At 39.1% G+C, this 288,358-nt stretch overlaps 4 protein-coding genes and 1 long non-coding RNA gene across 17 annotated transcripts; 2 read left to right on the top strand and 3 right to left on the bottom strand.

Annotated features, from left to right (window-relative positions):
* The first annotated feature begins 53,426 nt into the window (after window positions 1–53,426).
* Window positions 53,427–87,846, top strand: SLC39A10 (solute carrier family 39 member 10). Of its 8 annotated transcripts, none has more exons than XM_077785143.1 (11): window positions 53,428–53,633; window positions 55,202–55,356; window positions 67,263–68,336; window positions 69,196–69,397; window positions 73,304–73,473; window positions 74,411–74,629; window positions 75,922–76,042; window positions 77,327–77,695; window positions 79,492–79,572; window positions 81,263–81,453; window positions 84,657–87,846. In XM_077785143.1, exons 2-11 carry the CDS (start codon window positions 55,345–55,347, stop codon window positions 84,813–84,815), a joined length of 2,598 nt encoding a protein of 865 aa, XP_077641269.1. In that variant the 5' UTR covers window positions 53,428–53,633; window positions 55,202–55,344; the 3' UTR covers window positions 84,816–87,846. The 8 variants fall into 8 exon arrangements, with proteins under 8 accessions (XP_031361231.1, XP_077641269.1, XP_021411136.1 ...); XM_021555461.3 differs by lacking the exon at window positions 53,428–53,633 and adding an exon at window positions 53,813–54,021 and having other exon boundaries at window positions 55,206–55,356; XM_077785144.1 differs by lacking the exon at window positions 53,428–53,633 and adding an exon at window positions 54,301–54,396 and having other exon boundaries at window positions 55,202–55,286.
* Window positions 87,847–93,313: 5,467 nt separating this feature from the next.
* Window positions 93,314–96,130, top strand: LOC110484624 (baculoviral IAP repeat-containing protein 5.1). The gene is made up of 4 exons (XM_021555466.3): window positions 93,314–93,451; window positions 94,109–94,218; window positions 94,496–94,610; window positions 95,694–96,130. Exons 1-4 carry the CDS (start codon window positions 93,314–93,316, stop codon window positions 95,880–95,882), a joined length of 552 nt encoding a protein of 183 aa, XP_021411141.2. The 3' UTR covers window positions 95,883–96,130.
* A 9,118-nt stretch (window positions 96,131–105,248) lies between these two features.
* On the bottom strand, window positions 105,249–113,969 carry LOC144246653 (uncharacterized). The gene is made up of 3 exons (XR_013340321.1): window positions 113,940–113,969; window positions 105,738–105,800; window positions 105,249–105,277 (listed from the first exon to the last, which is right to left on the bottom strand). It is a non-coding gene; the product is annotated as an uncharacterized LOC144246653 (long non-coding RNA).
* A 7,087-nt stretch (window positions 113,970–121,056) lies between these two features.
* Window positions 121,057–137,249, bottom strand: STK17B (serine/threonine kinase 17b). 5 transcript variants are annotated; one of them, XM_021555399.3, is made up of 8 exons: window positions 137,201–137,249; window positions 132,986–133,144; window positions 129,178–129,390; window positions 127,376–127,520; window positions 126,992–127,118; window positions 126,064–126,112; window positions 124,524–124,703; window positions 121,057–122,727 (listed from the first exon to the last, which is right to left on the bottom strand). In XM_021555399.3, the coding sequence occupies exons 2-8, from the start codon at window positions 133,105–133,107 to the stop codon at window positions 122,445–122,447; spliced, it is 1,119 nt and encodes a 372-aa protein (XP_021411074.2). In that variant the 5' UTR covers window positions 133,108–133,144; window positions 137,201–137,249; the 3' UTR covers window positions 121,057–122,444. The 5 variants fall into 5 exon arrangements, with proteins under 5 accessions (XP_021411074.2, XP_021411073.2, XP_021411072.2 ...); XM_021555398.3 differs by lacking the exon at window positions 137,201–137,249 and adding an exon at window positions 135,221–135,325; XM_021555397.3 differs by lacking the exon at window positions 137,201–137,249 and adding an exon at window positions 135,221–135,288 and having other exon boundaries at window positions 132,986–133,141.
* Window positions 137,250–138,600: 1,351 nt separating this feature from the next.
* Window positions 138,601–288,103, bottom strand: HECW2 (HECT, C2 and WW domain containing E3 ubiquitin protein ligase 2). 2 transcript variants are annotated; one of them, XM_021555393.3, is made up of 29 exons: window positions 287,980–288,103; window positions 241,696–242,035; window positions 215,101–215,208; window positions 203,384–203,478; window positions 199,432–199,507; window positions 197,505–197,674; window positions 194,893–195,035; window positions 192,329–192,429; window positions 190,418–191,743; window positions 189,055–189,150; window positions 187,799–187,949; window positions 187,322–187,425; window positions 184,087–184,211; window positions 183,292–183,477; window positions 178,791–178,925; window positions 175,923–176,025; window positions 174,810–174,906; window positions 171,214–171,297; window positions 169,302–169,411; window positions 165,751–165,871; window positions 163,622–163,735; window positions 159,888–160,040; window positions 157,758–157,856; window positions 156,465–156,594; window positions 155,726–155,872; window positions 155,207–155,321; window positions 154,357–154,442; window positions 152,863–152,975; window positions 138,601–147,298 (listed from the first exon to the last, which is right to left on the bottom strand). In XM_021555393.3, exons 2-29 carry the CDS (start codon window positions 241,985–241,987, stop codon window positions 147,187–147,189), a joined length of 4,692 nt encoding a protein of 1,563 aa, XP_021411068.2. In that variant the 5' UTR covers window positions 241,988–242,035; window positions 287,980–288,103; the 3' UTR covers window positions 138,601–147,186. The 2 variants fall into 2 exon arrangements, with proteins under 2 accessions (XP_021411068.2, XP_021411067.2); XM_021555392.3 differs by lacking the exon at window positions 287,980–288,103 and adding an exon at window positions 287,463–287,612.
* Between the last annotated feature and the right edge of the window lie 255 nt (window positions 288,104–288,358).

Below are 288,358 nucleotides of genomic sequence, written 5' to 3'. Positions count from 1 at the left end.
TTTTGCATCCATTTCTTTAATTATTTTTGTTGCCTATTTCTTTATTTAAAATAGACATTCAAATGAACAGTCCTGAAAGATCACTTTGTTCAGAAGGACACTACCAACACTGCAGAAATATCTGCAGTATAATTACATTGTCAATGTATTTTAAATTTTGCAGTTAATTGCAGTTTATCTTCACAGAAAAATAGTCTAGATAAAAATAATTGTCAGATATAATCAGAGAATCTACTTAAGTATCTTGCTCAAATGTGGTAAATCTTTGTTTAGGGCTTGGTTTAGACTAAGGAAGTGAAGCAAGTAAGATCCTTGCACTGGATAAGCATTCCAGCTTTTATCCTCCAGCTCACCAGCACTGGTTGTTTCTATTTCTCAGACTTTCCTGCATAAACTGCTACTTATATTGGATGTGTAGCACTTTAGTGACATGCGCAAATTACATATCCTTCTCCTTTTCCCATTGTACAGAATCCCAGCTTTGTGATGCAGGACAAGGCTTTTGTCTGGTTTGGGATCAATCACTGAGACTCTTTTGCTATAAAGTGACTGGAATTATTCATTAATCTTCCAGACCAGCAGTTTTGTCTTTCATGAAGCAAAATTGATTTCCTTATCTGAGCTTGTGAAGAAGTGGGATGTGCACCTTTCTTGATTTATAGCTCAGGATGGACAGTAAGCTGCTGCCTTGAAAGCAGCAGTTTTTGAGACTCCAGAACTGACAGGTCTCAGTGCAGCATTCTGATATTTACTCATGGGTGGGCTGCATATTGCACTAGATAGCACTATGAAAAGAGGATATTTAAATGTGGAGAGAATAAATCCTTGGGGAGCACTAGCTTTTCTACAGATTTGCTTTATTCATTCTCTTCTGGAGAGCTTCACAACACTTTATAGTGCACAACAAATCTCTTTGGTTGCAAGAGGGGCAGATTTATTCCACCATGTCTGAATCACCTGGGAGAAATAGAAGCAACTTTGAGTTGAATTACTGAGTAATTGACAGCTTCTTTTTCAAGGACGAGCAGACCCAGGAATAGATAGCATTTCCATCAGAATCTTGCCTAGTTTCTGCCCAGATGGTAGCAAGAAGCATTAGAAATCTGATTAATATCCTGTGGTGGATTTTACCAGCACCCTGGTTACTGGCCTTTCAAACACTCCAGACCTTTTGACAACCTTCTGTTCATAATATTAATACAGTTATACCTCATATCCCTTTGAGGCACTACAAAAAGGGATCAAATCATGGTTCTCCTCTTTGATTGAACTGAAGATCTGTGGCATTTTCCTATTTGGAAGCTAACATTTCAGGAGCTATATTGTTTCCCATTCCTTTCCAATGTAGTCTGGGAATGACTGTGCAGTCTTTACGCAGTCACAAACACAGATTCTTGAATCAAAGCCTGAAAAAGAGGTTCTGTATTACTTTGGATTTAGACTTTAACTTTTTATCCACAATCTACTTTGCAGTAAAAATGCAAATCATTTAAGCCTAGAGTATAATTAGAGTTCCAGACCTAGATACCAGTTCCCTATGGCTGCTGACTGATTTCTTATTTCATCCATTTTTCTTTCCACTGAGAAGATACCAAAAGTACTCCATTAATGTGGTATGGACAGAAACAGATAAATCAGCTTTGTATACCACAGCTATTCCCTGGTCTCCAAAATAATTGCTTTGAAAGCCATTTTTCTTACTGTTTGCCCCTACATTCAGAACTGTCTGCATTAAAAACAAGGCTTTGCATCTTGATATTACTATTGCAGGGTATAATCTCTGCTACAGTAAAGTTTACCAGTCACTGTCTGTGCAAAGATCCTTTTTGCAGGTTTTCTCTACATGGTTAGTTAGAAGAAGTCATAGGGAGTGTAATTGCATGAGTCTTGGTACCAATAAGCAGAGCAAGGAATATGTGCCACTAATGACAAAGTATCAAACCCCGAAAAGAGCAAAAACTTAACACAGACCTTTGATGGTTCTAAATTCTATTCCTCATTTAAATTACATTGTCCTTTATCCCTTATGAACACTAGTGATTACAGCGAGATAAACGTTTCACAGAGATATTACCCAGCAGGTGGTGTCACAGGCTATGACTGTTTCCAGCAGCTGGAATAAATATCTGAAATGTAAGTCAGACACTGGAAAACTAAAAGCTTCAAAAGTGGGTTCTAACACAGCTTGGAATCGCAGCACTGGGATCTCTGACCCACAGCCATTGCAATTTGGGATCCCCTGACAAGTGGTTCTATAATTTCTGGTAGCATCAGCAGGACTTAGCTAAGCATGCAGGGAAGGAGTCTGAAATAAATACTCTTCGTGCTCAACACAGCCAGGATATGAAGGTCACCTCGGGGAAGAAGAAATCAATGTATGCCAAGGACAAAGGGCCAACACACAATATAACATACTATTATCCCAACCCACAGTGCTGTACACAGCTTATGTCAACAAATGCTCAGAGAAACAAGAGAGATGGAGTGAAATCCCTTATCACAGTTGCTTGGAAAAAAAAAAAAAAACTGGAAACAACTGCATTCCACCAGGGAAAAATCTCAATCTCCTATGAAATGGCTGACAACTGATCTGTCTTAGACCAGGGCGCAGGAGGAGAACCACAAACAGATTTAACTTTTTACAGTCCATATTTACCTATCTCTTTGATAATTGTTATTTATCTCAATCTTATTATCACAAAATCTACTATGTGTAGTTTTTAAAGTTATAAGCTGGTGGTGTGCTAAGTGGAGTTTGAAGGATTTACTAAAACCCCGTAAATGAAGAAGACCTGAACATCATGGGGTTATAATCTGGATTACATTTTATCTTCACTTACCACATTCTTAACTGACTTTTAAATTATGGTAGGACTGGCTGCAGACTTGGCCCCTGCAGGATACACAAGGTACACAGCACATGAGGCATGAACTCATTCAGCTCTGCAGATAGAGAAAGGCTGAAGGAATTGTGCCATTTCAAAGGCATTGCCCAAATTCCTCTGGGGGAGAACCACATGGCTAATGAACCACACCAAGATTTCAGAGTGTTAACTGCTTAATCTCAAAAAATCATGACTTGGTCATCAGTTCTTCAGGGTGAATGAGAAAGGTGCTTTTGGCAGTACTTCTGAACAAAAGAACAGATCCGTTGAGAAAATATGACTTTGGTACTTCCCATTTGCTTTGTCAGTCTAACGAAATCAAGATAAAATGAGGTTTTAAATATCATTTCTATGGGGCTAAAGTGGAAGGTCTTTATTGTCCAAATGCCAGCCTTGAAAGTGAAGGGAAATCCAACTAAGAGTGCAAGGTAAATTTCTGCACAGAAAAAAATCAATGAGCTATGGCAGTTGTCTGAAAACTTTATTAGTTCAATGAATCACATTTATATAGACACTAATAATTATAATGTAAATAAGGCAGTCAGAGTAATGTAAAATAGTCCATCATATAATCCTCAGTATGTCAATGTTATTACCACAGTGTTACAATTACTGAAGTTTAATAGAGGAATGTAAGACACACATAGAAAGTAATTGAGATAAAAGAGCACAGTAAAATGGTAGAGTACTGCAGAGAGTGATGAGCCACACTTATTAATTTCAGCAATTACAAACCTACAGAGCAAGTTCTACTTCTCTTATCCCAATGAATGATTGTGTTAAAGCCAATAGTCCACACTCCAAATGGAATTCCCCTACTTCATAAAACTGGAAGGTTTGTTAAACATCTCACCTGGATTTTCTGCAATGCTGTGATGCTTTTACTTGAGTGTTTCTTCTGCAGCATTATTTGCAGAGCAGGAAATTCCTTGAAGTGCTGTAAGTTGTCTCTGCACTTTGAAGTGTCTGTCATGAGTGTGGCAGACATGCCATCAGCCTGCCTCAAAGCTAAGGACCTCCAAAGTTTTTTACAGTAAATAAAACAGTTCTTTTTTGTGTTCCCTTTACTCTAAAAATACCTCTCCTTTACCAACCCTGAAGTTAGGTCATGTGTTCCTGCCCTTTTGAGTAGTTTCTTCAAAGGAAGGTAAAAAATTGACTGGCTGTCAAAACAGCATTAAAATAGAAGAAAAGAGAAAAAAAAAATAAAATAATCCAGTAAGATACAGTAGTGTTCAAACTTCTACATGGCAAGGAGAAAAGGTAGAGCAGAGGTTTTGCATAACTGTCATTATAAGGAACAAGTCAAATCCTGAGAAATACTAAAATTCTAGCCAGAAATTCAGCCTGGTGGCACCTTGGCATGATTTACATCAGACATTTCCTGAAGAATTTCTATTGGAGAGGGACAGGGAGAGGCTCTGTGTCTAAGGACTACCTGACCCAGTTGGCTTTGGAAGTCAGCTGGATGAGATTTTATGATTAATCAGAAAATGCACAAAATGAAGTGTTGATATGGTAGGATATTGAGCAAAAACCTTGCTGAGCTCCTCCTTACTGAGCTCACACATTCTGAGAGCTCTCCCTCTTGTACAGGTGCCTATGACTTGTCTAACAGCCCCACAAAAACTTTCTGACCTTATTACACTACTGGTTTGTGATTAGTTACCTGGTCTTAAAATAGTATGAAAAATTAGGGTGATCTAATTTTCCACACAGCCACAACATACAGCAATTAGTTCTTGTGTTCCCAAAACAATATTTCCTCCTGCTAGTTGCACAGGTGTTCTTTCTGTGGCTTCTTTTTCACACCATCTTCCTTAACCCCAGAGCACTGCAGAGGATTCACAGCCTGACTGACTGCTCCATGGAGCAGCAAAAATCTGAAAAGAAAGCATAAGATTTAGTGTCTCAGCTAGGGCTCAAGGGAAAAAATAAATATGCAGGTATCCTGAGATGCTTCAATGCTTTTAATGAATGAAATTGTGCTGTCAATGAAATGCTTTCAAAGAGACAAGGAAACCATTTTTTAAATGTTCGCAAGTTCAATTTAGTAATTAATACTTTGCATAAATATTACTAAAGGAACAGTTTAAGCTGGGTGAGGCCAAAAATACCCCTTCTGAATTGGAATTTTCACAAGCAATTGGAAGAACAATTAAAAAGGATTATGTGCAAGTGATAACAGTTTGAGAATTCATTGAAGTAGAACCTCAACATCTTTTGATTTGAAGAACTTCAGTATTTCATTTAATGACTTTTGCAGCATTCTTAGGATTTAGAGTTTGAAACCTTTAGACTCTGGGAAAGATCAAAGTCTTGTGCCTGCTAAACAGTATCACCTATGAGTCTGAATAGAAGGAAAAAATATGTAAAGCTGGGAGAGGCAATTATTGCTGGGACATATGTATGTGTTTTCCTGCCACTGTAGGAATGCACAGATTATCAGTCTGGGTCACTTTGTCTCTGGAAGAAATTCAAGAATTCACCTAGACACCTTGTTTTTCCAGCTGCTCTTCTTCAAAGGTATCCAAGTGAGTTCTGCCAGCATAAATCTTTCCATGAAAGAGCAGCATCTGCATCCTGGCCCATAATCCTCACAGGCTTTTACAGGCTGCTTTGTGGGAGATGAGGAGTCCTGTCTGATGAGGTGAAGCAGCAGCGTCAGCTGTTGTACAGCTCCTCTAAAACTTGTAGCCAGGATGAGATATTTCAGGAGCACCAGAAGAACTTCTTGCTCTTATGAGAGGTATCTTTATGTTTCTCTGTGTCAGCTTAACCAGAATGTGATAGCAAAGCTGCTACTGAGAAAGCCAGATCTGTCCTATGAAAAACTATTAAGCACTTCTTCAAATGCGTGCTTATATCTCTTTCGATACAGACCAATTCCTAGGATTTAATAGAGTAAAATAAAAATCTGAAATATATTTCATATTAAAGCAGAGTCAAAATAAAAAAAGCCATTAAAGTTTCTTAAATTAGCTATTTCAAGCTTGAGAGCATTTTCCAAATTGCATTTCATATACTGAAAATCTAAAATTTTTTCACACTGGTTCATATCTAAAAGGGATGTAGAAACCTTGAAATGTTTCATATGATGGAAATCATTTTCCCCCACTAGGAATACTTTTATCTTTTATTCCTCCGCCTGCCCCACCCCACCCCAAGAAACACCAAAAAAAATAAAAGGAATCCATGATGGTCATTGAGGTATTCATATAAAAATTAAAAGGAACCTCACCTTTTTATAATGTAATTATGTATTAATTCCCTTTAAAGTCTAACCCAGTATCTGCTGACTTCAAAGAACAGACCTTTTTTGGATGAGACTAGTCACTGCAGAGTTTGGATTATATTAGTCACTGAAATGCAGATTCTGTGTTACCAGAGTCTCTGCCTGTATTATTAATCTTAGGTGAAGACACAATTATTATCTTGAGCCCACAACAAGCTTTACAAATTACCACAGTATTTTGAATTTACAGTGGTATATTATCACTTAAGTGTTCAAATCTCTTCAAAATTCTCTCTCTGTTATTATGAATTATATATAAAAATGCTTTTAGTTCATAAGCTGAAAAATTTATACATAAAAGAGCATTTACGTTTTGAGGATCCTTACAAATTGGGAAAAAAAAAAAAAAAAAGCAAAAAAAATCTGTTTACCAATAAAATCAATGCATCAAACCTTCAGATTCAAAAGGAAATGTTATAAATGCAGAAACTTACAACATTTGCATAGCTCATACTAGAAATTTCCTGTAATCTACTGTCAATTTTATCAGTTTTATGTTAAATGATCCTTTCCTGCATTTGCTTCATTGAGTTCTAATAACATTTGTCTTTAATTCTGAATTGAAATTATGTTAGCATGACAAGCACTAGAAGAGAAATCTACTGGGAATTATTTATGTGGAACTTGGCAGAGCAGCTTTTAACAATATCTAATCCTGGAACCTTACCCATGACCTTCATTAACCAGGGAAACATCCCCTGTTACTAAAAAAGATGAACTTGAAGTGCTGGATTTAACATGAAAGCGTGAAAAAGAAAACACCAAAGCTAAAGAAAAGCAGGGGAGAAAAGGAGAGAGGAAATCTATAGGGGTGAAAACACAAACCCAAATAATCTTTGAAGGCCAAATTCAGGACAAAACCCCCAGATGTGACATGACAATGTGTTCCCCAGAGCCACATCAGGGACAGTGCCAGTGCTCCTGCCCAGCTGGGTGCCAGCTCAGGAAGCACTCGGGGCACCAGGGACTCTGTCCTGCCAGGTGGCTCTGGCAGAGCACAGCCACAGCTCCCTGATGATGCAGTCCTGCTGGCCTGGGCTTCCCTGAGGATGTTGGACAGGATGTGCACAGCTGCAATTCCCAAGCAGGCCCACCCCCTCTCCTTTTGGACGAGGCTCAGAACAGATGAGGCTGGGGCTGTGTTTTCCTTGCCTGTGACAGATTTGCACAGTATCATAAACTTGCTGTGCTTGGTTGTTTTCCTTCTATCAAAAGAAAGATGTTGCAGAACTGTTTAGAGTACAAATGAATCCATAGCCCATATGTTGCTATTTATATTTATATCCACTTAGGACACCCAGCAGACCTGGTTATGGAGCAGGTCCTTGTTGTTTCCAGCTCCTCGTCTGCTCATAAACATTTAAGTGCCAACAACTGGATATCGCCACGTCTACATTTAAATTGCTCATTGTAATTTCACATCAGCTTCTATTCCATATCAATTTTCTAGGCAGCGTTATAGTATCTGCTCATGTACTTTGTGCAGACTGTGTAGGAAGAAGCTTAATCTAAAACATCTGCGGCAAGATGAGATGATCACATAAACATAATTTCTTGCAGAGGTTCTGTCTATAAACTGCAATGAAGTATGTTTCCACAGCATCAGCACAATCCTACCTTTGCATTTACCTTTTATCATCAAAATGGAGAACAAAGGAAAATAAAATACAAGAGGAAAAGTCAAATTCCCAGGCACATAAACACTATGTTCAGACAGAAACTGACAAAGCTCTGAAAATTATGTCCCTAATCTGAAACCTGTTCAATAAACTACATTAATTATCACTGCTGAGTATCTGTTTATGTGCCTAAATTCCCAGTAAGCCATATGGAAAATTACTTTCTAATGTGGAATCGCCAAAGCTTTTTTGATAGTGAAAGCTTCATGCACACACTAAACTGTTGCAAAGTCAATAATCAGTGAGCTGCAATTTTCAGAGCCTAATGGATTCAATAGCCACCTAAGGGATATCTCAGCTTCAGCAGCAGCATTGTGCTCCATCACATTACCCTGCTATAGAAACGACTCACAACACAGTTTCCTAAAAGAGGGTATAAATTATCCTTGTACTTGAGATTTACCCTTGAAGGTCGGTATCCATATCCAAGCAATTTCTCTTCAATCCTGCCCTTCAGGCACTTTACCAAAAGATAGGAAAGGTGCTGCATATCAGGCATGTTTCAGCTCTGAAGGTACCTACATGCAGTTTCATCTGCACATAAAATACAGTACGGAAGCAGCTTGCCATCAACACACAAATAGCTTTTGTCAGCAAACTTGTTAATTACCAAAATTTGTTTTCCAAGACTTTCCATGTTAGTTCCTTTAAAAAACTAAGAACATTAGCTGTTTTCTCATTACATCATTTTGACTATGAGAATGAATGCAAGTTCCAACAGTTTCAGGCACTAGAGAAGGACATATAATAACAATTCACCTAATAGCTGAAAATTTTCACAAACAAAATAATCCCTTTTACACAAGAAAGTGCTCTGAATGGAATATCTGATAAACACTTAATGCATCTCCCTGGAAGTCAGTGGAGCATTTAGAGCCCCTCTTAGCTTGTAAGATTTTACAAATAAAAATCTAGTAAATTCTTGGGATTCGTAGCCTCCTATTTGTTCCTTTCAGTCCTTTGTGATTTTCACTGTCCTCACTGGAACATAAGCAGAAGAGTCATATACATATTTCTAAATGCAGATCAGTATTTTCCCCTTTATTATGATCCACCAAATTGGAGTAGGATTCAATAAATAAACTACTCTTAACTCCAAAGGAACTATAATATTGTAAGTCAATATTGGAGACTGGTGTAATGCAAACATGTCAAAAGTTGAATGTCTGGTGACAAACAATGCATTGGCTTCTATAATTTTAACCAATATAAATTAGTTTTCAGGGGGCAATATCATAATTCCAAGAAGACTATAGGAATAAAACTACTCTGGCTTCTGCAGCTGAAGTAGCAAAAGGAGTAAGATCAACAGGACGCAAACTTGAGGGAAGAAGGTTCCTTCTCAAACCTCAAAACTTGGTTCTATGTCCAAAATTAAACTGAGGACACAATACTGTCACCCGCTTGTGAATTCCCTTCTTCCAACTTTAAGAAGCCTGGGGGTTAAATAATGATAAAAATCCATGGATGATGGGAACGTGATGTGTTCCAGGAGGAGGAACACCACCCTGCGCTGCTGGGTTCAGTCTGAGCTCACTGTGTGATCACCACTCCTGTGCTCGGTGCCCAGGCAGAGCCTCCCTGGCAAGGAGAGGTTCCTGCACACACAGGCACCAGCACGTCGGATCGCCACGGGCACAGTCACTGCCTCTGCACTGGGGGGAGGAAAAACTGTGAGAATAAAAACTGAGGCCAAAAACTGCCTAGAGCCCAAACACCAGCAATGATTTCGCTTTTCTAGTTAGGATAGAAAGGAAGGTAGGAAGTCCTATTATGTGCAGGGAAGGAACAAAGTCCTTGAGGCTCATTGGTGAAGTCTATTAATTGAAAAGCACTAATTTAACACACGGGTAGTAAGTAGAATGATGGCATCTCTTCAAATGAATTCATAAATTAAAAGGTATTTTACATTTTTCAGGGAACATTTTTGTTTGTTTATAAATAAATAAAGAAAACCAAAAACTTCTGAGTAAGACGTTGTAATTGGATTCACAGGTTATCACTGAATGCTTGTGTTAAATGAAGAAAATAACAGCTACAAAGGTTTTGAGCCTAAACTGAAAACTGTAGCAAGTCAGTCTCAAAGACAGTTTAGTTCTTGGCAACTCTTCTAAGCACACATAGACTGATCTCTGCCCACATGAAAGCAGAAACTATACTTAGTGCCTTCAATAAATTAAAGATTTGGATATTCCAAGAAGGTGTAGAGAATATGGGAGAAATGTAGATTCTTAAAAAATGCCAGGTATTTCCTTTTGCACAGTTACTGTGCTCCACACAGTGAATGCTGGATGAGAGGCTCACTGTATATGGAAGCCAGACTAGGAGAGCCCTTCTGGCCTTTAAATGGAGATATACCTTAACTACATTTTAGGGGACTCAGGACCATAGGCATCTGTACAAAACAAGTTTTGTAAGAGTATTTTTTTGCATTGTAGTTGTGTATTTTATAAGACTTCATACTTACCTTTACTGTAAATTATTATCTGTATCAAAGTACCAGGCTGTTTCCTAGCTGCTTCTATTTGCTTTTTACTTCATATTTCTCTTCCTTCATATTCTTTTCTCCAATTGCTTGTCCTTTTCCACTGTAGTGTCCCCAGACATGCTTTCAGTCCCTACTTGCGTATCACAGTTCATTTTGTTTCCCGTTTCTTTTCACCATCACAATAAAATAGATACATGTCATGTGGCATTTTTCTGCTCTGCCTGCACTACTAAACTTATTTTGTAGTTGAAAAATTGCTGGGTTATTTGTGCACCTTTAATGTGTCTCTGCTAAAACCAGAAAAGAGATCACCTGCCTTGCTGGACAAATCCCTAATTTGAATGTTTTTCTTCTCTTTTACAAAACTGAAAGAACTGTATTACTATTTTAAATATAGCATACACCTGAAGAAATAAACATACCACTTCTTCAGTGAGAGATCTGAAGAACAGTTTTGGGAGGCCTTCCTGTCATTTCCCATGGCCAGGCAGAGCTGTCAGATTCTCTGCCAGGGTTCACATTAGTGAGCACACTGGCACCATTGCCCTGAAATGGAAGTTCTTTTACAAAGCTACACTCCTAAATCCACTCCCACCTTTTTCAGACAACAGTTTGGTTTCATTTCTGTGGTTTTCTTGTCTGCATTAACTTCTCATGCCATGCCCCAAATTGGACATCGACCTGGCTTCCACTGCATTCTCTACAGAGGATGCAGAAACACAGAAGTGTCTCAGAGAACCCACTGATCACACTGTGATTTATTAAGAAATAATAAGGAAACTGATTGGCATTCATTTCAAAGCTTTGAATCGAACCCTTTGAGAATGGATGTAATTGGATTGCATGATATTATAAGCTAGCAGATTTAAAGAAGAATTCTTTGTGTTATATTACAAAATAGGCTTAAGATATTTTTTAAAAAATCAAGCATCCATTTCTCTGTTTGTAAAGGCATGACAAGCAAGTTAACCACTTTAAAAAGCTGAACAATGACACACCTAGCCAGCTTCATCATCTATTTTGTGAATGGAACAATTGTTTGTATATGTGACATTCTCACTATAAGTTTAAAATCATATTTATTCATTGTACAGCAATTCAAAGTGGAACCACTGACTGAAAATATGGAGGCCCTAATCAAAACTATTTGTAGACAATTGGTACTAAAGTAACTTTATCAAAAATTTATCAGTGGAAAAAGGAAATTATCTGATTATCTGGTATTATTTATACCACCACATTTTACCAGTTAATCAAATAATAATTAATTTTTTCATCTGCAAATTTTATTGCTGAGAATAGACATGTGTGGGTTTTAAATAGGGTCTTGTTTCATAGCAGTGGCAGATTTTGTAGTGCACGAGGAACTGTCGTGACTTCAAATTAAGCTTTCATGGAATCTAACTTTTCAACTTGAGCCTGCATAGGGTCATGATTATTTTTATGCCTGTATGAAATCACAAAAAGAAAATTATTTTATTTTGTAATTGAGCATTTATTCCTCTTAAAGCAAATGGTTGACCTTGTGCATTACCAGAATTACTGACCTAGTCAGAATTAAATGAACTCTGCATTTAAACTAATATTCTGTAAACAGCAATGAATAAGGGCACATAACAGCAATTTAAATGCATCCATTTTGGTGGAGTGACTATTATAAAAGAGAGACTTACTTCATATTAGAAATAATTTCCTGCCCAACTCAGCATCTTTGGATTATCTCCTGTGCTTATTTACTTTTCATATCATTAACACTGTGGTGTTGCCAGATCTTTTTTTAAATGATAACATCAGCTTCCCTCAGCCAAGAGTCTTATTTGACATAATTGTCTCTCATATTAGAACTTTTTGGAAATTAATGTCGATTTGGCACATCACATCTGAGGTGATGCTGAGGACTTTCTAGACATCCAGAACAAAAAATACACTTCCAGAAAAGCACTGGTAAGCAGTTCCACCACCAAATGAAGGTTCCTAATTCAGCTAGTGACACTGACCAACACTAAGCTAGCAAGTCCATCCAGGGGACTTCTGAATTCAGTGGAGATAGGTTGTGTTAAATTAGAGGCTGGGAATGCTGAGGGTTTCTAGAATAAAAGAGGGAGAAGAAGGTTCATCAAGCATTTAGAAGCCCTCAAAACTACAGCTGCTGAATTAAAAAATTATTATGTTACAGTATTGATATTATGGGACACCGACGGGGATGTGCATTGATTCTTTCTCACCTTTCCTGAACCCATGCTGTGGCTGTATAATCATGGCCAAGTGCATCCTGTAGGCAAGCCTGAGTATCTGCTGCTGAAACCTGCCTATTTCAGCAGTTTGAGGGGCATGCTGCTCACTGCATATCCCATATCTTCTGTTTTACAACATCCACTGGCCAGAATCAGGAAATCAAAACATCCCTTCCTGCATTTGCCGCAGGGCAGCTGCAGTTCAGGCTGCAGTTGTAGCAATGCGTAGTCAACTGAAAACCAGCTGCTCTGCATTAGTACCAAGGCAGACTCTTGTTTGGGCACTGTAATCAATGCAAATGCATCCTGGGTAGTTCTGAAAATAGCCATGGATGTGTGGGAGTACAAAGACATTAAAACCACCCTTCTTAAATTCATCTGTAAATTAGCTAAGATAAATACAATCAAAATCTAACCCAGAGATTCTCTCTGGGAAGACTTTGCCTATGAATGTATTTCATGTTTATGTCTGCTAAATCCACTACAGAAATTGCATCACTTTATTTTGGGACCTTATCAGGTGGTCCAAATTTCCTCACAGCTCAGCTGTTGATTCTATAAAGTTATTCACATGCTTTAGACATCTTGATGAGAAGCCCAAAGGCAAAAGCTAATGTTCCTAGGCTTTCCATAAACATTAACAGAGAGAGGGGACAGTTATAGGACATGGTTCAGAATAACAGCTAAATTAGGTTCAAAAGGAGCATGAACATTCCCTCTTCCTTCGTGACTCTCAAAATTTTATTTAGATGGCATAGTCCAATATTTAGGAAAGACAGAGGCCTTGTGTTATCCCTGAACCTTCAGAGATGCCCCAGGTATTATAACAGCACTCAAAATATGGTAGCACAGTCCTAGAGCCTTTTATAACCGGCTGATGTTGCTTTTGCACAGGTGGAATCCTCACCTGGCTCCTTCAATCCTGACATCTTCCTGAATTTTTTCTGGAGTTGGTGATCTGAAGAGTCCTGAAACGTTGCAACATCTTCAGAGTGATTTGCAGCAGGAGCCCCAGGAACACAGACCCACTGCAGAGAACCTGGTAGGGTATTTCCATGGGCCATAAATGATCCTCACTCCCCTAACAAACAAAAATTAAGGTCCAACCAACTCAGCCACAGAACAGGTTTGCTGTTCAAATTTAGGGAGCAGGAAAATGTTCCACTGACAATTCTTTACGACCTTTGAAAAGACAAATGTCTATGGCCCCAGACCTTCCAGCTGCTTTATATGATAGATTCCTTGACAGATTGCTCTGGAAATTTGGTGCTTGGAAAACCAGGGGTCTTGTTTTGGAAATCATTTGGGTATGACAGTGACAATGCTTTTTGTAAGCCTGTCTCATTTTATCCAGCATTAAGGAAGGGTCTACTATATTTCATGGCACTGTGTAGCATAAGTGCTAGTGGCTTTTTTTTCCTCTGACTCTTTCAAAATGAAGAATGTTATTCCCATACATCCTCACATCCTGCATCATTAATGACCATCCAGGCCACAGCTGTATATTTATTTCCATGCATGGTTTCATGCTGTGTCTCTGAAATCTTTGCTTTGTAAAGTCTTTTCTTGAAAATGCAAATAAGAGACCAGGTGATTTTCCCCCAAAAATAATCACATTCTGCAAGAATGTTGTTTTCTCCGTGCTGTTTTTTTATACAAAACTCTTACCTCTAAGGACAGAAGTACTTTTTAAATCCAAGTGTTAAAGCAAGTCAAAGACAGGAAGGTGATTCAACCATGCACTCACATTAGGATGAGATAACTCAATGCTTTCATACTGCAGGATAGCTATTTCATTATCTTTTGCTTGCAAAGGGAAGCAGCAGTTCTGATTAAACACTGTTTTATCTGTGCTCTTTGTAAGCATAACTCAGTGAAGATGATGGTATGATATGGCTGAGTTTTGAGGGCTTGTGCTTAAAAGCCATATATCTTTAAGGCTTGTACCTTACGTGGATTTTCTCCTAATTAAGAACACCTGTAGAGGCCTGACCAGACCCTGTGGTTTGCAGCAAAACTGCCGAAGGGCTCTGAAAAGGCAGAAACTTTGTGTTGTCTTTTAACCTAAATTATAACAGGGTTCAAGCCTGTGCCAAGCAGAGTAAAACTATATAATTTATGAGCCATGAGGGCAGCTCTGGGCCCCTGAGAGGTGATTTTTATCAGTGCAGTAGCATAAACAGCTCTCCTTTACTTGAACATTGGGAAGAGGGAGCAGTGGAAGGCCTGCAGTATAAAGGGGATCCAGCCCGTGCCAGGACCTCTGTAGCCCACGGACAGCCAGGTAAGTGTGTTTGCACTGCTCTGCTTTTTGAGCAACAGCTGAGGAAAACTGTGCAGTGTGCTGAGGCTGAGCATGGGCTGTGTGCTGTGAGACTGCAGGAGCTGCACTTCAAGGCCAATGATTTGCTTTTTGCTCTTAAAATGTTAAGCTTGTTACAGAGGATCTACTTTGATTCATTGTCTGCCTTTGTCTTGGAAGGCTCAGTTGTGCCAAACCTCACCAGTGGTGTAATAGAGCTACCCACAGTATTACAAACTGCACTTGGCTCTAATGATGGGTTTGGGCCCTTGCTTTCTCTGGGTTTTGAAGTCATATTCCTGTCAGCAAGCAGGTGTTACTTAAGGACTGGTCCTTTAGTCAAGAGAAAAACTATTAGATATAAGGAGGACATGTAAAGAATTTATTTTTGCTATGTATAAATAATGTAATTATGTATAATAAATAAATGTTAGTTTGCCAAAATGACAGTATAGAACAAAACTCAATCTATTAATTTTTTCTGTCAGGGTTTGAGGGGCTTTAGGACACATAATAATAAGATATTACTGCAGCTTTGTGCTCTTTTCAGCAAATAGTATTCACAAAGTGGGAATAGTCTAAAAATATCAGCTAACTGGAAACAGAAGTAAGGCAATGTCCAGCTGACCCACCTCCAGAAACAACAGACAGGCTCCAGGGACTTCTGGCTTTTGTTTCTGTCTCGGAAGGTTTGGGGTTTGTAGTATGGAAGTTGGGAGGGAGGAAGGGGAGGGCAGGTTTTTGTTTGGTTTAAACTGACATTTTACTCTAATCTTTATAGGAAAAGGGACACCTTGAAAATCTTAGTGCTATGTTTCCTTATTGCATATCTCCAGCAAGAATAAAGCTTTTCTTGGTATTGGTTCCTGATTATTAAAACAGCTACAGTAGTTAGTATCTTAATCTAAAAAAAAAAAAACCAAAAAAAAGCTCCCTTTGAAGTTGCTCTAATTTTAATTTTCTCTGTAATGTTACATGCAGAATGCTGCAGAGGGAGAGCTAGGGAGGTAAGTTTCAGGCTCAGCTGCAGCAGAAGGGGACTTGTTATTTAAAAGCTTTTTCTTGATGCAAAGCTTGAGCTCTGCCCTTGTTAAGCACTGTCAGTTGGCACAGCTTTCCTGTGCTGCTCAGTTATGCCCCATAAGTCTGGGATGAGAAGCACTTCTTGCTAAAAGATTAAGAGGGAAACTCTTAGAAATGTTTTACGTTGTATAAGAACTGAGTCTAGCTGTAGGTTGTCCTTGGACTTGAGACAACCAGAGTCACAATTCCAGCCTGAACATGAGCTCAGTGCTCTCATCTTGAAGTTGGTCTAAATTTCAAGCCATTATGGTCTATGATTACCTCTGTAGTTTAGATTGGCACAGTCTCAAAGGAAGAGACTATGCATTTTTTTCCCCTGCATCTGGAAAAAAAGTGGATGCAGCCAATGGCCTTTTAAAGCACACTGCAAGAAAACTCTAAAACAGCTTGAGGCATCATGTGTAGGTGGCTTAATTTCTTCAGCATAATTACCCTTCTAATAGGTGTGTGCTAGTACCATAATCCTCTTTTCAGGATTCCACTAGAAGACTAAATGCTTGGCTAGTTCAGGCCAATGACTTCCATGGGATCTCTACTATTCTTTTTTGCAAATTTAATGTAATGGGTTTGTTCTGTAAACAGAAGATCAAGGTCCGATTTCTCTTGTAGGACTGAGCATCAAAAAAAGTTAGTAGTTTTTAATTATAAACTCGCAATATATGAAGTAGTTTATGTGATGCTGATAGCATCGCTCATAGTGAGATTGAATAATACCATAACTTTATACAAACAACATCTTCAAAATATACATTATAGACAGAGCCCAGCAGGTTGTGTATAGGGGTTTTGTATCGGGCTTTGTATAGGTCTTCATTAAACAGGCAAATCTGCTGGTCAGTTCCCAGGGTAGGTGTGGCTCATCCAGCTGTCTAATGTCTGCTTAGACACTGCTTATTTCAGCATTACTGTTTTTTTTACTCACATCATTTTTGCCTGACAGCTGTGGTCGTCCTAGTGTTGAGAAACAAACAGATCTCTCTAAATAACCTCTTCTCAGCTTATTTTCTGTACTATTTGCATTTAAGACTCAGTGGTGTTCATAGAATTGATTTGAAGCCCATCATAACTAAGATCACTGTCTACTGATCTCTACCAAGATGTTCTGAGGATTTTACACTTCAATAAAACCTCTTTAAAAGGCTCTTTGTGCCTCAAGTCAGATCAGTGTGTGGAGCAGTTCTTGACATGGACCTGGACAGTGGAAGTCAGCCAAAATATTCACTTCCTTCAAAAGCTTCTGTTGGGTGTCCTCTGTCTTGACTTGGTGCTAGGGCATCGTGTGTATCTTGTTGCTGTGCCTGTTCTCCGCATCAAACAGAATTAGCAGCTCAGCAAACTGAGCAAACAAGCCCAGAGAGCCCATAGGAGACCTCCCACCAGGACACGTGCTGTACAGAACATGCACTCTGTGATGTGAATGGGCTGCACTCAAAGGAGAAGATAATGTCTGTCTCAGGTGAGTGCAGTGTGCTGCTGAGTGCAGAGAGAAGCCTGCTCTGGAACAAAGCAGTGTACGGTGAGGCGGCTGCTGAAAGACTGCTGGGAGCAGACATCAGGCAGGTATCTTCACACAAGCAAAAGTAGTGCCATGACTTAAAAGGCCAAGAAACCATGCTGAAAATAGATGGAACTGTGAATCATCAGCCTGGACCAGCCTACACTCTGAGGCAGGAAGGGCAGCAGGAAACCTGAGCGTTGGGTGCTTTGCACTCCTTGTCTGTAAGGCCTTCAGGGGAGGGCATCACTTTCTGTGATGGTGGAAGATCACTCAGTAATAATCACACAGGAAGCTTAACAGTCAGTTTGAACACTTCCAACTGCTGTCTAACCACACTCCAGTCAGTTCTAGTGGCATAGCAGGTGGGAACAGCACAGCAGGGAGTCTGGGGAGGTCCATGATGAAATGTCCGTTTCACTAGAAGAGAAGCACAGCAAAAATTGTAATCCTTATCTTCACTATCATCACCACCAGCTGCACTCGAGAGCACCTGGAAAAGGATATTTGCTCATCCCTTTTGGTGAAGTTGGCAGCATTAGGTTTGTGGTTGAATTCAATCTTAAATGCCTTTCCAACCTAAATGATTCTAGAAGATGATCTGGATACTTCTATAAAGATGTTATTCTTATCTAGCTATGCAACTAGCCACAACCAGAGGTAAGCGTCTGGAAGATCAGGAAATGACAGCATGGTTACCAGAGAAGGCTCAATGCATCTTCTGTTGGATTTTTGTAACCTGTTTAATCCTTAAAGAAAGGAGATTAAATACAGCAGTGGCTTTTAGCTAAGAGAATTTCCTGGATGGCAGAAGGAAAAGCACCGTTAGGAAAGTGCGTGAAATCAGGACAGGCTGCTAGAACAGAGCAATGTCTGCCATTGATGCTGCTGCTCACTGAGCCTCTGTAAGGCAAAGGAAAATCTTTACAATATCAGTGGATGACTGGAATTACGTATGTTCCTAGCCTCAAAAGCTGAGGAAAGAAGGCAGGAAATATTTGGGGTTATGGAGGAAGGTAAACCTATTTTGTGCAGAAATGGCATGTTTGGAGAATAAGCCAAAAATGGGTGCTATCAGGTGTTCAATACACAGCACCAGGAGGCTTAGCTTTGTATGGCTTTGCACAGCTTTGGGTTTTCTTCAAAAGAAAACAATGGATAGCTGTCTCCTGGGTAACAGGAGAGGGGGAAACTGTGTCACAAGGACTAAAAATAATCAAATCTAAAGTATGAATTCTGACCATTTAATTCTTAATATGCCAGAAATAATCACAGCTTAGGTGACAGCCTTGTTTAGGGGACAGGGTTTGCTTATGCTCTTAGAACTGACTTAAAATGCAGCTGAGTGATTACACTGAAAGGCCTAGGAAAACTGAGGAAAACTAATTGTATTCTCTGTAAGACTTCTGTCATACTCAAGACAAATATATAAATTTTTTAAAAATTCTACAGATTCCCTCCATTACTTGGGTACTTCTTGTATAAAGCTGCTACAACCCTTTATCAAGATAGAAGTTTAACCCTGCAAACTTTCTTTACTCCCTTTCAGCTAACCATAAAATTGCATGTCTGTGATATAGCTAGTGTGTTGTATGGGATCAGAGCCACACTATGCTAGTAACTTTAATCTCTCAAACTCTTTGGAACTGCCTTTAGAGCACTGTGGTCTGTGTTCCTTGGATGTTTCCATTGATGAACATTGCTTATTCACACTCAGCTTCAGCACAGTTCAGCTGGAGCTGCTGTGGTTTTATCCATTACGCAACAGAAATGTCAGTGTGCTTAACTAAATGTTAGTATGGTTTATGATTCCTTTTTAATCTGTGCTAATTTGGGGGCTACTTGGCATTAATACATAGCTTGAAAAAGAGAATTAGTAACTCAAATATTGTTGCCAGGTTTCTGTGGTTTACTTTTACCCATATGAAGCATTAAGCAATTAATCTCAAGGTCTTATGTATGGCAAAACAAAACAACTTCTCAGATGTGGCTTACATTTGTTTGAGAAAAACTTTCATTGGAAATGAGGAATTTGAAATAAAGAAGAACAGAATATTTATAAACAATAACTATATGACAAAATGTTTCTGTAAGAAGAGGCTAAAGTTAGCATTTGCAAGACTTTTACCTGTGTTCTGGGTATTCTTGAGCACAGGTAAACCATTTGATAAGTGAAATGAAAGGTCTTGTGCAAGTTGTCTACAGTCCTTACATGTGTCTTCTTATAGCATCTTTCTGAGAACTACATTTTTTTTTCATTAAGATGTTTTTGTCCACTTGAGAACATTTTTCAAGTGAAAACTGGTCATTGAAACTGGTGCCAGGTACTGTACAGATAAATTATATTGCCTCCAGTGAATGCTGAGCAAACAGGGGCTGTTCAGCCTATGGCCATCCATACTGAAAGTGACTGTCCCTTCTGTACCTGAAAGTGGGTACAGAAAGCCACAGAGCACCTGCAGTGCTGGAAACATTTGATAAGGCATAGCAGTGTGCAGAACTAAAGCACTGGAATGCTGAGGGTTTTCTCATGCTGAAAAATGGAACAAACTCACTGGAAAACAACAGAGAAAGAAAACAGGATCTAATTTTATTTTTCTTAGCTCTGCACCATTTATGTTGTGTATTTATAATTGTGCAAGCCAGAATAAACCAGCCACAGAAAAATGTCAAAAAATTTTGGTTTACATACGACAGTAACTATTTGCATACCTGGGTCAGTACCATACCTTACCATACCTTAACCTTCCTCCCCTTCTTTGGTGAAATCCCCAAACTTTACTTGAAACCATGCTGACAGATAAAGGGTGAATTCTGTAAATCTTCCTGAACTAAATCACATCAGCCTCAAGGAGATTTTTCTAATAGGTCAAAATGACCAAGTGCCCTGTTGAAATGCAGATAGATTGGCCAATGACCAAAAGTGCATAAAGCCAAGGGTGGGTGGCCACAAAGCAAGTTTTCTGGAAAAGTTTTCCTCTCTGCTTGATGTCATTCCTTGCTGAAAATCAGGATGAACTCTATGTGACAACATATAAAACAACAGATCACCAAATTACTTGAAGTAAACCAAGGTTTTGATGATACAGATTGCTTTAAAAATATATCTGTGCCTCCAATGCAGGTAACAGCTCTCACATATTCTCTTTCCATCTGTCTAGGTGCATAGTCCAACTTCATAAGAGACTGAAGTGTTACTTTTTTGGGGGATTGGGTTTTTTCTTCTGAGAAATTTGTGGGAATTAAGACAGAAAATGTTTGAACAACACCCTTGTCATTACTGGAACATTTCTTAATTGTGATAGTTCAGAGAAATCTTAGCAGAGTGTTATCAGAAGTGTAAAATGAATCCAGGTCAAATAGCTTTTACCAAGAAGGTAGCAAATGTTTTTGGATTTCTTGTCATGAGGCATGCTTTCAAATCTTTGTACGGGAAATCAAAGAGACTGGGAGGAAAGAACCAGCAGCCAAGTACTTTTGGTGTTTATAACAGATGTGCAGAAGGTACATAATTTGCTACAGGCTTTGCAAGCTTCATTAGAATGCAAAGACAAGGACCTAAAATAACCGATGTTTTTAGAATTATATTGCCTCATTTGTCACAGTTTTTAAGATATTGGACACTTTTGGTGGGAGAGCTTTTAAATTTAGTGAAGTTCCCTGAAGTTTTTTGGGAGCCATTGTATGAGCAGGGAAAAGAGTTCCTACAGTGAGTGGTAGAGAAGCTGCCCATGGATATGTTTGGTGTTGCCCAGGCTGATCCTGATGAGGTCTCAGAAAATCTGCAGGGGCTTCTCCCAAGAAGCACAGTGTGCCACAAGAAACATGGGAAAGTAGAGCAGGAGTAGCTAAGGATGTGAGTCTGAGGGCAAGAATATGGCTTCTCTCCTTCCAACAGGATTGTTCTATCCTGCTAATGAAGTAATTTTTAAACCAGCTTTTTGCAACGGCTTGCTAAAGAGCTGTTTTCCTCTCCTAACTGTTCCACTACTATTTAACAAAGTGGAAATCTCACTTTTTTTCTTGTTCTGCATGAAGCAATAGGCCTGGCTTTCTTATAGTCTGTTTGCACCACACTTTCTTCTTTAATACACATCACCCAAAGCTCATCTCTGAGGTTCCCCAAAACCCCTTGCCTACCTTCATGTCACCTTTTATCATAATCTCATTTGAAATGGTTGGTCTCTGTAGTTAAACTTTATTTTTATTCCCTTAAGCATCTTATCTGTCCTACACTTGTGGCCCACTTCCTCTTCTGGTGAGCCCCTGGAGTGCTTTATGCCTTTCCATGGAACTGTTTACAAGCTGCTTTTGAGGGCACAGCTGTCACTATAAGACTAAAACAAATCCAAAATCAACTAAATATAGCTGTCCCGCAGGGAACCATCTTTACTGATAAGGCAAATAAATTACAGGAAAAAATAGAGATCTAGAACATAATTCCTGTACAGCCAAGACCTGAACAATGGCTAAAGCAAAACAAGGTTCAATAGAGCCAGGGAAAAACCCAACAACGTGCAAACAAAGCAGCGCAGTTCAGGCAGCCTTGCCTTTCCTCCTACCTAGGTGAGAGCAGCCTGGGCTTTTCCCTGCTGCCCAAAAGGCAGAATTACTGCTGTGTGCACACTGGGGGTCACAAGGAAGTCAGGGATAGCGTGAGTAACGTGCCACACCAAATCCACCACTAGCTGTGCCAATAATGGGCATACAACAAAGGAATCCCACAACTCCTTAATTCTTGATTTAATACTCAGATCCTGTGATGAAATAAACTCTATAGTTTCCCGCTGTTTAATGGGATTGGATGGGGGCAGGAGAACAGTAAATGAAGAGCCAGATTTATTTCTATAGCTGCCCTTCTCAAACAGTATGGAAATGAAAGCCCTGTAATTATTTTGGTGAGTTGTGGAAGGCCAAAAATCAGAAAAGGGACTGTAATAGAGGTGCTAGGTAAGAACAACAAGCTTCAAGATGCCATGAGGCCCACAGTTTCAATATTGACTCGGGATAGAATAAATTTAATTACTGTTTAACTATAAAAGTAGGCACTCTTTTGCATATTGTTGATATTAGGATAAGATTTAGAAGATAAGAATCTGTACAACCCATTGTGCTGTTTTCTCTTTGTTAGCCTGCAGAGTGAGAAGGATGCTGAGGCTGGTCATAATTTTGCATTCCTCTTAATGAGTGTAGAGGTGACACATAGATTTTTAAGTCATTAACATCATGGAAATAAGATTTTTCACCAAGGAAAAAAAATAGCAGCAAGAGAACTTGCAGACTCATTTTCTATACCATTTTGCATGGGACCTAGCTAGTACAAGGGTTGTTCCCAAAATTATAAGTCAAGTACCTGGACTTCCATTTCATTTGATTCCTCTGCCAAATACTTTCTGACCTTCTGCTTTCAAAACCAAAAATCTTTTTCCTCCTCTTTCTGAATGTCACCATAATGTTATTGAATTGTTAAGGTTGGAAAGGATCTTTAAGATCATCAAGGCCAACTATCATAGAAAAATTATATTCAGGAATTTAGGAAAAATGGACAGGCTGCTCCCATATTCAGTTCCTGACCTGATCCAAAATTAGCTCCACCAGGAATGTCCATTTCTTCCACTTTCTAGTTTGAAGAGCTGTCAATAGAGCCAAGAAGTGCTAGGAACTCTAAGAAAGCTGGGCACAATCACTAAGTGTAAAGCTATATCACAGCCAGATACTTAGGTGCTAGGGCAGGAGGGTCCAAATGGCATTTATGAACTTCTATCAAAAACTTTTAACTTGGCCAAACTTGGATGGATTTTTTTTTTTCTCTTGAGACAGCACAGGATTCCTCCTTGACATGTGTTCCTCTCATTCTCTAATTTTGTTTTGTACATACAGTCTGCCCTGTGAGACATAGAAAATTGTTACCATAATTCTTGGTAAATAGCTAGAATTGGCAGAGCTTTACACATATACTCACCCACACTCTTAAAAACAAAAGTCCAAACTTAGCCATGTATGGGGCATGGAATGTTTAAGCCCAAGTGATAAACAGTTATGTGCCTTGTGAGAGAGGAGTGATGAGCAAGCACATTGATACATTTTAATATAGAAGCTTTGGCATTAACCATTTCAGATTATGCTTTATCTGTTCACTTACCTGTTACAAGACTGGTTAAGTGAGAAGGACAAGTGGGATTTTATTCTTGGAGGGTTTACATCTTAACATCTGAAATGCAGAATGCTTTTGAAGAGTGTTTAGTACATATTGGAAAATAGTGTATCTGTTTCTCTGTAACTTCATATCAAATATTATTGACCTTGGGAAATAGTAATAAGATTTTCTTTCCTTCATTTTGGTTCATCGTCATTAATAAAATATATGTAGGTTAAACTAGATTTTCGTTGACAATTGCCTAACCTTATAGAGTTGCTACTGGCTAAAAATAAGTAATTATCCTCCTAGCCTTTTTTTTTTCTTTTTTTTTTCTTTTTTTTTTCTTTTTTTTTTCTTTTTTTTTTTTTTTTTTTTTAATTAATGAAGACCTAGGGAAAAGCAAGTTTTCAGCATATGCTTGGCTGGACTTTTAGAGATGACAAGATAAAAGTAGCAAAAACTCTTAACATTAGTAAAGGAAGCTATTAATCTACCAGGCCACAGAATTCGTCAAATGATTGAGCTGAATATAAAGATGAAAGAAAGATGTAGTACCAGATACTCTGAAATGTGATATGGCTATTGATTGGTGGTGCTGGAAATGGCTTCCCCAAATGGTGCAAAGGTAGTGGAGATGGTGAATAATTAGACATTAGTAAGGTATCATTTCTTTGTGTTTTAGAAGTGATAGCAGAGAGGCAAAGGGCAGGAATCAGCGGGAAGTACTGTACTGGGTATATATTCCTGTGCAGGTTAATCAATAATTGTTTTTCCTAATGAAGTCTCCAGAGGGAATCCTGCTGGTGTGCACAGCACTCTGTGCATAGTAACAGTGAGTCTCAAGAGAGCCAGTGCACCTTGTGCCAATTTGAAGCCTCCAGGTTTTTGTGTTGCTCAGAGAACATAGCTTCTTATACAGCCTGGCCCATCAAGAGATTACAAAAACTCCCCCCATTACTGTTTAGGAAGTGGATTTTCTGCAGAAATGAAAACAGGATGTAAACTAGCACATGTTCTGCAGCACAAAATGTGCTTCCACTAAAATCCCCTGTGGGAGCGTACACAGATTTGGGCCAGAGGGAAGCTTGATAGATGGAGCAGTTAGTTCCCCTTTCTCTTTCCAGTTTCTCTATAGGAGAGCAAAGCTTTGAGGGGTTATCTATCATGGCAGATGCAGTGGGGAGGAAAGGAGATGTGGAAGAGATGTTTATTGTAAGAACTGAGTGAACATACATATTATCTCTAGCACTACAGCATCCCATTTCCTGCATTTAAATATTTATTAACAGTACAACTGAGTCACAGATGTTCAGTTTAAATGTTGGTGTACGGAAATTAGAAAGCTGGAGTCTTCTTGTAATCTTCCAGTTTACAAGTTTAAGGGAAATAAATCAAGGATAGTGGAGAATGAAGAAAAAATTGGGCCAGTACAAAAGAGAGTATGGAAGTCACACCCAGACAACATTCCAGGAATCTCATGCAGAGCAGGAAATTCCCTGAAGGTCTTGGGGCTCTTTCTGTTCCAGTGAAGTAATGGAAATGGACAAGCATGTGACCTCCTTGACCTACAGGTGACTTGAACCTTGCTATTACTTCAGCTAGTGGTGATGTACTGACATGAAGCTCACAAAAGATGTAGTAACATGGTCATGGCTCAGAGAGAAACAAGATTTCTGCACCAGGATGGGAACCAAGATCTTCTGGGGTGGCATTGATGGTCAAGGGATGGACAGAGAGCAAAACACAACAGAAAAATGAGAGAGCACACGTGTAAGTGACCTGATGAAGGTAAAAGCAGCACTCTAGGTGCATATTAGAGTCTACATGACTAAGCACAGCAGTGAAAGAAATCTTACCAGTGCTCCACTGAGGAGCAAAAGTCTTAATCAGAACTGAAACAACTACAAAAAACAAAGCAGTTGAAAGTGATGTGTTGGCATGTGTGAAAGCTTGAATTTTTCCTCCATTTTCCACCCTTGTCAGTCAGATTCCTTTTCTTCTGGTTTTGCTTACCCTCTATCCCCTTCCCAGTAGAATTCCTCTGTGGTCACAAATGATTAGTCAAGTTTCCTTAGTATCAATTCTCTCATGATCTGATCTTCTTTTAATCTTGCAGCTGAGAAATGATAACATGGTAGCCCTACACATTGTATGTTTGGGGATTTGGGGGTTTTTATGGGTTTAGTTTTTTAGGGTTTTTTTAATGCAAGTCACATGAAAATTATCCTATCTCACATTAGTTCTGCTTGGTTCTACTTATTGGTAAAATATTCAGTGGCCTGATCTGAACAGTGATGGATACAACTGGCTTTTGATTCAATGTCAGTGTAACTGAGGAGAACCAGCTCCTCTCCAGAGATGTATATTTACATCATAAGCATCTAGACAAGCCAGCTGAGATCAGCTCATTCTTTAACTGCTATGCTCTATACAAAGCAAGACTATAAAACCTTTGCCATATGAAGATTAAAGACAATCAGCCCTTAATTAATAGTGTGTTGGGGAGCAGGCTGCAAACTGAAAATCTGCAATATGAGAAAGCAAGTCTTTGTTCACAGACTGGCTGAACTGTGGTTTCAGCACACAGTAAAATTACAATCTTTTACAAATAGCTGTGTGCCAAATGAGTCACAGTAATATCTACATTGACACTTTTTATCTGGATGTGTAGTCAGGTAATGCAGCTTAGACAGAATCTGTGTGGAAAAAGAACATACTGTGACTTGGAAGAAATCTGCTTCCATGTAAAAACACTGATAGCATCAAGGAAACTGAATTACAAATCACTTTATTGGCTCTTCAGTGTAAAAATCAATGAGAACAGAAAGTCTTAGAGCATTAGAGAAATAAATTCTTGTGGGTTTTTTACTGAAACATGGGACATAGTGTGGCAGAACCTCAAGGACAGGCTCTGAAGCTGCCTGAGATACAGTATGAATTTTATGGTCAGAAGATGTGTACAGGGAGAACTGAAAGTCATCTCTTAAGCTGAAAACTCCTATCTAGATGAAATTAATTTCTGCAGTAAACAAGGCACATACCATTTTACACTCTGTGTAGAGGCCCCACAAATCTGGGGCCTTTGGGGAAAGGTGCATGCAAGGGACTGGGTAGTGAAAATCCAACACATTTAGCTGGGGAACAGGTGGGCAGAAACTTGAGTCTGTAGGCTTTGAAGAGTTCCATGCATGCTTATTTTATGTAGATAAATAATCTTGTTTACTTCACTGAGTACCTTCTATGTAAAGCTCTGTAAATCTGTGTGCAGGTAAAATGCCTTCTGCTGATCCTGTAGGGACTGTCTGCCCCTGTTGTAGGGCAAAGCTGCCTGCAAGCCTGTATCACTGCATTTAATCTTCTGTGTGTATGTGCATTGTTATGTGGCACCACTGCATCCCTGTGAGCATTCCAAAGCATTTATCCACTTCTGAGAGCACTCTATTGCTGACCTAATGATAAGCACACAGAAATGTGGAGAAATAAGCTGCTGATCTACAGGTTAAAAGATTTAATAAATGGGAATTTTCACAGTGAAGTTGCAATAAATATTGTGGGTCTTCAGTAAAGGCAGATTGAACCTTACTGTGGTGTGAAACCTAACTACAGTCTATTTTAAAATATCATGAGGTACCATCAGCAGTAATTCTTGCTAAAGTTGCACTGGAAGAGGTGAATAAAGTTTAGTAATTGGGCCTTTACTCAAAATGTAAACATATGATTTAACAGATTGCTGGAATAGATTATAGGTATAAATAAACCTGGATCATGTTACTTCTTTAAATTATTAACTGAGGTTAACAAATGCTGAATGAAGGAAAAGAAATTGCCTGGGATTCCACTGTCAGCAGTTTAAAATGCATTCACTGCTAATCTCGTGACAAGCATACAACCAACCCCAGCTGGACCTGGGCTTCTCAACTGTGTTGGCATTGTGATTCTTTGAAACTGAATTCCAGACTCATCTCCCTGCTGCTGCCATGCCACAAAGGGGCAACTTTTATATCAAACTTATAAAGCATTTGTCATCCTCTAGATGCTAAAGAATTTTAGCAAGTGACGTGTGAGTTTAGAACGTCAGGATGAATAAGGTATGAGCTTGGAAAGCAATAAACTTTAAAATGCCTTCAAGCTTTTTGACTCCAAAGGACTTGAAGCAAGGAAACAACAACAAACATCCTGTTTTGTCACTTAGTCATGTCAAGTGCCAGTAGTCATTACCATTCCTTCAGCCTTTCTGTCCATATTCCCAGCTGTTCCCATCATTAATTAAGCCAAACATGCTAGCTCTATTTAGAACTCTATATATAACTCTGTTATAATTCAACTCTTAATACCAATAATTAATCATACCTTCTTGAAATTCATCTCTCCAGTGGAAATGGCACTGGTAACCAGACTTTGCTTTTGATTTTTGCTCTTGTCTCTTTCTGTATCTATTTGATTTGTTTTATGAGTAGCAACACTTTATGGATGTGGGCTGAAAAGTAAAAGTAATTTTAATTGTCAGGCAGAACAATTCAATTCAAGGAACTGAATTTTCAAACTTAACTAGTGATGGTTCATAAGGGCTTTGTGGGTTTTTTGTTGTTCTAAGTATTAAAATGCTCCATAATATTTGGTTCATTTCTCTGTTTTGCAGATAATGTTTTATCAAGAAAAGTTAAGAGATCAAATATTTTACAAAAGTATAATGACCAACTGTGTTTAGAATTGCTCATTATCTGTAAAGTAAAGTGGGAAAATCTGAGGGGCTAGTTTTTAAATTAAGTACCTGAGCCATGTCATCTAGCAAAGCCTCCAAAATATGAAAAGTACGTTTGATCTGGTAATCACTTTCTGGATCTCTTACTACCAAAGCAACATAATTAGTGTTGGTTTCTGGAAAGTTTCTCTCTGAAATCCACATACCTTTACTCTCAAAAACATGCACAAATTCTCCCTTAAACCCCTATAGCAAATGTTAAGGCTGAGTGAGACTTTAGAGACTAGTAAAGCCCAGGTGCCCAATGCCTACTGAAATCTAGTTGCAACAAATGGACTTTCAATTAGAGACACATTTTGACTTGACTGTGGCTGTAACTGCAATGACAGGAAGCTGGGATGTTTAAAATAGAACTCAATAATTTCTTGCCAGTATTACATCTTTTTGACACCTTGATCTTCCTCTTGTCCCCCACCCCTCATTGCTGCAGTTCTTGAAAAGAGCCAGAAGGATCCATGCAGAGAGTGGCACCTCTACCCTTGGGCCCATCTCCCTGCAACTGAGGTTACTGAGCTCTTCTCGAGCTACAGTGAACTTGGTAGGGGGCAGCTTTCCATATTCAACATCAGAATATCTCCTGTTGTACCATACCTATACCTAGGCCTGCTGAGGGTTGGGGTTTTGGGTTGGGATGGGGTTTTTGCACTCAGCTTGGCAGTCAGGGTGTGTTATTGGTACTGCAGAGAGGGATAACCACGGTTAGTCAGTGTTTGAGCACTGCAGTCATGTCATTTACTCACTTTCCTAGCTGGTGTGGGGCAAAGGTTTCCCTTGTACTCTTTATCCAGCCTCTGTTTTGGAGTTACTGTGTGGTGCTGGTGCTGCAATATTGATGCCTTTTACATCATAACTTATTCTGCCATTCCTAGTTTTTCTATGGTGGAGTTTTTTGGGGTTGGTTTTCTTTTTTTTTCCCTTAGTGATGCTGGCTTGCTTTCAGCTTTGGTTATGGCCTGTAATTAGCTGTAGGTTTTCAGTAGCTTTATATGGACCTACAGTTAGCTTGGACTCCTAGCATCATAATTCAAAGTATTTTATTCTTAGCTCTCCTAATACCTTCTCGTAAATGAGTTCATATATATGTCACTTAATAATTATACAAAATATATATTGAGTAAACCTGGCAGTGTAGCCACTCACAGCTTCTTCTAGACTCTCCAATAAAAATAGCTTTATTCTTTGTCATTTTTTGGGTGTGGTTTGGAGGTTTTGAGTTGGGTTTTTTGGTTTCGGTTATGTTTCAGTTTTGTTCGTTTGGGTTTTTTAATGATCCTGCTAATCTGTTTTTGTTAAATCCAGATGATCCTGGTACACGTGACAACCACTGAATGTTAGTGAAGCTATCTCTGTGTTCTTATTTTACTTTGTTTCAGTCCAACATCACTATAAGCTGATAGTTTTCCCACTTATGATCACTGATGCAGAGAGTTAATGCAATACCTCCATATTTTCCATACTGCACTTGGGTCCAACTTACAGGTACTTTCCACACAGTTAATGGTGCCCTGTTCTAAGCTGAATGCTTTTCTTCAACCCATCATTCAGGACAGCTGTTTTGAATGGTAAAGCTTCCAGCATCAAAAGAAATCATGTGCATGTTTGTGTGTGGCCATCACTTGTTTGCTGTCTGGTAAGCAAGCACATCCATATGACATATTACATCAGCTTTTGTGTTTAAACATTCCACATAAAACTCTCACCTAACAGTGGTCATGAGCCGCAGAGCTTCAATCCATAGCAAAGATCAGCATATCTCATAGCTGAAGAGTTACTCAGATTTTGTTTGGGCCCATCTCAAAAAAGTCCATGCTAAAAGAACTTTTCCACCTTTTTTCTGCTGCCACTCCCCCAGAGCATTTACAGTGTTTGCTCACTTTGGGGCTCAGGAGGGAAGCAGTCTTTCCAGCCAAGCTGCTGTGCTAGCCTTCAATCAGTTGTTGGGAGGAGCCATAGTTAAAACGTTTACTTTTTTCCTAGATTGATGACTTCCTGGCTTTCCTTCATTCTTTGTCTCTTGTTTACAATGCCGAACATGCTTTTGGATCCACTGAAAGGTACAGAGGGCTTTGGAGGGCCGTGCAGCAAAGATTAAGGACACTTCAGCAGACTTCAACTTAGGAGCTAAACAGAGCAGCAGAGGTTAATCAGGAGACTGCTTTTATCAAAATTTTTCTAGTCTGTAGTGATGAAAATCTAGAACATATAAACTGATCAATAGCTTTAAAAGCTGGATGGATTCTCTTTCTTTGAAGCTTTTTCCGAAACAGTCCTCTCCAAAAGCACAGGATACCTTTGGAAACTGCAGACAAGCTTCCTACAGCTCCATCCTGTCTGCAGCAGGGCTAGGACTTATTCTATCTTCTTTCTGTTTTGGACATGCTAGGAGATTGAGAACCTAAAGAAGCTGCATTTCTGCAGAACTGTCAGCATAATTTTTTGCCAACAAGTGCCAACAAGGCACATCTACTATCTCTAAAACTGCCTCTCTGGGACTATGACACTGATTTACCTCCACTTGGTTTAGCATGACAAGCAAGACCTTCTTATTGACAGATATTGAGGCTTAATATAAGAAAAAACATACTCCATAAAATAAAGATTATAATTATCAACTTGGGGAAACAGCTGGGGGGAATAATAAAAGGTGAGTGGAAGAAAATGTCTTCCACTGGAAGATATTTTCACTTTTTACCAGAAATTACCTAACTCTTCCCAATCTGTAACCAGAGTAGCCACAACTCAAATCCATTGCCTGTACCATCATCTCTGTCCCCTACATCCAGTCACAGCCAAAGGCATTGAGGACCAGCTACTATGAGCAGTCCTACAGAGCCACATTTGCTCAGCTGCTCTCCCTTCAACTCCAGTGCTGCCCTCAAGACTTCTGCACTATGTTCCAGTATATAACATAGATAAGGCAGCAAATTATCACATTCCCTCATCTTAAAGGGAAGGCTTTTCCAGTTTAGGATCATTGATGGCTTTGTCCCAAATGTTTGTTTCCCTTGTCCCTTGTTTCCTAACTCAAAAGTTGGAAACATTGTCAGGAATACCTTCCTTCAGAAAAGGACAAGATAATATACAGTGCCACTAAATCTAGTGAACACATGCAAGTTGCAGGAATGCTTTTTAATTCAGCTGATTAAAGAGCATGTAAACAGATAATGCTTAAACTGTATGTATACATGGCTATAGATTTTAAGGATGGAAGAGAGCATAACAAATTCTTAAACGATACAAGTATTTTAACTAGGCTTTACAAACTACTTTCACTCTGGACTTGGGCCCAGAGTGTAACCATATAATGATTTCTCGGCATGAAACTACAGCTTTGATGGTTTCATTCTTCTGTGAATGACTAACGCTTTACCAAAAACTTTGTTTAAGCACAGAAGAATGGGTGACCTTGAAACAAATCATTTTTCAGTACCTGAAAACCTGGCTAGGAACAGTGCAGGAAGCACGTGGAGCTGGGCATTATACCATGAACACCATCCCTTCCTTTTACCCTGCCCCTCATGCCATCCTCAGGCTCTCTGATTGGTGTCACTGCAGGGAAGTATCTCCACCTTATTCTTCGTGAGAACAAAGGGCTTCACTACGTGTTTGCAAACCAGTTTTCTTCTTGCAGCCTTTCAAAGTGGTTCACCAGGTGGTGCTTTTCTTGCCAAAAGGGAGGCTAAGCTCAGCTCTTGGGTTCCTGTTGACTTCTAGACTCACTGGGAACTGGATGCCTTCACCCAGAGTTCTGAGTAAAGCAAAAAGATGCATCCTTGGTTACTAAATATTTGTTATCTACCACCACCCTTTATCTACTCATTGGTAAAATAGGTAAGTGGTTGTAATAGGTACATGCTTGGGGGAATTCCAAACAGGAAAACAAACATTTCCACATTTAGGTGAGTTGTTTCCCTGTTCACAAAAGCCTAGATTTCAAATACAGTTAGCATGGAGTTTTGATATTCATGTTGCTGCTTTCTGAATAGGAGTGAAATAGGTTTTGCACTACAGTGGGGAAGAGTATCTGGTCTGGAGAGGGAGGCAAATATATTGGAATTAACAACTACACAATCCAGAAAACGCATTTCCTCCAAACCATCTGCCTTGCACGTTGGCAGCTTCTCTGTCAAAAAAAAATTGGCTGTTACAGGAACAGGTACTGACAACCAGCTCAAACCAGAGCTGCTGGATAACAGGAGGTGGCACCCTCCTCTCCCTGAGAATCTGCTGAAACCCCAGATTCCAGATGACTGGGCATCAGCACTCAGCTTTGACTCCTCTATATGCAATGAGTTCCTCAGTCACCTTCCTTCAGTGCTAATTAGCCAAATACATATGCAATGCTGTTGAGTGAAGCAACTCCAGATATAGGCTCTGTGGAGATGACTTTGCCCTCAGAAAATAGTCCAGAGTTTAATCAGACTGTATGAGTGAGTTAAAGCCACTCTGTGGCTTTAAGTAGCCATTGATAGTGACCTTGGTGGGAGACTGTCCTAATAGCTTGGGCTCTTGCTCAATCTCACTTCTTCACCTGGTGGGCATCCACATGAAAAACAGAGAACACTTACAATTTTGTGATCCTTCAACACAGACTACCTGGTTGTGAAATGCAGAGGATGGCAAAAGCTGCACTTGATAATAAGTATATTAACTATTAAATGCATACCCCGCAGCATGATGTTCTTCCCAGTAAAACAGGCAGCAACAAAACCAGATTGCTCTGGATAGGGAGTGTTCAACAGCCCAAACTGGATTTTGGCAGGATGAACATCACAAACAGTAACAGGCCCCCTCTTGTTAAAAATAAAAATAAAAGACATTAAATTGTTAATGCCACTATATAATCAGAGCTTTGATCTTGATTCCAAGAAAAGAAACCTCAAGTCAGCAGTTGAAATCTCTACAGCCAGCACAGACATTGGTTTAATAATGGCATAGAATAAGCTTCATGGTGCTGTCTGCTGCTAGCTCTCCCACTCTCTTTGGCCTAAGCCTACCTACTTAATCTAAAAAATCTAAGAGGTTTGGATTTTATGGATCACCAAAGACCCCTAGAGTTTTTAAATGTATTCTAAAAACAGATGAGAACCCTCCATTCTCCAAGAAAGTCTATTCCATGGCATCACTCCCCTTGCTTCTCAAGCAAATCTGAAATGATTATAAGACAGTTTGCTTTGGCATTAATTTCCTCAGTAGACAGCTCTGTTTGGAGCTCTCATTCTTTCAGTGACACGTTATGTGTCAAATCCTAAATGTTCCAAATCTTACCTTTATGAAAACAAATTCATTCCATTGCTACTTCTTGTGTGAGAGCATATAGAATCTGGAGGTTCTCTGACCATCCTCCAGAGAGTTAAAAAATGGCTTCCAGGACTGCACTTTTAGGGTATGTGGGGTTTTGTTCAACAGCCTTTACAGAGCTCAGCTGGTAAATGCAAGGCGAGTTACAAGGGCCACTGAGTCACAGCAAGGGAAATATTCATGTGAAGAGAAATATTCAACAAGTTGAGGCATTGAGATGACTGGGATTACAGCAAAAGTTAAAAGTACTGTGTGTCTTCAGTACTTCAGGCCTTAAGTAACAGCTTTGCTTTTGCTGTAAAGGATTCCTTGCACAGCTCCTGTTTTTCTTCCTGAGCATTCTGAAATATATATTTGTATCTCAAGTCTGGTGTGTGGTGTATTTCAGAAAAAGGGCTGTATCAAGGGAGATCTAAAAAAGTATAAAATCAGGCCACTGCTTATGTTTATTATGTGAGAGGCAATTTGGGCATTTCCTTGCTGGAATCCACTCTCATTAGTGATGTTTTCCCAAATTGCTTTGGCTGCTTTAGGTGTCTGTTTAACAGAAGATGTGTCTATTTTTATTTGCCCTGCACTCACATGTTTCTTTCTTATCAGCAAATATCTATTCATTGGTCCCATCTAACTCTTTTACATCTATCTGCATTAAAATGTGTGTCACTCATTAACTCAGGGTTGTGCATAAATTAAAGTCTCCTGTATCTCCTGTAGCAGTGTTATTCTTTCTGCTTATTGCATGACCTAAAATTAAAATTACATTTCATTCATAGCAGATATCTGAATCCATATCCCTTAACTATTTCGAAGTTCAATCAGTCAATTTTTGCAATTAGATTGTGTTTGAAGTCCTGTAAGTTTGACAGAGTATTTGTATTCAGAACATTCTGCTTCCAAATTTGACCAGTGTGGGTGGTATTTTTTGGGTTTTTTCTTTGTTTGTTTGGTTTTTGTGCAAAAAATAAAAGGTTTCTGACTATTTTGTAAGAACTCTGAGAATTATTTAGATAGAAAACTCACAGGTCTACAAACCTGGACTGTATTAGCCTTAACCCTGTAATGAAAGTCCAGCATCTAGAAGAGAGTTCATATTTAAATATGAATTTTTAGTAAGCTACTTCATGTTGTTTTCTGTCCTAGAAATCTACTTAAGAGATAATCTTTGAGTAGTTAGCAGAACTGCTCTGTAATCATGATGATTTTTACTACTCAGAGTACTAAAATATTCTCTATGTAGGTATGTTCACACTGGTTTTTCACACAATTTTAAAACCTTTCCACATATAATTTCTTGTAACAAAATAAGATGTTCAAAGCATTATATTATACAGAGAATGCACTATTGCAAATATGAAAGGTAACCTCTGTTATCTAAATTACGTCTTAAAAGTTAATGCTGACTGTAATCTTTGGCCAGGAGAAATGTAATAAGTCTTCACAAACAGTTGCATCAGATTTCTAGCATTTTATCTATGTAAGTATGTAACTCTACCCCAGCTGAATGATTAAATACTTAGCTCTCAAATATGGGTTTGTGATGGGGAGCATTTAATTTGTTTGTTACCTCTGCAAATAATTCTAACCTACAGATCAGTTGCCCTGGTTTGAGTAATGTTTATATTTAACACAGCAAAATTCATGTTCTAAACTTGGTTTGCAGTGTTGAAACAGCTTATTTGGACAGACAGATATTTGATGGATATTTAGTATATCTCAGATATGTTTATCACGCTAATTCTGTTTATAATACTAATTCTGTTTAGTTAAATGCACAGTTTTTCCAGCAGATACACAAAGAATATTAGTATTGTGTCTGAGCAAACTACCTGCAATTAGTTCCTGTCAAAACTGACGTAAAAGCAACAGGAAAGAAATTAACTCTCGTAATTCTTTGATAGTTGGTGTTCTATTGTCTGACACGAGAAAAAAAAAAGGAAATAATTTATTACTCCTATAATCTCATTTCTGTAATGTAGAAATTTTCTCAGAATTACATAACCATGTCCTTTGCACACTTAGGTGCCTTTATTTGTAAATCATCTCGGGGGAATCCACTAAGCCACTACTGGCAGTCAGAGGTGGGAATATTACGCAGTTTTCATTATAAGCTTTTTCCCAAAAGTGCCCTGTCTCACAGTTAGTTCCTGGCAGCAGTATCATGTAAACATCCTCCACGTGTTTTAGACCTCCTTCTCCATAAAATATTGTCCCAGCAGTCTTCTGTGGCACTGCTGTGGATGGAGAGGCTTAGGGAATGCTTTACATTTATTAGAGTAAAATCTCTAGTCTCTTTTCCCTCCCTATGAAGACAGAGTCCATCTCCAGGACAGGCAGTAAGTATAGTAGGATATCTTATTTCTTTCTGTTATCCTTGCTGAGCAGTCAGTATGTTAGCAGAAAATGAAATGGTGAAACATAATAAACTTCTACAGAATTCTTAAGAAAGTTGAAGATGCAGAACAAGTACTTGAGTTTGCTCCAAAATCCTTAGCTCGAAAGTCGTAGGTGGAAATCCAAGGATTAAAAATTGGCTTGCTTTATAAATTAGGAGTTAGAAGAAATCAATTAGCTTGTCCTGTCCCACAGATTGTGAAATATCAGGGAGAGCAAAGAGAGAGAAATAATCCTTCTGTTTCTAAAGAGAAGCAATAAACATGGAAATTCAGGCTCATACTTTTAGATTAAAATTTGTTGTGGGCATAAAATACTCTTCCAGGAAATTGGTTCTCAAGTGGGAAACATGCTATCAGATGTAATAATTATATAGGGGACCATCTCTTGTATGAATTCAAAAGTGCTGTAACTTTTGCAATGTCTTCACTTGGGAGGGCTGGGTGCTAAAGCTCTAAGCAGAGCTTTGTGACATGAAAGCTCTGATGCTGAAGATGTTGCACACTAAATGCACTTAGCAGCTGGATAAACAGCACAAGGCTGGCTCCCAGTATGTGCCATTTACTTTGCAAACAGGGGGCTTGATAAGACCTGCTGGATGATTGCAAAAAAAAATTGAGTAGGCATGTATGGAATAAGAGAAGAATATAGCTGGATCAGCTGAATTGTGTTTGAGCAGTAATGAACAAGGGAAATATGCTATCAGTGTGTCCATCACCAGCCTTTAATGACACACCATTACTATTTTCACATCATTCATGTATAGAGTGTTAATAGCATGTGCTCAGAATCAGCTCCAAAGTAAACAAGCAAACTACATCACTTCCTCTTGAGCTGCTCTCTAGGGTGGGTTTAGACATTAAATAAATTAGTAGTAATGTGAAAGTGGTGGAGCAGAAGGTTACATAGTTGTCCAAATGGACTCATCAAACACCTGCATTATTACAAATTGGTTATATTCTGATGAGGCAAGGAATGTTTTTAAGTGTGCATAAAAGTGACGTTTTTTTCTTCCTTTTTTTTTTTTGTTAGATTAAGAAATGTGTCATATAATTTAAAAATTAATTTGCCAGTGATGCATCATCTGTAGCTAAAATCAAGCAAAGGTATGGGCTGCCACTTCAAGTCAGACACCAAATCTAGGGGTAGCAATATCACAGTGTCCCCTAAAAACAACTTTTGGAGAGAAAGGGTTCAGAGAGGAGAAGATAAATTCTTCACAAATGTACTTCTGCAAAATGCAGTGTTTGATTTCATGTAAGGTCTGATCTTGGATAAGCTGCAGGTAAACTGAGTTATGCAATTAAATCAGACTGGCAGGTTGCATATGCACATGAAGTATCAGGTTGCATGACAAGCTGTGTGAAAACAGCATCAGACTGGGTCTTGAGTTGCTCAAAAAGAAAGGGTGTTTTAAATCAAAGCAGGTTAAAACTTTAGCTGGGCTTCTGGAGCACCATTCGTATAATCTGATTACTATCCAGGCAGGTGATGGCTGCCTCCTGGATAGGCCTAAAGGAAATGAACATTGAAAGCATAAAGGAGCGCTCAGTGGAAGGGAGGAGGAATTCTGAAGTAATTTGGGACTGAATGACTACTACAAAATAATCAATGCTGATAAATTTTAAGAAGTGTCTAGCTTATTCAGATATCTTAAAGTTTTAAGTACTGCTTAACCTTTCACTCTATCAAACTTGTTCTTACAGCCATTGCCCTTATGATTTCTTACTTGGTCCAAGAGATTATTTGAGGGATGTGCTGGGGTGGGGGAAGCGCTGTATTAAGTTGGTTGGTTTGGAGTTTTTTAGTATTTCTGATTATTATGTTCTCTCACATCACATCTCACATTTGATATATTCTCATTATTCCCTCAAACTAATTCTATTAAGCTCCCATTTTGACAGTAATATCTCATTCCAGGTTTTAAAGTACTGGCTATTAAATTCTTTCAAAGTGTAGCCATGAGTTGTACTCCTCCCTTCTAAAGGAAATTATGATTTACTGGCAGAGAGCCAGGGTGAAACTGACTGTCAAAAACCCTATATTGTGTTTCCAGTTGTAAATCTCTCCTGGTGTGTAACTTACTGGATTTCCTCGTGCTTCTAATTTCAAGATCCAGGCTTAGGCATTGCAATGCTTAATTCTTGCAAGCATAGCCAAGTTATTTGCATTCATTTATGAGTCTTGTTCCTCAAACCAGTAGAAATTACATTGCTAATTATGTCTAACTGAAACACTAAGTGGTCTTTTAGGTCCATACAGGAAAACTAATAAAATCCAAACACATTAAATTTTTTGAATACCAGATATATTAAATGGCTTCTAGGTTTTGCATTTCTCATCACTGGTTTTAAGTCACTTTTAGTCCCTCTGCATAGGGTTTGAGTAGCACCAGGAATGGCAGTGTGCCATACTTTTTTATGTCATAATTTCTAATACAGTTAATGTTCAATTGAAAAAATTAATGTTCAGAACATGATCCTTTAGACATCATTGAAAGAGAGCTCTAGAAGAATATTTTTCCTTTATGTCCCTGTCAGCTAAGGCTCAGTTTTCCATTCTGATTAAGGGGCAAAGACAACATCTCTGAGGTTTTATGCAGGTTGAAGGGCCTGTCTGCAGACAGCTATGACTTTGCAAGGGCAGCCCTTTCTGTGTATATAATAAATGTGACACATATAGGGAACATCAACTTCTTGCATGTAAGCTGCAGGAAAATATCACAGATTTCCAGATAAAAGCTAATCCAGCACAAAAACCTTCATACACTGCATGAATCTGCATGTGAGGAATCTGGAGGTTTTCACTGAGAATGGGACCAATATGCCAAAGTATTCATTCTCTCAAAAAAGATTCTATCCAGGACCTGAAGATTCCTGGGATGCAAAGAAGATCATCTCAAGCCAGTAAATATTCATGGGAATCATCATGTATGTCACACTTGAATTTTAAGACTGTTAGAGAGTTTGTCACTGCTGAGGTAATTCTCTATTGCTAAAGGAACTTCTTAGACTTTTCCTCAGAGATCTACCAGTGAGAGAAATCTGGATCTGGAATCTCAATCTACTCAAAGCCTGAATGTGGGAAGAATGGCTTGTGAATGATAAATAGTTAGGGCTGCTTTCCAAGAGCTTCAGGGTCAGTACTATACAACCTGGAAATTGCTGAAACTGAGGATAGAAAAAATCTCTCATAACCTGTGTCATTTGGAAAATTGGTTAAGTGTGTCAGAAGAGATACTTTAATGTTCTCAAATGCTTTCTTTCAGGCATTCTTCCAGGCCAGCAATGAGTTTTGAATTTTCCCTAAAATACTACTTCAGTTCATTGGCCTTCCACCTGTGCAAAGGGGAAGGTGGGAGCAGAAAGCCTTATGGCACTGCCAATTCCTTTAGGCATCTGACTCAAGTGACACGTGTATATTGAAGATTAGTTTCCATTTTCCATTTCAGGTCATTTTTTTATTTTCTTCTATTACAGCAATGAACATATAATTATGAGCATTTTCTACTGCTTTAATTTTGTCTAAAACTGATCCTGACCCTTTGATTTTAATTACCCTAAGATAATTCTGAATGGCATTTTAAAACCCTCTGTGAAGCAGACCCATACTGTACATCTTAACTGTATTTTTCAATGTGAGGACTCCTGCTGTCCAGTCTTCAGCTATATTTGAACTGCATCCCAAAACTGAGGTTTGTAGGTAACACACACCCACACTTACACCTCCCACCCCCACCAAGCCTTTCTCTAGAGCAGTACCTCCAATCAATCAGAACCCAGTGGTAGTTCAGGAGTGGAGTAGCTGGTAGAGTTATCCCTTTGATCCTCTCAGGAGAGAATTAAGGGCAAGGCAGTGCATCTGGTTAGGAACATTAGTTGTTCACTTTGTCCCTTTCTTTTATTCTGACTTTTAAAAGTGTACTCATCAGTATAAACAGATGGAGCTCAAAAGAGCAATTAGATTAGCAGAATTGCAAAACCCATGGCTTTTTATGACTGTATCTGTCTTGTCTTGGCCAAGGAAAATCATTATAATTCCATCTGCATAAAAGATGCTTACCACCTCCTCAACAATTTGTTCACTGTTATCTCTATGGGTATGCACTCCCCTACCCTTCTCTGATTTCTTGTCACTGGTTGCTAACTCTGAGGAAAACAGCAAGAGGCAGAACTAACAGGAGAGTGAAATTAGCCCACTTTCACACTTCACCTCCAGTAAATCTGCATATGAATAAAAGTCTTCAGTAACCAGAAGAGATAATGGAAGAAAAACTATAGCTCAAGAGAAGCAAATCTCTGGCTGACTTCTCTGATGAAGGACTTTGCAGGTGCTCCCTGCAATGCTGTTCTAAGTTCATATCCTCTTATTATAGACCATATACTACCCATATAGCTTTGGTATAATGATAGGCTTAACCTTAAACCGTCCTCTGTCACAGAAAATACCTTGCCTCTGCACAGGTGAGGTGTCAACTCTCCACAGCAAAGCACTCCTGTTACTGCAAGGAGAAACCTCATGCAGATAGTGGAATTAAGCTGGTCTAAAAATACATCCAGCATCTTCTCTTTAACAGAGAATGACAGATCACTGCTGGGATTAAAAATGCAGCTTTACTGCCTGAAAGGGTTTTTTTTTTTACTCCTGTCTTTCATTCTGTGTCCAAAAAACTCTAAGCTTAGAGCTGATTGTACAAATAAATGTTCTGAATAAGGAAATAGAAGAAAATATCATCATTAATTTTATCTAACATGAGGAATCCTAAAACAAACCAGTTACTCCCACAACACATACCAAACTCTGGAAAGAACATGGTAATCTATGCTTGACAACACAAAGCACAATGCATGTATTTTCTAGATTTATACCAAGTAAATAATAAGCCTGTCATTTCTTTTCAACTTATTGATCATTGCAATCATCTGGTAACCCCACAACCTTCTAATAAAAAACAGTCTGATCACAAGAGAAGTGTCAATCATTGGAGACAGAGTCTATGAGCAGGCTGAGTGCTGTGTACCTAATTAGGTTTGGCTGAGCTAACTGCACTCTGAGCATATCTTCCCCTACTTCAGCTACAGAACCATCCTCAGGGCACAGCTAGTTTTCTCTTCCCACTGTGCTGCCTTAATCTAGTAAACTTCCACCTCTGACCTCAATAAATATTTTATTTTCTTAATAGCAAGATGCTTGCTTCATTCCTCTGCAAGACCACTTACCCTGATTCCATCTCTGCATTAAATGTTTTTAGATTTGGGCATATCTATGAAGATAGAGACACAGATATATAGATATAGATATATATGTGAACATATGATATATGTAGGATTATATCATACGAACATAAACAAAAGAAGGTAAAGCAAAGAGGCGATGCAGCAAGACAGGACATAATTTCTGGAATAGCAATTCTACTGCAGACTTTTCTGCAAAAGCTTCTGGCAGTTGGAAGCAATCAAACACAAACACCTTGCTGCTTACAACAAAATCAGAAATTTTCTGTGATGGCTTCAAGGAACTAAAAGCTAAAACAATTTTCATGAAGGAGTGAGAGGGAAGAGAAGCTTTCTTCCCATGCTTTCTATGTGAAAGAAAGCAAGCCGTGACTCTTAATGATAGCTGAGCATTACTGCTTCATTGTAGATGTTAGGCTTATCTTTAATATTTTTCTCTGCCATTTTCATTTAAAAAAAGTCTATTGAAACTGAACCTTGAGAACCAAAACTAACATTGAAGTTTATTTCAGAGCTGACTGAAGTGAGCATATTGATTTTCAGAGATTTTGTATCAGCTTCTTGATATGATACATTTCTCATTCAGCCATGTAATATTTGGGGTAATATTTCTCTGCACACCAGAGGGTCCTAAATGTTGCTATCAAATAGAGAAGCAAACACTGTCATCTTGGTCTATACTGAATTGAGTGTGTATAAAGCCTTTCCTTAAAACAGCAGATTTGTTATGTTGTTTTGGTGGTTGTTATGGTGTCACATACCTGACAGAAATCAAAATGCTGGTTTGGTCTGTTTGTTTTGGGGTTTTTTTAATGTGTATGCAGTGTACCTAAAGAAATAACATGGCTTTCAAAATGCCTGGATTCTAGCATCTAGGATTTGTCTGGAAATGGCAGAGTTTGCTAAATATCTAAATGTTTAGTAGTCTCGCAGCTGAAAACATTCATGATCCCTCTTCTCCCACGCCACCGGCACACACCAGCCTGAAGTCATGGCATGCTCTACCTTCCATAACAAATTTAGTGGATGGTCACAGCCACATTTTTCAGTAATGACTGTGACATGCAAAGGACATGATTCAGCAAGACTAAAGCACTCACTAATAGCACATTTACATTCCTATTGATTTGAAAGGAGCAACAGAGTGAGGTAAATACTCATTTGCCTGTGTACAGCCAGCAAAATGCTTTAAACTCTTGAATCAGGGCCTGATAAAGGGCCGTGTTCCTTTGTAAACTTGTTTGATCACCGTTTCCAGGGAAAAAAATTAAACCAAGTGGACTTCCTTTGCGTTCATTAGGTGTCTACTGAAAATGGTTGTTTCAGGGAAATAGAAACCTTTAGAAATCTTTTTTCCACGTTCTCTTGGAACTTCACCAGCCACAAGCACAATGGGGGGCGGAGGGAGGAAAGTCTTACATCCCATTGTCTCCACAGGACTCCCTGTTCCCTACTGAACACCAGTGTCCATTTTTCCAAACAGCTTTGTTTTGCTGCCAAAGATAATGGACATGTCTGGAGTGTGTGGGTAAAGATTAAAACCTTGTCACTCACATATGGCTCACTTGCTTTTTAGGTATTTCAGTAATCGTTCCTTCCCTGTAGTTTGTGGATGCTTTGTAGTACTTAAGACTAAATTGTACTAAATCCTACCTTCAAACATCTCAACGAAGTAGTAGAGCTATAGGTATCAAAATGGTGTACATCACATTTTATAATTTTTTTTATACCATGTGGAATTAAGTTCTCTAAAAAAGCTCTCTCTGACGGCTTTTTTTTTTTTTTTTTTTTTTTTTTTTTTTTTTTTTTTGGTGGGAGGCTTCTGGTGTGTGGTTTTGCTCCTCCTAGAACGTGATGACAAAGTGAAACTAAAGGAAGGAAAAGAATTTCTGCCTCCTTTCTGAACTTAATAACATGATTTTTTTTCCAAGAACAGAAGAGAGTTCAAGACTATAAAAATATTATTGCTAAATTTTAATCCCCTGAAATAAGCTCAGGCTAAAGCAAATAAAGTCCATTGAGGAGAAGTTGTTTTTATTAAGGCATTAACTTCAGTGGTGCTGTGAAAGTCTGCGCCGGTGCAGGTTCACTATGTAAATGTCAAATAGGAATGTGTTCTCAAGGTCTCTCCCTGCATGGTAATTGAAGGATAAAACTTAATTCTGGGAAGATTATTCCTCACCAGTATCTCAGGATATCCAAATGGATACATATAGCATGTCCTCTGTGTCACCAGGGCTTGGCTGGCTGTGAGACACTGTGACAGCAGTCAGTGGTGAGAGACTTCAAGGTCTGCAGTGAGAAGAGTGACTGGGCAGTGAGGAAAAATAGTTACCTGAAGTCTCATACTTGAGCCCTTATCAGCAACAGATTTTTCTTATTCATCCCTCTGTAGCTGTTACTATTCAGTTACAATTCCACCTTGGCAAGCGTTGTCACAGAAGAACTATCAGCACTGGTTTAGGTACTGTATTTCCTGTCCTTCAAACAAGTTTCAAACAACCTTGCACTTGGACTTGCTGAGGCTCATAAAGTTCACAAGGACCAAGCTCTCCAGCCTGTCCAGGTCCCTCTGGATGGCATCCCTTCCCTCCAATGTGCAAAGTGAACCACACAGCTCGGTGTTGTTGGCAAAGTTGCTAAGGGTGCAATCAAGCCCACTGTCTGTGTCACTGATGTTAAAAAGTGTAAAAAGTGCCAATCCCAACATCAGCCCCTGAGGAGCATCCCTCATCTCTGGTCTTCACCTGGACATTGAGCTGTTTGCTCTGAGTGTGACCATCTAACCAATCTACTACCCACCAAGTATCCATCCACCAAATCCATGTCTTCCCACTTCAGGGACAAGATGTCACTGTGAGGGACAGTGTCAAGTGCTTTGCACAGCTCCAGGCAGGTGATGTCATTTGCTCTTCTCTTATCCATCACCAACTGCAACCCCATCCCAGCAGGCCACTGCGTTCATCAGGCATGACTTGCCCTTAATGAAGCCGTGCCCTCAGGCTGCCATCACTCCCCTCCTTATTTTCCATATGCCTTAGCATAGTTCCCAGGAGAATCTGCTCCATGATCTTGCCAGGCACTCAGGCGACACTGTTTGACAGGTAGATTGTGTTCTTTTGAAAAATACACTGTCAGAAAAGGACATGGAAATACTGCCCCCAGAAGAAATAGAACTGCTAGCCTGGTTTCCTACAACTGGAAGCCAGAATGTCCCTTTGGGGCATCAACCCAGGTGAGACCATGCCTTTAAGTCATGTTCAGAAAAAGGCAGTTGGTTGCTTTTGCAAATTCTTGAAAATACAAACTGCCTTATAAAGACAACCATCTTATGGTTAGTGGTACTCAAAGGTTGATGGTTGGACTGGATGATCTCAAAGGCCTCTTCTAACCTTGATGATTCTATGATTCTACCATCTCTGAAAAGCTTTCTGTGGCAATTCTCACTGTATCTGTCATACTTCAAGAAAGCAGATTTTTGAGGACAGGAGAGCAGAGTTATGTTGTCTTTAGACAGCATTATAACCTATAATCCAAGGTGGCTGGGTGACTTCACTGGTGGCTCCAGCCAAAGGGCTAAACATGAGCCACACCAAGACAGAAAGCTCTGGGATATGTCAGGATGACACAACATTTATGGTGCAATGAATAGACAAAGATGTTTGGGGGGCAATTCCATTTGCCTGTGCCAACTTTTGAAGTCCTGTTCTTTCCTCCTCACTCAGATTTCTCAATAATTGCTGATCCGGTTATATTAAAGCTAAGAGTGGACTTACACAGTCCTTAACAAAGGACTGTACTTTGGCCTCAGGAGATCACTGATTTTTGAAAAGAACTAATTTCTGTGCTGTTTTGCTGTGGCACAAAAAGTGGCATTAATAAATGGAAAGTGTTGCTGTAATATTGATCCACCAAACCCTCCCCTAAAAAAATCACTTTTTTCTGTGTTTTAGATTACAGTTAAACTACCAGCAATAACCTCTGAAAAACTGTCTATTGCTGCTTGGCTGTTCACAATAACTGGGGCTTGTACACTGCAAACCTCACAGTGTTCAGCTGTCAAAGGTTTTGTGCAGCAATTTGAAGTATTCTCTTGTGAAAACAGCAGCTCTGGTTTTATAACTAGAGCACTACCATAATATTGTTTTTACTAGCTCAAGGTTCAATTTCAATACAATAATAAATAATAAAACCTTCTTCAAACAGCTCCTTAAAAATACAGTAATTTAAAAAAGAAACTGCATAGACAGCAACTCTTCCTGTTTAGGGAAATGACTAAAGGCCATGCAGTCTCTCCCTCCTGTAAAGGAGGAAGGGGAGAAAGAGAGAAATGACAAGAATAAGACACTGCTGTCCTGAGTGATGGAGCTGGCACTCAACATCGTGTAAGTGGCCTGATCTGATCTGTAGTGTGTGCATGCTGCTCTCAAGAAGGGGATGCTTGCAGGACTTACAGGCGCTGGCAGTTCATTTTCTGATTCACTGTTTTTAGAAGCTGCATACCCAGTCTATTTTTCATCTAATTAGTGATAGCTGTGGTATTGTTAATGTCTTCTGAGACAATGGGGCCAAAATTTGTATACTTCTCTGAGAGTAAGAAAAGCACATTACCTTAAAATCAAAGCCCATTGGAAAAACATGAACAAATTCTGGTCATTCTTATGCTATGAATTTGATACATGCCATAATTATAAATAATGTTATCCCAGAACCACACTTTCCAAAATCAGTGCTTTTCTATCATCTGACATAAACTTAAGTAAAATTCTGTGAGCTGGTTTTGGGTTGAGAATTTCCTGGAATCTGGCAATGAGCCAGTACAATTTAGGTTCATGTGAGATCAAGAGCCCCAAGCAGTCTCTCTTCAAGTACCTGGCTTAAAAAAATATTTTCATTTCAAGATTCTTTGCAAATCATTAGTAAGTATTGACTTTAGTTTTAGTTTCTGTTTATCTTTAAGAAGCAATGTCTTGAAGCTCCAGAGTACCAATTCTTTCTTTCCATTATGTGTATTGATTTGCCAAAGGATATTATGTTGTGCTTTGGAGCCTTATTCTCAGAATTTTAGTAAACTGGAAATCTGATAGATTATAGGCTTTCAAACTTCAGATTGCACTTGCAATTAATCCAGTGGATTTCTCTCATACATCTATCAATTAATAGAAAATTATTTTGAAAAGGTAAATGACATTATAATGCTTACCCAGCTACAAAGATTTATACTAAACTGCCTGAAAAAAAATAGAGAATGGTGACTCTCTGAAGGAAATACTGTTTCGAGTGAGGTTATGATTCTATGAATTGTTTTAAGGTACCGGGTGTAGGTAACTATGTAAGTGGCCTGACAGCCAAAAGCTGCTTTGAGTTTGCTTTCAGTGAGAGCCACCACCCAGTTACTTTAATGGATTAACAGGGTCAAGCACCTTCATGGGTAATTTTTTTTTCTTCTGAGAAATAACTAACAAACATGAGCATGAGAGAAAAACTCTTCAGAAATCATACAGATACACTCTTTGTACATTTAAAGAAAGCCACCTGTTGGAAGCAGTTCCATGAGCAGACAGTTGTTGAAAGATGGCACCATAGTTAAATGAAAAAACAAATATCAGTTCACTCACAAGTCCTTTAATTTTGCTCCTATCTGTTCAAAAGGCAATAGTATTTGGGGTTTTTTTTTTCAATTAATGTTTAGCCCTGAATTAGATCACTGCATTATTAGGGTATACATTATTAGGGTATGCATATTAGGGTATGCATGTATTTGGTATACATTCAGTAATGTAAATCTGTTATAAAGAACTGCATTTGCTGTTCAACATTTTATTTTGAACATTTTTGGGATGCTCTCCTTAACCAAGAAAAGGTTTATGTTTTTCTTGGAGAAGTGCACAATAATTTCATTAGAGCTACTATAGAAGATGATTAAGAGTTTACCCTTTGTGTGTATGGGAATGATTTTTCATTTGTATTTATGAAGAGAGGGGTAAGAAATACAAGGCAAGGTTATCTGAGAGGAGTAGAAAGACACCAACAGTGCGAGTGCAATCAAACCTTTTCAAATGTAACTTTTTCTTTCTTTCTTTCTTTCTTTCTTTTCAATATCACTGTTGACAAAACTGGCATTGAGTTTTGTCTCAGAGTGATTTTATTTCCCTGAGCTTGTGAATTCATTTTCTTGCATTACATATCCATGGATGGACAGACTGGATGTCAGTCCAACACCTCAGCAAAATTAGTCCAGCCCAATCATTGCAGCAATGCTTTATTTTCTCTCTGCTTACTGGCATTGCCACCCTTGAGTCTCCTCAGGGCTCTCAATGCTCTAAAACATGGCAAATGCATCACCTGATGGGTCAGCAAAAACACATGACCACATCCCCTCTGTCACAAGCAGTCTCCTTAGTCCTGTGCTTGAGAAAATCCTTCAAAACTTCTCTTTCTTTCTAAGCAATAACAGGAAGTGTTCATCACTGTGAGAGTCTATCCTCCTGCTGCTGCTGTGCTTGCTGTCAGAAGAGTTTATTGGTTTCCAGAAGGAGGTATCAAGTGAGGTTGCTAAGTCATGCAGATCAGAAATAGTTATTTAACAGGATTATCCATTTCACTGTTCTCTTCCCAGTTCTACTGTCCCACATCCCCATGATCTGTGTCTCCCTGTAATTCCACTGATACTTATCTCTGTTTTTTACATTTCTTGTCGTTTAGACCATATTTAGGTGTCTCCATGATTCATCTTGTATCAGCTAAACTTCTTCATAGCTAAACTTCTTCATAGAAGGGAGCTAACTCCTTTCCTTGTGCTTAAATTCACACTCCTTGTGTCATTAAAACCAAAAGTAATCTTCCAACTGTGCAAAGGATCAGGGCAGCAACATGGAAAATAAAGCTGCAACCCCCAAAAGTATTGTCAAATGGATGTACTTAAAGGTTTGGAAATTGGGGTGTTCTCTAACATCATTCACACTCTTCCTGCTGTCTCCTTATTTATTTAGAAGAGGTATGCTTCCATTACTCAGCTAAGTCTAGATCATATATAAAGAATGCCAATTCACCAAACTAGTGGTTAAAATTTGACAAGGACTGACAATAAGAAGATGCTGACCTTTGATTTCTTATTTTAAGCTCCTCATTGATTTCTTCAAATAATATCAGGGCTAGTCTCATTAATTTTTTCCATTCTATTTGAAAAGAGGGTGTAAAACAAATTCCTCAGCTTGTAAAGAGATTACATTAAAGCAAATATTTTCTCTTTGGTCAGGTGTGAGTCGGTTTTGGAATCAGTAGTTTGCTTTTATAAGTGAAAGCCTTTAGAGGAATTCTTACCCCACCCAGGCAGCTAGCACAGCTTTGTTTAATGTTTTGAACCCTGCCTGGCTCCAACAGATAATATCCATATTTATTGATACAGAGGTCGTGTGTGAACATGACCAGAAATTCTTTGTGCTCTGCAATCTCACCCCACTCGTGCTGCAGGAAGCAGCTGACTGGCCTTTCCCACCCACCACATCCTTTGGAATGAAGATGGTATCTCCCCATAACCACTGCCTACAGACAAGATGCCACAAGCAAACAGGTGTTTGCAGCAGGCAGGCAGGAAGGGAGAAAAATAAATAAACCTGAGTCTGCAAGAGAGGAAGAAGGCTGTGACACACTTTCTAATATCCTCCACATCAAATTTTATCCCACACCTGCAAGCAGCAAATCCTGCCTGTCTCAGATCCAATGAAAGGGCTTTCGACTGCTTTAGAGAGCAGGACTAGACAGTTATGTTTAAAACAAATATCAAAACAAAGGGAGAGTCATTTAACAAAGTCAAGTTTGCCAGCAAGCTTTCCTGTGGATAAGTATACCAGTGTTTGCTAGCCTTGCAAAATTAGCCAAAGGTCATATTGGCTGTTTCCCAAATTGCAGACAAACTTTGAGTACGCCAAAGACTTCAGTTGCTGCTGCAGCATCACACCCTTCTGCTTATGTCCTTTCATGCTTATGTAACCTTAAGCCTAGAGCCAATGAAAAAGGGCTTATATTTTTTCTAAAAATGTCAGCCCATATTTAAAAACAAAACAAAAATGTCAGCCCTTCCCCACAAAGAGACCAATTCAAAAGCTTCTAAAACAAAGACCTTTAAAACCTATGTCTTGTTTTGGCATGTTAAAAAATAACAAAAAATTCCTAGATTTCTCTTTGAACTGACTTTCCCTTGGTACTTACACTGATACCGTTATTTAAAATTGTGCAGATGGTATCATTTATTTTGATACTTTTGCTTCAAAACCTATACAAATGCTCATGTATGTTTAGATACTGTCTGAACAGAGGGGTATCTACATATTGTAAGAGAAGGAGGATCAGAATGGTTTCTAGAAACAAAACAAAAAAGCTCACATGGATTTCCCTCTTATTTCCTATCTTACAACTAAAGTAACGTTCAACTTATACTTACTAGTTCATGCAAAACTAGCCAGATCTACTTTGATTTACCATTGGAATTCACACAGTTAAAACCAATTAGAGCTAATTAAAGAAACTTGCCAAGGAAAGGCTTAAGAGAGAGCACCCAGTCTGGCAGGAGGGTGAATAAAAAGCATATATAGTTTCTACTAAAAGTACCATTTTTATATATATGGCCGTGGAGTAAAATAAACTTGGGTTTTAAATTCACTGCAAACAAACTAAGCAGTCCTGAGGCAGTGAAATCCCCCAGAGGACATCACTTCCTATTTGCAAGCTTTAATCACAGAATCCCTACCCCCAGATGCTTAAACACTTCCCTTCTGTCCTTGCAATAGGCAAAGTCTCTGCTGCTTCAGCACCAACCTCAGTGCCTCGAGATGAGCACAGCTCAAACTTCCAAGCAGTGAAAGTATAAGTAAATCTGTAAGCACAACTAACCAGAGATGGTTAGAGAGAAAATACACCAGTAAATTCAGAGCAGAAGAGACAACTGTCAGTAGGTCATATTTAAAACACAGAGTAGGAAATTATGATTTCTGTATGATTCCCTGATATTTCACTTCAGAGTTCTTGTCAGTGTGCTTGTGAGCAAGCTTCCTGCAGCAAAGCTCTTCCACTCCTTCTGCCTGGCAAGTCTGAATTGGCAATCTCTGTGCCCCGTTAGCCATATTCTCCTCACAGTTAATTCTGCCACTGAATTTCTCCAGCAAACTGAACAATGCTTGTTGGTCATTGTCACAGAAAAAATGGCATTTCTTACTTTGTTTCAGGCTCCCAGAATGAATGAAAGGCAGGGACAGAAACTAGAAAAAATGTTTTAAAGAGCAGGAAACAAAATATGCACGTAATATGTGTCACAAACCCAGCTACGTTAACATTCAAATGCCTTAATTTCTCATTAAATCCTGGACAAGATGATTTAAAATAAAAGGAGGAAGTTAATGTTTCAAGCCATTACCTTGGCTTTTTCATGAGACATCAGTACTTCAAAAGTAAGAAAATTAAGTAGGGCTCTTTAACCCAAAAAAAAAAAAGCTGAATTTGCCAACAAGTTCATTTTGGCAACAAGTAGCGACATTTTTCTCCCACTTATATAACAAGACTTGTGTACACCTTCAACTACCAGCTTTCTACATTAATTTCTCCCAGTTAAAATACTTTTCAGTGTTACTGTTCCAGTTCTCCAAGGAATACTCATAAGACTCTTACTTCTGTTTACAGTCAGAGGCACTATCAGGATATAAGAACTAATGTGCAGAATTGCTGAGTAGCTTTGGGTTTTGGTTGGGTTTTTTGGGCTTGTTTATTTTTTTTTTTAATATTTTGTCTAAACAAACTACTTCTTTTGTATACATATACATGTCAACCTTCTACCTTCACCTGCAATTGGGTAATTGGGTTATTGCAAGGGGGGACAGAAAATCAGTGTGTGAGATCTGTGTGTGTGTGTATATATATATATATATATATATAATTCCCTTCCTCAGCCCAAAATATGAGTGTGTGCTCTGCAGTCCTACGCAGCAAGGAAGTGCCCTGTGAGAGAGGGGGAAAAAAACCCCAAACCAGTTCTGTTCTTAAAGTATGGAGACATATTCCTTTTGAAGCTTGAAAAGTCAGTCTGGATTTGTTGCATACATTTGTGTTTTCTCAAGCTCTCAGCACTTTCGCAGTGCTGGCTGCCCTGTTCTGCTGTTCCAGCTTCCCTGCAGCACAGAAAGTTGTTCCACGGGCTTCACAGGAAAACACACTCCTCAGCTTTTTTTCATGGGAAATACCTGATCTAACAATTTTTGGTTTGGGTTCTGAACCTATGTTATAGAAAGTCCTACTTTCTTTTCCTCAAATGCTGATGTGCCGTTCTGGCACTAAAATGTATGGTTAAAACTACGGAGAAGATGCCTAAATGCTAGTTACAATGTACAACTACAGGGAAAATATTCTAGATACAAGTAGGCTTTTCAATGTATCAGGAGAAAGCCAGGAGCAGACTGACTGGGAAGGCTCTAACCTAACTCAAAACTACAAATGAAACTCATTTGTTAGCAGGAAATGTTAGCAGAGTGCTGGCAGGCCTGCTAATGGTCCCTTCTGGATTTAAAATGAACAGATACATTGTAGAGTGGGTAACAGCTGGAGGGGAGGAGAACCCTCCAACAGAGATCTATTTATTGGTACACCTTGGCTGGGTGAGTTTCTGGAAAGTTGCTGTGTAGCATCAGTATTTCATTTTATTGGGAGTTCTTGATTTGTTTTTAAGGAGATTTTGCATTACTTGAAGTTTACTCAGAAAAGCTAACAAACCCCATATGTTCTATTTATTAGTGAGTACAATTCTCTGAATAAACTCTGATGGAAAAAGAAAACTTATTTTTTAAATTTCTTTTTCCACTCCGTGAATTTATTTTTAGAGCAAACAGCAATACAAATCAGTCACTTCTAGTGATCAACAGTGGCATTGTGATAAATGTCTAATAACCATTGTCATAATCAGATCTGTGTTTTATTTGCTGTGCTAAAATTCTCAGAGATAAGGGACCTGCTTCAAGGTAAAAATCATTCAAATCAACATACAAAATGATCTGGTGCAACAGATTGGTGTACTACCTCATAATCACTTTATAACAGTCCCCAAAACTTGACTGAGTTACTGACTTTGGACTAGTATGGTTTATATTCTAGTGGTGGATTTGGTAAGACATATAGCCAAAAAATGAGGGAGGGATTATGTTAAATTTTTTTCCTCAAAAATAAATACCAAATAGAGAAAAACAAGTTGGAGGAGATACAAAATTATAAATTCTGTCACTGAGACATGAACCTCATGGGTAAATAACAATCAGAAAAGTTCAGAAAATATTCAGCATCACATAGAAAAAAATTAGTGTAGTGTAATGCACACAGCTGATGTGCTCTTAGGTCCTTTGAGAGGTCTACATGTCTTTATTTGCTACAGTAGCTGCATTAGAATGGACATTTCTCACAGCTAGAAAAGTTTACTCTGGTTTTCTCTTGCATAAGCAGTTTAATGCTTATGTGGTTTTTGGTCTCTTGCAGGTAACAACTTTCACTTTGGTTGCTAAGCAAACAGAAGTAATCCTTTACACATCGCCAAGGAAAAATCATGTAACTTTGGGAGGCTTTTGGGGTGGATAACCATGGGTATGCCCTGGACTTCAGGATAAGACAGGACAGGACACTGGCTCTGCCAGGCCAGACTTAAGATAGCGCTAGAGTGAATCATCTGGTTTAACAAAGGATCATTTTTAGAGATAATTAGGTTAGTTCGATTCAGTAATACAAGAATCTAAAAGCAAAATGTGTGCATCTTTAACAAATAGAGGGAACGTAGGTTTGCTTCTAGATACATTCCAGATACAGTGCAGGCTTCTTCCACATTGAAGCCTGCAATGGGAACACTAGTTATTTTTTGGAGGAAAGTGTTGTGAAAATTGTATGCAAATTTCTCCAAGAGAAAAATGAAACAGCCTAAAACTTATCTGAAATGTTCCTGTAACTGTGCTTCAGTCTTTGAACGTGCTTTCTATAAATAACCATTACAAAGCACACTAGTCTATTTTAAAATATGATTTGTTGTGAAAGACTCCACTATCTTGTAGGTCTTATGCTATAAACCAAAATGTCCCCTGATCCTCGGCGTTGAGCTAGTGAGGGTTTTGATTTACCTGAGGTTTGGTTTGGGGGCTTTATTTAGCTCTGTAGTTGTTGTCTAGGAATGAAGCGTGTCGTGACGAGGGGCTCCACCTCGGCATGGGAGACGTTTATTGCCTGGGGAGGCTCCGGTGGCATGAGCGAGCCAGACAGGAGTTCGTGAGTTAAATAAACGGGGGTTGTGCCCACCTCGGCCTCCAAAGGCACCCCGACAGGAAGGTACGAACGCCCCGCTGTCGCTGACCGGTCCTCTCCTCAGGCGGCTGCGGAAGCGGCAGCTCGGCCCCGGCCCCGCGGCCCGGCTGCCCCCGAGCCGCCCGGCCGGGCTCCCTCGGCCGGGGCGCTGCCCGCGGCGCTGCCATGGCCGGGCCGTGCGCGGAGCCGCCGCAGCGAGGGGCGGGCGGGCAGGGCCGCTACGCCACTTTCGTAGCGCTGGAGGAAATGGCTGCGCATTGGGCAGCGCGGGCTGCGGGGCCGCGTGTGCAGGGCGAGCGCGGCGTAGCCGGGTCTGTGAATAGCGCCGGCGGAGCGGCGGGAGGAGGAGGAGGAGGCGCCGCGGCGGTTTGGTACCGAGCGGAGAGGGAGATGCACACGGCACTCGAGTGAGGTAGCTATAAAACCCCATTTGTTTACATGCCCTCCCCCACAGCCGCCCGGCGCCGCGGAGCGGGTGGCGGCCGGCCCGGGCCGCGCCGGGGCGGGGGGGCGGCGGTGCGGGCGAGGAGCCGCGGCGGGGACGGAGCGGCGGCAGCGGACAGCGGCTCGCCCGCGATGCGGAGCGGCGACAGGGGCGCGCGGCGGCGCGGCCGCCTCATCACGTGGCGGCGGGGCGCGAGGCCGCGGGGTGCGCGCGGGGGGCCGGGGGGCGGCGGGCGGGGGGCCGCGCCCGGGCTCCCCCTGAGGCGCGCGGCGCCAGGCGCCGCCGCGGCCCCGCGCAGCCCCCACCCCTTTCTTCCCCTGCTCGGAGGCGACCATGCGGCAGGTAAATCGCCCCCGCGCCCGAACCGGGGCTCGGGACGCGGCGGCGGCGCCGCGGCCGCCGTGGCTGCTCGGGCGGAGAGAGAAAGGGGCGCGGCGGGGGTCGGGGGCGCGGCGGGTTCCAGCCGCGCGGAGCTGCCCGGTGCCCGCGCCCCGCTTCCCTCTGGCAGCGTTCCTGCCGGGAGCGCGGCTTCGGGCGCGCCCGGCCCCGCCGAGCCCGCTCCCGGTGCGGCCACGTGGAGGCCGCGGGTGCGGGCGGCGGGAGCCGGCCCTGCCCGCCCGGCGTGGGCGCTGCGGGCAGGGAGCGGCCGCGCGGGTCCCTGCGGAGCCCCCAGCACTTGGCGGCATCTGCGGGCGGTACCCGGACCGTGGAGGGTGAACAGGCCAGGCGATTCAGTTTTGCAGGGTTTATGGTTGGGATTTAGCGCTAGCAGCTGCGGGAAAATCACTCGGGCTGTAACCTGCACGTAACCCTACATAAGGGTAGGGTCGGGAGGCATTGTCGCTGAACTGTACAGACACAGAAGTGACGAGTGAAACCCACTGATGTCCTTTTCTCAGCCGTCTCTGCTGCTTATGCTGCACCCTTTGGGAGTACACACTTAACTTTGAAACTGCGGAATAAAATTGCTCTTTAAAATCTCTAGCTATCTTTGTCGTTTTTGGGCCTCTTTGTAGAAGTGTTCATGCCTTCTAGTTGTTAAAACTCGCTGAACAAGAGTTGTCCGAGTAAAAATACTTCTGGTTTCTAGCACTCCTAACGCTGTATGTGTGTAAGTAGCAATCATAATGTGTTTTTTTCTATTAAGGTAGGATCTTGTACCATAGCACCAAGGGAGCCTGTGATAACCTCGAGCCTGATACAGAACTGAGAAATGCACACTGGAAGACCTGGTTAGTTTTCAGACGAGCGGAAGCAGTTGTCATCTAATTAACAAAAGTAATTCCTGGCATGTTCCAGTGGGTATGTTCTTGTATCCCTTTGGATAGTAGTAACTGACACAGTGACATAAAAATAGTAGACTTTCTATATTTAAAAAGGTATCATATGAGGTTTTTTTAATTGGACTTTAACAGAGAATGCACTCTTGATTTCCTTGGCTGAATAATGTGCTTTGCTTCAGATGTGCAGGGAAATAGGAATTTGGACTGAGGCACACTATGCAGCTCCAAAGTGAGGAACCAATGGTTACTCTGTAGGCTAATAGTCTGGCATGGTAATATAAGACAATAACTGAAAAAAACTCTGGTCCTCAAGAACATTGACCAGTGTCATTATACTTTACCAGCTAAATTCTTGTGCTAAATTAATGGTTAAAGTAAAATTAGTGGTGGTGTCTTGCAGCATTTTTATTTTAGACTTCTTTTAACTTGCACTTTAGAGTAAAAAAGTATGCAGCCTTGCAATCTATTTCTAAAGGAGAATAGAGTCCAGATAGATAGACAGACTGTGAATTAGTTGTGTGTGTTTGATGAGATTAATTGTGGCAGTTCCATATTGGCATTGCGTTAGTGTCCATGGGTGGCTCTAGAGGGATTATGCACTAACCTATCTGGAATATGTAATATGACTGGAGATTCTGGCTACATTAAAAAAATCTCAAAAAATATGAGCTTTGTTTCAGTTAATATCTGTGTAGGTCTTTGTGCTTTCCAGGTTGGCTTACGTAAAACCTGGGTATTAAGTTTGCAGCTTATATCCAGTCAGTCATAAAATGTGCAATTACAGCAGAGCTGTAAAGTTATTGAGATATGCTCACAGGCTCTGTCTTAATGGATGTTTTTCCCATTGCAAGAAAATAATTAAATTGTATCATCAGGGTATTTCAGACATGTTCTAGAAAGGTTACTTGATTTGAAAAAGCACATACTGACCATTATTTCTTTGACTTGCACAACTGAGGAAAAAAAAAAAAATATACATGGCAAAATTAATATATCCAACCTGGCGTAGGTTTCCTTCCTGGTCTTCACTAAGTAAGTCAAGCAATTGTAATTTACTGTTTCTATTCTTAATACATTTTCTGCAAAGCAATGGCTGATTCAAGTCTGAAGAGACTTTTTAAGTAGTGCCCAGAACGAATGGACTTCAAGCTTGTATAAAGTCCTAAAGGAAGTGTGTTTGGACTTGTTTGCCTTTGCTGTCTAGCTTCAATGTCATTTGATCATGGCTGTGCCTATTGTAAAGACGCATTCCTGTCTCTGTTACAGTTTTTACAGAAGTGGAAGTTTGTTTTGAATGTGTGATAGGCACTTGATAAATCAGTGATAAAGTAAATCAATTTGAGAACGTTTATGTGTTTTCATCAGATGGAATTGCTGATTAAAATTACAAAAGCTACTTAAAAGCCAAACTCCATTAAAGTTTTTCTGTAAGCTAAAATTTGGTCCTTTACTGTAGTGAAACTTGGTGGAAGGATGGTGGCATCTGTACAAACTGATGGACAGACATAACTGCGTGTGTCAGCAATGAAAATGATACCAGAATGAGAAAACCTCATTCCATTTTCTTCTCGGTTTGATGATCAACGATGTCAGAACACTTGGTATTTCATAGCATATTATTTTTTAGGATGCTTTCAGAATTGTCAACTGTATCTTAAGTTTTTGTAACATATTTTAAAATGTCACTAGAAGTTTCAGAGAAGGAAAGTTTAATGGCAGTTTGGTTCCTTGGGCAGGTATGCTTTTCACAGGGTTGAGCTTTAGGTGCAGGGTGAATTCCTTGAATACTGAGAATTTATGCCTTTCGGGAAGCAATTTCTATTCCAATCTGAAGAAAACCTGTATAACTTCCTGATTTACTGTGGGAGTCCAACTTAATTTAGATAGCAATTATTTAAAACAATTTTATCATCTAAAAAGTATTATCTTTGGGGGTGGGCCATTGGTTACCTTAAATGAAACTAGTAACTTTATCTTACTGATAAAGGCCTGAAGTAACACTTAATGCAGAAAGAATTAAGACTGCTCTTACGTCATTCTTTAATTACAGCTATTACTTGAAATACACCTAATAAGGTCTGGTAAAGAAATATGTACCAATTAGGCAAAGCTAATAACACCTTTTTTTTTCTAAATTTCAAAAACTGATTGAAATGCTGGAAACCACGTCCTGCCATGGTGTAACTTCCTAAAGGAGAGAAAGGTATGTGCTGTGTCAGTCCCCCTGTTCACAGTCTTTTAGTGCTCTTGAGTCAGTGCCATTGCTTCAGGCTTTTTGGATGCAATAAAAATCCAAGGATTAAAGAAGTTAAAGAATAATTGTTTGAAGTCACTTTTGTTACCTCTTGTGATAGTGCAAAGTCTGTACAGGTTTTAATACCCAGAAAGCTGGAAAGCAGCATAAAAGACTTGGAAGATTATGGTTTGCTGATGTCAGTCTCAAAAGCTTCTGAGAAGAAGGGGTTGTTGGAATTACATGGAGGGTGTTGTACCCATGCTGGGGGACATGATTCATTAGAGTGGAAATGTTCTCCTATCACATTGTGCTGCCTCATCTCTCTTTCCACTTCCTGGCTGCTTTTTCCATTGCTGCAGAGGAGGAATGACTCAGCTGTTGTCCTTTCTCTCTCAGTGACCCAGGAGCTTAATTCTCATCTGACTGTCACCTCTGTAGCCTCATGAAGTTTGTGAGAGAAACCTGACCCTCTTTTTTTCTGTGTTGACAGTCACAAGCCAGTATTGGACAAAGTAGTATGTCTATATAAAATGTGGAATATTAACAGAGGACTTAAAACTCCAGAGGGAGTTTCTGGACTGTTAAGAGGCACAGAAAATTGTATGAGCATTCAATTTGGTGCATAAGTGATAAGCACAGTTCTGAATAAGTGAATAATATCTGAAGTCATAAATACACAGTTCTGAAGTCACTGAGGTAGCTAAACCAATCTAGCTTTGGGAGAAAGTCTTCATAATACTGGAAGTTGCTGTATAACTGATCATGCCTGAAAGTCAGACACATCTACATTGTGGTTGATTAGATAATATAAAATGCATATGTGAGATAAAATGCTCTTCAGGTTAAGAATATATGAAAGAAGTTTTATGCAGAACTTGCATAAAATTGTTAGTACAATAAACAGAGTGTTTCTGCATGTAGATTATAAATGCTTTTGAAATAGTTACCAATCTCAGCTTCTAGTAAAGACCACTATAATCCAGCATGAATTCCAGGCAGGGGTTGTCATGCAAATCATACATAAAGATGCAGATCTCTAGATTACCTGACTTGCACTACATTCATACATAGGTCCTTAGGGTAATGATTATTACTGGACAAAAATATTACCTTTAATTCTCAAAGATAACCATAAACGATAAATTATTTACACCTGGTGATTTGATAGCTATAAATACTTACTCTTTTACCAAGTTAATTGCTGATAATAGCATGCAGCCATACTGAGATTGGAACATCAAAGAAAAATAAAGGAAAAATGTATGTAATCTGAAGGTAGTCTCAGTAGACATTGTTCAACATGATTATTTTTATGAGTTTCTTCTTGAGTAATATCTTTGTTAATATTGATTTGCATCTTAAATAGCACACAAGTAGCACTGAATTCCATTTAATATTGTTTTGGATGGCCACATGTCATTTGTACAGCTGGCAGTTGAGTTCAATTCCTCCTGCAGAATAACTAGTAATGCCCCAAGTGAGTGTTCCTGCAAGGGGGAGCAGTGAGCCAGGGCTCCTTTTCAGTCCTGCTTCATTCATATCTTGGACAGAGCAGTCCAGAAAAGCTGCTTCACTGTCAATTGGGAGATTGCACTCTCTGTTTCACATGATGGTTGCATTACTGCTCGGGCTCTGCAATTTGTGTAACCATTCCTGTCAAGGAAGGCCTCTTTCCACCAGGGCTCCACTACCCTGATAACCACTTCCATTCCATAATATGCAAATAGTATCATATAGGCCATATATATTGTCTGGTGCTGTCTGCAGAATATAGCAGCATTTTTTTGTGCTGACCTGAACATCCATCTCTAGAAGACAGTATCTCAGCCAAAAAGTACAGTTTCAGATTGTATTAACAAACATTAAAACTTAAGAAATGCTACTTGGCTGCAGTCCAAATAATGTGGTCACCTTGCAATACTAAGTTTTTATGCTAAATATAAAATATTCCTATTTATTTGATGTCTGCTACAATACATAAACAGGATAGATTTCCATCCTTGCTGTTCTGAACTCTGCTTTGAGGCAATTGTCCAGCAGAGGCATTGCATTATATTAACAGGGTCCACTTGCTCCCAGACCAAACATTCAGTAAATAAATACTCAGTAGCTGCAGCAGGATGTATATACAAAATTTTGCTTTTCATTGTAATATGCCCATAACTAGTTATTTTTTCACTGAGTTGCTGTCTTTGTACTCCAGATAAAGAGACTGAGTTTTGTAAAGGGTGTAGCATTGTAGGCAAAAATTCTTACACTGGGTTTTGCTAACTATGTATGTTCAGCAGTAGGGACAGGAATGTGAGGGGTTAATGCTGACTCCTAAAAGAACAGATGAAGATGAGATGCTGTAATAACAATGCAGCAAGTATTACAAACTATTACTGTTTCCCTTGTGTTAAGCTTTGTCATTCAAACTGATGGCAGTAAACAGTTATGCTGAGTGACGTATAATACTTTCCCAGTCTTTGAAGACAATACTTTGCCGTGTATTGTACTATTGTCGAGTTCTTAAAACAGAAATAAAGTTGAAAAAGGCAAATTGCCACTTAGTTCTGGAAAATCCCGAGAATTTCCATAAATAAACTAATTTACTGGAATTTTCTCCATTACTGTAGCTTAATTTTTAACAGTAAATTGGCAAATACAAAGGATTAATTATATTTTCTAAAGAAAATATTCTCAAAGTGAAACACCTAGAGGAGTACATTGTTCTACACATAAAAGGAATGTATATCAACAATGGGAAACCCCCACATATTTTGCTAAGTTTTGCCTATAGCCTATGAAAAGTGTCATACAGGATTTCCTTGTATTCAATCAAGCAGTGATTGAATAAGTGTAAAATGCCAAAATGATGCCTCACACACTCTGCAGTTTTGTTTTTGGTTTTTTTTTTCTGGACATGCAGTTACACTTTGCTTCAATTTTACTTCCCTTGACAATAAGCAATGCCAGACCCTTAACATTTCTGCCTCATGTATTGCCAGTAATATTGTGCTTCTTTGCCCCTCTTCTGTCTCAAATCTTGCACTAAGAGTAATATTGGGTATTAAAGACTACATTTTCATTATTTCACCTTAAACTTGTGTCCCTTCCGAGTTAATGCCTTGCTAAGAAAGGTTTCTTGTTCATGGTGGGTGATTTTTAAAGCCTGTCAGTATTTGTATCAGTTTGAATGGTTGCCTCCATCACCACACAAACCTGCAATGAGTAGCCAGGTAGATAATTTAGAATAATCCTGGCTAAAATAAATGATGGCAGGGAAATGGCATGAATTCTTTTGAGGGCTCACCTGGAATATGGTGAAAATGGCACTAATTGGTTCAGCTGGATATTTCGTTGGTGGATTTACCTGTTCAAATATGTACAATTGTTCTGTGTCCTATGTCAGACAGGTTAAGTGTTACTTCTGAATCTGCTAAAGTGTCTTAACAAACTCCTTTGTCTCCCACAATTACTGAACAAAGACACATTTGGGAGCTCACTTAATTCAAGGTGTCACTGGTTTCAGTAGCTAACTGCTAAGAGTAGCAGTTCTTCTGGTTTGTTCTCTTAGCAAAGCTACTGAATAGCTTTGCTAAAAAGAATTTGAGTGACATGTTGGCAGAGCAACTTATAAAAGTCTCTGATGTTGGTTCATTAACTAAATCCCTTATTTAAAAATACAGATTTGATTCAATGGTATGTAATTTGAAACCTCTTCATTTTAGAAATGTCCTTCACAAGCGGGCACTAATTTGGCACAGCACATGTATGCTTTAGTCTCATGTTTGAGTGGTCTTCCATAATTTACAGCTTTTCTGAATTTATTTTTCTGTTTTTTTCAAGTAAGATAAGTCATTGGCTTAGCAGTAGGCATGCATAATTCCTTTTTCGATTGTAGCAGTGATGAAGAGAAATTTATTATAATGAGTATTAAACACTCATCAAAGACATGCCTTTTATGCCCTCTAACATACCACAAGTACTACAATGTAGTGTGAGGATGAAGTAATTATAGTGGTTTAAATGATAAGAAAATAAAAGTATTGCAGCTGATTTTAACACTTTATTAGAAATATTGTTATATTCTGTTCTACAGGGAAAGTTGGAGAAATTATTTTCAAATTACTTCCAATCGGAAATAAGTTTCAGTGTTATTTGGATGCATTTTGAAGTGGCCAGTTGTTTTATTTGTGCTCTATCATAATGTTCTGTTAGACTGCAGATCAACCAGATCAGTAACTGGTGTTCCCACCTAAAGCTGGGTGGCTCTTTTTTTGTGTGGACTGTGGTGTTTGTGCAGCTGTACAGTGAGCCAGATAGGAAAAGTAATCTGTTATGAAAATAATCTTTTTTTCCTTTTCCTAGGCTTTTTTTCAGCAGAATCTAGTTGTACAGCTGCACAGTGAACAGATCAGCAAACAAATGTGCTGGTGTCCAAAAATGGTTTTGTGGGAATGGGAACAAGAGAGTGAAGCAGTGGGGGAGGGCAGCACTGCTGCTTTAAGTGCAAGACCATCTTAAAATATTTGTTGAACTTCAGCTTTGGTCATAACCAAAACAATTTGCTTACTTTCAGAGGAAAAATTAAATATTAAAATGCAGCTGTAACTAGTTTATCTTTCCAAATATTTCAATCTTAAAAGGGCTGGTGGGTATCTTAATAGGATCTAATGGAACAGTGTATTCAATACAGAATATTGGCACAAAAGCAAGTTGGCTTGTTGTAAATTCTGTGCAGTAATAGGTGTTTCATGGACTACATCCAATTTATATATGAAAGACTGCAAATTAATTCTTGGTGAGCAGAACTAGTACTTACAGAGCTTCCAAGTGTTCTGAAGTTTTTATATTATCTTGAGCTCTGAGAAGAATCCCATACTCAGCAATTTCTTACAAATAACTGACCCTTTGAAGAAGGCTCTCCAATTTTTTTATGTTTAGAATAAATGTTCCTTTCTGGATAACTGAGCTGGTAGATTGCTACTGTATTAGTTCAAGATCATTTTATTATGCTTGGGACTTGGCTTTTCAAATACTTCACAGTTCAATTTTTAGGAAGTATTCATGGTGTACTCAGTTATGCATAAATGCTTTCTGTACTCTGTAAGTCTTATCTGGTATTAACTTGGCAAACAGGGCTTGGATCAATTAGTTAATGGCCTGTTCTTACAAAGTGCCCCTCCTCCTGGGCTATAGGTTTTCAAATGAATGAGGTTCACTGAAATCCACAGACCTGTTTCACTGAAATCCACAAACCTGTTTCACTGAAATTGAATAAGGAAGAAAATACAGGAGATGGGTGAGAGCTAAAGTTAGAAATGGTTAATTTTAGCTTTATTGATCTGTAGCATGTTTTCCTGTTTCCATTAGCAGAAGCTAATGTCGGCTTAAGACTGATAAAACAAAAACAAGTTCTTATTTAGTTAAAATGTGTTTATGGCTTTCTTAAAATGTCTTTCAGTAACAACAATATATTAATTTTACATTAACTTTTTTTAAAAATCTTAAAAATGTGTGCTAGTTAATAGGATTTTGTATTCTAGTATTTGCTAAAAATGTGAAATTTTAAAAATGTAGAGTAGGTTAATTTGGGTTTTCAGATTACAACCTTTTTTTTTAACTGAATATTTGTATGAAGTATTGCACAGTTTAGGATTGGGGGAAGCTGCATACATCTCCCCTGCACGTACATTGGAGTGAATACCCGCAGTATAGAAAAGCAGTTACATTTTTAGTACTTGTCTTTATGTAGTCAATAATTATTTCAAGAAATATTTCTTTTTAAGAAATTGGAATTTCTCATGGAACTGTTACTCTGAGACGTTCCTAATAGAAATGAATTACACAAGTGCTGGACTTGCACTGCCTCACAGCGAGACTGCCTTAGTTTGGTAAGAATATTGCTTTGTCCTTACTTTTAGCACCTCTTGTCTCTCTGGGTTCTCTCTTGCCTTAGCTGGAACATGTGTTTGGTGTGGAACTCGTAGCTACCCATGAAATCTTGCTAAGACACTTTACTCTCTCTGGCATTCAAGCTGCGTAACTTAGAGGAGTCAAAGATGTTTTTCACAGATGAGCAGAACATTCTTCAGAGAAAACAAGGATAAGAAAGTTAAACAAGGGAGCGAAACTGAAATTACTTGGGAAGGAGCGTGGGAAGAAATCAGTGCATTTGTATTACAAATATTTCAGGTTATTAAAATTGTTGGGAGGAGACAACAGAAAGGGTTGGGGGAAGAAAGTTGGGCACTTAAAATGTTCTTGTCAGCATTGTACACAGAAAAAATGCTGTGCTACGTGGGCTGCAAACGCTGGAATAACAGATGTGGCTTTCATTTGAGTTTGAGTTTTGTATAACTACATTATTTGAATCCAAGTTTGTTTGAAAGTAAAGCCTAACTCTTGAACTAGTTTTCTAGTCTCAGTGAAACAGTTGGTGATAAAGAAAGAGGTCCCCACAAATGATATTCCAGGCTTTAAGGCATAAAGTGAGCAGTTGAAATAGATTGTTAAGCACTGTGGATAGATTTCAGAATCCAAGGGAAATTGAATAAAAAAAGATTTTTAAAAGAAACAAAACCAAACCCAACTCTAATCACAGGTGCCTTTGCTTAAGTAGCTGAAACACCCTAGGCAGACAGTGGTTTGCATGGAGATGTGCTGAGATTTCCATGCAGAGAAGGCAGCTGTGCTCGGGGACTGCCCAGGTGCTTTCACTTGAAGCCTCTGTGTGTGTGTGTAAGTTCAATCAGTTCTCCGTTTGCTGGGAATGATCTCTTGCACTGCTGTGTGGGGAGGGGATGGGGTGCCCTGGGTAGCATCGTGTGCCTTTCTGAAATGGCCTCTGGTGGGACACCCTTGATCTTTGCCCCCCTGCAAATGTACACGTTCCAGTTGTGGAGCTTGGCTTGGGGTGGGCTTGTCCCGCTGCCTGAGGTGTCAGGAGGGACCCTGCTTGTTCCTGTTGCAGCTCAGGGAGGTGCAGCAGGTGCTGTTAGTTCAGTGCTGCCCTTTCCAGGTGCTGCAGTTTTTCAGTGACCACAGCTGGAAGCTGTTTTCTCCTGTCTGCCTGGGATCGCGTTCCTGCCCCTCAGGAGCTGGGGAGGGCAGGCAGCAGGGAATCAGAGTGAACAGAGTTAGGCAAAGGCTGACAGCAGTAACAGGCAGCATCTTTTCCAACTTTGGTATAGCCTTGTCCTCCGGCTGCCCTTGCATATTCTCTTGAGGGGATTTGAGAGCCCTTTAATGACATTAACTATATACAATTTAGTGCCACTGAAGTGTATAGAACTTGGACTTCAGCTTTCCAGTATTATACACATGAGTACTGCCTGACAGGTTAAACATGACGTGTATTGACAGTTGCCTGGAGAATAATCAAGCTCATTAAAAAGAAAGCAATAATTAATTATTTCTGGTTGTTCTTTTGGAAACTTTTTATTATGGGTACATTTGTTTTTAAGTATCTGTTCTGTAACAAGATTTGCAGTGGAAGATACGGAATACTATACAACAGAAGATCAAAATACTGTGCTAAGGTTATTACTGTTTTAACTGAAAACAGACAAGTAATTGATTTTGAAATTGGTCTAAGACTGCTCAGCTCTTGTTTTTCAGCAATGAATCACAGTCATAGGTTACAAACTATATTAACCACTAGGGCATGGAGAAAAGGTACCATTCAAAGCTAAACACCACAATTAGGGATGCATGACTAAAGTTTCCAAGTAATGTATTAGTAGTATTGTATGAGACAGTCACATGGAAAAGATCATGAGGTTGTGAAAAGGATTATGAGCATGCTTTAGTCATGAATTTCCTGGTAGAGATATTTTAGTCTGGATCATGCTTGTTTAAATGAGAATAATTTAACTTTGCTTGTTCTGATTGTATTACTATTATGTGGCAAAGGGGGAGAAAAGGTGACTTACCTACAAAAATAGTATTACTTTATATATATATAAATATATGAAAAGAATATTTCAGTAAATTCTGGGGATGAACTTCACCATACTGATCTACTTGAAAAAGTTTATCACAGCGCTGAAATCAGTAACTGGAATGTAGGGGACTGAACTGGAGATAAACTATGGTTATTCCAGACTGATGATGGAACAGCTGTTTATAAAAACAAACCACTAATGTACAGTGAGTAGCCATTGACCTATCTGATGTCCATGGAATCAATTTTGATGCAGATGCCTCCATTTGACAAATACTCCTCTGGGCTTATATTTTTAAGTGGGACAGCATTGCAAAAGAGAGTTTTGATTTTTTTTAAAAAATGGTAAGTTTTTGACGCTCCAATGGAAAGTGAATTTTCATATTTTGGATTTGTAGATGTTAACAGGAGAAAGGTTTTTCCCCAGTCTTCTGCGTTGACACATTTATTTGCCTTATAAAGTCCTTAGAAGGCCGCTCCTTCTTTTTCTCTGCCAACCTGTTACAAGTATAGGAGCTTCTAATAAATATTTTGGGAAAATAAGATGGACTTCAAATGTTCATGGTTTGCTGCAGAGCAGTTTCCTGGCTCGTTTCACAAAGCACATTTTAGTGAGCAGCTGTGGGGGACTTGGGAAGGACAGCCAAATTTCTCCTGTCTCATGTGAGAGTCAGTGCCACTTTAGGATCTGCTGAGCAGGTCACTCGTACCTGGGAATGTAGGGCCAGTGGCAGCTCAAGTCAAGGAATAAATATCAGGAAATAAACATCAGGACATGGGGAAATAAAACCACTGGCAGTGGTAAGAGCTTAAAGCACAGCTGGCCTGTGTCCTGTCCCTTTACATCCCCTTACACCATTTGCTGCAGTGTGAAATGGTGACTTGTTTTCAATTCTGAACAAAAGATAAGCTTTTGCAGTGTCTCCTTCATAACCTGTTGAATTGTAAGTTTTTTACATGTAACACTAAATTGAAAAACCACATTGTCTCAATGATATAATTTCTAAAAATCAGCACCTAACTGCTTTCAGCTCAACAGTTGTCAGCATTAACAGTATTTTTTGAGTTGCATAAGCAGATGTTTTCCATTATAACCCTACTTTTAATGGATGTCCACATAGATCTTTGAGTTAGTAAACCAATGTAAGTGAAAAGTACTAAAAATATGGACATCTAAGCAAGATATTGAAGTTAGTTAATGACAACTTATTTGTACATTGATAATGGGCAATTTCAAAATAGGGAATTGTGCAGTGTGTGTTTAGTGGAGGCACGTTAACAGCACAAAAGAGAACAAATGGTGCGTGGGTTTTCAGCTGTTATTACCTGCCTGTCACTCCTGTGAACAGGAAAATACAGCATTGCTATTTTAAAATAATCTTCATTTTCTTTGTAGCTTGTGTTTTATCAAGATTTTCAATATTATAGGTTATCATAAGTATAGATGCCTCTGAAAATACGAGCAAAAATATTCTGATATGACTGATTGTAAATGTTGTTAATCTTTTTCTTATCACCTACTGTAAGTGTGGTTTATAAAACCACGTCTCTACAATACACAGTCTATTTTACTGTCGGATAAGAAAATTACATTAATACAATTTCTGCAGTAAAAGTATTACAATTGCTATTCTTTTATTGCCAGTATCTAAAAAGCTTTGTGAGTGATTTGGTTGGCATAAGTACCAAACTGATACTCAGTATAAATTGACATTGAGATTGCTGTACAGCTAAGTGCTTCCCTTTGTGTTTCTTGTAGGAAACAGAGATGAAGGTACACATGCACACAAAATTTTGCATCATTTGTTTGCTGACATTTATTTTTCATCAGTGCAATCATTGCCATGGAGATGGACACAACAATGGTCCCAAAAAGGATCGTGTACACGACCATAATGACTATCAGATCTCAAATGAATCATACTTCCAGAATGGAGGAACAGAATCTATGCCCAGTAAATTTTCAACGTTGGAAGCAGAAAATGAACAAAAATACTACATTGAAAAGATTTTTGATCGCTATGGTGAAAATGGAAGATTATCTTTTTTTGGCCTGGAAAAACTGTTAATAAGCCTTGGTTTGGGAGAGGTAAAAATAGTGATGATAAATCACGATGATATTGGCCATGATCATGTTTCTCACTTGTATGCTTTGGAAGTACAGGAAGGAAAGCATTTTCATCCTCATAACCATGCTCACAGCCACTCAGATTCAGAAAACCAGACCACGGTTGGTGCATCTGCAAAGAGAAATCATAAATGTGACACTGAGAGAGACACGGCAGTGCCCTCGGTGAAGGAGGACAGCAGACACGTTCATAACCAAAGCCGCCGCCACCACCACCACCACCACTCGCGCCCGCACCGGCACGAGCACAACGGCACGCGCCACTCGCGCAACGAGTCCGTCAGCCACGGCGAGCACGCGGAGCAGAGCCACGAGCCTTCCACGGAGACCAACACCACTCAGGACCAGCCGGAACGGAAACAGCGCAAACAGAAGAAGAAGCAGAAGAAGATCAGTGAGACGTCGGGAGATGCCACGTGGGATTATGCCCCGGAGCACGATCCCGGCGATCAGTACGAGCACAACCGTGTTCACAAACACGACCATGTCCATGATGCCTCTCACTTGCACGTGCACCACCACGATCACAGCGGCGACCGCTCTGCCGGCCACGGGCACCAGGACGGCAGTTTGGGCAGTGCCACCGGGCACCGCCACACCAGCAAGCGAGAGGCCTCGCACAAGCAGATCAGTGTGAGGAAACACGCTCTTCCTGCAGCGCGTGGCCACAAGGATCATAGTGACGATGAACACAAGCATGAAGAGGTGAGTATGAAATGGAGAGCGGGTTAGTTGACTTTCTGTGCTGTCACTTAATAACTGAAGGTGCATACCCACAAATAACAGGCATGTTTGGGACTGTAGTGTAATAGTGTATGAATTTGATCCGTAAAGCTTTCTGAGATACCCTGCTTACTGCCACCACACACACTCTTTGTGAATCTGAGATTGTTAACATTTTTGAAAATGCAAAGACACTTTCCTGAAATACCTGCATCACTTCAGCGCCCTTCTGATATCTTTCTCCTAAGAGATTAAGAAGCAATTGCAGGTGTAGCTTCAGTAGTACTGGGCTTCAGTGGAAGCTCTTCTGTTTTGTCCTTCTGCAGCCATTATTGCTGCCAGCACCATAAATCCCTTCCCCTTACAGTTAACTACAAATGCAGGACCTTGTAAAGTAATAACTTTAAACTAGAAGGATGGAGGGAGTACTGAGTTCAAGGTCTCAAACCATATTAAAAAGTGAAACTCAAAACACAGAAGGTTGGTAGGTTAAAAGTGTTGAAAAGTGAAGTGTTGAAAAATCTATTTTGGATTTACATTTTTCCACTCTTCCCTGTTGCTTTTTCTTCATTGTACTGTGTAAAGAATATGGAAACTGCTTTTCATTAACATTTATCAAATGTTACATAGGTGTTGGGAGACTCAAGTGTGTGGTGCAGATAGTTTTCCTATTTCTTTCTCTCATAAACCACTTAGATCAGTTTAAGACATGTTTTAGCACTGATGGAACATTTGAACCAACGTTTCTGCTTTGTTTGTGTTCTCAAATAATATCCTGCATTTTCCATACGTGGAAAAACATACTTTTCTATTTAATTTGTTTGTACAATTTGTTTTGCAGTGCTTAAATGCTACACAGCTGCTACGGTACTATGGTCTGGAAGCCAGCTCCCTAATATCTCCTGAGCTCTTTGTGTACATATGTCCTGCTTTGCTCTACCAGATTGAGAGGAGGCTTTGTATTGTACATTATGATGAGCTGGAAGATTTTACAAGAAATAAAAATGCATCAATTGAGAATAAAGATAAAACAGGTGCATCAGGTGGGTGTCTTTTTTTCTTAGTTGGACTGAGGTGGTCCATGTATTTATCTCAAAGTTGGAAAGTTGCAGGTACTTTGGCACTAAATTTCTTAATAAATTTGATCTGTACATATTAATTCTGGAGTAGAGAACAACAATATCATCACAGCTCATTCACTGGAAAATAAGATTTTAGGTCTTACTATTTTTATATTTTAGCAGTGACACAAGTCTGTAGAATTGACATGCATAATTTTTGGTGAACTTAAAAAATAGGTATAAGCAAGTACAAGAGCATTTAAATTGTCATTTCTGATACTTCCCTTTCTGACTGTTTCTCTCTAAGCACATGAGGAGTGTTCCATGAAAATCTGTTGCCAGTTTTAATTTTTTTTGTGTATACCTTGAGTAAAACTTGAGTAGACTTCTTATCACCATAGTTCTAAGTTAAAATATTTTTACTGCTTTTAAAGCAGTTACTTTAAGGGTAGAATCCATTGTTGTTATTTCATAACTGAGTGTACTTTTCAAATACACATTTGCCACTGCTATCTTTCATAAATTATAATGGAACTGTTAATGTTTAGTTGCATTAAAATATTAAAAATCTAAAAAATCTTGGATATAATGTCTGTATTTTGAAAATCAACGTATTGGTAATGCGAGTATTGATTAGTGCATAGGTGCATATTAGCATCATTAGAAATAAAGCCTGAAAATAACTGCATTCACATAGATGTTAATAACTGTTGGGAACAATGCATTGCTGGTAATCTTTCTTAACAGTTGCAGAGTGATTAAAATAATTAACTTCTTATAGATAAATCTCCTCTAGTGACACATCTGCTGTCTTGTTAGCTGCTCAGAGATTGCTGTAGAGCAGATACAGTGGGTGTTTTGTATGACAGCAAATCGCTTTGTGGTGTGCTCAGTGTAGTAAGAGCTGACCCCTTCCTTATTACCAAGAGCATTGCTAGAGCAACTCTAAGCATTTTCTGCCAATTAAAATGTTGAAATCCTATACAAAACTGTCATGTTGCACATGCTTTGAACCAGTTTAATTAGGATGCTTCTACAGATGAGAGCTTCTTTTTAAAAGATTGCATTTTATCTCTCTGTAATGAGAAAAGGGAGTTCATTAATAACTCAGCTTGAAGGCCTTTAACGTTTTAAGAGACTTAATCTGCAAAATTAGTGAAGCTTACTGTGAACATTTAACATGTTTTATGACATCTGATACTTTGAGTATGAATAACACCTTTGCCAGTTAGTTTTAAAAATTTGGGTTCTAACTCACTGATTTGGCTCTCAGACAGTAACCTGCAGAACAGCTTGATTAGATAATGATAAATGATTATTCATAACAATTTCCTATATTCTCTTGTATTAATTACAGCAAGATTTCAGTTGATATGTCAGTCATAGAGTAACTTAACCTGTAGGTTGTAGGACTGTACTGAAATGAAAGTGTGTGCCCACCTGAGCTAATATAAACATACTTAGATAGAAGTATTCACCAAGGTTAGGAGGATGCAGTCACTTAAACATGAGCTTTCTGTGGTTTAATTTAGTTTTAGTTAAAGCTTTCAAATAATCTTAACAGGCCAGTGTTGCTTCTGTTCATTGATACCAACCTGTGAGCTGTCCATTACCTCTGCTAACTGTGATTTTCTAAAGCAAAATAATTTAATTAACTGATGGCCAAACCTTACGAAGCTGTGTTAGGTTTTCCACCTGTAATTTACAGGTAGTTCTGTGACATCTGTGATTCTAGTGGAGGATTTTCAAGGGCTTATCCATAGAACTGAGCTTTCACAGTGTACCTGTTGGAAGAGGGGGGCTTTGTCACCACTGAGCCCCCTAAACTACTGAAAAGGAAAGGCACACCCTGCTAATGAATGAAGCCAGTAGAAGTCCCACAAATAAACAGGGAGCATTTTGTTTGAAGCTGGAGATGGCCTAGAACTGTTGATGAGCAGTGTCTCAGATCAGATACAAGTTGTAATTCTGCCTGTGCAGATGCCAGTGCTCCCTGGGGCTTGATCCAAGAGGCGCACAGATTCCACATTCTAATCCCATGTGCCTTTTCTTAATCATGATGCCATGTTTAGGTCCTGTATCATCCACAGGAGTATTCCAGCCCCTCAGAGGTGTATCTGCCAAACCTGCTGTGATAGATGAAACTTCAGCCTTTCCATTTTTCTCCATGTAAGGCTGTTGATCATCTACCCTGGCACTGAGCACCAGAGTGTGTCCACCTTGGGGCAGTGTCCTGCTCAAAGGCTGTCATTTTTATCTGGGCTACTGGTGCATATGTGCTTGATTGAGCATTGAGGGACAGCTCCAGGTATGCTGGGTTTTCAGCACAGCCTGTTGGTCCAGGGTATGGAGCTGAAGTGCTCTGAGCATCAGTCTGGGGACCTGTAGCAGTGTTTTGGTTATCGAGGGCCTGCTTCAATTTTAGACCTACTTTTTTATTCCTGTTTTCCAACCTCAGTTTTTCAGTTCCACATCTGACAGCAGACTTTGCCATATCACCAACTCTCTTTTTTTATGCTCTCAGTACTCATGTCTGTCAGTGCATACTGTCTAAAGTTTTTTCCAGTCATTTTCTCACAGTGCATGTGGTCTTGTACATTTCAGATGGCTTGTTTCCTTCTATGCAGTGTTGTGGAATGACAGCCACAGACATAGTAAGAATTAATATCCCAAAATAAAACTTAAAGCATCAGATGTTGTGAGCTTTGGTGTTGAACCAGACTGAGCCTGCAGCAGCCTCACTTCTGTTGGCAAAATCGTATAAATCTGCTCCAGAGTGGGTTTGGTACAGACAGAATTCTTGGAGTGCTTCACCCTGATGTTGACACTGAGCAGCTACAACACTTTTGTTCCTCTTCTCTCACCCATACCCTGCTCCATTTTCCAGGATGTTTTCCCCTACTTGTGGACTCTCACAGATGCAAGGAAAGTCAGATTGTGCTCTGAAATATGGAAATGTTAGGGATTCTGAATCAGGAGTTGTAACTTATCTTAAAGTTGGCAAATTATGGTAGACATACATTTTTGATAAAAAGTGGAGCTAGGAAAAACCCTGTGGAAGAAAATCAAAGCCTTTGTACTAAAACTTAAAGAAAATACTTTATTAGAGTGAGATGCTGACTGACAGAGCCATGTCTCTTTGTTTCTAGGATCTGTTTCTTCTGTAATTCCTTTTCAACGTCATGTAGAAATTTCCACATCTTCACATTAAGAGGAGTATGTTGGGTGTACCACATCCCATTACCACTTCTTCTTCTAATGGCAACAGTAAAGATTCTCAGAAAAAATAAATGCTACTATTTGGTGGTAGCAAGTTGCTTTCAGCTTTTCAAAAACCATTCTATTTTAGAGTTCCTCTGCCAAAGGTTGAATCTTCTCATGAATAAAGGTGTATGTTTTAAAGCACCAGGTGCAATAAATAGTGCCAAACTAAACATGGGGAGAAATACAGAATCCAGAAAAATTTTGCATCAGAAGCATATTCAAAACAACTGTTACATACATATTAGTGCTTGTAGAGCCCTTGTAAGTTAAGTAGCAGAGATGGTTGTGTCCCAGGGTGAAACCTTTTGCTTTTTGTTTCATGGAGGGCTACAAGGCTAAGCCTGGAACTAACAATCAGGAAGAATTTGCTGGGCTCTTTCTAGCTAATTGTTTTCTGATGTCTCACTATATTATACTGTGCTGTGAATAAGCCTGTGTGGTTTTGGTTTTGCTGTAGACTTCAGTACTGCCTTCATATTTTTCAGCCCCTTTTCAGTGAGCAATCACACAACTTAGGTTAAAGGAAAGTCACCTTCTTAAGAGATAGTTGAAAGTCATTAATCAGGCTTAAAAGTTTTCCAGGTGTTGTTCTGATAACCTTTCTGTGTTCATTTCTTCCCACAGCCTGGTTTTGTGGTATCATCTCTATCACCGTCATTAGCCTGCTTTCCTTGCTAGGTGTGATCTTGGTTCCCATCATTAACCAATGGTGCTTCAAATTTCTTCTAACTTTCTTGGTAGCTCTGGCTGTAGGAACAATGAGTGGAGATGCACTGCTCCATCTCTTGCCACATGTAAGTATGGTCTCCTTACCTTTTATTCTTAATTGTAAATGAGTCTGGAATTTTTGACAAATTGTTTGATAGTGTCAATAAAAAAAGGTTCACTGATGCACCTGTAGATTGACTTGACTGTGAAGGACACCAACACTTTTGGAGACTTTCTGCTGACAGAAAGGAAGGAAATGTGTTTCTCTAAACAAAAGGTGGGGAAAAGTAGTTGCATATTCATTGTTGAAGTGATGTCACATTACTGTAAAACACTCAGGAGCCCAATAAGAGTTATTTTAAAATTAGCAGTATTGCTGTCTCTTGCTTACTGATTGTTGTGTATCAGTACCTAAAGTATTTCCTGGGGATTAACTTGCCTGGTTACTGTATTTGAGGGAGAAAGTATTGTGTACTGAATCAAGCAATTGCCCAAGGAAGGTGAGCAACTTTTAATTCATGATGGTGTACTGTAATTCTTAAAAAGGGGAAGTATTTTTTTAAATTTTGTTACCTCAGTTGTTTAGCACAAAGACTAATATTTTCATGTTTTCTTTGTATAATCTAATGCACATTTTTTGTTGTGGTTTTAGGGGTTTTTTTTAGTTCATAGATCAGAATTTAGGCTGTAAATGACTGTAATAGTTTAAAAAGTCATAAGGCTTTGCTGCTAATGGGAGAGTAAGAATGATAATTCCTTGTGATATTTCTGAGTGTTAGTCTCATTTTCAGGATTGTGAGAGAAAAGCTGAATCTACATTATCTACCCCCTCAAAAATAAAATTCCCAGAGGAATTTTTTTACTGATTAGGATAATGAATAATCTGTTGAAACACTTATGTGGCAAAATGTGTTAGTGTGAAGAAAAAGCAAAAAAGGGTGCGGGTTTCTGTTGCTTCGTCTGGCCCAGTGCCACTCCAGTGTCGTGGTTGCCCCAGTGGTGTCATGTTGTCTCTCCCACCAGTCCCATGGAGGCCACAACCACAGCCACCACCATGGCCAAGGCCACGTGCACGAGCACAGGCACTCGCACCGGCACGGCCACGCGCACGCGGTGCACCCTGAGGGCTTTCTGGAGGAAAATGATCCCGTGCTCAAAGGGCTCTTGGCACTCGGAGGCATCTATGTTCTCTTCATCATTGAGCATTGTATAAGAATGTACAAACATTACAATAAACAAAAGGTAGGTGCTGAAATTGTTTGCTGTTTAAAATGTGTTCCCTAAAGGTACCTTGTGAGTGCTGAGGAATTGTGTTAACTCTGAGCAAGTGCTGCTGCTGCTCTGTATTCTCTCTGATGTTATATGAGGGATCCCTTTCCTAAAGAAGTTGCTCTTCTCAACAAGGTAATTTGGGAACACAGTGTAGAAATCTGATGGAGGAAGCTGCAGCTCTTCTTCTAAAGCTTCCTGGGTTTTTTTGCAAAAACAGGAGAAAGGATTATGTAAGAAAGATCTGCTTATAGAACCAGCAATTGTCAGACAATTGACAAGAAATTTAGCAGTATGCTCTTACCTGACAATGCCAGTGTAACAGAGGTGTCCAGGTTTTCAACATCAAAAAAATGCTAACATTTTCAGACCTCCTGTTTTCTGTAAACTGCCAGTCAGATTTTAACTTGTTTCTCTAAAAATAATTGGTTTTTTAGTGCTGGGAGCACTCTGTATTTATGATAGGGGTATAAAAGGAGAGCAACTACCCTGGAGAATGTGAGTGTGGATGGAAATTCAGTTTTAGCCTTTGCCTTTGTCATTCAGTTTTAAGGAGAAAATTATTTTGGTGTAAATGCCATCTTGCTTGTCCCAAAATGACTGTGAAACCTTTTCAGCTTCTCTGTTTTCATGTCATACTTGCTGTCTGAGCTGGACAGGCAGCAAAAGATTTTCTGTGTTGGAGGAGGCATTTCTTAAATCTTCTGATAAAAGGATAAAAACTGTTACATTGTGTATTTCTTCTTTGAGATTAATAAAATAATTAAATCCCCTAGGCTGCTTTGGCAAATCCTTGGGATCTGCTCTATAGGCTGCAAATAGAAAAGAGCTTCCTGCTTTCTTAAAGGGAAGTAAGTACAAGGAAGTTACAGGAATATAAAACAAAAAAATAAAGTTGAACAACTTAGAGGAGCTATTCTTGCTGCAAGTTTGCTTTCTTGAACAAATCTAATAGCTGCATGGAAGTATTTCTGGGCTATAAGAGCAATCCTTGTCAGAATATCCCATCTTACTAAAGTGAAATATCTCTGTGTAAGTGTTTGGGAGTGAGATTCCATGGGGAAAGTAGCTAAGAACTCCTGCTGGAATAGGGATTGTTGCTGAGCCTTATAGAGATCAATATTGTGAAGTAACATATTTCTGTCATACGTGGTAAGAGAGAGCAGCTTGGTCTGTTTAGAAGTGAGTTTTGGACAGCATTTCAGTTCCTGTTATTTCCATCAATGTCCTGTCACAAACCAGACGTTACCTGTTTTCTGTTGCAGAGTAAGCAGAAATGGTGCAAAAACCCCCAAACTGAAGAATCACCAATTGGAAGGAAACTTTCTGATCACAAATTAAATAACAGACCAGATGCTGACTGGCTTCAGCTGAAACCCCTTGCAGGTAGGCAGTTACAGTCAGAATCCTCTGACTGGGAGATCCAAAGTAGGAGCAGGTTACTGGGGCATGGTATGTTTCATGTAACCGCTTGTACAGTTTGCTGCTATTATGCAAATCATTGTTAATAAGACTTAATAGGCTTTTCCCTATTAAATCTTTTTTATTTTGGTTTTTTTTTTTAGATCTGAGAGCACTCTGAACATTTCTTAATATGCCAAAGAGATGGTTCTCAGACTTCTGAAGCAGTCATGTTTTGGGTGGCTGTGGGTCCTTGTTTGTTTGTTTGTTTGCTTGTTTCAGGGTGGTTTTGGTGTTTTGGTTAAGCTATTCCTGCCTAGCTCAGCCCTGACAAAAATTAGATCAAAAATGAACACCCACACAATGAATGGGGATATCTTCCACTTTGAAGATTCCAGCATGTGACCAGTTACAGATAAACAAAATCTGTTTCTTTCCATAAATACAGCCGAGTATCCTGAACTCAAGTATCCAAAACAACTTTTGTACACTGTTCCTTCATGACAGCCTGTGAATGCTCATTTTGTGTGTACCCAGAAGAAATGCTGTATCCCCCTTCTTGCAGGGGGAGGGAAGGGCAAAGGCTTTGCTTCATAACCTTCCAATTCTGTTGCCTGCATGGCTGCAGAATTAATTTGTTGATGAAGAACCTATACAAATTTGTATTTGCAAAGTAGTTTATTTAATTTGATTGGTTTGTGGAAGAGAGGGTTAGGACTACAGCCTTCTCCACTCAAACAATCTCAAATGAGATTTGAAGCACTGACACAGAACATGGAAAGTTTTCAGCAGTGCAGGGTTTTAACATATCTTTGAAATATCTGCACGACAGTGGAGACTGAGCTCTGTGGGCATGTGCAGGCAGAGCCAGGTAGGGTTTCCTAAACCATTCAGATCCCATCTACAGCTCTAAGACATTATCATCATTCTGGCAACTCTCCTTTGCCAGTGTTGAACCATAAACTTTGTCATTAGCAAAATTTACAGGCATGAGTGTAGGCTGGGCTAAAACTGGCTTTGAGTGCTATGGATGCAGTGCTGCTGCCTTGCAGTGGGGAATTTTATATATTGTACATGCACATTTGTGGAAAAATGTCTCAATGACAGACTTAGTTTTTGGATTGAATGCTAACAACAGACTTGCTAGACTGGGATGTGTTAAAATACTTGTTTCTCTTTCCCAGAGCAGTTAACTCTTAGGTCAAGGGTGCAGTGGCCGCTGGTTAAACAGGAATTAACTCAGTGTCTCTCCCAACTGATTGGATACAGGAGCAGATGACTCCGTTTTGTCTGAAGATCGACTGAATGAAACTGAACTCACTGACTTGGATGGGCAGCTGGAGCCCCCTGCCAAAAACTACCTGTCAGTGGAAGAGGACAACAACCTGCGCCACTCTCACAACGACGTCTCCCACGCCGCCCAAGAGCACGAGCTGCACGATTCCGAGTATGACAGCCATGGCGAAGATAAAATGATAGCTAGAAAACACAGTCACCACTGGCATCACAAACATTCCCATCATTCCCATGGCCACTGTCATTCTGGAAAAGACCTGAAAGATACTGGGATAGCTAATATTGCTTGGATGGTAATTATGGGAGATGGCATTCACAACTTTAGTGATGGCTTAGCAATCGGTAAGCAAAAGCACTGAGTGTTTCTCAACAGTTTCTCCTTACCTTTAGTAACTCTGCTAATATTTGACTTATCAGTGATCACAGGTAAGGCTTCCAGTTAGCACCTGTGGTTACTGCCGTTGTTCAGTCTCCTGCAGAGCAGAAATGGAAAGGCTGTCAATTGTAATAATTTCCCTTTTGTTAATATTCTGTGCTATTTGCACTAAAATTAGTGTCTCGGTAGCAGTGACAGACATAGTCTCTGCCAAGGTGCAGACAAACCTTGGGATTTATGGAGCACAGTAACCCACATTTCTTGTTTCGGTCTCAGTTGCCTTAGAATTATAAATAAATGCCTTTCAGTCTTACTTAGAATGATATTTACTAACAATAGTAGTAATACTATTTCTATTATTGTTAATACATAGAATTACACAGTACATGCAAATAAAAATACACTGTAAGTCAGGTTACAGAAATAATATTTTGAAAGTACTACTTGGGATAATTTAATTTTTATTTAATCAAAATATTATTACAGATTTATTTCTAGCCAAGTGCAGAAGAAATTGAAATACCAGACAGATTTTGTTAGATTTATTAAATCAACTTGGAGTCACACAATGCTCTAAATGTGATTTGAATTGCAAAGTGTATTAATTTGGATATACAGGTCAGGATGATGGTGAAAGGACTGAAGTGCACACTTTTGATTCTTACGAAGGTGGCTGCTTAAGAGTAAGAGTATGCAGGGTTCTGAGCTAATGGCAGAAGGGGGACACCCATTTTGAAGGCATTTGTCAGGGTCTCTTGTTAACAATGGAATCTACTACAGTTTTTCCACTTCCTTCTGACAACTGCTAAAGAAACTAAACTCCTTAAAAATTAACTTGTTGCTTCATTTTCACATTAAACAGGTAAGACATTGAGACAGTGGGTTCTAAGGCCAGAAACAATTGCCACGCCTTCGGTTGAGAACTTCACAGTATTGAAACTCCATTTCTAAATATTTCTGGGTTAAGCCCAAACAGCTGAATCTGTGGAAAAGTGTAGATTTTAGAAAAGCATGCTCATTTTTTCAATATATCAAGCTATGAGGAATCCAGAGGAAAGTTAAATTCCTCCTCTGCCTTCAGATTGTGTCTTTTCTTTCACAATTTATGCTGCCTGTTTAGACTGCTCACTTCAGGCTCTTTTTGTGCTTTTTTCTGCTACAGTACAGAAATTTAATGCCAGTTTTCTCATCTCAGAATTATTTAAGGTATGAACTTAAAATTGATTGAATTCAATTAGCTTATGCAAAAGTACTGAAAGATATTTATGGCAATGTTTTTACCCTTATTATTTTCCAGGTCTGGCTTACTAATATTGCTGATATGTTCTCTAAAAATAAGTAGAATGGAGCTGGAGACGTTATGGGTTAAATACTAGTTTGGATTTCCAAGCTGGAAAGGAGAGAGACACACTCTTGCTCATGTACATTTCTAACTGTCCTCATGTACTTGAGAGTTCCTAATAGTGTGAAAGTGGTGTTACTTATTAGCTTGTTGCCTTTATGGCTCATTTTTAGCCAGTTGTGTTCTCCTCTCCAGGATTTGTCTGTCAGATAAATGAGTAATAAAGCCTGCAGTGGTAATGCACACCCAGAGTGCTTCCAGTATTTCCCATTTATATAGACAGGACACAGACATACTGAAAAATATTAGTGTGCATTCTAACAGAAGAGTGTCAGCTCTGCAAAGTCGATTGATTTTCTGACCTGAAAATAGTGAAATATCATTTTAATTTTTTTTCTTTCTTTTTTTTTTTTTTTCTAGGAGCAGCTTTTAGTGCTGGACTGACAGGGGGAATTAGTACATCTATAGCAGTATTTTGTCACGAGCTTCCTCATGAATTAGGTAACTAAGTGTAGAAACTGTGCTCCATCTGTACAAAATCCTTATCTAAAAGCTGTTGTAGTACTGTGCTAAGCACAATGCTGTGCAGAAGCTGCAGCAGTGACCAGAACTTCAGAGGGTGAGGGAGAAATATTGCTTCAGAGTAGGTACTGCTACAGGATTGTGTTGGTAGTGTCAGTTACAGCACTTGTGTAAAGCTTTTTGAGCATGTTTAAAAACTGTTCTTAGGAGCATACATTTTACCTATCTCTGCATTTTATAGAGTTTCACACTACTCTATGTGACATTGTCTTACACAAAGTGAAGTCACATAAGTAAACACAGGTTTACATAAGTAAAATTCCATGTGGGGATCTTCAGAAGAGGCTTTGTTCCAACTGTGGCCAAGTTCAGCAGGTGTGGCCATTTAGGGTAAAGCCTGTAGGGCACTGTTGCCAGTGCCATTGATTCTTCCCCCCACTAATTGAAGCATTTCTTCTGGAGGTAGCGAACCATGATGAAACCTGTTGTTTTCACATTGCATGAAAATTTACTGCACCCTGAGAGTTTAAGAAGAGCAACCAGAGAGAGGAGGAGTTTTCTGTTTTTCCACTGAAGTGAAGTTGTGCTAGATTGACCTATGTCTGTTCTCACAGCTTGCTCACTTGAAGAGCTGACGGGTCTGAATGATCAAAAGTGAGGTAAAACCAACACTTCTAAAACCTTAGAGGTGATGAGGGGAAAGCATTTTATATAGGCAGCTCCTGAGCTATAGGTAAATCATGGGCATAGGGGGGAAATAATAGAGCAGATGTTGGTGGTTTGACACCTATGCAATACAATCATTAAAGTGAAGCTGTTACAGTATATAAAGGATTGCAATGTATATTAGAGTGCTTAGAACTTGACAGCATAACATGATGAAATGAACCTTCTTTAAGGGGTGAGTAGTTTATACCTATTTTTTAAAATTTTGATATGTTTTGATTCTAATTTTTTCTAGATTAGGCAAATAATTACAGGCATGGGTATAAGAACATTATGTAAGAATTGCCCTCATGTCTATACATCATCTTACACTTCTCATGATCACAAGAATTCAGTTTGAATGGAATAAAACTATTAGAGCTGATTACAAGACTGAAATCTAGATTTTTGTAGAATATCTACTTTTAGCATCTAATTTAGCAAAGCTGCCCTGAATTCTGAATAAAACACATTACCCTGGCATGTCTTCACCCAGAAAACTGACTCAGCCTGGATATGAAGTCATTCTTTGTGAATGTAACTCTTCCTTGTGCTCAAATTCAAATTCATTGTCATCTTCTGTGGGGACAAATGCCTCATTATTCTCTCCCTGGATTTGCATAATGAGGTGTGCATAGCTAAGAATAATTTTCACAGGTATTGATCCTAACTAAGCCTCTGGTTTTGTGTGCAGTGAAGAACTTCTGAGAAAGATGAGTGTGTGCACAGAGGTGTGTTGTCTGTGGGAAGAGCAGGCCTAGACCCCTCCATTCAGCCTTCCTTTCTGACAATCAGCATGACGAACGGGCACCTTGAAACGATATTTGAACCGAGGGCTGGCTGTGCCTAGGCGCAGCTCTCCGAGGTGGTCGGTGCTGTGGCTCAGGCTGCTGCGGGCCCCGCAGTCGCTCTTTGCTGAGGGTTCCCCGGTGGCGCGGCGCTGACGGCCGCGTTGTCCCCCCAGGTGACTTTGCGGTGCTGCTGAAGGCGGGGATGACAGTGAAGCAGGCCATCGTGTACAACCTGCTGTCGGCCATGATGGCCTACATCGGGATGCTGATCGGCACGGCCGTGGGGCAGTACGCCAACAACATCACCCTCTGGATCTTCGCCGTCACCGCCGGCATGTTCCTCTACGTGGCCCTGGTTGACATGGTACGGCTGCCTGGGGCTCCGGGGCGGGAACCTGGCGCTTCTCTGAGTGCTGCACTTCAGTCTGGTGGTCAGCTTTATTCTTCACTGAGATTTTATCGTCGCATATTCAGTGCTGGAAAGTTTAGTCTGAGCTTTTACTATAGTAGCTGGTAATCCAGAGCTCTTGTGATGAGTAGTTTTTACAAAAATTACCTGGTGGAAAAATGCTGCTACTTCAAGAACACACAGGTGCTTTATCCTTAGTGCGTGTACAGCATAGATCAGACCCTTCAGGCAGCAATACTGCTGTGCACATGTTACCAGCTCATATTCAGTCCTGATTTCTCTTCTCTAAGCTGCTTCAGAGCTTCATTTAAATAAGGCAATTTTCTCACTTTCCCAGTCCAAACATGATAATTTTTTCACTTTTGGGGTACTTTGTAATGCTCTCCACTTCATTATGGAGACATTAATTTGTAAATATACTGTTGTTATAAAATCACTCTAATCTATTAATAGCTGAATAAATCCTTTCCCGGGCCTGCTAAATTGTTAAATAGAATGTCTGGGTAGAGTGATCCTTCTTGCAACTTTAGGTGAAGTAGTAGTCTATAATGCCTGTAATACCACTTCCTTGTAAGCTCTGTGTCTGATACTTAATTCCTGTCCTTTGACTGAAGATGTCATGGATAAAGGAAGGCGGTACTTTCATTCCTTCATTCCCTTTTCTTTCTCTCAACCATCTTAAGAGTAACCAAAATCCCATGGCCTGACTCAACAACAGCAGGAAATCTTCTGCAAGAAACACTTGAAACTGAACCAGTTTTGTCTTGGTGTTTGCATAATCAGCCTCATTCTCAAAGATCTCTTTACCTGGCACACAATAAGAGTAGATTTTGATTCCTTCCTGGATGTAAGCAGAGGTTCACAGAGGTGCAGTTTTCTATCCATTCCTTACACCAGCCCATTGAGAATGAGCCTTTTGGTATTTTTGCAATTGACTCTCCTGAAGTTTATCTAATTACGTGGGTTTCAGTAATAAGGATATTCCTCTCCAGGCATTTCACCTAACTCAGGCATTTCAAAATACTGCAGGTTTCCCAAGTTCTTTCATGAAATTTCATTGGGTGATAACTTATAAGAGTAATCATAATATCCTCCTTCCTGACACTGGTGTTTTGGTTTGAATGGGTACATTGAATAGTCCAACTTGAATAATTTAATCTTACTGGGAAACAAATTTATCTGTTGCAGTTTTTGTTTCTTTAATCTCTAGTACTGACAGCATAAGCTTTCAACTTCAAAAGGGTGGTTTTTATTAATTGGCAGGACCATTCTTTATATGGTCCCTGCAATTGGTCACATCAGCATTTATTATCAATAAAGCAAAATGTTTAGTCATCATTAGATATGCTGTCAAAGTAAATATCCAGATTGTTAAAGCCCATTACAGTAATGCTAAGGTGAAGCCCTAATGACCTTACAGCACTTTGTAATTTAAAGTAGTGCTTGCTGTGGAGCTGCCTGGTCTAGTGTATATGTGATAACCATTTAAACATTTTTTATACCAGCTGGGGGGGCTTTTTGGTTTTTGTTTTTTGAGGATTGGGTTTTTTTGGGGGGTTTTTTATATTTAAATACTCAGTGGGTCAAATTAATTATCAAGTTTATGTATCTTTTAGAAATACAGGAATACAAGACAGGATGGGTAATATATTTGGGTTTTTAGCAGCTTTGAGGTCACTGTCTATTGGGCAGTATTCAAGTTCTTGGAATAACCCAAACAGTCCTAGCTGATCTAATGAAGAGCAGTAGTTTCCCTTTTCTTCTATATCATCATTTTCTGTACTGAGTCTTGAAGGAATTCCTGTAGTAATTCCTTCTTTGGAAGGAATTACTGTAAGAGACTTAAAGATCACAAGTGCCGCCAACACTGCTAAATCACCAAAGGATTTGCCCACTGTAGCAAACTGTGCAAAGAAGCAACTGCTCCTCTGCCACCATGGAATCCCACCTCGCTGAGTATAGTCCTGACTTAAGGTTAAGGTGGGACTTTTGTCCAGTTATCTCAGGCCTAAGGAGAAGTAAACAGCGCTGGGGAGAAGAATGCAAAGGCAAACTAGCTCTGCTGAAAAAGAGCTCTGGCTGGGCCCAGCAGGGGGAGGCCATAGCCCAGCACTCCAGAGGGAGGCACCGATTCAAAAGAAGAGAGACTGGGATGGAACTAATTAGTATTGGAACTGAGGGATTCATTTAACCAGTAGAATAAGAGAACTGCATAGCCAATGAGCATTGAGCTTTCGTTTGCTAAAATGTGTGACAAGTTTTGAGTGGCTGGCTTTGGGGAAGCCAGGGTGATGAGGACCAGGGAGACACTGGCTGGATCCACAAGTGGTGATATGTTCTGCTTCATCTTTCTCTCTTACTCTTTCTTTCTTCTCTCCCTCCTCTCTCTTTCCTAGTTCCTTCTCTCTCTGCCTTATATTTGCTGTTAAATAAAATCCTGACTCTTGACTTTGGCATATGGTCTCATTTGCACCTTAATTCAGGCAGAAGCATCTCTCAGTAACCAAATCTTAACATTTACCTCCTGCTTTCTTTAATTAATTTTCTTGTAAATATTTTACTTCTGTTCTATATGGATGGCTTTGTAAAACACAAAACTTTATTTTTACATTTCCAAGAGCACTACTATTAGTTGATTTTGTCAGTACTGACTTTTCCTCATAGGTGAGCAATGTCCAGAACTTCCATAACTTCTTTGGTGCATAAAATTTCTCTTGAATTGTTTGTAGCTATCATTCCCATATTTAAAAGGGATGTGTATATGAGTATGTGTAAGTGTCTCAAATGACAAATGACTGGCTACATTAATCAAAGTCATATGTTTACTTGAGCATGACTTGAATTCTTTTAAAATTAAAAGAGCAGAACTTGAAGAATATTGGGCCGCACCCTATTTTGAGGAACTTAATGTTCATTTACATGGATGATCTGGATTTGAAAGTTCAAGGAAAGGCATTTTTAGTTTATTTTGTAAATATATAATGTGACCATGTTTTTTTGAATGTAGTTGTTCAGTAGAGTTTAAGCTGTGTCTTAGTATATTGGTTTTATATCTGAACCCTAAAGTGTTTATTTTTGACAATATCATCTTGTAAACGTGTCCATGTATAAATGGAATAGAGGTGAAATAACTTCTTAAATTGCATTGTATCTTTTAGCTTCCAGAAATGCTTCATGGAGATGGAGACAATGAGGAGCATGGTTACTGTCCTGTGGGGCAGTTTATTCTTCAGAATCTAGGCCTGCTTCTTGGATTTGCCATCATGCTGGTGATTGCCCTCTATGAAGACAAAATAGTGCTTGACATCCAGTTTTGACCTGATGCTGGTAATCACTGTGGTTCCAGTCTGTTGCTGTCTGGCTTTGAGTCTGCACTGTATGGCTGTGTGCACACTGCTCAGAAGACACGTGGTGCTTGCACTGCTTACACAAGGACAGGAGATTTCCTTTCTGCCTAGAGTAGCTTCTGCTTTTCTCTAATCCCATCAGTTGAGCTTACCCAGCACAACTCCTAAACTCGAGTTAGTGATGTTTAGGAAACCCGAAATCTTGAGAAATAAAGGCCAAGGTCAGGGTGCTGTATAGGGAGCACTGCTTGCTTAAGAAAGAAAAAGTACAGGGAAAGATCTCATTTGGGAAATACCATTCCAATAGTTAGAGCTGAAACTCACACCTGTGCAAGGAACCCAAGGGAACTTTTAGTGCCACGTGAGTCTTGAGTAGCTCCTAACTGTCTCAATGTATGTATAGAGCTAAATAGCTATAGACAGATGTGCAGATATACACTTGTGTGTGTGCACATCTGTATAGACACGTATTAATCCTGTGCTGATTTTTCTGCATAGTGGTGACTTAAGTACTCAGTCTTACACCAGGACATGACTGGAAACCCCTGTGCTGGCTTAAATTTTAAAAAGAAACCCCAAGCCTAAACACTGTTTAAATTCTTACAAGCTGTGTTAAGCTGCACTCCATCATTGCAAAGCTCCTGTGTAAGAAGGCAGGCTGTTGCCATGTACTCTGCAAAGTGTAACTTCTGTCAAGGGTCAGTTTGATGATGTTTTTCCCCAACTGAGATTTATTTGATGTTTGTTCATTGATATTAGTAGGAAAATGCAAAATGCAGTAGAATTAGTGTTAGCTTGGGGAAATCCCTGACCTTGGAGTTATTGAGCTGTTTCTGGTTCTTTCTTACGGATGCTAAACATGTATTGTGTGCCACTTGCAGCATAAACTACTGAAGAATTGTGGCTGTGAATTTGTGCAAACTCTTTTAACAAGAGAATCCATGTGGGAATTTCTCCATTTTTTAAAATTATTAATTTGGACTGTTTTCTCCTCTTCATGTTAAACCAAGGTGCAAGGTGCTAGTTCCTGAAGCTAGACACAAGGGTTAAATTATGCTCTGTATATGTTGTACTGGTAGGGTATTAATGATACTGTAACAGCGCATCAGATCTGTTCCTACAATGCCTTGATATCAGACATTGTAACACCAGCCATTTCTGGCAGTAAAGAATATGTAAGAAGATTTCTACTTCCAGTATAAAGGAGTTCATTTCTATGATATTTTTTTACAATTTTGGTATTTAAATTAGATTATTAAAAAGCAGATGTGGTAGAACCATGGTATGTGTCATTTAGAAGAATAGACTGAAAATTTGGGCCTTAACTTGCTGGGACCAGCTGTCCTAGATCAGATTGTGCTGACAGGCATGTATTGCCAGACATGAGTTAGTTCTTCTTGTACCCATCTCCTTAAAAAAAAAAATAAATTGTGAGTTTGTGGGGAGTGCAGGTTGATTCTGTAGTACCAGTCCTAAGCATGGTAGTAGCTTTTTTTTAAAACATCCAGTTTGTCTCTCTACTGTGTATGCCAGGTAAAAGCTGTACTTTGACTGTGCTGTAAGTTTTAAAGTTCCAGTCTGCTTGGTGCCAGTGTAGCTGCTAAAAACACTAATCCTAACGCCTTTAATGAGAGCCAGTGGGTATCTGCATTCCATTTCAAGTTCCCGTGTTTCCTGTGGCCCTTTACTTTGGAAGCTTCATTGGTCAGTTTAGCTTTTACTGAGAGCAGCTCATGTGTTTTAAAGGTATCAGTTGGTTGCCAGTATTTTTTCCTAAAGCAGTATCAGGAAACAGTATTAAAGGTCCATTTCAAAGAAGGGTGCAGTTTCTTCAGTGAAGAAGCCAAAAGCCCAAGAGTTCAGGCATGCAGCCATTTGATGTTCTGAACTCAGGTTTTCTTTTTTCCTCTTTAAACATGTTTAGTGTAGAACCCTAATTAGCAAACACGCTGTTGTTAGCTTCAGATTGCTGAATTTCTGCAGTGTAAAATTCCTGGATGACATTTTTGCATAGTGCCCATGTTAGGTCAATGAGACAAAACTTCTGGATATCTTCTGAAGATCTGAGTTTAAACAATCTCTGTTTCTTTTGTATTAAACTGACTGACTTAAGTTGTTTTTTTTTTTTCTGTTAATTCTGAAATATAAGGGGGTCATTATGCAGCTGATGTTTTGTCAAATTATTTTTTTAAAGCTTTATTTCTCCTAATTCTTTTCAAATGAAGATTTCTGTATTTCCAGTAGTATACTTGCTGTTGCATTAGTTGGAATGTGGTTATAGCTCAATACACTGCCTCTGTAGGAAAATAGTTAACTTCCTTCCAAGACCATCTTCAGACAAGGGAAAAACGTGGTCGTTGAAGGTAGGTACTGTATTTTTCATGGAACATAGATTTACTTTTATTTTCTAATATTTATTGCAAGTGTAACAGAGCAGTGTAAAAGCTGTGACCTCTCTACGTTTCCACCAGTATTGAATTCCAGATGATTCTAATGTACACTTTTGAGTCATGTTACAGACAATCTGAATTCCAGTACATTTCTACTTGGCTTCAACATTCCATTTGGCTTGAATCCAGAGTCTCATTTAACTTGTATTTGTTGGAGGGCATAAATGTTACTTGTATATTTTACAATGCTGTCACTGTGTGACATCCCATGTGAATTCTGATGTAAATCACATTGCACTCAATCCGCTGTGATTATGCTTAGAAAATGTTGTAGTTGCTAGATGCAGTGTGATTATTTTTTTATTATTTTTTTCTTTCCTCTCCCCATTAACTGAGTCTATGGTTTAAAATGTGATAATGGTCCAATAAGATAACTTGCTGAGCTATTGGGGGTTTTTTTTGTTATAACTAAATCATTTTTTAAAAATTTTATAAAGCTGGAAATTATCAAATGCTGTTTTGTTCATTGTCAACAGTGTTGTGTTCATTTTATGTATGTTCCTTATACATAAGGAGCCTTCAGAAAATAAAAAAAAAATATTCAAGGAGCAGATATTTCTCTTGAGCTTCTTATGGTGTGATTACTTTTGTGTTTTAGTGTTCCTTTCAGTTCAGCAGACATCACTACAAGCCCCTATAAAAAATTCTGAAAAGGAAGGTGTCAAAGTATTTTGCTTAACAGGGTTGCTTAAACAATTAAAAACCAACATAAATGCTCTGTCCAACATTTATATCTAGGTCAGTCAGGTAGGAGCAATACTAAAAACAAGAACAGTGGATTGGGGGTTTCCATGGAAAATTACTGTGATCATCTGGCTGATCCTGTAGCCATTTGACTGCTCAATACAACACCCCCCCCACAAAAAAAAAGTCTTAAAACATTCTTAAGTGGAAAAGTAATTTCACCAGAATGGAGATACAACACAATAAAGTACAGTGAAAACTCAGGAGGGAATGTGAACATACCAGCATGGATACACAGTAGAAAATTAAGGTAAGGATGTGTGGGTTTGCATCATACCTGTGTAAGAATGTCATCAAATAGCAGTTGTGTTGCTGACTGATCCTTGGTAACAGCAGCATTTGCAGTCAAAGATCTCTGGGAAAGGATTCTGTGCAAGTGTCTTTGTATATTCAGTACAGCTGCCGTACTGAGACAAGGTGGGGAAAAAATACCTCTAGACCAAAAAAAAAAAAAAAAAAAAAAAAAAAAAAAAAAAAAAGCAGAAGCCACAAGTTGTACTTCAGAATCATCACAGGCTTTCCTAGAGTGATGAATGAAGCGTGTTAACCGAGATATAAAAGATACAAAGATAAAATGCCTGAAAAATTCTGGGAGCTGATGAAAATTCTATTAAAATGAGATCCCAAGTGTAAGGGGCTGCAGCCCCTCTCTGAGCCCACTGCCTGCCAAGTGCCTGAAGGTGTTTTGCTAATGACTGACACAACTCCTGTGTTAATTAAGCTGATTATTGTGGCCTTTCTGCCTCCAGTAGCTATAATGAGCTATTTCTCTTATGCCTATTTTAAAATGCTTTTAACTTCACTGAGCTGTGTTTCTCACTTACTGTCCCCTGAATGCTGACTCACACTGAGTCAATTTAGATGACAGTAATTGGGTGGTGTTTACATAATGTCCCTTTCTTAGAAGTCACTGAAACAAGGCCTGATAGAAGGTGAGATTAAGCCACCAAGCAAACAGTGACTGAGTAAACACTGAAATGCATCAGTTTCAGTAAAGATTACCTCTATTAAAAAAAAAAAAAAAAGGTGTCGGTAATTCTATTGTTCTGATATACATCTCCTTCAGGAGAGGCAAAATAAACACCACTTGGCTCAAGTATATAATTGACATTTGTAATGATTTTAGAGGAAAATAACATCCTCAGAACACTTACAGAGCCAATCCCGGTGTCAGTGCCCCTGGCACTGTAACTGCATTCCCCAGCGACAGTGAGAAGCATCAGCTGGCAGCTCCTGCAGGAAAACAGGACAGCGATCTGAGCAGCAGCCCAGCACTTCCCTGGGCTGCCCTATCAGTATCAATGTAATTCACTTGGAAGGCAGCCAGAATTCTCGCTGCAAAGTTTAAAAGCTGTTAATTACTTCTGCTAGTTCATGCTTGAACCACTTCCGCTCCAGTCCTTCAAATATTTTTTAATAATAATCCCTCAAGTCACCCAGCCATTCCTGCTTTTGAATAATAATAGCACCAAAAAATTCCACAGTAATGCAGCTGAAACTCCCTAGATACAAGTTTATGGAAAACTTTTCCAAAATTATTGCTACTTGTTTGACATCTTTCTAAAATAAATGTATGCTATCACAAGGCCATAGCAGTGCTCATAGTTTTTAAAATTTATTTATTTCGAAAATCAAATATGCTTAAATTCTTGAGGTTGGGAGAAGCTGGACTCCTCTTAGGTGCATATAAAGGAAAAATTATGAGTGATAAAAGAAAATTATTTGCAGGAAGGCAAGAGAACTGAGAACTGGGATGAAGAAAACCAGTCAAAAAAAGTACCACTACATGTTTACTACATACAAATCATTATCCTTCAGGGCAAAAAAAGGTTCCCTCCCTGCTAGGAACTATATTCGTAATTTGTTCAGAATTACAAATATATATTTGTTATATATATAGTTTGTATATATATATGTATACAAACGATGTTTGTAATTTGTTCAGAACCTTTGGTCATGTCATAGGAGGATATCCCCCTTCACAACCTTGCCCTTTACTCCCCACTGTCCTTCAGGAAAGAAACACCTGGGTGAAGTTGCTTGAGTCACTTGCCTGTTAATCATGTTATTGCTTGAATTTGCCTGTTTACCACATTAATAACCGAAATCACTGTGGAACACCCCTGTTCCTGCCCATCCATAACTTGGCCATGCTGGGCTGCTTAGGAAGTTGGGACATGAAGTGCCATGTATTGCTGGCAAATTCCCCAGAGGCTGCCATGGCAAGCACCCACCTCTGCAGGCAGGGAAGGAAACAGCCTCTGTCAGCTCCTCAGCTGGATCCCTGCTGGTTTCACTCTGCAGCACTCCGGGGGCCCTTGTCTTGTCCCTGGCACTGATAAATCACAGCCAGCCATCAGGGGTGGCAGTAGGATGTTTTACACCTTGCAGGAATAGTTAATTTTTTATCTCCTGTCCTGCACAGCAGAGCTGAGCCACTCTGAGCCCAGTGTCTTCCTGCTCACACACTTTGTGAGGCAGGGGAAGCCCCTTGACAACCAAAGGCCTTCAGCAGGAGGTCTTTGAATGGTCATGAGCATCATTCCAGAGTCTCTTAAAACCTCAAAGCAATTTTATTTTTTAAAGCTATTTAATTATGTACATTTAATTATATACATTACGTACAACTGTATGTATGAGACCATGCACCTGTAAATTTTTTACCAGTGTATTATATTGTTCATACAATATTTTAGCTTTTTTTTTTCCTTACCAAGTTAGATTTCTGGCCTTTACATAAAGACATGTAGAAATGTTTGATTTGGTTTTCAAGTGAGACCATTTAGGTAAATATTCAATCTCATTTAGATAAGCTACATTAATTAGAGAAAAATAATGCAAAATAATGTAAAATGTGATTGCAAAGACACATCAAATTATTAAAACAGTGGATAGGTTTTCCCAATCTTACCTTTAAAAAAAAAAACCACCTAGAGAGCTGTATTATTAATGCCATAGCAGTAAGTTTCAAGTGATGAAGTATGAGACAAGCAATAAAATAAAAAATAAATTTATTCCACTATTGGCAGTAACTGAAACTTTTCCTTGCAATGGAACACAATTATTTCATTTCTGAGGCCTTCTCCCCTCAGATCACAGATACCTGTTCATTAGGGTTGGCTTTAACTGATTTACAAAGTTGCAACATTACTCACAGGTTTTCTGCACTTATTGTAAAAGTCAGGATCACATAGTGGGTATCAGGTATTTAATGTACTCTATAGTTTAAAATACATTTAAATATTTTCTTTCATGTCATGCCACATCTTGTGTATCTCCCAGTGAAAAGCTCCAACTACCCATCCATTTAATCTGGACCTATGCAATTCTGGCAGTTTCAGAACATTTCTGCAAACAGTGTTCTCTTGAACAATGTAGACACAGCCTACTATAAAATGCAGAATACCTTTACAGCTTGGTGGCTGAAGACTTGAAATGTACCTGTCATTCTCAACAGCACAGAATTCTGACAGAATTATAGGCAGAAAATGCAAAAAATGCATCCTAAAATGTGTTATTACATGTATAATCTTACTTTCTAGTATTCTAGCAATACTTTTCTACATAAGAACTGATTTGGGCTGTTGGGAATTTTTTGTTTGTTTGTTTTAAATGCCACAACAACAGTCAAAGCAAAAAAAACCCAACAAAATCCGTATTTCAATTCTGATGTATAAATTCCACCCAGGACTCCAAGGTCCCATATTACTATGGTGGTTTTGATTAGATAATACCTTACACATATTTGAAGAAAAATAGCATTTTCAGATAAGACTGCTTACAAGAAACATTTAAACTATTATGGTTTTGTTCCATTTTTGCATTTTCCATTTGAAATGACACAAAATAGGTCATGACATCACAAGATGATAAACTATTTATCCTACAGTTTCTTTTAAACAACAGACAAATTCATTCCTGAAAACAATTCATATGCATGAGTTAGTGCTTTGTGTTAAAGAAAAGCACGAGATCAATTTTACCATGTTTTTGGGCAGTTAAAAACAGGTTTTGGGTTTGGTTTGGCATTGCAGCTTTTAGTTAAACGAAATTCCTTGCTTCATACAAATACACTCACATGTGCACACACAAACATCAACTACACTAAAAAAGAGATTAAAATACCTGATCATCAGCAAACTGAAGAAGGGCTGCCATGGAGTCAGCACCAGGAGAAACTATTAGTGTCAGTGCTTCAAGGGCCCAGGTTATGAATGATAAATTCTTCCACCATTGGTATTATCTGGAGAAAGGAAAGAAAATAAAGTGTCCTATTTTCATGTAACACATGTTACTCTAAATATCTGAATATAAATTTCAAGGACAGTATTCCTGCATATAAAAGAGATATCAGTACAGTCCCAGAGGAATCAATGATGTAGCATTTGTAAATCTAGGAAAAACAATGCCCTAAGAGCTGACAATGGAAGTCCTATACAAATGTTCTTTTATCTCATTTTTGTCACCACATCTGGACAGAATAATGGGCTGATTATTTTCTGCACTTACTCCTCTTGTATTTTGGAGAAGATTTAAATTTTCAAGTCTCACAATGCAACATCCTTCAGAGGTGTTAAGATCTTGGCTTAGAAAGCTGCTGCCTGCAGCAGTTTTAAAGACACCGATGTTTAAACTTCTCCTGAATTTAACTGGACTCTGTACCAAAATAAGAGACAGTTGATAAAATGACAGCTTAATGCTTTGATACTGTAAACCCTTACAGATATACACCTTTAAAATATTATCATTCAGCATCTAGCCATGCTCCGTATTTTAAAATAGAACTGAATACTTATAACATTATAAAATAACCACCTCCTCTTTAAAGAAATGCAACAGTATTTGCAAAGACAATCCTAAGAATTAATCTCTGAATATGAAATTCAAGAAACACTGAAAGATTCACATAGCAACGTCAATTCAACCCTTTTGGTTGTAACCAGGATAATATTTTTAAAACTTTATCTGTAAAGTTTCTGTATTTGTAACTAGTTTTTAACTTGCAGTTTTTGACATTTCAGTTGTAAAATCTGCAATTACCATAGGTGCTTTCAGTTAAAATATATATAGTGTGACCAAGGACACAGACTGTGACAGGAGAAGAAATGCCAGCAGCTCCCTAGATTATCCTGCCCATAAACTCACCTGTGTTAGGAAGGGACTAAGGCTCCTTTAGGCCCTGCTCTCCAGGTGCAAAGTGTCACCAATCAGCAAAGGCCTTAAATGTGAGAGCAGGAGGGAGGCCCTGCCTCACACTGACTGCAGCCTTCTTAGATGGAGACCCTGCTGCAAGAGCTTAGCTCAGCTTCCAAGCTCTTAACTGACTTGAAGGAGATGTATGAATATGAGACCCGTTTAAAAACCTTCACCAAGTGGCCCTTCCAGGAAAACTGCAAGTGCACTCCAGAGAATGTAAGTCTGAAAATGGTTGTTTTGCCTCTGCTTTTATGTGCTATGTCTGAAAGTGAAGTCATGGTAAAATATATTCAGGTTCAAGAGGAGTCCACTAAGCCTGAAGATGAAATGTTAGATATTCAGCTTTCCTCTGTTCCCTGCTCAGAAATAGTGTCGTGGGATTGACTGGTTTTTCTGTGTTCAGTCCACAGTCTGCCTACAGATTTTAATAGTTACTGTTCTTGTTCCTTTTTTTTTTTTTTTTTTTTTTTTTTTTTTTTTTTTTTTTTGTTTCTGTCATTTAAAAAATAATTTCTGGCATTACATAGTCTTTCTAATTGCAGATTTCTATTAATGACAAAGCAGCCTACATTAAATAAGTATGGATCCATCAGGAAGGCTAAAGTAGTGGAAGGATCACTACTTCAAATTCAGAATGGATATTATTTAAATAAAAAATCCATCTAACTTCTACTTTGGCTTATATATGACACTGCCAGCCTGAATCTCAGATGAGTCATACTGCTAGTGTTACCTGAGAAGGTGTTTGGTTACTGAAACAAATCTAATTGTTGGTGTTCTGACTATGTATGATTCTAAAGTGTCAGGAAATATGTGTACATATGAGCAGTGTGTGTGGGACAATGCTCTAAACTTCTAAACTGTCCCCTGCAGATGGCAAAGGCTGGCTTCATCCATTGTTCAAGTGCAAATGAACCCGATGTGGCAAAATGTTTCTTTTGCTTGTTAGAACTGGTGGGCTGGGAACCAAATGATGACCCATGGTAAGCACAGATGTAACAATGCTTTTGAGAAATATCTCTCTCTCTCTCTAGAAATTTTAAAATTAGTTAATATCCTTGTAATTTTCCACTATGACGGTTCACAAAACTGGAAGCTTATCTTGCCCAGTAACTGTGAAATTGTTCAACTAAAATCTATTTTATCTTTTCTGTGTGTCTGCACAAGTACTGAAGAGACCTACCTTTACAGATCTCTTCCTCTTCTGCAATGAAACTTCTATGGGTTTAACATTTCTCTTATTCTGGGTTTACATTGCAGGGAGGAACACGCCAAACGTCACACCTGTGGCTTTTTATCCCTTCCCAAGCACTTTGATGAGCTGACAATGGAGGAGTACTACATGCTGGAGATGACACGGCTGAGGACCTTCATTGTAAGTGATAACCAGGTCATCTGAAATTCAAAGCTAGAATATAAGCAACACTTCTCTCACTAAGATTTCCAAGCATCAGCCAGGAATGATTGTAGAAGGCTAGAACATGACTTATTCTGAAGTAACAATTTATGTGCGTTATTGGCTAAGAAATCTGTACCTAATAATTTCTCAGTGTAATTTGTTTTCTGGCTTTTGAATGTAAACCTGTTTCATTTAGAAGTGTTTTTCCCACAACTTATTACAGCAGAAAAAAAAATATATATATAGGGTGGGGTGCAATAACCAATGCACAAAACTCAACAATGACCAGCTCTACCATTCTCAGGAGGGACCAACAATACACATAAAAAGACAAAATTTGACCAGATTATTGCTTCGCATGTCCAGTTTAACACAGAAATCTGCCTAATTAAATTTTAGAGCTCATTTCAAATATTGTACTCCTCCCCACTTCTGGGGTTTCATGCCATAGTGTTGACATGTAAAAGAAGCACACAGCTGAGCTGCTCAGTTGATCAAAATCATCCTATGGATAGTAAGAATCAAGTGAACCAAGTTCCCTAATGAGGAACAGTAAAAGGTTCTGCATATTACTTGTTGGTGGGTTTGCACAAATAAGATCTCTGCCCTGCTAATGTTCTGTATTAAATATATACCTGGTGGATGTTAAGGTTAAGAATTTAAGGTCACTGTGCGACAGATTAAAGTACAAAAAATAGGATCATGTGGCACAGTGACATCTTAGAGGGTGGACTAAGAGTGAGAAATTGGTGTTACCTAACTTGAACTGTGAATGATTTAGAGCAATGTTTCAAGGTACAAAAGAGGTCTTGGCCGTAATATGACTGACTGTATTTCTAAGGAGTGTATAAAAAATTTGAAGCAGCAGCTTCAGGTGGGGACACTTAGCCCCAAGGCTAGTCACCAATAGCTGGGAGGGCTGTGCACTAGGCTGACCAGGGTACAATTGCTATCATGAAGCACTGATACCTGAATGCAGCCTGAGGATGGGGGCTTGGTATTTGGCTGAACTGCAGCTTCAGCTCAGCTGAAAGGCTCAATCTCTTGCTTTGATTCAAGTGCAAAGTTGGCAGCCGCACAATAAATTCTTTTCAAGAAGAAGTCGCGGCAACGAGGCAGAGGCTGGTGAACTACTTTGGCTCCAGACCCTCGCTGCCGGCAGCGCTGCATCCCGGGGATGAGCCTTCAGCCCAGCAGCCAGGAGGCTCAGCTGCCGGGCAGGAGGAGCCCGGGCCAAGTGAGCTGTGACGTCTGACTCTGCGAGTCTCATCCTTTGGTGCACACAGTCCTCTCTGTCGGAGAGAATCCAAAGCTGAACAGGTGTGTGATGAAGTGTATGTGGAGAACTACTGGATCAGAGCTCTCACAGTGTGCTTTCTTGGTATTGCTGTAGAGTAGTTCCACTACCCTGCTAGTGTATGAAAAATGTCTAAGCAAATACTTCTATTCTGATTTTTAGCAAGCTGACTTTTTTTTGAATAAAGATTCACAATTGTGAGTATGTCTGTCATCTGTGTTAAAACTTGATACCTAGACTCAAATCAGAACAGTTCTGCTTCAAAACACTTTCCAGGGAACTAAATGGATCTGTGTGTCTGCAACAATTGCTTAGGCACCTGCATTATCTACACTCCTGCTTACCACTAAGCTGTCTTTCCAGATCAGGCAAAATTGACCCAGACAATGACATCAGCAAAAATAGCACGTGTACCAAACAAGGGTAGACACAAGGTGTGTAAGGCAGTCTCAAGGAAGAGCTCTGGGGATTTGGTGTGCAACTGAAACAACAAAAGCTAAAGTCCGACTACTCTGTTTTTAAAAGTTTTTCATTACAACTTCAAACTTGCTAGAGTTCTTTTAAAATCTTGTTAATTCCTATTTTTCTTTATGAGAGACTGTTATAGAATAAAAATGCATGCAACTATGTTTGATTTCTAAGATGCAGACAGACCTTTCTCAGTAAGGTGAAAGTTTTGTACACTACTTTGTCATCTCTCAGGCAGTGAATGAACAGCAGATTTTGAAACTCCCCTGACTTGTCTTCCCACTCTGCAAGAAGATCCTTATGCTGGGGAGCCTAAAAACATGTATTTCAACATTCTCAAAGCATTTATGAATTCCCTAGCTTGAGACTGAATTATCCCTTAACTTGATAGATCAATCCATGAAGTATTTTTTCTAAAGTTATAGAAATGAGGCTGATGTTTAAAGAAGCTTTAAAAAAAAAAAAAAAAAAAAAAAAAACATTTAAATACATGTTACTCTAAGAAGCTTCTTGTACAGCACAGGATTACTATCTTTGAAAGATTTGGAGTAATTTTTAAGTTTTTCTCTAGAAAGTGAAGAAACTACGCAAGGAGGAAAGCGAGCATCCATTTTAGCTCCCTCTTTGTGAGGGCTCTACTCTTGTGCCAGTCTTTAAGGCTACAATACAACACATCATCAGTGACAGTCACACTACACTATTACTAAGTTAGGCTGCAGCTGAATGCAGAAAGTGATGGCAGAAAAACAAGAATGAGAAAATGAAAGCAAAGCACCAGAGAGCTTGGTTTGTAAATGGCCTATGCCCAACCCAGCTGTCATGTTATTGCAGCTCCCAGAGTGGGGACAGCTATAACCCCAGTATGCATAATGAAGTAGCTCCCCAACAGTCTCTTTTCCCAATGTCATCATTTCTCTGTTTATTTTCCAGGTGACTATTTCTCAAAGCACTAAAGTCCTCTACTTGCTGTATCTTTTTTTTGTAAATGCCAAAAAAAAGCCTAATTTTCATTAGTTGCCCATTTCCTGAAATCTGGTCAAGTGAAGAAGCTAGAACTGTTTAGTACCTTTAATGTCTTTCACTGTATTCTTTTATGAGCATTTCCAACCAAAAGTCCATTTTTTCTCTCTCTGCATACTACAGGCTATTTCTTTAATTAAAAAGTCTTTCTAAACCCTTGACATTTACAATGAAAAAAATACACAATTGATCTTTTTCTTTAAAGGGTCTAAGAGGTCCTGGGTCATTTGACTGAATATTGGTGATAGATTTTCATAATTTAAATTAACAGTACAAAAAGATAACTGGCAAAAGTGTTACCTGGACATGAAAGTAGTTATGGTCAGATATGGAGAGTAAGAAGGATAATTTTCTGTTTGTCTGAATACCTTGAACACCTCAGCCAAAATTAGGTGAAGTCCATTCAAGTGGTTTGAAATGCAGTGTAAGAATTTGCAGAAACTAATTCAAATTCTTTTTTCAAGTAGAAACAAAGATGTGGAAAAATCTCTATAGCTTTTTCCCAATTACCTAGGTTACCAAGCCCTTGGCAGAGAGCTACTCAGAGGATCATTCCTGTATTTCAGGCATGGTGATCATTCTGAGACCTAACTGTGATTTATTATCATTAAAAAGTGGAAATATTTTGACAGAAGATCAAGAATGAGAGCAAGGTATGTTGTTTGATCTGTGCTTCCTTTTCAGTCTTGTGTTTCAATCTGTTTCTCTTTTCTTTCATTCAGTTAACAAGAAAAGGATACTTTTTAATATTATCACTGTTATAATTACTGAGTTATTATTAGCATTAAGTCCTTTCAAAGTTATGGTTCCTCATCAGTTAAATAGATGTACATACAATTTATGCACAAAATACTGACATAAAGATGACTGTGGGACAAGATGTACACTTCTTTCAAGTCACAAAAGTAACATGGTTTGCATGAGAAAATAGTGTGACTAGTGAAGGTAGCCCAAGTCAAACAGGGCTATGTGAATTATTAATTCACAGAGAATTTTCTGTGGGGCTGCCTACCTCTGCCTTTGCTGGTCTTGTGGCTTTCTTCAGCTGCTGCTGGACTCTGCTGAGTGCTTCTTGCCTTCACTGGATAAAATCATCACAAGGGGCTTACACCAAACATTCCCTGGGGATGACTGGTGTAATGCACAATGGCAGCTGGGATTCAGGTTCTGTATCTTCATGTTTCTGCTGACGGAAAGGTTTGGAATCAAAGTGAGGTAATTTTATTTGTTCCATGCTCCAATTTAGGCACACAGGGATACGGGGGATTGTTTGACATATAAAATAGTAAGATTTAAAGTCAAAGAGTTAGATTTATAGAACACAGACTGACTTGGTGGTAAAGGTTACCTCAAAGGTACATTCAAATATGATCCCAAAATATTAAGCTCTGCCTAAAATGATTACTAGCAATATCTTTAACAGTTCTGCTAAACTTAGACTGACCAGGCCTTTCCATGCCCCTAACAGGTAAAAAAGCCCAATGTAGCTTTTGCATGTGAGGTGACTACTGTATTAAGTCTTGTAAATATTTTTTTTAAAAAAGGTAAGCAACTAACATCAGGAGATCCAGACTGGGAAAGGTGATGAAAGTAATTAATTAAATAAAACCCTAACTGGATGAAAGAATGTCAGAATAGCAAGATGAAGTATTAGACATGATAATGCCAACACTTGTGGTACCAGTCACCCAGCAGAGTAAAAAAAATGTTGGCAGGGGACTAGGAATAAACAAATCCCAGGAATCCTTCCCAGGTTTTAGCCAAGAAATCACTTTAAAATTAAAACAGAGTTGCACATTTGTTTTCAAAATTCTCACCTTAACTGATTTTCCAGCATGATAATGTGTAGAAATATTATTATTCTAATATTAAAAAAATTAATTGCAAGTTTCATAAAACAATTAAATATAAAAATTTAACAGATTATTATATTGTGCTAAGAAGCATCTTAGTATAGTTTTAAGTATAACTTGGAGTGAGGGCTTCAATAGTACTCACTTGATTCAAAACAAGGGGGTAAAAAACATATCTAGTTCCCTTGAGAACGCTGCATAGTCACGACTCTCATTTTTTAGCGAATTGTGCCCCCTCCAGGTCTTTCTGTAATTTACACTTTCATTAGTCATCCTTCCAGAATTGCCAGACTGCATGCACTTTTCCAGTGTTGTAATAAACTGCGGGTCTCTGAGTCTGATTATATGCAAACCATTGGCTTTTTCCATGTTCCTTATTCATCTGTATGCTTGATATCTCCCTAAGGAGCCATCATCAGAGGCCATCTTCTTGCATTACTAAAGGGAGAAATACAAACTTTCAAAACTTCAAATGTTTACCTCAAAGTGCTTCTTAAGGCAATGTATTCCCTTCTGTCATCACAGCAAAAGCACATCAGTATGAAATCATAGCAAGCACATATGCAGTGCAATTCTTGATGAATTTAAGAGGAGATAGATGAATCCTAAGGTTCTTTCTTTACAAAAAAAAAAAATTTCCTCCTTGAGAGAATGCATTTAGAATAAGAGTTCTTACTTGCTAGAAAGTTTAATCACATTTAGTTTTATATTTAACTCAATAATATCCCTCTGAAATTTTGAACAGCTTTAATACAGTTGCATGCATAAGTGAGTATTTTCAAGTAAAAACAAAGGGAATTTTCCACTAATAATTTTCCACTTTCTTCTTGTGGAAGAAAGCCTAAATTTAGGAGAGGAAGTTTTGGTGGAGAAATGTACCATGAATGGCAGTAACATTCTCTGTCATGGATCAGACACTGTCCTTGGGAATGACACATCATCAGCTGAAGGATGATGTTCTCTAATATCAGTCCAACACACACAGCTTTCATCATCTATAAAATCCTTCCTCAGTGATGGGAATCTATAAGCAGTCACTGGATATGTTTGCAAATTATCCTTGATTGCTCACTAATTCTGCTTTTGAAAAAAAATTGTTGTTACAAAAAGTTGAGTTGCATTTTACACTGTTCCTGTAGTCCTAATATCCAGCCATAAACTCAAAACTACAGGCATAATATGCACCATCAATTTGAGGTAGATTCTATCTCATCTTTCAAAATTAAAAGCTATCATTATTTAGTTTTAAAATGCTAATCATCTTTCCATTAGTTCAAAAAGAATTCTGATCAAAGTTGTGTAAAAGTGAAATGGAGGATGAATTGTACAAGTGTTGAATTCATTAACATTTGTCGACTGTTTAGCCTGAGTGACTGAATTATTAATACAGTAATTACTTGAAAAAAATTACATATACAATCAGAATGCCAGCATACATCCTTCTCATTTCAACAAGTAGTTTTGCTTCCAGAAGTACAATCAATGCCCTATATCTAGTAGTATTTCTAGTGCCAAAGTAAGTGCATTGCAGGAAAAGGGGAAATAGGGATAATATCCAAATTCTATCTTCAAATGACAGACTGATTTGCTTGTCTCTTAATTTTTAGCAATTTTCATTAACCTGGACCTGATTTTCAAAATAAGTAGACATTAAGTTCTTCAGCTGAATTCAGTGGCAGGTTTTGGTGTTCAAAAACATTCAAAGTCAGGGCAGTCTTGACACCCAAAAATTCTTACAGATAAAAATTATCTGCCATGTTAACATTTTTCTGTATTCTGAATTTCTGTTTATTTCACTGAGAGTTATAGGCAGAAATCACAGAATCATAGAATGGCCTGACTGGAAAGGACCTTAAAGATCACACAGTTCCAACCCCCTGCCATGGCCCCACATTGCTCAGGGCCCCATCCAACCTGGCCCTGGACACTTCCAGGGATGGAGCAATAACACAATATCTGCAGTGATTGACCATCAAAAGCCTACAAAAACACAGTTTTAGTTTCACTTATTAATTTTACTAAAATATAATTTAAAATATATTTATATTGGAAGAAAAATTAATGAAACTTAGGTTATTAAAAGAACAGAAGAACAAAATCACTGTACATATCACTTGCCTGTAACTGGATGTAAAGGCTGCTAGCTAAGCTACAATTCCTGATGGAACAGGAGTATTCCAGTCAAGTTGATGTCCTGCATTCCCAGCTCCAAAGCAGTTTCATGCCAGCAAGTTTTCTCACCCTCAAGGCAACCATTAAATTGTTCTGCTCACTGCAGTTCTTTGCTGCATAAATCAACGTCACAATAGAAAAAAAATGCTGATTATATTACAAGATCATTTTAGAGATATTTTACAAACATTTAAAACATTTACAGATTATTTTCCTATAAGATTTTTTTCTTAAGGAACTTCAACAAATAGAAGGAAAGCACCTTATTCTAATGGAAATTTTTAAAGAACAAAAACTACTATTAGGACCAGCACACCAAAGTCTATTCAGTTACATTTTTATCCAAATAAAGGAAGACCAGTATAAAACATGAAAATTGAAAATGCTCTGTGTGAGATACAGGAAATTATCTACCAGAGAAACAAAACACCCTTAAGAGATCACTGCTTCCTAAAAGCAGGTATGTTCTTTTCTGCAAAGAAATCTTACAAACCCATAATCAACATTTATGTTGTCAGTCTCTAAGCCATCTTTCCAAGCATGTTTATATTCTATCAAAAAATAGGCTTTAACAGGAATTCAGTCCATCTCTTTGAGAATTGTTCACTATCTAGTACAGACACATTTCAGACATGGGATAGGAGGAAGGTGATGCAACTCTTGCTGCAGTTACCATCCTCTCTCTCCTGGTAACCATAGCAGCTGGGTTACACCACAAGAAAAGACTGTTTGTGTAGTTTAGCCCTCCCCTCCTCTTCCACACCATACCAGAGTGCACAAGAAACACACAAAGAGCTGACTCTAACTACAGACAAGAACTTAAGAGTCTGTTTCAAATTCCTTTTCTACTTTTCTAAAAGAAGCTCAAGATGATATACCATAACTCTTAAAAAATCATCTTCCAAATGTTACCTATTTTTTGCCCATATAATCAGCAACAGGATTTACCCAAAACAGTCTCAAAACTCCATTAGCACAGAAGGAAGAAACAAACTTTAATACTTTAAATGTACTAACTTGCAAGTTAAGAGATGAATCTGAACTCTTGGTTAAATCATTGAAAGTTTATTTCCTCACAAGAAAGCAGATATGAGTGAGGACGTAGGAAAGGTGTATCACCTTGTAAATTAATAACATCTACATTTTCTATTACTTTAAAGCATTTATTTCCAATTCTTTATACACTTCTAACTTTAAGCCCATTCCACAACATTAGAAAGACTGTTATCTGGAAGTACAGCTTGCTCCACATAATGACAGTTAAAAGGGAACCACCATGTGATAAAGAAACAAATTTTAAATAACTTCTCTGGGTATCAGCAGAACAATAGTTCATCTTCTGCATCACACACCTGATTTTCCAAGTCAGCTTTCACTTGTTTCTTGGATTCCAGTGTCTGCTGAAGCACTGTAAATTTATCTCGAACCTCCCTCAGGTTTGCTTGTTTCTTTCTTAGACCATCCATAGAAATGTTTTACTTTCCTTGAGCTCAATTCAGCTTTAGCTTTTTGGGTGCAATGTTTGTCTGACTGTAAATACAGACAAAAAGTAAATTAAACATCTGAAATATACACCCTTCACTCAAGAGTCTTTTTTTTTTTAAATAAAAAGATTAAGAGAAACCTCAGCAACTATGTAGTTCATACAATATTCCATTTTATAACTGCTTATCTGAAAACAATTGGATTTTACCTAATCACTTGTTTCTGTGCTGATACTAATTTATACAGTTTCTACACTTTTTTACTGGAATAACACAGTGATTGAAAGCAAAGAAGGTTTATACCTCCAATCTGTGTCCCATTTTATCACAATTTCAAATCCATTATGGATTTGTGCCAGAAACAATTATATGTATTAAGTAACACTCAACACACACATCCAGCCAACTATGTACACAAAACAAAATAAAATATTAACAGCTTTTCACAACCAAGGATCTGTTTTCCAGTTTTGAGGCTTTCACTCTTCTATACAGATATTTTAATGAGGAGAATATTGGATGTAACATGTACTGAAAACATGTTCTTCATAATTTCAAAAATAAGTAAGGTAAAAAAAAAAAAGTTGAAGCAGAAATTGACAAATATTAGCCTCAATTATTGAATCCCCTCTCATATTGCTGTAAGTTGCAGCTCTTTAAAGTCCACCTTTTAAAATAATTTTCTAACAGTAGGCTGTTAGAAATACTATATATTAGTCGCTGTTCCCAATTTGAGAAGCCCCCCAAGCATGCAGTTACCAGTCTTTCAGCTGAATAACAAAATAGCTTCTCAGATAGAGGCACCCCAAGTGAGAAGCCTGCCATGACTCAGCTTTCCAGGGCCACAATGACCTCAGTGCCCAGAACAAATTTACTGCTCAATTGTCAGCCCCACATGCTTCAAGTTAGAAACAGCATGCAAAAAAAAGCACACTTCTTCAATGCATCAAAGGTCATGCACACCAAAAAATATCCTGTGGGCTGGATGGGACTACCAGAAACCTCCAAGGACATTTTAAGAATGCCCCAATTTTGTGCAACATTCTAAGAGGATGTTAACTTTGCTGCTATCTGAAGAGAATGTTGCTTCCATGCTTTCTTAGAAAGATTCACAGCTGAAAATCAGGCTCTACACCTTATCAGGTACCTTACACTAATTGATCTGTATTATTGGCTTTTTGCAGAAGTATCCCACAAGTAATTTCATTTCTCTTTTGGTGTTAAATTACACTGGTAGACCAATCACTTTAATGAAATTTAACTCTTTTTTAAAATACAAACTTACATATCATAAAACTCCATGGTAATGACTCATTTAAAGGGAAAAAACAAACTTTTTTTTTGGCTCAGTTCTGTCTCAGTGCATGGCTGCTGAGACACTCCTTTCAATGCAACCCAGATAAAGAAAAAATTATAAATCAATAGATAATAAAGTATCAAACCAAACCACTGGTTTTTAAACTAAACATTACCTAAAATAAGATCCTACTAACAGTATTGCAGAGTAAAAATGTCTTGTCTAGCTATTGAGGAAGTTAACAGACTTTTTAAAAGGTAAACAGAAGCAATCATGACCATAATTGTAGTTACAGTTAATGCATGACCCCTACTTTTTTATTGTATTATTTTATGTTCACATAAAATATCTTTTGTATTACAAGTGATCTTGTCCTGATTTTTGTAAAATATTGTATCCTCCCACTATCCAGTAAAAGCATTCATATTTTTCCAGTAAGTACTGCCAAATACTATTTCATTTGCGCATTATAAGTAAATTAAAATCTTTAACTGAAATTGTCATGCCTATAGCATTATTTATCCTGCAGAATCACAAAACCAAAATACAGATTTTGAGTGAACAAATTTAGTCTGTAACATTCCCTGCAAATTCAGCAAATGCACTGAGACTCAGCAGAGATGAAGCAAGTCATTTTAATTAAAAACTGTTTACGTCTGGCTACTGGCCATTCTAGTTAGCAATCCATAAAATGATTGTTCCAGGTATTCTCTTATCAGCAGAAATTCTCACTGTAGTGTAACCATTCCCTGTGTGAGCAAGCAAGCAGAAATTGAAAAACTGTGAACAGAAATTACCTTTTAATAGGATTGAGAGGTATCACTTACCTCCCAGCAGCACCTAAGCTGACTTAACCATTCAAAGTCTCTCTCATCTTTGCCTTTTTTGCTTACTAGAGATGCAAGAACATCCTCCGCATGAACATCAAGCTCAACAAGTGCTCCCAGAGTCACTCAGTTCTGCTTAGACAGCTTTCCTCACGCCAAGGTGGCAGTGTCCTCAGTCTGCCTATTATCCTGTCCCAGAAAATCCTCTGGTGCCTGCAAAAAATTCTAAAAGTTTAGAAGTTGAATGTCTGGTCTTAGGTGTGATTATGTTTTCCTGTATGTCTTATTTTTCACTATATTAATTTTATTTCTTTGTATTAAATAGTTCCTGTTCACTATTATACCAGTACAATGTCCTTCATTCACCAGTAGCTCAAGATGCATTTTTTTCTTTTACAAACCCAAATGTAAAACATTAATCTGCAACCAAAACAGCACACACAGCACACAATTCCTGCAATACAGAAAATACCCATGTCCTTTTACTGTTTCCACTTTATTCTTTCCCATACTACCTAAGAATATATAGTTAATTAAAACATCTGAACAATTTACCTAAAAGACCATTTAATGTTAGGTTAAAAAAGGGTTTATCCTTAGCAGTAATTCTTGTGTACTACCCCCTGCAAGATGTTTCCCACTGTCTTTACTGAAGATCAGTTTAAAGATGTAAAACTTTACTTACAGTCTCTGTAACATATAAACTAATGAGGATAAACACGAATTCTCTCTTCAACAGCTAATCCACCTGCAGTATATAAAAAGTTATTATTTATACCTTCCCAGCAATAGCAAACATTAAGGAAATTGAGTAGAGCAACCAGGCACAACCTTAACACAATTTTCCATTATTAAAAAAAAAAAAAAAAAAAAAAACACACCACAACACCTTTAAGATTTTTTTCCTCACAGATTCCTTGTCCTGTTCTTTGTACTGTAGGGATGTTTTTCTGGGACTGAACTAACATTTTGGTTTTCATTTTTGTTTTTGTATGCCTGCACAGCAGTCACTGCACACTATCAAGTCTGTGTATGGGGACCCAAACCCAGCTCCTCTCCTTATAGCAAAGGTTACCTTAATTAACAAGATCTCTATTAAATACTTTCATACAAACTAAGGTCTTTGGCCTTTGAGAAAAAACTCAAGAAGTTCCTAATTCAATAAAAAAATAATTGGGGGAAAACCAGATGCTTTTTTTCTATTTATTAAGTCCCTTGAGAATTACTTCCAGAAATTCATTGCACTTCCTCAGTTTTTCCAGTATCTTGTCTGCTGTTACTACTGTCAGCAGATGTCTGTTCTGGAAAAGAAATTATTCCAGATAAAAATATTATTGCCTTTCCAAGTGAATCACCACACAGCATTGCAGGAAGTCTTAATCAAAATTAATCTCTATATCACATTCTGCTTTACTCAACCATTGTCAGGTTCACAATTTACTGTCCTTGCTCATTGCCAGAGTTCACCAGAGAAGTGGTTAGGCAGCTTGTCTGAAGCATTCCTGAAAAGAATTTCTAAACAGGGTCAATTGATCAAGGAGCACAACTCCCATCATTCTGTTGGAGAAACATCAATTTACACTGGCTATTCAACTGCATTGTGCAATTAAGCAACATGAACAATTAATACATTTTGATGGATTTTTAGTGTACTTTTACTACAACAAAGTGACACTTTTTAACCAGTAATCAAATATGAGAATTCAATGCAAAGAATAATCCTTCTTTCCATATAAAATATATAAATATATTCGCAAGATATAAGTATTAATACAACAGTTGTACACAGGCAACACTGACTTCAGTACTAACACTGTGATCTAAGAAAGGTATTCCCTGATCCTGAGACATTTTCTAACTAAATACATGTTTAAAGAATTTTGTTATCAAAACAAAGTTCTACTTGTTTAAAGAAGACAATAAATTGTATTTTTTTCTTTTTACAACAGCACCTGAATTAGGCCTGTCAAGACACATTGCTGAACAAACACTGGGTTTCCTGTATTTGTACACTGTACAGATGATAATATGTACATTAAGATATGGAGCACTTGCCGAATTATTTATAGTGCTTTCCAAATTAATTTCTCAAATTAAATTCACATAAATTATTAGAAAAGCTACCGCATAAGATGAAAGTTATCTCAGTTAATACAAATGCAAAAAGTTTTGAAAGACCTTTAAAGAAATACAGTTGTCTGAACATTGGGTTCTGACATTTAATTTGCCTTATGACCCATTTATAGTCTAATCATCACTACAGTTTTTAATCTTGCTCACCAAGTATGGGGTTAGGGAGCAAAGACACACTGAAATGTAAGAAATTATGCAAATTTACAATGAAGAAATCAAACAATTGTTTCTATGCGGTTCCAGTATGGGCTTGAATTTAAACCATGACTGAATTTATTCTAGTTCAGTTCCATGCCAGGACACTGTGAACTGATCCAGCCCCATCATGTTGCAATACAAAATGTTCTATCAGGGCCAAGTCCTGGCAATGGGGGCTGATTAATACCAGTGCCCTGCTCTACTTCCAAAGGCTGGGAGCAGAGGTTCTGCCGAGGCATCTCCTCTCACACCCAAACCAGTGTGCATTCCCCAGAAGCAGAGTGGTGCTGGCATGGCAGAGGGGAGATGGAAACGGAGGTAACCAGAACTGCCAGCCGAGCCCGAGGTCCCTCTGCTGTGCCTGGTGCCTGCCCCTGAAGGGACACAGCCAGGATGAAAAGAAAACACACAACTGTATCCATCATGAGCAACTCCACAAAGAGCTACAGGGAAAATTGCAGCCTCATCAATCTACTGAGGGCTCGCAAGAACTGCTGACAGTGACAACTACGGAGGACATCAGAACAAAGATGTGCCCAAACTACTGCCAGCAGGAGCAGTTTCCAGAGGCCATCCCAAAAGGAGAGCCACCCTGTCAGGGAAGGCCCAGAGAGGCAGAACAACCTCAGCTGGGGTCACTCATGGGACAAGGACCCCTAAGGACTGCACTGCTATGCAGAGCCAGGGGTGCCAAAGGTCTCCCAGAAACAAACTCCTCACAGGGAGCCAAGGCAGACTGGACCCACAACTCCTTCTCAGCTTCAGTTCATAGTAAATTCTAAGTTCAGTTTCAGCCCAAAAGCTCTGAATGTTTGCAATATGCATTCAGCTTTGGTTTAATCCCCTGCTCGTGTCACACAAACCCTTCCCATCTGGAGACAACAGCAGGCCTGTGTGCTGGTCTAAGGGATGGTGATGGGGTGCAGCTCCCTACTGCAATAATCACAGCTTTCCTTTGTGCAGGAAACACATTCACCTTGCACCTCCTGCCTCTCGAATCACACCAAACTGCAGAAACTTCATCTATACACAGACTATCCAAATGTCAGCATGCCAGCACAGCTCGTAATTTGGTTTATAAAACAGTTTTTATTCCACAATTGTGTAACTACACATTGTCAAGAGAAAAGTGGGTTTTGTTCCCTTTCTTAGTATATTTATCAGCAAATGGAATAATTGCAACTGGTAAAGCAAATCAAAGCTGTATTGCCAGTTTTATAAATGGGATTCTTCCTGCTTGGTTTTTTCTTTCATATGAGAAAAAGCTAAGGAAAAAATAATTTATGCTTCAACATAGTTTCCTATTTACAACTAAGGCATGAAATAAAAAAGGGAATGGCATCATTCCCAGTGATTCAAAACATCAACTTATTTTGTCAGCAACACTGCCAGTATCAATTGTGAGGGAAAAAAGTATCAAGAAATGCACATAAATCAAGTGTATAAAAATAGCCCAAGTACCCTGTTAAAAGACCATCAATAATCTAGTTTCTAAATATAACTTTTAATATATCACAGATTACAGCCTGGGATTATTTTTTACATTTGCTTTTTTTTTTCCCCTTCTGCTTTCTGCCCTGGGAAGATAGAAAAACTTCTGTACTCAAGATTTTCTTAAAATTTATGGGAAGTAGAAATTAAGCCATTAAGTAATTTAAACCTCATCAATGCACTTTGCTTGAATTAGATATTTATAATGAAGGAATAATGTGTGATTATTCAAATTTGCAATGAAAAACGAAGCCAATAAAGCAATTTTATTACCCAATGTCATATAAATGCAAAAAAAATCAGCCTGAACAGACTCGAATTAGCTTTATGCTTTAAGAAGCAGACAGACCATTTATACAGCCTGGAGAAGAGCATCCTTAACCTCAGACACTGCATTTGTGGAAGGACAGTGCCACCTTCTGGAAACTGGTGCCTGCTCGTTTAGCCAAAATCGACCTGACACCGTTGAACTTCTATTCTGACATTTACACTCTCCTGCACAAAAGATTACTTTTTTTTTCCCCCTGCCAGTGATAGCACGTTCCAAAAAAATAATTCATAATTGAGTAGCACTGAATATCTGAACTAGATGATTTTATCAAAATGGATCATTCAGCACACAATATTCAGAAATACCCAGCAAAACTATCAATTTCTTGTATTTTTTTAATAGTTTAGTAAGCCCACTTACAGATACATTAAAAATGCAACAACCTAATAGAAATCTCTTGATGTTAGCAAACATCTTCACAATGAAGACAGTTTTTTTGAGTCATTATTAGAGTTATATAACAGGATTACCAGAATCACAAGGTATCTGGTAAGTCCCTGAAGATCAGAATCTGCAGAGCATGCATGAGAGGAGTTTGGGAGAGCTGGACTTGCTCACTTTGGTGAAGTGGAAATTAAGGTAGAATTTTACTGTAGCCAGTAACAGGGACAAATCTTTGCTTGGGAGATTCAGCTTGGACAGCAGGAAAAAAAAAATTATTCCCTAGGAGCTCTGAAGCCTCTGGAGGTAATCTGCAAGAAATCTGTGTTCATGGAGATTTCTGAAATTTGGATACACAAAGCTGTACCTGACCTGATGGAGTGGTGCCAAAAGTTTGTGCTTTTTGAAAGGAGTCAGATTAGCTGAACTCCAGAGGCCCCTCTCAACCAGTGTTTCTCTGATTCTGTCTGAACCAGCGATTTTTTAAAGAACCCAAGTAAGGAAGCTAAAATGAAACAGAAAATGGATTACTGTTTCATAAGAAGCAGATTTTTGGTACATACTACAAGCTTTCTGTATACTCTTAAGACAGCAGTATCTACCCAAGAAACTGATTTAATCAACCCTTTTAGTCAAGTATTGAATTATGCACTTTACTTCAGGCATCTGAACCATGAACTGAAAATTGATTCCAAATAAAGCCAAGTAGCCTGAACCTTCAGCCTTTCATCCAGAACCTCCTGTATGAACAACAGCTTTCCTTTGCATTCCCTATAGAGGGACATTAGCTCAGATGCATTCACTGGTGCTTCCAGCAAAGCATTTTCAGTAGACTGCTGAGACCTTTTGGGCAATTTGCATATTCAGCAGCAGGTGCAACAGGTGGAAGCTTTAAGATTTCAGCAGATTTCACCTCATATGATTTCCTGCAATAACAAACGCCACGTTATTTTCTGCAACTGGATTTGTAAGGCTGGTGACAGGAGTTCCTGAATGAGAATAATCCAATAAACAGATAAACAGCACCAATGAATAAATGCAGGACATGTTTTAGCATGCAACAGTATTTGTGAACTAATTCCCTTTAACAGAATATGGAAGCTGGCTTCTGACAAACACCCAAGCCCCAACCACTACTTGTGCTTGCTAGGATAGGCTGGGATTGCAGAAGGAAAGCCACCCAAACTGCTGAACCAAAACTAAGCAGGCTTTATCCTGCCTACAGGACAACAAAAAAACATGTGGTTTTCATGAAAAGATTTCAAGTAGTAAATAGCCCAATACTTAAAGTCATATTTTATTTCTGACTTCAAATTCCAGGTGTGGATGTGGCACATATTTGGTTGATAGATTAACGAGTTCAGTATTACTGCACCCACTATGGGTACATTCAATAGTTATTCAGTCTTTCCTTTGAAAGCAAAAAATTCGAGGTCCTTTAGTCTATCATTTGTTCTAAGTATTCTCAAATTTTTTTTGCATAATTTAAAATTATTTACCACCATCATTTCACACTTACTATCTCACCAGTATCACAGAGATGTGATGATAGTAGTTCTCTCTATTCCCAATTCACTGACATGAGCAATTTTCAAAAAATATATAAAAATAAAGTGCTATCTATAACCCTATAACAAATATCTATATTCTTCTTTCCCGTATAGAAACAGGAACATTTTTTACAACTGTCATACTACTGGGTAATAGAAATTGAATTATTCCCAAAAGCGCATGCTGTTAAAATAGATATTGTATATTGGTTCAATAAATTAATTTGTTGTACAAATATAAAATCCACTCAACATCATTGGAACTACAGAAGTAATTTTCTCAACAGCACACCCATACATGGGCTGCACCAAGTCCTGTTAAATTAAATATGTAAAAACTTATTTAACTTCTTACTTTATTCACTGCCACAGGTTCTAAACAACAGCATGTTGTACCCAGCATGTACCATTTCCTCTAAACAAAGTCCCTCTCTCATTCTTAGCTTCTGGTACCTCATCTCTGGTGACCTTGCTTCTACCAAGAGCTAAAGAAAAATGCAATTTTCAAGAGGAAGTTGAGGAAGGTCAGTTAATTTGCTTACACCAAAATGAAGACAAGGAATCTGGAGTTCTCTTTGGCAGCACTCCAGAACTCTCCATGCTTTGTTAGGTTACTAAGACAGCAACCATTGTATAATGCCTGAATCTCAAAGCCTGAAGCAACAGTCCTGTGTTATTGAAGTAATACCTTGTATTATCACTGTCAGTCATCAAAACACTCTGAAAACTGAAACTATGACATCAGCATGGCAAGCTTACTCTTTTTAAATAGGCAAACCCAACTATTTTACATTAACAAGGAAGGAGCTCCTATACTATGGTAGTGTAGCAATTGGAGAATAAATATGTATTGGAATGCACATGCAGGGATATGTACATACGTATTCATATTTGCTGGCTAGTTAATGAAATCTGAAAGAGCATTTGTGCAGGTCAGTGGGAGTTTTGAGGTATCCATATTAGCTAGATATTTATAGCCAAGCTTCCTGGGAAAGGCTTCTGGGTTTTCACAATATGGCTATGTTTGGGGGATTTAAGAATTAAGTATTTCATTGAGAAAAGAGACAAAACCAGATTAAAATCTATGCTCAAAGATGGAACTAGAGATTTTTGAACACAATGCATAAAGTTAGAATTTCATTTTCTATTTTGGGAAAAATATATCAATCTTTGACATCCCTAAAATTTGTCTTGTCTTCAGTTTCTTCATCTCCTTTACATAAGCCCTAACATATTTTAATTGTTAAAGAGCTAAACAATTCAGTAGCTTTATTTTTAAGTAGAAAGTGTAGACAAAATTCTCTTAGTCATCAACCTTTCAATCTCTACTTCAGATATATTTTAGCTGGTAAAACAAAGGTATTGATTTAGCTGGTAGAAGAGAGGCATTGATAGAATACATCTGCTGTCTTAAGTACCAGAGTGTGTTAAAAATATGTAGGAACATCTCCAATGCTTTAGCACTCCCACATGATTAATTAAGAGTAAAAATCAGCTTGAAGGGATTAAGTAGAGTGTGGCTGACAAGGAACAAAAGCTTTATCCCTTTAAAACAAGATTAATTTGCTGCTTTAGGAAGATAAACAAAAGCATTTGAAGTCTCTATGCTTTAGACTAAGCAGAAGAGATTGCTTGTTTGGTTACAATAGCTGGTAATGTTCTATTAGAGAAAACTACCATTTTCTCTTTTCATAATGTTTAATGATAGAAGATCCTCTCCTAGTCTGAATTTTGACAATGTGGTCTGAATATCATCTACAGATGACAAAATATGGGTTCCTGTTTCTCTATACCCAAGAACTCTATTTAATCCCATTTGGAATTCCTTTCCTTTAAAGCTTTCTCAATCAAATGTTCTTTGCTGGCTGTTTCACTGACAGGCTCAAACTTCTCTAGGAATGGTTCAAAATGAAAATTAATGCATGACAAAACATTTTTACGTCTTTAGAAGAAGACAGTGATAAACCCACAACTTTGGACATCCTTCCCAGTGTCTTTCATGCAAACCAGGATTGTGAATGACCTGGATTAGAGAAATGTGGCATCTCAATTCTTCTACTTTGCATTTAACTTGCCTTGTTACTGCTAATGCACGTGGAGAAATGTGGGAGGCTTTGACAAGTTTATACAACCCATGCCAGTAGTTTTCTACATCATTCTACTTCATCTGGGTTCACCTCTCTGTCCAGTCTGTTTTCTGTTGAATCCCACAGTCACATCACTGAGATGACTCAGGATCATATAGGAAAAAATTACCATGCTCAGTAAACTTGCAGTTTAAATCTCAAAAGGGGTTTCATGCCAGTATAATACTACACACTACCTGTGCTGAAATGCTATTTATTTATTCTCCAACACAAAATTATAGCATAAACATGTTCATCTTCAAGACATCATATTCACAGAGAGCAAACAGTTCACTTTTTGATTGAAAAAAATTGCTGCAATTATGCCTGATATTAAACTTCACTGTAGAAAAAGTTCAAATCACTCAGACCCAAATTCAGCTGACCACTGAGGCACCCACCTGTATTCCAAACATTTAATACCTGGCACATGCACCAGAACTTTGCTGAGCAGCAAGTGACTAAAGACAAGTTACATTTCAGGGGTGAATGTAAGTGCTTTGCTGAACTGAAACATAAATACATCAAAGAAACAGCAGGGGTTGATTACTGAAGTGATATTTGTGAAGTGAGGAGATGGGATTTTACAGTTCCCAAACTGCAAACTCTACATCTGCTAAATTTTAAATGATCATTCAATAAAGGCTGTAAAGGCAAAATGACTTCATACAACTTACCAATGAGTGCTTTTTAAAGTTTTCTTGTGAAGAAGTAAATGCATATTCAAGTTCTCTACACCACAGGTTTCAGGTCTTTGGTTAGTTTAGTGTATTGGGAATAGATATTGAGTTTTCCACAGCTAATTCAATTGCTTGAATTAAATTCAGGAAAACCAAGAGATAGTCACTGTTTGACTGCACTGCCTCCTCAGAAGCCTCCACAGCATGCAATTTAATTCTCCTGGCATGTTGCCCACACTACAGAAATCACTTGTTATCTGCTGCTTACAGTGGCTAGATGGGCATCGATATAAACCCCAAGCCATCACATACAGACAGTGCTTTCTGAAAAACAGCTTTTAAATGTCCACGTAATGCCCATATATATATATATATATATATATATATATATATATAAGTAATACCTATATTACTTTCTAAATACCTACATTACTAACCAGCCACTCTGCCTGCTACCATGCTCCTCTACATCTGTGACCTCCATACTTTCTTGATCACACAAGAAAGACTGAGCAAGAAATTTTTGAGCACACCTCCCCAATATATGTATATTTATTTACAGGTTGTACAAACAAGCTACCATACTATTATATTATATACACAATAAATCATACAAAAAAGTTAGACATTAAAACCAGAAAAAATTAAGATGAAATTAACAATGTTATAATTAATTTTAATTAACTTTATACAATAATAGTTTTTTACTTTTACTAATCATACTATTATTACTACTATTTTAAGTGAGAACAACTGTGTGATCGAATATGCTTCATTAGTCTTGGTTCAATATTTTGAGTTTCAAAGGTCTGAGTTCAGTTAATTTCAGCACTTTGTTTTAATGGCTATCATAACTTAAAGGTTGATGACAGGTTCAAATGGAAGAATTGCATCATTGGCTGGGGTAAATAAATCATTATTCCACCCACCAGTTATGTAATTATTCTTGTTTAAATTCATAGTTTATTTTTACCTACCCTGATGTCCCTTTATTGTTCTCACAAACTGACTGGAAGGTCTTGCATTTCTAAATTTTTTAAATCACAAAACAATTTTTTGGAAGAGATTGCACCGACCCTTGTCCAGCAGAGATTTGAAGCTCTCCAAGGCCACTGCCTCCGCAGGCAAACTTCTCCCCTGTTTATCTCACTGCAAAGAATGTCATCCCTATGCTTGGTCGGAATTCCCCCCGCTGCCAACTGAGGGAGCTGCCGCTCCTGAAACAAAGCACTAAGCGGAATCTGGCACCGTTTGCTCTGCAGGCTCTAACTACATCCCTGCACCTCATTCTTTTCTCCCAAAACACACAGTTCCCTCAAGACTGTCTTCACGCACCAAACGCTGCAGCCCCATAACCCCACGGTGAGCTGATGGACTCGGGTTTATCAGCACTTTACAGATGATGACGTGGGTAAAATCACCTGAATCAATCAGGCGACTCTGGACTTCGAACGTGCTCTTTGCAATCCATGTCATAATAATGAAACTGAAGTATAAAGCTCGAGTGGCCTTGATTTGGGTAAGCACTACCTAGCAACAACAAAACATCAGTGTGTTATCAATGTAATTGTCATACTGAGTCCAAAACACAGCACTGTGCCAGCTACTGAGAGGAAAATGAACTCTAGTCCAGCAGAAACCAAGACAATGACATAATATTTTGTACTTTGCACCAAGCTGAAGACTTGGTACGCAAATTAATTTCTGTGGTTTCTAAAGGGGTGCCTGTAGGAGTTTCTCTGGAAGCATTACAGGAGCCGCAGTCCAAACCAAAAGCATCTGTTTAGATTCGCACTGCTAAGCCAGTTAAAGGCGATCAGGGCAGCTTTAAGGAGGACCGTGCTGTTTGCAGAGCCGTGTTCGGTTTGATTGCTGGATCCCTGCGCTTCAGCGGCACCGGCCGCTGCGGCCTCTGCCCGGCCCTGCCGCACCGAGCGAGGGCTGCGCTGGCAGCGGCAAAACCCGGCGGGCAGAAAGTCAGCGCATGAAAGGGAGTTAGATCTTAAAAAAAGTGTGTGGTGGGGGGGTATATAATAATAATAAAGTTTTAAAGCCGCGCCTTTCAGCTCAGAAAGCCCGCTGCGCAGCCCGGTGCCGCCGGGCGCTGTGCGAGCGCCTCAGCCGCCGCCCTGAGGCGCCGCGCTCGGCCGCTCTGCGGCGGGACACGGCGGCTCGGCACCGCGGCTGCCGGGCACCGCGGCTCCCGGGCACCGCTGCTCCCGGCCCCGCAAGCCTGCGGGACACGGCGGCTCGGCACCGCTGCTGCCGGCCCCGCCGCCGCCTCCCGCCAGCCCCGCAAGCCTGCGGGAGCCCAGTCCCGGCCGCGCTGCCCCGCCGTGGCACTGAGCCGCGCCTCGGCCGAGAGCACCGCACACCTGAGGGAACGGAATTAAGCGCAGCTGAGGGGAATTAAACTTCCACATTAAACTTGTCTGCGGCTGTGCCGGGCCGGAGCTCAGCTGTGCCGGTACTGCACCGCGACTGTCCGCCGGCAGAAAAAGCGTCAGCCCCCGCGGTGCCTGCCAGTTTCAAACAAGAACGGCGAACACGGCTTTGAGCAGCATGTGCCATTCGCGGCTGCCGAGGCAGGTGTCCTCCTCACCTTTATAAATAACCCTCGTGTATCAATAAATGAGTGCAGGTGCTCGTCTCCAGGCAAAGCAGGGGCAGGTGCGTCAGCTAAACATGCGAAGAACTCAGCTGTGGTTGCAAAATGACTGCTACCGAGATAGAATGGCCTTGGGTGGCTAACCCACAACAGCAACCAAAGGTTTTAACCCAGGTGCCTCGTCATGCATCAGCCCATCTTGTGCACAATGACTTGGGATTTAAACATCCTGCCCCTACACTCCTGGAAAATTATAGAATACAGGGAAATATAATCTATTCAGTTTCATTGGTAGTCAGTGGGTGTTTCCTCCACTGCATCCAATGATTTGACCAATTTAAATCAACTACTGGCACAGTTGGTATGACTTCTAACACTTTGCTGTGGCCAGGTTTGAAACTGATTTTGCCATGTTGAACACTTTGTGAATTTTAGATGAGGTTTCTGTATGCTTTCACAGCAATATATAAAAGGTAGCGCTACGTTTTACAGTGTTAACCTGCTGAAAAATGCCTATAAATGAGCTCCAATTCAGGCCTGTAACCAATCTTGTGAACAGCACCCAGAGCGTTATGAGTCTAGATAGAATGTTTTCAACATAAAAGCCCCTTTATTAAAATACCACAGGCAAAGGTTATTGCTGCTTTGTCCAGCTGCAGAAGGATCAACATCACCTGGAATTTGCAGTGCATTTTCTAAATCCAAGCCAGCACCAAAGCCTGGTTTTGATTTTGAAAGGAGAAATACCCTCATACTCAACCTAGCATAGGGAGACTCAATCAAGCTCTGGTCTGTACTGGCTATGATATGGACCAGTCCAGCTGGAAACCAGCAAAAGGAGCTCACTGCTATTTCAGCTATCAGAACTACACCTACAGCAAGCAGTGGCACATTCAGCACACACTGCCATCCACTGCTGGGCAGGGGAGGCCCTTTGCTAGCATATGACCTTTTGGGGTTTATTGTCTGATAAGAAACTGGAAACAGCATACCTGCTTGTACTCTTCAGAGGAAGGAAGAAACAGATTACTAATATGAGAAACATTATAAAGAAAACCCTTATAAAAATCTGATAATACTACAGTAATTTTCATTATCAGAACTTTCTTCTAACAACAAAAACAATACCTACCTTGCTGTTTACTCATTACGTGGGATACCAGATAAGAACTTTTATGTGATATTCCTGTACCTGTTTTTAATTATTAAAAAGTTTTCTTATACTCTCATAGCACATTACTCACTAGTAGATGACTTGGCAATTCAGCCTTGAAATTTTACCATTAAATTTGGTAGACTTTCTACACTCTGATTCATTCTGTATCTTGCTCATTTTTGCACTGCTGAGTGGACCAAGCAGTATTTGCAAGCCTGTCAACTGCCAGGTTCTCAATGCTCAGGATGAGTAGTTTTCTGAGAGAACCAGAGTAATAGCACACTCATGTTCTGCCCCAATTTTACAAAGTATTTCTTCAAACTCAACTTGCCTCACTTGGCAAGAGCACAAGCACAGCTGTCCTGGTAAGAAGAGGGTCAGTTATTACCGTATAATGGCTTGGGTTGGGAGGGACCTTGCACACCATCCAGTTCCAACCCTCTGCCATGGGCAGGGACACCTTCCACTAGATCAGATTGCTCAGATCCCCATCCAACCTGGCCTTGAACGCTTCTACAGATGGGGAATCCACAGCTTTTCTGAGCAACCTGTTCCAGTGCCTCACAACCCTCACTGTCAAGAATTTCTTCCCATTACCTAGCTAACCTAACTTTACTTTCAGTTTAAAGCCACTGTGATGCATTTCTCAAAGATGTTTCTCCCCTAGGTTTTTTGAAAAGGCACAAATTTGACGTTTTCTTAAACCACCATTAAACAGAATAGTTTGTTTTCTTGACGTGTTAAAAAAAACCACACATCATTCCTGATAAGGACTCTTACTGCAAAAAATGTAAATATTCGGATAATTTCTGAATTTAATGCTGCAACCACATGGACACACTGTTTCTTTCACAAGAAAGAAAGCCCATTTGTGCATTTCAAACAATGGGAAAGCTTTGTCAATGAAATGTGCCTTTGGAAGAAACACTACCCGGGCCACCAGGAGTTAACCCCCCCTCTTTTGAGTGCAATTCCCTTTCTAAAGCACACTTGTTTTGGTGTTTGTTGTTTTCCATTTCAGCCATCTACTCGAAAATGAAACAAATGTACCATTAGTGCCCTACGAAGTTAATATGTATAACAAAGATTGCATTTAAGTTGTCTTACACAGCCATTCAGAAAGGGCAGTAGAATTTAACATAGTAAGTATCACTTCATTAAGTACAGCCAGATAACTAAATTATTATAAATAGGAACAACCAACATTTTCTACATAAACCCCAGACACATGGAAAACAGTTCCAGGAACTGAGCTGCTAAGGTCATGATTCACTGGTAGTAGTCAGCATGGATTCAGCAAGGGGAAGTCAGGCTTGAACAACCCTCTGCAGTGAAATGACTGCCAGGAGCTGAAGGGAGAGCAGCAGGGACTGCCTGCCAAGACCTCTGACACTCTCCCAGAAGATCCTGGTTAATGATGATGGACAGAGCATGCCCTCAGCAAGGCCGCAGGTGACACAAACTGGGAGTGGCTGATACACCTGCAGGTCCTGCTGCCATCCATAGGGACCTCTGTAGGCTGGAGAAATGGGCTGTGGAGGAAGAGTCCCACATACTGACAAATCCTGGAGCAATTCAGCTGAAAAAAACCCTTTGCAGAGAAGGCCCTGGCTCCTGGAGTTGCATAGGAGCCAGCAGTGTGCCCCAGACCAGGCTGATGGCACAGGCTGCACCAGCAGGGTGACAGAGGCAATCCTTCCCTTTACTCACACAGACAGAGCTGGGAATCCAACCAAAGGGATTCAGGGACTGCAGCACCTCTCTTACAAGGAAAGGATGAGGCAACAGGGATTGTTTAGCCAGAAGAAAGCCCAGGGAGACTCTTATCAATACATTCCATCATCTGAAGTGGGGGTGCAAAGAAGATGGATTCGGGCTCTTGTCAGGGATGCCCAGTGACAGGACAAGGGGGAGTGGCACACACTGGAACACGTGAGCTTCCATCTGAGCACAAAAACATACTTTTACTGTGAGCCTGACAGAACTGCAGCAGGTGGCCCAGGGAGACAGTGTCCTTCCTTGGAGATCCAAAGCCATCTGGACATTGTTCTGGCCAGCAAGGCTTAGATAGGATGGCTGGAGCAGGGAGCATGACTTGCAGAGGTCACTCCAACCTCAACCAGGCTCTGATTCTGTGAATAAACAAAAACATGGAAATTTTGAAAAAAATGCAGGTTTTTGTTTTGTTTTTTAATAGAAAAAGGTCAGGAACTGCATAGAAGTATAACTTCAGTAATCTGAAAAGGTTACTCAGTATTCATCCACACTTGGAAAGTCCCAGTAATATGGCAGGAAGCAAAACAGAGTAACAGTTGCCTACAATGCATGTATTTACATTCAACTGGAATTACTCTGCATAACAATATTTTAAAATAAATCAAATGCACTATCCAAACAAAGTCTGATTTAAGGTATATTTTAAGTATATATAAAATACAAATAAAGTCTTCAAAACTTAAATTCTTTAGATAAAACCAATTTTCAATTATTTAAAGATAAGTTAGCTCTACAGTAGTAAGAAATGTAAACACCAGATATTGTGATAAAAATCTTAAGGAATAACAGCTTTGTCATAAAGTGCTGGCATATGCTATCAGCTTTATTTTCCAGATGCTAAAAAGATAGTTGTAATTTCAATTCAGGAATATTTTGGCAGAATTTTAAATTATAAGAATTTTTAAACCATTTTTTTACCTTTATCTACACAGCTTTCTGGCATTTTCTTCTTTACCTTAAGTGAACTTTATCTTCTACATACATATTGAATAATTTGTGGTTTTAACTTAGCCAGTTCTAACTGGAGTCCATGATGGAGAGAAAAAAAAAAATCAAAAGGTCAGGTAAGACACCAATTGGGAAAAGCCAAGGACTTTGAAAACTAAGGGTGTAAAGTACCTGAGCACAATCCAACAGCTGCCTCCTGCAAAGTAATTCTGTAATTATATGTACAATCAGTACCACTGATTAATACACAAAGGAGACCTGGTGTGGTTCACTCACACCCAGATATCAGAGCTTTGTCTCTGCTGAACAAACCTGTTACTTTATTTCACATGAAATTAAATCTTGGAGAACTTCTTCTTCTGACAAACACAAGCTGAAAAGTTTTTCATGCCTTACACCTCAGTCTGCTTTCCACTTGTCAACGTGAGCATCCCCCAGTCCAAGACAACAGTCCTGAATCCCCTCATGCATTTTGGTGACACCTCACATTGAAAAACCTGCTCTTTCCTTGTGTGAAGAAAGATAAAACACAACCTTTTACCACTCATCAGGTTCACCTCTCAACCATATTCCAAAATGCCAATCTACCCAATTACTGACAAATCCACAGGCACACTTGAAAAAGATTATCAGATTGTGGTATTTTATTGCAGAAAACAAACCCAATTAAAAGACAATTAAATTTAAGTTTTGAGGAGTGGAAAATCTTGAAATATTTTAAACTGGTATTTACTTTCAAAATATCTCTAAGAGTTTTAATAAAAATTCACTGCCAAAAAAGGCTCACAAGCTCTGTTATGATTAAGGGGCTTATTTTATGAGTATGACTTTCAGACTGTTAAGGCACAACTGGAATTTGCTTTAAGACAAAACTTGACACAGGGATTATGACCTCAGAACCAGAACCAAGTGAGAGTGGAAGGCACAGAACTTTAAAAAATACCACTAACCAAACCAATTTTAAAGGCTTAAAACAATTATTAGGTAGTTTCTCCTGAAATACTAACACACTGCAGTCCATTTCACAGAGCAGGCATGAAGCTGAATAATTATGGGCAACACTAATTGACAGCAAGATACACTTCCGCTTTAGAGGGGCACAGAGAAAAGCTGTTAATTGCCGTTTCACTGGCAAAAATGGTTATTTTCAGTTTACTCAGTTTACTCTTTTAACTAGAGGCTTTGTGTTTTGGTGTTTGTGTGGGGTTTTTTCAGGGGGGATTGTTTTGGGGTTTTTTTTTAAGATAAGGAAAAATCAATACAGGTAGATTATACTATTTCAGAGGTTTAATAAAAGCAAACCACCAAGTTCAAATAGTCACATCAGCATAGGAGCCTCATCTTCAAATGTAATTTATGGTAAGAAGCCAAGGACCACAAGCACAAGGACTGACAATCTACCCATTTTCTATGCCAAGTGTTGCAGAGATCCAACACAGCATAACCACACAGAATATGCATGAGAATGCCCAAGTAGACCAGATCCATAAGGCAGAACTACTAGTGACCCTAGAGGTAAAACAGGTTTCCAAATGGCCCCAACAGACGTACCATAGTCCCAAAACATCAAATTTAGCCTCTATTCAAAGTGCTGAGAATGACAGCAAGCAACTCCAGTAAACCAGCAAGATTAATTTCTCTGCTTTCCTTCCCAATTTCTTACTAAGGGTAGTCCTAAAAGCATGCATGTGTTCAACCCATTTGGCAAAGGCTATGCTTATACTCATTTGCAGGTTTCAGTTTGTTCATTCTAGCATCATCCTTTGACTAGAACTTGAAAAGTGCAAAAATATTTAATTATATCTTCTTAAAAAAAAATAATTCATTTTATTGGTGTAACATCTCCAATTCCTTAGTTAAATCCACTGCCAGCAATGGATAGAAAAGGAGGCACCAGCATAAAAGAATCAAAGTGCATTTCCAGTATGCCAATGCATGAATTGGCAAGCCAGGATCTTTCTTTCACCACTAGAACAGATTATGCTTTCATTTCATGAGAAGTCTGTGTTCTACATCAGCACACGAAGTCTGTCATGAAGTCTTGGGGATACTGCAATGAGTCGTCGAAGCGGAAGCGTTTGGAGAGCGTGCTGCTGTCCTCAGGGATGTTCTCCTTGTCCTCCTTGTGGCTGCAGCTCCCGTTGCAGCTGGATTTCACACTCCGCTCTTCTGAGCACTTGCCCGTGTGTCCTGGCAGCTGAGAGGAGCAGCAAGTTTCTTCGGGGCTGTACAGGAGCGGCAGCTCCCCTTGCTGCAGCCACGAATGGGACAGACAGTCCAATGCAGTGGGCCTGTCCCTTCGGAGGGAGAAAGGGGAAAGTGCTTGAGTTAATTCCACCAATTCTAAAACACCAAAATAGCTCTGATACTAAAAATCCTAAGAAAAATTGACACTGAAGAGTCAATATTGGTGTGTTTTTACCCCTGCCTCAGCTGCTACAAAACACTGTTAAGTACTGGCTACATGCATCTAAATTTAGCTGATGGTTTACCCTAAGCTTTCATCAGAACAAAGAACTTAGTCTCTGGAAATGTTTTCAACATGGTACACATAAATGGGCACTTGCTTTTACTTTTAAAGTACTATGTTTTATACAGACCATCAACAGTGAGGCTCATGAATATTCAGTCATTAACACTTTCAAGGATAGCCAAGTTAACAGGATGTCATTAACTGTGACATTTTCTAGTGTTTTACTCTTGCAATTCATCTGGCATAAACTCTTTCAAAATGTAGATCCTACCAAACAAACCAGACTTAGAAAATTGCTCCCGTGGATAACCTAGTACAGTGCTATTCCAAGTTTCAATTGTGTTCTGCCTTGTTAACTTCCACAGAACTTGCCAGAAAACTGGCTCCAAGGCAAAACAACCCACTACTTATCCCTAACTCCACCAGAACACAGGAATATTCTTCAGTCAGAAAAGTGTAACTTTACAGAGTTGACTCTCTGAGAACAGACTCTTCCTCTTAAAATTCAATGAGGTATAGTAATCAAGAATTGGAATGGGAATTTAAAAAAGGCAGCTTATTGAGTATACAATATAGACTCTTAAGATGCCCAGGAGAAAAATGAGAAGTAATTGTGACAGAATGTCAAATATCCCACAGGTCCACAATAACAGTTATCAAAGCAGGTTCTTAATCACCAATTCCTTTTTTCTAAGTGCTCCACAAACATGAAGGACAAGATTCCCTCAAGATACGGGGGTTTTGTCAATCATTTCAGATCCTGACAAACTGTGTATGTGAGATGCTAAGATAGAAAGGGCTCTTTAGACATGACTTTACATGGAGTCCTCATTGCCTCAGAGCAGCCACTTTGCAGGAATGTCCTACCCAGGAGCCTCTCTCAGCCAGGCAGCATCACTCCTGGAGAGCTGGAGGCTCTCTGAAGATGACAAGGATTACTGCCTCACCACAGGTGACAGTATCTAGCACTGCAGTCAATAATACCTGACCAGCTCACTTCTCAAAGTTCAGCTTCTTTGCAAGGCCTTGATTGGAGTCTGAACTTCCAAAGAATGCAGAGTTAAGGGAGTGTGCCTCACAAACAAACAAGTTTTCGCTTTGGATTGAAAACATTTTTAGAACACTGAACAAGGCAAAACACTGCCAAGTATAAAAATATACCAAAAGAGGTATTTAAGTAAAAAGATAAAGGTGAATCAGGAAACCAGAAAGCACTGCAACGAGATTGCATTGCCTTTCCAAACTACAATAATTATAGAAAAAAAGGTGACCTTTCTAGAGTATATGTTAATAAAATCTGATTTAAAAAAATCTGTCATCTGAATGAAAATATAAAGAAACGCAAACCAAAAAAACCTCAAAGAACAAGCCTCACTAATAATAACATTATCTGTAAAAAATTAATATCTGAAAATTTTAACCAGACATTGAATTCAAGGTTCTTCACACACATTATGGAAAAGCATAAACTTGCACTTTTAAACATCCAGTTGAAAATAACAACATATTGTGAAATATCCAACTGATCTCATCAGTGACATTAAGCATATAAATTAACATTCACTTTTTCTAGGTGCTCCAAAAATTTTGGATTCTTGCCTGGAGGAGTTTGCTACTTACTCTGGATTTTTTATGAGAAGTTTCTGAATGAAGTCTTTTGCAGGCTGTGAAACTGATGAAAATGTTTCTTCTGAATAATCCACATTAACTTGAGATATATTAAGATAAGTTTCTTGAACATCAGCTCCCACAAATGGAGATTCTTGTGTCAGCAGCATGTATGAGATGACGCCGATGTTCCTGAGATAAGAACCCAATATATAAACCTACTAGAGGACAAAATGTATAAACCTACTAGAGAATCTGAACAATATACCCTGCATATTTACTGTGCTGCAGATCAAACTTTCTGGTACATCCCACTCAGAATTACAGTCAACATATTACCCCTCAATTTTATATAATTCAAACATGACTGCACATACACACAAGGAAAGGTACCTGCGTATATATATCAATTAAGGGATTACTGAAAACTGTTTCATTTCAATAGACCTTTTACTTCCTACTGAGGTTGTTAGGAAAAGGAAATACCACTTTTACACAGCCCACTCTTGGGACATGTGGCAATTCTGGATGATAGACCTTCAAAAAAGACAGACTTTCTAATGTGCATGCAAATAAAACCCATCTTTCACTGCAATTATGGATAACGGAGCAAAGACTTAATCAACCTCTCTGTACATTTGACATCTGAGTTGTGTTACAATCTATTCTAGCCGAGATGTTTCTCCCAAGGACATGAACAAGAGTACCAAAGAGCATTCAATTGATTGTAAATATTAAGATGTTTTTTTGATGCATAATAAAAACATTTTTGTGGTCTGATAGATCAGAATTTAGCACTCATTACAGTGTGGAAACATGCAGCTGCTGGGTCTGTCATTGTGAGCACAGCAACAATAGGGGTTTTATGTGTTCCCACAAAAACAGGAAAATAATATGTGATTTAAAAACATTCATGAACAGATTTAGTTACTATTATGAATTGAGAATTTCAAAGGAGCAACTAGCAACTTTTAACAGTGAATATTAATAAAGATGGTGAAGATTTTTTTGTTTTAAAGGAAACATTTCAAAGCTAGTCTTTTAACATAGCACATAAAATTAGAACACCACAGGAAGTTGTGGGTCAGTTCAAGGTACTTGTCATTTTTTATGATTCACTCTGTAGATACTTCTCTAAAAATAAGAAGTAGGAAGTTTACATCCCTCTTATAATTTGTATAAAAAATTCTTTAACAACGTAGAAGTGGGGAAGGAAGTGTCCTAGAGTAGCCAATACCTGAAGCATGTCTCCCAGGAGTAAGTAATACCTCAAGGATGTTACCCAGCCACTGTTATTAATCCCTCAGAACAACACCTATCCTCCACAAACTCAGAAGCCACCTGCATTCCCCACTAAGTGTGCAAAAGACCCATAAATTCCTGTAAGCCCCGAGTTATACCCTGAGGGCTTCATCCCCTCCCATCCCTCCCCTCCCTCTTTCAGCCAGCCCATCAACAGAAGGGGATTCTTGGAAGCCAGATCAAACTGCATCAAGCCCTCACATTGTTAAAGAGTCCCACCAAACCTCAGTAAAATGAAGATCAAGCCTACCACATGTCTGTAGCTGTAGTAATAGGATCATAGTTCAAGATTTCTGGAGCTAAAGAGATGGGAAGAAGAAAAACACTTTAACAAACATCTTATTCAAATGGCCTTGAATTATAAACTACATTTCTGGCATTCTTTTGCCAACCATTATTATGAGACTCAACATGTAGTTTCAATAATTAGGCTTATTATTTCCAAGCCACAAGGTGGCAAAAAGTTATTTCTATTTGCCTAAACACAGATGTTTACTTGGTTCACAGCAAAGTGGCACTACATGGCCTCAAGTTTACCCAAGTTTCAAGATGTGTTTGAGTCAGATGCATGCCCATACATTTTTCTCCTAAGAGTTTGTGAATTACACCGCTTTTTAAGGGGAATGTACAGAGCCTTCAGCATGTTAAAGCTGCAACACAAGATGATCAAGCCAATTTTAGGATCAGTGGCTGTTAGCATAGGTTAGGTAACGAGTTATTCACTGCAGAATTAAGTGCTCTTAACACTGAGTGTTGGCAAATCATGAAGGAAACTTGTCCCTCAGAGAGGGCCAAGTGCTAACAGCAATCTTTCCCTTTCCAAGGACTATTTTAATCTCATTAAATCATCATATTGAATAACATTAAAGATGTTACATTAATTCAAAGAACATTTCTTTGTGCATGCTAATGTTGTATTTAAATTTTAATCAGAACAACTTAACAGCCCGTAACACAGCAAATACTACAGTATGAAACTGAGAGCTGCACTTATTGATATAATTTGGGATTTTTGGGTGCAAATATTTGTTGACCACTCTTAAAGAAGAGCAGCTCAGAATATGTTGCCTTGTCCTGTGACATTCTTTATCAGCCTGGAAGTTGCTCAGTGTGCTACATGAACTATTCCTGTTTGCTGGAAAGCCCACATGAGATGCTGTGAAGCAGCCCTTCCATACCGAGATACTCTGTGGTTCCCATGATCTGCCGCAGCTCACTGGAATTCTCAAGCTTCCGGGACATCCCAAAATCTACAATTTTTACATCACCAAGAGGATTGATGCTACTCAGTAAAATATTTTGAGGCTAGAATAGAAAAAAGTGAATTTCTAATTAATAAAATACAATCTGAAAAAAAAAGCCCAGTGTAGTAAATGGCACTTCAGCTTCTACTATGAAATACTTATTGCTAAATGTTATTTTAAAATATTTCATCTCTATTCTTTTAATCTCATTTTAATATTATTAAATCTCATTTTTCTCATCTTTTTAGTGTATTCAACAAATTACTTTGATGAACGTAGTAAATTAAAGTGCTAAAAGAAAGCCTGCTGCAGCCTCACCTTTAAATCAAGATGAACAATATTGTTTTCATGCAAGCAGCAAAGTCCTTCAAGTATTTGCCTTATAAGCCTTACAATATCCCTTTCACCAATTCTGTCATCCAGATCTGGGACACACAAGTCAAATATTTCTCCTCCAGCAGCACTGAAACACATTGAAGCACATCTATGTATTAAGTTTAAATTTTGAAACTTTAGCAAGGAAAAATGTTTTCAATAGCACTATATAACAGATATCTGTAATATCAGAGAGGCTGATATTTTTCTTTTTACACATTTACACTAAAGCACTTAATATAAACACTTAGAAAAGGGGAAGAAAATGTGATGGAACCTTTTTTTTCCTTATAGCCTGAAACAGCAGTTGAGACAGCAAAGAGCACTTTGACTGGTAACCTCATAATGCTCTGGTCCCCTCAAGCAAGTGGGGAGATGCCTTCCAGAAGTCGAATTCTATCATCAGTCCCTAATCAAAGAAGCCTTTCTTTTCAAGTCAAATTTAAAATGTCTTCCATGAGAGCAGTTCATAAATAATTCAGAGCAGTGTAAAGCAGCATGGAAATATCTGTGTTCCTGTGGTTTATGAGTTATTCCTATACTTGGCTGCAGTGTCAGCTGTCTCCTTTCAAGCTGGGTTTGAGATCATTACTCAGCCTGCTCTGAGTGCCTCAAGTTTCTCTCTCAAGGATAAAGGTTTTCCTCAAAACTACAGATCACTGAGTCTAAAGTTCATTGCTAAGTTTACTAAACTCTCTAAAATGAGAGTCTAGTAAAAAGTCAGATAATGAACAAAATGATCACAGCCACAAATCTGCTGAGGTTACATGAGGTGTCAGTAATGCCTCTCCCCTAGGTGCCTTTATGGCATTATGGACATGAGGGAAAGGGCAGAGGATGCCATGAATTTCAACTCTCACAAGGTTTTCAGCACTGGCTCCCATAGTATTGCTGTACTCAAGTTACATTATGGTCTGGATGAGTGGGCGCCCACAGAGTAAAGAGCTGAAAGCTCTGCAGGAAAGGACTGCAAAAAAAGCCTTAGAATAAATTATATGTTAAGGGTCATTTAGTTCCAGGAAAAAAAAAAAAAAAGCAAAAAGCTTTTTAAGATAGAATCTAGCTAAATTCCTTCAAATTTTCCAAAGAATGTGTACAGAGACCACCCCTAACAGTACTTCAAATACTTTGTACATGAAACTTAAATCTTAGAAAGAATTCATTTCACAGGCTGGATTTTTGTTCCTTGCATTCCACACAAAAATTTACACATACAACAAATATGATAGATAATGCAAATTTGATTCCTAAATCAAACTTATTTTTCAGAGCTAATAAGAAGCACTGGGGACATCTTTAACATACGGGAATTTTTTAGGAAACTGTTCCAAAAGTCAATTTTAAAACAACAAAACCACTAAATTTAGGAGCTCAAAACAAACTAAGTAACTGTAAGTCTCCAGTTACCAAAAAATGTCAAGTGCTAACTTGAAGTTCACAGGCATGGATGTGCTTAACCTCTTTGAAATCTGTGTACTTGGAATCAGTGACTTTTTTTTGTGTGACTTAAGTTGCATCAAAGCACTCGGGACCTTCTACGGTATTCCAAGAACATTATTTCCAGTCAGCCTGCCTGAAACATCCTTAACAGAAAAATATGAAGTATATAACAATGAAAGATTAGAATCATGTATACAGGGTGCTGCTGCAATTCTTCCGGGCATTCAGGCAACTCATGCAAAAAATAAGATATTGAAAGATTTTTTTCCCCACAAACGTGGAACATGTGATAAAGGCATACTTACTATTCCAACACTAAGATGATTTCATTTGCTGTTTCATAGACTTCATGCAGATTAACTATGCGAGGATTGGATTTCATTAATTCAAGGACAGCAATTTCATGCACAATCTCTGCTTTGCAGTCTTGACCTCTTCTCCTTTTCTTTAAAAATTTAGCTGCAAACTCCTGGCCCGTGGATTTAGCTACACATTTCCTAACCACAGCACATCTTCCTCTACAAAATAAAACGGAAAACACTGAGATGCAGGAAATCAAAAGTGCATAATTAACATTAGAAATAAGAAAATACAGCAAATAATTGAAAACAAACAAAAAAAATGTATTGGGAAATTCCATGCTTGGCTTGCTCTTACACTGTTTCCTGAATGCTCACTTGCAGGCACTGTAGAGGGAGACTAAGCTAGATGAAGCTCTGGTGAGACCCAGGAAAATTCCCTTTATACAGCCTAGCTAAACATTAAATCAGAATATCAGGTTACAGGGACATTCTCACTGTCAGCTCACAGATTCAGCTGGAAAGGACTTACAGGAGGTCCCTAAAAACCTCATGCTTAAAGCAAGGCTGGCCATGAGGTCTTAGAAGTCTGCCCAGAGCTTTGTTCAGGTTAGCAGTATATCAAAAACCACTCAACCTCATTACAACACCTACAGGACAATAATAAACAAAGCAGACCCCTATGAAATGCAGAGAATGAACAGGAAAAATAAAGCACATTTAAATGCATGGGTGGGGCAGGGGTGAAAAAAGAATTTGGTCATAAGGAGAATTTCCTTCCACAAACCATGTAGTACTGCTACAAAAATCCCAGGTATCTGCAAAATGTTTCAAAACATCTTAATAGAAAAGTACCCATCACTTAGCATTCTCTTCCTCAATTAGTTAGACAAAGTGTGTTGCTTTATTTCCTAGCCAACTGTTTAGGTATGGAAACAAACATATTTTGCCAAAGAAATGCTTTTAGACGAAAACCACATGCTGTAGTTAAAACACCAAGCTGATCTTTGAAACAATTAGGAGGAAAAAAATGCAGTTTTTTAAGCCAAGTTATAAACTCCTGAAAAAAAAAAAAAGTTACTAATATTGCATTCCCAGAAATGCCTGGTTGCATATATGCAAAGTGTTTTCAAATTGTAAAGAGAAACCTTATTTACAAAGAATATATTTATTTAAAGAAACCTTATTTACAAAAATACAACTTGAAAGACTGCAATAAACTGTGAGTAAAGTTCCTAAAACAGTATCAAGCTATGTGCAAAGTGCACAACCTACATTTATCTCTTCAAAATGAGCCTGTCCACCTGTAGTTTTTGTTACCACAGCATACTAAGGACAAACGTAATGAGACAGCTCAGAATGAGCTATCTGAGCTGTGTTCTTTAAACTAAATTAGCTTCTCTAGTAGAAAATATCACATTGCCTTGCAGGCTTTGCCTCTTTCTGGAGCAAAAACCCCAATGCTTAAAAGGAACATTCCTTTAAAAAAAAAAGTATTTTTTAAAAAAACATCTATACTTCAGTATTTAAAAAGGGATAATCATCTCATGCAAAATGTCAATTTTCATTTGCAAATAACTGCACAAATGTACCTAAATTATTAAATATTTAAAGATGACTTTGACTCATACTGCTATAAATTAAATTTAACAAAACAGGCCTTCTGTCATCATTTATTTCAACATCATTTAGCTGTAGATTTTCTCTACCCTTTTTTGAAAGCACTAAACTTTAAATGTGAAAGTTGTTTAGTCTGATACATGCACACCCTTCACCTTGGCAACTATTTGTAAGTCCAAAAGGGCCACGTTCTTTCCCAGTTGTTAACTCAGCTTATTATTGCAGAGCACTTCAAGTTACTGAGCTCAATTTTATAATATACACAAGTTGAAAACACTCCCCTCTCCAGCTCACATTCTCTTTTTAGCATCACACCAACCCTGCCAGCCACCAGAGTGTCTCTAAAATTAACAAAGGGAACCAGTTCAGTTTCATGAGAACAGCATGATCTTCCCCAGTAATTTTGGCACATCTTCCGTCTGCTTGCTGTGGGTTCAAAAACTCTGAAGGGTCAGTGATACCTCTAGATTTGAGATTTAACAATTTCCACTTGTTTGTAAGTAGTGTGCCAATTAAGGCAAAAAATAAGACAAAAAAAGTCTTTTAGAGCTGTGGCAATTGCTCCAGAAACACAAAAAAAATCAGCTCGGAAGCGCTGCACTGACGCAAGCGAAGCAGTTCCCACTCCTCGCCTGCGCAACCATCCCCCTTCACAAGAAGCTCTACAAGAAAATCTGATTTCAGGATGTTTTCATATCTCAGCTCAGAAACCACAGAAATTTAACTCCTTCAAAAGAAGCCAAGCCATGCACACACCAGGGACAGAACTACTTAACCCACTAAACAGAACCTAACCTGCCAGCTTCGTGAGTCAGTGTCTTAAATACCAAAGGACCCAACAGATAAGAGTGTGGGAGGAAGAAATGGGGCTTGGGAAGCTTAAGCAGAAAACAAGAGAACTATTTACTACATAATCTCAACAGGAAAAAGAAAACTGCAAGTGAAAATTAAAGCATATTTAATACTTTAGAGAGATTACAAGAAAAGATGGATCACTTAAAAAGCATTTATACACTTAAAAACATGAAAAAAATACACATGTAGTTAGGCCAGAAGAAATAACAAATACATTTGTGAAACAAAGTCCTGCTTCCATTTTCTTTGCATTTTGGCACTTACCTTGTTATGCCTGGTTTTGCATGCACAGAAAAAATTAAAAAACTGTTCTGGAATTCACATAAAATCTACACTTTTGTTTGCTTTAGATACCATCTCACAAGTATGTAGAGTCTGAAAATCCAGCGTTGGAACAATACCTGAGTTCTAGAGGGTGCTGCATATAAACTGCTTCTGTAGAGCTTAGAATTCAAAAGCAGAGCTGACAAAAGTTAAGAGAAGAAGAAAGTTATGGGCTGCAATGTGCACTTCTATAAGAGTGTTCCAGATACAAAGCACATGCTAGAAAAATAGAAAAAAAACCAAGAGAACAATGAAGGCTGAAGAGTTCCCAAACCACATGCAGAAAAGCATCTCTGCTGACAGAAGGAGCTGCAGGTGCAAAGGATCCTTATGCAGCACAGCAAGGCACAGCTGAGACTGACCCAGCACCCTCCTGCTCAGGGAGCTTGGACACACATCACAGCATCATGTTTGCTGAGTATTTTCCAGGTATGAATTAACCCAGTGATTTCAAAACACACATTCACTTGTATGTCTGAAACCGTCATAAATGCCGAGGGTTTGGGTGCTTTGTTGTTATATTTCCTATTTTACTGTTGCAAACAAGAGCAAGGGAAGCAGGCTGTCAAACTGCTCTGAAACAGCAACTTGTTTAAAGCTCAGTCTAACTACTTGAGGCTGGGAAGGGGACAGAAAAGGTCTTTGTTTTTTGGATTTCAGAAAACTCACCCAAACACCTGGAATAATCAACTCAAAATCCCCATTCTTTTTCTTACAGGATCACCCTATGTCATCTCTTGTTTAGGCCATGCCCCTGGAATCTATGTGGCAGGGAAAGGAAGATAATCCCAAATCTACATGCCTATGAAAACCCTCCAGATCTCCCTGGCATGGAATAGGCTGGCAGCTTATGCCTCAGTGTCCCTACAGAACCCACTGTGAAGCAAAGAAGGGGGCAGAGAAGGACATACTTTATTCTCCACCTGCTACCATAAAGGTTTGCTTCATTGTACAGAGAATTTTCTTGCAGCAGAAATTCCTCTTGCTCAAATAAAATAAATAGGAATAATCTTACCTTCCTAACTGTTTTGATTCAAGCATATAAAAATTGTGGAAGTTTTCTGTCTTGATTGGTGTGTGCAGAGATGTGGCCAACAAGCCAGAAAGGCTTTTATTCTCCAGCTTTCTCCTCGACATTGTCAGGGGCAGGCCTCTCTCTTATACCAGCCACCTGCTGAAGCAAAACAATTAAGAGTTTTGGAAATTCCATAGCTACAGCACAGCAAAATATACAAATATTTTGAGTCTAGGGCTATAAAAGTAGAATAGCCAGAACTTTGTTCAATAGCATCCTGAAAACAACACATTTAATCACTGTAAAAATAAAACCTGACAGGAATACTAATCAAGGCATGATAATTTAATAATGTAAACACTCAAGATAAGCTGGAGGTTTTTTTCCCTCCCTGGAGTATATCCATAAGATACTAGGGATAAGCTTTAGATCTAATAAAAATGCTAATGGCTACTTAACTATAAATGAGATGTACCTTTTCTTAATCTTCTCTGGATTCTGGGTAAATTCCACACTTCCTTTAAGTTTACACTTTTTAACAGATATTTGTTCCTGGGGGAATTTACCAAAACCCCTTCCTGTTTGTTAACTGCAACACAGCAGCAGGAATAGGTAACAACAGGACAAAGTGGGGCTCTTTTCCCAGTGGGAATATTCACATTTGTTATTAGGCTCACTCATAGCTCCTCCAAGTTTCCTTTTTAAGGCTGAGTTAATTATCAGAGAGAAGCATGAATGGACAACATCCTCTTTGCAAGTTCAGATCATTTAGAATCAAATGATGTAGTAATCCTGATTAAATTACCTTAATAAACCAGTAGAACAGCACATTATGAAGATGCACCCAACCCACTGAAAAAAACCCCAACAAAACCAAACCAAATAAAAATACTGGGGTTTGGTATTCACGTTTATAGGCCTGAAGCATCTCTTCAGGTGAAATGCAAAAGCAAAGCAGAAAAAGGTTACTGAAGGATACCAGAAGTAGTAATTGATGGCTTCTTTAAGTTAAAGAGCAGGTTTACCCTTTTAGTGAAAGAAAAAAAATAAGGCAAATTGCAATTCAGAGACAGTTAGCAAACTCACAAAAATACACTTGCAGCTTAAATGAGAGAAATGCACTGTCACACACTTCTGGGGGAGCACTGGAACTAGTTCTGATCCACATGTAACCCAGTGCCCATCCAGCGTTGTTCACATTCCCATGTTGGATGGAACATGGATATTCATATCAGAACTATTTTCGATGCAAATCATTGTACATCATTTGGCAGGAAAAAACCCCAAACTACAGTTTAAAAATATCTTCAAAGTATCACCTGATATGCAGGAAACAGCTTCTTTAAGAAATTATGTAAAGGTCACAATACAATCTAATACACAAGTCTTTGCTCACCGTAACAAGCAAGCATTCCTTCTCCCCCATTATATGGCAGTTTAGCATTTAAGAGGACGATTCTGATGTCTGAAATTTTACATTACTCTCCTTAGGGCTGTGCTCACTCGATAACATTAACTCCTAAACTCTATCTTCTTCCTGCTGTACTTCAGCAGAAAACCATTTGTGCTCGATAACTGGCCTGACTGAGAACTTACCATTATCAAATTTATTATCATTACCGAGCTTATTATGTAAGCTTTCATTTCACACGATCATTCGCATAGAGCAATTACTAAGAAGTTCTGCCTCACGTTGCCTCGACGTTGTTTCTCTGGTAAGACACCACATCTCCATTTTTTAGCTCAGTATCATCAAGAACAGAGAAGAACACATACCCACAGAAGGCAGAAACCCACAAAGAAACACGTAATCTACTCAGGAGAATGAGAGTCAACTAGCTACGGGGGGAAAAAGGGTTTCCCACTAAACTACGGAAGTTTAACCGGGAAAAAAAAGTCAGCTCCTTTAGCCTTTTCTAAAGACGTCGAGTCCCTGGCCCGGGCCAGGAAGATGTTTGGCAGCGAAGGAGCACGGAGGGCGGCAGCGGCCGGGCGGCACAGCCCCGACTCCCCTCACAGGCACCCCGCGCTGCCGCCGGCACGACCCGGCACCGGGCGGGAGGCAGCGCGGCGCTCCCACCGCGCCCAGCCGGCAGAACAGCACAGCAGCCCCCGGCCGGGCACACTGCGGACATTTCCCGCTCCCCCCGGCCGGGCACACTGCGGACATTTCCCGCTCGCCCCGGCCGGGCACACTCCGGACATTTCCCGCTCCCCCCGGCCGGGCACACTCACCGCTGGCCGCCGTCCCTCAGGGCGCCGCTCCCGCTCTCTCGCCGCCTCTCGGCGTTTGAAAGGCGCAACGCGGGGGGAGCGGCTGGCCCAGCGGCGCGAGCGCCGGGCCCCGCCCACTCGGCAGAACAACCAATCGGCGCCCAGCCCCGGCGCCCAGAGGCGCGGCGATTGGCGGGAGCGCCCTCCGCGCGGGCAGCGCCCCCTGCCGGCCGCGCGGCCCCCGGCAGCAGGTGCCGCCCGCGGCGCTGCGGGCCCGGCCGCGGGGGAGCCGCGGCTGCGGGGTCGCGTCCGCACCTCGCGGGGCGCGCCGCTTCGGCCCACAAGGCACCGATGGGCGTCCCGCTCCCGCTGCTGTGGCAGCCCAAGCCCTCAGCGAAGGCTCCTCCTGCGTCCGCTGCATCCCCGAGCGCTGGAGCAGCGGGGAACGGCGGAGGCAGCGGGGCAGGTGCGCGGGCCGCGTCTCACCGGGGCCTGAGCGCGCCTGCAGCGCTCCCGCTCCGCGCTGCTGCGGGCCGTGGCGGGACGTGCGCGGGCGGCGCAGCCGCGAAGGCCCAGAGACCGCAGCAGCCGCCCCGTCCAGTTAAAAAGCGAGCCGGAAAGCAGCCGCCGCTGCCGGGAACGGAGCGCTTTCAGCGCTTCTCTGCAAGGACACGGCTCGCACGTTTGACAGGCTCTTAGTCCTGCATGCAAGTGGACACAGGGTCTTCAGACCCTCGTGAGAATCTCACCCCCCCAAAAAAATAGTTAAAAGACTAACCTGTGGTTTCAAAGACTCTTTTCAAGGACTCAAAGTAGCCTAAAGCATGGTTCAGAAATAAGCTGAAGTTAGAAAGAGTTCTAAAATAGTTGCAATTTGCTTGTCAAATTGATTTCCTCTGAAGCAATCCGAGTTAGAAATTTGCAAACATCCGTTTTGTAATACATTTGCCATGAAGGCAGTAATAGTAACGTAGCATAAGAGTTTAAGAGCTGTGTATTTAATTTCAGCAGTGCACCATTAGAGTTACTGGGTTAATTCTGTTTGGGCCATGGCACTGCCAGTGAAATGGGTAATTGCTGTGTTTATTACAGTGCCTAAGTCATGCAGTCACAGCAAGGTTTGCATTAAGATGAAAGTAACATAAATGAAGATAAGAAAGCAGAAAGCATTCTTGAAGAGTCTAGAATATATCACACCATGTAGATGGCACCCTGACATACCTACTGAAAACATGTAACTCCTGCTTGCTTGAACTTCCATCTGGCTTTTTAGCGCTTTGAGCTGTGGATATTTTTGACAAAAGCAGCCCAAAATCTTTACTCTCTCCCACAGAGTTCCACCATCCCTGCAGGATTCCAGATCATACCCTTTCTTGATTATAACATGATTTCAAATACATCTGTCAAATAAAAATACAACGTGTGGACAGGATAGGTTTTGTTGAGAAGCGCTCTTTGCGCAGTATGAAAAGCAGGCAGCATTCCAAACATACCAAATGAGCCACAGAGTAAATTTAAATGATGTCCACAATTAAGATGTTTTAGGTTATTATAGCACATGGTGCCAAGAAGTAAATGACAGTGCTTATGTTTGTCTGCTTAGCTGTTTTTTTGTCTTTACTGATGCTCTTCAGGATTTGTTCTACTCTCCCTTTAAGTTTTGGAAACCAATAGCAAAAATGTTTCGTGACATGCATGTTATTGTACTCTTGGTTATCTGTTTCTGTAATGCTATGGAAACATGAATGGCACTTAGAGAAGGGTATAATTGACAGGACTCCACCCTGAGGACTTTGGAATTTTACTTAGATACACCACAACTGCGACGGACAAACAAAGGTGGAGGAGGGGGAATGGGTAGGCTGAAGGTCACAAGAGTACAGGATCATGAACTATTATTATTCTTAATGTATACACCTTGTCTGTGGGATAATTAAAAAATAGCAATTAAAGGTGTTAGCGTCATAACTCCCATTCTTAGTTACTTGTTCTCTGGCTTACCTTGATTATTGATCCATTACAAAGCTGGCTCTTTTCAGCCTTTAGAGGCACTCATGGAAAGAACTATTTCCACTTGCTCAGCAGCCGTTTAGCACAGCTGTGATGCACAGTCCCCGGTGATCAGGCACAGGTCTTCTAAGGAGCCAGCCTTGTGGAAAAGCTCAGCTCCCTCAAGGAATGCTGGTTTCAGCTCAGGTCTGTCCCGGGCTGATGTTTGAAGAGAGGGCAGGTTACCCTCCTCAGCAGGGAACTGTGTCACTGACAGTGGGGACAAGCACACGACATTAAGAGCTTCACAGCTGGAAGCTCAAAGTGTCTGAGCCTTCTCCAACTCGTTTTTAATCTGATTCCCCCATGCTAAAATCTCTCCACCTTCTCACACAAGGCATTCCTCAATGCCGTGGAAAATCTCCGGATTCCAGCAGGCACTGCTTCCCACAGCTGCCTCAGTGTCACCCAGCACGAGCTCCAGGCCAACTCCAGTGTTTACACTGAGGGAAAGTAAGTGGTTGTGCACTACGTGGCATCAGTTATCAGTGACCCAATGAAAATATCTTCTGAGTGTGATATCAGGAGTGACAGAGAACAGATTCTGAAAGGGCTCCAGTCCCAAAGCCTTGCCTCTTCCCACAGCAGCTCTCCTTCAATGACTCAGGTTAGCTTGCACCACATTTGAGTAGAAGCAAGAGAATGCAAAATCACCTTCTAGAAAAAGGTTTTTAAAAATGGAAATATCATTTCACTATCAGATTCTCCAAACAGTTTGTGTAGCACACTGGAGAAGTGACAAGTTGCCATTTAACCATTCTCCTCGGGCTGTGCTGTGGTGGGGAGAACCCTTGCCTAAGAGCTGATTAAAGACCAGTTTCTTTCACTCTAACCACTACCATCTCTTAGAAAAGTAGAAGGAAGTATTTGGTGGGGGCCACTGGCTATTATAAGACATCAGAATACATTTCCCCTGAAGGTATTTCCCTGTGAAAAAGAGAGCTTTCCTGTGTTACAGCCACTGCTGGGAAGTATTTTGCTGCCAGCTCTGATGCTCCATTCAAAAGCAGAGGCTCTTCCACGAGGCCCAGGCCTCTCCAAGGTGTTTGCTGTGATATCTGCTGCTTTGTTGGTCGTAGGTTTGGTTTTTTTTCATATGTAGCTCTTATTCAAATTATGTTGCATATGGCTGCAGAATCCTTAATTTCCCCACTTCCAAATTCATGATTTGTAATCTGCCAGACTCCACAGGCCACCAGAAACCACTGAGCAAAGTAGGTATCAGAAAAAGTACCTTGTGGTTTCTCTAAAGGTTTTTAAAGCTCCAAAAGACAGAATGATCTAAAGGTACTCACTTCAAAAAGGATGTTACGATATATTCAGAGGCACAATAAAAGAAATGTTTTACAAAGTGGATTTTGTAAGAAGATTTATTTTAATTAAGTGATTTCATGATGAAACATGGTCTTAAACAAAATAGAGATCAGTATGAAAATAAAATTATACACAGAAAATTCTTTTCCGCAAATGTTTTTGAGTAACAGGGAATACAACACAACAGTCCTGTATTCAAATTATGTAAATCTGTGAGCAGTCAAACATTATAGTACATTCCTTGAAGCCAGGCACAATGACACACATTGTGTGCTCCTGTAACACACTCAACACATTTTCTATCTATTCTCTCTACCTCGAAGAAAAAAAATACTGAAATGTAATGCAATGTAAAGAGGGAAAGGGAGGGAAACTATGTTAATGCTTGAAGCACGTATTCCCCATTTAGTGTTTTGTGAAAGTCATGTACCAAATTCAGATGAAACTTAAAACTGGCTTGTAGAAAGATAGAAAAACTTGGAATTGTATTTGATATACAGTCTTGTGAACACTTAACCGAAAAGTATGGAAAGGATTAAAAAATACACCGTGTTCTACTTAAAGCTTAGAAATAAATATGCACTCCGTATTCTCAGTGCCTGAAATTCTTTAAAAACAAAGAACTTGGTATAAAATTATATCAAGTAATTGTCAAAAATGAGGAAGATGCACCTGTAATCCTGTTAGATTCTGGATGCCTGCATCCCCACTACAAAAAACTTGTAAAACTCTACACACTTTCAAACATGCTGAATAACACAAACTGTAACCTAGCAAGGGCAGGAACATCAACTGACTTGGGGGTAGCAGTATTCCACACCACATCCCTCATTACCTTCTTTTCCTCTAAAGATCTCCCTTTCCATACTGTACCAGCCCTTACAAATGTTCAGTCAATTATTCAAAAAGCAGCCTTGCTGATCAGGATTCATGGATGCCCTCAAGGCTACATCATACCCAGGAAAAACAGTGTGCAAAGAAAAAGCATCCTCCAAATGTGATTTATGTAGTTAATATTATCATAATTCTCCTCCTCCCTGCAATGCTGATAATAAACAGCAGTCTCCTGAGTGTTGCAGACTCATTGCAGAAAAATGTCCTACTGTATGGAACTATTGAACCAGTATGGTTCAACATGCAAGCTGTCTTCTCATTTAGGACTTCAAGTTTATATAAAACTCCTCCCATCTCAGTAACCATGTTGCAGAAGAAAAATCACAAGGAATTCTTTTTACTCTCATATTGAATGATCCAATAATCTTGTCTTTCAGGTAAAAAAAAACACATCAACTTTTAGGTACAGAAACCCATCATGAAATCCTCCCACTCTCTTACACAGTATTTTTTTGATAATATCATTAGAGTGTGAATGGAATCAAGACTTGCATCTGCTTGGCTAAAGCTACCTAAGGTAATTAGAATGTTCACAATTACCTAAGTAAGCTTTGAAAATGCCACATCAATCTCTGTCTTTGTGGAAATGCATGTGGATATTTGCATTATAGTTCTTACACAACTATAATGCAAATATCAAGTATCTTAAAAAAAAAACCAAAATCTGCATTTTGACACATCTAAACATTAGGGATTTGGCCCATCACACTGAAAAGGAAAGTCACCATTGGTTGTGATGATTTAACCTTTTATCAGAAGTGGTATCCCTTGTCAAATGCAGATAATAATAAACAGTCATTACTTGTACAAATAAAAGACCACTTCCACACACCACCCTTATTTAAAAGCCTCCCTTTTCCTGAAAATAGCCCAAATAAAAAAACAACACAGTCCCAATAAAACAAAGCAAAAAAGCCAAACAACGTAGAAGTAAATTTTCTGATTGTGTACTTAGATTTTCAAAAGCTAATAATCAGTTAAAGCATGTCCTGCAGTTGCAGTAACACCAATGTATTTCAGGATGAACAGTCTTTTTTTCCTAAGTGCATTATCATAGCCTAATTTTCAAGCAGGAAGTATCCTGTTTTATATCCCAGGGCTCATCACAGCTCACTGTCCTCAAAGTGCAGTCCTTTTTCTGTGCCTACTCTCAGACTTGTCTTCACTCCAGCACTCCTCCATGGCTGTACCTTGTGTGCTGCGTGGAACTGCCCTGTCTTATCATTACAGCACCTACAATTGCATTCCTTCTTAGAATTATTTATGAGGCTTCCAAGATTTATTTCCTTATTCATACAGTAATCTACTTTAAAATTAGTGAGCTCCAACGTCTGACTGCAGTCAGCATGGCAATCAAATATGATGTCTCAGCAAAATCCTCTTTTATTGACCTTATGCTGCTGGATGGGCATTTCTAACTATGAAAAATGTAATCCTTGTTTAAAACGAAAGGTGTTGAGTAGTCAGGGGAGTGTGTCACGAGCTGCTTGTATTGCAAGCAGCAGGCATCACAGATAGAATGAGCTTTTGGGAGGAATGTAGCTCAAGGGCTGCATGAGAAAGCCTCCAGCTGTGGAAGGCCCAGTGCTCACTACAGAACAGATCTCCTGCTGCTGTGATTTCTGAATCAGCATCACCTGCCTCACTGCAAAGGCTCTGCACCCACCTGGCCAACAGCCAACAGCCCATGGATATCTAATCAACTATTTTCAAAACCACTTTTATGACTATTTTTATTGAACAGCTCAGTCTTGATGTCAGAGTAACAGTCATCCTGTCGACTCTGGACTAAGTGAGCTGCTTTTGAAAGCAAAACCAAATCAAGAGTCTTACTGTAATACTACAGCTACAGTCAGTGTAGGTGGTCAGCAATTGTCTCTGGGTGATTGTAGGATTATGTGCAATAAAAAGGGACAGGATGGATGGCTTTAGAAGGCAGCCCAGAATAAGGGAGACCAGAGTCCTGTGGAGTTCTGTAGGTCTATACATTTAAAAGCTAACTGATGTCAGCACAAAAGGATGTTAAATTAGTTGAACAATATACCTCCTGAGTGCTTAACAAAAGCCTCAAAGTAGGCAAGGCTTTTTCTAACACGGCTGAATGAGAAGTTCTCAAAGTTCTGAAAACAAGAAACAACCGAAACCCAAAAGATAAAGTTTCATTATTCAGAAGTTTTTTAACAGGCAAGATGACTGAGAGCAGCATAGCTCGGCTCCCTTTCACATCCATCATAGCTTTGAGAAATTTGTCAGAATACATCTCTAGTTAAAATTTTAGTATAATTATTCTGCAATGTAATCTGAAAGGAAACAAGTTCAAATTTTGAAATAGAGACTTAGAAGGGGGCTAATGAGTGTAGCAATTATTTCACATAGTCATCAGGAGGTATTTTTAAATGCATTTTGCATTCAGACATTTCAATAGATTGTAACCATTCCAGGAGTCCTTGACTGTCATCCTTTTATCGAAAATCAGGAGGAACCTTTCTAAACAGTGGCCAGAAGGTCAGTCATACAGAACAGAATTATCAAATAATCATGATTTTACCTTAAAATACCTACAGCATAATATGGTTCTGATCAAAGCCTATGAAGTAAAGTCCTAAAGGAAAATATTTAGTAAAAATACTAAAAATGTTTAAGTAAAAAACATTTCATAGCAATGAACACCCCAAACAGTAGTAGCCTAGTGCCAAAATTAGTCAGTCTAAAGCTGAACAGAAGCACTGTGAAGTTCATGGTCTATTTAGAAGACATGCAAAATATAAACCCCATCTCTCATTGTGAAAATTCTGCGTTTGGAGAGTCAACACTGTAATTCTGCATACTGCTAACTGAAGTGGGTTATACTGCCTTTACAGTAGTTATTCTTTTCCTCTAGTATTTACCTAACATATATTTAGTTTTCCAGCAAACAAGTAATTTCAAATTCAACCTCCAAAAAACTTTTATTGTGAAATATTTAGGCAAAATGTTAAACTAGTCCAACAGCAGCCATGTCATTGCACTATCAAAATTGTAAAGAATTTTTTACTTAAACTGATGAGCCAGTCCACCCATAGCATTTCTGCAGTTCTGTTTTATAGCACATAATTGAGTCAGTTTATGAAGCCAGCTTTGAATAATTCTTCTGAAATTTTGCTTGGAGTTCAATTGCTTGCCCAGAGAGAAAAGGATGAGAAGGGAAAACAACAGTAGAGGAAGCTACATCTGCAGTCTTATGACTGGAGATTAACCTTCTGATCAATTCCCATTAGTGCTAACAGGAATATATTAACCACATTAAAAAGTAGCAGGGAAAACAACACTATTAGAATAACTTGATGCAGATAAGTTTCATTCACTGAAAAAAGTAACTTGTGTTATGCTATGGGAAATGAACTTACACTGGCCATTCAAACACAGCTGCTGAAGTTTCCCTGATGTGAACAGGGATTCTCTCAGTCCAGAGACAGCATGTTTCAAGCAGCTCCATAAAACTCTGCAGCTACCACTGCAGAAACTCAGTAAACATCTGCAATTAATAGTGCTGAGATTACATTTAACAACCAGATGATATAACTGCAAATACTTCAGAAGGAATTTTTTTTAACTTTTTCTAAAGGATTAAAAATACATAAGAAACCACAAACCTTTTTCCTATAATTTTAAACTGAGCAAACTACCAGTCCAGTGTTCTGCCAGTCCAACTCCTACCAGAAGCTTTGTGTGATGTCCTGCCAGGGCACTGCTGCCTAGATTTTCAGTTCCCTGAAGATTACAGCTATTCCCACCCCTGTGTGACCCGGGGCTGTCTGCTGCCATGTGGAGCTCATGTGGTGCCCAGGAGCAGGCGTGCCTGGGAATGAAGAGTTCACCCCACATATTCTCTAAGCCATATTAACATTTTTTATGGTAAGGTCAGTACAGGGTAATGAAAATGTTTAAAAGCAAAAGGAGGCAAATATTTGATGAATTCCAAGGAAAAATGGCTGGCAGGGAGGGGGTGGATTGAAAGGCCTTCCTGTCCTGCCCTGCCAGGTGCTGCTGGCAGTGTGACAGAGGTGGCAGATGGCTGTGCCCTGCTGCTGTGGGCAAAGGCACCACTCCCCTCACCGCTGCTGGCTGCAGACTCTCAGTGGGTGCTTGCCACAGAGCAGGTGCCACACTGCAGAACTTATTGATTCCAAGTTTTTGTGGGGTATTTAGGAGTGTTCTGGCTATAACCTGACTGCCAGCAGTGCCAGGTGAGCAAAGCACACCTCTGCTAGGCTGGGATGCTGGGACCTGGGGAGAGGGGCCTGCTCTAGCATATGGGGGACAAAGGCCACTCTGCTGCCAGCCTGCCCAGGCTGCAGTGACCTGGGACCTGCTTTTTTGGCTGCTGATGTGTGGCTCCACTTCCCAGCAGAGCAGGAAACAGGGGCACCTCACTTAAATTCCTGCAGGGACCTCCCCTGCCAGCCTCTGTGTGATGGAGATGCTGCAGGTTAAGTTAATATGAGTTGTCATTGGCTTGAAGGGATTCTTCTGTGTACTTTTTTCCTTCCTAAATGCAAAGCTCCTTAGCACCATCTGGAAAAACTCCAAGAACACACAGAACTTTGGAAAGGCTCCCCCGCCTTGCTCTGTGTGGACCTTCATCCCTGTGTCATAAGCAATGGCATGGTGGTGCCTGCTGCAGTCAGCTGCAGGACATGAAAACTGCCTTTCCCTTGGGACACATTTAATGGGAACGGCTTCCAAAACCAAAGGGAGAACATTCCAAGCAGTTGCCAGGAGATGTGGGTATTTGACTAAGCTCAGGCTTCCTTTCCTATAGTCCCTCCTTGCTAATCCCTTCAGAGCAGCAGCATCACTTACAGTCACAAAGAGACAAGTGCTCGAGGCAGCACAGGGAGCTGTACCCAGCTGACACCTCAGCCTTCACACAGCACTTTTCTAGAGTCCCCCAGGGGATGTTGGCAGCACAGGAGGAAGCAGCAACTTCTCCTTAGTCTCTCGGCTTCAGTGCTACAAAGATTCTGGATTTTTTTTTATTTATCTATTTTCTAACTGACAGCTGCCCCACTCGTGACCCTGTCACCATCTTTACAGAACACTAGATTATCATGGCTGATTTCAATTATTTTTACATGCATAAATACAGAACAAATTGGTGCAGTAGATATATTTAAATAAAAATTGACAAGATGCATTTATTGTTTTAGTTTTGTACAAAAGCATAACTTAAAAGGCAGACTAGTATAAACTTACTTTGTGCCAAATATTTAAACTTTTCATTCCAAAGAGTATCTGGTTCAAAACTTGTAGATACAGTTTCCACCTGGGAAATCTCTTTTTTAAGACCACAGATAACACAGTATTGCAAAATGAAAATTCTGTAGTCCTTCAACCAATCAGAAGTTGCATTCTGCTCTGAGTGCCAGAATTTCAGCTACTCAGTGAATGGATCCCATGAAACATGAGCCATGCTGGAGTGACCTGCTGAAAAGTCAGTTTGCCTACTGCTCATTCATGTTCTGAAAAAAGATGTGCATTAGGACCCATGACATGCAATCTTAGCAAAGACTGATAAATATACGTGTAGAAACAGGGTGATGTGTTTGGATTTTTCTTTGCTACTTCATACCAGCCAGAAGTAGCCTAAAAAAACCTAAGTTACTTAAGAGAGTCCCAGATGTCATGCAGAAGCTCAATTATTCTTGAAATAAAAGAATGCTTTCCCCCTGATTTTGCTTTTCCTTTGCACATGTGACATTTCCTCAGTAAGTCTGAAGGGTTTTCTCAGTCACCGCCACAGCTGCAGCTGCCTTCTGCCTCGGAGGGTGGACTGGCAGTCTCTGCTGACGACATCTCCAGGGACACTCGCCTCCGCTGGAAAAAACCTCCCACCAGAACACGCAGGACACCTCCCTCAGATGCCCCTTCAAGAGCCTCCAAAGTGAGGAGGTTACTCCAAAAGCTACTTTTCCCACAGAACAGGGAAAACGCTGCTGTGCTGCAGCACTACCAAAAGGGCTAGCACAGAGCTGGATTTGTGCTCTTGTCATCCAGCATCCAAGCGCATCTCCTGCCATTGTAAAGTGTGGTGGATGCAGTGCGTGGCAGCAGCTGTTCAAGAAATGGGGCGCAGCTGCACAAGTGTTCACACAAGACCATCTGGAGGAAAAGTACCAAAAATAGAAGCGAGCAAGCCTTGTGTATTTCAGCAAAATTAAGCATAAAGAAATTGGTGTCCATGCAGTGCTTGATATGCCATAGAAACTGCTTCAAATAACATTTGATAAGAAAACTATTTATCAATGAAAATGCAAGCTTGGACACTACAAACAGGTTACATCTTGTAGGTGTTCACTGATATAGGACAGTGGCATTATGACCAGTGGCTCACCTTAAAGAAGTTATTCATGGTTTTCCAAATGAGCTAGTGTTTTACAGTGCTGTACAAATAAAAAGTTGTGGGGAGCATATGAAATATCTGTATTAAATTCCACTGCATTAAGTTATCCAATGCATGAAAAATGACCCAGATGCATTTAAAATAAATGCATATTACAATATCACATATAGTATTATAAAATTATTACTTATGTGCACAGTCCTGATATCTATAGACATGGCACTGTGAAGAAAGCCTGGTTCCTAAGCATTTTATAGATATTTGATAGTGATGCAATTTGCTATCAGTCAGATCATAATGTCCCTTCAACTTTGGTACATTCAGTGCAAAATATTTTCGGGAATTATTTTACTGTTATAAAAATAAAAGGCATTTTTTTTTTCCCTGGAGAGTGCTTAAAGAATACACACTAGCAGAATGTCTGTTCAAGCATGGAAAGTGACAAAACAGAAATAACACTTTTGTTTGCTTGTTTCCTGTTTACACTCTAAGAAACATAATATAATGAACCTATAAAAATAAACAGAAGTCACTGTGTTAGGGTTTTTCCTGATATGCTGTGATAAATTGCTAGTTTCTTCTTAAAATAGTTTCCATGCAGTATAAAGCATAAAATCAGTCTTATTAAGTTATTAAGTTCATTGTAACAGCTCATATTTTGTTATACACACCACTGGCAAATGCATTTCACAAACCTCCTCAATGCACAAGCCGTTGTTACATCCTTTGCTGCTGATTTTCCTTCCAACTCACTTCTGCCTCAGAACTTGAGCTCTATGGTGTTCCCCATGCAGGCACTCGTAGTCTTAGGTAAAGCAAGTGTTGGATATGCTGTTATAACATATGGCATAAAGTAATGTACCTTCATGAATTAAAAAAAAATAAAAATAATTTATAAAAGTTCAGTTGTATGCTTTTTTGATAATTTACTGGGTAGGTAAGAGACTGAATGATTTCACATTTTGACTTGAATTTTCTATTCAACAATTTTGATGAAATCCAGTCCTTGGGTACATGTCACTTTTGCAGTAACCAGATGGATCACAACATGGCATCACGTTTCTGGTTTGCTCAGAACATAAACTTAAGAAATGTAGTCATCCCAAAACCCCATGGATTGCAAGACTTGGCTTTCCCTGCACACCAAGCACACTCTAGTTTCACCGTCGAGAATTCTGCCACGACCACAATGCTTTTTAATTGCTTCACAAGCTCCTTTGTGGAACCTCATTATTTCAATTGCACCATGAAACAATTTTCCTCTAGGAAATCCAACACAAAAGTTCATTCATTCCTTGAGAAGACAGATCCACAAAAGTCCAATGAGCTGGGCACTGTGGTTTGTGTATCACTCAAGTCCAAAAGTACTTGTCTCTTCTACTGCTGTCAACAGTTTTTCATATAACATAGAGAATGATGGGTAAGGGGGAAGGTCCAGACGATTGAAACAAGTGTGAGCCCTGAGGGGAAAAAGAGAGAGGAGGTGAAGAAGTGCATTATTTGAAAAGTTCAAAAGAGAACACACAGATTGGTATGTGCTTGAATAGAGATGGGCAGATAGTATTCTTTTAGAAGACTTTGTTCTGTCAAATGATGTTTTCCAATTGAACAGGTAGTGAGGCTTAATCTGCTTTCTTCTCATTAAAATAAGCCAGTAAGAAGCACTTAAGGTCTTTAGAAACATACTGAGAGTCCAAAAGACATGGGATAAATTTTATCCATCCAATGTGCATGAGAAAAAAAAAAAAAAAAAAAAAAAAAGAATTATTTGGCATGTTACAAGTCAAACAGTCTGGTATGAAATCTTGGTTTTAAATGTGTCTTCTGAGATGTAGCCTTTCTTTTCTGTATGGATGATACTTGAATACTGTAATGATAAACACAATATTTCCACACATCTCCAGATCTACAGGAAACAATGCTACAGTGGTAAAAGACAGATAAATTAGATGCTCTTCCTTCTACAATTCCTTGGAATATGGATGGTGTTCTTGAGGGATACTGCTTGTGCTGATATTCCCAATGGACGTATCTCCCCTAGAAGCCAGCAACTTTTGGAATTGCACAAAACCACGCACAAACCTGGCTGCTAGAGGCTGCCCCGCTTTCTTAAGAAGGTGACCATGCCATTTATTTCTCAGTTTTTGAAGTCCATCTACCTCAAGTTTGTTGACACACTTGGAACTGTCTCTCAAAACCTCTTCCAGGGAATGAAAAGGGAGATAACAAAGGTTTCTCTTTGTTGTGAAATCATGGATATCATTGCCCGACCTCAGGGCATGCTAACGATGGTACTTTCTAAAACACTGAGGGGGTGACCCTGCTCTAATGAAATAGATAATGTAACCATTAATGTGATGGGGTCTTGAGGATTAAATGATGCAAAAAGAAACTGGAAGAGGTATCTCTTCTGCTCTAAAGCTTTGTAACAAAGTCTCACTTTAGATTGATTTTAGAATTTTGGCAGGTCTCTGTTTACAAATACTTCAATCATTTGCAATAAAATACATCATAGAGTTATTTATTTAAATTAAATCCAGCTGAAAACCAAAGTCCTTCTGCAGTGCCCTGCCCTTCATCAGTATGATCTGTATTATGCATCGATATGTAAGATGTTAATGGAAGGACTAAAGAAGCTCCCTCCTCACAGTAAATGCAACTCCTCATTTAACCTACCCAGTCCCAGAAATCCAGCTGTCTACCACAGACCTGTACAGACTTCCTCTGAGCCAGAAAGTACTGCCTTCCATGTGAGCAAATTCATTAATTGCCACTTTAAGTGCTTCTCAGCTCCCAACTATGGGAATGGAACATGGTGTGAAGTGGGTTAATCTCACTTGTTAAAAAACCTAAGAGTCCATTAAAAACTGGAACACATTGAAGCTGAAACACCCACTAAGTTACAGCCTTGTAGTGTCATAAAAATATCAGGCTGAAGGTATGTATACACAGCACACAAGGTCACACCATTATGATAAACACAGTCCACACACCAAATATGCAATCATTTAAAAACACCTTTAGCACCCTCCCCAAATCCAGCACCCTTAGAAGAACACTGCTGGTCCATGCTGTGTAGCAGAGATGGCATTTCCTCACTCCGTATTCCAGGGGTCTGGTAAAATTTTTCTATCCAGCCATCTCTGTTAGGCTCCTGGAGGAAAGCTTTCTTTTTACACCTCCTTTGCCTTTCCAAAAACCTTATAAAAGGGTATCTATGATACAGATTATAATATTCCATTTCCTGCAGAGTACTTTAAAAAAATTGAAAATACTCCTTTTTTTGAAGAAAAAAATTGATTTAAGACCAGCAACTAGAACTCAGTGATCCCTTGAATTCAATGTAGAGTGCTGAAGAGTCTTAGGTAATTAAGAGCCTAACCACATGCTTCTGCTCCATGGGGCTGACAGCCACTCATTAGAATTATGGATCATGCTGTGTGGGCTGTAAAACCACAGATTATAAAAGACACAGTATATAATTAGCAAGGGATTCATAATGAACTGGTTTAATAGTAAGCTGTCATGTTGTTTACATTTATTAAGAGAACTGAGTTTTATCTTATTTTGAGGGCAATTTTGAAAATGGAATCACTTACTGCGAAAAACCAAGTCATTAAAAAAGACAAAAACAAGACCTTTGTCTTCTGAGGCGATGCATACTTTTCCAACCCCAGCAAACAACTTTCTAAGTCCTTAAGAAAAACGAGTTTTTTTCCTTCTGGGTAGTAGCTTCCCATTCCAACATTTCAAACCACGTGGGCACTAACTGGTCATTTTCCTGGGCTCACATCTTACGACAACATAAAAACCTATCTTGGTCTCTAAAGTCTAGGTTCCCAGATTCCCAATTAAATTCCCCTTCATTTTGATTACCATAGAAAAAGAGAGTGATTTAGGCTTAAAATGCAGAAGTCAGACATAAATACAATTTTCAAGTGAATCATCACATTAATTAATAAATAATGTACAGCAATGGACCTGGAACCAATTTCTCAGTATGGGAGTGAATTGAAAGAGCACTGGTCCCTTCCCCTAAATTAGTCTAATCTGCAACACAGTGCAAACAAAAGAAGGAAGTAGAAGTGGCATTGGTGTAGCAATAGTTAAGCTAGACCCATAATAATCAAACTTTCCAGGGCATTTTACATGCTACCTAGTTACTGTCAAAGACAGCAATACAAGCTGGGCAACCTGACATGTGCCTCACAGAAATCTCACTATTTGGATTCAGCAGAGCTGATTACACAGCAGTCAGAACAGTGGGAACTAGGCAAACATCTAGTGAAAACTTTTGTGTTTACATTCACAGCTTCTTAGGTCACAGTCACATACCTAAGTGACTATCTTAGCTGCCCTTTGTGTCTCAGACCAGGAAGAAGAGATGGGGATGGATATTCTTATGTGTTTTCAGCACTGCAGTAATGTTTTTAGAAACAGAGGAAGAAACAAAGTCCACTGACCTGTTAAATCCTCACATTTGCCACTGAGCACCGAGCACTATTAAATTTCACAGGCACTCCTGCTAAGAGGGTAATTTGCAAAGTACAACACTGCTAGGAGTGAGTGATGGTACCTTAACATAAAAGCTTTAGTTATCTGAGAATCAGTAAGTCACAGAGTCCTAGGGCAGTGTTCCCAGCAGATCCAGCGATGTGTTTACACATACTGGGCTTGTTTGGGAACCTCTTGAAATCTGCTGCTCGGGGTTGTAGCTACTGATGTGTTACCTCCCAGCCAGCAGTACCCGCTGTTTGCACAGGGAGTCTCAAAGGCTACTGAGACCCAGGCTGAAGCTGCACTGCATCCAAGTAGTACACATGTAAAACTGCACACAGTGCTTCTGGCTTAACCCATTTCAGCACTACCAGGGAAGATGTTTCATTTTTTGTGAGATCAAGGTTCACCATGTGTGAATACCAGGAACTGCTTGCTCATAATGACTGCAGGTGCTAGTCACACACAGTTGTTTTTATTTTAATTCTCACATCTGTATGGTGAAAACGATCCAGAGAGACAAAATTCAAATGTTTGCTAGCCAAGGGAAAGTGAGGTAAGTGAAATTTCAACGAATGACACAATCTCTTAAATGTAAGGAGCTGGCATTTCCCCTACACTTGATAAACAGCCTATGATAGCAAAGATTCTCAACATGTTTCTCCATATTGCACTTTTGGAAATAGTTTTATTCTGCAATTTATTACAACCAGGGTTCTTCATAACCTTTCCAGAGGAAATTCTGAACATCCTGTTCTGGCAGGTCCTGACCTTTTCCAAGCTCTGCTTGCAAGCACCGGGTATTTCAGCTTCAGAGAATATATGGAAAAAATCATGTAATCTCTTTTCTTACTTAAAATAACAAAAAAAAAAAAAAAAAAAAAAAAAAAAAAAAGAAAACCCCCCAAAAAAAACCAAACCAAACAAACAAAAACCAACAAAAAACACTTGAAGTCAGAAATTATTTTTTAAAAAGTTATAGCTTTTACTTCTTAAACAGAGTCAAAGCTAGACCATGGGCCAATCATAATCAAACTACAAAGGAGACTAATGGGGCAACAAGATATTACTTGGTCCCCATATGATACTAGAGTATTTGATATGAAATAGTGATTTTCAGGATTTGGATTCCTTTAATCCTCAGTTGCCTGGCTCTCATTTGTGCTGTAAACAGGAAAGATGGCTCTGTTTAAAGGCCACCCACTGTGCCTGTGGATTTCACAGCACCACTTCTGTATCCATGACCTTCTCCGTGTGGTTCTGATGGCAGGAGCCAACCCAAGAGACATTTCTGCCTCTGACCTTGTGCTAGAGGAAAGCCTACAGGTTGTTCATCAGAGAGACTCTGTGTGTCTCTGACAGCTACCCTGTGTCTAAGATGAGACTCTGAACACAAGTTATTCCTGAGGCATCTTGTTTATGAGGAGTGGGTTTATGATTAGGGTTGAGATTCCTCCATGGATCAGCCCAGCCCAAAGCTGCCTCCACAGGCTGTACACGGCATACTAAATTTGAGGTCTGATTAAGCAGAGGTAGGCTGCCCACACTCCACACACTAATCTGTGTCTCACCACTCCTAACCCTTTCTAGAGGCTGCAGAATCACAGAACTGGGTGAAAGAAAATCTCCCAACCATCAGCCTGATCACAGTAGAGAAAAGACAAAAACCTGTCATGTTTTGTCAAGAAAAAAACCAAGCTGAAGGTGTTTTTTTTCATCATTCACACATTATTAGTCTAGTCCTGGCATAGCTACCACGGACCTGTGAAAAGAACTCTTTTGTCTGCTCTAAAAACTGGAAAGTTGTTTTGTTTTTTTTTAATATTTTTATCCTACTCCTCTAAACCTGCCTGCCCAATATAAATTGCAAGGGCTTGTACAACTCAACTCCTGCTTTCATATCTTGGACTCTCATACCATTCCTTTACCCTCTTCACCTATTTCAATTTAACTTACTTGTTCTCTTTGAAATACTCACCTTCTTCTGTCTCCCTTGCAGCTTCTCAAGTGAAATGACTTCCTCCCACCTATTCTGCACTCACAATTTGCCTCTTCAGTATTTGTTAACATTCAACGTCAGACTAAGCATAAAAATTTTATCACTAAACTATACTATAAAGCCCATGTCCGATGCAAAAAATATGATAGTAGCTTTCAGTGAGACATAGTCACAAGAGCTATTTCATTTAAATTCATATTAATTTTTGCTCCTAAGTTGTGAACTGCATGTTCAGTAAGTAAATACTTGCATATTTAATAAAATCTAACAAAGAAAGTCAGAAGTAGCTATGTGAGAAAAACACAATATGGATGTCAGCCACAGTTACACTCCTTTGTCCACCTTAAGAGAACAAAACTGAGTTCAAACCAACATGGATGCATCAGACACTGCAACAACTGGAAAGGAAATCTGCATGTAAGGTGTATTTGTATATTCAGCTTGCTAATGTTTGTCAAACAGCTGATGTGCTACCCCAGAGAGTGGCACTGGGAAGCCACCGTGGCGTCAGAGCCCCCAGAGCTGTACCTTGGAAGAGCAGTGATCTTCCCCCACTTCTCCACGCAGAAGCGCCTGGGCCCGTTGCTGCCCCGGAGAGAGGCAAAGCCTTCATAGGGAATGCTGGACGTGCCTGTGACAAACTGCAGCACAAACACAGTCAGGACAGGGCTGGGGGACACTCAGCAGCACACCCACCACAGCCCAGACGCTTTTGGAAAAGCTTTTGCAAAGCAAGGAAATTCGTGAGGCACAAGCAATAAATGCTACTTTACATGGAAGCTAAGGGCACACAGACCATTTCCTGGCTGGGCCCTAAAAGAGGCAACTGAGCAGATTAATTTCCTCCAAAGGTTTTCTGCTGCATAAATACTGTAGAATAATACAGTATCAGTATCCAGTTACTCAGACTTAAGCCTAAGTGAGTTTTTTGCTGCCATTTCCTGCATTAAAAGGAATTAATGCAAGTAGTAATATCTGATGGCTTCATGCTATGCCCTTGTAGCTGCATGGATTTCCTTTGCTTTATAAACTGCAATTAACTACTGTATGAAAAGGACAAAATTCTGAAGGTTAGGTATGCCCACTGATGTTTGCTGAAATACTGACTGGTGAGCAGTTTTATTTACAACCTGTCATGAAGAGATCAAAGGTAGTTTTTGACAGATCAGAGACTACTTAATTTATAACAACCTGGATATTATAAAAACTTTTGACTAACAGATGTGAGAGGAGCATACAAGCAGACATTTCTGTCTCTCCATCAAATTAGATGTTCCACACTGCCTTTTTTACAGACTTTTAAAAAAAACCCAAACACATTCAAAAAAGAAAATTCTTCGTAATTCAGTGATCAGATAAAAATTCTTAATTGTTAAACCAGCAGATTTCATATTAGATCAATAACGTATGGTTTGCAGTGGAGGTTTGTCTGTTTCTTTACAGATAGGATAGATGTAGCCTGAACTTAAAAAATTTAACTCACTGGTAAACCCACATGTATAAATATTCTTCTATTGAAATATTTTGTCCTTCAGCAGCAGAGTGATTGGAACCTGCAGGTTTAGTGAAAATGGAGTTGGACTGACTTTAAGGTTTCCATCATTATTTTCTAATTTGAGGGTTTGAACTTCCATCTAAGCGTTCTCCTTCCTAAGCTGTATAAATACTATTAACATTTCTACCTAATGACATAACCAGTTACACAGTTTTCCTTTTCTATCTTTAGAAGTCTTAATGTACTTTTAATCAAACAATAGTAAAGGATTATTGACACCAGCCATTGTATCTTAAATGTACTTTTAAACTTAGAAATCTATGATAGCTGTGAGCTTCTGTCACTTGAAAACTTAGAAATCTATGATAGCTGTGAGCTTCTGTCACTTGAAATTATTACATATAGCTTCTGAATCAGGCTATTCCCACTAGTAAACATCACCATATTTTCCGGGTATCCTAAACCAGAATGGGGCTATTTTAGCATCAAATTTTAATTATTTTTTCACAGATCAGCTGATTTATTACCTGTAAAAGTCTTAGACGTTGTTCATTGTTGAACCTTTCCACAGCAGCCCAGAACCACCGAATTACAATGTGATTGTCATGATAACCTGTTAAAACAACAAGAGCCTTTATACTTTCAGGTGCTATGAAAGTGGTTGGGGGAATAGTTAGTAAGCTTTTCCTGGTTTGGCCCTAGTCACAATAATGCCATATTCTTTACCCAATTGCATCAAAAGGCAGAAGGTGAGAGAGAAACACTCCTAGAATGCTTAAAAAACCAAAAGGTAGAGAATGAATGTACTATGACAAAAAGAATTGAGATCCCTTGTGCAATCATTTCTTCCATTAATCAATCACAGACAGGAATGCTAATTCTTGAAATATTCCAATACTGTCCTACTTATCTACCCAAAGCCACAAATGATGCTACAACCATCTCACAGTGTCTCACAGTTCCCAAATCTTCTGTTGTTCTCAAATTATTTCAACCACCAGCCTGCAGTCACTGTGATTGCTTCTAATTTCCTGTCAACATTGGGTATGTAAAAAAAAAGAGGAGCATCCAGCTACGAATGGCTACCATTTCCATTTCTCTCCCAGGTACCTCCCTGTGTGCAGCTGAGCATGGTACTTTCTGTGGAGAAGACTGTTCTGTCATGCTGTCTTGGCAAGAAGAGCCAGGAAAGAGCTGCAAGGGGATGCAACAAAGCAAACTAAAATGGAAAAATTACCTTCTCCTAACACTAACTTAACCAGAGAAGCTCAAAAGTTACTCTAAATGTATCTCATGGGATAGCTTTTTACTCTCTTGAAAACTAGGTAGATCCAGAGCCCTCGACACTCTCACTGAAAAAGTCAAAATTCAAGTTACCTCCTCTGTACTCTGTATTATTTCTCCAATCACTCAAGTCAATTTCTGCTGTTCCAGCTATAACCAGTTCCAGTTCTCTGGCATCAAATACAGACACCAGTCTTGCATCAACCACCTGTGAAAGGAAATAAAATGCATAGCAACATTTCTTCATGTATTGATTTGTGCCTCCCCATAAAGTCTGCTGCTAAGGTATTTACCAGGTATCATTCAGGTAATTCAGAATCCAGGTTTTGTCTTTTTAAACAAACAAGTCTCAGAGACCCAATGCAGAAACAGAGTAAGGATTCAATGCTAATCACACAGTGATCGAGAGTATTGTCCAGTGCAAAGTACATACATAACCACAGTCTTTATATAAATTACTAAAAAAAAAAAATTTTTCCCCCTCCCTTCCTCTTCCAATATCTGCAAGGGCACTTCTGATTATATTTGGGACCCCATATTTTGGAAATGTATACAAGGAGAAAAATATTTTGGAAGGAGAAAAAAAGTAAATTTAATTTTGGAGCTTTTTACCTCATAGAAACCACGAACCAGACTTTCTGTTTGTTGTACAACTCCTCTCTCAATTCTCCATTTCACCATTCTCTCGATATATTCTTTCTTGTTCTTTTCAGTGACTGGAATATTGGCACCTCCTGGTTTTAGTTCCCGTTCTGTGATCTTAGGACAAAAAATGACCAAGTGACAACACAGTTATTATACAGATAAAAGAAGGAATTGTAATAATTTAAATTTTTAAGCTGAAGTAATTCCTCAAAATCACTAACCAAGCCTGACTAGCAAACTGGATTATGTGAAGTAAGAGAACATACAAAAAAATTCTTTTTAAAAATAATATTTTAAATTCCATTTAGTCTGAAGAACCTTCATAATTAGATTTAAGAATAAGTTGAGAAGAAGAAACAATATTTACAATGACTAAAGCATTGAAGTTTTCTGAATAACACCTTAACAAAGGTGTTCTATTATCTTTGAATGGCAACTTTGCTACAATTAAATTCAGGCAAACTACTTCTAGCAAAGCAATCCTAAGTTCTGATATTTCAGATACTCTCCAGAAAATCTCCTTAACCAGAAAAATGTGTTTGACCAGTTACAAATATTAACTCCTCCTCAGATTTCGACATTGGTTTCACCAGCAGGAATGTTTTAAATACAAGTTCAAAGCAGCATGGAGGGACACTGTTCTTCTGTTCAAATAAATATTTATCTAGCAGCAGAATCCACCAAGGAAATGAAGAAACTTGCACACCTGCCCAAAAACTTCTTCATTTACAGTAAACGTGAGATCTAGGATATCGTGTATGTCATTGTCTTTCATCCATTGCAAGCTCTGGTGAAACTCCTCATCCAGATATTCCAAGTCACTCAGGTCACAGAGTCTGACAGAAGAAAGAAGAAGAAACACAAAAATACAGATGATGGCAGCAGCCTGTGCTCAGTAACTGAACTCAGACAAAACAGACTGTGAATGGGAGCCAAGAGAAACATCAATAAAGAGGACAACTGCAAATCTCTGTTTATTTGCCTGGTAACAGCAGTTATTGTATAACACAAAATAACTCTTTAAATATACAAAACTCCAGAATTTAATTTGAAGACACATTGCTTTTTAATGGTGAGTCTGCCCCGTATTTCCTGTGAAGCACATTTAGGAATTATGAAAATACATATATTGAAGAGATAAAGAATTCAAATAATAAATGAAACTTTAAGATTTTTTTAAAAAAACAAGCAGTGTCCTTTTTGTTTATGTAGCTATGCTGCCTCACCTCCATTATTTGTTGAACTGCTGAGATTTCCAGCTTACCACATACTTGCCATACTTTCCCTGACCTTTTCCTTCTTATTAAAATGATGCTGCTAGCATTTAAGCATTTTAAAAATATATGTGCAGTAGGAATGGATTAATTACTCCCCACTACTCGAACATGCAATGTTTTATAGGAAAAAAATGCTTCCAGACATCTCAAAACCAGCTTTCAAATAAAAAGTAAAGCACCTTAAGTTCATTAGGTCTTAGGTTCCAGACATGCTGAGCAAGCACAGCTCTCATTGTTTTAGCCAGAACAGAAGCAGTAGCTCTGGAAACTAAGTCTGAAGTCTATCAAAGTACAGCTTCTCAAAATGGAGACTGCCAACAATCAGTCTACCTCTGAGAATGGACAGTGCAGTCTAAGTTATGAAGTGATTCATATCCTATCCTGTGAGTCATTACATGACAAAGGAATAAGAACTCTATTAATATCTGGAATAAGCCCACAGCACTGCACTGTACATCTTCAAGTCTAAGAGTTTTTAGAAGAAACCTGATAACAGGGCTAAAACAAAACACAGGGTTCTCATACTGATCACAAACAACATTCTGAAGTAGTGGAAACAAGGAAATTTTTCAAAAAATTAATGGATTGATATCAGTTTATTAAATTAGAAATAATGGCCTGTCTCCTTTGTCAGTACAGCATCATAAATAATCCATACACAAAATGGCATCATTGATGGGGAAGGAACCAAACAAAAGAGGAGACAGAACAATTCTACTCACATTCGGAGGAGGGCTTTATAAAAGGGTCTTGTAAAAAAGGCATCCAGCAAATACTGATGTATTAGAGCAAGACCAAGAATTCGACCACTAAACCTGAACCTGGAAGAGAAAGAGTTACAGTCGTGATACTGAAACGTTGTGGTTGGTACACTGCTCTGTCATCAAAACTTGCATGTATTTCCAAACAACATTATTAAATCAGACAGCTGTATCTAAATTGTGGTATTTTTGTTTATTTCTTGGGTTTCTTTAACATTCTCAGTAAGGCTCAGGGAAAAAAATAATTTAAAAAGCAAGTCTGCAGGGTATCAGATACCCAAGTGATGACTGCTCAAAAATGTCAAATCTATATCTAACCCAATCAGCCCCTGCCAGAGCTGATTGGGTTAGAGCATTTTATAAATGCACTAGCTCCCAAAATGATAGTCACTGTCTATTTCTATTTCACATCCCTAGAGAATTAACTTATTTTCATGTTATAGAGAGGCCAAAGTCTCTTCTAATCTTTCCCAGCCTGACAGCTCATGCTGCCTGTCTTTCCTACTTACAGGGGCTCCTTGCTCCCTCTTCTGACTGTGGTTAAGGAGTTCTATGCATATTTTCACAAACAGTGCCAGAAAATTTTCCATGTATTTCAGTGTTCTCCAGCCCCATGTCAACAGGATCTAAATCTCCTTCTCTCAACTCTCTCTTGCTTCCCTTATTATCTTCATTTTGTTGGGTGTGTAAGGAGGAAATTTGCCAGGGTTGAGATCAAATGGCAGCAACCTTGAAATAGGAAGGTCTTTCCAAACATTCCCATGAAAATCAAGATCCATCGTGGAAACTCTTCCACAATTCTAGAACTGGATTAAAGTCTAGTGTTTGTTTTCAGAGTAAATGTTTCTTGAACTTTCTATTTATGTATCCTTTACAACATTTTTCTTGAAAAAATGGGGGTTTTATTATACCTGCTTGTACAATCTTTGCAAAATGAGGATGTGACTTGCAGAGCCTTCCCCTTTCTATGCATAAACTGCTTGTCATAGCTGCATTTTCTGAATTCCCCCTGGGGCTGTACAAAACCAGCACTCCCTGAAAGAGATAGGGGTCATGCCTCCTTCATTCCCCTGGTCTCTGGTCCAGCACTGCAGAAGCCAGGGATGAATAAAAACCACTGGCAGAACCTGCACAGCACCTAAGGGTTTTCTCTCACCTCTATGCCAGGCTCTTCTGCCTTTCCAATAGAGACCTGAAATACTGGAGTTCAACAGGCAGGTTGTTTCAAGTAACTGAATTGTCAACCAGTTAATTGTCTTTTCATTTGTAAAATTAGTAATGAGATTCCCCTCTAATACTCATTCTTCATAACTGGCTTTCAAAAAATAAGAACTCAGTGCATATATGTCCTACAGAGATGAGCAGTTGTCATTCTACTATTAATGTAATCCAACTACTTACACAGCAGAATTCTCTGTTAATAGTCACAGCACAGCTTTACAGATTTATGGTGAAGCCATGGCTTAAGTCAACTGAGGGTGATGTAAACTGGCTTAGAATTGTGAAAATAGTATTATGCAAAAATCCTTGATAACTGTTTTAGAAGCATGGCTGAATGTACAGATTGTTTCAAAGCTGTGTGATCAGCAGCTTCCCCCCTACCCCCAATTAAGATATCACCACAGATTTCCTTCCAATAGGTATGTTGGGGTTTTTCCACTTAGGAGATCTCTGTACTCTTTAGGAAGACTCAAACAAATTACATACAGTAAAATGTGCCTGAAACCTCCCTTCATCTCCTTCGCTGACAAAAAGTCAATGTGTTGTTATTTTTTCTTGTTTTTTTCTAATACACAAGAGGTTAATACTACTTTGATGAAATGACTACTAATGCACAAGAAATGCAAGGAGTTGTGTTGTGAGACAATCCCATGATACGTGTTCCAAATCATAATTTTGCTGACCTTGTGAGAAATAAGATCATTTAAAAACCACAAGAGAAACCAAAATCAAGGAAGTCTAAAGAAATGCTATTATTTTGCTGCTGATTAAAAAGATCAGATTCTGGTTTACATGTCTTGAGCAAATTTGAGCAGTTGTTCTACAAGTGGGAATAACAGAAAATGTATCTGAAAAGAAGAGAATTCTTACCACTCATGGTGATTGTCTACAAAAGCAGACATGGGACTTATTTGTACTGTGTAGGTATCGTTGGCTGAATATTCAAACAAACCATAATATGGATTGAAGAGCTCCCTGGACACCAGGAAAAAAAATTCTCTTGATGGTCCACTGTAGTCCAACCTTTAAAGAGAAACCTGACATTACTATGAAATAAGCGACTTTTTATTTTAAATCTAAATTCCTTATGCTATATTTTGATTAACATTTCGTAAGAATTTAACCAAAGCCCTTATCCGTGCAGATTGCCTAATGCAAAAGTATGTGGAACTCTCAAGGGACTGTTCTAAAATGGAATGGCTTGCAGGACTGGAATGAAGTTCTCCATGTGGGCTGCACTCAGAAAAAAGCTTTGGCTCCAGCTGTAGTGGCTTCTTTGCCACAGGAATATAACCAAATAATTGGGGCTGGCCAGGGAGGAGGAAAATCATGAAAAGAGCCAAAAACAGACTTATCTTCATCTGACAAATTAACAATGAAAATAAACAATGGTCATATTTTGTCTTTGCAGACTTGCAACCATAGGACAATTTGAGGGATAGTATTTCTATTTTCTCTAGCAATATAATCTGAGATTACTTCAGTGATTTATGTTTCTTGGTCTAAATTTTCTTGTCTGTCTTCCAAACTTAAGTGCATTTAAATGCCTTTTGGAGAGTGCACTTCCTTTGTTGGGTTCTTTTATTTGTTGTTTTCTTCTTTTTTTCCCCCTATTTCAAGATTCCAGTACTAATGAATCTAAATAACCTCTTCTTCCTGAATGATAAACAAACTCATTGCTGACAATGCATTGAGACTGAATTGTGACATTATTTCGCAGGTCACCAGTGAAATGAGTTAGGTATGATGTTAATGCTCTATTAGAGTTGGAAAGCAGAAATCTAGGAGTTTTCCAGCAGGGAGCAGAGGTTTCTTATAACCCTAAGAAATATACAGAAATATACATCTTTTATAGATAAAAGATTTAATAATTGACTCAAGTATTAAGACAATGTATAGGCAGAAGTACCACGGAGAAGGTCAGCTTTCACAAAGAACTCCTGCTACCATGTTTTGGCTCATGAACTTTTACAGAAGACAACCACAAATGAGAGTTGTTTTTGAGGATGAAGTTGTCAGGAAAGTAAAGGCTAGGAGCCATTATCAAGCTGAGGACAAACCGTCTTTCCTCAACTGAATAAAAAACATTTTCCCTTCAGTCACTTGGAAGCATTTCACTTCTGTTAAGCTTCAGCAGTGAAGTACTGAAACAGATCCTTACCCTGGCAAGAAGGGGTAGATTCCATCAACAAATTAGAGAAAAAAATTACAAAATGGTTTGATACCATGGGCAACTGTTGGATCTTCATCTTGGCAGGATCAAGTAAAGGGTCATCTGCAAGACTCTTGCAAACTTCTGGGATAATCAGACACACTAAGAAATCCTGAGTGTACTTGACTATCAGCCATTTCATACAGCTCCCTCTGTACGCAGTTACTGTGAGTCATGTTAAATAAATCAATCAGGAGAGTCCTGCACTGCCAGTCAGATTTATCCTACAATTAAAGGCTTGGCACAAGGGTGAGAAAACTTCATACAAGAGGTATGCAACCACACAACAGCTGCAACTGTGGGGCATTTGGATATTCAGGAGTAATATGTTGTTGGCAACATGACTCATGTCTCCTAGGAAGCACCATTAATACTTCAGATTTACCACTCTTAAATGCAAAGCAGCTTCTCCTGGTAGTTCAAAGAACTCAGGAAAAACAAGGAACCATATTTTTTCTATCTAAATTTTCATAATATATTACCAAAATGAATGAGCGTACAAAAAACATTAAATGAGCATCACAATTGATGAGTATAGAAACTGAAGATTTGAGGAAGATACTCATTATGAGACTTATGACAGAAATCACTTGAACAATAACCATGTCTGAGTTGCCCCACTTACTATTTTATATACTAATAAATCAATAGTTACTAGAATGTTCTATTATGCAAGTATTTCCTTACCCATTACTTTAATGACTTCTATCTCTTTACCAAGAGGAAAAGAAATGCAAAAGCAAACTCCTACTTACACTCTTAGAAAAGGAGGAACAGATAGGAAACAATTAACTTTCAGTATTCCTCCTCTCCTCCACCCTGACCTGTCTTTCTTCACCTGGCGAAATGAGTACTTGGATGTGGCACATATCCTTGCACCATCTCTGATGAAACAATACTGTTTGCACACATCCTTTCTACATTAAAAATACAGATGTGTAAATAAAGGACTGATGACATTTTAATTTGACTTTGCTCCTAATTAACTGATTCTTTTCCATTAAAGCTAGATTATCATGTAAGATGGATATAACAGGGACAGGAGACGTCACTCCCATTTCCAGGTCACTCTTCATGTTGCTGAGTGTTGAAATGCAAAAGTGTGACATCTGACGGTATATCTGGATCAATCTCTATCTCATGTATGATTTTAAAAAATTCCCTTTCATTTTTAAATCTGATTTGAGGCTGTAGCTATGAAAGTAAAGCCTGGTAGGAGTTGTGTAAAACAGGCCTGGCTCGGCATCCCCACCCTCCTTTGTCAATACAGCATAATCTCATTGTGCACCAGCCTTGCCATTCCAGTTCTGAGTTTTTCCTCAGACAGCATGGTGATCTTATTTATATGAACAAGTCCACACTTGGCTCTCAGCTGTAAACATTCTTTATTTTAAGACTTCACTGGGTCTTTATTAACACTAAGTGCTTCAGGGTGAACTTTAAACAAACAGCAGGATTTAGAGGTTTTCAAAGACATATTAATTTTATCTAATCTTGTAGGAGATGTTTCTATTACAACTTTGCATTTTAAAGCCTCACACATTGCATGGCAATAGCCCACACTACAGCATTCCAAAGCTGTGCTGCAGTTTCCTGAATATCATGGAATAAAAATTTGAATGTTTAGAAACATTTATGAACCATTTCAACAACAGACAAGTGGGCTTAAGACCTGCCAAAGGGGGCACAAATCAAGAGACAAAAGCAGCAAATAGTACATTGTTTCAGTTTCACTTGCACAGGAAATCTAACCACATCTTGCTATGCAGAGCACATCTCACAACCTGTAAGACATTAGACTTCCATTAGACACAGATTGAGCATTCTCTGAATCTGACTTTGAAGTGTGGGGAATATTTGGGTTTTTTTAACAACTGGCTACAGCCCAGTTGCTTTAATTTGTGATGTAGGCCCTGGCCTAGAGAGGCAGTGAGCATCTCCTGTAGCACTAAGGGCTTTCTGCTCCCATTGCCTCAGACAGGAGCTAAATCAAGGACTGAGCCCATAGCCTACTCTGAAAGCACGCTCCATCCAACAGACGACAGCTGTCTTTTGGTAAGCCCTGGAGACCCAACAGCACAGAGAGAAAAGAAATATGAGTAACACAAGAAAGTTGTTTGGCTTTTAATTTGCTTTCCCAGCAACATTCTGAAACACATACCAACTACTGGGAAAATTCACATAAGCATTCACATACTTCTGCAAAGGCAGGATATGTTACATTGCAAAATGTTTAAGAAGCCATCTTGAACAGCTGTATGCTCTAGGCTTGTGTATGTGGCATTTCCTAACCACAGTCCTTCCTCTTTTCACTCTAGACAACAAGTTTGGTGAGAGAGGAGCTGCAAGACACTGTGTTCTCAGACCACAAATACTTCCCTCTTCTACTCACCCTTCTTCCCCAACAAACGTGACATAGAGTTTATTTCTCTGCAGGTCTTTTCTCGAGTAGCCCATGATCTGGTTAAAGGCATCCTCTAATAAGTGATCTCTCCTGATGATTAATCTGAAAGGCAAAATTATTTTGAAACAGCAATTTGTGAACATAAGCCACATTTGGAAACATCTATTTAGACAGAAGGATAGTAGCCAGGGTGATTTCAGAGATACCTGTTTCTGCTGGATAATGTTATTCATATCAGAAAGCTCCTGTTCTCCTCCAATGCTCTCTCTTTTGTTTCAATAAAATGTCCTTTGTACAAAGAGCAGTAGTTTTGTTTTGTCTACCTAGTTTTTCCTTAAATTAAGGTCTTAAGCAGAAAGGTCCTAAAGCTGGCCTCTTAAAGTCTGAAATCCTTTTGTAAAGCTGGGCCCCTAAGTGAGTTTAACTGCGAGTAAGAGTCTCATCTTTCCCATAAAAATCAATCTCTTAACATAGAAAAAGATAAAACCATGGAAAATCACAGAATGATAAACCCAGAAACACACATCCCTACATTATCCTTGAGGGTGGGATGGTATAAGAAGGAATGGCAATTATTTGTACAAAACCCCACTGAAACATCATATGTGAAAACGCAATGTACCTTCTGAAAGAAAAATTGTGAAAATGAGGAAGTGTCATAAAGATCTAAAATACAAGGTGAAAGAACCCTCCTTAAACATTTTATTCTCTGCCAAAATAATGTGTTTAATTAGCTTCCTGAAACTTCACTTGATCTATATTCAAATACTGCCTGTTGTGTGTGCCCATCAGACTGCAGCTGCCTGCAGGAAGGCAGCCGAAGCCACCCCAGTCTCCTGCAAAGTCCCTCTGGCCCTGCAGAGCTCAGTGACTGCACTGAGCCATCCTGCAGAGGACATGCAAGGGGAGAGCCCAGGAACTGAGCAGGCACCTGGACAACAAGAGGATCCAGGCAGCAGTGGAGCTGTGCTGGGCCCTGCTTTGAACAGGTCAGTGCTGTTGGCTGGGAAAGCAACCCAGAGAAAACTTCTGTTCACATGTCCAACTACAGCTTAAAAATCTACAGTGTGATGGCAAATAGGTCAGGGAAGAAAGGACAGGGAAAAAGGGTGTAAGAAATGGAACAGATTACTACAGGGAGCAAATGTTCCCCACCAGCTATTGCCCCAAGCATTCAGGACAAAGCTTTCACAGATAAGGCTTTAACTGTTTTTGATTTCATTATATTCTAGACAGACATTGCTCAACCTTTGCCTCTTAAGACTTGTCTAAACAATAACTTTTGTTATGTTAAATGGTTTTAACTCCATTTCAGTTTTGCAAAACTTGTAACAAGCTCACATGAATGAAGTCCAAGCTCCGCACAGATTTCGGCAAAATAAGAGAAGTGACTGGCCGAAAGAAATTTTAAAAAAATAGAAAATCCCATTTTTATAATAGAGGAAATGATTAAATCATGTTCTAGGGCCTCATGGCTATGAGTTTGATAACTGGCACAAGACTTGGTAATTTAAAAAATTTTGAAAGTATCTTGTGAGAACAATTATTATATGTAACAGCACATAATCACATGATTGGCAAATAAATGAAGGAGGGAAGACCTCACTCCAAATACTCTACAATTCAGAGTGCTAAAATAAAAATATTAGCAGTGTTTTAAGGCAATCCTTAGAATTTAGTAACAGTTAATGTATGAATCCTCTTTACTAAACAGGACTGTAGTATCAGGACGGGTAATGGTGTACAAAGATATGCCAATCTAATTTTTTTTTAGTGGAGAAAGATATGAGAAAATATAACTGTTTATATCATAATGGAAGAATTCAGATGCCTCCTGCTCTGCAGGCCTCTTCCCAAAGCTCTTTTTGGCACTGTATTGGTAGTATTGTCTGTACAAAAACATAGTTGGAGGAAGCACAGAGGTGCTCAGAACTTGCTGTATGCTCTGCTATGAATCCCATGCTGGCATTAAGTCTTTTGTTACAGGATTTATATTCCCAGAAATGCCTGGGTAACCATAACGTCTGCATTCCTTCTAACGGGAAGAAGCTTGCAGATGTGTGAGGCAAAGCAAGCTGCCTGAAAAGAAATCCAGTTTCACAAGATGCACAACGTACTTCAATTTCCCTGGGCCTTGTCCATATCCTTTAGTCTCCAACTTCCTGTAGAAGTTCCTCAACTTGGCTTCAAAATCTCTTTTGTATGGAGCTGGAGCTCGGGCATTGGCACGCTGAGTACCTGCAGGGAGCAACAGGCAAAGAATGAGCTGAGTGACACAAACTGATGGATGTCCCATCTGCTACTGGAAAGACTCCTTCATAGCAAAAGGTATGCATGCTATGTATTTGGTTTAGTCACCTTTATAAAGAGTAAAAGCTGCATATCTTCAAATCTGCTCTGCATCCAAGACTTTTTGGTTGCTCGCTTCCAATAGTATCATCTTTCAAAAGTAAATCTTAAAAGAGCAAATCCAGGTCAATGCAAAAGATGGATTTTAAAAACAACACAGCAACTAGAAAGACTTCTTGTTTTTCAAGTACACTTTGTTTTTCAAGTACCTTTAAAATAGTTCATATGATAAATGTTTTATTCTGGTTTTAATATTATCAGGAAAACAACAACTCAGAAATGAAGCAAAAACAGACTGGACTCTATTGCCCCTGTTGACTATGTCAAGAGGAAGAAGGAAAACATTTGGAAATTCCTTAGTGGAAGTTTTTCCCTGGGGAAATAACAAGGAAGAAAAATATAGGAAGAATAGAAAGAACACCAAGTTTGAGGAACTTCTAATCTGTGGCTGCAGAAACATACATGATGGTCAGGTAATTGAATTTAATTTTGACAAACTGTTTTTGAGAGTCAGTTTCTTGAAAGCAAGGAGAGATGAGAACTATACACCAAAAAAAGGCCTACCCTACAACTGCATGTACAAGTTCAGTATATACAAATTAGGTGTTTAGTCTCATCTGTTCTGAAAATGGCCATCATTAGGACTTCCACTGCCTTCCTGGATAAATGATTTCCACTGATTTGATTGCGAGGCAGGGTGCCAAGGAGGCAGTTAAACTCCTTCCCTGAGTGGTTGTGTAGACATCCCACACAAAAAATTCAGAGGATGTTTAAAAGTACACGTAAGTTCCCAAATACTTCTCTGGATCTAGTGGTCACCTGTAATGCACTGATAGCACAAATGAACAGTTTAGCAGCACTTTTCTGCACAGTTCTGGCTTTTAACTCAGTTCCTCATGCAAGTTTGCTTTTGGCTCCCTGCATGAAACGAAGCCAATCCAGAAACACTGCTGCTGCTGTGGGGGAAGGCATGGGAACGCAAAGTTTCAGGTAATAAGAGAGGAGGTGCATCCGTTCAGCCTGTGGGCAGAGCCAGGGGAAGGAGAGCAGCCACAAAGCCCATGGGTCTGACGGAAAAGGCGACAGCACATCCTGCGGAAGTGGGGGCTGGAAGGAGCTGCAGAGTCTATCTCTGCAAGGATCAGAGAGAGCCTGTGAGCTCACCACCAACGCTGAACGCCATTTAGCAGGTCTTTAAAAGACCTGTCTGACCAGAAAGACACTTGGCACTTGTTCCAGGCTGAAGCGAAGTGTGGGAGGAATAGTAAATATCATGGAACCTGCAGGGCTCCAAAGGGAACTCGAAGGATCCCTCTGGCAAAACAGATCGTGGTCACTGATTCATTTATAGTGGTTTTTCTCTTTTACTGAGAGCACCAAGAGCTTCTAAACGTACACTCGGCTGAAATCTCCTAAAACTTACAGAAACATAAACAAGCCTTTTAACTATTGGCCTTTTCCCTCTCTTGTTTGTTTTGCTTTGGGTCAAACTATGTACAAAAATGCAGTCACCAGAAAAAGGCAACAAAAATGTACTTTAATGTTAACCCCTAAGGAAGTTGGATTTTTTTTTGAAGGGTACCACAAAACTTGAATCTGATAACACATTACTTCATGGTTCAGAGATTAGCATCATAATATTCTGTCAGCACATGACAAGTCCTCACTGCAAATCAGATGCATATGCCAAGAAATTCCTGGGCAATTATAGTGATTACTTCCGCCTTGGGAACAAAAGATGTTAATGGAAGAGCTAAAAACCACCAGTGATGTGATAATCATACTTGATTTTCAAAGAGGTTATATGCTAAAGCAGATATAAAGAGAAGCTTCATGACTATTCATCTTTTCCAAAACAGAAAGTACAAGTGATTGTGGCTGATCTGAACAATGGATCCTTAACACCCCACCTCGTGCAGTGCAGCACAGCCAGCTTAGCTGACGAGAAAACACAGAGCCTCCATAGAAATATGGGCTATTTACAATTTCTCATCAAAAAGTCATTTGTACACCAACACAAACGTGCATGCTTGCAGACTGACAGGGAGGTTCAATGGTCTCTCTATATTTTTCTATGTGCCAGAAGAGAGATTACAATTTTAGGGAGAATGAGACTAAACCTATCACTGTTCATTCTCTACTATTTACTGCTATTGTGAATAAATGAGGATATCACACGTTAAAAATTGAGTGTATTTTGTAATTACTTTGTTGGAAGGAAGCTATGCCCAGCATGCTTTGGTGCATATACCAGTGATTAAGAAATCTTAACCCTGGAAGCCAAAACTGGTTTTATTTATAAAAGACTGCCAGGTTTGCAGTTGGAAGTAAGATGCATACATGCAGATCATTCCCTTCTTTTCAATAAAGGGAAACAATTGTATCTAAACCATATGCATACTGCAAGTATTGATAAATGTGCATATTGTATTTCACTGCTTCGCAGAATGCCATAAGATCATTAAAGTCTTCAGACAGTTTCTTCAGAGAGATCTTACAGAGGTCCTTTGTCCAACAGCAAGAAAAGCTACCACATGTTTATGAATGCATTTAATCTGATTCTATAAAAAGGCAAACCTTTTGTTATCGTGGACTGGGAAATGCCCATGAAAATCACAGATCTTTTTTCTGATAAAAACTTCTTGCTGTCTGGAAATACCTAGAGCTGCTTACACCCTAAATGTTCTCTATTTATCTATACTTTTGTTATCAAATTTGTAGAAACCCCCTTAAGGCACTTCTGATTTGTATATCTATTATCTTGAGGAAACTAAACATAGCAACAACTATCAACATGGCTTTCAAATGGAACTTGTCATACTTGGATTAATTTAGTTCTGATCTGCAACTCAGAATCTGAAATATCAGTTTCCTTCCATTCTGACATGAATATTCAGGCAGCTGCAGTATGCTATGCTTTGAACTCATGTTAAAGTATAACAAGCTGGCTTTTAGTCAGAAAATTGTCCCTTGTTGCCCCACAGCTCCATTACATTGCCATTTTAATGTACAGGTATTAGATCCATGTTTTTAATTCTCCAGGCATCAAGATGCTGGCATGAGCAGTCACTTAGCTTGTTTCAAATCAGTGAGAAACAAGTCTGCATGCTTTTTTGTAAGTCAGAACAAAATCACAACCCCTGAAGTTGCAATACACCCAGTAAAGCATCTTGTGGGCCCAAGGCAAAGGTTCAAGTCTGACAGTCAAATGCAGTTGTACTTTTTGACTTTGCTCAAAAATAGCTCTAGATCTTTGTCTTAGCAAGGATGAGAAGTGGGTTCATGCAGCCCCTGCAGAAGCTTTGCCTGAGCAACTTACCTGGAGAATTCTGAGGTGAAGACACCGGCGAGCCTCGCGGGGACTGGCAATAACTAGGATGAAGTAAGGCATGTGGCGGCACATATGACATTATTTCCTCTTCAAACAAGCTGGCAAAAAGAAGAAAGAACACATTTATTTGAATAAATGGCAGGTTTCACTTTCTAGGGATAAATCTCTAGTTATTAGCCTGCTTTCTTTGGAAGTCACTTACCTATTTCCACTGTGCACACTTAGAGTGCTACGAAATATTTTATTGCCATTTCCTCAAGCAGATTTTGAAAGTACTGGGAAGCAGTAACTGCCATATGGGTATTTGTTCTCAAGGTTAAAATATAGTTAATCAGCCTTGAAAATTCATGGGCCTCCCTCTTTTTTTTTTTTTTTTTTTTTTTTTTTAATGTTCTCATTACAAAAGGATCAATAACTTTATTCAGAAACATTCTAAACCTCCAGGATTAAGAGTCACATCTGAACTCATTAAGTATATTGACTGGTAAGCTTGTTAGCATAACATTTTATGTTTAGTAACACTCCTGCTGAACCAGGTATCACATCTAGAGTGTTCAAGCTCATTTACATCATGCTTCATCTATTATTGATACACAAATTTTTAAGTGAAAAAACCCAAACATTTTGCAGCCTAATTACTGCATCTGTGTGTGTGTGTGTGCATGTATGCAAATATATATTAAAATTTTAGTCTTTTCCCAAATTTGACACAAGCAAATCCAAAAAGGGACAGAATATCTAATGTCAGAATGAATCTGGTATCAAAAGGTATTTTGAATGTGAAACATGACACAAATAAACTGTTGTGATAGTATGTAAAAATTACTTTCAAAAATTGAGCTATAGAAAGAACTGCAAGCCAGTCTTATACTACCCAATGCAATGAAAACAATGTTCAAATAAAAGATGTTTTTTACTAAGTCTGTTCACCAAACAAATATTTAGACTTTTTCTTACATGGACTTTTTTTAAATGGGTCCTTTCTGACAGTCCTTTTTGCAGTCATGGCCATGTGATTCTTTCCTCCAAATCACACATAAGAATCTTAAAAAGTTCTTTAAGGAACAATATTTACATTTCAAAAAGGCCCAAAGACAGATTTAAAATGACATTTTTTTAGTAGCTGTAATAATTTGGAGATTTAGCAACCAGAAAGGATTATCAATATGCAACCTGGCCTCTAAATACAACTACCAATGTCAATTCTATTTCACTAGATTCAATCTTAAACGTATCTGTGAATTTCTTGATGCAATTTTACAGTGGATGAGAGCACAGTATCAAGACAAAAGGGTTTAATTTTAGCAAAAAATCTGCCTGATTTTCAGTAATAGCTTAAATGAAAACTACTAAAGAATCAGCTTCCCATTTCCTGAAGTCTGTAAGAATATTTCCTTTACTAAAGGGGACAATGCTTGACAGCACAGTGAAGAGACAAGAGAGACATTAAGTAATAAAAACACCTCTCAAGTATGAAGTATGTGCCTTTACAAACCGGACCTTCCCAAAGCACAGAACTAAACAGATGCAGTCTAAAAGTAGCACAAGGCACATCGTTGAATAAAGGTCTGAGCTGTACCACCTTTCTAAGCATCAGGGCTGGATGCAACAGGACAGTTAAAAGTGGTCTGGGCAAACCCACATAAATCACAAGCACAGTACTCTTGCACTTGCCTTTCATATTCCGTTGTCCTATGAAAAGTGTGACCTTCAACTACCATCTAGAATTGAACATGATGAAAATAAAACCTGAACCTTGAGCTGTAGTTCTCCCAACTGCAAGTCCAGGGACTGAAGGGGAAACGACTGGGTGACACCATCAGCACACACTGCTCCCTGAAAGCTCCTGAGCAGCTGCCACAGAGCGTTCCACATGTGCAAGGGCAGCAGCAGTGCCTACCTGAGTAACATGACAAGGTCTGCATCACTGGATAAACGCACCAGCCCAGGTGTTCCCTCTGTCCGGATGAACTGGATCTTCTCCCTGTACAAGCAAAAAAAGGCTTTAAAAAACCTTTTGCAAATAAGGCATCAATGTGTACCACAGCAACAAGTACAGAGTATATCAGAAATCTCTGAGTTATGGTTTTCCCTATTTTTTTTCCCTACCACACCAAATCCATGTGAGCAGTAAAATATTGTTCTGAGGAAGGATGCTCCCGTTGCCCTAATCTCTTCAATGCTCATGTGCTCATGCTATTGGCAGATAGAACAGTCACCCAAAGAGTTTAAAAAAAAAAAACAACAAAAAATCAATCCCTCAAATTCACTTTCCAGTCCATGTCTCTGAATTCAAATTAGGAGGCTGAAACCTGTAAGAGGACATTCCTACTGCTAAAGTGAACTCTTTAAAGAGTTCGCTGTCTCTTCTGAATCTCTGTACAAATGCAAGCCATACATTACAATGTGTACTCATGATTTTAAAGCCAATGTTTTCATACCACACTGCACTTAATATATCTGACAGTAAAAAAACTGGCAGGTATTATTTCTGCATTATTTCTCCCCTTTATTTCATCTAAGCACACATCCTTTCTCCTAGACCCAGTCTGGTCACTGTTGTGGAATCTACACATCCTAAGTTCTGAGCATGGTAACACACATAATTTTAGGATATATATTGAATATAATTCCTTGGATTCCTATTCTTTTTCTCTGCTGAGCCTTTCATCGCATTCTGAAATACAAGTACATCCTTCAGCTTTTTTCTTTATCAGTATAATAGTCCAGTAGAGACAAATTATAATTTGGCTTTACACTTCTGGAGGAAAAGAAAACAAGAACCAAACCTATGTAGTAAAACCTGCCCCAAATCTAAAGGAGAAAACTCCCAAACAAACAGAAAAGTAAAGATCAGCAGCACTAGCTCAGCACACAGGTCTGTCTACCCCTTATCCTATTACCAGCAGTGACAAGAAGTTAAAAATCACTCCATACAATTGACAGGGCAGGGATATCTGGACACTTCCAGGGCCCACTTAACATTGGTGTCCAAATAGCAAGGCTGGAGGAAATAAATGGTTGATTACAAAATATATCTTAGCATTCAGTTGGCAGCAACACCAGAAACCAGAAGGACTTTTTCTGGGTAAACTAACATATGCAGCCTTCCAAATGAATGCAATCCATGATTTCCTGGGGTTACCAGCAAGAGTTGTGATTTCAGTGGTATTTCTTTAATATATATGCTTTTTACATTCCATTAAGATATAAATTGTATTTAATGTATAACAGGTGCCTTTGCCTGAAGCCCTTTGCATTATTTAGCAGCCTCTCAGATCTACCTGCAGTGGCTTGGAAGAAGATTTAATCTTGGCAACATGCATAATAAAGATATGGTAAGTATAATGTTCTTACTCCACCATGAGACCTCTGAACAGCAAATTTATATATGTAGTATACTTTCATTTTATATTTTAATAGACTCTCAACTTCTTAGCTCTTCTTTCTTTAAGGGAATGAGAAATTATTTTAGACAGAAAATGTCAGAGATCTTTTCAAATTATCTTTGTCCTCTTCCACTGGCCAAATACTAATTTTCCTCCTCACCTATGCAATAATTACAATAATATTAATAAGAATAATATTTTATATCATTGTAATTTCACTTCAACTGCACCGAGGTCCTAAAAGGAAGAGATTACTGGCAGTTATACTAATCACCGAAAAAAAAAAATACACTAAGAATTTATACTGTAGGATTTTAGTTAGGTCTTAATTTATCAGGTCTTACAGCAGTGTCATGGAGTTGTTTAGTATCACAATGTGTCATATAGACATAGATTCCAATAATTTGCTAATCATGGTCTTAAAACACTAACAAGGAAAAACAAAACTGAGATCTTTATACAAACTAAAATGTTACTGAAGCATCATTTTTAGAAGGATATAAGAGAGGAATAATGGAAGGTAAGATAATTTACATTAATCAAATTACTAACTTCAAATACTAAAATTAGAATGGAACCATTCAGCTTAGAAGAATTGCTTTTTAGACCAATCATATTCAATGTAAAATAAAACTGTGTTCATTAAAATCCCCAATCATTCTGCTGAAGAAAGTCAATTAAGGCATATATCTTCAGTCTCCTTCCAAAGTAAATGTACAGAAGGACATATACTCTCAAATAAATTAGGAGGTACAGAAAACAGTATCTTTTATCCTCTGATCTTTCATTTTTAACCTGAAATCCATCTTTTCTTGAGAACGTCTCAGTTTGAGGGAAATTATCAATGTGTAATCAGGAGGCAAGGTTCAACTAGAAGCAGAATCGGGGAATACCAACAAGCCTTGTGAGCAATTTGAACTCTAATTTGTTAAAAAAACCCACAACACACATGAAGAAAATTACACCAACTGCTATCAGACTGAAGGAAATCAAGCACCCTGAGAAAAAGAATATGAAGCAATAAAGCTACAAGCAATCAGAAATTGTTTGTATACTACATCCCAGCAGATTTCAAACCAAGCCTGGTGGAAAAACTTGCCTGCAGTGATATGGGCACAAGTGTTTTGACATGCTGAGAACTGTAGATTTCTGCTGTATTTTCTAGAGAGCTTGTATTCTGCTAGTATGTTGTTTCAGGTTTAGCAGCTAGGATTTCTTTAGAAGGTAAACCACATCTTTAACACAGAAGTCACATCACAAAACTTGTTATATGACACATGGGGAAACTGCAAAACAGGGCAGCTTGTTGAATTTTGAGAACTTGAAGGACACAGAGGAAAAGGGATCAGTAAGTAACACAGAACAGAAGAAAAATGAGTACCAGTGCTGGTTGCCATGCCAGCCAGTGTGGGTAGGTCTCTGGAACACAGCACTGCACAGGACAGGCTGCCAACAATCAAACCAATCTTTGAAATGTAGTGTCCAAGGAAGACCAGGTACATTCATTTCAGTTCTGGTCACTACTATCCCAAGTTTCTGGCGTTTCCATTTTGAAGTCTAAACATATGAGGGAATTACAACAACCACACAACAGAGATTATCCTTCCTCAGATCTTGCTGCACTGTGCAAAAATCTGTAGATATTCCATCTTGTAAATTTTGGAGAGACATCAAAAATTCTGATTGATATAAGATTAGCTCCAGACGTCATGAGGTCGGGACAGCATTTTTCTAAATGTGCTTTGCAAAGATAAGGACAAATCCAAATGCCATTCTGCCTCATGCTCCCAGCTGAATGAATGAGCACATTTGCTGTGCCATCCAGCTGTCTTGGCACATTAGGAAGACATCAGCAGATCTCTTACGCCAGTTGTTCCAAACATTTTCTTGTAGGTACCTTTATTTGATAAAATTTGTTTGCATCAACCTTGTTATAGTAAGCTGTTACACAGAAATACAGTAAACAACTATTTCCCACAGCTTTATGAATATGTTTGAATGTATCAGAAGTCTGCAATCTGTTATGTTCCACTGTTAACTAATGAAGGTAGCTAATTGTAATTAACATTACTGAAATGGGAATAGCAAACTTCACTAATTTTCTTACCTGAGTGAATGATTCCTGGTAAGATCTGGTTGGCGCTCTTGTAGAATTTCAAAGATATTGGGCTGCCGCAAAAATGCAACTATCTTGTCATTGTAAGCTGAAAATATTAACAAAAATATCATGCTGAAACAAGGAGATCCCAAAACAAAGGATGCCATTCCTTTTGAGTCTTCAACAATAATGACTCACTTCATCTTCACAGTTTTAAGTTTAGAAGTATTGGGTTAATACTTTTGTATGTAAGGCTACCAATTCTATTGTCTTTTAAAGAACACACTTATGATTATGGGTCAAATCTCATTGTGACATATCCTGTCCACTGCTAACAGCTATAATTCTGTTAGCAATTTCTATTACATTTTAGCACTCACACTCTTAGCTAAGGTCAAACCAGAATATTTACTGTTAGTATAAAATTGCAGGGACCTTGGTTTTCACTGCATCTATTCTCACAAATTAAGCAGCCATTGGAAACACCCACATCAAATCCTCACTAATGGCTGAGCCTGTGAAGCATGCACACCATGTCCAAGGCAAGGGGGAGGATATAAATGGGCAGAAGTTTTCAAGTAAACACACCACAGTACAAAGAGCCAGTTAGAGTTAATCGGATTAATTTATCTTGACTTAGCACAATGTGACAGCTGTTAGATTTAACAAGCTACATTCTGTACATGGTGGCACAGAAGTCAGTAACTGTGTGTATGTAACTGAGAACAGAAGTTAAGCTAATGGCTAATTCCAAGCTGATTAACACTATCTGTAATCCTGCCAAAATAGATGCTCACAGGTTGTGGAAAAGAAAAGTTTAAAATCTCTGGGAATACATGAAGGCCAATTAGGACGCCATCTGACTCCCTGGCTTCGGTTCATCCTGTGAGCACACAGAGTATTTGAGCTAGGAAGGTAAAATACATCAGTTATTTAGTTCTGCACACTTCCAGCTCTGAAAGTTCCAACTGAACAGTGGGGAAATGCTGATGGACAGAATCAGGATCATAACACATGGCAACTTCTAGCCATCCCAAGTGAATGGAAACCCCAGCAGTGCACACAGCCATGACCCCTCAGTGATGGAAAACTCCTCTGAGCAGAGGCTGAATGCTGACGTACCCACTGGAACCACATCCTGGTACTGAGCTCTGCTGACTGTGTTAAATGTGCTGGATGGTCTTGGCAAAACTGGGGGTCCTGAATGACGGGAGTCCTCTCCAACCTGAAAATGTGCAAATAACCACAGTTAGTGTCTGTGCAAGCACAAGCACCTGGGTACAAAAAAGTGAGAATTTATACAGCTTAAAACCAAGCACGTATGTCAAGGCTTTGCTTGATCACTATCCCCAGTAACCACTGCAGCAGGAAGCAGCTGAGCTGTTAGGACAGGTACTAGCAAAACATTATTTATCACACTGGGTCCATTAACAGGAAGAATCAAAACTCATGCAAAATGTACTGCTATTTTTAAACAGTCCCATTCTGAAAAGAGACCAAAAAATTAAAACTGGGGTACCTTTTTTTGATTTTGTGATTTAATTTTGTATTTTGTTATTAATGGACATCTTTATCTATACTAAACATTCTGGAAACCAAATTTTGCTCCTTCATTAGCACCTCTGTTACCTCTGTGCATGAACGCAGTTTCTCTAAATTTGAAGTGGAAAAAAATTTGTGGCTGAAGCCTCAAAGAAGAATATAGAAGTGAGTTCACATTCAGACAAGTCAAACAAGCCCAAAATTGGTAAAAATATGGCTCCTGGAATAAGTCAGAAACACTATTCTGCTTTTCTTGTATTCACCTTCTGGACTTAAATAAACTACATGTGAACAATTTTTAGGGTAGAACCACAAAAAAAAATTGTTCTTAGAGGCATTTGTTATGTCAGGGCAATTCCTGCAGTTTACTGCATCATGAGGTTTCAGACATCTCTCGGGTATTCAGTATTTTATCTCTATAAAACATTTGGTCAACCTCTTTTTCATCCTGTTGGACCTTTTTGTTTACTTCTCCATTTATCTGCCTACATGTAATGGTTAGCATTTGAACTGCACTCCCAAGCTTCAAAGATCTATAAAAAATCTAACTGCAAAAGATCAAATAATTACAAAAGGGTGCTTCTGAATCCAGTCTCTGAAATCACAAAGCAGCAAAAGTCCCAAGATATCTCCCAAGAACTTTTTGCTCTCTCATAATATTCTTTCAGAAAAATGAAGAATTATTTCCTGTTAGGCAATGTGCTGGAAAAGGAATGCCATTATTATTAGCTCCAGCTTCACACTGTAGCTCAGCTTTAGCTAAAAAGGCATTCCTTACACTGGTTCATGTTTGCTTTAGAGCATCTCTCTATAAAAACTGGGTCAGTGGCTTCAAAACATCAAAGTTCATGGAAAGTTAAAGCCAAAGAAAGTATTTTGATTTTTTCTTCATTAAGTACTCATCTTTTTCAATAATGTATACAGCTCCTTTATGCAGTAGCTTAAAAATAGGAAAAAAAAATGCAAATATGCAATATGCAACACATAAGCCCTAAAGGGCAGAGAAAAAACTGGTGTTCAGGTTCATAATACATAAAAGAACATCATTGCATCATTAATCCTAGAATGTAATACTGTATTGAATTGCTATGTATGATATTCCTATCTGGAATTATACCTCAATTCAAGTTAAAATTGTAACAATATCAAGGAAACACTTCTAAAATTGCACATAGAAACATGGTTTAAGGAATTTCATGCATCTAGATGGAGTTTGAAATTCTGACAGGTAAGCATTTTTACTATGTATGTGCAATATATACAACGATTTCTTGTTGGATAAACTATACTTATTTTGCAGCATTGACAACTTCAGCAACGTGGTTGGCACAAATACCTGTTGTAAGTGCAGAGCTACTGGATGCTGCTTAAAGAAAGATAATTTGGGTGCATATTGGGTAAAGTCAAGAAAAAGAATTATTTCTGCTCTGCTACAAATCAATCACAACAGAAGTACTTTACCGCATTCAAGATCTAAATAGCTATATGAAGGCATATAGCTTCTTGTCTTATACACATCACCAAACGATGGAAAACGCTACTTAAAACCATTTGCAAAATATACCTGACACTGGAGGGGGGCTGACTAAGCCATGTTCACACAGGATGTGACAAGATATGAAGCCAGTGCTGTGGCACTTGCTGCAGCTCAGTGGAAGCCCTGTTAGAGAAGTGGCAGACAAGATTCATGTTTGCTCTGAAACAGAGGCCTGGCAGACCTTCATCTGCCACAAGACTGAGCTAAGAAAAGGATAAATCAGAGCTTTTCTCTTGTTATTCTGAATTGTATTATCTTTAATTCCTGGCATAGAATAGCCCTCTCCTGAAAACACAATTTAAAAATCTCCATACTATTGGCTGTAGGTTAAGTATAACTGAAGTCCAAGTCACTGCACATACACAAGGTTATAAGCATAAGGAAGTGACAACAGTATGAGGACTGCCAGTGAAAATGGTGCAAAAACAAAACAAAATAGTGTTTTCCATGTACTTCTGATCAGAAAGTACAGATGAAATACATATTCAAAGGATATAACAGTCTGATAAAGCTGTATGTGGTATGATTTTTTTACACTTCATGGGGAAGTTGCAGAACTAAATGTACAGTCACACATGCATCTTTTCCTCCCTCTTATTTTGCACAGTTACATATGAACACACTCAGCAGACACCATGCTAGACAACACACATTTTGTCAGTGAAAGGCTGGATACAGGAATCAGCAATCTGCAATCAGATGCTCTCCTGTGGTTAAGTGGGGTTACTGCGAATAAAAACTCATGTTTGATATTTTTCCTCTGAATTCATACATGCTAAAAGCAACAATGGCTAGCAGAAAATCTAATAAATGCTTAGAGATGACTGGTGCACTGTTAGAGAAGAATCATGCTCCTCCCCACAGAAAGAGGAGGGTGGTGCTCCCAGGGAGGAGGCCCAGACCCCACTCACCTCGCCAGCGCTGTGGCTGCGCTGCCGGGTCAGGTGCTGCCGATGGACCAGCGCACTGGTGGGCCTGCTGCTCTGCAGGGGCAGCCGCGGGTCGATGAACGTCGTGGTGCGCGAGTTGTGGTCAACAAAGAAAGCCTGCAGAAGGAAGACATCAGCGCTTTCTTTATGCATTATGTCTGAGGTTAATGTCTATTGGGGATCCAGGTTTCATTCCATCAGGTGGGGCTGTGGAAAGTCTGTTACTGCAGCTGCCATTTCCCTTCTGCAGAAGGAGGACAACGCTTTTCCATCCCACCCAAAGGGATGAATAGTTTAATGTCTTACTTTGTTCCTTTCTATAAAGTCCTTTGAAATTCTCATCTGACAAGCATCAGAAGTGGGAAGCTTTATTATGACTGTCAAGAAGAGAAGACTTGAATATTTAATAAAAGTAATCCTGGTGTATTCTCCTTTTCATTCCCTTATAAGCATCTAAAAAGGTGTCATTAAATGGCAAACCCATTACCTTTTGTGAAGTATTTACCATATAATTATGAACACAATTGGCTGTATGTATGTCAAGTGTATGCTTGCATCCAGTGATGAACTATGATTACAGACCAACAGGCATGTTTGCCATATTTCTGCTACAACTATTCAAAAGTTCGCTGATCTTTTTTTCTGAAAACCAAAACAAAATGCAAAAAAACCCCAAAAAACCCTAAAGCACCATCTCAAACAAAAAAGACCTCTGAAAGCCAAAAAGGTCAACCAACAACCAAAGATGATGGCAACAAAAAAATTTACATCAGGAAATTGATGAGAACAACCACATACTGGCCAGTCAATCATTTGCTGAAAACAAGGTCACAGGGACATGTATCCTGGAAAATTAAAGCCTCCTACAATTCTATCCAATTTGAACCAAAAAGGTTTCTAAGCCCTGAAATTTAAACTTTTTGTAGCACCAGTGTTGAACTTGGAAACCAGAACTGTTCTATTTCAACACACTCCATGTTTTCTGTCAGTACTGGAAACATGCGGAAGTGGCAAAAAAAAAAAAAAAAAAATCTCAGTTTTGAGCAGAATTACAGGAAAGTGACATCTGGCCTGAGGAATCAAAAAATCTGGACCAGCAGAGAGGTGGTCAGGGACTGCGGGAGCCATTTCTGTGTTTGGCTACCAGTGAGGTACTTCAACCACAGTTCCACAAACAATTTATTCTTGTGGTGTCAGCAAAAGAAACATTCTCATCTTTCTCCCTCCTGACCACTTGTTTCATCCCCTGTGTGCCCTTCCTGCCTTGTGCTGGCACAAGTGTTTGTGTAGCCATGCAATGAACTCATCAGGGCCTCTGGTCCAGGCTAAAATTACTCTCTTTTTGTCCCTCTCCCTGCTGGCTCCTCTAACCTTGGTCAGCTCACCAGGGATGAGAGGAGAGGAGAGCAGAACCACTTTTCTGGCAGCAACAACAGCTTCTAGTATTCATAGAATCATTGTTTCATATTGGGACAAGCAGACCAGAGAAATGCAATTCTTCTGACTGCTGTGTAGGTAGGTAGACAAACCAGTGTGGCATGCTATACAGCAACTAAATGCCATTATGGACTGCAGTGGGAGAAAATGTACTTCCATCTCCCAAGGAAAGACAAACATATGGAGAGACACCACAGTTGCAGAAGCCTAGAAGTGCTCCAGAAAAAGAGCACCAAGCCTCCTGTAGCCCCAACAGCAATCACCTGTACCTGTAGCTTGTGCCTACAAGGAAGGAATCCCATCACCTGAGCAGTAAGAACCCTGTTCTGGCCATCTGACATAGTCACAGATATGCAAGTGAAACAGTTTCACAATTCAAATACTGTAAAGTGTATTCAATAAATGAAATTTTAATTGCTACATCTGAGCCTGATGCAGGACTTGTTTACCTTGACAAACAATGATGCCACCGTGCAGCACAATTATACAGATTAGAGAATACAAAACTAGTGAGAAAGAATGAGAACCATGATGAAATTTATATTTGGGGCCTGGCAGATGACTGGAAGAAAGTGCTGGAACACAGCCAGTCTTTCTTAATTTTCTTCTCCTGACTGGTAAGATCTACCTACTTTACTAGCATGGGATTGCTTTGGGGATTTTTTTTTTTATCTAGTCTGTGTACATTTATAAGATGTAAAGCACTTTCAGCAAAACACAGGTTGATTTCATTAAGTCAACACCATATGTAAGTCACTCAAAAAATCCTGGTTCAATAAAGGAGGTAGTACCCCTAGAGCTGCACTACTCAGTTCTGAGCTAATGCAGCACTCTAGTATTGCATGCAGTGTTCCACAGCATTCTATTTAAATAACAACTCAGTTTAGACATGAAGATAAAGACAATCATATCTTATTAAATATGTATAGTTTCAGGCCAGCTTGTAGTAGCCTATTTTAAAACAAAGCATGAATTAGCAGTTTGAAGCTTTGGTGAAGATAACCATTGGAGCTTCAATGCTTTGGGCTAATCTGGACACTGGCACACAGCTCAAAATACACTGTGGTTCACAATCTCCTTTCAAAAAAATTCCTCTCATAACTCCTGCCTAGCTATAATCCTTAAATCTACAATGCTTGAAGAGACTGACATAAAATAGGTACTGCCAAAACTATATTTAGCCCATTAAACACGAATAGTTGCCCTAGTTATTCTTCCAGTTAAAACCTATGAAGCTCACTAAAATACCTTTTCTTCCTATTGGAGACTTCATTAATCAATTACTATGATTTAAATGTAGAGAGAAAAACCAAAAATGTACTGTAATAACTTCCTGTGTATATGCACATCTTGCAGAGATCTAATTAAAAAGCACAAAGACTAGCATCTGGCTTTAAAATACAGACACATGCTTATGCACACTGCACAAATGCACGACCTGTACAATGTCTGTGTGCATGCACATGAACACTGCAAGGTAGAACCTCAAAGCTCAGCTCAGGAGCCTATTAAGCTTGTATAATGCTTCCTGCAACCACATTTTCCAATGGCTTTCTGCCTCCCTGTGGTCAGTGACTGATGAAGGATCATTGGTAATGCCCATCAGAAACTACACTGTGGTCACAGCAGACCTTTTAGAGAGGACTGCATGATATTATAGCCTGCAGGGGATATACACAGAAGCCAAAGAAGAGTGGGCAGCTGGGCTTTGCTGTGCAGCTCTGGAGGGAGTTCAGAGGGGGGCAGTCCCCAGCTGACCTTGGAACACAACCTACAAAGAGGACAGGCAAGCAGCACCACATTGTCATGGGGGAATGAAAACACCATTACTCAGCATTGCACCAGGGCCAGAACCATCGCTGTGCCTCATGAGCAAGAGCACTAAGTCTCAATGTGATATACTTGAAAAAATAAAGAAAAACCTCTTCTCAGCAGGGAAGAGTAGTTAAGGAAAGGAAACATAATTATATATTGTGTTATGGCTAAGCTCTACTTGCTATTTTTTAAGTTTATGCTTTACTAAAGGTAGGTCCAGTTTCAGTTTGGTCTCCTCAAGCACTGGTCTTGCCACGCACTGGCCATGGTCTCTTTCGAGTGCTGAATAGGCTTTTCCACTATCCACAAGTGGCACTTGTGACACAGACAATACAACATTATGAAAATGAGCAATACTAAGACTAACTCAAAATGAAGAATTCCCAGCAGGAATTTATTCAGAGCTTCCTCATCTTGATTAATATTGTGGTAGCATTGCTGTTACCAAATACCAACCCAGATATCCAAAGGTCTAATTCTCTCTATGGAGCATATATTAAGGAAAATTAAAAATTACCCTATTCTTCAGGAGAAAACTGGCCTCTGAAGAACTTAACAGAACAAGAATGACTTAAAACAGAAAACAGTGAGGCAAAGAACAACATTAGTAGAATTACACATTACTAATTGTGTGGCTAATGAAAAAACAAAGTGCTTTTCAGAGTTTAAAAAAATCTAGGAAACAACCCTCAAGTATTTTTACCCTTCAGTTTAGAATTGTCTAATCTTTCCAAGCATCAATATCACTATTTATATGGACTCTCACAGCTAACCACATTGAGAGTGATAAATGTTAAGAACCAAGAAGCTAAATAGTCCAGTAATTCCTAATAAACTGATAAACCTTATCACTTCCTCACATGCTAACCATAGTCTATTTTTAACCCTCCCATTTTCTACACAAAATATAATGTTCCAGATACTGAGGATGCACTAGCTTAAAGTTACATTAAAACTTACATGACAACTGTAAAAGTGATATCAAAATGTTTTTTTGGGAAATTGATAATTGGTACATGTTTTAAAAAAATCAGTGAGACTTGCAACTACAGAAGAGCTCTAATACCTCTTAAGGAAACCTAGTCCATACCATCTCTTTCCTTCTAAGCAACACACAACCACCAGAGTGAGCCTCCACGGAGCTGTCCCAGACCATCCGTTTTACCTCAAGTAAATCCATCTGATCTCAGAAACTGATGAACACAAGGCCTTCTTAGCCCTGTGGCGTTACCTTGCCCTGATGGTCGTGTTTCATTTCCCAGCCCCTCGGCAGCTCCAGCTGTTTGTTGGCAAACATGTTGAGGAAGCCCACCAGATCCCGGTTGTGCTGGTAGCGCTCGAAGTGGTGGGTGTCCCGCCGGACTTTGGTGATCATGTGCTTCAGACACGTGTTGTTTGTAAACATGCGGTAGGCACTCTGAAAAACACACAACAGCAAAGGCTTTTCAAAGAGAAAACTGCTCTGGCCACAAAAGACAACCCTGTTCATTGTAAGTGAGCCTGCAGAAGAAAAGTTACTCATTCATTGCTTCTCCTTACAGCATAAATCCCATTACACAAAGAAACAGTGGGGAGGAACCTATGCAAAAAGAAGCACTGAAGAACAGGCAAAAAAGGAAAATATATATATTAAGGTGGTTTTTTGTTCACTGTGACCTCTAATACACTTTGATATAAACCAGGCAATCTGGGAGAAACCAATAGTGCCATTAAGCAGCAAGGTCATTCCCAGAATTGTGTCTCACCCTATGCAAAGCACAGCAAGAAAGCTATTGCTTCCATAAAGGAATAATTTTGTATCATAAGAAAGATGAAGAATCAAGTAGAAAATAAAAACTGCTATAATGCAGAACTATGATGGCCCTGATAGCCCAATAATTTCATGGGATAATGATGACTGAATATAGCCTCTTATGTACTACCAATATCTTATCATCAAACACTGAGCAGTATATTTGTACACAAAACAACTGCATTTATAAGCATGTATTTATGAAAGCCTTTGAGCTGTAGCCACCATACTCACAGGGTTAGAATGCAGCACTGTAAAGAACTCTGGGCTGATAAGGAATTTCACAGGGGGAGACTGGAGCAATAAAGTAAGTCTGGATCTGGAGGTAGAGTGAGGCAGCACATTCTCTCTTCGAAAATCTAAGAGCAAAGTAAATGACAAAGACTTCCAGCAGTTATTACCAAAGCATCCCTGCAAACACCTATATTGATGTGAATCACACAAGCAAGGAAAGCATTAACTACACAATTATTTCAGATTTACTGAGCATTGTCCACATATGTGTATCCAAATTTCTTCTAATGTAATACTGAAGTTTCTGAGAATATTACAATTTTAGTTTAGTAACATTTACTTGTGGGTTTTGGTAAACAACCATTAAAAAAAAAAATCACATTTCATTATTTGTTGGGTTACAAAGTTTGTGCCTGTATATAAGATGCAAGAAAGTCCCCATGGCACATCTGCACTGCTATACTGTAGCTGTATGCAGGTTATTTTTTAAATGCTTACTAATGGATATAAAAGTCATTATACACTTATAAATATTTTATTCCTTCTTAAAAAACAAACAATAAATCTGCCATTACCACAGCCCCAGTCTTGATACAGTATTGAAGCAGCTTATGTAAGTAAGAAGTAGGTTGCCAAGGAAGTACCTTTCAAGTTTCAACTTCCAATAAACATTTGTGTTTTCTCCTAGCAACTACAGAAGTGCCCTGATTTTCTCCAGTACCAGGAAGGAAGCGAAAATATATTGAGTGGTGCTTGCTACAATGTCAACACTGTTACCCCCAATTCTCTCTGAAGACATTTGGAAGAATATTTTTAATGTAAATGAAAAACTGCAAGTTCAGATCTGGTCTTCAGTGATATTACACTAAAATGAGTGCTGCCATCTACATTTCAGTTTCTTTCTTTTTTACACATTGCAGTATGTGCATACTTCTCCATCAAATGAACATTAATCATGTAGACCACAGCTATCACAGATTTAAAAGATTGTAACACAGAAGCAGAGCAAGGAGAAATGTAGTGAATGAGACTCATAAACTGAGGGAAAAGTAAGAAGAAATAACAAAAGAAGAGGAAAACAGCAAAGGTAAAATTCTAAGTTAAGGGAATGCAGAAAATAAAATAAACATATTAGAGGAAACCAGGAAGTGTGAGGGAAATTGGTAAAATAAATAAACAAGAGGGTTTTTAGAAACACTACTTTAACAATAGACCTCAAGCTGTCCCACATGGAACACATCATGAACGGGGTGAAGGCAGAGTGGCACAAAGGCTCCTGAAGCTGTGCCTGAATACTTGGGCTGGGAGTGTCACTGAAGTTTTATGTCATCTCTGTACTGGTACAAAACTTGGGTGTACACCAGGCAACTCTCACACCCTGGAAGATGCTGTGACGTGCAGCAGATAAGTCCTCTGTCACAGTCTGGGCAATCTGGAAACCAGAGTGGGTCACCAGGTGGGTTTTTATTGCAGTTTGAGGCTTATGAATTTGGTTAATGAAAAGTTTATTCAGCTGAATTTGCTGGTTAGGATTTGGCCTGAATTTGCTTAACACTGATTTGTGTACAGCACAAACCATGTGGCTGCACATGCACAAACATAAAAAAGGAAATGGCTACAACAGAAGTGAAGTCTACAAGTAATAAATTGGAGCACTTGGGTAAATCTCAAGTTCTACAATGACTTGAAACTCAAAAAAAGGGTGACACTGCTTGCATATCAGATTAAATTAGGAGAGAATTTTAAAAGAGTACATCAAGAGCATCTAGAGACAAAGCCAAAGCACATGACACCACACAGCTGTGCAAGGGACCGGATGGAAAGAAAACTTTATAAATGTGTCAGTAAATTTTTAGTAGGAAGATGACCAAGGAGAGAACTGTTCAGTGAAAAGAAAAAAGTAATGATGTTCACAACCCAAAACAAAAGGTCTTTCTTCCTATCTTCATTCCAAAGGTTAACACCGGACAGACTACCATAAGAATGAAAAAATGGAGGTGAGAAAGAGCAGGTTAAAGATCCGGGTGCAAATGAAAGGTTTTCAAAGCCTTAACGTCAGGTGATATGCACTCTAACAGTTAGGAAATAAAGAGCAATCACTGAGACATTGGTGGCTCTTTCAGAGGTCTGAAGGAGTTCTCAGAAGGAATGGGATAATGCTATAATAGTCCACCAAGATGTTTTATTGAGATCTCTCTGGCTCTGGTCCTACTTATTATTTCTACTAATGACTGGGTAGGGAAGACAAAACTTCTTCCAATTAAGAGGTTCTGCAGTACTTGGACAGCAGAATGAACGAGATTCAAAACCACAGGTGCACATTAAAAAGATCTGTGTGCATGTAGGTGCAATCAACTTACAAAGACCAGATGAAAACAGACATTTGTGCCAAAGTTCTGCACACAAAGATGAGGACCTGATTTTAGCAGATCCAAGAATGAACACTGGTTAGTGTCAAAACTATTAAAAAGAGAAAACACAAACAAATAAAAAAAACCCAAACTAAAACAAACACAACAAAACATTCTGCAGTAATGTACAAGGAGTGTTTTATGTAAGACACTTCCACAACCTCTTCAGTACAGCAGAGTCATAACTTTATTTGATTTTCTGAAATATTCCTTAGAAGCTGAAGACCAACTCAAGACAACTCTGAGTAGGCCAAAAATCTAATTTGAGACCTAAAACCAGAAGTCACAAGGGAAGACTAGGAAGCAATGGATTCAAGGCTATGTTATAAGAAGAATAATGAGTAGACTGTCTAAAAAAATTAAAGAATGTCCCTCAAGTGGAGAATGTAAGAACTCATGAGACAGCATTTGGCAAGGATGGCCTAGGAACAGTTCACCCAAACTATCTACAGAGATGTAGTCAATGACTGCCTGAAGCCCTTTCTAGCTCTACATTCTACTATTTCAAACTGCATTAGCAGAGTCAAAATATTTTTAAGTCAGACCACACAATTTCATGTTTTTTTCACTGCAAGTGTCCTGCTCTCTAAACCAGTCTGGTACTGACAGAAAAGTGCTCTGAATCTCAGAATCTTCTCTTCAGCATATTGAGCAGGCTGAGTCATAACCTTCAAAACTAGACAGCATTAAAAACAAATGGCTTCATTTTCACACAGACTTTCAGAGGAAGAAGTTAGGGTTTGCCTTATGTCCTCTCACTAAATAATCTATGAGATAAATAGTCCATTCTTTGGAGAAGGGATAAAAAAATATTTTTTTTTAACCTGAATTAGAATGGTGAAATTCAGCTTCCTCTGCAGCTCCATCCACGGCATTTGTGTGCTCTTCAGGCCTGTCATTTGTCATTGTTCTTCGGATGCTCTGGTACCTAGGGTTGGAAAACTGGACTTTACATATAGTATATGGTAACTATGACCCGATTCTAGCTCCAAGGGAGCCTGCCCATATTTTTTACCATATAGGTTAATATATATTGACCTCTGATTTCTGCATTAATAGCCTTTTGCATTTCTGACAACCATCATCACGTGTATTAGTTTTGGTTGCATAGCTTAAGATCACAGGTGGAACACAAAAGTCCTGGAAACTCACATGCAAACTAAAAGCAACAGCCACATAAAAAGAACCACCTAAGGCCAGCAGTGGGAGTGGCTGTGGCCTTGTCTCCATGCTCAGTCTTGCAGTGCTGAATGCAGTTTTGCAAGCACACAGAATCCACCAGCACCAAGGGTGGTTCTTACCGGCGATTCAGCTGCTCCATCTGCTGTATGGAATTGGACCTCTGCAGGATCTGTGGGGCTGGGGGAGCTGTAGGTCGCTGCCATGTTGTTGTCCTGTTCACGTGGTCCACGTAAAAAATCCGTCCGTGGCTGTCAATTCGAGCCTCCCAGTCTAAGGAGCAATAAAACACTGTAAACTACGGAGGGCTTGGGGTTTATTCATTGATTTGTTTGAGTTCTATCACTTTTGTAACTCCATCTATTGCTTCAAGTCTCTATAATAATAATAAGTAACAATTTTGTAAAATGTAGAACTGGTATAATAGGGTGGCAAATTTACTCAAAGATCTTCACACAGGATTAATCTGATTATACAGAACCAGCAGGGAGCACCACCATATCATCATGCTGGCTTTGCACACACTGTTATATCTGTGTTCTGCTATCACACTCCTTCCAGGTACTTGCTCCAATTACAGAGCAAACATAGTCCCATACCATACCAGGAAATAGAGATCTGTTCATTTTACACTAAATATCTTAATTCCTGACTCCTTTAAAGTAACAGAGCTTTGCCACAGACTACAGTGGGTCTGAATTTACTTTTACTTTTTTGCATATTTGGTTTAAAGCAATGTTTGCCTATCAGTTGTGTAGCTTTTTTTTGGGGGGGAGGGGTGTCCTTTCTTTGAATACCTAATATTGAATAGATTTTTACTTCTCAAAGTTTAAGCACATGAATAAGTTCAATAATTGAAAGCAATGTATTTTTCAGATGCATTAAAGAAATTACAATTCATTTGTTCATTAAGGCTCATCTAACCGTTGCTTAATGTCCAGGCTTATTTTAATATAAAATCCTCACTCCTCAAAAAATGCAAGGAAAGCACAGATACCTGTAAGTTAATCTGCAGATATGAAAGATGTTGTATATTCCTTTGTAAATCATTACCACACAAGCAGTATTCAGAGATTTCAGAGTGCTTGACAGCTCACAGTGCCTCACAAGCACCATCACCTCATCTCCCTGTCCCTGTGCACTGCACACAGGAAAGGCAGCACTGTCTCTGCAAGAGTGACACTCAGCAAGTCTGTGTACACCAGGTGTAATTATCACAACAACAACACCAGACTCAGCCATCACCACTCCTCACTTCCAAGCTCCTCACTTCTCAGCTGTTCATTCTCAGTTCTAACATTCAAAAAGGAAATGCAATGAACTCTCAGTAATGAGACATAGGCAGTTTATCCTCCAACTAAAGTATGGAGAAGCTCACTTGGTGGCAGAGCCTCATCCACTCTCTGGTACCGGCTAACGTCCTGACGCACCGAAGGCAGGGACCTCAAGGGCTGATGGCCATTGGCAGGAGAACCTGCAATCAAAGCACACATAAATTACTTTTTTCAGTCAATGTGGGGAAGCCCTAGAGTTGCCTCTGAACTGAGCAAGCTGTTACAGTTTCTGCAGGACTATCTAACAGTCATCTGCTGTTGGGGTCAAAATAAGTGATGCTGACAGTTCTAGGCAAGTGATCCTTCTGGGACGTCCTGGTCCTGGAAACATCACCTCTAGGATGTGCTGCATCCGTGAGCAGCCAAAGCCAGGGCATGGAAACCACCTGTGTCTGAGCCATATCCCAGGACAAAGCTCCACCTGGCCCCAGAAACCTTAAGAGTGGGAGGCGGAACTGTCCACTGTCCTTCCTCGCTGCAGCCAAACTGGTCACCAAAACACGATGCAACCTGACACCTAATAAAGAGTATCCCAAATGTCTAGAAAATGCTGTAAAATATTGACAGTATTTGAAATAAACACCAAAATTATTATTTCCAGTCAACAAATTGTTTATGAAGAGAGGAAATTACTCTTGGTATGCTGTGAAAAAGATGCATTTGGAAACCCACTTGATTGGATATACTTCAACCCCTGAAGAAACTGAACAGATAATCAATCCATTATTAAAGTTGCTTGGAAACAATTCATTAGGGACACATTTCTACTTTCAGTGATTTTAGTGACACAGAAAATTCTCAACTGTTAAAATAATTTTAAAATCAATAAGAGCTTTACAGTGTTAACTTAGGTAACACATTTTTCTCCTTCCAAGGTTCCAGTGCGCTAGGATCCATCTGTACAGAGAAGGAACTGGGAAAAGAAAAATAAAGAGCCTGAAGCTGACAAAATATGCTTATTTTTCCTTTCCCCTTTTTTTTGATTACCCTTATGTTTTAAGGCTAATATAAAACATCTAAAAGGAAAGAGTATGATAATATATGTAGAGTATTATATAAAATATAAATTCTATTTTGCATTTCATACTTTTGGGGGAGTTTCATCCCTCATTACTATTTCATGCCTCATTAATGAGCAGGGTAGTATTGTGGAATTCTTTCCTCCTCTTTATCCTCCTCACTACTCTCTCAAGAATTAAAATACATCCAATTTTAAAGTAAACACATTTTAGATATTCCAGGTTTGGATTTTTCATTAAATCAAAAACCCCCAAGAGTCTCTTGAAGAAAGAAATAAATTCAAAGGAACGAAAGAAAACTCTTGAGAGATAATGAAATTGAGAAATCAATGATCTTCATTTTCAGGTGCAGTAAGGTCACTCTGAAAGTGCCTCCTGCAGTTGTTACCTCCAGTAGCTCCTTCAAGCTGTGCTGTGGCACCCTCGCAAGCTGCCTGTGCTCCCTCAACTTCTTCATCCTGAGACTGGCTCTGGGCAGCTGCTGCCTGCAGGCTTCTTCTTCTTTGCCAGATTTCTTCTGCTTCCTCTTGGTCTTGCAGCTCACCTGCCTCAGCCTCCTGCGCCTCCTCCTGAGGTAACTGTACCGCAGGCAGAGAGCCCGCAGCGCCGGCAGAGTCCTGCGCTTCGGCACCCGGCTCCGCCGCAGCTGCCTCGGGGGCACAGGCTCCCTCCTCCTCCTCCTCCTCCTGGGGAGAGAAGGCAGGAGTCTCGGGGAACCTGGCGCTCTCGCAGGACGAGCAGCGCATCTCCACGGAGGAGCGCCGCACGGTCGCGCTCTCGTTGCAGGAGCTGTCGGCCCCCTCGGCGTCGCTCTCCCCCTCGGGCCGGGTGCTGGCCTCGCTGACGCTCTCGGTGCGAGCGGGATCGCTCTGCTCCGTCTCCGACGACAGCTGGGAAGGCTCCGAGCCTTGGTCGATGGACTCCGTTTCGCTGACGCCCCTTCTGCTCCCGCCTGCAGCTTCAGCGGCTCCCGAGTCCGCGCTGCCGGGAGGCTGCTCTGCCTCCGGAGGGGCAGAGGACTCGCTGCCAGCCTGCTCTGCTGGGGCTTCAGCCTGAGAGCCCGGCAGGCATCCGGCTCCTTCCTCTGCAGGTGGAAGCTCTGGGAGAGAATCTTGCTGGTCATCAGCTGATGCCGAAACCCTTTCACTCTCTGCAGGTCCTGGCATTACCTGATCTGATGAGGAACTTACTTCATTTCTTTCAACGTTTCTGGTAGCACCATTAAGCATTACTAAACCACCGTCATCTTCCAAAGAGGATGGAAAACCCAGGTCTTGATGCAGCTCGTGCTCCTCTTCATCTGAGTCAATGTGAAGCATAGCATTAAGTCTTGTGTCAGTAGGGAAGCTACTCCTCAGTTTTGGGGAGGCTCCTCGTGGACGGTCACCACAGGCAGATGTCCCTGGCCTGGGATGGTTATTGTGTTCTATTGCATCAAGATAGTCATTTAGTGAGTCCTGGCGACCTCTGGGAGGGGATGATCTTGAAGCACCAGAGGTCAGCTCATCCTGGTCTGTCTCCAGAGTCCTACTAGTCCTTAAAGACTGTCTCAGGATTGTGTCTCCAGAAGATTCCTCAAAGACTGGGCCATTGGAACACACTGTGGATGTATCATGATGTCCTGCTGGCATGTCCTCATCATCAGAGGGGCTCCCCAAGTCTCCATTTACAGAGTTTGTTCCCAGCAAAGTCCCAACTGTTTCTGGTGAAGCATCTGCAGAGGCAGAAAGCATATTCATATTCAAATGAAGGTGAAATACAGAGCAGCAAGAACACATAGTTCTTTCTACTTAAATTATATAAAAATACACATCCTTGAAAGACACTTGCTTACTTCAATCAGAAAACTAAGGGAAGAAACTTCAATCAAAATAACAGAGGCATCTGAAGTGTTGAAAAAGCAGTTAGAGAATTTTCCCTGTATAAGTCTATATACTGTTTTGTAAGATATAGAAAAATTAAGAGGTGTGCAGTATAACTTTAAAGGATTCCCGTATTGCTTTCAAAAGACAGAGCACTGCCAAGCATAAAATGAGAATCATAAGCAGATTCATTTAGAATCTATCCAAGAAAATCAAAAACATTATGCTAAGTGTTGGTGGTTCTGGAACTGCCATCTCCAAGGCAGTACCTGCCATATCTAATTTTTGAATCCCAATAGAAAAATGTGTAGTAGAGGGACCATATACAAATGAGAAAGTATATTATGTCCTCAACAACAGAAAAGCCTACACACAGAAATACAGAGAACTCTCTCCATACAACTATCTGGAGATCCTGGTAATTGACTAATTCTCACCTTCATGAACAGAAGATGTGATTTCCACTTTGAATTGGAGATATCCACTAACATGATCAGCTGGGAGCCTTCTGCCAAGATTATAGCTGAGAACCTGGTCTCTGCAAAATCAAAAATACTGAGTTTTAAAAAATTTTGCTGGCTTCATGTTTTCAATATTTACTTCCTCTTATAGTCTTAAAATTGGCCATATACTCCCATTTGCATGGAAAAGCACAAACAGCAATAATGGTGTAAAATACCTTTTATTAACAGATAAAGCAGCCTAAAAAACTATGTTGGATTACATCCCTAAGTATCTTAAGTTCTGAAGAAATCAATCTGCAAAGATCCCCCTCTCCTAACCTCCTCCTTTCCCCAACATTGTTTTATAATTAACAAAACCTTTCTGCCCCCTTGTGGTTTTTACTATGTACAAAATTCACAAATAGTTACTTCATAATTTTTCACATTCAACAAAGCACTTCTACATTCTGATTTAGTAAAACTATTAATGCTTGAATTTATCTTTACATATGTTCTTAAGTTACTGAATTCAGTGGGGCTTAGACTAGATTAGACTTATATCAACTTCAGACTTTGGATCAGATACCAAGATGTACATTTTTGTTTAGGCACAGCCAGAATTCACAGCCCCAGATCCCCTCAGCACAGCTGGGACAACTGAAAGAAGAAGAGGGAGCTACTAAAGACCTCCACAGGAAATTATTGTTATTTATGCAAATAACTTTCTACTGGTATAAACACTTCTCCTTTACTGGGAGCACTCCTACTGCAAAATAAAACAAATGCAGTTATTACTGAAGTAAGCTGCAGCAGTTTGCATAAACTTTTAGTGTGAAAAAAAAGCCCTGAGTGTACAGGCAGCCTCCCAGTTTATCTAAAAGTGGCTGGTTCTGGATTTCATCTTTTCATTCCTTAAGAGTCATCCTTGACACCACCAAAATGATGGTGTTAGACTTGCTTGACCAAAAAAAAAAAAAAAAAAAAAAAAAAAAAAAAAAAAAAAAGCAAAAGCATTAGAAGTTATAATTGAATATTTGGTACATTTTATTTCACATCTACATTAACCACTACTTTACTTTGTAAAACCTTTGGTGAAATATTGTCTGTCTTTACACAAAAACTGAAAATGGACAGGTATACTACAGAGGAAGAGGAAAAAGATTTAATTTAACAGAAGTATGGCAAACCAACCAAATACCAACACTCTTAATACATATTTCTTATACTGCCTCTCCTTTCCCAAAAAGATTTGATATATCAAATATACAGAACTGAAATTCAGAGAAGAAAACAGAATAATGGTCTCAAAAACCAGAGATAAGAACTAAGGAACACAGCAAAGTGGTAATTTTCACAAATCACAGCACCAGGAATCCCAGAGCAGAAAAACATTTTGGTGTTTAGCAAGGAAATAAAAAACTGCACTAGGTTTTGAAACCAGCCTGGATCACGGTGTTATTTTTGCATGTATAGGAGTGTGCAAATTTATTCGAAAAAGCTGCTTGTTCAACAAAACACAATTTGTTGAAATTCAATGTGAGGCAATTCTTAGAAAAGTTATATTGTGTATATACCTGCACTATTCTTGAATGCCACTACAAAACAAATTGACAGGTTTTTAAAAAAAATGTTTTAAATAAATTCTGTGTCAAAAGGTATTATCAAAATTTTTAGCTACTCTTACAATTTTATTCCTCCTTTACTTACCAGTGTACACAACACTTTGAAAACATAAAGCTGAAAACTGCTTTCAAATTTAATTTGATTTTCTCCCCTTATGGAACTTGTTACTTTGAGGGAAATATCTGTGGAAAAGGAGGCCAGTTGGTATAAGTGTGTGACACTGCCATGCCCTTAAGCTTTAAAGAAGAAAATATGCATTTAATTTCATCCAGATACCTCATGGGCCTAACTAATCCTGTGGCTTTTTAAAGTCAATGGAGACACTAACTTAAGCAAACTTTGAGGCAGGGCCTTTAAAAAAGGCATGTATAACAGGTGAATTTTGAGTCCCATCAGTGAGCTATTCATAACAACAGGCAATTTTAATTTTGTAGTACTAGAAGCACTCTGAAAAATAAGGAGTCACAGCCTTGCAGTTCTGGCCAATTCACTGAAGGGGTATTACATCTCTGATTAGTGAAGTGACAATGAAAAAGACTTCAGCTGTACAAGAAGTCAGTTAATTATACCTGCTTGTTCTAAAAGATTTACACACAACCATGTAGTATTGTGAAAATGTCCTGCTTCTTGACTAGCTAGCCAGAGAATAACGTTTCTTGTGAATAGCATTTTTTATGTAAAGAAATTAAGCTGAAAGAAAAAAACACACATCAACACAAACATGGGTACATGTATTCAGGACAGGGCTAGAAACATTGCCATTTTCCAGTCAGGCAATAAAGCAATTAAAATTATAACATATTTCTTAGTACAGATGTAGTAAAAATTTGCTGATCTGTACCAATAAGTCAGAAAGGCTGCTCTTTGCTCTCAGTATCCTAGATACTGAGTCCTCCTACTGAAAACAAGTTAGCATTAAGAATGTATTCATTTACCCAATTGCATGTCTCTCCAAAAGTCTCTGAACAGGTATGGTTAACTTCCCAAGGAAGCGCTTGATGATCGGACGACTCTTGGCAAATTTGTCTTTAACCTCAATTTCCAGGACATCTGTTAGAAGTGCAACAAAAGAATATTTCTGGAAGGAAAGAACATATTTGACACCATATCAATACACTTTTATTCAGAAAGAATGTACTTAATTACTACTAATGTGCAGCGAACTCCAAAAACTAATGACTGACGACAGCAGTTTCCACATGGCAAAATAATGTCAACATCATTTATTAAAGAATTTTTGCATATGTAACCAGCTTTTTACTGTTCCCCATTCCCTTTCACAGTTCCTTGAAAAGAACTGCTCAGTAAGAAACTGCATTGGATAAAAGCACTTTCAGGGTCTATGTCTGAAAGTAGAACACCATGTATCCTACTGCTTGCTTCTATTTGCATAGGGGAAAGCAAAAAGAGAAGGAACCCTGGCTGCACTCTGTCAGGTCCATGCAGGAGGAAGTAACTGTCTCACTCCAGGCTGTGCTCAGAAGAATTTTCCTCCCAACACCATGCTTGGCATTCATGTTTTGTATGCATGACAGGAAGTCAAAAGGGCAATATGTATACAGTACATTCAGGAGCAGCATTACTAGAGAAGGAGAATTTTCTATGGAGTTTTGCCCCACCATTGACAAATCTTCCCAGCAAATTCCAAGAGAACCTTTTCCTGCACACTTGGGGCCTTTAAACAATATGATACTAATTTAAAGAAGATTTTTTGATGTCTGGTAAAATCATTTTTCCACCTTTCCCTACATGGGAACATTAGTACACTTACTCTTTTCAGCTTCCATTTTCTTGCATTTTGTGAGTACTTCATCTCTTAGATTTGTTCTGCTCTATCAAGTCTGCCCAAAGATGGCGAAAAGATTCAAAAGTGGTACAGGGCAAATGTTAAGCAAACATGTTGGCAGACACACACACAAACATACCATGTAATGGTAAATTCCCTTTAGAAAACAAGCTTAGCAAGTCAAAATTTCTATTTGTCATCTAGATTTTAAGATATTCCAAATAAGCAAGCAAAGTATGGCATAACCTACACAAAAAACAAGGTCCTCTGGTTATTCTTTTACTATCTGCCACCTTTAAGACCTCTGAGCAAACCACGTGTGCACAATGCCTAATACACATGTGGTTGGTTAGGTAGCCAAAGATATATTGAGCAATGAACAATAGGAGAAATAGCTCTTCAGTTCAGCTGTAGGCATCAGATAAACATCTTCAAAAAAACAAATTAAACTGGGTAAGGAATAAAATCCCTTCCCCATGCTGAGCAACTGTCACAGCTGGGTTCCTCTGATAAACAGAACGTAAAAATGTGTCACTCTCAGTTTGCTATAATATTGGAAATTACTTTGCAGAAAGTATTAGGTGTAAAACAGGATCAATCCTGCATCACTAGGACAGAATATGTAATGGGATCATAACTGCTGTTGTCAGAGCATTGCTAAAGGAAATCCAGCAGCTAAAGCAAGCTAATAAAATGTGTGCACAAGTGAACATGATCTCTTTTCTAATAAGCTTCAAAGCCAAGGAGAACTGGAAGAGGAAAAAAGGGGGGAATAAAAAGAGTAAATTTTCTTTCTAGCTACTGGGTAGGTGGACAGACAGACAGCTGAAGAATCAATGCAGAGATCTGAACTATGTTTTTTTTAAAGACTTTAGTACTATTCACATCTATGGTCTTTCCCACAACCAAGCACCCCAGTGCAGTTCTGCTTTTACTGCTTGTTTGCTTTATGATTTGTGGAAACATTTCCCAAATCCTACTCAATTTTCATCTTCCCAAAGAATACACTAATATTCACCACAGTACAGCCTTGCCAGTCCCGAAAGGGCTATGGATTTGTGTCAGCAGTTTCACTTTGCCACATAAACATTTATCTTCAAAAGCACAGACATGGCTCTCCTGCATTCAGTGACAGCTGCAGGACTGATTTCCTTCCATGGGATGTGCACAGTTTACCCAATACAAACACGTCTGGCAAACTGGTTTCTGCCAGACTACCTGTTTGCTCCCTTGCTGAGTGGTGCTCTAACATCTTCCTGGGTTTTCCTTCCTGCAAGGTGTAGCTTGCTGGGGCTACATCAAAGAGTATCCCCTTGGCCTGACAAAACTGAAAATTTGTCATCTGCTGCACACCACGAAAACACCATTTCCAAATGAACAGTTGTTGCAATCACTAAGCATAAATGTTCATGTAGTGTAACTGCTCTTAAAGAGTCTTCTCACAACATATAATCCAACTTTAATTAACTCATCTTTGCAGTTTGAAGAAATCTACAGGGTGGCTAAGTGAGTTCAGCTTTTTTTAGCAGAGAAGGGAATGAACTGCTAGCAGCTTAAATACTCAGCTTTAATATGGAGACAATAACTGTTTCTATCCACCAACAGGGTTCCTAAAATTACTAAAATTTCTGTGTCACTTTAAATAACCAGCTATAAAACAAGCTCATGGCTTTCAGAGAGTAAGGCCTAATGCATGAAGAAAAAATGCAAGCCTGGTCCGCTGCATCAGCTGGCAGACAGCTCCCAAAAGGGATACATTACCTCTCTGTGCCAAACAGGATTAGTTGTGTTACTGATGATAGTCGACCTTCTTTCCTGGCCATGGTGAGCAAACGTAGGAAATGTACTTTTCTTGCCTGGCTGAATGGACATCTTTAGATAAGGATCAGGGTTGAAGAACATGCCTTTTTTAAGTCCAGCTGCTCTAATATCTATAAAGTAAAACAAGAAGGAAGGAAAAAGGAACTGAGTAAATTAAAGCCAGTTCACAAAGTAGTGTATTCCTAAAATATTACCCAGGAAATCAATTCACATAGATTACTAAATAAAGCAACTTAAAAGTACTCACACATTAACTGGATCCAGTGTACAGCAGGAAATCAAGTGTTTTCCCAAAAGAATATAAGGAAGAAAGGTATCAACATCCTCATTTACATTTGAGCCTTCACTTACTTGTAAAACCAAAAGCATAAACTTGTAGCTCACCTACAAATACTTTCCTCAGTAAGATATCTAAGGTATTTCCACTCAAAGGAAAAAAAAAAAGGAACCCCAACAGAAACAGCCCAAAATGAATCAAACAGTACTTGTTTTGTTTCTGAGTGAGGAGAGGAGATAAAAAACTGTATGGGAGGTAATGCAGTGAAAGACACTTTCCAGAAGTTCAGTCTTTGATAAATGTCCTCCCAACAGAGCAGATAATCCACCTCATGTAAAAAGAGGCAAAGTTTTCTAAAAAGGCTTCTATTTTTCCTAGGGAAGCCTCAGTACTGCAGCCCTTAGAACTTACAATAATAAATAATAATTTCCTCAGGAGCATATCGTCATGACTAAGGACTTCAATGATAGTGCAAGCTTCAGCAACAAGAAAAATAAAGAGGAACTTTTTAACATAATATTAGATTTTAAACTTAACTGTAAAATATTTCTCTGTAGGTTTGCTGAAGCACAATACTTGTCTTTTTCCATTAAGTACACCAGTATGCTGCATGCAGCAATGCAACTGGCACATAGAGTTTAGACATGCAGCAGAATCCACTGCTCTAAAATTAAATGCCATGCCTGTGAATTTGGTAAAAAAAAAAAAAATCCTACCCAATATTTAGAATTAAGCCACACAGCAGAAACACAATGAAATGGAGTCACGTTTAAATGAACAACCCAAAAACATTACAGGACACGTGTCACATGCCTATCAGTCAACACATCTTTCAAAATTATTACATGGGACTCCTCAGGCAGAATCACAACAGTCTATTAAACAAAACAGGTTTTTCAGAATTCACAAAGAATTACTTGTATAGTCCACTGTGTGAGTCTGTACAACCTATCAGCTCTATCTCAGGTAGCTGCTGAAAGGCCACTTCAAAAAACAGTAGATTTTTTCTGCTCCATCTCTACAATCTCTACATGTTTTTATTGTCAGCTCGCCAAGATTCAGAAGCGAATTTCATCTGCCTTTGCTCAAGCTGAATATGCTTCCATCTCACACAAGATTTCCCTGGAACAAAGTGCTAATCAAAACAAGTGAAGCTGGTAGACTGCACCCTTACAGCAATTTCACTGTAGTGACAGCTTAACTCTGTAACAAGTGACATTTTTCCCCTTTCTAAACCACCATTCAGCTATTGCTTTTTTGAAAAGCGATGGAGCCAAACTGCATTCTAGTTAGAAGTTATGCTTTCCACTCTTCAATCTCAGAGGAACGGTCCCTTGTGCAAAATGGAAATTTCCCTAAATTTCTCATGCTGGGACATATCAAATCCATTTCTTTCACTCCTGGAGATCCATGATTCTGGCTGGTTTTCAACAAACAGAAGTTCTAAAGAAATGACATCTTTCAAGCCACTAGAGTGTGCTCCTACAGAGGCTAATGAAGAAAAGCATTCCATCTTTGATGTTATTTAGAACAGCAACTTACTTTTTTTTGACAATAATTTGTAAAACACAGAGAAGTATTGATTTTTACCTGATAGGGTAAAGCTGACCAACTTCCTAGAGTGATGAGCTCCAGAAGCACCTTCATCCGTGCCTTCTACTCCCATCTGAAGAAGAGGAAAAAAAAAAAAAACAACAAAAAAAACCACTGAAGTTTTCATCTGCTTTGTACATGTCTGAGGATGATAACTCAATTTTAAGGTACTATGCTAGGGAAGGATCTGACCAAATATTGCCTTGTTACCACAGACAGCCTCAGCCACAGCATTAGTTTACAGCAAAATATCTATTATTTAATGTCACACAGTGCTAATAGACCAGTAGCCCAAATCTTCCAAACAGAACATGCATAGGGTAACACGCATGCAGACAATATTAATCAGAGAAAACCTGTATCTTTTACAGCTTTCCCTTTCGTAAAATAACAAACAGTATGGATTTGTAAATCCATCAAAGCACTGAGCTGTCCAGTGACAGCATATGTATCTTTTGTCACTTTCCACAAATAGATAATTTAGTGTGCAACAAAAAAAAGCAAAGAGATCAAAGATAGACTAAAAAAGCTTTCAGCTCTATTAACAAAAGCTCCTTTTAAACAGAAAAGCACATCAGACATCTAAATATAAATGTGGTCTAAAACCTTATGCTTCACAGATTTTTGAGGTTTGGTTTCTACTGAAATCCCTCATTAGGTAAAACACTACTTCAGAATAAAAGTTTCTCATGTATTAATGTCTGTCTCTTTCAACTAGCAGAAGGATTTGTCTTTCAAGACAAAGGAGATGTGCAACCAGCCGAATAATCTATCGCAGAGACATCAACGGAGAGATATTTGAAGACAAATGGTTCCCTGGGCAGGCACTGCACTCACTCCCAGGCAGGAGAGGTGACACAGAAAAGGTTTGAGGATTAATACCAGTGATAGAACGGAGTCTGATCTATTGAAAGATGCAAATCAGCTGAATACAAATGGGCACACCTGTGAACGTAGATGAAGAATGAGGCAGCCCTGAGCAGTGGTTTGGAGTCACCAGATGGATAAATGACTCTGGAGCTGCAGTAGCCGCAGGGAAGCTGCTTTGCATTCATTGAATACATAGTCATTCCTTTTTATTTTGCCTCAAGCTAGTTAATAATATAATTTCAAATACTTCCCACAATGATCAGCAAGCACATTGGAATTTCATTGGAATTAGCAAGTGTGTGGATTTCTCCAGACAAAGTGATGAAGAAACAGCCATGATGTTGGGGCCTGCCATCGCCGTGGGTCTCAGCAGTCTTGTGAGGGGACACACCGTGCCAGCGAGCACTGCCACTCGCCAGCCAGTCCATCCTTTCCCTCACTGCTGGCTTCATGGGCACTTCCCACCTCTCAGGGCAAGACAAGTCTGGCCAGAATGCTCAGAACTATCCCTTTTCCACCTAGCGTTGTTATGCCAGTGATTTTATACGGATTCATAAGTAGTGACAGGTGGCAGCAAAATTATGAAGGCATCAAAAGCAATGGTTAATTCCAGCTGGATCAGTGCTGCCTTGTCTACAGGACAGACGCCATGGAAGCGGTGAGGGGTGCATTCCACTGTGATACTAATGCTGTCCAGGCAATTCCACAGGAACACTATGTATTCCAGTTTCCTCTTTTGAGCTTATTTCAGCACGCACTGTTTTCTTTGTTAAAAATATTACTCACCAATAAAAAGCCCTTCCCCATTCTATACCTATTTTTCTGCTACAAGTTGGACTCCATTCAAACGACATAATTCTTATTGCTAACTTCACATTAGAGAAAATAGAATTTGCCGACAATTCAGTAACACAAATAGTGACAGTGTTCCCTAGCACTGCCATGACTTTTCTATACAACCACTTCCTGTTCCATTATGATCTAAACAGTTCTTCTGCCCCAAGTGAAAAAATTCATCCCAGCGCACACACACAGAGTTTTGCAGCACAAAGGCCATGTCATCTGGTGTAACACAGTGCTTCTGAATGCTCCATCAGGACTTATATCTCCCCTGAGCCTCCCCTTATCTAAAGTAACACAATAGAATGTTAGCTGCTTATCCAAAAGTATGATAGACTGAAATACTTGGTGTGATATACCATCAGTATGAGAAATTCCAGTAAGCAAAGAATTTATTGCACCATAAGAAAGGGGAGTGAGCACACCATGACTCTCTTACCACTTCCTCAAACAGCATTTCTCTAAGACAGAACCAGTGCCAAGAGAACCCAGTGACCTCTACTGCACAGCGCTTCAGATCAACACCAAAACCATGGAAATGCAGTGAAGTTTTAATGTTTTACAATAGGTTTACTTACACATAACTAATTCAGTATGACATTTTTAGGAAGTATCATCTGAACTGTCATATAACATTCTCATCAGGAAAACTAACAACTCACTATTTCTGGAAGTCTGCACTGATAATGCAAACAAAAATGTTTATATAAAATTACCCCTTCTAGCAGGTGTGTGAATTCTGTACAATACCCAGGACCCTGCATTACCTTTCAAAGGAAAGAAATTTAAACAGCAAAAGCTGGTATAAGCCTTCAAGAATTACCATGACTCTCAAAGACAGCTCTCCAGGTAACTACCAAGTCATTAAATGCATACTTAGATGACAGAAGTTCAGATGTCCTTTTGTTCAATGAATCTCAAAACTACTGGTGGATAACAAGAGAAGGTCAAGAAAATACAAAAGTTCAAGTGGTTTCTCCACTCAGTATAATCACTCTGCTCCTCAGTAATGATATAGTGCAAAACACAGCCCATTATAAGGGTTATGTAGAAATGCAGCTTTTTCCTCTTGCTCAAAATCAGACTACCTTACTGCCTTTAGTTTATAAATTGATATTAAAGACAGTAGCTGTCAGGCCCATTAACTATGACACATTTTCTTCTGGAAAGTATCGAGTCTGTATGCATGTGTGAAACTGTTACTCATGGTGAGATCTGACAAAGATCTAAAAATCAAATGGTGCTACCACTTAGGTTTGTAATTCTAAGAAAAAAAACCCCACATTTGGTATATTAAGATACAAAGTCTGCATATGACATTTAGAGTCAGATAACCATAGCATGCACTTGTATATAATACACAACACTGAGAAAGCACAAGGTCAGAATAAATGCTACGCAGTCTGAATAATTTCTACTTTACTGCATCCTCAACACTGCAGTTTGTCAGGATGTCACCCTGACAGTTGTGATCTTAAATATTTGGCAGCTAACATCAACAAATCAAATGCACTGTGAAACTTGCTGAGGTTTAGCTGAAGAACTAACCTGATAAATAAATTACTTGCAGCAAAAGCTCCATGGTACAAGTTTGGAAGCCTTTTCTGCCACTGCTTTAACAACTATTCCACTGCTACATAAACAACTGAAAAGCCTCCAAACAAGTCTCATAACACCAATGCAGTAAGACAATACTTCTCAATAATCAGAATTACTAAATTTCAATGGTATATGAACACTCAAAGAATTCAGTCATTTTTGCAAGAACAGAGTTTTGTCCAGTTTAATTTATACTAACAGTCACTATCTCTGCAAAAGTTTCATAGTGAATATTAGGAAATATTTAAGAAATAGGAAGAAACTGAGACTCTGGACATGGTCTCAATTATATAATCAGTGTGAAAGATTTCTAGTACTGTGTTTAATTACAGAAAACTGTAAGTAGCAAAAAACTGAATGCAAGCAAAGTCAAATTCTTAGCATAAAAGATTTCTTTTAAGCCCAGTGACTTTTTACTGTTATTTTATTATGAGCAACAAAACCATGAAAACCACTTCTCAGTTTTTATAGTTTTTTAAGGCAATACATTTTTTTAAAAAATAATTGCTGTCAATAGTAAAAAACAGGAGACATTGATAGGTTGGTCTGGCAGTTAATACTGTCATTAGTACTATCATTTTATAAAAACTATCAATAAATCATCTTCTACAAACACAATTAACAAATAGGCTAAACTCACCATCACAGCAGGGTTTTTCACAGTGATACATGGAGTAGTAGCTCTGAGGGCTCCACTAACACCATGGTAATATTTAAAACAGATCTTTATTTCAGCTGAAAAAAAAAAACCCAAAAAACACATTAAACACTTTCATGACTGACCCTAAACAAAAGAGACACAATAAAAGGGTCCAGCATTCAGTGACCTATCTTCAGAAATACTCTTAACAGGAAATTAAAAATAGAGCTGCTGGTTATATCTTTGTTGTGTGCTGGGTCATTCTGTTACTAACAGACAAAAATTATAACTTACCTAATTCTGCAACTTGTATTTCTGCTACTGTATTATCAGCCCTGGAAAAAGCATATGAGACATCTGCCACTAGGATGATTTTGTAGGACTTTGAAAGAACATGACACATATCTGAAGGAAGCTGGAATCACTTTATATATTGGAACACAGGAAAGGTAAATGTTGAACCATGTTTCTGGTCCCACTGATTAAAGTTTTGTTTGTTAAACTGCATTTACTGCAAACAAAAGAGTATTATGTTTAACTGAAGGCTGACCTCCCCTGTAGTTCCTCTGCATTCTTCCAACCAAGCAGAACAGCTATAATTATGGCTGCCCTTGATCCTGTGGGATTTTCTCTATCTGGAACAATGTCTGTTTCCCTTCTCCATTGGGATAACTCTTCTGTGTAAGGCTGGTGAGGGTTTTACCTCTGGGTACAGAGATGGCCACAGGCAGACAGCAATGGCCAAAGGCAGGCAGGAATGACAGCAGCCAGTTCAGACACAGGACGTGTATGAAAGTCTTGGCAGTCCAATTCCTCTGCTTGGATTAACAATATGTCAGTAGTCCTGAGTACAAAACCCCAGAGTTTTTGAGACATATATGGCATGATTCCTTGAAGGTTGAGGTACCCACTTGTCCCTACTCAGAAACCTGCAAGCCTGCTCAGCCAAAAAGGATTATTTATTTTTGAATTTGCTGCAGTTACATATCAACATTTATTTACTATCTTCCTCCCAGAACAAAGAGGAGACACCTCAGAACAACCCTTCAAAGGAAAGTGTCTGGCTGACAGTGCCTCCAGGGAATCAGGAGGTGGAGAAGCTGCTGAGCCCACTTCCTCCTCCTCACAGATGAGTTCACACATACAAACAAAACATGCTCTATTTACCACAACCTTTAAAGTAAAATTCAAAATGCAGACAGGATTTCTAATCACCTACAAAGGTTTATGAGACCTAAAACCCATCAGGCAGGACATGGGTTAGTTTCTTCCTGAACTGAGTAATTCTACTTACCTACCAACAGTGCTTATATCCAGGACACACAAGAATTTCTAGCTCACGTAAAATCAGAGGTTCAGCACTCGCAAAATCTGGGAGCATTTATACCAAGTACTGGACTCTCCACATTGTAAAACACACACTCAAGCCTGAGCATCTCTTATTCACACTGAGAACATATTATGGCTACATGAGAGCATGGTTAAGACAATGTACTATTCCAACCAAGACTTCCAATTTCCAGCTATATTGCTTGCTTTTATTGCATTGCTTACTTTTATCGCAACCTAAGCTTAGTTTTTCAGAGACCTAAGCTTAATTTTTCTGGAGCTACTATTTATCCAGCCTCTTGTGACTATCTTCTCTCAATTCATCACTTTCAAACAGCATCTAGCAATAGAAAGGTTACCAATTGCTGGTTCTATCCATAGACAATCCATAATGTGATGGGGGACAAATGCTCTCACTACACTACACTTATCTGAAGGCTGAAATGCAATACTACATTTTGCATCCTCATATTTCTTTCTCTCAATGACTTCTATGAGCATACAGTACTTTCCAATACCTGTGTATGGCTGGTGATAGAACAATCCTTGATTCAAGAAATAGATCTGACAATCCCTTTCAGGTACACTAAATTTAAAAAAAACCAATCTAACAAACAAAATACCAAACTTCAGGACTTATTGCTAGAAATAATTAGAAAAAGCAGACCACTTAAAAACATGACAATGAGACTTCTCCCACTTGCCAGCAGAAGAAGCACTGATTTAGTTTGGGAGTTACACAGCACTGCATTCACACATGCATTTAGAGAAATGGCAGATCAGCTGTTAGCACTATGTCAGTGGGATTAATACAAGAGAAGCTGTGCTTGAAATTCAGCACAAAACTGAGAAATGGGCTACCCACCATATGCATGCAGATGTTGGCAAAATTAGCATGGATTTGCAAGACTGGATCTTATACACAGCAACAGTAAAAACACTTCATAGGTTAAGAGACATCAAAGTGGTTTTTTACTTGGCTAATAATGCTAGAAAATGCAGTTAATATTAACAGAAGAAGAAATCTCAGAGGAACCTGGTTAAGTTCAAAGCTGCTGAGGATGTAGCTTTTTGACATGTCTTGCGTGGTGCTATCAGGAAAAAATCTTGATTAGAAGAGGTTTTTCTTGATGACTGATAGATTCCTGAACTCTAGATAAATTGAAAACAAGAGTCTGTGGCTGTTCTGATAGTTACAGGTGGTGTGATGAGATGTGTTTTAAGGCCCCATAAACACACAGACTTCTTCAGCAGCAGTAAGTTCAATTATCTGCAGACAGGACTTCAGTATTTTGAGAAATGAGTTCAATACCATATTGACACACATGTTTCCTCTGAACTATTGCATACTCTAAATGCACACTATCATGTGTCACCTACCGAGTTTTCCCAGTTTCTTTCATTTCTCCTGCCACCCTGCTTTTATGTGCTGTCTTCGGGGGGAAATTGGCACTTCTCTTTTTTTGTTCCTACTTATTCTTCCTCAACAGGTTAATGAGATTGCTTTGCATGGGATCCCTAATGAAAACATTAAGAGCAGTAAACCCAGCAAAGGACATACATCTGTACCTGACCACAGGACCATTTGCTGTATCATTAAAGAAAGATGTTTCAGAACACAAAAAAATTTTCATTCATGGGAAAAATTAATGTATTTTTGATACTACACGTGCCCTCTTATAAATGACATTCCTGCAGACATACAGACAACAATAAATTCCTTATTGAATTAAAAAAAAAGCCAAAAATTAAATTGAGGGGATTTATGATTCTTTCAAAGCTATCACATAACCATATAAAAGGTGATGTATATGTCAATTAATCAGAAAACTCTGTGAAAACATAATCCTATTCTTTTAAAGCTAATAGCTGTTACTACTTCAATAATCATAGTCTTATAGCTCAGGTCCATTACACAGAAATGTTGGAATCAGTAAAGGTTTCTGGGAATCAAACATTGATATTTGAATTTCAAAAGTACACCTGCATGAAATTATAGTGCTGTTACCTCTATGGACCATATACTTTTGCCTCTTCAGTAATAAAGGGATCAGCTTACACTAAATAACATCTTGCGTTTAAAATACCACTAATTCCCCAAAGTTCCTCACCAACTACTTTTTTACTGCCCTTGACACTTTACCTTTGCTCATCAAAAGAATGCTTTATTAAAGAAAGATACTAAGAATACATAACTACGTGAGCATAATCCTTGGAGAATGCATTCTTTCCAGGAGACTGATAATGCAGGAAAGCATTGCAGGAAAGCTGCAAGAACAGCTTGCTCCAGACAGACCCTAGTCAAACAAAACACCAATATCAGAGGTGGAATCATCTCCACTGAGAAGGGATAAACAGCCACATCTCCAAAAAGAAGTCAAATCCAAGCTGGGTTACAACAGTCTCTAAAGCAAAACAGTGCTCCCTGTTCACTGTATGGAACCTGCACAGCAGCTGAAACTTCCTGGCCACTGCAGCTGAGTGCCCAGAAGGTATTTGGGCTGAATCCATGGCTCTCTGCAGATAGAAACATATGTTCTCCAATACTCACTGGGGAAAAAGCTGACAGCACAGTAACTCATTGGAAAAATATGAGAGCATGTTCTGCAAAACTTATTTAAGAAAACTAGAACAAATGAAGTCACTCACATTCATGCTTTACAAAGCTATAAAGGGAGATGCAATCCGTGCAAAAGCACCTTTGTTAAATCCCACTTTTTCCCATCTGAACCTGATAGACAACTGCAGAAATTTAGCAGTGCTATGCACGTCCTGCCTGTTGAATATCTGAACCTGATAGCTGCAGAAATTGAGCAGTGCTATGCACGTCCTGCCTGTTGAACTCTTCAGTAGTGTGACAGTTCAGTGAACTCAACATTTCTGTTTGGACATTTAGCATTCTCTTCTCTGCATCACTTTCAGCATGCGCATTTTTGATTATGGATTACTTCCTACTGGACAGTAGCAAACACAGCAGCAGAATGCAAGGGCCAAAGCTGACAGACCTCAGGTACTTGCCATCTCTCTCAGCAGGTGTATCACAGAATTTATTTTACAGAAACATTAGACAGACCACCTACAAAATGACTTACAGAAAGCTTTTTAGCTAAAGCAGGATCAATAACAGAAAATGCTTATGTCCCAGTGGTCTTTCCATCTAACCTGCTTCAAAGGGAATGTGGACAAATGCTTGTTCAGGTAACAGAGCATCTTATCCCTGACAGCCCCGTTCACTTTGCTTTAATCAGGGATTCTTATTTACAGTCATGAGCAATGACTATTATGCTCCAGTTGGGCAAAGTATTTAATTATAATCTAACCTTTAAAACAAAACACTGGGGTATTATGCGTATAAGGAAGTCAACAAAGCCTGCCACAAATGTAAAAAATACAAGATTTTATCCTGTTTCAGTTATTTTTGATACTCAAAAATAGCTGTTAAAAGACAACATAAAAAGCCAGCAGAAGAATAAAAGTATTTCTAACTCAGTGAATATATCTATAAATAGAGTAGGGACAATAACCATGAGTCCCCAGACACACGACTGAAAGGGCACTGGTTGCAGGGCACTGCACAGATGAATGTTCCAGGCTCAGAACAATTCCATGTGAGAAAACCATGACCTTTACAGAATTTAACTGGTAAAATTTTAAATGGTAAAAATATAAAGATCAGACACAAGTAATGAACTACATTCATAGAACATTCATTAACATTGACCATTATGGTCAAAACCATTACAAAAAATACATTCTGTTCATACCTCTAGTTACAAGGAGCCCTTAAAAGCTAAATGTATATGAAGTTCAATTATTAAACTGGTATTTTTTTTTCCTTCTATATCTATCAGCTTTTAACAAAAAAAGAGAGCTGGGAGTCTGCTTCGCTACTTACAAAGTAAGGCATTTCAGTCCTAATACACTGTTTTTGCAAAAGTTGTCATTTCATGGAAATAGGAACTGAATACCAAGAACTCCACATAAAACCTCACTTTTAACATGATACCAGTGCAATGTAAACACATATATTATCATGTCTTCTGAATATATCTCATAGTCTACTCACGTTCTTACTCATGGGAGATGAACAGATCAAGAGCTTCCTTGCTGAGAAGGACTTGGAAGAGCTGGTGGAGAGCTGACAGAGGCTGGACATGACCCAGCAATGGGCGCTCCCAGCCCAGAAAGCCAAACAGTCCTGGGCTGCATCCAAAGCCCCGTGGGCAGCAGGGCGAGGCAGGGGATTCTGCCCCTCTGCTCTGAGACCCCACCTGGAACGCTGCATCCAGCTCTGGGGGCCAGCACAGAGGGACAGGGACCTGGTGGAGTGACTCCAGAGGCCACCAGGAGACTGGAGGAATGGAGCACCTCTCTTTTGAGGAAAGGCTGAGAGAATTGGGTTTGCTCAGCCTGGAGAAGAAAAAGCTCTGAGGAGAACTCACTGAGCCTATCAGTACATGAAGGGAGCTTATCAGAAAGATGGGGACAGATTTTTTTACCAGGGACAGTGGGTAATCGTTTTAAACTAAAATAGGGTAGATTCAGACTAGACACAAGGATGAAAATGTATACAGTGAGGGTGGTGAAAAGCTGGCATAGGTTGCCCAGAGAGGTGTTAGGTGCCCAATCCCTGGAAGCACTCAAGATCAGGTTGGATAGGGATCTGAGCAATCTGACCTATTGAAGATGTCCCTGCTCATTGCAGGGGAGTTGGACTAGAGACCTTTAAAGGTCCCTTCCAACTCAAACTATTCTGTAATTCTATGCCACAAATGAGATTTTAGTTCAAAACACACTGCATCTGTGCAGTCACTGCATCCAAGTATCACACTGTGGCACCAGAAGTAATTTAACCACAAACATCCCAGGGGGGATTTGGAAATTATTGATGTGACAAGACTGGCAGTCTCTGGATGAATCCCAACAGCTGCCACTATGGATTATTGCACACAGCATAAAGCCATAGCACTGGTAAAGAAAATATATGCAAATCAATGTATTTCTATTCTACTGACAGTAATGACTATGACATCAAATGGTATAAATAACAACAAAGGTAGGTAAAGTAGGTGAAGGTGATTCTTGTGGACACTGTAATTAACACTCATGGGACCAAAATATAACTTATAAACACAAGGCCAATACAGTCTCAAAGCAGGCTCTCAGCCTAAGCCCACACTAATAAACCAGGCAGGACCATGGCAGAGAATCAAGAGTGAGCACAAGTCCATCCATAGTGCTGAACTGTAACCACCCCCCTGCTTTATCTACTGGAATATGTACAGCTCTTGACTTCTGGGCACATGGCATATGGAAATGCATAAGCCCCAGTTACCTGCTGCATGGCAGTGACTGTCCTATGCTGATCTCCCTGCCATGGCATCTCCATCATGACCTGTCCTACCCCGCACTGCAGAAACCTGACTTGGAAGCTGCAGATTATGAATGAGCAGCAGCTGTCACCAGCTAGTCCCAAATAAAACTCAGGCTTCTCCTCACATGTTTTTTCTATCACCAGCCTTCCTATGGATCATTTCACTCCATCTTTCTGTTACCTCTGCTCTCCATATGGAATACCAACCATCCCATACACTATTTCCAGCACAATGGCTCAAAGTGAGCCCCTTCCATCCTAAGCTCACAGACTGCTATACCCAGAGAAACACTTGCCATCTGAAATAATTTCTGGAGCAATTGGAAGCTCTCTTGCACCAGAGAGTAAAAGTTCCAGCATACTTAGAAACCTAAAGAGCCTGATGCCATGCTAAATACCAGATGACTACACTAAATGCAAAAGCATGCACTCATGTGTTGCACTTTCCCACTATTGTTACCTGTTTAGGATAATACTCCTTGAACTTGTTTCCTTTTACAAGAGAACGAAAATTGTAGAGCTGGGTTTAGCAATCCTTCTATAGTTTGCACACCAAAAAAATCCTGATGGAGCCATGCAATGAGTCATTGTTTTCCTTCACTCACATTTTAGCAAGCCTAGGAGCAGGATGTTTGAAAGCCACCTCTGCTGTGTGAGGAAACAGCATATCAGGCATATTGATCCCCAAACTCACCTTCTTGAATGTCTAAAATGACTGAGTTCCCTTTCATGCCTACAAAGCACTTTTGCTCCTTCCCCAGGGAAAAGCAAGAGGAACACCTGCCTCTGTACTGACTGGCTCTGCAGTTCAGAGCCAATCACACTGTCTCAAGGTGACATCTTAAAGACTCTGGCTGTTTGTGATGGTGAGCTGAACTTGGTATTTTGCAAATATTTTCCTTCTCTTCTGCATAATATTTCCTCCCTCCCTTTCCTCAGCCACTCCCCTCAGAGTCTGCTTGTTTTTCTGGAATATGTTAAGTTCATTTCTCTTTATTTCACTGTTGATTCCTTTGATTCTCCCTTCCACGGCAGAGCCCACAGAATTTTTCTGTTGATTTTTGTCTGAGGCAAATAGAGTTTTCTTTGATCATCCTTGTTTTGCTAATTTTGGATGCTTTGAGGGGAATTAACATCTGTTTTTAGTACAAAGAGGGAACTCTCCCCTCCCTTCTTTCTGCAGGTTGCTTGATCTGAATAGAGCAGATGGCAAACTATGTCTTTACATGTTACTTTCTTGGAAAAATAGGAGATATTGAATCCCCAGGGAGGGATTTTTAAGAGGAATAAATTAAGTGATCTTAACACTGAGTTACAAGACTACAGACACACAGTAATGTGAAATTAAGAAAAATGTTTATCCAAGTCTACCTTGAAACATAAACATAAATTTGAGAGACCCTGGTAAAATGATAAATAAGTTTATAATTATGCTCATGGAAAAACAGCTTCCCAAACTAAGGCATAAAATGTTTTTCTTAAAAGATACAAATTTTTTTGCAGAAGGAATCCAAGGCCTAATCCAGCTGACTCCCACTTACTAACATTAATGCAATTAAAATGGAAATACTCCTTCTGCATGAGATTTGTTTGCATATGGCTCATTAGCAATGCTATAATTCTCTGCACTTCACCCTCCAGAGATGTTACTGCTGAACAGATATGTAATGTCCCTAGGCTGTGACACTGCCAGAGAAAACCCACTTCCAGAGTCTTTGGTTTAAGTGCATGCTGACTGAGCATAAGTCATTATCCAACATTAATAACTTATATTCCTTTTCTTCCCAAAAAAACATGACAACTTTAGGCCAGTTTTGAGTGTAAATCCTACAGGATTATTGTAGTTACTTAGCATAAGTGTTAATGAGCACCATCAGTTCTCATTGCCAGAGCAGATTCAATGCTTCTCAGGCTTGCAGAAAACATTCCCTTCCTCTCCTTGAGTACAGGTAGAGCAGGGAACCTGCAATCTTGTAGGTATCACAGTATATAGCAGGGAGCCTGTAATCATGTAGGTATTACAGTATATAGGTGGCAATTAAGTACTGTTCCTCTCTTCTTGATACTGGTGAGGAATACTATGTCTAGTTTTGGGTCCCTAGGATCAAGAGCAAGGAGAAAATGGAGAGTGAAGAGCAGACAGCTACAAAGGTGGTTGGGATGGATAAAATCCGACATATGAGAAGAGGCTAAAGGAGCTGGCCCTGTTTAGTCTGGTGAAGAGGAGATTAAGGCAAGACAAATGTTTCTATCTCTCCTCTTTCCAGTTCTATCAGAGATTTTTAAAAGGGGCAATGGCCCCAAATTTAAGGTATAGCCATTCATATTGGATGTCACAGAAATCTTTTTAGCTGAACAATACTGCAGCACTAGAACAAGTTATCTACAGCATCCAAAAAATCTTTGTCCTTGAAAACTTCCAATAAAAACCACACTTGAGCAGGTCAAGTGTTTGTCCCAGCTGAGAGCAGATTGGATGCAACAAGTATTCCTATGCTGTGGCTAGTCTCCAATTGAGTTTAGATTGATCCATTTACACATTTTGTTCATGCTGGTCCCCCAGACATTGCCCCCATTATGGATCTGCTGCTTAAAAAATTCGGGAATTGAATGACCACTGCTAATGGGCTGCTGAATGTCATTACTGTGAGGAGTAAATATGATAAACCCCATGAACCATGACCTGTATGTCATATATTGTACCTCTCAGCAAAGATATTTCTAAATGTAAGAATTCTACTACTGGAGAGCTTTTTCCCAAATGTGGAAAATAACTATGGATTAAAGCATCAGAAATACCTTAAATTTAATAATCTGGCACGTTTACTGAAAATGTTAGACCCCTCATTTGTCTCTTCCTCTTGCTATGACAGCGGCATCACGTGCAGTGCTATACCGAGAGACAAATCTTATCTGCAGCACAACAGAAGGAGGAGGTTAACGGGGGAGCTGAGTTTGGCACAGGCTGGGCAGTGCCAGGGCTGCAGGGCACGGTGAGCACCCCACAGCACGGCTCTTCCCACACCCAGCCCGGCGCTGCACTGCAGTGACACCGCGGCTGTACCTGAAGGGCGCAGCCACCTGCTGCGTTTCCCCTGTTGTGATTTACTGAGCTGAGGAACAGAAAAGAAATGGAAAAGAGCAGCTGCCTGTAGCTGCATCAGTGGTGCTTCACCACCTATAAGTTTCAAGGAAAAGCCTTGCTGAGCAAACATGGTCACAGATCTGTGGAGACCTCTTGTTTAAAAAGTGGAATCAGAAATTCAGTGAAGTGTTTCAGGGCAGTTTTTGGCCTCTCCCTAGAAACACCAGTGTAACTGGTGACATATTCATCTACCATACTATGTGCTATAGCAACGTATGCTCATAAACATTCTTTTTTACAGTTCTCAGCTGCTGCACAATTGCTTGTCTCTTGTTCACTGAATGGCAGCAAAGCTGTTTGTTAGTGAAGCTCACCATGACTGAAGAACACACACCCTGCACTTCCTTTCAGCTGATTGTGATGTGCAGTTAGTTGCAAACTGCCACATCAGCTGCAGCTGACTTAAAGTCCAAACTAGTAGTAATTGAAGCATTAGTTTGGGTTACTCACATGAACTGGAAATATTATTCAAGCGCCTGATCTCAATACAGCAACGCAGCAACACATAACCAACTAAAAGATACAAACATCCCTGAAGTTAAACTGCCCATACTGGCAAAAATACTGACAGAGTTCATATACAAGAAAGATGAGGCACTGAACTTTACTGAGACATTTTATTCTGCTTTAATATACCAATGTCTTTGGCACCAGGGAAGTTAATTATCTTTATTATTTTCTTGAGTATTGTCTTCAGTTCAATCATTGTAATGTAATGAACTCCTGAAATGGAATTTAATTTTATCGTATTTAGGCTCTTTTTTTTTTTTTTTTTTTTTTTTGAGAAGTGTGTTGTGTAACACATAGGGCAACTTGGCAAGATTCAATGATGAGTTCTAGAAATAGGAAGCTTTAATATTTATTTTTAGTAGAGGGTATACAACACCTCTTGAAATACATGTATTACTGTTCTATCAGTTAATTAGAATAAAAATTTCTGCCAAAACCTACAGCAAGCAGCACTGCAGTGTTTTACTTCACTGCAGTGAAGTAAGGAGTGGGAGTAATTTTATTTTTTTTTAACTTATGAAAGAGGACTCATTACTGTGAGGCTAAACAGGTGGTAGAGCAACTCAGAGCTCTTCTGGGACTGATTGCCACTTTGATGCTTGGCACATCGGAGTTTCCAGCAAGCTCTGATACAATATCCCATGATTAGAACCTCAGTTTCTATGTTTCATATAGTAGGAGAGCATAGCTTCATTAAAAAGCAAAAGAAAAAAAAAAAAAAACAACAAAGAAAGAAAACACAGCCCACAGCAGAGTAGCTCAGATTCCTATAAATCCTGGTTGTCTGAGAGAGTGGTGTAGCTCTTCAATTTGAACCTTGACTACCAACACACTTCAACTGAAGGCTTTTTATTCCAGTCACATAAAGACTCTCAGTATTTCCAAACTGCCCAGCAGATTTTCCAGCGCAACAAATCCTCAGCTGAGAAATTCTGATGCAACTGAACAGGACATTGGCACTTCCTAGAGTCAAATCCAACCCTCCCACTAACAAATATCAGCAAGCTCTATTAGCTTACTACTTTTTTCTTTGCACACACCTACCACTAATATTTGGCCAGCTGAAATTTGGAATTTCTGTGGGAAGGAGATTCATCTTTCAATGTTCATATACTACATCACACCACACAAGGCAACTCCTTCCTCCCTTAAAGTGAAATGTGCTGTCTAAAAACATCACAAATGCACATCTAACTCAAGTCCGTTTTTATTGCACCCAGCAAACGCACTGGAAAAATGCTTCCCCCTAAGAGCAATACAGTCAATTCCCTTGCTTCATCAGAAGGATTGATGAAATTGGTATCAAATGCCACCATGTTGAGCTGCCTTGGAATATGCACTGCATAAATAGGTACTCACATTCCATAAAGTACGGGCCAGGTTCAATTCGCCACACAATTTGTCCTTTTTGTGTGCCAGTCACTCCCCGATTCTTGGAATCCCAGAAATTGGCTGGAGAGTTCTCATCTGAAGGAGGGAAGACAAAAAATAATTTCAGCAAGTAGTATTTAAAATAGAAGTTTTCTTGGTTTTCTGTTTCAAGAGACCCAGATACAAAGAATTACTTGTATTAAATTAAAAAATAAAGAAATCAAATTATCTGGCAAAAGATAAATAGTTTCTCTTGTACATTTGATAGATCAATTTATGCAGAGTGAGCAGACAGACACACAGCCAAAGTAAATCTATGGCTTCCTGTAAAAGGTGACCTGCCAAGCTACAGTATTAAATTCCAAAACTTCCCTAATCCAACAGAGAGGCTATGGGGAGTGTATAGCTGATTGAAACTGCATCAAGAGTTACTACACCATGCTGTACACCAATCCTGCTCTGTGATGTGAAAATCTAGCACTCATTCCCGAGCTGGAAAATGCAGAATTGTAACTAGGAGTATCCAGTTAGAGGCTCAAAGTCCAGAACTGCCAGTAAGTCAGAGCTAGAAAGGAGAGATTCAGCAAAATACATTCAGAGAAAACATTCAAAGCAAATGGTATCCGCAGATCAGCTTAGCAATATCAGTATTATCCCTTCTCAAATTAAAATTTTTGTCCTAAACAAACACAAGTCTTAGGGCCATTTTATTCTCCAGTCTGTATTCAGACACCCAGAACACCAGATTCACCAGATGAATGAAGGAAAACCAGGGCAAGAAGCTGTTTGAAAGGGCACAAAGGTTATTCTGATGACATGGACAAAGCTGACATAAATCCAACTTAACTTTTTTGTACAGGATGTTCTTTGGAAGTATGCATTGTGACATTTTACCAGTGCATTTCAGCAGCTGTTAACTAGACTAGACAAGAACTGCACCTATGATGTCAAATACAACATCTTAATTCTTTCCAGTAGTACTGCATATTCTTTAATATACATTTTTTAAGAACTCCTCTTTTACTATATACATTAGAATGCATTCTACAAATTTAAAAATACTTCACTAAAAACCTAGTCTACTGTGACTTTGTTCATGAAGCTCATATCTATTCAAGCACATTCCTTTGTACTTTGGTAGGAACTCACATAAGATTACAGAACTGTCACCTACATTTTAGATATCCATATACTGTTCATGACAGAATAATAAACAATGCAGTTTTCTTACATTTATCTTAAAAATATGAACTCACACTAAAGCTTCTCTTTCTCCCTTTCATTCTGATGGCTCATCTCAGTGTACATGCAGTAACGCCAGTGAATTATGATGAGTGCAGTCTGTATGTCTCATCCCACCAAACCAACACACAGAACACTACCACACACTGGACTTCTGTGGTTGCTCAAGAGAGCTTACACACTGCCCAAAACCTAGAAGAGCTCTGAGAATCAAGAAGGGGTCATGACAAGCTACTGACATTTTCGTGCCTCCAGCCATGGGTAACTTTGAGAATTTTTAGAAAGCTGATGTCTCAACACCTCAAAATCATGACAAGTCCAGGAGAATTTCCTAATTATCTCAATGACAAGGAGAAGGGACAGGAGGGTTCTCCTAACAGTTGTGAACCTCAAGCTTGTAATGCCCTCAGGCTTAACTTCTTGTGCAGAACCAACATGATAGGACACAAACTGCATGCACAAGAAAGTCAGGCACACAGGCAGCAAAAATCTCAAACTGCACGTATTTATTCTTCATTACAGTAAGAAACTTTCAGAGTAAACAAAGCTGCATCTCACCCATGTTTTGTTGGGTTTTTTTTTCCAAAGCCATATAAAGAGGAGCACTAAATGTACAGCCTGTAAATCACCCCACAGGTCTTATAAAAAAAATCTCTATGTGGTTTGCAATGACACATTAACCAAAAGAATACACTGTTGATGAATTTATTTACATTTTTATTTTGCTTTCCTATCCCAAGGCCCCCTGTTTTCTTCCAGACAGAACACTGGGAAGCCAGGAGATACAGCTTAACTTCCAGCAACACTACACTAGTGACTGCCCTGGTCGACCATATAAACCTGGTTATCCAAAACATCACTACCAAAAGTGAGCAGATTCTTTAAAAATTCAGTTATCTGAAACACAGAGTTTTAAACTATTCAGCATTCTCATTTCATCTAGGTAAATGAATGAACACATTCCTGACAGTAAACATCTTATCTAACATGCTCTAGTTCTGAATTTCTGTATTTAATCAACTGGCAAAGAGTCTGTTCATGATTCTAAGAACAAGGATGGATATTTGGTATATTATAACCATGAGGGTTTTTATTTTTATCCTGTTCAATAAATGAACAAAGCCTGAAGCAATGAAATACACCTATATTGGTGAGATTTCCAACAATAAGACACAAGCAACTGTTATTTGTTTTTTAAATCAGCCATAAAGCAAAGTCAATGGTAATTTTTACAGGGATATTAGTGAGCTTCAGATAAGGTCCTCCATCAACTGAGTCTCAAATTCCCAGCTGGTAGTTATAAGAATGCAGAATGCTTTCTTTCACTTTATTTAATAAAATCCCACATTTACAGAAGTGCCTGGATTTTCAGCCCTTTCATGAACGACGGACTCCTTTGCAGCAATGAAGAGTAAATCATTGATACTCTGCCGACAGGCATGCTGCCATTGCAAGAGAAGGTGGTGGAGACAGAGAGATGGAAAATGCTAACAGACCACTGCCTGTCAGCAATCGACTCAAATTGCAGAATTTATTTTGGTCAGCTTTGACTTTTTTTCTGAAACAGATCAGTTTTTTCTACTTTTATGATGTTATTCACATAGGAGAAAAACAAAATTACTAATGCATATGGAAAAAAAAACTTCAAACATTAGTTCATGGATTTTAAAAAGAAAAACTGATGGAAAAAAATACTTAGCATGAAAACACTGAAGTCTACAATAATGATAAAAACATTGACAAAAAATAAAAGAAGTGTTTAAGAGCACAAAGAGCAACAGCAGAATTATCACTCCCTTGTTTCTTCTCTTCCCCCAAACATTCATGCACACACACTCTCTCCCGCTCTCCATATATATATATATTTCTTTTTCCCATAGGGAACTTTGATTCTAAGCAGTTCTATTCTCCTTTTAGCACATAATTGTTGCTGTTTGTGAAACTGGCGACTGTTCCAGAATCTGGGCCAAAGAGTAGATATAAATATCCCTTCCCAGAACATAAAATATGCAACAAAACACTGTCTTACTGCATCAGTATCTTGTCCAGTAAGGCTACACTTCTGAAAGAAATAAAACAATGCAAGATGCAGTTTCTCCCTATCTTCAGTAATTCTCAGACATAATATACTACAGAATTTCTCAGAGCTGCAACCCCTGTACAAATCAGAGTACATGAGATAATGTTTTAAAACAAAAAGTGGGTAATAATAGATGCATCACTGTGTGGAATTTCACTTTGAGTAATGCTCCTTGAAATCACTGTAAAGCTAAAGCATTCTGAGTAACAGTGTTTTCCTTATTTAACTACTAAACCATTGGCCAAACCTGGCATTAAGAAAAGCTGCGCTGGCACACTGTTGGCTCAGCGCAACTTGTCCCCCAGAACCTCGAGGTCTTCTTCCACAAAGCTGATTTGCAGAGTCAGCCCCCAGCCCATCCCAATGTCAGGGGTTACTCCTGTTTGCCCATTTCTCCAGCCTGTCTGACTGCACAATGTTTTATCATCTGCTACTCCCAGTTTTGCACAAGGATGTTAGGGAGTGTTGGAAGCTGTGCTAAGCCAGTGTCTGACATCAGGGGTCAGGAGGCTTCTGAGTAGTTCACATTTTGTTCTTTGTGTCTTACATCTTTCATTCTTTCTGACTTAGGAAAAAAGGATAAACTACCTGAAATGCATCATCTCACAAAGTCATCTTGCATAGATTAAAGCAACAAATAGATAAATGAGATATAGTCTTTTATAAGACAGATGAAGCGGAAATGCTAGCAATTAATTATCTGAAACAAGCCTTACAGTTCCAGAGCAGGCAAACCAGCACTCATCTTCTGATCCCAGTTTCTGTTGTCAGTAGTGTTAAGTTTTGTGATAAAAGGGTTGTTTCCCTCAACACAAATTATTTTTATTCTTCAGTATATCAAAACATTGTAGAAGTCACAAATTCCTTGTGTGGAAACATCATTGATTTAATTATTTTCCTGTGTAATAAGCAAATGTCGCTATAGCAATCTAAGAGGTTCAAACTTTTGCATTTTGATCTCTTTACTCTAATACATTTATAAAGATGCTCATACCAGAGCAAAGGTGATGTTAATAGATTCTGGTTGTCAACTTTAATTATATATAACTTAACAATTTTCATCTCTCACTACCATATATGGCTAACTCACAGCTCTTGAAAAATCCATGCTTAGAAAAGGTTAGCTCAGAAAAGATCAATCACGTTGGTAACACCATTGTATCCCTGCATAATTCTCTTATCTTCCTTTGGGATTTACATCCCAGTTTGATTTTTCATCCCTTTCTGGAAGATGCTTTATGCAAAATCTTTTGAAGTGTTTGTATTGTTCAGTTTCAATTTAAAGTTTTAAATTAAATTCATATTGTCAGAATGTTTACTTCTTTCACATTTTAGGCTGATGTCAATTTTTTTGGCACTGAAGATGGTGTGTGCAATGCATTCAGTTATTAAGAGGAGTATTGGTACTAAGCTTTTAAAGCATCACTCTCATTTACTTCTGTAGGAAGGTGTTCTCTTACAGTGAGGATCAGCAGTGCTGGAAGGCTGGAGAACAGCAAGGTTACATCTAGTTTTGTCTGAGGCTGAGATGTGTGGATCTGCCATCAGTTCCTCTCATAAACATCCTACCAAGAAGGGTCACTCCCCTACCTATTTTATTCAGTATTTTCATTTAGTCTTTAAAAGTAACAGGTTTGTGGTTAATCTGCATTGGAGAATATTTCTGAACTTGATTTTGAGCCAACCCCAGGAGCTCTCTAGGATGGCATTTCCAATGTAAAACAAAAAACTAACTGACATGCATTTTACTGCATTACTTCCAAATACCTCAATATCAATGCCAGCAATTGCACTCTTTTCAGTGTGAGCACAGAGTTCCAAGCAGTAAAACACACTGTCACCAAAATGTAAGACTAACAAGAACATTGCAAAGAATACGTACAGTGGATTTTGGGCAGATGACTGGGAAAGTCTGTAACAGTAACTTTTGTGTGATATTTTCACTTTAGTAACCTCCAATAATTTTAATTCTAGAAATACTAGAACTAAAAATCCATGGGTGATCAATAAAGAAGTAGCACTGTGCTTACTGATATAATGAACTAAATATATTTCTTTCTTATACCCAAAATATGCTTAAAAGTGCTTGGAAACTGTATCAGGACACATTCAAATGAAAAGATAAATTTTATCACCTGAAGCCTCACTCCTTATCTAGACAGTCAATAAGTAAATTACAGGTTCAAGGGTTTCTAATGCAAGCAATTACTATAATAAATCACATTATGTCCATCAATTTAAAAGACACTAGGTATCAATTAGTACTGTATAAACAAATATTAACCCACTAAGTCAGAGCTTGTTTCTCAGCCTTTGAACACAGGTTACCCTGGTACAACCAAAATATTGCTCATGAAAGACAGCACCATTGGTGAAATTAAAGATCAACACTTAGTTGTACCTACTAGCCTTACCTGGCCATTCCAAAGGATGCCTGTGGATCCTAAACTGCATTCCTCCATCAGAGCCCAATTAACAAACTGAAGAATAAAACCCAGTAACGTTTTAGAGGACAGATATTGAAAACAGCATCCTCGTTCCCAATCACAACCAGTGCTTTCTACGGAAGTTGCCTCCTGGAGCCAGCCCGTGCAGCTCAAGTTTGGAGGCTTTAGCTCTGTGTTAGCACTGCTGCATAATCTCAGCTCCACGAGACACGTCAGTCCTCTCCCTTCCTCCTGTCATTTGAAGGAAAGGCTTTTAGAAGGATGTTCTCTGACTCCGCGGCACTTCCGAGCAGTTAGACGCCATCGTCTGCCTTTTCTCCTTTATTCCAAGACTGCTCTGGGTCCAAGCAGCCCGTGCTAAAACACAGAAGGCATTGCGTCCTTCAGGCTCCGCTATTTGCAGCCACTCCCCTCCAAAGGGTACAGGATGCCGAAGCCCCATCCTCCCTCCACTTCCTTCCTTGCCTTGTCCATGGGAGGGTTCCTCAGCACGGCCACGGCCCCGCAGCACGGGCGGGCTGGTGTAAACAGGAGGATCCTGAAATCCTAGAAATGACGGCAAGGCAGCCACAGCAACGAGCACAGCGGGAGCTCGCTGGGAGTGCTGCCTTTTGTTTACACAGTATTTCGCTGTCCGCATGACTTCCCCACAAATCCAGTTATTTCAGGGAAGAGGGGACTGCTCCATGACGTCTGGCTGGGATAGAGCTGCCTCAAACCCAGGATAGTTCTGCACAGGGCGCTCCTGGGCAGGAGGACAAGCAGGTGGCAGAGAGCTTCCATTACTACCTCTCCTCTTTCAGGGTGGTAAATGCCACCTCAGGGCAGGAGCTTGGACAAGCCTCTATTGCCCCACATGCTCCAACTCCTCAATGGCCTCCTGGTGGAAAAACTGCAGCTGACCTAAAACTCCTTCAGCCTGTGGCAAGGACCCGAACCATGGCAAAGCAGTCCCAGCACCTCAAGAACAAAAGGAGTTCCTAAAGGAATCTACGATCTTGTCTGTAGCCTGAGATCAAATTTTTCACAACAGACACTGCATGGAATTGCACACTTGTGGAGCTGTAGGTTCAGGCTCTCAAAGCCAATCTTGGTTTTCCTAGTAATACTCAGATTTAAAAAAAAAAAAAAAAATTCCACCTTTTAGAGGAATATCTGTTCTTACTCAACTTGAAGATTTTTCAAAAATGCTTCCAGTCAAAGAAATTAAGATGGATTCTTTGCTAACTAAGAGATGAAAGCTAACGTATTGCTTTGTGCCTGCGTGAGCACCTCTAAGAATTGTATCTTCAAAGGACAGAAGGTGAAAGAACATCAGACCTGGAATATTGTAAGATAAATCTTAACACTGCTGCATACTGAAATGCATACTGAAATGGCTGGAAACATTTCTCCCTCAAATCCCAACAGAGCAACCCCAAAAAAAGTTGAGAACAAAATTCTTGAACAGTCTTTAAAGCTCCCTAAGTAGCTACAGGATCCTACTATCACAGTTCTCTTTACTCTTTGAGACACTTCGGAAAAAATTTGGAAAGTAACAGAAATACAAGACAAAAGTCTTCAACTGAGACAAGCAAGAGCAGAAAAGAGGCAGAAAAAGGTACAAGAGATGCTCTTACAGCCTCATACAAGAGAGAAGCTGCTGTGGCAGCTCTTCCTGAAGGTAATTGTGCAATGCCAGAGGGTGCTGGGCAACACTCTGAATTCCAGCCTGGACACAGATTTTGGCCTTCTGGTGTCACAGTCCTGCTATTTTAGCAGTGAAGGATCATCATCATCTATAATCATGACTCATGGTCAGAAAACAAAGAGGTGTTTGTTCCTCTCAGCACCGAAACAGTTTTTCCTATTGCACAACCAAATTTAAGGTTCACGTACCTCCACTGATTGCCCCTGAGCTGTGGGCAAGATGCAGAAAGCCCCCACTTGCATTCATTCATGTGCCCCCCATGATTCACTATATACATTAATATGTTGCTGAATTTTATTGCACTCTATTGCTTAATGCAGCAAGAGACATTATTAATTTTTCTAGTTGTGACTTATAGGATGGCCAGGAATAACATCAACTTCTCTAACACTTCACTCCTACTTCAGCTGCAGAAGCAGAGTACAAACACCATACTATACAACCCATCCAAACACTGAACTATGAAACCTTTTTCCTATTGAAACTTAATAGAGTGGGAAAATCCTTGCTCTCATTTTCATACACAGCCTATATTCAGATACTGCCTATTTCCTTCTTTTCCAAGAATTGTAACACTACATTTTGACTCCTTTTTTATGTACACTAACACTTCAGCATGGGGATCAGAACATCTCCATGTGTCCTCATACAATTTGATATTTCAGAGCACAGCAGCAGCTCAAAGGATTAGTTAACTAGAATGCAAGACACAAAGATACTGGAAAAAAAATACAAGTTATTTTTTCAGACATATGACAGTACAATGGCAGGAATAAAGTGGAATTCCACTTCTCTGTATCCAAAGTAAAGGCATCATTGAAATTCAAAGCATTCAAAGACAAAAATAACCCCTTTCACCCATCTTACTGGCAGAAATTCAAAAGCGTAACAAGAGGAAGGAAATGACCTCAAGCTTAACATCTTTCCTGAAAATCTTATTAATCCTCCTTCATAAACGACAGGCACTTCATTCCCAACTACAGTTCAGGTTTCACACATGTGCTAACCCACGGCACAAGTGCCCCATGCATCACGAGCCACCTGCCAGCTGACCTGGCCCACCTGGAAACCACATCCTGCACAGCACTGGGACACAATGCTTGGCTGTTCCTGCACTGCATTGCTAAAGACTGGCTACAACAAGAAAGGCATAAATGTTAGAGCAAAAATTAAGCTAGAGAATGACACTGAATAAACTCTGACAGATGGTACTGCACACACTTAGATATAAAGACAATTAGTTGATGAATGATATCGCAGAAGACTCCCAGCATCTTTACAAAATGCTAATAAATCATCTACCATTCGATTCTTGAGAACAGTATGTGGGGGGAAATATGGCACGGGGGGTGTTTCAACCTCTTCCTGAAAGAAGCAGCACACAGCTGAGGCAAAAGCTTCACCACCTCTCCTGTCAACTCACAATCATTTCAGCTGCTCCTGATTCAGGGTAAGTGATGTCTGCAGAAGATAGAGATGCCAAAAGCAGTGGCCACCAGGCAGGGAACAGTTTGGAAATTCAGATTTAGGCCACCAATGGCTACCAAAATAGGACTATACCAATGTTCTAAGGTACTACAATAACTTAGAAGGCTATTTCATTATAAAGATGAGAGGATACAAGGACAGCAAAGATGCAAGCAATATACTAAGGAAAAGAGAAACCTGTCTCCCTCTGTAGCATCACATAATTTTTAAGCACTTCACTGCATCTTGCTAAAATTCAGATAAACTCATCTTCACCACCATAATTCCTCCTCAATATGCTCCTCACTGTTATATCCTGTCTCTAAACACATCCTGACACTCCCACAATCCTGTATCCTAGAGGTGTTTTTCTTGCTTTTAACAGTAGCAAGTCCAAGGGCAAAAAACCCAAATCCAAACTCCACAACAACAAACCCTGCGTACACCAATATCCTAAAATCCTGTTATTCTGGGACAAGACTGTTTAGAATATCTAGAAAAACAAGCAATTTTTTCCTAATTAACATTAAAAAGTTATTGTGGGGTTAAACGCCGTCAGAGCTAAACTAAAAAAGAAAAAAAAACACCTGTATCTAAGCTTTTCTGTGCCATATTAAATCTGCCAGTCTAAGTTTATTGTGGAATGTTTTTCATCATTTTTCTCCTCAGCCACAGCCTTATATGGTGTTAGATAAGCACTTGTTTGCTGGCAGCACATGAGCTGTTGAGCTTGCTTTAGCTGCACACAGAAGAGGATTGTAGCTTCCAAGGATAAAGGGCATGCACTTTTATCTGTGACCACATTCCCATCACAAATCTTTGCCAGAAATACTTGAAAATATAAAAAAGTATTCCTGCTGTGGAAGATGTGATACCAGCAAAGCCATGCTCTTGTCTACATAGCCTATCCTGCCCCCAGGAAACTCTGTTGGTAAATAAACATTACCAACAAATGCACTATTTTGCTACTAGCACAGCTGCACTTACAGAGAGGCTTTCTGTGCTGTGGCTGTCTTCATACACATCACATGTAATCCTACAGGAGGCAAAAAAAGTAAGGGGTCATTTATTCTATGGCCTTCATGCTGGTTTATTTATTAACCAGCAAACATCCGGTCCTGTATGCAGACACCCAGTGCAGAAAGGACCCAGAGAAATGGCAGTTTTGCTTAGTGCTTTTTCCTGATCAAACATTTCTCAAGTGGAAACAGTGGGAACCACTTCAGGGAAGGCCATTTGGTTATGGCCATCCCTTCCCTCCTCCCTCCTTCTCAGCCTCAAAACGTACTTGGAGCAATTCCTGCTCTGCAATCACAACATTATTCCCATTCAGTCTGCTGCTGCTCTCTGGCAATAGTCACATTTTCATCTTCTGAGAGTGGGAATATTCAGGAGAGGAGAAATTTGGACAACACTGAGTGGATTTCATACAGTAGATTGCACTGAATGATGTAATGATCTCTTCTGGGTTTAATTTCAGTAAAATATGGGCTCATTTGACAGCCATTACTAGTTCATAAACTAACCTTAAGTGCACTTCATTCCACATGTAGATCTTCTGTAAATTACTTATACCTCAGAAAGAGGATTTTCTTGTGGAACTGTCAGCAAACACAATTGCCGTAACTGAGAGGACTTAAAATAGAGTTGATGACTGTGTTCTATTTTTACTTTTTTGTTGTTTGCAAATCTAAAAATTAAACACTATTTTTAATTATTACTAAATGTACATCTGCCCTTTAAACACCACACATATCACTACAATGCACATGTAGGAAAAGCACTAGAGGAGATTTTAAAAACATTCATATTATTTTAAATCTGTATTTTGAAACCGTTGCCAAGTGTCATGTGTTCTGTTTATATTAATGAAATTTTAAAATCAGATAGGAAACAAGTACTTGGCAACTGTCTATTACTGAAATAGTCAGCTTGAGCACTCACCTTTATTTTCAAGCCACATTTTGCAATATGCCTCATGTTGGCTACCCATGAAACAGAGCAAAATTCATTACAAACATATTTGCTGTTATTGACCTATAGGTTTGCACAGAACGTTGTCTAGTTTCCTGCTTTCCTTTTTTGCTCATCCTTCTGCTCCCTTTTCCTTTCTTCCTCCAGCTTTTCATACAGCAGAAGAAAGTACCCTGTTTTATACAGTTTATGGTAGCAATGATAAATTATTATCTTAAACACAGCCAGTGGTAAGATGGGTTCCCTAAGAAGTAGCTAAGGGAAATATCAAACCTTTTACTACTTATCTAATAAACTGAAAAACTTCTTGCCCTCATTAACAGGAGCCATTCCATGTCTAATTATTAACAGCCATCCTGTTTCCCCTGCCCTACAACTTAATAATGACACATGAGTATTTTATAAATTCACATAAATTTTGCAACCACTTTTTGACAAATATCATGTTATTTACCCTTTTCATCCTCTGGTCCTAAAAGTGAGGTGATGATAAATTGTAAGCATCTGTAATATAGGCTACACAATCTTTAGGTTAATAAATTTATCAATTCAAAAAACTCACCTGACAGGTGATCCTCAAAATTGGTGAAAAGCCAGAACTAGCTACTCATCACATCAATAATTTGAAAACCTCAATTTCTAGCTTACTCAAATGACACAAATCCCTCAATTTCTGCAATTATCTTCTACAAAAACTGACCTGAATTCACTGATGCATTATCCACCTGATATGCTCTTTTCCCATTCATATTCTAACAGACCTATTACTAGCAGAAATATTTACATTTTACAAATGCTAGAAAATATTAAGAGCTCAAAGGATGAGCTCTGTCACTTCAGATCAGTCACTTCTCTATGTCTAACATCTTGATCATCAAGACCTTCCAAGTGCTACAAACACCAGCCAACCATAAGCAGCTACACCCTGAAAGTAACTTCATTATCTTTACCTATCAAAATAAAGGAATCCACCAGCTCAAGAGCAGTGTCATTCAGCAAGGGCCCACACTTCTAGCCCTCTAATCATGTCACAACTTTCAGTGAAAGAGCTGCAGGCCCAAATAATTCATTAGGTATTTATAATACTTCTGAACAAGCTGAAGAAAAAAATCTTTAATATATATATGCAATCAAAAGGCTAAGTTCAGTAAACATATTTCTTTTCTAGAACAGAACAAAATCATGCAACTCAGATAAAAGTACAAGAGATTAAAGGTATGTATTTCTTCACAAATCCCTGTAAGGGCATAAAGTATCCTAATGAGCTGAAATCTCATTTGTGGGAAGCATCAGATGTGTGATGAGAAGGAGGCACTCCCTTGCCAGATGGCTTGTTCTGCTCACGGCCATGAAGTAGAATGACTGCAACCACAAATCCGAACTAAGCGTTTTAACTGCCCACATATGCACGCCCTCCAAGCAGTTCCAACCAGTAGCTTTTGCCAGTGAAGGTTTCTACCAGAATTACTGAAAGTTTTCTGTAAGACATATTAAAAAAAAAAAAATTAATTTATCATTATCAAGGGTGTTAAACTCTGAGCACAAACCATTCTGTTACAGAGCCAGCATCACCCAAAAAGCTGATCCAGCCTTTGCACACAGTAATCCACCAGCTGCTTTTATGGCCAGCTAGTTGGATATTCTCATTTTGCTTTTGATACTAAGTACCAACTTCAGCTGTCCCCACAGCTCTCTTTCCTTTCCAGGAATGAACCAGGAAAGAGCAAAGTATGTGCCAAACACACTCCCCAAGAGCCCAGTGCAGCTCATTTAACCCTCAATCACTTTTGCATTTTCAGCCCTTGTTTTACTTGGTGATTACTTAGACTTATTTCTTTTTTTGGTACGTGAGTGTGTGAAAGTGCTATTTATTGCTAGGAATGAGGGCTAAAACAAGAAGCAGTACACCCACAGAACAGATCAGATACACAGAAGAAAAGAGTTTTCCTACACACAACAGCTGACATCTAGGAATCCAGGAGGTTCATTTGGGTTTTGCATTCTCAAATGGTTGATGGTTTGAACCCCGAACCTATTATGATGGTACAGAGATCTCTGAATTTTCAGCAATGTGGCATCCTTCAACACTGGGAGGAGAGAACTGACTCATCACTGAAAGGAGAGAAAGGACAGCCTTTCGATTCCTCAGCTTTACTTTCAATTGCACTTGATTATTGCTTGCAGTTTCTGACATTGATCAAAATTCTCCTTTGCCTGTTCCAACCTTTTGACAGTAACAGTATCAGCCAGCACTTCACTTTCAGTGTTCAAGTCCATTCCCAAAACCACTTTTTTTCAGGGAAAAAAAATTTCTTTGCCAGTTTCAAGCAATTACTCAATGCCTTTTAGAAATTCTTCTCGTTGCTGAAACTTGTCAAAAAACATTCTATTCTCTGTCTCTGCAGCACACATCTCTTAAGGATCTTGTGGGATTTAATATTCCCTTAGCAGCTGTTGTTTTTAAGTTTATCTTCAATATTGTGAGTTGTTTAAGGAGGAATGCAAACTAATCTATTGTCATTTGGCAGTAATAGGTTTCTTAGGGCATTTATTAGAAAGCCAGGGAGCTTCCTGGTTTGGAATACAGAAAAATGTTTATATTTTGACAATATCCTTTTGTCATGCTTCAATGTCTCAGTAATTTAACTCAAATGTAAAAGGGCCCAACAAAAAGAATAAATGGTCCAAGAATCTGAGTTATGAAGTCCAACAGGCCTATTACAAAGCAAACATCTTTTCTAAGCATTTCCTAATAATGTTGCACCTGAAGTAAAATGCTCTATTTCCAAACACATATTTTGTTCCAGTGAGCACAGCCAGAATTACTCAATGTGGCAGCGTAAATCCAAGAAGTGGGCAAGCAATATACAAAACCAACAAAAAAAGGTATCTATGGGTTTAAAAGTATATAAAAACTGCAAACAAAAAAAATCCATTCAGATTGGTTATATCCCACCAAACTAGCCACAGGTTTTGCAGTGAGCTGTAAATCTTGCTAATATTTGTGAAACAAGTGCCTGGGACATAATATTCAGCCAAGCTGTGGTTTCTACAGCTTACAGTTTGTTACATTTTTGCTTAATTTTATATTGTGTGTCAATGATTACTTGCAAACACAGACTGTCCCATTTGGGGATCTGGCACTAATATGCTGACACTCAGAATTTAACAGCACAGTTAGGGAAACAGTGTAGTCACCAGGAGAACAGGTTCTTTGGATGACCATATGACTGAAGTCTAACCCAGTTCACTTTACAGAAGCACATCATGTTTTTCTCAGTCCTATCCACCAAACAGTATAGTGTGCTTATACACTGAATTAATCTTTAAGCAGACCCAGGATAATCCAGAAATAGATCAGGAGCATTGCACATTCCAAATTTGCACATACACTTTCAAAGATGCTATTTTTGCAAGGTATACAGATGGAGGAAATAGAATGTGTTCACTGCTGTCTCAGTGCCTGCATTCTTGCACTGTCCCTGACCTGATTCAGGTTCCCTTGGACTGCAGACTGGGGCTTGTTTGACAGACATGCAAAGTCTTTTATTGTTTCTTTGCTGAGACCACCAAACCTGTTTTGTTACAATGAGCCAGGAGTTTGTCCTGATGGTTTTAGCCAGCTGTTTTTGCTGATTTTCTCTATCACACATGGGATATACCATTCCCTATGCTCAAGCTGGAGCTGCAAACAGGTAGGTACGCTGGACCTGCAAGTCAATCTTGTCTAAAATATTTTCTTTCCTGCATTCCTGCCAAATTAATCAATAATTTCTTCAGATTCTTCAACAGAGATGCTTCTATTGATGCAATGATTTTGTTTGTTTTTTAATAAACCATGACTATTCTGTCCTTTTGCCTGCACACACTGCTACTTCACTCCTAAAGGTTGTATCAAAAAGCTTACAGATTAGAGTACCAAACTACTGTGGCCAACACTTACACTCCAACCAGAGAAATGTTGCAAGTTAATTGTTCATGACCACAAATTACAGGCAACAATCACTGACAACAACCACAAAACCAGACACAGAGCCCTACACCTTATTCTGTCTCCCTCCACTGCAGTTGGGGTTGTATTTTGCACCTGCTTTTATGCAACTCCCACTGTTTTGAGACACTTTACACACCAACTGGGTCAACTCCTTTGCAGATGTTGCAGGCTTTCTTCTCTCTATTGTGGTGGGCATGTATTCAGATTTCCCTCGAGTGCCTGACAGTGCACATCACCTGTCTGGAGACACACGTCACCTCTGTTTAGAGAGGTGGTATTTATAGCATCAGGGACTTTCTGTGTAATGCACCAAAGCAGGCCAAGCTAGCTTATTACTTACTGCCTCAGAGTTCAAAGTTCAGATCCAGATCCAGACATCAAACTTTTTAAATATTAAGGACCATCTGGTTTTACTTTTATTTAGGCTCATCAGACAGAAAATCCCAGATCATAGTGTCTGGTGCTGGATTTCTCATTTCTGTCCTGAGTCATTGAGTAATCCTTGGGAAGCAAAGAAAATCCCGAATCCTGTGCCTACCTACTGTACAAAACAGATATGTTACTAAAATGGTGTTCTCTTACTTATTTTTAATCTAACTATATAAGACTGCAGTCAGTTGCCAGCTCGGTGACTCAGCAAAGCCCCAAGCAAGGAAACTCCCTGCTGGGACTCCTGCAACCCAAAGGGAAGGTGGCCAGGCACAGGGCCTTTCCTCACAGAACAACCTCACCTGCTTTGGCCACCTGCAGGACACTCAGGACACTTGCAGCAAAGGCTCACGGAACCAGAATGCAAATTGCTTGTGAGTAATAAAATAAGGACCAAAGCACTTTGCCTATGCAGCAATCAGATTTCAGTGTTGTTTTATCAAAATTTCATAGTCCTCAACTCAGCAGCTTTACATTACTCCCATTCATTTACACTGAAGTTCAACAACATCCCTAATTTTGCATTAGAGAGCCTGCCTGTCACCTCCCTGTCTGCACCTCTCATACTAATACCTGTCAGTCTAGAAACATGCCCCACATTCCTAACAGGAAAACTCAGATGCACACGGGGGATATTTGTTTCCCAAATCCTTTTGGAACATGAAGCCCGCAGAACTGATTTTCAGAGACTATCTGTTAATTAGTATCCACAAAACTATCAAGGGCATCTGTGATGTTGAACACTATCCTCTATTCAGTAAGCAATTTATTTCAGGAGGTTGACTCATTTCCTTAAAGCTTTTTGAGCTATCTGTTGTGACTGAAAAAAATTCAGAAAATTTAGAAGTACTCAAGGAAATGAGCCAACACATCCTGGAAAAAATTCATCCAATATACACACACAGTAAGATAAGTCAGTCTTAGATTTCTAAAGAAATGAGCAGGAAGGAGTCCTAAAAGAACCTGAAATATTTTCTGTGAAAAGCAATGTTTGTTTCCCATCCTCGTAATTCTCCTTACGCCCACTTTAAAAGCAACATACTATGGCTAATCAGGAAATGGTTTTCCTAAGTTTGTTTTCTCCCTGCAAAGGCAAAAAACCTTCCCTGAAACAGTTTAGTGGATCTCCCCTATACTTAAATTAAAAACATTGCTGTGTGTGTGCCTCATGAGAGCTTTCCGACCCTAGTGCTTACTCTGAGAGGCACAGAGTCCATGGTCAAACCATATATCCAAGAGAGCCTTTTCAGTGAGATGAGTACCACAACACTGAATCACCTCATCACAGACTCATTACCTTCAGGGGTTTCCAGCAACGTATCAATGTCTCAAGGCACTAGTAAATATTCCTGACTATCAAATAAGCCACCTCAAAGTAACTGGTAGAGTTCCTGCTCTAGCTAAACAGAAGACAGTTTTCCTTTGGAAACTTAAATGGAAATTTATGACAAATTCTTGATTTACTACGTTTAACTGAAGAGCAGTCCTAAACAAAAGGACATTATCTAAAAACCAGCATCTTACAACCTATTCTGCATTACATGACATGCAGTATATAGATGGAGAAGAGGGGGGGAAAGGAGGTTGCAAGATCACTAATGATTTTTGCCATCTGCTTCAGCTGAAGACAATTTAGAATTTCAATGATAAATTAACTTCAGTAATGCACTGATGGCATAAACAGAATTTTCAATAAAAACCAGAAAAACTGCTAACTTGTCTTAAGCTCCATCCTGTCACATTCAGAGTAATAGGAATGCTTTTTTTTTTCTTCCCCCTATACATTGCCAGATGATTTTTCTCACATTTAGGCTTTAGTAGTTTTGTCGTGAGATGGATGATTACTTCACAGTTAAGATTTACCTCTTCAACAAAAAGGATGCCAATATAGTTATTTCTCATCTCAAATATTTAAGTTGATGTCATGAAGATGAGAGAAATGAAGCCAAACACTGCTTATGAAAAGTACTAAATTGCTCTGCAGATTAAACTGGATGAAACAGAAGCCAGAAGAAACACAAAGGTCACTCTGCAGTTCTTCAGAAGCAGTAGCATTTCAACCAGTGCCAAAAAGTATCATCAGAAGTCAAGAAAGGAGATAATGATTTTACTTATTTAACTTTTTAGCATAACATCTCTGAAATAAAAACTGCTCTCTTGGATGGCGGTAACATTCAACAGCAAAAAGAAACACAAAACTGTAGACTAATGAAGGCAAAGAAGTTTTATTAAGTTGTGTAATTATCTTCAAAACATCTACATATACTATTTCCATTATTTCTTCTGCATTTCCAGGAGAGTATTCTTATAAAGCATTAATTACCTGGGACTCTTCAGGCAATGAACAGAACCTAGAATTGAATGCAACTAGAAACAAAGGGTCACCAACTCGCTACTCCCAGCAATACAAGTAAATCCAGGCATAAATAAGTAATTGCAAGCAGTGCAATTAGACTCACACTCCTTTTACAGCAGCCTACAAATCACATCCCATCACAGCTCCACACTCCTGCAGGTAACCCCAGCTGCTGTCCCTCAGCCCCTCCAAGATGTTGAACTGGCCCACAGCTGTTTGCATTCCTGGGGGAGTAAATGCTCTGCCAGCTTAGCACTGCTGAGGCAGCAACCAGCAGCACCAAGCACAGTCACCTATGTGAATATGAAACACAGATATTTGTATTTAACTGCTGGAGCAGGAGTGAAGGAGTGCACTCAGTTCAACAGGCTGTAATTAGGACTGCTTTCCAAACCCCAAACCTTTGATCGATCTGATCGACTCAAATTAATGAATGCACAACAAAAGCCATAGATCTTTGCATCACTTGGGGCAGTGGCACTGATGTCAGCTGGGATGGCTGGGATTTCACGTCTCAACACCTAGCAGGGTTATGTTTGGTTTGGGATTTTCAATGGAACTGGACAGTGTACTTTTCACCCTGTTGCTCAAATTTACAAGTTTAAGAACACATTAGAAAAATTGTTGTTGCCTGCACATTAAGTACCACTTCATCGATAACTCATAAAAATCTTACTTATTGTTGACTTTGGTAGATTGTTGCATCCTTATTCAGTATCTGGGAAGCATGTGCCTCTCTGGAAGTCTAGTAAAATCAAGAGATGTATCTATGTTGAAAAATTTGTCAAACTGAATTTTTCCCCACCCTGCAGGCTTCCATCTGCTGAACTATGTCATGCATGAAACTCTAGATACAAATTAAACTACAGTGAACATAGAATTTTTTTTTTTCTTTTTTAATGAGGTCATTACTGGATATTTATCTCAGTGACAACCCAATGTGCCTACTACTGCACTATAATGTTTTTCTACTCATATTTCATTTTATAAAGTCAAATCCATCTAGGCTTAACTAGCCTCATATACAAGAAAGTGCTTCCACATTTATGGCAAAGATAAAACATTGATTAAGGTCCTGATTTTGCAAGGAGTGGAATGCATTCAGTTCTTAGTCCTCTTCACAGATGACACATATTAGGTCCAAGCTTTCGGTTCTCCCCTCTTGAAAATCATCCTCAAGTGTGACTTAAGTCACATGAACTATATTTTTGACCATCAGATGAAGTTTAAATTCTCAAGGAAGGATCCATTTAACGGAGCATGAGAGCTCATACCACATCAGAACAGATATCTTTTTCCTACAGTACGTACCTTACTTATATAGAAATTGTAGGTTCATCTTTTGCATTACCACACACTGGAAAACAAGGGATTAATTTCTGCCCAACATTAGGGTAGGAATCACAAGGGCAATGAACCTACTAATTTTTATGAACTTTCTAGGACTACCGACACATTAGTGATCAGTGACTTAAAACATGATGGAAGACTAAACAGTTTGACACTAACTCTGAATGACTGCCGCACAAAGGAGGCAGATCTCATGAAGAGAGCTTGAGCAGACCTTGAAACAAAGCTCAGAAGCACAGGGTTTTCTTTCCTGAAGATCAGCTGCCCATTAGAGTGAGGGCGATGGGGTCCGGGCACGGGGACAGGAAATGCTGCCAGCGCAGCCGTGCCCAGGTCCTGCTGTGCCCACAGGGTGAGCGCCAGCAAAGCACAGTCAGTGGAACTGCACAGCTCCAGCATCTGCACCCCAAACCAGAACCTTCCTCATGCCAAAACGGAAAATCCTACAAGGGCTGGCTACCACTCTGGCCCACCAGAAATTTTTTTCATACCAGAGAAGTTTCAGATCTGGCCATTCTCTGTCTCTTTTCTGTCCTTCAAACAGCATGAATTGATGAGCTCTGCTAGGAAAGGAGGCCTATCAAAATCAGTACTGGCACCTTCGTTAACCTCCTCCAGTTATAATTTCAGAACCTGTGTATCCAATATCAGACTCTATTAAAAATTATATTAAATGTATCTTCCAATAAAGTGTTAGCTTCAGAGTCCTAGTAAGTTTGTGTCTCATCTTTTCATGTCCCACTGGCATTACCTACACCAGTCACATCCTTAACATATCCTATTTAACACTCAGCTTATAACAGTAATTAATTCAGATTCTTACAGTCATTGATAAATTCATGCAGACACAGGAGCCAAGAACTTCATAAAAAATGCACAGGAGGAATTCTAACACTATGCATAATGCAAAACTAATCCATAATCTACGTCTCACGTGAAAAAAAAAAAAAAAACAACAATAGATGAATGTATACAATTCCTTTTTCAATCTGGTTATCACTGACTTGGAATAACTGTTTTCCCAAATTATTTTAAAAATATTGTATGGCATGCTGATTTAATGATAGAAAACAACACTGGAAATGTCTTTAAAAAATTAAATCCAACCTCCTTCAAACAAATTAAAATACAAACTGACACAAGGCAGTTTTATAGTAAAAGGAAATATTACTAATCCAGAGGTCCACATTGTTTTTCATTATCCAGTGTTTGTATTTGCCATCTTCCCATCTGCTAGAACAGTCACTTCAAAAAGGCAGGGTGGTGAGAACACCACTTTCTATCCAAAGGATTATAAATGTTGTCATGCCAAAACCTCTTGCAGTGGAAAGATACTGACAACACAGCTGAAAATGTCCTCCCTGCAGCTATGTTTGTCTAGTTTTCAGGTCAGGGCTATCTGAAAAACTGAAAAAAACATCACAATTAAATGAAAAGTTTAGATGTTCTGGCAAGACATTTATGTCACAGCTTGAATTTATATACCATCCTTCAAGTTTCTAGATTTTGGGTGTTTTAGCAGGGAATTTATTTTCTTCTTAAAACAACAACAAAAAAAGCATATATTTTAATGTAACAAGTATCTTTTCAGGCATCTGCTTTATGCAAAGAAAAATACATAGAGAAAACACTTTCTATCCACTTCTTCTAATTTCCTACACTAAAGAAATGGTATTGTGTTGTCCATAGACTGATTTTTGAACAAAGTTCACAAGCTCACAACTGAAGAGGAGAAATTCCATGTTGGTGAAAAAAGAGCTTTGTATGTAGGTCAGGACCTAGGAAGAACTGAAAGAATAAAACTGGAATGCAGTACCTGGAGGGAAAGCTTCTGAAGACCCTTTGTTTATTATAGGGTATTTTTAGACCACTGAAGCCTCACCACATTTTAGGACACAGTTGTTATAGCCTCCACTTTTCATTATCCCACTCAAGAGGTAGCCTTTCCCTAAATATTGCTAAGTCATCAGCAAATGAAACAATCAAGGCAGCTTTTTCTGGCATTATGACTGATGACAAAGAGCACAATGCCAGTGTTCTGGAAGTCAAAGCCAGAGACTCTCATGGAGCCACTGGGAAAAGACTCTTCCACACAGAAACTCAAGACAGTGTTTTACAGACCTTAGCAGCAGCCAGAATGAGGAATAACCACAAATTAACAGCTTTATGCCTAGCAACTAGTCAACAGACATGAACAGTACTGCTCATGCTTTAAAGTACAGAAAATGAAAGAACGGAACAGGAAGGGGAAAAAATATCAAGTGAATAATCAGAATTTTCTGGAAGATAATGAAGATATTACTTAGTATGTTTTCTATAATGCAAACCAAATAAATCTTCTAGGAATAAAGTATTTTAACATTTTATAATCTCTCTGTCTAATGGGAGCCTCTATTTTAAGCGTACTAAAGGCAGTTTATGCAAAAGCTTTTTCTTTTTAATCCTGTCTGACCTGAAAAGGAGAGGCTCCAAACTCCATTACACTAGGAAGCTTAGTATAAAACCCAGAGCCTCTCTAAATTGCCCTATATAACTTCACGTCAGGGGCGGGTTTGTTTCTTTTAATTTTTGGTTGGTTTTATAATTCTATTTTGGATCCATGATGTAGGTATAACAAAAAGCCAAACAGCTTCTGTAAAGCAGCTAATGGAAACAAATACAATGACCTTTGATAGCCAGCATTTTGAATGTGCTAAGGATCTCTAGAATGAGGGCATGCAGCTCATAAATAGGACTCTGGAAATTAGGACAAAAATAGGCCAACCTGTGCAATTTGGCCATGGGAGATAATCTATTTTAACTAGAAATAGGGTTGGCTTCTCTCTGCTGACTTTTTATTCCTTATTTTGTACTTCCTGTTTTCTTTTAATATGAGACTTCATGACAACCTGTAACACTTACCAAGATGCATCTTCCCTCAGCATTCCACGAGCAGTGGAGAGTCCACCTGCTCATCTTTTTGAGCAGCCCTCACTTTCCAAGGAAGTCCTGGAAGCCTGTTGCTACAATAACACAGTAGCAAGAAAACTGGGATCTCATAGTTCCTTCACACTGAATAGCCATTTATCTTCTTTGATTCCAACTGGGGCCAATATTTGGCACAGCTTTACTCACTACACGATTCCAGAGCTTGACCACTCTTGTCATAGCAAGATGCAGATTCCTCATAGATGCAGGAAATATAAAACAACCTCCAATATATTAAATATTGTTTGTAACAATAATGATTTTTTAAAAATTAAAGCAAGAGCTGGGTTGGTACTGAACAAGAAAACCTTATGGGTTTAAGAAGATGTGTGTTAAATTCTGTAGTCTTCTACAACTTCAAAAGATGGTGGTTTTCAGTCTCAATCCTAATTAAAAATCGAGAATTTTTGAAGAGGATTTCTTGCTTCCTAATTAAGACAGAAAGACTGAAAATTTACCTCTACTTCTCAAAGTAAGCACAGGCCCAATATCTGTACTAAAAAAGCCCTCTCTTCAAATTTCATCATTCTTGTCACTCTCAAGTGACAATCCTCATTACCAGTCCTGAAGAAAAAATGACAAGTCCCTTCTAGGCAGAGCTTAAAGCTGAATCCAGAATGATAAACCTGCATTTCAGGTTTGACAATTTCACATTTCACACAACACTGCCCCGTTTACCCAGAGAGAGCAAACAACATTTCTGCCTTGCACGCAGCCTCGGTGGGACCCCTGTGTGCTTTCACAGCTGTGCTATCTGCACTCCCACACATCTCGCCTCTGCAGACAGAAAGCTGCTTTAACAAAACTTGATGGACAAGACTGTTCCAGAAGTGCTACTGACACTTTTAAAAGTTCAGCCAGTACAAATCCAGAAATAGCCAGGAAAAAGGATGTTTGCCTTCACAGAATACACCATGTCCCTCACATACACTTTTCTTCTCGTAATCCTTGGGAATATGCTGGGAAAGAAAAAGAACATGCATACAAAGCTGTTCCTCAGCAAGAAAACTGGCCATGTTTTCACATGTACATTGATGAAACTGAGAAAGATACAGTATGGTAAAAGTGAGCAAACTCACATATATACCTAAAAACATTCTTTAAAATGTGAATTTCTAGAAAAACTGAATATTTAGCTATGTAGAATTTTTCAGTTAGGTTCAATTCCTTATATTTAAACATGAAAGACTGAAAGTTTCTGTACAGGAGTATCCTGTGAATTAATGTCTCATAAAATACAGTCTTTTCTACAAAGTATTTGTTCATTTATGTCTTCCTTCCTTTTTTTAATAGAATTACCAGAAGTCCCAGAAAAAAATTCACCCAGACTTAAAAAAAAAATAAAAATTAAAATCAGCCCTTAAGAATAAGATGATTCTATGGTTTTCCCCTTGGGCTTTTCTCATTTTAAAAAAGTAACATTTCTTTTCATAGCCATTTAGCAGGCCAAACACTCGACTGACGTTGTACTGTACTAGGAAAAGCTCCATCTACTATTCCCTAGTGAAAGCAAATCAATCAGCTGCAAAACACTAACAGCAGAGCAGTGACTCTGACTGCTGACAGTCTTGTTACCAACTGCACCAGTCCATGCTGGTGAATTGTGTGCAGTGGGCTCTGGTCAGCCTCTTATAAAGAAACTTCTGTTAAGAACCTTGGTGGGATTCCTCATGAGCCACTGCAATTCTGACCGAGCAATAAAACTATGCTCAGAAGCACAGAACTGCCTTCTCATTATAGAAAACTAATGAGAACACGCTAATTGAGTAAATTAATGAATGAAGAGGCATGACAGCTTCCAGTGCTCCATTTTCAATTCCTTTTATAATGACTGCAACTCTGCAAAACTTGAGCTGAAAATGTACCTTGGTTGCTTCAGATCTTTGCCAAACATTCTGTGCAAATTCCTGAGCTCAGAATGATGCTCATTTTAGAATATTCACCTTCTCTTCACAGAACTAACAGCCACTTTTTCCTCTCAAAACATTGATCCAGATTGCATGACAGTTAATTGTACAAGCAACACTAAAAAAAAAGCCATTGGACTGTGCTTTTGGGTTTTAAAATAAGAGCACAATATGTACTTTTTTCTGCTCCTAGTTCCTTGAAAAATGGTGCTTCACTAGAAGACATAGGGGAATACTGGAGGTACAGCAGCAAGTTGGCAAAGCCCCAATGCTGCCTTGTGTTAGTGACCACACACAATTCCCAATGCCTTCAGGAGCCTGTGCCCGAGGGGAGACTTAAATAATTTTCATTTTAAACAAAGACCAGGATAAAGAACCTCAAGCAACTACAATAAGTGTTAATATCATGTTTGAGAATATTCTTAAAAGTCTTCACCCACTAGCATGCCTCTCCTGAGAAAATAAAAAGTGTCTTCAGTTTACAAAGGAGTAAGTGGAAACTGGAGGTACTTCACAGCTATTCTCATAAAGGATGGAAAATCCTGGATTATACCTGTAGAATTTAACTTAACTGTGGCTATAAAACTTATGCAAATTAGAAGGTTTTTTTAACACCTGAAAGAGTTGATCAAAAAATTTACATCAAAGATAGACAGGCATGCCTATCAGACTGAGTATGTCCTTAGCTCTGTTGTTAAAAACTGTGCAATTTTATCATTCAGAATGATGAAACCACAAGTCATAAGAAAGACTCTGCTCAGGTCTATTTTAAATCAGTAACAAAACTCCCACCACCATTCACAGATTTCAAGTGGCAATGGAGACAAAAGCTTCTGGCTCTTCCTTCATTTAACAAGAAAGCAACCACATACTCTGGTACTACATGGTCATATAATGGGCAGTTTAGGTCCAAGAAGGCATACATTTAGGTGTTCCTTATAGGTTTCTTACCCTGTGGTAACTTAATACTGTTTTGTACTTTAGGGACTCAATAGACAGAATGCAGAAATATTTTTTATCATGAGAATAAGATAAAAACCACTTTCAGCCTAGAGTAAGAACCAATAAGAATTTTACAGAGTTGCTGCAGTTTAACTTATTGAATATCAATCCTGAAGTGCTGTGAACCATAAAAAAACAGCAAGAAAGCCTGTTATACCTTTATATCTTTATGTATTCATCATACATTGATGAGGCTCTCAATATATTTAAATTACAATGTTTCAGCTCATTTAGCAGTCTGTGCATTTTACAACACAGATTACACTTCAGCTGCTAATGCTGTTGGGAAGATCCATTCCTGTTTATTATGGAGACACTTCATTTAGGTGCCTTAAAGGTTAATGCATATTCACCATTTCTTCCAGGAGAGACTGCAGCTTATGCAGCAACTCCAATACAGCTTTTATATCCAGGTATACACTGGAACAGCACAAGTTAATAAAGCCCACTTTGTGGAACTACAGTAATGTTGGAAAAAGTATCAGACGTCAAAAAAAAAAAAAAAAAAAAGAGAACTAGAAAAAGCATCTACACAGGATGTAACATTAAGTGATGCAGAGATGGAACATCTTAGGGAAAGGTGGCACAGCAAGTATTCCTCAAAAATCCTGCTGAGGCCAGTTTCATTGCACTGCACTTAGTCCCAGCCAGATATAACTTCAGTGGTCAGAACTGCCTCCACCAGTTTCTGCTATAGCTGCTTCTGGCAGTTTGAATTGACCATTCTCTCTACATGAGTAATTAGGTCCAGAGAAGCAGCACAATCTTGGAGCAAATGAACCCATCAGTGTCACTTAGTGAGCACTGGTTAAATTCAGTGCACTGGTTCCTGAGAAGGCAACTAAAGCCTGTGTGCCACTCCAGGTAGTGGCTGTGCTCCCTTCCTAGAGGGGACATAAAGGCTGTCCTTTGGCCAGTTCCAAACCACACATGCAGTAAGGATGTTTACATCCTTAATCAAACACAACACAGAGTAAAAACACAATGTAGATAGGTTACTGGTGCTCTCAGCACCAACTGACATACTCACCCACCCCTTTGGAGTCACACTATTTGCTAATGCACACACATCCCATAGGCCCTTGCATGGCAGCCCAGAGCTCTTTCCAGCTCCTCCTATGAAATAGCCTGAACAGCACAAAGAAACCCACACAGAAAAATCTCTGGAGAGGATTTCCTTCTAAAAGAATTCCTCGTAAACAGAAATTTTTGTTCCTTCAGAACTGATGCTATTTCAGTTCTACAAAATCAAAAACTTATACAAATGATAATGTTGCTTTTCACAAACGATAAGAGGTTACTTATCCAAGATAATGTATAAACATTGGACTTAAGCACATCAAGTTACACGATGAGTACGATACTTCAAATTTTCCTGTAAGCCAGCCACCAGCAAAAGTGGAAACAGAAAACTGTATGCATATTTATTGTTTAGGAATAATGCATTTCATTTTCTAGCAGGTCATTGTGGAATCAGATTTACATTAACTAGAATCATGTTTTTACATAGCTCACTGCATGGAGAAAAGCAAAGTGGAACCCAAGGCAACTCTCTGTAGTTGTACTTCAGTTTTATCTGTAGATTAATTCTGTAGCAAGCCAGAACACATACCAGAAAATATGAAGTAGCAAAACAGCAAGAAACACACAGAAATATTACAACACAATTCTGACTTACCTATGTGATAAAGTCCTATCCAGTCAGTTGGATCTACTTCTTCCTTAATATCCCAGAAAATGATGAGGTTCTGAGACTGCCCCAAGGTGTACTCGTACATGCTGGCTGTCAAACTAGACCTGCTATCCGAGGTCACTAAATCAGTGTCACTGTTGGCACGCTGCAAGTTCATGTTCTCAGGCATGGTGCCCTGGGAGGCCAAGCTCTGCAGGTTCTCGGGGCTCAGGGTGTACCGGAGCTGCGGGTTGCGGCGGCGCACGAAGAGCAGGTGCTCTCGGGCTGAGCTGGCCATCTCTTCTCACTTCTGTCAACTCACGTAAAAAAGTTGTTGTTCAGAGATCTATCACAACAAAGGGAAAAAAACAGTTTTAAGTGAGACAGGAGATGACTCCGTCAGTTATTAAATGGAGAAGTATTAGTGCAAAAATGTTCCCACAGAAGCCTGAAACAGACCGAGTACTATGGATTGCAATGAATATTTCTCTTCATTGCTCTACCTCTGCAAAGAACTGACTGTCTGCACACTAAAAAAAAAAAAAAAAAACTATTCACAACAAAATATAGAGTTAGCCACACACCATGAAATAACATTTATAAGCCAGAAAACAGCATAGATTGGAATATCATCCAAGACAATCTATGAAGCAAGAACAGCCTCAGTAACAAAGCTAACGTAAGTGTGGCCTTAAGAGTGAAGTAGCCTTAAGAGCAAAGACAAAATGAACTCGTCTTCCACCATCACAATCCCAGCAGTACACAATGTTTATGGTGGTTCCAACAATACTCTCTATGCACTGTTTGATCAGCATGAGTTAAGTGTCGAAGCCTGGACATAAGGTTGGACATATTTCAGCAGAAATATAGTACCCCAGATTTAAGCTACTATAAAATAATCTTTTAAGGATTTCATCTTACAAGGTACAAAGCATAGCTTCTGAGGTCCTCTATACCATTAAAAAACATGTCAAACAATTGACTGAGGTAATTTAGACTACAGATATATATCAAATTAGTCCATTCATCTGTGCAGTTGAATTTTTGTTGTCCTTCTCCATCCATTAGAAAACAGAGGCCTTAGAAATTCAAGGCAATTTCTTCAGCAAAGGAGCTGTCATTGACTCTTTTCCTCCAGCCCTGAGCAGACACTACCCTGAAGTGTCTTCCCTGGAAGGGCCATGTCAATATAATCACACAATACATTCTGAATCAGAACTTGCATTTCATTATCCATTATCATCTACATTACTACATCTAAATTACTGTCAATTGAAAATAACCCCTCACATTACTCACAACTTGCAATAAATCATAACTTATCTTCAATTTTCTTTTCAGTAATATTTCAGTGTATAAATTCTTCAAGCATACCAAAAAATTATCTGCTGTTTTTCAGCTTTTCTTAAATGGAGATGTTTTGAAACACTAAGAACTAACAAAGGGGGGAAATGAAGTTCAACTTATCCAGTTGTCTGCAGTATATCATACACTGTATGTGATTCAGCATCAAATAATGCAGAAAAGGAAGGAAACAAATTCAGTTCAATAATTCTACATATACAGAAGTGACATAGAGACAACCACATTTACTTCAGAAAGTACATGACACAGTCTTTCCTGACATGAGGAATATTTTGGCTGTATACACATTTTATTTCTGGTGCTGGATGTCAGCGGGGTTCACTACCTCCTCACTGCCATGTTCCTGCACACACTGCCCGTGACATAAGAGTCAGTGAGAAAGGGGGGACCTTGGTAAAAAGGGCCTTTTTAAATCAGAGTCAGGGAAGTTAGTATCTTGTTTCTCTACACAAAATTTTATTCACTAGATCTGAAAATCCCAGAGTGCTTTGTGACCAGAAAGGTTGGTAAGAAACAGCCACCACCTTCCCTACAAGCCAGTGCAATACACAGGGATCAGCCCTGTGATGTGACAGCACACACTACAATTAAGTGTTAAATGTCACACTGACAGAGTTCTACCCCTGAGCCAGGAGGTCCTGATTTGTTCCTAAGGCTGCCCACCGGAGCAAGCAGCTCGAGCTCCTGCCTGGGAACCACAGCTACAGCACCAGATCAGGCAGTATTAACTAACAGACTGACAGAGAGCTACTACATTTCTTGTCTTCTGTCCCACAGCCACAGATTTATGTCTTTTTGAACTACTGTATGCAGTGGTTTTATGGCAGTAAAATCACTGCACAGTAAGTGTCATGCAGTAAGGTAAAGACAAAGTTTTAATGGGAAGGATGAAGAAATTTCCGTCAGCTGCAGAGCCTTACACTGTACCCGGGGCAAAACTGGCATTTGTTGGAACATATTGAAAATTTTTATGTGGCAGATGGATAAACTCATCTATGGTTAAGGACACATGAGAATTAACTTGTACTAGCCAGGACTATGCCACAGTTTGAGAGATTAAAATAGCCCAAGATAAACGTAACTCCTTTGCAAGTCCATTTTCCTAAGTCCCAATGGCTTGGCTATCTGGTAAAACACATTAGTTTCTGAAAGTAAAGAAAACCATAAATCTAAATGTTGTGTATCCCATTCATAATTCCAAGTGTGATCTAAACAAACCATATGAAGTCACTGAAATCAGTTTGCAACCAAGTCGAACTCATATATAAATGAGATCCTATTGCAGTTAAAAAAAAAAAAAACTCCAAAAATTCAGGACTCATAAGTTTTTACAGCATTGTCTAAATCATTAAAAGAGGTTGTAAAGGGGCCCTCATGTCAGATAGTACTCTGCTATGTAGTATCCCACAGTGAGATTAATTAAGAGTATTTGCAAAGAGAGAAATATAACACTCATATGTAAAAGGGGAAAATATGATTGCCATAAAACCCAATCCATAAGAAGTGATAGAAGGGCAAAAAGAGCCACTACTTCAAATATTTCCAACTGAGAAAAGAAAGGAAAACCTCACACACTGCCTTCCTGCCTACAAAAGAAATTAGTTCATTGGGTTAACAAATCCTGATGTCTGTCACTAATAACATAACTAAGAGAACATTAACATACATCCTACCGCAGACTGAAAATAAGAATTATCCTCCCACCTTCAGTTCCTGCTAAGCACCACTGAAACAGCATTTGCACACATACTGCGCTGTAAAGACAATGCCCAGGATTAGCTGTGTGCACCTGTCCTGCTATGAAGGTTCAGCTCATCAGGCTGAACACAATCAGAGCGGTGATATCACTGAGTATCACACCAAGCTGGCCAGGCATACTGTTTCATGAAGGCAAACTGAAATGTTCAACTTGAATTAAAAGCATTAGGAAAATACAGACATTCAGGAAACCAGCAGATACTAACTTCACTAAACTATTTCAGCTGAAAAGCGAAACCTGTATCAAAGCTGCTTATCTGTATCACAGCATTTTCTTCAGTACTTGACAAGAAGCTTAAGGATAACTAGAACTGATTTCCTCTTAATCTCTAAGTGGCCCAAGTGCAGGATTATTTCTATCTAAATATACTCCCCAATTACTAATCATAGCGGGACTAGAACTGGGAAATAGTTCCACTTAATACACAACATACAGATAGGAAAAATCCTTCTTCACTAATGGAGATTGAAAAGAAATGTCAGGCCATTTCACACAGTCAAATACTCAACAGTTTTTTTTAAAAAAACATGAATGGAAGTCCAAGAGTTCCAGCACAGGAACAACCAAAAAAAAAATCCTACCCCACCATGCAAAACAAACCCGAGTTCACATGCTGCTCTGTTTACCTAACTGCTAGCAGTGATTCATTTCTTGTTTACGTAGCGCTCTTTGATGTGGCTGAGGGGCGCTGCTCCCAGCCTCTTCCCGCAGCTCTTGGTGCACAGCAGCTGCGCAGGGCCGGCCCGAGCAGGGCTGCGGCTCGGCGGGGCGGCGCGGGGCGCCCGCCGCACGCTCGCTCACCGCGCCGCAGCCCTGCGGGGCCGAGCCGGGGGCGCCGCAGCCGGGGCTCCGCGCCCGCGGGAGTGCTCCGCACACGGCGGCCCTGCTGCGTGTGACACAGGGCAGGAGACGCTGTCCTGCCCGACTGACACCCAAGCGTCCGCCGCTCGCGGGATCACTGGATCACTCTACCAACATCTAGCCCAACCATGAACCTAACTGAGGTTCACCACGGTCAGTGTCTGACAGATCCTTTGCTGAAGAAATATTTTCCATAATATTGAAATGCAAACCTCCCCAGGGGCAGCTTGAGGCCGTTTCCTCTGCTCCTTTTCCCTGTTACCTGGGAGAATAGACTGACACCCAGCTACTTCCAGAAGTTGTGGAGAGCCATGAGGCTCCCCCTGAGCCTCTTTTACTCCAGGCTAAACACCTCCAGCTCCCTCAGCCACTCCTCACAGGACTTTCACCAGCTCCCTTGCTCTCCTTCGGAGACATTCAGATCCTGCTTGGTGTGCATCTCTCAAATGCCTCTCCCATGCTGAGATAAGCAATCCCCATAATCATACAGGCTGAAGAACATATTAAGAATACAAAGAACAGAAAACATGCTGGTTTTGCAATTACACACTGTGTGACACTGCTTTGTTCACTACAAAGACTTATAAATGCTACAGTATAAGGTTCAAACTGACCATCTGTCTGAGCTAAAAGCAGCAGAGAAAATGCTTCTTGAATAAATTTAGAACTTGGAGACCTTTCTCTGCACAGAACTCAAAAGCAGCATATTTTCTGGGATAAGGTAGGACTCCAGTCCCCATACTGGCTTCAAAGCTGCTAGAAACTCTGGCAAAAGCAGAAGAGTCAGAATTCACTGTCAGCTGCAAAACCTGCCTGTGCAGCTGGGTGATGGTTAGCCATGATTCACTCATACGCTTCACCACTGTGCACTTACCCTGCTCCAGCACTGAAGAGCTTTTCTCTCCTCTAGAGCTGCTGTGCACCTCTGCCAGCAGGACAGATGGGCCCTTCCCAGCAAAACTCACCAGCTACTTACTCAGCATGATCATCAGGAGCTGATTTGGCCTGAGACAAAGGGATTAACTGGATAGCTCTTTAACTCAATAGCTTCCTTTCAGGCCTGTATTTTACTATTTCAGATAGCAGTTTGGTCTATGAAAAATAAAAAAAAAAATAAATAAAATAAACACAGCAAAATAATAAAATCAGATAAAGCTGGCATGAGGTATCCTTTCCTCTGCAGATAAAAATGAGAGAAAAGCTTCATCCTTCTGCCCAGACGTCCTTTTCTTGTTATTCCTCCTGGAATATTTCCAAGAACTTCTACTCATCGAGTCTTCTTCCTCAGTGCACATAATGGAATTTCTCTCAGAAGGTATTTCACCGATTAGTAGGATTTTTCTCCATTAGCTAACATTCTGGCAGATCCAAGTTAAGCTAACACATTTGGATGCTTCCTATTCTATTACCAAGATAAAGATGAATATAAAAGCTGTCACAGTATTCAAGAGCCAAGAAAAATCAGTTCTTTAGGATCTCTATTTTTCTCCACTTATTAGCAAAGAGAGGGTAATAAAGCCTTTTCACTTACATGAACATGACTATGTCCTAAGTCTTTGGTATTATTTAGTTGATTAATTAATAAACTTGTATCACATAGCAGAAGTTTAATTTTATTCCAATAGATCATGAAATTCAGCATTTCAAAAATACAACTACCATCATATTACATAACTGCACAGTTTTGAGCATCAGAAGGCAGAACAGGCAGGCAGAACACAGCAGGCAGAAAGTAGTGAGATCCTTCAGCTAAAATATAGTCCCTAACTGTTCAATATTGCCACCTAGAATGCCTGAGTGCTCATTAAGTCTGCATATTTTAAATAATTATTTATGCAGGTAGATTATACAAACAAGTCCAGGGCAAAAAGTAATCATTCCAAACCTAGAGAATTTGTGATCTGATAAAAATCAAAAGAGCAATGTCATAAACTGGAAAAATCAAATCATTACACTTCCGAGTCCATTTTTCTTTTTCATTACAAGCATACTCAGGATATATCAGAAAGATTAAAGGGAAAGAAGTATCTCTTTTTTGCACTCCAGTTCTTCTATTTTACACATTTTAGAGTGAATTTTATTCACTATTTTTCCCTGAACAGCCAGTTCAGGATATTACTTTTATTTGGGGAGCTCTTGAAAGATAATCAAAATGATTGGAAGCTACCATCATAGCTGCCACAGGACTTAGATATAGCTGAAATACTTAAATGTTCTTTAATATCTCTCTTTTTAAATGGAATAAAATTAAAAGTTGCTTTAATTCACCTTTGTATTAACTGGATAGCAACTGTCTTGAAATATAAGTTGTTCTTTCCAAAAGCACAGAGACAAGTTAAATTCAGAAAAATTATTTTTCTTCTGATCTGCTTACTTCCTCCTTCAACAAAGCCCCCAGACTCATAATAGGACAATTACTGGATACTCTTAGAAGCGGCTTAGCCTGAAGCAATGATGATGAAAATACTTAATAAATTTCCTAGGTTCCAGAAACAAACCTGTATGTGCATGATCTTTTAACCAGATTTTCTTTGTGATCAAGAAAATTGCCAAGAAGGTCAACTTAAGCATCTTGAAAGATACAGCACTTTGTAGATGTTCTCCCAAGAGAGATGCTTTGACTTTTCCGTTCAAAGTATCCCCACAGGAGTGCCAGACTAAATGACGTGCCTGATGCTGTGCTGCCTGTGCAGGTAGCTGGCCTCCTTAGGGGAAGAGGCAGAGGTCCTCCAAAAAATCATTCAGAGGACCAAAACCACTCACTCTCTCTCTTGATCTGTGGAGGAAGCTGCAGTTACTCAAGACTGAGCAAAAGAGGACAGATTTTGTTGGGATGTCCTTTTGCCATGTTGCCCTGCTCTGAGCCATGTGGGGAGTAAACTGCACTGAAAAACTCTGCCTTCAGTCTGCTAACTCATCCTCTGAACTCACTGCCAGGAAATCACAGCTAGAAACTTCTGGAAACTGGACTCATGTTTTAAAGTAAAGCTAAAAATTACTGCACTGTAATTTGACAAGGATGTTGCTGTACAGGAGAGGGAGGAAAAAAGGAAAGAATGTGCACATGCATCTCCAGACTGCTTTGGACTCAAACCTGGTGACTCAGCTCAGATGTTAAACATCAGCTCAGATTACAAAACCACCATATAATTTAGACTGGCTGAAAATCTACCCTACGGGGAAAAAAAAAAACATATAGTTCAGCATAAACATCTACTTTAAGGAAACAGTCCATTCATTATTTGGCCATAGAATGGCTCCATTCATTCAGTATGTAAGAGAATATCTATTTTCAATAGATTTCTGTACAACTCATTTGTAAAGTGAGTCCGATACACTTTTGTATCTACCTGGAAACAAATGTCACTCTCATATGATCTTAGCTGCTTGAGTAAGGCTTCCACCTTCTACCCAACAACAGCAACTTCCTTACAGCAGGCAGAAGTTCCTGCTCAACCCTGATATCATGGCCAGAAGTCTCAAGAGCTGTGTATATTTCTGACAGGTCCACACACCCTGCCCAGTAGCCCACAAGGCACTGGGCTTTCAGTATAACTTACTGCATTAATTTCCAGGCAAAAGCTTCAGCATGGAGCAAGCTGGTGTACAGCACACTGGCCACTGGTCAAAAGAGTGAAAGTCATAAGTATGTCCCCAGAGAGCAGTGCACACATCCACTCACACATGCATAGCCCAGCACCCTACAGTTATCCCAGTTTTGGAGGGTACTTATTGAGGTACTTTGTTGCCAAGGAAGACAAATGTCCCGTGTCTCCACAATACTGTCCCCACAGCTCAGGTGGAGTCAGAAGCCCTGAAACACTTCAAGCTAACTCAGCCATATGAACTGTGGAGTTGAACACTGAGAGCCTGGATAAACTGCCTGGAATTGTAAGGAAGGGGTTATGGAGGGTTCATCTAATCCCTTCTGCTGCAGCTGCCAGGCTGTGAGATCCATCTGGCCTGCAGATGTATCTTAGTACTGCAGACATACAGGAGGATGTCGATTGCCTAAAATTCATTCCTGTCTTTCACTGAAGTAGCAATAAAAGAACTGCACATAAATTTAAATCAAACATACCAGATAGGTTCCTATCATCTAGACTACTCACGTAAGAAACAAAACTTGACTGGAGATTGTAGGGCAATTTCATAGCTAACAGACCATGTTCCATATGTATTATTTGCCCTCCTTAACCTCCTCCTGGTGTGGCAACTACTTTAATCAAGTTTGTTTATTTCAGTAATCTTACCTGCAGCCACACCCCTCATAGGGGAGCTCAGAGCCGAGGCAGAGACTTGAGGTACAGCCACATAGCCATTAAACCCTGCAAATTGTGAACCATGGCCTTGGATAATTCACGATGCAATGGTACTCTAAGAAACTTTAAAACCAGAATCCCCACTGCCAAGCTTTGATCTTGGGTGTCCCTGACACAACTATATCTACTGCTAGTTGCTGTTGCCTGGTTGTATTCAATAATTTCCCTTCCAAGTACTGATGCAGCTGCTCTCAATTTAGACTTCTGATGCCAGGTCACAGAGTCCATCTAAAATACAGCCCTCTTCAAATGTCTATACTAGAAAGACAGACTGTATTCTCTATGAGAAGCTACTTTGCCACAGGATGGGAAAATTAGAATTCAATTATTCTGTGAATAAGCTATAATATATGCTTATACTTATATATGTGAAAGCCTGCAGGAACCTATAAATGACAAAAAAAAAAAAAAAAAAAAAGGGGGCAACCCATTCAACACTCTTGTAATCCCTCCTGTCTTTAGGACTTCCAGAATATCACCAGCCCACAGTTATCCAATAGTAAGTTTTCTCCCAAAGCTTTTTCACAAGAGACAGTAAAGACCAAAATACAGAACTTCTACAGAAAATAAAAACTTAGCATTTGCCTGTTTAGGAAAGGAAATAAACAGGGAACCAGAAGAAAGAGTACAATGCCAAAAAGTTTGACAGAAAAGAAAATATGTATTCCTTTGAAAAGTATAAAGGAAATCTGCCTGGCCAAAAAAGCCCAAATTCAAAAGGCATTTATAAAATAATGCACTTGACAGAAGAACCAGTACTATTATTTACAGCTTACTACAAGAGTAGTTCTGCAATTTCAATCTGAGTTTCTGCAACCAGTACCCAAGCAGAAACTATTCAAGTAGTGTCACATCCCTGAATGATAGCTGTATTTTAGTGATACTTAACAGAGCCTGACTTAAGCATTTATTTGGCAGTTATTAAAACTGGGTGTTTATATATTTAGATATATTTAATTCAATTTTTAACTGGAAATCCATTCTATGCTGGTGGAAATCCTTGGAACATACAATGAATATGAATGAACATTCATTGTTCCACCCATGCAAGCCAAGATCCAGTACAGTCATTTCCATTGTCAAGCCTGTTTGAGCTCAATTTTCTACCACATAAAATTGATTTCACCCACTGAAACGGTAACAAACCACCACAGACCAGGTACATCTCTCACACAGAGAGATTCTCGTGTTACCAGGGAACACAGGAATGCTGTTTCTCTCAAAGCAGTGCTTGCTTCAATTCATGATGTTATTTATTCAGTTTTGTCACAAAGGGATATTATCAACTTGAAAAAAGGCATTTCTTTGTGTAAAACATGTATCAACTAACTGCAAATTCAAGAATTCTGTAATTGAAACATGTTGGTAGACTGAAGTAGAATAACAAAGAATGTCCATCAGTCCAAAGCAAAGCAATTTCCCTAATTCTCCATTTTTTCAAGTTCCAGCCTGGTAAAACTGATCATAACGTGGGCGTGGAAGATGTTTAAAAAAGACTCAATTGATCTCCTTAAAGAACAAAGGAAAATTAAAAACAAAACCAACCAAAGCTTTGTGTACCTAAGTCTTATAAATAAACTGTAGATACAATCAGTAGATGAGGAAAACACAGGAAGCAATTATTTTTAAGAACTGACAAATTTTGCTGGCGTGAATTTAAATGCTGTCTGTATAAATGTGAATTTCCATCCTTCTATCCCTTTTACCCTTTTGATATTTCAATTTAGATCATTTTGCCAGTTATAATCTTCCCCCCCATAAAGCCTGCACTTCCATAAAGATTTGAGGAGACTCTTTGGCTGAATTAAAACATGAGAACATTTGTCTACAGTTTAATGGAGCTTTTTGAATGAATGAAACTCTACTAAGCAAACATCTACCAAAGGCATCCCTGACATTAAGAGGAGAAGAACTGATGGCATGCCAGCCTAAAGGCACTGACTGTCCCAAGTATGTCCTTAAAGAGGAGGTGCCATTACCAAAAACATGGCAATGTTACATTTCTCATATATAGCTTTTCAAGTTCAACTTAAGGTGTCCAGTGTATTAAGTTAGAAATATTGAAGAGAAACAAATAGCTATGAATGCAATCTTTGCAGAAACTGCAGAAATTGAAAGCCCTAAAGATTTCTCCTCCAGAAAACACCTGCTCTACCTTCTTCAAATCACTTCCTTATAATCCATGAAAAAGCACAGAATCGGAAAAAACCCAAGTTGTTTGTCTGTATTAAATACATATGCTGATCTTCAGCCTAAATAAATACAGGCAGAAAGTCAGCAAGGCTGTATATGAAAGGGTTGATGATACCACTCTCTCTGTTTACAGGATAAATCACTTTTAATACTTAAAACACTTCAGCTCTAAACCAAACCAATTCTGCCGCTTAATAGCAACAGTTTTGTCTTTTACAAACCACAAAACAGCACCATACAAACATTTCCAAGTCTTATAACTCGTTGTAAACAATGAAGATTGCAATCTTATGTCCCACTTCAGATTTTCCTCTAAAATATTTTTTAGGTTAGAACTTAATGTTTCAATGTCAGAACTCTTATGCACCAACTGCTTTACTATTTTTTAAAACCACTAAAATAATTTTAAGGAAACATTTTAGCTGGGTAGTTCAAGAAACAGAGTATTTTATCATTTCAGTAAAAAGAAGTCAGATTGGTAAGTAGTTACTGTGTCCTGGTTAAAATCTCTTCAACAGCTGTGTAAATCAGATTACTTGATTTACACCAACAGGTTATCAGGAGAAGATGCCTGCATTTGTTGAGGTGCAGTAAGACATCAATAGGACACTTAGACATATTCTATGCCATACAAATTCCCTCTCTCCTCAAAGCTAAGAGCTCTGAGAAAACGCAGGCTACACCAGGGAACAGCCTCAGACAAACACTAAATCTCAACTAGAAAGGAAGAGGGAGACGGAGTGAAAAAACTTCCCATACTTAACAGCTTGTTGATTTCCAGTTTACAATCCCTAACCACACTCAGAAGAGAAAACCAATTAGGAGTCCTAAGGAGCACCACTTTGACAGCAAAGACACTCCTGGGGCAACTGGCACACGCCCTGATCACTTGCAAAGCATCCCAGGGCACACTTGGCTGTGTCTGGTCTGTGCTCTTGAGATGAGGAAACTGTGCTACAGCACAGACCACTGAGGAGTTAGAGATACCAAGGCAATCACCAGCCATGCCTCCTCTCCTTGCGAGTACACCTTACAATTCATTATTTAGTTCACTGAGCACATGCTGTAATTTTTTCTCCTTGCAGGATTCCTGCTGCATTTGCTGCTTCCCTCGGTTTCTGCAGTAAATGAAGCAGAAATCTTTCAGAAGCTAAATGAACAATTAATGAAAAGACAACAATACAAAGTGGGCTATATAAAGATTAGGCTTATTATGAATTAATACTTTTACTATTAAATATGCATGAGTTTTTAATAAGTAGAGCTAAAAATAGAGCCATGTATCACAGAATTTCTCCAGGCTGTACAATTTTCATTCATCTTCATCCTGCAAAGAAATGGACCATTGCTAAAAGGATTCTCACTGCACATTTTTACACTGCTATCACTGGCCCTATTTCATCAATCCACAAAAATCCCCAGCCTCTGGGAACTTGGCATAAAATATTCTGAACAGCTCCACCCTCTGCCATAAGGCTTGCAGGAATGTGCAGCAAAGTCTGCTCGTCAGCAGGCACAGGTGTCTCACAGCCCAGTCCCCATCTGCAATTTGTGTGTTTAGAAAAAAATCCATTAGTAAGAAGACCCCTGCACTGGATAACAAACAACAACCAGCAGCACATATAATAACTAGACTTACCAAAAATCCCTCAAGTAACTACTTAAATCTTTATCTTTTCAACTTAATATTTCATTTTCAGAATAAATTTGTTCTCCTCATTACTTTGGCCCCCAACCAAGAAAGGAAATCTAAAATTGAGCCAAATGCATTGAAGTTTCTGACTGGATTTTAACAATTATTTTTAACATCAAGTCATGTTACAGATGAACAAAGGATTTTAATAAAGACTGCACTAGTTCTCGTGGAGAGTGTACACATTCAGGAACACACCACAATTCTATATACATCCACCCCAGGGCGTAGGTGCTACAGCCCCAGGAAACGGAAGAAGATTGAAATCAGTGTTTATAAATACAGCCAAGAAATCCCAGCACACATACCACCAAATATATAAACAGAAGTTCAGACAATCTCATCTGGAGGCCTAAATTTCCTACACTTATTTATGTTGGGGAATTTATTTTTATTTTTACATGTTGCATTGTGCCTTCATGTTTTCAAAGTGACCTTAGTGTATTTAAACCAAAGCACTTGCTTTGATTGAGCTAAGAGTTGCTAATTGCTGTACTGCAAAAGGAAACAAAGAAATAATAGTACACTGCATCCTTGTACCATCTTACATTGCTCTGAAATCTGTATTTTAAAATTAATTCTGTTTGATTTTGAATGTAATCTATTTTTCAATGTGCAACTATAAAATGTAATTTAAACCACATCAGATCTATTTCTAATTAAAAAGCAAAACCAAACCACATTACAGCAGAGTTAACTTTCAGCACTTTATGGATGAAGTTTTAAATCATCTATTACCATTTTAATCTTTCTTCAGGTGGAACAGTAAAACAGGTGAAGTAACATGACAGTGATTTTCAGTGAAATGTCCTTGGCTTGCTCTTTGTGAAGACAGCTTAAGATTTTAGCTTTTCATAGACATACAGCTACTTACAACTGATAATTCAGAGTAAAATTCACATAATTTACTGGAAACACAGACTATTGTATTTTTTCCCGCATCCTCCATGTTAAGCCCAGTAAACACTCAAGATTTATCTTTGCTTTTCTTATTATACATTATACTCATAATAATCAGAAATCCCCATTTTTTCAGATTTTTCAGAAACAATCAGCCTTTTACCACAGAACAAAAAAGAAAAAGAAATTGACATCTTTTGTGACTTTTGGTGTCCTTACTATTCACAAATCCATTTTGGGCTTCAAACACACTGTCCTCCCTCCCCTTCCATCCAGGATCCAGTTACTCAATATTGCCTTTTGAACTTAATGTCCAAAAAATAGACTGAAAATAGCTATATAAAAAATGATCAAAACCCAACAACATAAACAAAATAAAATATGAAGAAAATAGGGGGGGAAGTAAAAAAAAAAAAAATCCTGGTTGGTTGATTTTTTTCCTTATTAATGGAAATGTCCCTGCATTTTCCTGCATTTGGAAGTTGACTTCACAGGGTCACCTTCCCAAAAACAAGATGCAATGCAGTTTTCTGGTTAGATAATGTCACTGCCTCTATGTCAGCCCTTCACTTGTGCCAAATTACTACTGCCAACCTCTGTTGTAGGTTATTACTAAGCAGAATTAAAGAGAAATCACTCAAAACATACCCACATACTGACTGGACTTGATAGTTTGCCAAAATTACAATGTCATTATTTGAAAAGATATGAATGACGTCTCCTATCAACAGTGCTGGCCAGCTGGTGGATTTCTATGTAGTCTGAAGTTTGAGACTGCTTTGATTTTTTAAAATTGTTTTTCTAACAAATTACATGACCATATGATTACAGACAAATTACTGTTTATTACCATTAAATTGTTTTATCCCTGTGATATAATTCCAGTAGGTCAGGAATAAAAAATTTCAGGTTTAGAAACCACCACTAGGTTTCATAACAGAACTTTTAAGCTGTTTTTCCTGAACTGCAGCAGCAGCCCAATCAAGCAGAGGAGGTTGTTGTACTTCACTAAACAATCCTACACCTCCACCACTCTGTAATGCAAACAAACCTCAGATTAACACACAAACAAGTCTTGCGGCTGCCAACACCAACAACTCGTGGAGCATGCCGGAGCTGCAAAAGAATACTAGTTTTAAGAGAAAGAGGTGGTAGAATAGAAAAACACATTTTAAAATAATACTGAACGAAGAAGCTGAAGCCTTCAGAACAATCAAAGACCTTATACGGCAGCATTTAGCTACTCTTGCTAATTGGTCACACCCAACGTCTGGGTGACAACACAGGTGTGCTGTTGAAGGGCAGCGGTTTTATGGCCACTAGAAAGCAGATCACCCATTCATTCCAAAGGCTTCACTTGAATACCTCAACACACATCAGTGATGCCAACTGCAGTTGGAAAAGCAGCAAGTGCTGAAAACAGCTCAACAAGCCTCTAATAGTAATGTAACATAGCCTGTATTAGTTAACTTCGAATTAATAGCCATCCTCCACATGGCAAAAGTGTTTAATCCAAGTGTCACAATATTGAACCACTACTTTGTCATCTTCCACTAGTACTGACTGTAGGAAACGGAGCAGAATATTTTTAAAGTCCTTAACACAATTACTTTAATTCTACTTCCCCTTGATCACAGAGGAACACATATACTATTGCTGCTGACATTCCATCATATGCTGCATCTTGTCTAAAACAGTTTCAATTATAGCACATGCTATTCTCAAACTTACTTTCTAGTATTTTTTATAAGTAAAGAAAAAAATTGCTTTATAACTGTATCCAACCTAACAGAGAGGTAAAAGTGGTTGTCACTGCAGCTACCAGTAGTCATGACCAACTGAGCAGATATACAGGACATACCCTCATGCCAACAGCTTTCCATGAAAATAACTTCTTAAACCTATTACTTCACTTCTTGGCATTTTCTACATAATTACCACCAAAAGTGTTGGGTTATCAACCCCCATCTGTACTGCAGTGGATTGGCAGTATAAATTTGGATCATCCCTGTAACTGTGATTTGTCCTGAATTCCTTACTTCAGAGCTTCAAAGCTCCTGAAGCAAATGGCAGTAGAAGACCTAGCAAAGGTACACTTAGTGTGACACAGCATCTTTGTGGCATATAAGGGTTAAGATATACCAACTGATACTTCTGGTACAAGGGAAAACCCTAGGAAACACTCCAAACTTCAATGCAAACTGGCAAATACTTATTTTAGAATAAACACAAAGGACAGGCACACACAACAAGAAGTTTCAAAACTGAAGGCATGCACAACCACGCAAGATGAAATATTAAAATATACTTTCTCTGCTATGCACCGTAGAAACCTCTCAGGTCCTGAACTACATCCAGGAGCAGCCAGAGGCTGAACGTGCCTGGGTATGTCAAGATGAGATGTACTCAGTCTGGAACTGTCTCCATCTCTCCCAGTGCATTGGCCATCAAGGCAAGGGGAGCTGGTGCTGATCTGCTGGAGTTCAGCTCTGCCCACTCCGGAAGCAGCGGCTACACAAAAGCAAATCGATGGGCTGTTAAAAAGTGTTAATAGCACACTTAGTGGTTGGAAAGACTATTCTGCAGGGGGAGAGACAAAGTAATTAAAAGATCGGAAAATACTGCCACAGATCCATCAGAGAACTTCCATGAGGGTTAGAAAATTAAACTGTTTCCATGTCATGCCACCAGCCTTTCAGAGCTAATCAGAACCTGCAATTCTTGTGTTTCACTCTTCTGAGAGTCCCACTTCTCTTGTGTGCACAGGGAATGGAGGGTATCTCCAGGCCCCAGGGGCTGAAAGGTATTGGGGCTTTATGCTCTAACCACATCCTTGGGAAAGCGTTATGCCATGGGCACCACATCTGAACCAGCATCCAGCTATGATGGATACCCTGAGAAATGTCTGATGGGGTTCTTTGTTTGGTTTGTTCGTGGTTTTTTTTTTTTTTTTTTTTAATCAGGCACGCCTACTGGAAATTTAAGCCACAGGGGTAGTACCTTCTGCTACCTACAGGCTACTGGGAGGATTTAATCAAGTAGGTATGATATAACAGGCACTGAAATTCCTGGAGATTACAGAATGCTGCAGAGGGTGTCACAGGGTGTCATACAGCCAGGCAACAGAAATAAAGAGATTTAAGCATATGAGACCAGAAAAGCAACTAGTGAAAAATACACGACTCCTTAATGCTAAAAAGTGTATTTTTGGAAATTGTCTATATTTAGTGAGCAATAACCAAACAGATCTAAATATAACATCAGCTTTTATAGCTGTCTTATAGTCTACATACCAACTCGGGAAACTTTTCTGTCTAAGGCACAAATACATCTTCCAGTTATATTTGGTGAAGCACACAGTAAAATGCATCTTAGCATTACCCAGAAACAGTGTGGCCAGTGAAACATCATTCCTAAATTTCCAACTGCAGCCAAAGGATGTTTCCCTCCAACATTTACTGGGTCAACTCAAGCACACACACAAGCATCTGCTGACCAGACACAGGCAAGCTCAGTACCTGCTGAAGTTAACAGGACCATCTCTGTCACACTGGAGTGCTTGGGAGCAGCAGCAGATGGGAAGGCTTACTCAGCACCAGGGTAAAGCCTAACATGCATTGTGCCTGAGGTCTTTCAAATAAAAGAGTATTCTCATGACAAAAAGTTCTAACTAAACTGAGATCTTGCTTTGTTTTGATCATCAAACGAAAAAAGCTTAGAAATACACTTCATGGAGAAAATAGGATTTTACTCACTTCCAATTTTCAAGGTGAAGATGTCATTTCCTATAAGCACCACTAACTCTAAGCTCATAACATACATGAGAGCCATAGCTAAGGTGGTCATTTCTTCTTACCTAGAATTCGTAATAATTTCATTATTAATCCACAGTTGGAGTTCAGTTATGACTAAACTCTTCCATTATTAAGACTGACAGTGGAATATTCAGCTTAACACAATCAGCTCTCTCATGGGCATTAAACAGTTGCTCTGTGGGTGTTTTTTGAGCTTTTTTGGGGGGTTGGTTTTTTTGTGTTATTTTTTGTGGGGTTTTTTTGGGTTTTTTTTTTTTGTGGTTTTGTTGGTGGGGTTTTTTAAGCATTATGATTTCCAATTAGTCAAAACCATGATGTAGACACCCTGCATTTCACAACATGTCATTATTTTTACTAAAGATGAAACTAGAAGTAGGTGAGATACTGGAAATGCAAGATCTATTTTACAGCTAACATCAACCTCACATAATCATAGCTGCATTTTATTTTTAAGAGAATTGAAGTTCACATAGTGCAGGTTTTACTAGGGAGGAGAAAAGGCAGAATGAAGAGGCATGAACTGGTCAGAGCAATACATGTAATAAACTTTCTTATATAAGGAGACTCCCAGAACTAAATCTGTGGTCCCAATGTTATTCTGTGAAATCAGTCAGAAAACCACAGAAATTACTGTTACTTTAAAGCATATTTGTCATTACTCCTAGATTTGGGACTCTCGTCCTCCACTTGCTTCAAGGTTCCTTATCAGAATTTGTCACCATCATCTTAACTGTCCCTGAAACACCTTTTGAAGTATGATACACTAAGAAAGTGGTTTAAACCCTCCTGACACATTCAACTGACAATTTCTATATAAAGTTTTCCTCAATTCTCTTTCACAGTATCCCTGACACCTTCTCTAGTTGACACCTAAGAGATGTTAGCACTGTATTGCCATGAAATATGTGAATATTTTAAATTACTTTTAAAATATTTATGAAAAAAGACTGAAGAATATTGTCAGAATTCATTTTTTTCCAATTCATCTTATTTCCACTTATTTATTTTTAATAGCACCACTAGGAATTAGTGGTGCTATTAAACGACAAGACATTATGAACAAGCTACCCTGCCAAGAACAGTTTTCCAGAGCCATGTTTTATTTGAGAGAAGAACTGTCACCCTTCAATAAACAGTAGATTTCATTAGCATGTTGTTTGTTAATTGGTACAATTTGTGTATAATCAATGAATTAAACTGACAGAACCACCTTGAAATGCATAATTATTTAGAGAAGCAGAGAACCCCTAACAATTTACTCAATATAGTACATTTACAAAAGGAGACTTTGAAATTAAAAATTAATAAGCTATTAATAGGATGAGACAGCTTGTGACTCATTGTCTAACAAAAGAAACATGTCAGGGAACAAAAAAGAAAGAAAAAAATCACTAGACTCCAAGTATGACTTTTTAAAGCTATATGCACAAGCAAGTTATTTGAGTTATTAAACACAACAAGGTGACAAAAATCAAAAAAAGAAATAAATCTACCAACCTGGAAAACACAACCAACATGTTTTGTTTACCATAGCCAGCATGGTAAGAACCAGTTGTGTCAAAAGATAAGTCATGTCCTAAAAACCAGAGGAAAAAAGGAGAAGCCTTCTTGCACATAACTAAAGATCTCTTCACTAAAAAAAAATTAATGCTTTTTATTACCAGTTTTCCTGCTTTCCTGAAATTTTTATCCTCAGTGTGGATTTCACTTGATCTAATCTCACATCTGCAGGCCAGAAACAGCAACAGAAGAAAATGCAAGTTTTGATTGCCAAGGTGTAGTTTGAAAAAAACCCAATCTTGCCCCTTGTCCATATTCTCACCATTCTCTTTCGACTCACGGAAAATATTAGTCTGTGCCCTGCAGGATGTAGAAGCATAATAGTTTGAAACTAAACATTTGATTAGAGAGATTGAAGTTTATTTCAGCAATGACTCTCTAAGATAACAATACTAAACTTATTTTTAAATTAAATATTTAAACTGGACTGCTCTCAAATATTATGTGCTTTTGATAAAACACAATTTATTTATCAGGAGAAACCCACTCTTTATACAATACTTTCTTATCTAGCAATAATCTTCGTGTCCTACCTTTCTTGTGAGCAAAGCTTAAACTAAAAGGGCAGGCATCCCAGCTTTGGTTGGTCAAGGACCTGGTTCTAGCCTGGCCACATCAGTATTTTGCCCAAACTCTTAATCTCACAGTGCATTATGAATTTTAGAGTTTACAGCTACAGGCACTAAACACACTCACAATCTGGCATGCTTTCAGCATTCCCTTGATTTCCTTCTCCTCTTAAAGATAACAGTCTCGACTCTTTATATTCACTTTTAGGAACAGCATTTTTCTATGCCTCTAATTACCAAAATTTACAGCAGTGATCAAGTGCATGTTCCTGAGGCCCTTTGATAGACTATAAAAGGCATGTGTAGTTTGAGGCTCATCGCGCTACTCTTCTAGCGCTCAATATAGATCATCTGAACACGGTGAAATAAGCAAGACTTGTTTTATCATAGGTCAGTCTTTTACATATAAGATCTGTTCCCATGCAAAGAAAAATGTCTCATATTATTTCTGCAAAAGAATTCACTCTCAGAAAATTATTTGTAATGTTTTTGATAAACTAGTACACTGCCAGCAAAGTTGGCCAAAAATAATGGAAGACTAGTCCAAATTGCCTAATTTGGAAAGACTGCCAAACTCCCCACAGTAAGTGGCTGACATTCTCTATTTTTGTGTCAAAATATTTATCAGCTTTCCCCCAACAATAGCCACACTGACTTCATTAAAGCAGTAGTGCACTGTACTGTTTCATATGAAATCTGTATTTCATTCTGAACCCATCAGTGGTTTTAGACTAACACAAATATTAGTACAATATTTGCCGTAAAAACAGACACTATGGGGACTATCAGCCATCTCTGCCTCTCCCATCCAGCCTGTCTTTGCCTTCCTTTCCACCACTCCCTGGAAGATTGTTTTCTGCCACCACAAACCTGGGACAGAGAACCCTTCCCAGCACTGCTCTCTCAGGGCCCAGAGGGGCTGAGCATCCTTCTGCTCTCCTGTACCCCTACATCAAAGCCACCCCCTGCCACCCTTCTGAGAAAGGGACCTAAACAACCAGAAAATTATGCAGACATAGTATTCTCAAGGACTAAATTAATTTATTTTACCTCAGATAAATTACTACTTAAAAATAAATAATGTTTTATAACCTCCTCAAAATATTCATGGTGAATTGCCACAGAATTTTTCAATGTAATCAAAATTTTGCTATATTGTAGCTGGGATTTAAGAAAACTCCTTTCTATTTCTGATAAATACATAATGTAATAAACTCAACCACCATAATCTAAGAGAACAACTGAATGTAATCAGCAAAAAATCAACCGTAATTTAATTTTATCCTGCATCAAGGTATCTCTGGGTAGTAGGAGAGAAGCACTATGTACAGTAGTCATTTGGCTCTTACCTCAAGTGTTGGGGGTTTTTTGCCTCAGTCCTTTCCATAGTAATGAATCTGACTTTATGGAAACACTAGTTTCCTAAATGCATTTAAAGAGGCTAGGTGAAAGAGGAAGGCATTAAAACACTAATAATTCATTAATTCATCACAGATCACAACTGGAAATCAGAACTTCCATCATGTGTTTTCAACACAGCTGATCTTTTCTTAAGGTCAGTTACAGCATCACCACTTGTTGGGTCAGTACATACATGCATTGACTTTGAACAAAACACAAACACAGTATGGTAACACCTTCATTAGTCACTTTTTAATAAACATTTTAGAGTAAGAATTACAGTACCTTATTTAATGCATACCATATTGTTTGCATCTCTATGTATTGCTGCTTTGGCAAGCTGTCTAAAAGACCTTCCTTCAAAGAGCTAAACTCAATTACTATCTTTTTTTTACATAATTTTACATTTAAGACCAAAATATTGCATAAGCTGTTAAATCTAGAATAAAACATTATTGCCACCACAGTTCAATAAAAGCTGTTTATGCTCTCACTAGCCAGTTAAATCATGCTGGATTGCAATTAATGTATGCTCTCTGTAATTGGAATGAATTCCACATAGGAATGTGTCACAGGTCATACTAAGACACTGAAACAGTCCCAAATACTCAAGGAAATTTGTATTCACAACAGGTTAGTAGACTCATGAATAAAATGACGTGGTGTTTTACATTTTTAAAAACTTTATACAAACTTCCAGCACAAGTGTATAAGTCATGAGTAGCGATCAAACCAAAGAATAAAAGACTGAAGATGCTTTCACAAAGCTGCTGATTTCAGGCGATTCAGATAGCACACAGCATGGATAAAAAATCCCACGGTGTTTAAACTCCATAAAAAGATATATTCATATTTCCTTCCAAGAAGCTTTCCTCATGAGATGTTTTGCTAGTTCCTTTCAGAGCCCACTACTTCACTGTATGAGCCCAGACTTCTCCCTCCTCCCGTGCCCTGGGGCTGCCGGAGGCTCTCCCTTTCCCTAAGCTGGGCTGCGGAACTGAGGGCACCGCGGCATTCCGGAGGGAATGCTCAGCTCCGGCACCCCTCACTCCCTCCTCATCACACTCACACTTCTAAAAGCTATTTCCTGAGCATGGGAAAAATAATAGCATGACACTGAAGTTGTTTTACTTTGTCACGCAGTGAGCAGCACAAAGCCGCCCTGAAACTGCTCCTAACTTGCACCACTCCTGCTGCGGTGCAGAGTAAATCATTCCTAAGTCCAGCATAAGGGGACTGGCAGTGAATTACTGGCTACAGTGTGCTCTGATACATCCTAACAATGGGAGCACAACGGTTATGAAAATATTCACGTTTTCTACTTAAACACTGATTCAATAGTCCTAAAAAACTTATCCCCTGTAACCAAGGCAATGGGAGCTGCCATGCAGCTCCACTCTGATGTGCCTGGATTTGGGATTTTTAGTTTCTGCTGTAAAACAGAAAGTATGTGTGTATATACTCATATTTATACAGACACTTATACAAATGGAAGTTGATTTTTTAAAAAATTATCAAACCCAAAAGCTCAACTAAATAAAAAATTAAGATGCTCTCTATTTGCAGCAGAGGCCCTTGCTCTAACAAAGCTCATCTACCAACATTACAGAGATCCATGTTTACTAATGCACTTATGATGTTTAATTGTACAAGTCTTATGCAGCACTTAGAAAAAAATTAAAATTGAGTTGCAGACTCCTAGATACTATATATAAATTAAACTCACTAGTGCCAGGATGAAGGAAGAAGCTTGTAACAGCCAATTTGTTAAAATTAAGCTTCCAAAAATATTTAATAGTGCTCAGGAGAATTGTTCATATAATTTAATGTCATTCAAGCCAAGGTTTAGGTTCCTAAAAGCAATTGTGGAGAACAAATAATTTCTTCCTTTTGAGGAAGGATTTGCCATCACACTAAATTGCAAATACACTCATCAAATTTGATATATCATGTCTATTTTTTTTCCTAGGATTAAATGGAAAACCATTCCCAGTGAGTGACATACATAAATACTTTTGATAGCTGCTCCTTAACTCTCCTAGTGTTATTTTTCAGGAAGTTTTACTGGCAAAGTGGAAATGATATTAAACTCACATTATCACTCTTCATTTTTGTAGAACACAGTTCAACTTTTACCACATGCTAATAATTATTTTGAGGAAAACCTCCATGAGGAGACATTGCAACATCTAGCTGATATATTTATGAAGCCTGAAACACTGTAATAGTCCAGAGATACTTAAAGATTAGACACGTACCATCAGTGAGTCATTGCAGTATCTGCATTCACTGGTATTTATAACAATGGCAATGCACAAGAACCCCACATGGAAACAGACGGACATATCATCATTATGGAAGAAAAAAGATCCTCAAAATTACAGATATCCCCTGTAGATGTATTGTTGGAGGAAAATATGATACACTAAAACAATAATCTGTTTCCATGCAAGTAAAAAAATACGCTGGAATGAGAGATGTCTAAATAAAATGTTCATATTCAAAAAGTGAAACTGAAGAGTGCTGGTGACTAGAAAGACAAGCTGGTAACAACAGTTACAGGCTAATACTACTGCAATCTAGTAACAATCCTTTATCTTCATAGAATTCTTTTATTTAATATGCTACATTTTATAACTCATCCCCTTCATTTTCTGTAGTATTTTCTCTTTGCACTTTTTACTGGTACTGTACTAAGTCCTCTAAGGACATGAAACACTACTAATGCAATTCTAATTGTTTTCCTCCATGTATTAAAAATACAAACCTATAAAGAAAAAACATTACACTCACCAACATCACATATATCAAGCCGGTAAGATTCATAATTTAAAATTAGATGTATGTAATAAGTGTGATATTCACAATTACTAATGATCAATGGAGAAAACTCTAATCTTTAAGAGTGGTAAGTAGATTAACATGCATAATATGCAGTAACTTCCCATTCACTTTGAAAATTATTATCATATAGATTTATTTGTAAGAATGTGTCTTAGCTACATTAAGAGTATAGTTGAGACTGGCATAAACCAAGATCAGCTTAACTGACTTTTCAAGAAGCTGTGCCAGTTACTACATGACAGCACCTGGTACTTCACCTTTTACCTCTGTGTGAATGACTTTTCCTAGTGCCTGGATGCACCATCGTTTACTACATGTCAGAATTCATCACTAGAAATGCTCAGCATGAAGTCCACAAACAATGGGGGCCACAAGGAAGCCATCAGGTTTTGTTTGAGAAATTACCCCTGCTCTCCATTCACATTCTTTCCACAATATCCCAACACTCACGAACAACTGACATGGAAATTTCATGGCATCCTAAACTGTCTAGACTAGAAGGGACAAAAAAATGCAGATGATACACATACTACACAAGTGGATGATACTTTTTCAGCACTGGTTAAATTCATCAATCTTTAAGAAATGCTGGGGGGCTTTGATTTTTTTAATAGCATAATCTTTTTCTTTTTCCATGATTACAAAGGTGAACTTGTTTATATGGAACTGTCGTGGTGGACTTTGCTCTTTGCATGTCTTAAGCTTCACTTGCTGTAGCCAAAAATGTAACCTAAAAATGTAGTTAAGAATCCAAGCCTCAAGTTTTAATTTCTATTCTGATGTCAAAATTTCATAGAATCATAGAATGTGCTGGATTGGAAGGGACCCATCAAGTCCAACTCCTTGTCCTGCCCAGCAGCATCCCCAAGAATCCCACCCTGTACCTGAGACTGTCATCCAAATGCTTCTTGAACTCTGCTGGGCTTCGGGCTGTGACCATTCCCCTGGAAGAATTTGCTATCCTACACCCATCCCGCAAATGGCACAAACATCACAGAAATGTGGGGCTGCACACAAGCTTTCACTTAGCCTGGAACCACAAAAAAATATGGAAGAGATCCCTTACTTTGACATTCCTTATGGTAAAAGAGGTATGACAGCAGCCATCTGGGCTGGGAGCAAACTCTAAGAAAAAAATACAGTAAGAATTTTTAAATTTAGAAAAACCCAACCATGTTCTGTAGCAGGTAGAAGTGAAAACCTTGATACCCTGGATGCTTTGGAAGAAAGAGTCTGCACTATAAAAAAATCTCTTAACAAACAAAAACATTATTGACTGGACACTCCCAAGCATTATCTTTGAGATGCTTGGATTTCATCATGGAAGGCTGGATTTAGATTGGCCTGTCCAACTTTAATGGACTTGGGAAAAAAAACACCCTCTTGCCCAGAGTATATGAATGTATTAAGATATAAGAAATTTCCCCAAGCAGGAATCAAACAAGGTGTTCTATCTCACAGAGTGAGAATTAATTTCTGTCCCAAATAATATAAACAAAAAAAAAATTAAACAGATAAATCAACATCAAAATAAAAAGCATCTGGCAGGTCAGCCGCACATAAAAATCTCAAAATAATGTCCAATTTGCTAGAACCTGCATTTTAGAAAGCATTGGGCTTTCTACAAGTCAGTGGGAATTGTTATATTGATTCAGGGTAGGACTTGTCATCTTTTCTTCACAGCTCTGCCAGGGCAGAGTCCTATGTGTACCTGAAGAATGGCTTTAACTCTCCTGCTCTCTCCTGAGAGTTACAAATGCAGCAGGAAGGCCAACTTAGCATTGTGGAAACTACCACTGTACCAGGCCTTTTTAAATCTTGAGCTGTTCAGCAGCTCCCCTAGTGTTCAGAAAGCTTACAAAAGGCAAAGAGCATCTTAGAAGCTGAAAAAATACGCTTGTTTTTTATAAAAACCTTAGAAGTTATTACTTGTAGAATCCATTCATATCCTCTTTCTCCCTCCTGCCTTCTACCTTTCTATTTCTCCAGATTTAAGACCTATAATATTATTACACATGAGAGCCTGAAGTACTGTTTCATTATTTAATACATCAGCCAAGCAATACTAAATGTCAGTAGTGCAGTCCAGTTTTACATAGAAGTGGATGTGGGAAGATTCACAAATAAAGTCACCCTGGAGACACAAGTGCTAGGATACCCACAGATACTGCAAAACCCAACCCGTCACCTTTTCTAAACTTTATTTGTGGAAAACTTATTTTTATGCATCCCTAATAGAATCACAGCACAATCCAGGTTAAGAAGGACTTGAAGACATAATTCTTGTTGTTAGGCAAGATGAAACTCATTCCCAAGAAGAACATTTTAAAATTTTTAATTCTGTAGCTTCCTCTTTGTTTAAGGATTAATGGTAACTCTTAAAAGCTTATCCAGTATTAGAGGAACACAGTCTTACATCAAGAAGCACTCATGCTTCTAAAAGCACTATACAAACAGTACTCCACAAAAGAAACACCTCATGCTAGCAAACAAGGAAACTGGGAGTATTTATGGTGATCCTGCCCCACAAACTGCAGTGAAATTGCAGGGAGCAGGATCTGTGTGGCTCAGTGAAGAGTTTAGACCAGCCGTGAAAGAATGAAAGTATGTACAGACTTCCAGAAAAATGAAGTGTGGGCTTAAAATTTCACTGCTTGGAACAGAGAACAAACTTTAATGACAAATGATTCCAAAATCATCCACATACAGAAAGAACATGAGATTTGTCAGTGGGTAACCAAATTAGGATGTATATCACTAAACCTAAAATTTGGACTGGAAAGAAAATAGAGAGTGGTAGACAATATCAGTCAGAAAATTTGGATTCAGATAGAGTATTCTCTGCTCCACAAATAAGTACAAGGCAAGTTGAGAGAGCTGAGGCTCTTCAGTCAGGAGAAGAGAAGGCTCTGGGGAGACCTCCAGTCCCAAAAATGGGCCCACAGGAGAGCTGGAGAGAGACTTTTCACAGGGCTGAGTAATCATCAGACAAGGGCAATGGCCTTAAGTCAAAGGAGGATGGATTTAGCTTAGATACAGGGAAGAACTTCTTTGCTGTGAGGGTGGTGCAGCACTGGGACAGGTTGCCCAGGGAGGCTGTGAACTCCCCATCTCCAGATGTATTTACAGCCAGGCAGGAGCAGCTCTGAGCAACCTGCTCTAGTGGAAGCAGTCTCTGCCAATGGCAATGGGGTGCCTTTAAGGTCCCTTCCAATCCAGACCATTCTATGATTTTAAATCCTCAGAACAAAGGGTATTGTTCTAGGTCAAGCTCTATTCACTTTATGTTGTGTAGGTTCTGAAGTGGCACTTGCAAGGCTACAATTATCTATTAGCCTCAACAAATGATAACACAAAATGCTGAGAAATCAGAGAAATGCCACAGAATTTCAGACATCTACAAAATCAAAAATTAATGTAACATGCAGTGAGAATTAATACAGACTTTCATTCAGTGATGGGAAGCACACAGAAGATCAAGAGACCCTGACAGAAACAATTATCTGGTATCTCAGTGATAAAGAAGCAGAGCTCATCTTTTCTGATGGATTAGAAGGCACATCACTGGCACCAGCAAAAGCCAAACCCAATACAAGAACATCTTTGATTGATTCATTGTCTGATCTTGTTACTGTGAAACTCTCACGAATTTACTACAGACTGCAATCAGGAGCATACAGTTAAATGAGATTCCTCACCTACAAAAAAGAAAAAAAAATAGAAAAAACACACCAAAACCACACACAGAGAAGAAAAAAAAACAAAACACAAACCCTTATTTCTTTCTCCCATTTTCAGGCCCAGAAAGACATTTATTTAGTTAAGCCATGTCAATAATCATTAATCTCAGATTCAGAATCTCCAAGAGGACCAACTGTGCAGCAAAACCAGTTTTAGTGCGACTTTTAAAAGAGATGGGTCACCTTCCCCCAGCTCAACACAACTGTATCTTCTTATACCAAAGAAGATACAGTTCAAAGTTCATAATTTAATTTATCTAATAATGGTTTTAGTTTATCTTTATGATACCAAACATATTAGTCTGTTATCTGCCAACAAACAAATTTCCAGAAGAAATTAAGTCAATTGTGAAATCCTGCAGCACGCCCTTTATTTCAGACCAATGAATTATCTAAAACTTCTGTCAAATCTTAGATACCAGTCCTGAATTTCTCCAAACAAGAGAAGAAACCTGACAAACTAGGATGATTCCAAAAGAAAGAAAAGGGAACTCTGGCATGTTGATTAAACAGTTAATTAACCAAAGTTACTCTTTTTCTCTTAAGCTTTAAAGTCACTCAATTCTTAATCCAAGTTAAATGTTTCTGAAGCTTAACCCTGAGTTATATCTCAACATTCACCTGCATTTCATTGTAATGCTTATATAGTTTGATTCAGAATTCCTTCTAGACCAAAGCTTTAAGTTTATCAAATAACACACACTCAATCTTTATTATATAATTTCCTATTTGCAATGTGTCTGTGGTATTACCATCAACCTGAAAGCCAATTTGAATTTCACTGAAAACAAAGCAGTAAGAGACAAAGGTGACATTCTCAGAGCTGAATTAGCTGTTACAGTACTTTGGAGTATGTCCATTTTTACTACCAATATACAAGTAAAAAGGGAGAAAATTTAGAAGAGTTAAAAACACCGAAGACTCCTACTCAACAAAAAAAACAAATGGCTTTCAGCTAACAAAGCTTCATTGAGCTTCATTCCTGGTACCGTTCAGATTTCCTGAAAACATGGAGCCTCTTATTTGCTATAGCATGTACAAACATAGTACCAGCACAAAATACAAAGTTAATGGTATTAACAGTTTGCTTCTAGTGTTCTACTCCTCCCTCTGAGGCAAAGACACCCATCCAACAGTTTGCCTCCACCCTGTGATGGGGGTTGTTATGGAGCAAGGGAGAAGCCTGGCAGCTCCCTGGCCTGTCTTCCCAACACACTCACCTTCCACTCCCTGGCAGCTGTACACCAAACATATCCATACTTTGGGACTTGAACTAAAATTAATTTAGGGCATATTTAACTAATTAGCAACTAACTCCCAATTTCAATAGTGCCACACTGCCATGTTTTTTACAGCACAAAACCACACAGAAAAATAAATAGAAAGGTTTTTCCTTCCTTTCAATGTTCTGCAACATTTTTTATTTTCTTAGGATGACGCAGATGAAGACAAGATACCGAACATGAATGAAGGCAGAACGGATTTATTTAAACACTTAGCATAGGTGAAGTTCAAATCATTTCCTCAGTTCTAGGTTCCTCACTACAGAATGGCATTGAAAGGCTGGAGCAGGTCCAGAGAAGGTCATTGGAGCTGGTGAAGAGCACAGATCTGACAAGGAGTGGCTGAAGGAGTTTATCCTGGAGAAAAAAAAGGCTTGGGGGGACCTTACTGCTCTTTACAACTACCTGAAAGGAGGTTGTAGTCAGGTAGGTGTCAGTCTCTACAGGTAAAAAGGAATAGACAAGAGGAAATTCCCCATGGTGCCCAGGGGAGGTTTATATTGGATATTAGGAAAAATTTCTTCACCAAAAGAGTTGCCAAACACTGAAACCCTCTGCCCAGGGAAATGGTTGAGTCACCATCCCTGAAGATTAAGAAGATGTATAGAACTGGTACATAGGGACACAGTTTAGTGGTGGGCTTGCCAGTGCTGGGTTAATGGTCGGACTTCAAAATCGTAAAGGTATTTTCCAACCTCAATGACTCCATGATTCCACAGGGTAACAGCATCAAATGGGGTGCCATTAACTCCACAGGCCAAGGAAAAACAGGTATCTGAGAGGCCTGTTTTATATGCACATCCTCACCCATATCACCTTACAGTCAAAATCCAGCTTCTATTCAAAGAAAAACTCAAACTGATGACATGGTAGTCAGGCATTTCATTTCCAAATGAGAAAACTTGGGCAGACTTTGTTTCCACTAATTTTTTAGCCTTCACTGGCTTGCTTCCAGGAATCATCAACAGAGTTGCATATTCTTCAAATACAAAAATGCTACACCAGTGGGATCAGAGCTAGTAATTACTGGAAAAAGCTAAAAGGACACAAAAGGAAAGCTGGCAGAAAGAATGACAAGGAAAACAGAGGAATGCAGTAAATAAATTTTAAGATATGATGAAAATATGACACCTGAAAACTGTACAGAGTCCATTTGGAGGTCCTGATCCTGAAGGATGAAGCAACTGCCACAGAATTGGCTACTGATGACAGAATTCAATCCAACCATTCTGCCTCTCTACATAATACAGTCTATAGAATGCACCATGAAATACATAGCTCCTGGGGAGGTAAGATTCAGTACTACCTCATCCAGCAAGGCTAGACAAAGTTTTGATCTGTACACAGGAGGAGAATGCAGTACAGCCACCCTTCCTAACCAGGCAAGACACCTGAGATTCTTCCAGTACCAGTAGAAGACCAAATTCTGCGTTTCCTCTCTGTCCCTTGAGCTGGCATGTGTGCAAAGTCTGTCCAGACATAATTACAGGGTTACATGCCCTCCCTCAGTACTTCTGAAAAGGATACTTTGCCAGAAAGCATGTACACACCTCCCGATTCACTCTGAAGCTGAGCCAGAAACAGGGAACAGGCCACAACTGTCCAAATTGTTCATACAGTATATTTTCTGGCACAGCTGCAGAGCACACAGAGAGTGGGCTGTAGGCTGGATGAATGGTTCTGGTAGTAGCAACCTTCAATCACTATTTTTCTAGAGCTATTTTAGTCCTTCCTCTGCTACCTTACAAATCCTTAAATTTAGAGGATTACAACACACTACAGCTCTTTTTGTGCAAGCAGACTTTGTGTATCCATAATGCACGTAATGGAAATTTGCACAAAAGTGGCCCCAAAATTAGAGCTTAAATCAACACTGGATACAGATGTATATGGGAAGTCAATACTGTTGGATGGAAAAAAGTATTTAAACATTTTTATACACTATACAATTCTTCTGTTTTTCTTAACAAAACATGTGGATTAACGTCCTAAGTACTAATTCCAAGAAGCATCATTCCCAGTGTCTCAGCCAAGCTGTAAATTTGTATTAACACCTTCCTGTTTTATGGTCTTTGCTTCAAAGGCAATAATGGAAAATTGCAATGCAGTGCTTGGCTAAGAGCCACACTGGCACCACCATCACCCATGCCAGGCACCATTTCACATGGAGGACTTCAAGGGCTTGGGAAAGGACCTAAAGGTCTCCCTGATTTTCTCAATGTTTCTGTCTCTGCAGTGGGACGTTTCATAAATATCATTTATTTGCTTCATATTCTATGTTCTAATCATTATATACCATTTTATTTTCCTCTGCTATCTACTTTTTCCATTTCTGAAGTCTCAGAGAGCCCTGTCCATGTCAGCTAAATGAAGAGAAGACTGATGGGTCATTTGATTACCAGAAATAAGCAATTACTCCCTGAGAAGCAGATCTGGTAGCAAGACATTTTCAAACTTGCTGATAGTAATGCAATAGGATCCAGCAGCTAACAATTAAAGCTGCATCAATTCAACCTTGAAACACTCTGCAATATCCTAACAATAACTGCAGCTGAACCTTGGAACTGTTTACTGGGAAAAACAGAGGGCGAATCCCTGTCACATGATGTGTTCATAAAGAGAAGGCTTCCGTTTATCTCTGGGAGAACTCCTATAAAGGTTGTGAACAGCCTTTCTTTCTGGAGTCTCCATCTCGTGATCTACAAACTTATTTCTTCACTTGCACTTGTTCTTGTGAATCACAGGGAGAAGGTGGCTCCTTTTAAATACCCAAACTATGTTTCTTAGACAAAAGCTCTCATATGACCTGCAGAACACTTTAAACAAACATAAATGAACAGGGATCCACTTGACAGGTGATATTCAGATCTAGTGTAGGAACAGAATATTTCATCCAGTTAGACAGTTCAATCTTTGGTTTGCATTTCAGCTTGTGTTTTGGCTAGGGAGAAGGGAGTGGAATAAAAGATTATTTTCCTTTTCTCTGCTACACAGACTATTGGAGGATATCACCCCTAAGAGCCAGGCCCTGAGCATTTCTGACCACGCTTCTGCTGCTGGTTTCTAAGCACACAACTGCTCACTCTAATGCCTCTGTGGTCGGTATTGTACCTGCCTGGCAGCAAGCTGACACTGACTTACTGACTTGCAGGACCTCAAGCTAAAGTCCCAGTAATCCTATTAAACCCCAAGCACTATAAAAATCACAAAAAATAACATCTACATGCATTTCATGTAAGGCCTATCACACAAGGTGAGTGATATGAGTCAGTCAAAAACTGCACATCATAAATAAAGGCTAACCTGTGAAAAAAAATTAGCATTTTAATACACAGATATCTACAGCAATCAACAAGAAAATAACTGAATAATATTCTGAGCAATAACACACTTAAATTGCTCTGTGTTTGTTTTCAAAAGTAATTTCAAAGATGGGAAGCTCAAGTATTCATTTCATCCATACTCATATTCTTTTCATCCACACATTTCAAAAGGAAACTCTGTCTTTTTTCTTTTGTTTAAAACTTTTCTCTAGGGGGAAAAAATCCTTACAAGAACCTGCTTTTAAAAGATAATCTAGGCATTCTGTTTTGTAAAAATAGAGCTGATTTTCAAAAGAGGAAGGAGCCTGACTTAAACGCCTCAACATCTGCCACTGCAGCTCTCCCCGCGGCATCTGATTAAGCATCTATGGAAATTAAGTAGGCAGTTCAGCATTTGGCCAAACTGGACTGACAAGTATGCTTTGATGATTTGGGATTTCACCTTCAAAACAGTTCAGGTCTTAAATACACTCCATTGTAAAACACAGATTTATTGCTTCGTGTTCCATTTTGACCAACAATTCTTTGGCAACTTTTTTCAAGACAAGGACGGTACCTTCCCTCCTTCTGAATTGAGTTTGCCATAACACCCCAACTTTCAGTCCCACATTTCTACCACAGAAGTGCATCCTTTTGAAGGGTGATAAATACACTTTCTAATAAAAAATATTATGTAGAATTCCAGTCATGCACTAAGCCTTTGCCTGTAAGGTCCATAGGAAAATGAGGAAGAAAGTCTGAGGGAGTGCAAAATTAGCCTGAAATACCATCTCAGTTTCTGACATGAAATTTAATTTTTGATTCTCTTACACAATTTCTTGTTCTGAAAACTACTATTAACATAAATCCTATATATATTAAACATAAATATGTGTCTGATAGTACTTAAAGTGTTCCCTGAAAAAAAAGACAACCATAATCATACTGAGTTGTAGCCAATAATATCACTTTAACTTGGGCTCTGAAGCAGATGATTCTTCTGAGAAGTTAAAATAAGAAATGAACTTTTCAAAAACAAGTACGGTTTATACTGCGTACACTAGAGAAGCAACACAAAAACATGCATTACAACCACATTCTAGATGAACTCCAACATTCTTTTTCCATACTCCTACTAACACTAAATGCCTTGGAGACCAATTAGGTATTAAGGTCCAAATTTGCCTCGTTCAATCATAACCAGTGACACAAACTTTGTTTCCCACCAAATTGCTAGAAGCATCCTGTGACTGCTTGTTCATAAGAAGAAACAAAGCAAGATTTTTTCAGACAAGATAATTTGCAATTTAAAAAAAATCACGCACATCTACAGCAAATTTTTGCATGTCACAAAAGTAAAGTGAACAGTCTTTAGTAACATGCAAAACTGCAAAATTATCCCTACTTATCTTTTCTTTCAAGCATAGTAGCTACTTAATTTTTGCTCCCAGTCCCTCTCTTCCTCTCCCCCCACTCTAAGTTTTATTTTACAATTTTCCTTATTATGAAACACCTCATAAATTATATAAAGTATTTTAAAAACCTCTCCTAAAGAATCCAGAAGCATTTTAATGAGCTCGGCATTTTTGGTCAAAATTATTGAATCACAACTGAGTGCATTTAGCTGATTAGAAAACTTGGTGGGGAAAAAACCTCAAGTGTATGTCTTAGTTCATCTAAAACTCAGCACAATGTGAGTTAACCTGTACCTTAACCGTGCTGTAGGTCATGATGAGTCACTGTTCTCTGGAAGAGCAGCCAGAGCACCACCTGCAACTTGTCAGGAGGCTGAAATGTGATTAAGTTTTCCTTTCCAAAGCTTTCTTCTAGCAGAAGTCTTCCCTTACACAGAATTACTGCATGGATGCATTGAGATAAAACAGTATTTCCAAAGCCAAGTATCATTTCACCTCCACGCTGAAAGCAAACCATAGACAGAATAAAATGTTCTCACTGCAACAGCAAACAATTTGGGCTTGTTTAAAGGCAACTTCGGGGAGCCAATGGTTACACTATTTCCAGTCAAATTCTGCCTCTCCTTTCCCCCCCAGTCCTTTCTCTCACTCTTGTGAGAGGAAACTGGACTACCCTTGAACACAGCCATTACGAAAAGTTTAATGCATTCCTGTAGCCCTAGGGAGAGTAGGGGCCACTGCATGTTAATAGAAAAAACATCACGGGGGTCTGCTACATGTGAGCTGTTACTCATGTTCTTTGGAATTTTTCAAAACATCAGGCTATTTAATTATCCTCACTAAAACTGCGCAAAGAAGAACAAGGTGACAGTCATGCAACTGGAAATACAATAATTATAAAATATTACATATACTGCCTTCAATGTTCTGACTTAAAGAGTTTCAAGATACTTATCCGAGATGCTCCTTTTGAACCTGAAAAGCTGACAAACCTTCCATCCACTGACCAAAATAATTACAGTTTCCACTTCCTAAGTCAGGTTACACCCCAGACTTCTAATGAAAACAAATGAAAATGTATGGATTTGTTAAGGCTGGCAACAATTAATCTTGCTTAAACTGCTCCCCTGATCAATAAGCATGATGCTTCCTTGTGCTGTTCTTTAATCTTCGTGATCCAATCCATTTTGTTAAACTACATTTTCAAAATTCTCTTCTTTCTATTCCTTCTACTTTTCTAACTCCCAGTGCAAAGCTGTTGATTGGCAGCCAAGTATAACTGCAGAGCAACCCAGTGTTAAGCACCAGACTATACCCAGTGTCTACGATGAAACTGATTTTGCAGAAGTGGTTCATCTCCCTTGAAACTGCTTGTTTGCCTTCACAGATTCCCAAAAGAAACTCTATTCTAAATTTACTAATTGATTTTCTTGGTATGAATTATATACCCGGTATGTTATTTTGCAACTCTGTTGCTGCTCTTTAAGCATTACCCAATGCTAAATTCCTATCAAATACAATAGCAAGTCAGAAGCACAGCCTATAATTCTGTGCCTCAAACGAGACAACCACAGTCCAAGTGCAACATATGAACTCAGGCACACAAGAGAACACTGATACAAGTTAATGACTGGAAATCTTTGTACAGCTGCTTTTTAAATTCTCTGCTGTGAGCAGCTGCTTCCAACAAGAATATTAGATAGGAAAGCCAAAAGCATCAAAATGTAGAATTTGAGACACGAACACATTTCAGTGAGATCAGTTATGAAGTGAGACTGTGCAGAGTTTCTAAGTGTTGATGCAAATCATCGTATTCAAAGATAATAAAGCAATAGGGAATACAAAAAGTTTTGGACATCTTAAGTGCCAGAGGAAGTATTTCATCCAGAAATTCAAACAATTGGTTTGTGTCAAAGAGCTCAAAGGGAACATGCAATTAAAGTATCACTGTCCTGTCCTAAAAGAAACCAATAAAGATTTTCATTGTTCAGGTACCTCAGTTGCTTCACGTTAGTGGTGCTTCTATTTCTGCAACACTTATGTCTGCCTAAAGTACATATAAATCACTTGAATTTGCTTATTACTCACACTCCTGGCTTCTGATAAAATTACTTATCTTTACCTAATAAAGCATTGTGGACCATTCGAGACCCATGCTTAAAAATACCATATGCAGAAAATTTTTAAAAATTTACAAATGTGTTCTCAGCTCAGAAATGGCTTTAACAATTTCATGATTTTGCTAAAAAAATCTTAACTAAAATTAGTATTCTATGTGTGGGCATACCACTGTATTTTTAATTTTTTTAAGAGATTAAAAAAAGTCCTGGTACTAACTTTAATCTTTTATGGCTAAGTTCTATAAAAAAACAGTAAAATTCACTCCAACTGCTAAAAAAAGCTATAAGCATAGCTGAAGCAAATGAGTTTGCAGATAGATCCTGATCAGCCCTTGCTCCATTTGCTTGTTTTAGAAAGCAGCATCCCACTCTTCCCTCAAGGAAGATAGGTAAAAAAAATCTCAAACGAATGTTCCTCCTCATTGCCAATGCACAGAAGCTGCTGGAGGTGAAAGCAAAAGCTCCCATGTGCCACCCGTTCCTGACAAACAGGAGAAAATTTGACATCAATGACTTTCAGTCTCTCAGATGCAGTATCTTTAAAAAATATTACCGCACTAGCAGAGTTCAGCAGCTGATGAAAAAGGTGACCCAAGGCATCTGCTACAGACCAGGAAAAAGGGAGATGGAGCTAAATTCTAATCACACCCCCTGTTTTGCAAATACAAACCTCATTTTAGTTCACATTTTGACAGTCCCATGGCTGGCCAGCATGGCTGTCTTCAGATGTGACCCCAACACGAAAATATTTCTTTCTAACAATTTTTATTTTTTTTACCCTATGCAAGGGTAATCAAATCTCCACTCTCCAGGCTCCTCCTATCCTTACTAAACCAAACAGGACAAGAAAAGGAAGAAAAAAGGCATGAGTATGAATGTGTATTCAGAGAACTGCAGAAATCCAAAATCACTGGAGGTCTGAGGAGGGATGATAATGACAAGATAATTGCAGAGATGCCTGAAGACAAAACAGAGAGAGAGAGAGAGAGACAGTGGCAAAGGCAAAAAATCGGAAGAGAAAGCACTTTGGGACATATAAGATGATAAGATAGGAAAACTTCAAAGAAAGTAATCAAAAGAATAATTTAAAGATAATGGATACATGACATTTCAGAACACATAGCCTTAAACCACTAATTGTTCCTGTTCTGTGGTTAAACTGATTAGAGTTCTGTGGTTTTTCCAATTAAAACACCACCTTACACACCAACAATAATTAGGAGGAAAATAATCTCACAATGTAATATTACATAAAATCACTTGGACTCTTACAGTAAGAAGTTGAATTTAAAATATTCAGTTCCATAATGGTTGAACTATCACTCAAAAACTCAAGGGTAAGCCAGGCATAACTCTTTCTGGAACACTCTTTCTAGGAAGGTATGACACTTAGGAAGTTTGATTTTGGGGAGATCCATTACATTCCTATCCTAAGTTTTAACAGACAGAAAGATTTGGGTTTTATGCCACCCCTAACACCAATATTACAGTATTTGTAAATCAAAAGCAATAGTGAATTCCTAGACAGGTTTAATGGAGGTTGCCACATTTAAGGAACAAAAGCACTGTTTATTTTACTACATTCTTTTTGAAAGTGAGACACATTTGGGGGTTGGGACTAGATGGTCTTTAAGTTCCATTCCAGCCCCTTGACATTCTGTGATTCTATGATAAGGGCAGCAAGAGGAAGCCCTTCCCATTGAGATATCACTTGTCATGAAAGGGCTTCCTCAGAACTCAAAATCTGGAAGCATTTGCAGCAATTCAGACTTCAATGACCAGACCTGGCAGACTGTTCCACAACTGAATCTTTACAACCAGGGGCATTTTAGCCCCAGTTCTTTGAGCATTAATCCCGGGCTTTGCTAACTGCATTGTGCCAGATCCACACACCCGTGGGACAGTTCACAGTCCAACTCAATCTTTCCACTATAAAAGCATATACAAAATTTTTTCCTGCACAATCCAGGAGGAACAGAGCTATAAACACTTCTAGCTCTTTATTCCTTGGGACTTTTCCATGGCCAAATAATGGATAAAAACTTCAATCAGTTGAGAATTTAAAATTCAGTTCCTGCTAACTGTAAAATAGGTGATATTCTATTATCAGATTTCTAGCCATTCTACTTATTACAAATTATAGATAGGTGAAACACCATCTGCAGATTAAAATATGGCTATAGCACCTAACTACATCTTGGAACATCCATGCTCTAAAAGGTCACACATGGACTGTTTTTAATTTCAGGCGAGTAACGACAAGAATTGAACTTTTAAGTAAAGACCTACAAAAATATTATTACATCTATTTACATTTTAGTGAGATAAAGTGTCTTCACTCAAATCTATCTAACCTTTTACAAAGATCAGAATGCATATACAGTAACACAGATACCCAATGAGTAACTTAGAAAGCAGAATATTCATAGGAAAAAACCTTCTCCTCATATACAGGAAATGTGAATGTATCAATACTTCTGCTGGTTTTCTGCAGCAAACTACGTTTTACCAAATTTTTCAACTAGTTACTTAGTACATTACACAGAATGACAGAAAACTGATCAGATACATCAGTCAAAGAAGATTACATCCTGTTAATCCATTTAACAATTTAAGCGGTACTTGGCGTCATCTAAGAAGTGTAAATCACAGTAGCCCAATTAAGGATTATATCCATCTAGATAGGCTGGAACTAGGCAAACAAGCATCTCCTTTTACAGCAAACCTCAGCAAGTCTGAAAAAGTAATAAAAACAACAAAAATATTATCACACAAGACCGCTTTCCCTTATTCAAATCAGAACTCAGTTGAGAAGACTGAGAAGATTTTTTTATCCACAGGATGCAAATTTCCTTTAATTTCTCCTCTCTTAAAAGACAACTTCTAGCCTTCAACAATCCACACCAGTCTTAGGTTGTCAGTCTGAAAGTAGAAGATTTCATTACCAGTTTCCCAGGAGGCAACAAATGAGATTTACATTCCAAAAGTATTTTGGATAGAGGAGGATCAAAAGGAAAGCCATCCTCAGCAGCAGGAAGACACACAAGCAGTGTGTGCTTGTGGTACTCCCTGGATTCTAATTGTCCTGGCCCTGCTGCTGTCCAGACTGCAGGGGCAGGGAAAGGCTTCACAACCTGCTCTGTACCTGCTCTTGAATCATAAGAAATTATTCCAATATTGATTTTTCATAGGGTTACTTACATGAGCAATCAGTTTATGTTAGGGTTGCAAATTAAGATCAAAATAATTACTTGAAAAAAAAAGTTTGCTTGCAGCTGACTTACAGCCACGAGTCATGAAGCATATCCTGTAGAAAGCTAAATCCTTTCCTTGTTCAGTCCTGGTTTTTCTTTTCCAAATTACACATAACCAGTTAAGACACTAAGTCAACACACAACGTTTCACATGTGGTTAACCAATGCATATTTCAGATAAAGTCTTTTCTTAATATACAGATAGCCCATACTGTATTATGCTTTAATAAAGGGATGTCATTAATTTAAGAACCACATTATTCTATCAGAAAAATTTCCACATATTAGAGCAAAAAATACACCTTTAATTAATGAGAAGTATTTCTGTTTTTCCAGACTGAGTAACTGAGAGTTCGTCAATGCTTGTGCTTTGTTCCTCCACCCCACTCTCCCATTTGTTTGGGTGATTTTTTTATCAAAGTACCAGAAAGAAAAGCACTTCTATGGTGACAACATAAACCTTGGAAAGGAGACACAGTGACATGCATAAGACCTGAGACATTTTCTTCCATGAACAAATTCAAAGTGCACTGTATAACTAAAAAAACCCCAAAACCCAGCAGTATAGGAATGCCCAAGAGAGTGTGAAAATAAAAAGCTTCTTTCAAGCCAATCCATGGCACTTCTCCCATTAAAAGAAAAATTAAATATATGCATTAGTCCTGCTCATATTGACTTCATACACCCTTTGTGCAGCTGACAATTGATGAAGCTTATGTCAAGAGGTGTTGAACACACTTCTTTTATTTATACTACTTCAAACTCCTTTAAAAACCAATATAAGCATAAGTAAGGTTTAAAACCTCCTGACTTCATGTTCTTAAAACCTTGGCAGTTAATTGTTCCAGTTAGTGATTTACCCTATCAAGATGGAGCAAGCATATCTTAAGCTCAACATAGATCAAAACTAGACTTATTTGTAGTGTATCTAAGCCAAAGCCTTTTACCTATTGACTTACCTTAAGTAGAAACCCTGTACTTAAGTCTGTGCCTTTGTACACAGTCAGTATCAACATCAGTATTAAAAGGAAATGAAACAACATAAAAAAATTTCTTCCAAAACAGTGAATTAAGTTTTTAAAAGACACAAAATCTCACTGGAAATGAGTATTCTTTAAACTACCAGGCAAAATTAAACATAATATCCAATAAAGTAAACAAAAAACACCCAACCAAATTCAGCTAATGAAAATAAGGATAACATTTTAAACCGATGATTAGTCCATCCCTCAGAGCATGAAGTCTGACAATTTTACTTTATTTACCTATTTAATATAAAGGTATCCATAAATCAACTCTATATAAAGAAGCCTTCCATAATTTGCAATATTTAGATAATGTTTTATACAATGCTTAAAGAGATTTTAAAACCTCTAAAACCTCTCTCTCAAGCATGAAAAAGCCCACATCTTTGTTATTGGGAACAAAAAGCACATCTACACTGTTCAGTGCAACTAAATATATGGCACAAAGTAAGAAAAGAAGTGGAAAATATCAAGAGTTCTGTGGAACATTAAGGAGAGTGACAATTTACATCTGCTGAGCAGCAGCACCACAGTGTTTGCAGTGGCTCTCTACACTAACCTATAGCTTCATAATGAAAAATTCAGCCTGTCAACAGCCCAACATAAAACACATTACCAAAGCTCAGAGTAAGTTCACAGCACAAACTCAAGTAATAGGACATGTTTATAAAGTTGAGCTAGGTCAAAGCTGTATTTTGCTGAACATTATTTCATTCCAAGGAAATCAAAACACGTTTTAGGAAATGAAACAGAGAAGTGATGTCATATCTACAAACACAGAGATTATTAGGAGAACCTTTATCACAAAAACACCATGTAAGGCAATCAAAAACTGTGACATTTACTCAAATTATGATATTTGGGTACACATACAAGATCCTAACAGCATTTTGGGACGGTCTGGGCATTGCTCAACATGGTATTATTCAAAACATATGAAGATGGCTGTTACATTAAACAATGTGTGTGTATATGTATTCTTTTAATACAGACACAAAGATATGAAACAAAAACATGCATTAAACTTCCTTAAGTGTTTTCTCCTTAGTGACAGTGGCCTCTTGTTTTTCTCTAGATAAAGAGCATTCAATTGGAGCTTCTTCTAACCCACACACATGCAGCAGCATATCTATGGCCACACCTGTACCTGTATGAAAACAGGCCAGCTACTGAAGCCATGCAGGAGAGAGCACATGCTAAATGCTCTTGTCTCATGGAACAGGCCTGTCCTGTCCCTAATCCATTTTGGGACGGTCCCTAGCCCATTGCTCTCCCTTAGAAATGCTCTGTTGGGGTTGCTGACACTGGCCCAAGGCAGGCCAGGGAGCCTCTGGACAGTTCCCTGTGACAGCTCTGACTCAGGCTGAGCAGGTTCAGCCCCAGTCTTACCTTACCTTCCCCAGGGGAAGTTCTGCAAGACTCAGAGAGTATGACAGTTGTATTTTTCTTTTTTCCTTTAAAATATAAATATTGAGGAAATTATTTCCATTACTCTTTTATGTTGGTGAAGACAATATAGACATTTTCATTAGAGCAATGAAGCAAGAAACATAAAATAAGGGTTTATGTAATTATGTCTACATTTTAGAGATTATACATTTACAATCTCTTGTGAGAGCGAGGTTAAGAAATCACTCAAAGGTGGACTTTTGTGACAATCAGGATCCAAAAAGAGTTGCTGGTTTTGTAATTTTTTTAACAGTATTTTGCTCAGCGTGTAATATCTAATGTCCTTGATATGAGGCACCTAGTGAATTATGACTTTTGAGCATTTTTTTCAGCAGGATCCTTACAGACCACACTGCTTCCCACCGGGCTATGGCTGATCCGCTCCACTCACCATGAGGTGCTGCGGCTTCAGCTGTCACATTTATTCCTGAAAAACTCTTCTTTTCTACTGTGCCTCCACTATCTGACAAGGACCGGCCAATGTTTTATTTTTTTAAAGATGCTGCTGGTCATTCCTGGAAGAAAATTAAATTTACTGCTGCATGCTTTGGGATCATCCAATTACAATACTAGCCTTCAGGGAATTTTTAAACTAATGACATTGGATTTGTCAAGCACAAAAACTTTTAATCTGATTTTTCAAGTGGATCCTAGCCAATGGATCCTAGCCACCGCAGCACTTAAAACACATTTGACTGTTCTCCATGCAATATTTAGGTGGGCTTCTTATCGAAATGTTAATTTTTGTTACCTAATATCTTTCACTGGTGGTCAATACAAGGCATATAGGGATATTGACAATGCTATTAAAGTTTTTATGACTGAAAGTCCACAAATCAAATTATCTGTGAGTATATACAACTTCACAAATGAAAGGAAGCACAGACTTTGAGAAATCTGAACCAAAACACTGTATGAACAACTCCCCAGTTTGTCTGCTGATCTCATGATGCAACATCAAGAAACACCAGTTCAACAATAGTTATTTTCTATTTTATTTCAACCTCCTAGTCATTATTTTGAGGAATCTTTTCATTTCCAGTGCAAATACCATGAACAAAGCCCCAAACAATTAATTATGTCACAATGACTCCTTAACCCCTTCAAAAGCAAACAATTCAGATGACCCATTGATCATCCACTTTTGGGTATTTCCTCAGTTCTAAAGTACAAATACTGCACCATTTGAGCTGTTAGGTTTGGTTTGACTGCACTAGGTGGGGTCTTTTGGCCAAATGCTGATGGACTCAAGCTTCAATTTCAAATTCCTTTCCATTACTTCTGCTTCACGCACACAAGCTGCAACTGTGCCATATATAAACATGGATAACTACACTTCAAAGAAAATATCCTCTTTCAAACATTATTATTTTTTTCAAAACTGCCTACTTTATGACAAATTTATTAGAAAAATTATGAAATATTGTTCATTAAACAATCAGCATTCTAGTCCTCCCCAATCATAAAAAAATACAGCTGTAACACAAAACTGTGCAAATGTAACAAAACTCAAAATAGCAGCACAATCCAACTTAGCCTGGGTCACTTGTCCTTTTCTCTACCAGGTATCATGAGAAGAAGGAACAGCTCTCTATGGGAACGCAGAGTGAAATGAAGGCTGTGACTACCTGTTTGCTTCAAAAGCTAAACATGTTCATCCCGTCAGCAGAACTTGGAAACCTAACACCAACTTTATTATCAAACCAAGGAATGGGATTCCTAGGTGCTGGAAGGGATGACTGACACATCCACTTGTAATGTGAGTGACCATCTCCAAACAACAAGAATTCACAATCCAACTGCAGGCATTTAACACAACTATTCAGAAGACAGCATGCAACTGTTGTGCTACTTTCTTCAAGTATGCAACCAATTTTAAGGAAAGACACATTTCAAGCACTGATGGCTACATTTCTGTAAAAATAAAAAAAAACCAAAAATGGCTACTTGCATTATTCTCTAAGTACTACAGTGTTTTAGCATCATATCCTACTGCCCACAAAGATATATCCTTGTAACACATGCCCATGCTACACAAAGCTGTATCACCATTTTCTATCCTACTGCCAGAGATATGGGTATTGTCAGCCTTTTCCTCACCAATATTCCAACCGACCACAAACAAGTTGTGGAGGCACATCACAGATGCCCTGCATTATTGTCTATATAAACCATGCAGTTTAGTTCAATTTCAATGGAAATTACAAGGAACTTTTCCCAGATACTAAGCTCAAATATCAAAACAGAAGATCACATCATTCTGAAATGCCAAAGGACCCTGATACGATTCAAGAAACATCTCACATACCACCAAGTAGCTTCGAAGTGCCAAACACACGCTCCCAAGGCTGCAAGAGTAGTCTCCTTTCCTATTAGTTTAGAGAACTTCTACATGAAACAGTCAATTCTGTTCCATCTGTTGGCAATGAAATTAATACACTTCTTTCTGATGGTAGCTACACTGCAGCCTCTTCCCCTTTGGTCAGCAAGGGACAACGTGAAGACAAAGGTTATCACAGTGCCATGCATAATGACAGCAGGATCAAATAAAATCAGACTCAGCCACTCCGAGCACTCCATGCTGCGGTCACAACACCATGCTATTGAAAGGGCAGTATTTTGGATACAGTCTCAAATAAAGGATTTTGAACATGCTACTAAATTTTAAGCACATTATTTACATCTCGTTTTCAACGATTCCGTAACATTACCCGAACAGGTGCTTCATTAGCCAATGGAGTAAATGCAATATCCTAAGCATTCTGCCACTGTCTTACTGAAGGAGTTTTTGAACAAAAAAAAAATGCTGAGTTAGATTAAAAAAAAAAAAGAAACAGGAATTACACATAATTATTCAAGAATTTAATCTGCAGACTGAGTCTCATACACAGAAATCCCCCTTATTTTGCAGCATATTGAAGCTTTAGTTGCAGTTTAAAGCTTGTTGGCACATAAAGGAAAAAGTTAATTTCTTTTCCATTAGACATTACTACTTAATCTTATAAAGAGGAAAACACAAAATTCATTCAATTTCTTCTCAGGAAATCTGACAAAGCAGTATACTGTTTCTGGCTGGCAGCCACTGTACTATCATAGAGTTTCTTAAAGGTGCAACACTGTGTGTTCTACCAGGTTTGAAAAAACACTGGAAGCACAAAATAAAAAGAAATTACCATTAGCTAAATTCACTCTAAAAGCAAGCAGCAAGAAGGCAATAGGTCTTTAAGGAAGACAGAGGGTCCTTGCAGAGGCTGGGAAATGCTCCAGGCCAAACTAAATCCATAGTGCTAACAAACTATGGCTTTGCTCTGGCATCACCAGAAGGCTTTTTTTATGAAGACAGATGGACAGAAGGGAGGCTTTTCAACTACAATTCTGTCAAGTTAAACTACTACCAAGCAGAAGTTTAAAAGTGGTTTCCAGTCAACCATATGAGCTCCATGGAATCTCAGAGCCCATTTTAAGGTGATATAAATAAGGACAGAAAGATAGATACACACGTGCGGATTAACATCGAGCATCCACTCCAGCTGACACAAAAGCAACCACCACATTTTTGAAATTTAGAGCCTGAACAGCAGTGTTGATTGAAAGGCAACATTAGGCTTGTTCCTTTCATATGCTAATAATGACATCATGCCTTATGGCCTGATGCTGCAACCATACATTATCATCTTATAAAGACATTTTTTCCAAAGAAGTCGAAGACATGAGCAAACAGCTCAGCTGCATATAGAAAGAAGGTTTTTTAAATTCGTCCATGACACAGATATCCTTCTGTACCTTAGCGCTGTAAATAACTGCTACTGAAATATTTATAGAGGTTTGACTTACTTTTTTTAAAAAGTAAGAAAATAATAAAAGTGTTGGGGCAGAAAAAAAATCTACAAAAGAAAATTTGGAGCATACAGGAAGCAGCCCCAAACATCAACAAAGTGAAGCAAGGTAAGGCCCCTGATAGTATTTCGGGTACAGGAATGATTCAGGGCCGAATCTCTTGCAAATAGTCTAGTGCAATGTAGTGTAGTGCAAAGACTGTAACATAGCACCCCAGAAAAGGGAGGAAGAAAAAAAAAATGTTATAAATACCCTCTCCATGTTCCTGACATACATCCAAGACCAAAATAAGCGATAATAAATTATGTAACTCTATTACTAACTACATATAACACTCTCTTTTATTTTGGCATCATATAGGCCAAAAGAGAATTTTATTTTTCTCTAATACCCTGGTTTGTAGTGATGTGCACCGAAAGGTTAAAGAGAAAAAAACAAAAACATACTAAGAAAGGAACAACATCTCCACATCAACAATCTACAGAACAGTGAGGACCCGAATATAAACCTATTTTTCCCACACGCATACTGTCATTGTGCTGTACTTCGTACATACAGCAATAGAAACACACGTTAAGACCCCCAGTTTTGAAAACAAACACCTCGAAAACTGCGGTGATCTTTCTTCCCCACCACTGGACAGTGCTGTATAGAATCTGGAGAACAGCCTCATACATAAATAAATAAATACACGAACCAGCGAAGGGGGACAGCCCCGAGGAAATAAACGCGGCACACAAACTGCTGAACGCCTTCCCCGGGCAGGAAACCAGCTATAATTTAATGGCCCAAAAGCGATTTAAATTAAGCCGAGCGGAACCCTGCGGGGCTCCGCGGCAGCGCGGCGCCCGAGCCTCCCGCATGACGGGGCCGCCGCGGCGGGCGCTGGGGCGAGGAGCGGAGCGCGGGGTGCCGCGGCCGGGGGCCGCACCTGCCGCGGCCCGCGGAGAGCCCCGCGGAGAGCCCCGCGGAGAGCCCCGCGGAGAGCCCCGCGGAGAGCCCCGCGCCGGCCCCGCCGCGTCCCCAGCCCCGCGGGCGGCTCCCGCGGGCACCGGCGCCCACTCACCTGGCCGAGGCGCGCACTGCGGCTCCGCGCCCGCGGCGGGCTCCGGGCGAGGGCGGCTCCCGCTGCGGAGCCGGGCGGCGGCCGGAGTCACCCCGTCCTTGCGACACGCGGCTCCCGCCGGTGGCGGCGGCCCCTCCGCGCCCACGGCGGGGCGAGCGCCTCCCGCGCAGGGGCGCCCGCGCCGCCCTCCGCCCCCGCGCCGTCTCAGCGGCGGGGCCGCGCCCCCCGCCCCTCCGCCAGCCCCCGCCTCCGCGCCGGCATCTTCCCCGCGATCGGGCACGGCCGGGCCGGGGCCGCAGCCCCGCGGGCCTGGGCGGCGCCGGGGGCGGGCAGCCGGTAACAAAGCCGCCCGCAAGGCAGGCGGATGCGTGGATGCCGCCCAGGCCCCGGTGCAGCGCCCGGCGCGTCGCAGGGAGCCCCGGTCCGCACCCCCAGGAATGAGCAAATGGGGCGGGCGGATGAGCGGCGATCCCCGTGCGGAGCGGGGGAAAGGCTCCTGCGGCTGCTACATCGTTACCGCTATTGACGAGCAAGCGCCGCTGAGGTGGTGCTTCGAAACGCCGGGGTTTTTTAAGTCGTGCACAGCTATCTGCGCTGACGGCTATCGGTGTCATCAGCCGTGAGGATGAGCCAGCCTTCACAGTCCCCTCAGTGCCAATTACCTGTCTATTTCAAAGCAGTCGAGTGCCGACAGCTCTACACTCCCCACTTTTCCGGCAATTTCACTTCTGCTTTGTCCATCACAATGAATTCAGGATTGTTTTCATAGGAAACGACAAAACTTAAAATATATTAATATGTACAAAACGCAGTAATCTAGAGGAAGATAAATGTGAAACACTGCAGAATCACAGCCCGACAAAACCACGGTAATGTCAGTAGCAGGAAAAAATGGA

Source organism: Lonchura striata, chromosome 8 (assembly GCF_046129695.1).
Source record: "Lonchura striata isolate bLonStr1 chromosome 8, bLonStr1.mat, whole genome shotgun sequence".
Taxonomy (NCBI): domain Eukaryota; kingdom Metazoa; phylum Chordata; class Aves; order Passeriformes; family Estrildidae; genus Lonchura; species Lonchura striata.
Note: the sequence above shows the minus strand (reverse complement) of the source record. Positions and strands in the feature narration are given on the sequence as shown.

Excerpts from the sequence above, each read along its gene's own strand:
- SLC39A10 (XM_077785143.1), top strand. Across the intron at positions 69,398-73,303 it reads AGATAAAACAGGTGCATCAG|CCTGGTTTTGTGGTATCATC; the intron begins GTGGGTGTCTTT and ends TTCTTCCCACAG. Across the intron at positions 77,696-79,491 it reads TAGTGATGGCTTAGCAATCG|GAGCAGCTTTTAGTGCTGGA; the intron begins GTAAGCAAAAGC and ends TTTTTTTTCTAG.
- HECW2 (XM_021555393.3), bottom strand. The coding sequence starts at position 241,987 with ATGGCCAGCTCAGCCCGAGAGCACCTGCTCTTCGTGCGCCGCCGCAAC. Across the intron at positions 156,595-157,757 it reads TATAAAGCCCTCCTCCGAAT|ACTCTGTGACCTGAGTGACT; the intron begins GTGAGTAGAATT and ends TTCTTCTGTCAG. Across the intron at positions 154,443-155,206 it reads TAATACAGAGTACAGAGGAG|GTTATCATGACAATCACATT; the intron begins GTAACTTGAATT and ends TTGTTTTAACAG.
- STK17B (XM_021555399.3), bottom strand. The coding sequence starts at position 133,107 with ATGTCGAGGAGAAAGCTGGAGAATAAAAGCCTTTCTGGCTTGTTGGCC. Across the intron at positions 127,119-127,375 it reads TTGTTCATCTTGATTTAAAG|CCTCAAAATATTTTACTGAG; the intron begins GTGAGGCTGCAG and ends TTTCTATTCTAG. Across the intron at positions 124,704-126,063 it reads ACTACAGCTACAGACATGTG|GAACATCGGCGTCATCTCAT; the intron begins GTAGGCTTGATC and ends TTCTTATCTCAG.
- LOC110484624 (XM_021555466.3), top strand. The coding sequence starts at position 93,314 with ATGGAGACCCTGCTGCAAGAGCTTAGCTCAGCTTCCAAGCTCTTAACT. Across the intron at positions 93,452-94,108 it reads GCAAGTGCACTCCAGAGAAT|ATGGCAAAGGCTGGCTTCAT; the intron begins GTAAGTCTGAAA and ends TGTCCCCTGCAG. Across the intron at positions 94,611-95,693 it reads CACGGCTGAGGACCTTCATT|TGCAAAGTTGGCAGCCGCAC; the intron begins GTAAGTGATAAC and ends CTTTGATTCAAG.